The sequence below is a fragment of the Streptopelia decaocto genome (genome assembly GCF_964273445.1).
Source record: "Streptopelia decaocto genome assembly, chromosome: 7".
NCBI classification, from domain to species: Eukaryota; Metazoa; Chordata; class Aves; order Columbiformes; family Columbidae; genus Streptopelia; species Streptopelia decaocto.
The window spans coordinates 43,799,912-44,068,153 of NC_138661.1; the positions used below are offsets into that span (position 1 = coordinate 43,799,912).

A 268,242-nucleotide genomic window follows, 5' to 3' on the forward strand; every position below is an offset into this window, starting at 1 on the left:
CAGGCATTGCCAGGGCTGGTATAGCCATCCACAGCATCCCGGAGGAGGGCTTCTCTCTTTGGAGAGGTGATGGCCAGGCTTGGGGAAGCAGCACATGGGCAGAGCCCCAGGCAGGTCCTCCTTCTCAGCCATGTGCAAGCCAGCCCCAAAGCATGGAGAAATACAAAAGGGATAAGGGTACAATTGTCTGCTGCCCTTAGGGTCTGCCACTGTCCCGGTGAACAGCCCTATGAACCAGCATTCTCAGGGATGGTAAATAGAGCCAGTTGCACCAGAAGGCTTTGAAGGCAGGTGGAGATGGCCGCTTTCTGCTCTGTTAGGTGAGAGCTAACAGGGAATCCCCTGGGAAAAACTGCACCTCTTGTCCCAGGTGCTGCATCCACATTTTTCTCCAGATATTTACATTTCCTCATGTTAATTTCTGGAGCCTATAGCCATGACTGGGAAAGGTGATTAAGAAAGGACAAGGTTTTTGCTTACATATTGCAGAATCATTCTCTGTTTCTAAATGCAGTTAGGAGACAACCTCCTCTACTGCATAACTTAGTTTTTGCATAATGCTGAAGTTTAAACAGAACATTTTTCCCTAAAACATGAAAGAAACTGGGAGCTACCAAGTACACAACAAGTACAAACCTACTGAAAACAAAATAATTGTATAATTTTTCTTCACATGGCTGACATGTGGCATCAGCATTTGGAACTGGTATTGTCCAGCATAAAGGAAGAGCAGGAATATATGACAGGTCACATACAAGGACTCATCAGCTAACGTAGTCGATTTAGACCGAGGGAAAAAAAAAAAAGTATGTGCTAGAGCACCGCCTTCTTAAATTTGTGCAGATTTCAGTTTCCAAAAAAAAAAAATCCAAACAACCCACCCTGTTGGCCATGTTGTTTCCTTCCAGCCTAGCTTGTGGTTTGGCATTTTCTTTCTTTGTGTTTAAAATATTTTCCACATAGGTTGACAATGGAAAAACCAATTTTGGTAACCATCTTTTCTCACCAGCTAACTCCTGAACGAGCCAGCACAGACCTCCCACCTTGTACCAGGCTGGCAGCTGCTGTGGGAAGCAGAAAGACTTGGGGCTGCAGGACCAGAAACTTTGGAAGTGAAGATGAGGGTTTGTGGCCCTCCAGTAGCGTCTTTGATCACCTGCATGAGGTGGCTGGTGACTGTCTCAGGCTGGGAAAGCTTGCTGCTTGGTTTGTGGTGACAAGGAAACATCTCTTAAAAAGACAGAACATCATGGTGACATCTTTCTGTCTGTCCCTCATTTTGTTCATTGCATTCTTCTGACCCTGTGGGAGAGCTGGCTTGTGGGGCAGCAGCATGACTGATAAAGACCTGGAGGATATCTGTAGCTGTCTCAAAGGGGCCCACACTGCATGCTTAGAAGAATGGCAGTGCATAAGCTCTTGCTGCCATGGAAAAATTAAAAGGACAGAGCAGACTCATCACTTGCGTGATGCCTTGGAAGCTGAACAGAGACCATCATCTTGCTTCTGTGGGGCCAGCCAAGTGCAGCTGCATGCCAGCCCCCCAGCTGACACATGTTTAGGAACAAGGAAGGAACTACGTAAATACCATCCTCTAGCCCTTTAGGGAGAGGTAAAATAAATCAGAGCACTGACAGCAATGGAGAGGACAACCAAGGCTGGATCATTCTGCTGAGGAGGGTGCTGGCTGGGAGACCTCGGCCACAGGCAGCTCTGTGCCTGGGGACCTCCTGCCTGAGTCCTGCTGCCCGCACGCCTTCCCAAGGCAGGCCCAAGAGAGCAGGTGCCCACTGTTCAGCAGCTCAAAACCACCAGCAGCCCCCTCCTCTTGGCAGGGACCACGAGGCAAAAATAAGCCAGGTGGAAGAGACACAGGGCAGTCCTGGTGACTGGAGTAAGTGCTCAGATTTGTTCAGAGCACCTGCAGCAATGGGAGGCAGAACTGAAGCAGGACTCACATCAGAGACAGCAGCAAGAAACAGGTACAGGCTGCCACTGTTTGGGGCAGGGGGTTCCTTGTGCTCAGGGAGGGGGACGCTGCAGGGGCTGAGCACAGAGCAAAACTTTGCAGGCAGGCTGCTGCTGCTGCCTGCTCTTTAGAGCCAAGCAATACAGAAAAAGCTACTAGTTTTATTCTCAAAATCATCTGCTGTTAGATATGCTCCGCAGTGTCAACACAACCTGAACACAGAGAGAAAGGGTGAGATAAGCAGGGGACAGGGAAGAGGCCCTGGTGGCCTTGTTAGCTGACAGTCTCAGTGGTGACCACACCCTTCGATTTTCCTCAGCACGCTGCTTTACTCATACAGCTATTGCTTTTCGCTTTCCAAGTGACATCAGGATGTGAAGCTATTTGGAATGAAGTGAGCAGTGAAACCCACCCCCTCCTACCTCTTTGAGACCAAAAGTGGGGAAAACTGTGGTTTGTCTCTTTAATCTCTTTTTAGGAGGCTTAGCTAGCTGCCTGTTGTAGACTCTTTGCAGGATATATGCATCTGGTGTGTGCAAAGAGGCGAGTGTATCTTTGCAGGAAATACACTTTTCCTCTCCCTCCGCCCCTTTTTTTTAATGATTTCATTCCCAGAGCAAGAAATGGCAGGTGGTTTCACACCACATATGGTCAACTCATAATGTGCATATCCACAGAACTAATATCCTGCTATCAGCAATGTGCTTTCTTTGGGTCACATTTGGAAAGCGACATAATCCTGGATGAATTGTCAGAGGGAGGCACACAACAGTTTATCTGCCACTCTCCTGCTCTGGCATCACAGTGGTTACGCGCAGCATCGGGCTCCTGCATGTGTGGGGCTTGTGCTCACAGCATCACTGAGCGCTGAGATTTCTCATACCTTCTGTCAGCTGTCCTAGACCTGGTTTCTGTGCGAGAGCCCAGGGCGGGTGGGGGCAGATATGTGGTGCTTTTCAAGGGGGAGAATTTTTTTTTTAAAACCTGTATTAAAACTGCCCTCCACAATCCAGTGGTAGAAGCAATAGCTAACACTTCTTTGAGTTCCAATAAAACAGGAGTGCTGTGTAAGCATGTGATCGCTAATCCAAGAATTGTTAAAATAAATGTATTTGTGGGAGATGCTTTGAAGAAGGCATATTTGTGGGAGAGAAGGAAAGGGGTAGACAGCTGTGTCACCCTCACAGCTCTCACATCACAGCAGTAGGGGAAGGTCACTCTCAGAAAAGCATGTGCCTGCTGCAGTAGGTACCACTGAGGTAATACACACCAGTGCACCCTGTGCCCATTTGGAAGGCAGTGGGATGTTGGGAAGACTTGTTGCTCCTAACTCACAGGGAGGCAGCTGAGTGCCCCCTCTGCCACCAAAACTGACCCAGGGCACTGAAGGAACTCTGCTTCTTCCCCTCTGCAGTGCCAGGGCTTGCTGCTGCACTCCAAAAGCACAGTGTTCTGGTTTTGATGGTTTGTTGATCCATCAGTCAGTGCAAATCTGGAGTTTGTCCAGTTTGCATGGTAATTTTTGTTTGACTTGAATAGTCTTGCTGGGAGATAAATTTCTTGCTTGCAGGGCTGTCTGGATCGCTGGAACATATGAGCTTTCTCAGCACCTCCCAGGGCAGTTCCGAGGGAAGAAGCGGAGAAACAGAGCTAACTTAATTAGCTAGCAACTAGCAGCAAATAAACATATCTGACAATGAGCGTTGCCTCCTTTGCCTGCAAATTGTAGAGGAAACAGAGAAGCTGAATTTGCCATTATTCAATTTCTTAATCTGGGAAATATCAGATATATTCTTATTTGATGTTGTTGTAACATTTCTATCTATGAGAAGCAATATTTGTGGATGCACTTTTTGGCTTTACTGGAAATGTTTGGAAATTGCAGGGGTTTGTTTCAATGCAAAAAAAAAATTAAAATATTTGTGCAAGTGACAATGAATCAAAAACCTCTTCTATTTGGCCAGCTTCTGGAGAATAAAGAGGTAGAATGTGGGTATGGGCTAAGTGGAGAGCTGCTGTAACTCAGCATGGGAAAGGGAATCTGATACATGACCACAGAGCCAAACAGATGGAAATATGATTTATACAAAACCCATGGAGCAGAAGGCAAGGAGCAACCTGGAAAAGGGAGGGAAGATCCAGGAGGAGCATTAACTGATAAGCTCTGTTTAGTGCCTTGTAGCTTGAGAGTACTTTGTGAGTCCTAATGAAGACTCACAATGGCCTTCTCAGATGACAGCTATAAATGCCATCCTACAGAGGAGATGTCCTGTTCTGCCTGAAATAACCCCATGCTGTAAAAGCACACATATATATACAACAAACAAAACAGGGAAATGCAGCCCCAGCCAGCAGGAAATCCTCAGATGCATCAGGGGAAGCGGACTGTGCTAGGGAGACGATTCGTGCATTATATCACTGAATTCAAGGCAAAATATAACCCAAAGGTTACATACGACAGGGAAAGGCAAGTAACATCCTTTTAATAAGCACTGCTGGTGAGCGTGTAGGGACACAGGAAAGCACAGACAGAACTATGTGCTTGATTTTCACTTTGACTCTTTCACAAACCACAGAGAAATTTTTCTTCATTTTTCTTTTTCCCCATTACAGTTTTGCGGAGGGCACACCTTACCTAGCATGGCTATCAAACGCAGTGGTCACCAGCGGCTTGGAAAAGCCCTTGGGGGAATTCGCCTCTCCTGGGACATGCCCTCATGGCAGGGCCTCTGCCTGTCCCCTGGGAGCATCCTTCCCCGCTCTGTGCCTGCCCCCAGCTGCCGCCGCGCTGCCGTGGAGGGAACAGCTGCAGCACCTGCAGCCCCAACACCCACGGGCTGGGCTTTCCCAAACCACCTGCAGCAACAGGGAAGACAGAGGCTCCTTGCTCCTTCTGGCTGTGCAGGTGCATGCTTTTTCTCTTCCTGAGCCATCCTGCCCTGGTGCTTCTCCTTTAGCTTTCTAATTCACACACAGTTTAGCCTTTCCTCCTGGTTTATCGTCTTCTGGTAGTTTCCATTTCAGTAAACCCTGTCACACTCTTCTGTTTGTTGCCTTTTGCAAGTGGAGGAGCATTTTTCCAGCAGATCCCCTCACCTGTCAGGTATCACTACCATTGTCTGGATGGCTACACCGACAGCATATGGTGAAGGCATTTTCTGGACAGCAATCCAAGCACTGAGGAATGGCTTTTCAGGCAGAGAGGTCCAGGAGCACAAAGATCAGGGAAAAGTACTGCTACTTTCTTCCCACACATTTTGTCTGTAGGTTTGACTCATATCCAGCTGTCTTCCACCTTCTACCACTGTCAAATTTAATGTAGCCTAGTATCATCCCTGAAACAGGGCAGATTTGTTGTTGTGCTGACAACACACTTCCAGAGAGATGTAATATCCAGCTTTCAGGTAAATAGCCAATAAAGTCAGGTCTTTGAACAAATCTCAGATGCTCCAGGCAACAATCCTCAAATAGTGGCACAGATATTCATGGGCCACAGATACTCTCTTAAAATTGCAAATTAGGAAAACAGACCCAGAGGGGCAGATTTTCTTCCTTCTTCTGCCATGTTCCTGCAGCTGAGCCTCCAGATCAGGTGATGTGTGAACAACTCTTCCCAAATCACAGTGGACAGCATGTGGCTGAGCTGGAGTGGGTCCATCGGAGGGCCACCGGCAGGCTGCTGCATGTGATGCACAAGGAAAGGCTGAGGGAGCGGGGCTCCTGCAGCCTCGGGATGTGAAGGCTTAGGCGACTTCTCACTGCTGACTTTAGCTACCTCGTGGGGTGAGGCAGAGACAGGCTCCTCTCAGGGTAGGGAGAGGATAAGAAGCAATGAGGACAAGTTGCAAAAAAGGGAAATTTTAGATACATATAAAGAAAAACATTCTTCCCTGTAAAAGTGGTCATGCACCGGAAAGGGTGCCCAGGGAGGATGCAGCATCTCCACTTATGGAGATACTGAAAGCTCAGCTGGACACAGCCCTGAGTGGCCTGATCTAACTGTCAAGACAGCTGTACCTTCAGGAGGAGGTCAGCTCAGATGACTTTCCCAGGTCCCCACAAATGACCAAAACCCATCCTGTGAGATCCATTGGGGCAAAGACACAGTATCACAGTATCACAGTAGACTCTGGACTGGAGTGAAGCCAATGACTGATGGCAAAAACTCCATCTTCTCGTTCTAGTTTAATTAGTCATCCAGGCCTACAATAGAAATATTATAATATAAGGTCACCAACAAAATAATCTCAAAACCAAACAAGTTAAAAAAACAAAAACAAAAACAACAAAAAAAAAACCTCGGGAGACACTAACACAAAGTATCAAGACATCCTTTCTTGTTCTTCCTGTGGTCACAGTTCCAGTGACAGTGAAGAAACCTGAAGATGTCCAAAAGACACAACTTTAGTTACCTTCCCAGGCATTATTCAGCTGTTTGTGGAAAATCTTAAAATAAAATTTATTTGAAGGTGTGAAGCGTGGAGGAGAGGAGAATTTGTCAAATCTGGTGATGACCCATGGCACCAGACATCTGTGCTGTAAAAAATGATTGTTTCTCAAATTCTTGTTGCAAATCAATCCCCAGCGAAGAGAATAGTCAAGGGGTTCTCTTTTCAATTATTTGTTTGCCATGTCTCACCCTCTGATCACCTCTAAAGGGACAGACGGAAGAAGAGGAAAGGATCTTGTCCTGCTTTGTGTGGGAAGCCAAAAGCTCAGTATTGCTTATGGAACATATTTTTGCCTTTCTGAGGAAACATTTCCCAGCCAAATGCTTTTCATATCTTCAACACAATTAAAGGAAAAGGAAGAGGCAGGCTTGATTTGATCAAAATAGTCAGCAGATGCTGGAGGAGAAGAATGGGAAAGGTTGTCATCTGGAGCAAAGGGGAGAGAATAGGCTCTCGTGCATCGGCACAGCTGGAAAGGGCCACAGATCCACAGCATTTCTGTCCAAGCCTGGAGCCACATCAGCTTTTCATGTGGAGAGGAACAGGTTACAAGTAGCTCTCACAGGAAGCAAAAAATAATTTCTAAGCCCCAGGGATGAAAGGGATCAACACTCAAGTGAAGCCGGCTACTCCCTATAAGAGAATTGACTATATCCAGTGCCCCTTCTTACAATTACACCACCCAACTTCTGTGTGACTGGGAAGGTACTCTCTCTCTACTTTAGTACATGTTCTTCTTGATTATCATTTTCTCTGCAGGCATTCAAGATATTCTGTGCAAGGATAGGAAAGGGCAGGTCTTGACCTAAATGACTTGTAGTCTAACTGTATAAAATAGAAGACAGGAGATGAAATAATTTGGTGAACATCACATAGCCAGGCAGTACTGCAGCTGGGCACAGAAGCCAGGTCTCTGGAGTCATAGTGCAAATCCATGCACCCCAAAACAGGTCAACCTACTTCAGGCTTCCTGAAGTACAGCTCATTATACCCACATTATACAAGGTTGTGAAAAAAACCCACACCAGCCACAACAAACAACAGCAAAAATCCCCACTTCTTTGGACAAACAGCTATGATCAGAAAGCATCTGCCCTGGGGTGGTAGGAGAAACCCAGTAGAGATTTATAAACTTTATTAAAATTTTTCTTTGTCATTCTTTCTTAAGAGTGACAGAAGTAGCATCACTCAGCAGAGGTCTGCTTGTCTTGTTTAACTAAGCTAACCACAAAAACCCCTTCAAACTTGTAAACACAGATAACAAGCTTGTATTACTGAGTTCTCATGCATTTGTTTTCCTGTGTAGTAGCCCCCAATGGAGGTTTGGCTGGCAATATCCAAGCTTGCAGAGACAGGCATGTAGCAACTGGGGTTGAGAGTGACAAGGGACACATAGAAGAAAGTATCCTCACCTTGTTAGCATTACCTCATTAATGAGTAACCCAGCAGGGCCATGTTTTGTACTCTTGTTCTCTTAGACTTCCACTAATTTACATGTGAGTGTTCACATGCACATACACCTACTGCAATTTTTTTGTTGAATTCCCCATCAGCTAAAAAGCACTAGAGCTGCTACTGCCTGTGATTGTCCCCCAGGCACTCTCTCACCCCACCAAAATGATCTAAGCTAAACTTTTGCTCTCCCCAAAAAATAAAACAACAAAACCCCCCCACATTTCCCAAGAAAGTACACAGAAGCATCCCAGCATAAAGAAGCCATTTTTGCAAAGGGCAGATGTGAGAATTTATCTTTATTCAGTGCCATTATACAAAACTTTCTAAATGAAAGTCTTTCACTCTAAGTGAGAAAACAAACACAAATTTTAGCAGAGGTGGTCTTGTTGAGTCTCCTAGTACCTTGGGGTTTGTCATTTCTGTGGCTGAAAGCAGGGAGAGGGAGAGAGGAGAATTCACCATTATTCCTCCTGCTGTTCAGAGAAAAAATCTGAATCAATGAATAGTTCCCCTGCAAACAGTATGTATCATAAGCAAGAAAGACCAGCTATTAAGGAATGTCCTGTGTTAAAACTTGAGCAGAAATCCCACATCACAGAAAATACTTAAATAAGCTCAAACTGGAGTGAGGAGAAATGTTCTGTTCTAACAAAGGAAAAAAGAGGCAAGGACTTAGACACCTTATTTTCTGACTTACCAGACTGACTTCATTTTTATGGAGATTAGTATAAACCACAGATATTCCCATCATCCCCTCACTCCCACTCTGACATCTTGTAAACTCCACATTTTCACACCAGCATCTGCTAAAGGCAGCTTTATTTCCAGTTCTGCACCTCCAACAAAGCTAGTGAAAAGTGGTTTTTGTAATGGTTTGGTTAGCAGGGAGGTAAAAAGCCTCAAGGAGTCTACCAAGACAGACTGGCACCTTGGTGGCTGTGCCAGTTGTACCCTGCCCTGCTCTCTATGATGGTGATGGGAGCTGGATGCAACCCCCCTAAGCCAACCTGCTGCCAAGGGCTTTGCTAGCGCCTGATACCTGCTCTGTGCTGGCGTGAACGACTTCACAGCACAAACCAGCATCACATCACAGCCCCCTGCTGAGCCAGGGGGCGCAGAGATGTTCACCAGCATGCAGATCACATCCACAAGCACAGCTGATCTGTGCATTTTTTTTTTAAATCAAGTTCCTGCAGTGCAGTGAGCACCAAATCCTTCTCCCAAGCTGCTTCATTGAGTTGCGCACTTGCCACTCAGCACAGCCCCATCCAAAATCCTTGGTGCTGGGAAAGCTGAGGGTGGGAGCAGATCCCCTCTTCTTCCAGATTATGGCCTGATGTGCCCGGAGCAGAAGAGGGAGGGATGCTGCATGCAGCCCTGGGGCAGTCGGTGGCTGTGGGGTGCCCTGGGCAGGGGGCTGCTGTGTGTCACTGGGGTCTGGAAGAGGAACCAGCCTGCACCACCTCAATGCCTGGTGTCCTCTGTGAAGCACTAGAGGACTGAGAAGTCAGCACTGGGAAAATGCAATCGATCCTTCCTCCTGAGCATGGCCCTGTGTCTCGGTGGTGCCCTTTTCCTCCCACGCAGCAGCATCCAGGTCCTTGTCAGCCTCAGAAACATGCAGTGCATCCTGCCAGGGGAAGATTGCTTAGAGTACCTGTTCAATTCCTGACATTTCTGGACGACAAGAGATACGACTCTTTAACTAGGAAAGCAGAAACAATTTCTTCAGAGAGGGGCTAGATCTTATGACCCCTGTCTCTAATGACCATACATTTGGACTTCCAGCACTGTCCTATGTCTCTGTGATTTATGACAAATTCCCAGGCTGCGTAAATAAATGTGTGTATTTCTGGGCCTTTAAAAATTCAGTTACAAAACAGAAAAGTGCTTTCAACTTTAACTAGGATAAAGCTGTTTTCTGCCATGATGTAGAGTAATATAATGGGTATAGAGTGGGATGAAAAAATTGGCTAAAGGCATGGCAAACTTTCACAGGAAGACAGATTGAAAAGACAGAAACTGTCTAGTTTACAAAGAAAATGAGCAAGAAGGACATGCTGCAACTACATGAAATATGGACAGGCTAGAAACAGTAAATCCTTAATGCTTTCTCCTAGTAGAAAAATAAGAAGACATTCAGTGAAGGTGATGCTCAGTAAACGCAAAACCTAGGGAAAAAAAAAGTCATTTTCACACACACAGCATTGAACAGTTGTGCCACCAGCCCTGCTTCCAGCATGGGGGGCTGGCCTTTTGACAGAGGGAAAGACAGTCCTGACTCCTGCCCCATCGCTCCGGGGTCTCTGCTATGGGCACCAAGCGCTGCTCCAACCCTGCGCTGAAAGTGAAGAAACCAGTTGGACATCGGCAGCTCCCAACAGAGACCCATCCTGTCAGCCAGATGAGAGACCAGTGGAACCTGCAAAACCAAGAGAGACTGCAAGATCACAGGCGTGATCTCTGATCTAGCAGTATTAAAATTAAGCTCATTTTAGGATCTCTAAATTTACACCATTGCCTAATTTGACTTCTTAAACCATAAGAGGTCATAGACTTTCATTCATTTATGACATTAATGAGTGTAGTGACTTCTGCTTAATTTTAGAAAAGCAGCCAGATTTCTTCTGAACAGCTGAATAAAAAAACATTTCTCCCTTGACTGTCTGCTCAGGCTTAATTGCCCATGTTGTTTCTGTTTCATGTATATATTTCTGTGAGCAAGAATACTCTTTGCTGTAGGAGAACAAAACTCTCATTAATATACCTTGGTGCCAGCAATAAATCTTGTCCAGCATCTACATTGCACCTCAGTGAAAACATGCATATGTAACAGTACAGAATAAGTCACAAATTATGCTGTTTCTTGGTACTAATATAGGATTTTCTGTATTAGAAGTACCATGGCTAATATTAACTAATGATAAGGTAATTAATCCAAATATAGATGCCAATATAATTTCATTTTTGTGTCTGAAAGCTGTTAAGCTTGATACAAGCTATGCACAATATGTGCCGTTCAATTAGCTGAACTCTAGTTAAATATTGCAGTCTGCTACTCATCATCTCAGACAGAATAAAACCCCATTATTAGCCACTGATGGTATTTGACACAAGTAATAGCTTTAGTGGTTGTCTCTCTTTGCCAGTGATGACAACCAGCAATTCCTTCTCCATGTTAATTTTAATAGTGACTTCTAATACGAAGTCCTGCCGTGGTGATGAATGTTTTCACTCGCATAGAACCAAGGGAACCAGGCTGGACTTCCAGGCATTTTTTCTTGTCTGTTGGGGACTAGAGAGGAACAATTTTTAATGCAATCAGATCATCATACCTTGTCTTTCAACAGTTTTATAACAAGTCTCAGTGGGACACTGGAAATTGGGCATTTTGGGGGTTGAACTTTCTCAAGCAGATCCCTACAAGAGCTGTCATTACTTAATACTGATAATCTAACATAAGACTTGCACAGGTCAGATGGCTTCCCTCTACCCAACCTCTACCTGGCACCATGCTCTGTGCCTGATACCTCATGCTCTCATCCAGTTTTTGTAATTTATCTGAAACATGTAGGAGGAAAATAATGCATTCCTTAATGTGGCAAGTGCAAGTGATCCTGCAGTCACAAACACAAGGTGGAGCTGATACAGCTGTGGCCTCCTGAGTTACCGTGAGTGTCGCTGGAAGTTCAGTGCCTCTTTTCTCCTCCAGCTTCACCCAAAGCCTTCCAGAACTACTGGTGGTTTTTCAGGGCCCACTGTCCGCTCCACCAGCGGTGAGTGTGCACAGCCTCGGTGAGACCAGTGGTGCTGGGGATCCACTGACCTTAACTCTTTGGCGAGTAGGGCACTCATCCTGCACCTGCTGAATGAGCCACTGTCCTCAGGGGTGCTTATGCCAGCTCTGGGAAAGATGAAACACAAATTTTTAGGGCAGCTTTTCCAGATCCTTTCTCATACTGAAGTTCTCAGTCTCTGGGAGAGCTGTCAGATTTCTCCACACTTCAGCTTTGGAGAAAACAGCTCTGGGCCCTGAGCCATCTCAGTACAGTTTTGCAGCTACAGCTTTCAGAGCATCCACACCTGTCTCTGTGTTACAAACCCATCACTTCTGGACTGTGATCCAAAGTGCCGGTGACGTGGAAGTGGGGGAAGGAAGGGCATGTGCTGCACAAGTCAGAGGGAGGGGGCTAGAGACGGCCATCAGCTGTGACAGGTTGCCTTGCCTGTTCTTACCCGTAGTGATGATCTCAGCTTTCCATCTATAGCTCAGCCACTCCACCTTTGGAGGCAGGGAAATTAGTGTTTCTGCTGATTTTGTCTGCCCTGCCAAAGTACATTTCAGGCATGAAAATGTGAGATAGGTTTCTCTCCAGCACTTAGGGACAATTGTCCAAGACCTGTACTTAAATTAAAGAGTCCTTATGAAAAACAAAGCCACACAGGGATAACTATCTTTTGAAGGTAGTGCACCTAGTTAAACAGGTGCACTTTGATGATGCCATTCTAGTACAGCACATTTCATTTCTTCTGGTGCTCAGATCAGTTACAGGATAACCCAAATGGGTTCTTTCTTTACTCCCCCAGTGTCACTGTACATGAGGAAATAATCCAAAAGCTGAAATGTAAAATCGTGCAACGTTGCCCAGCACTGATGAATAGCATGGAGCAGCTCCAATACCCTCGTAATGTAACATCCATCAAGCTGACAGAAACCAGGTTTCATGCCCTAGACTAATTATTTTTGCACAGCCAGACATGTCATCCCTAGGACAATCTATTCCTGGTATCTAGTTACTCTTCTTATGTATACATAAGCTCAGTAAAGTCTTTAAAAAAAATTTGGAATGCATTATTAATAACAAAAATGGTTATGATCAATGGGACATGATGCATACTTGCATGCATGCCCAAAATCCAGAAAAAGTATTATTAGCATTATCTAAATAGGTCTCCTTTCTCTCTGTACTCTTTCTGAAATGCAAACTGCCTCACAAAAAAGACAGCAGTTATCCCCATTCTCTGATTCTTTCCCAGTTCTCTGGTGCTCATACGCATCCCTATAATACATTTGATGTTGATGGAGGTCTTGTGGTTACACCACATGCAATTCAGTGCTCAGAAACCTGGCAGTGCCTCTGCTCATTCATTATGCTATAGATGTACACACTACTTTACCCAGTGTAACCTAATGATAATGAGTTTACTGCTTAGGCATGCTTTAATACTGTGATAAACACCTTGATTATGGTATGACAGACGTCTAGATCTCTTTTCCAAACACTTTAGTTAATAAATCACCTATTTATTTTCTTGTCAAGATGTGAAAAAAAAATCTGTTTATTTCCCTGTCAGGTTACTGAAGAATTATTGCTTGGATCCCTCTGTGTTCTTGCAAAATCTATGAGACTTCAGAATTCACTTGCCTGTGTTATCATCTTCATTGCTGCTAGGTGGTCATGCACAAGGTTGGTTTAGCTCTTAAGCTCTCAAATACATCTTCCTTTCTTGAAATAAACTTTAAATCAATTCATCCATGAATCTGAACTGTTGTGTGTTTGTTATTAGGTGAAGGAGGGCAGCAGTTTCTGTTCTTGATGAACTGTTCTGTTACTCTGTCCAGTTCAGTCACTGATGTATTTCCAGAAGATCCCTCATCGCAAGTCTGTGTAGTAACACCCACCACTAATTCACTAGATTGCCTCTGAAGTTGTGAATATGATGGTGTCACTTCCAGTGCAGTCTGTGGCAATTTTTTGACAGGTACAGCTGAACCAGTGACCCCAACACCCTTCCTGCAGCTTTTGCAGCAAGAGGAGCTCTTCCCAGCACAGCCAGCATCACACCGCTCACTGGGCACGGTCTGCAAATGCCATTGTTCTGCCTGAAACACCCTGTGCCATTGCTGGATCTGGCACCATTTCTGCAGCTCAGTTGTCATTTCTGCCAAAGGGACTTGGATTTGAGCTCTGCAGCACGGAGGGCAGAGCTGGGACTGTGTAGGCAGATAATAACAAGTTTATTGTCATCACATTCCTCTAATGCATGTGCTTGTTCAGAGAGGTATGCAAAATCTCTTTGTGTTTGCAGATCTATTGCTTCCAATTGTTTTCACACAAAATAAAATTATACCTGTGTGAGACAAGCCACAGCCAGTTCCTTGTGGCAGTTACTACTGAGAAACACTTTTTGGAGGGACACGGCCCCAAAAAGCAAACTGTTCCACTGTGTACAAATACAACATATGCAGATCGGACCTGGGATGCTTTACTTTTTTTAAAAAAAAAAAAGAAACAGCTCTACAGTCTAGATGCACCTAGATGTCTGGCTAACAGCAATAGTCATCAGGAGCCTAAATCAGACCTGAGATACCTTATGCTAGACATTGATCAGATCACAGAATCATTTCAGTTGGAAAAGACCCTCAGGATCATTAAATCCAACCATGACCTAATCTATCTCTAGCACTAAACTATGTGCCTAAGAACCTCATCTAAATGCCTTTTAAACACTTCCAGGGATGGTGACTCCACCACTTCCCTGGGCAGACTGTTCCAATGCCCTGACAATCCTTTCCATGAATAATTTTTTCCTAATATCCAATCTAAACCTCCCCTGGTGCAACTGGAGGCCATTCGCTCTTGTCCTATCACTTGCTATTTGGGAGAAGAGACCAACACCCCCATGTTACAACCTCCTTTCAGGTAGTTGTAGACAGAGATAAGGTCTCCCCTCGGCCTCCTTTTCTCCAGGCTCCTCCTTTTCTCCAGATCCATGGTGGAAAACTGTTCCGTCTCCAAAACACTCACGGACTTTGTCTGCCAGAGCTTGACAGGTTGCTAGAGAGCTGCCAGGTCCAAAAGATGACAAAGGTGTAAAAGTAGCACTTCAGGGGAGAAACAAAGGACACAAAGGGAACAATTTGCATCAGAGTTTATTGCAGAGGAACTCAGGGAGTTTTCTGCAGCAGAGTTATTTTATATAGGGGATGGGTCAAACCCTCTCAGATTCAAGTAGAGGAACTTTTGGAACAAATTAATGCAATGAATGGTAACAAATCACCAGGCCCAGACTTCACCCACATCTTAAGATTAGTGTAAATATGATACTGTTAAAATACCAATTTTGGGATATTACCTGCTTCTTAAATTAATCTTGATGCCAGAAGAACTGAGCGTGGGCACCATGGCACCACATTCAAAACCAGAACTCAAAGGGTGATCTGAGAAACCACAAGCCAGCATTTCTGCTGCCTATGCCATCAGATGTAAATGGCAGAGAAGGGAGGAACTTGCAGAGAGAAGCTACAGCTCACCTACCCGTGGGAGCTCCTGGAAGCAATCAATCCCCATCCTGGGAGCTATTCAAAGCTTGTTGGGGCCCAACAAGCCCTGAGCACCCTGGTCCAAGCTGACCCTGCTCTCACTGGGGAACTGGACTAGAAAATGTCCGTAGGTCCTTTCAGACCTACATAGTACAATGATTCTATATTTGCAATGATGAGAAAAATGCACAAATGCTGTACAATAATTAAACGTCATAATTCATCGCCACAGGACAACATTCTGATCAAAAGCAGAAATGGTTTTAAAGATATGAAACATATTAACTGTGGGAACACCAACGGCAACTAAATGTGACAATTTGCGTTCAACCCAGCATTAAGTGCACTTTTATTCTGACTTGTGTGACTGCTCTTACATACAAAACTGATGAAAAAAAGTGGATGGTGCATGCAGGGATGCAGGGATTGGAAGTAAGGCAGCAGCAAAACCAGTGTGAAGCACTGCTTTTTGAAGCTAATTGTCTTCAATTAGCCTTTCACCTCTGATTAAACATGGTCTGCTACGAGCAAAAAATACCTCCTGAATACTCATTTAAATTACCTTGTCTTGGCCTGGTTTTGTCTCGCTGGCATTAGTTTCCCCTGAACGCTCACACAGGATAGTTACTCTGGCACAGACAGCTGTGAATGGGACTGTCAGAGCCGTGTGCCCAGCTGCTTTGAAACAAGAAATTCTGGATTTATTCACACAAATGTTTATATCAGAATCACCCAACCGATGCAGTGAGGGCTTTTTTGAACAGTCTCTGTAAAAGAATTTGACATGCAACCCGAAAGGTATTTTTAAAAGAAAGCTGTGAATATTGTTTGATGACCAAAGCCAAACAAAATGAAAGAAGACATGAAAATATACAGTCAAGGGAGAGGAGACCAAACAACTCATGTCCTCATTCATTACAAATCATTTGTGCATTTTTCCCCAGCAGGCTGAACTGTGCCTTTCTCATAATCCATCAGACATTTTGGAAAGCAAAAAGGCTGTGCAGTGGCCAAAATGTAGTGTCTCACACTTCTCGAGTTCATACATCCACTCTTTCACCATATTCTTGAATTTCCCTGCAGAAAGTCTTATGGTTGGAGTCGATGACCTTAAAGGTGCTTTTCAACCTAAATGATTTTATGATTCTGTGAAAGTCCAAGAATTGGCTCATGTGGTTCAGAAAATGCTGACTGATGTGGAGGCATGTGTCCCCAGAGCTGAGACACACAAATTAACTGAATGGCATTGGAAACCATGTGCTTTAAATGCTCAGATTTGACATTTCTCCTTCCCTACACCATTCTGCCTATTATTTCAGGTTGCTTCCTTCCAAGTAACTGGAGTGATAAGGCCCCATATATCTTTTCTGAAAAGGCAACGCTGAAGGAGCCCTGGCAGTATATAAACCCCTCCTAACCCATACCCAAGAGGTAATAGTTAAACCTGACTGCCCTACACAACTGCACGTGCAACGTTTATAACTTGTCTTGCCAGCTCCCAAGTAATTGGAAACCCGCATATCTATTCAAGGCATATTCTGTTCCTCCACAAATCATCCACACATTTCCTTTCCTCCATAAATGCTGTGATAACAGCTGAAAAGTGAGAGAAAAATAAAGCTGTGTGATATATGTGAAATGCAAAATGGTTGCTCTGTTCTGGCACCATTTGTACACTTGTTTTCCCCCATCACCCACAAAAAGGAGGGTCATCAATAGAACAAGGCAAGGACTGTAAGGGAGGGTGATGCCTTGAACTGATGAACTGGTACAGATGAAGTGGTACAGTTAGTCTAACCGTGACAGCAGATTCTTTTAGCTATGTTTGTATTGAAATCCCAACCGTGGAAAATATAGCTCAGAAACTGAGAGATAATTAAAATTGGATGTGTACAGACCTACTGAGCTTTCACTAGGAAACCTCCTTTGAAGAGAGCTTGTAGTTCAGAGCTTGGTCCTGAAGTGTACAATGCACAGTTTGGAAAAGGCCAGTAGCCTTGTGAGTTGTCAGGAGAAAAGAAGATGAACAACAAAATCACTGTTACTAATCATGACCAGTGCTCTGTGTCTTTGGAGAATCAGGACTGTGGTGTCTGCTCAGAAGAGCCATCAAAAAGTGCCGTGCAAGTTGGAAAATGGTACAACTGGTCTCTCAGTGTGAAACAGCTCCTAGAGAAAAGGGGCAGCCCAAAGACCACCTTTTTCATGCTAGGAAACCCTGTGACCTTGTTGGCTTCCCATTAACAGCATGCAAGCTGGTGGGAGAGGGCCCCTTTTTGTTGTACCTTAGCGCATGCGACTGTATTGTGTTGACACCTGGTCTTTGTAGAGCAGCAAAGGAACGGTAATTGCCAGCTGATACATTGGGAGATTAATACTTCAGCAGTACAGAAATGAACCCTGAGTACTTGTGTGGCTCTTCATGATTTATAACAGGCCTGTCAAGGCGCTCTTGAAACACAGGGAGAGGATATGGTTTAGGCATCAAGGGGCTGATCTGGAGGTGAACAGAGCTGAAACTCTTGCCTGGCTCTGTGTACACACGTGTGTCTGTACACTCGTGTGCGTACAAAATCACATATACATGTATTTTCACATGAACTCAATTTTATAGCATACATTTATGGAGAAGATCAGGCTGAATCTATATTTAAAGCAACAGCATGGGATTAAGAGCTGTAAGCTCACCTTCCTTACCTGCCATAAGCAAATATGAAAGCCTTCTTGTCCCATTCCTTATCTGTAGGAGCACATAATTTTTCTCTATCCCTTTGAAGATTCTTCTACTTAATTGTAATGGCATCTGCCCCATTTTTTAATGTCAGGGGATCCAATTACAAAATCCTCCAGGGATTAAAATTCATTTGTGCTGGGATAGGAAAAAATCTGTGCTTTCTGCAAGTGATTCAGTCTAGATAACATCAGATCTGGCTGTCAGATCTCTAACGCTTGACTGAGAATAATAACAATAATAATGAGAAAGCATACTGCACGTTGTCTTTGGCCCAACCAAAATAGTCTCCAGCTTCTTTCACTCTGTTGTGTGGCCTCAGCCAAAGCTGAGATGGGTAGATCAGGGCCATGATAGATCAGGATGATCATGGCCCCTGTGGTGGAGCATGATGAGGCTGGGCTCATTAGCATGCCAAGAGAGCCCCTGTCCTAAGATGGAAAGCACCACAAAAGACTCGTTTTAATGCTCTATAGCTGAATAAGACTGCAAACAAAAATATATCATTATCTGGGCACATCTTGTAATTCTTGTTCAAGCATTTTTTGTAATTTGCTGCTACTTTCAACTTGTCTGTTCCCCATGTGGCACTGTTTGACAAAGAGGAAACAGTAAGCTATCTATTCTTGGAACATTTTCCATTGCTTATTGTCATATGACTTCAGGCCAGGCTCTAATTCAAAGGAGAAAAAACACGTACAATCAGGAGTATGAATAGGACTGTCTAGTGAAAATCAATGCACCTTGTAGTGGCAGGTCAGTAAGTGGTTCGTTACATCTTGCACCTAGAGCTTTGAGGATGGGGAAAGGACCTTTGAGTGAAGCAAGTTGGGTCAAAGACTAGTCTCATTAAATACAGCTTGAGCACACATTTGCTACTTACCACTTAGAAATTATGAAGAAAGAGTAAGGAAATGCATGAAAAATATTTTTTCCTTACCCACCAGCTTGTGTGGTAATAGGATGTATCTGATGCAGCAATGTCCCAAAACTGCCACTTATGACCACTTGGGACTTATTATATTACACAAACCTTTGCTCTGAAGTTTAAAAATGTTTTGCTATTACCAAGAGAAGCTCTGAGTTGCCATTAATGGACATGCTGAAAAAGCAGGGGTCACTTTCTTGCTTGCAGGCCTGTCTTCACTCTCCTGCAGCAGCCATGGGGCTGAGCTGCTCCCCCGTCAGTCGAGTGGAAAGGTGTCTGCATTTTCAAGGGGCAAAGGTACCCTGTTAAGTGTATACAGATGAGGGCAACATTTGACATACAGAATCCGGTATGCATTTTTAAAAAGTCAAAGATGAAGAGAGAGGAGATCCATTTTCATAAACAATTAGTCATTTTGGTGCCTATTCAAAAACAGAGAGTGACTTTTTTCTCCCCTCCAAAAAAAATCAAACCCAAAGCATTAATATTCATGCTTAAACACTAAAACATTTGTTGCCTACAAGTAAGTAGATTACTGATTCCACTCATAAACATATCGCAGCAACATCATCCTTTTTTCTCAGATGGATTCAATTGCATCTTTTGTATATATGCAATACATGTTAATAAATCCATGCTGGGGAGGATTGAGAGTGCCCCACCTCATGTATTGACACCTAGCTATTTGCAAAAGATGCTAAGACATTAGTGAAGCACTTTACCACTATTTTATGCTGGCAGACACAGGGTAGTATCAGCCATGGTGTGACCTAAGATAACCTCATGCTTCATAGCTCAGCCAGGAGCTCTCCACTGGAGGACTGACCATGGGTCAGGGGGCTTCACCTCTCGCCTTCCCTCTGCTCATCATGGCAAGTATCAACAGCTGCTCTGCGGGCTGTTTTTATGGCCTCTGAGCTCCATCCACGCTCAGATCAGATCACACAGTGCCAGCCAGCACAGCATGTTAGCAGGTATGAACAAATGGTTTGTTACAGATGCTGTCATGCTTTTATAAGAAACACCTCTGGCTGCAAGAAAGAGCTTTAACAGAATTGCCAAACTGATTTACAAATGAAGCCGCTGTTCAGTGCAGAAGATGGTGCTCCTACAATCTTTGGATTTTGGAGTTTATTTACAACATGAGTGTTGTGGCATATTCATTTGACAAAGAGAAAAAGAAAATAATAATTGTTTGGGCTACTGCTGGGTTTGTTTATGGCTGATATGCCTAGTCTGGACAAGGCAAATTCCCCATGTAATGTTGATAATGATAAAGATAAATGACGGAAGGATTGATCTTCTCTCAGCAGGATGCCGAGGCATGTCCTGGGGAGCACCACTGCATTGTTTTAAACGGCGTAGTAGTAGATAAAAAGTGGATAAACCTACCTGTTGAGTATATATGGGAAGTCTGCTAACTCTGTATTCCCTGAATTGGAGGCAGATAATCTCCTTAATCTCTGTTTACCCTCAGCTGCACACAGGTTTATTGGGAGGCAAGCAGCTTTCCATGCGATGCAGAATGCAATTACAGTGAGATTGTCCCTGCGCATTCAGTGGCTCCTGGTCAGTAATGGAGCCACACACACTGCCAGCGCCACTATAGCAAGGAGACCTGCCAGGACCACCACTGGGCTGCGAAGGTGTCCCCGCTTCATGTGTCTGACAGGCTGGCGAGAAGGATTCCATCCTGCTGTGCTGCTCCTGGGGCATCCACGACTGGTGGTAGAGAGCTGCAAAACCAATTTGTCCTTGGCATCAGTTATTTCTTTTTGTTTTACTGTCTTCTGTGGGTGAGACTGGTTCCCTCTTTCACTGCTGCTGATGTGATGTGTTTATAATCTCCCATCAAGGCTCTCTCCTCACCCTGTGCAATCACACTACAATGCACAATTCAGATTTTGTGAGTCTAGCTTCCCCTCCTCCTTCTCATATTTCTCTTCATTCCTTGCCACCTAGGTGGTTTTCTTTTTGCACTTCTCAGCAGTTCTTATCTAATGTTTGTGCATTTTTGTGAGAAGAGACAAAAAGAAGAGCAGGATCATGGAGCATCCTTGTCTGCAATAGTCTCACCCTTTTGTTCATCATTTTCATCCTTGAACAGCTCTGACAGTCTCTCTATCCCTGTTGTAACATAATGGCATGGGCTCTATACGGTATACGGAGGACCTCCTAGTCTCTCTAACTAGAACTTCTTGCACTGAACTCAAGAAGAACATCGGTTTTTAAATCTTTGCATTGTAGCACTTAGCTAGACAAGTAAATCTGACTTTTGTCAGGGATATCTGTGTCAGCTATTCTAATTGCTTAGCTTTCAAATTCTAACTACCAGAGGAATTGTGTTAGCTCTGAGTTTTGGTGATTTGTTTTTTCCTCTAATTCTGTGTAATAAGACCAGCACAATAAAAGTGTTTTCAAAGAAATATTTCAACTTCCATTACACATTTCAAGTCTGGTTTAAGATAGATTGTGATTGTCATGGAGAAGGACTGAAGACAGGCAGACTTGACCCAAAACAGAGGTGCATACTCTATTAGTAAGCCATGAGACAGGTGAAGAAATAGTGGAGTAATAGAAATAATCAAAAGAAGCGAAGATGGTAATCATAACTGTCACTGTTGATAGCAGTTTCATACCAAAAAAGTGCTGTTCATTGGGAGATAGCAACAGCCACAAACTCATAAAAGAACAGTATGAAAAGACTGTACACTGAGCCAGGGGAAGCAGCTGATGGGCTCAATGTCTCCTTAGACTCTTCTGCAATAAAGTTCAACAATGTCTCAAGGGTGGTAGTGATGGGTAAGAGGTCTCAGTGTGCTCCTTGCAACGGGCTTTGTGAGATTCAGGCCACAAAGCACAAAGGCAATGAAATGACAGATAATAGTCAGTTTTGCTTTCTCTGCTCCTGGCACTGAATGAGATTTGCTGTCCTGAACCCCAGAAGCCAGAGGCAGCTCTTGACTTAGGAATGGGCTGGAGTCCGGTTCAAATGCCTTTTTACCTTTTATCACCTTCCTCAAGTCAAAGAGGGGACAAAATGTTCTTATATTGCTGGGGTCATGCTTCACAGCTACACTGGGATTTGGATGCCCTAGTTACTCCTGTTCAGCCCTTCAAATATGCTGTTTTCCTGCACAATCAATAGGCTTATGCTTTTGACCCATTCAGTTTGGTGGTCTATGTCTGATAACAGACTTTGGCTTTATATCATTAAGAAGAAACACATTAATTGAAAATGATCACATTTATTGAAGAGATGCCTGAAATAATGCTTCTGAACAAATTACAGCTAGATGATCAGGACAGACACCAGTGGCTGAACAAGAGAAAAAAAAGCCTGAAATCATCTTTATCTAATCTAATTTGAATCCATGTATGGTCATTAAGGAAAAACCTATGCACCTTTAACTGTATTCATTCAAAAGGGCAAAGGCATGGCAAACATTTTTTTATACAGGCATACAGAAATAGCATCAATTAACCTGTCTTGGTCAGCTGTCTAGATAAAAAAATGTTGCTCAGTAGTTCTTGCAATAGTTACAGCTGCTAAGAAAGGATTTTTCCCTGAAAAACAAAAAAAAAAAAACAACAAAGATTGTTAAAATAAAATGGACAAGGAAGTGTCAGAGAGAAGAACCAGCCAACTAGTAACAACGTTCAAAAGTTTAGATTGCAATTTTCAGCAGGAAGTCAAGAAAATGAGATTAATTTGCCAACATTGCTCTCACCACCGTGAACTCAGGGCCCCTGGTCTGCCAGTTTCCAGACACTGGGACTTCCTTCCCGCGGGCAGGACTAAGGGGGGTGGCTGGTCATTAGCTGGACTGAAGACAAAAGCGGGATCCGGCTTTAGTTCTCATGGAGTTATTATCTCCTCTTAATTAAAATGTCACTTCACTTCTCCTTCAGAAGAAGGAGCCCCTAAAATCTGCTAAAGCCCTCAAGGCTAAGTAGGAATACTTACACCCCAAACAACCCAAGGAAAGAGAAGAGTTGCTTGTCCAAATTAGAGAGACAAATTCAGGAGAATATTTGCCAACTGGTTCCAGAAAGGAAATCTTTATCCTCGAGATGAAGCCAATTAGTAAGGCTCATGACTGCATGTTCCACAAAGGGCATTTTGTGGGAGGAGAAAAAAAGCACCAGTGTTAGATTTTGAAAAAGTGGCATTTTTCTTGTCCTTTCTGTACACTAGGCACAAAATGCTGTAGGGCAAAGCCTTCTTCTCGTGACCATACTGGTCGGTGACTTCTGCCGTTTTGACCACCATGCAAGACCCTGGCAAGGTCTTCTCTACTAGATGTGTCCCGAGCACAGGGCCCACCAAAACTTGCTGATCCTCACAATCACAATCCTGAGAGTATGTGGCTTGTTTCCAGTGACTTGAATGCTGTATCTGACTCATATTCCCTATTTTGTTTATATACTCATCATGTTTGCTTCCCACTTAGGCACCAGTGTAGCTCATGTCACAAAATTAGAAAATGAAACAGACTTGTTAGAGACCAAATATAATCTTTGGTTTGACTCAGCGGTGTTTATGTGGAGCTACCCAGACATATTGTGGTTTGGCAGGTTGAGTGACACCACAAAGGGTGGGTTATAATAACTTCCCAGTTCTTACCTCCCCCCAGACAAAAGACCAACCCGCTGAAATTAACTGGCATCTTCTTATTATATTGAAATAGATACACATGAACATGACTTTTAGGTCTGGATTGAAAATTTAAAACTCCCTGAAAAGGCTTGTTTCTTTTCCTCAGCTGTAGGAGTGATGCTCATGACAAGTACTACCTTTCCCTCCATAGACGCTCTTACTCATCGCTTCATGTATAAGACAAGATCATCCCGATTTCACACTGTAGATGTCTGCAAAAGGGTGAATCATCTTTGTCTCTGACTCCAACTGGTTTGTTGTAAGCTCTTGGGCAGGTGTTGATGGATAAAGGGACCGGGAAAGGGATTTCCCAAGGCACATGGCAGGTGCAGTGCCCGGGTAGGGCCCGGGTGGCTGCATTCATTGCCACGCGTGTCCATCTGTCCGAGGTGTGGCAGGTGAATCCATGCAGATAGCAGCAGCACAGAGGTGTTTTCTAGAGTTCATGTGGGGACCAAAGCGGGATCCAGCAGCCAACAGAGTGGATTTGTGTAGTCAACAGAAACAGGCACTGAAGGCAGTGGCGTCAGGAAAACAGACACAAATATAAAGGCACAGCAGCAATGTGATATCATGGTGAGGAATGGATCTGAGCTACCAAAGTGACTCAAGCAACCATTGCACAGGGTGTCCCTCAGCACAGGAGGGAAGATGGGCAAAGGACCCCTTTCCTTGGCCCTGAGAACACACCACACCACACAAATCTGGCACAAAAAGAGATGGTCAACTCAGAGGATGCTGCTGGTGAAGATGGGAAAGACACTCTTTGAACCTCCTACCTACAAATTATACAAAGTCGACCTGTTAACATTGCAAATTTCTGGCTAAGGTGATACGGGAACCTGAAGCTACTGAGTCTGTATCCTCTTCCTTATCCAAATAGCTCACCATGTGTCCTGTACTCCTTCTCAATAGAGAAACATTGGTTTCAGGATGGCACTGCCTCATTAACAGAGCAGTAGCAGCCACCAGAAGGGTCCCAGTGTTCCCTCTCCTCAGATACAGCCAGGCTGCATTCCCAGCAGGGTTTGCAGCAGCAGTGTTGGGACTGGATCAAAAAGCTGTGTGCTTGGCCTGAGATGGTCTCTGCATGCTTAATACCGAGTGCAAGAGAGCCATGCTGCAGCTGAGCCAGGTGGCCTGGATCTTATCTCTGTGGAAATAATAATACATCTCCTTCCCTCTAAACACTCTCCTCTCTAAGGGACGAGGTAGAAACTGTCCAGGACAACTCACTAGTAGTCTTGGAGATGGAGCTGAATTCAAGACAACATTGACCTCAGCTTTTGAATCCTAACCAGCCTGTACAGAGTCATCCTTACTTGCATCTTGTTTTCCTTCCAACCCATATTCTCCAGAGGCCTGGGGACAAGCCACTTTCTTACACTGCATGACAGCTGAGCTAGGCTGATCTAGCATCCAGGGAGAGGGAAACCACACATCTTAATGGGCTAGCATTGAGTCTTCCCTAAGCTTTTGACTTGCTGTCTCCAGCAGGGTTTCCTGGGTGACCCCGAAAGCATAAGTCAGAACAGCACAGCAATTTGTGGAAAACATACTAAGCCAGGACAGCTGATAACATGGTGCTTTTATGTACAGCAGTATTGATCCCAAAACCAGATGCACATTTTTACAGCATTCAGCTCCTCTCACTGCTTACTCTTCACCTTGGTGTTACACTTCTCTCTTTTGTGACAAAACGACCACCCCATGGCTGCTAGTTGTGATGCTACATACACAGGATCGGGACGACTAGTACTTTGCTGTGTAAATTCCCTTGGTATTAAAAAAGAGCAATGACTCAACCTGTACCTAGAATGATGCCTTTGTGCCATATAAAGTTTTTCAGAGAGGGAACCGCACCATGAGATTTGCTGAATTTCACCTTTTTAACAGATAGTTTAGAAGCACAAACTTGTCTTGAAGGGTTGTACCTATCAGGGAGGCTTATCATTATGAGCGGGACTAGGCAGCTCAGGGCATTGCTCAGTAATCACCTTGGTGGATGCAGCAAGGACAGCTGACACCTGGCCTGGCACCAAGGCCTAGACTCAGGTGAAAATATTCGACAGCATGTGACTAAATGAGTCATAAATGGGGATTTTTCTGTCAGTCTAAGAAAACTCCCGTGTTATTCCTGTCACATAATCCATCTCATATTTTTGTGGATCCCTCTGTGACAAATCTCATTACATGGAGCCTATAAAGGGTCTGACCTTCCCCAGTGCTCCTCCAAGACCGTTCTGTCATGATCAGAATAATCCAGAGCTCTCAAAACAGCATGTGTTCCACTTCAATGTTGAAGGAGGGGGTGGAACTAACAGGAGCCTTGTCTGAACATCTAATTACCCTACTCCAGTTTTGTGAGGAAAGCATTGATATACGTGGTTGGATGGGTAGAAACAAGAGGAACTGGTGCTCTAGATGTACTTCTTGTGCTTTTTCTAGAGCATACAATGTACCTGCTTGTGATGTTAGTATTATTTTGGGGGCATGGACCAGGTTTGACTGCATGCTGAGCAGTGAAGTGCTCCACTGTGAAGTGCTCCATACCAGAGGGTTGTGATGGAGCTGGTGCAGATGTGATCCCTCAGTCCTCGATGGGTTGTTGGATCCCTAATCATGAATGCCAGGAACTAAACCTGGTCTTCATATGAGCTGTTGCTTCCATGTCCTTGGAAGGTTTCAGCCACAGACATAAAGTTTTTCCTTAATTCACTGTTTATCAAACTGCTTGAAGTGGTGATAATAAGAAGGAGGAAGAAATCTCCTCCGGTGTGTTATAATGGCCTACTGGTGCTAAGGGACTGCTTTTTGGGGTCTTGTATATGCTTCTTACCAATAAAATATCCTGTCATGTCACACACACAAATCTGGGGGCACCAAGGAGGCTGGTCATGTCAGGGTATTTTGGGGCTTGTGATGCACTGAGAAGTTTCCCCTGGTCCCAGCAGGAGAACTGGCCTGGAGTGACTGTCTCAGGTCCCTCCTTGGGTTGTCATATCCCTGCCTGGCACTGTTCTAGCCCCTCAACGGAAGGCCATGAGGCTGAAGAGGCTTATGACAAAATCTGCCCATGGGATCAATAACGAGGAGAGAGGTGGATGTGCCACAGTCTCTTCTTGACAAGTGTTATTCATACTCCCCTTCAGATATGATTGGTGCATATAAATCACAGCAGAGACTACCTCAACATGTCCCACTTAAATCTTGGAAGAGAAAGTGCAGCTGGATTTTCTTTCTCTTTCAATTCTAAAGAAGGAGAATAATATTCAATATAGTGGAAAAGCTCTTTAATCCCTCACACACAGTACAGAATAGGGTAAAAGGCTCAGGATCCCTGAAGTGAGTGACTGACTGACAAGGAATGCTGTTCTCCCTGTCATAAATCAAAAATCATGGCATTTTTCTTGAATTCAGTCCCATTATTGTGGTTTTCCCTATTTCCAATATGAGCATCAACCCTTCTCATTGTAGACAGCTACATAATTGCATTTTAACTCTCACAGAGGACAAGTTTGCTGTTTCAAACCAGTAATTCTTATGATTTGCTGTTCCAGTTGCAGCTCAGAGGCTGCACAGACAAATAGGGAGAGCTCTGAACAACTCACAGTCCAGAAGAGCCTCCTGGGCAACAACCAGATTAGACACAGGCTGGGGGGAGGGCGGGGGGGACACGGCATCTCAGCTGCTGGAGGACTGTTGGTGCTGACTTCAGCCTTGTGAGCCACTACCCTTACACTGACTTGCGTAACTACTCTCCAAGGAGAATAAAATGGAAAACAAAAGCATTAGGGTCTGACCTCAAAGTTGGATGTTTACTACCTCAAGCAACAATTAAGTTCGACTCCAAATACGCTTGATTGTTCATCTCATTTGGTCGTTTTGCTTTCCTCTTCCTTGCGTGTCTCCCAGTCATTGACTGTCCCATTCTGCAGCTAAAGCTGCTTAATTGCAGGGGGAAAGGAAGGTTTGCTGTTCATTAAAATGCTCTTTTTTCATTGCTGCTTGAGTCTTAATCCCTTCCTGCTCTCATAGTTAGTAAAGGTTAAACATTGCACGCTCTCAATATTTACCTATTTTAACCCTGACTCACTCTGTTTATTTCCATAATGCATGCCTCTCCGCATTTTACTTCTCAATACCCGTGTTCATTTTTTTAAACCACAGAATATCCTCATTTGTTTTAATTTGTAAGCACTCAAGTAGTTTCTATTTTTAGTTTGTTTTTTAACTCTTTTTCTTTTCTTCTTGTCCAGTTCTTTTTTTCTGGGATGTGGGAGGTTGGGAGGTTCTTCTCCAGCCCAGAATCCCACATCTCTCCGTATACTCGGCTTGGAGGTGCTACCTACCCATTAGAAACATTCACCTCACATTTTCCCCTGCAGAAATACTACGGTCCCCTGAATCATCTAAATCATCTAATGAACCCATAAGCACCTCATACTCCACTGTATGGCAAAGACAGAGCTGAAAGCATCAGGAGACAAATTATCTCCATTGCTCAGCTTACCGCTTAGCAAAGGAAAATCAAAAGGAAGATGTTATAGGCAGACCCTATGGGAAGCCAGCATGGTTAGCAATGGACAGAAACCCTTTCCCTCCCCACTGCTGGTGATGAATCTTCTTTCCCTTTCAGCTGGTCCCAGTCCTCCCCTCAGAAAGCTAATTACCAATGTAGGGCACGTGGGGGCTGCCATACAGCGTTAACTCTCAGTCCCCTAATGAGGCGGTGCAGCAGATGCTGGGGTTATTTGGAGGCTATATGTGCCCCCTCGACCCCTCTGAGGAGCTGCACCAGGGTGAGGTCACCACGAGCTCATCCAGGGAGCCTCTCTGGGGATGGCTTCAAGCCAGCAAACAAAGCAGCAGACAGAAGGGTTAATACTGCTCAATAAACGAAGCAGCATCAAACAAGAGAGGCTTGAATCTTTCCTCCCCTGCAATATAATTTGTTAGTTGCTGAGAGCCTCCCCTCATTTAACCGGGGCCTTTCTCTCAGACAAATCAAGGCGGGTGCTGCTTGCACAGCTGCAACCTTCATTTCCAGTTTGGGGGTAGAAAAGGAGTTCTTTTCTCCTCCTTCGTATCATCCTAGAATAAAAAAAGAGAAGAATAAATAAAAATCCCCTCTGTGAAGAATATGACACTGAAAGACCATTGTGCACGGCACAGCCCCCTCCTCCACCCACCCATCACCCTCTGGATACAACTCTCTCTCTCATTAACTGGACTTTTCATACAGAGGCTGCTGCCTAAATTAATTTGGAATAATTTATTGAATCTGATTCATATCAACTTAATAGGGCTTTATTTAAGCGCAGAAAATCTATTTATCACCAGCAGTAATGGCAAGTGTGATTAGAGGGTGAGCCCTTCCAGCACACACGCCAATGGGGCTCAGCAATGCTGGCCCCAGAGGGTTAGGCTCTCACAGGCAGCGCTGGAAGCTGGATGGGACAACTCAAAGGTATCCCAAAGGTTTAATTCCAAATAGCACAACACCCGTCCCCTCACCCTTCTCCCCTCCCCACATCCTACTGGCCTCTATCATGCACAGCTTCTCCTCCAGCTCCAGCTTCTCAGCACCAGATTGACCCCCCAGCCTTGCCCAATCTTGCACTTTGCCAGACATTTCCCTACACCCATCCTCTCCACCTCTCCCTCACTGCCTGCATAGCCCTTTCCCTTCCCGTATCCAGCCCTCCCAAACAGGACCAGTTTCACATGTCCCAGCGGTGATGGGGAGGTATCCTTGCCACTCAGTGAAGATCAGATACCAAGCTCCACAACGCAAAATAGATATCCCACATTCACTACACCCCTGTGCCCACTGCTGTCCTTACTATGTCCTAGGAGTGTGTAGGAAAGGGGAAGAACTGTGCTACAAAGTGCTTTTGAACAAGAGGATTCCTTCTCTTATCTTCTTGCAAATCATTTATGACAAGCCAAAGAGGCCCATCTTGAGATGAGGTAGCAGTGCCTGTCCCTATGTTTTCTGTCACCTGGTCCCACCTGCGTGCTCCACAGCTTTGGCAGTGCTTCCTTTTCCATGGCTGTTGGGTGGAAAAGACCTGAGCTGTGCTTCCCAGGCGGTGGCACAGAAGCACAGGTGGGCACAGTGGCAGGGATGCTCAGCAGTATGCCCATGCTGGCACCTTCATCTTGCTGTACCATCAGCTGCGCCACCAGCACCAGGGAACAAGGAGAGTTTGCTCTTTGTTCCTGGGGGATTATCCCTCCCCGCCGCTGCCCACAGTCACCGCCTGCTCTGGCAATTCAGCAGTGACTGACTCCCTTTCACGCCGCAATCTGTCAGGCTGGGGAGTGGTTAAAAGAAGAGGCTGTCCTCCCCATATGCCCTGGGCTTTTCAGTTTCTAACCCCAGAGCTGCTCAGCTGTGTGTGTCTGAACGGTGCTGACTAATAAAGGCTTTCATTTCAGCCATGGCATCTGGACTATTGTTCACATATGCCACTGACTGTGCCTGAAGCCACTTGCATAGACCAGTTTTCCTCAAGGCACACCTAGCATGAAAGGGTTTCAGATGGACGCATGCACACAGCAGGCTGACCTCTCCATGGTGCACAACTGCCTTCCTTCCCTGCTGCTCCTCTCTTTCCACATTACATTAATTTTAGGGGCCTATATATGTTATGCCTTATGGGTAGATCTGTTGTGATACAGCTACTCTCTGCCCACTACCATTCCAGCTTGCCTGTGTCAGGCTGTGTTTGGTGGCTATCAGTTGTCAGTAGCCACCACTGAAGGTTAAACCTTTATTCTAGGCTTACTAGGGCCATGCTGAAGTTCGCTCCAGAAGCTCATGGTCACCGCAGGCATCTGTCGAAGGGAAGACCAGGGCCAGGCTCAGTGCTCTGACCTTGTGAGGCTGCTTCTGGGTACCCAAACAGATCACAAGCATCACTATGATATGGTGTATCACAGTATCACAGTATGTTTGGGATTGGAAGGGACCTCAAAAGATCATCTAGTCCAATCCCCCTGCTGGGGCAGGTGAGGTCGCACAGGAACATGTCCAGGTGGGTTTTGAATGTCTCCTGTGAAGGAGACTCCATAACCCCCCTGGGCAGCCTGTTCCAGTGCTCTGTCACCCTCACTGAGAATGTGTTTTTCCCCAAATTTAAGTGGAACCTCTTGTGTTCCAGCTTGATTCCATTACCCCTTGTCTTATCATTGTTTGCCACCGAGAAGAGCCTGGCTCCATCCTCGTGGCACTCACCCTTTATATATTTATAAACATTAATAAGGTCACCCCTCAGTCTCCTCCAAGCTAAAGAGACCCAGCGCCCTCAGCCTTTCCTCATAAGGGAGATGCTCCGCTCCCTTAATCATCTTTGTTGCCCTACGCTGGACTCTCTCCAGCAGTTCCCTGTACTTCTTGAACTGAGGGGCCCAGAACTGGACACAATATTCTAGATGGGGTCTCACCAGGGTGTGAATAGGTGTGAATATGGCTTTATGGCCACATTGTAAATCTCATGCCCAGAACACGCAGGGAAGGCAGAGAGAGACTGCAAAGGGACCTTAGCTTCCTAGTGCTCCCAGCACTGACATGTGCTCCGCTTCCACTGCCAATTAAAATTAAATGGGGAGTGGGAGGGTGAGGGAGAACAGAAAGACACCCTTTCACAGCTGCCTGAAACCCTCTGACCCTTTAGATGAAAAATTAGCATCATAATACTTAACGGTATCACAGTGCTGTTAATTTGTCTCTCATTGTCCTCCTGAAAGATGCAAATTACATCACCCATCACTAATTCTCAGCATCAGAGTCCTCTCCAGAAGAAGCTAACCGATAAGCAAGTTATTCTAAAATCAGCCTAATGGGCTTCTGCTGAACCTGAGCACAGCTGGTAAGCCTGCCGGTGCACAGCGCACATTCGTAACACAGCGGTGGGTGAATGAGTGGGCTTGGCACATTTGCAGCAGAGCATCTCTATTCCTGCTACAGCAGTAGGCATCACCTGGCTGGGAGCAGAGAGGAAAAGCCCTCGTGATTTGCATGCCACAAAAATGGGTAGTATCAAAGAAAGACAGTGCAGGGACAGCATCTTCCCTGGTTTTCATGGTCTTTTGTGCAGATGGAGAAGAGATTTTTCAAAAGCCCGAAGGAAACATTGACCTAAGGCTACTCTCTGAAGATATTGGCCACCATGGAGAGCTTTTGCAAATCCTGTCCCCAGGCAGAGAAAAAGCCTTTCATTTGAGTAAAGGGAGGGAGTGGTGGGAGTCAGGAAATAACGGAGCCATGATCTGAACTTCTATTTCTGGAAAAAATCCCAAAACAAATAATCGAACACATTTTTTGCAAGCATCTAGATGATAAGGCTGAAGAAAATTGAAGTTAATAGGAACATGTCAAGAATAAATCACGTCAACACAATCCGATTTCCTTCTTGACAGGGTAATAGGTTTTGTGGATGAGGCAGGAACAGTATATGTCATGTGTCTTCAGTAAGGTTTATGACACTGGTCTCACATGACATACTCATAAACAAGTTATGGAAGCATGGCCCAAAGGCAGATTCTACAGACTGAGTAAAAGGGTAGCTTAAAACTCCTCACATTTAATTGTCAAGTTGAAGTGATTCATCAGCTGAGATTTTGCAGTGATTGTTCCTGTAGCAGATGTTATTCAATGTTTTCATTAATGACTTAGATGATGGAATGAGAACATAATTATTAAATTTGAAGGTGGCATTAATCTGTGAGGGACTGCAGGCACATTTGAAAAGATTAGAATTCAAAATGGTCTTGATAACTTAAAGAAATAGTCTGAAAATAACAGGAGACACTTCAGTAAAGGCAAGTATAAAGTAGAATACTTAGGAAGGAATAATCAAATTCTTAAATAGAAAATGGAGATGGCAGGATGGGTAGTGTGTTGGCTGGAAGAAAAGGCCTTATAAAACATCACATGTACACACTTTAGACAACAGTTACATTTTGATGGAAAAAATCTAAATCAGATTGAGATGTACAAACATAACCTGTAAGACAGATGAAGTGAGTGTACATTGCTAGGTCAAGATACTGCTGCTCAGAGGTGGTTCATGAGCCACACGGGTATGCCTGTCCACAGCGTGCTGATCTGCAGGAGAGCATAGCAGGAGATGACTGGTGGCAGTTATTCTCCCAGTCAGAGCACTTTTATGCACAGCTAAATGCCTGAAAACATCCCAAAGGTAAATCTTCCCAGCAGTGTAAACTGGGAAAAATTAGAACTGCTTTTGCCCCTCCCTCTCACGTCCACCCAGCTGTGCAGCCCTTTTGTTCCACATGATCAGTAGATGGTGCAGCCTGAGCAGCCAAAGTACCAACAATGCAAAAATGCTTCCTTTGCAATCTCTTGACAGTAGCTGAACTGGCTGAAAATGAACCCATCCTTTTTTTACCTTACAAGGGTTGAATTTTGACCAGGTCAGCTCCCTGAATCCTCCCTAACCAGCCACCCAGCTGATGTGAGCAGTCCCACTGACCACTGGGTGACCAATTCTCAAAATGACTAATGCTTGCAAACCACTTACATGTTGCAATCACTAGGCAAAATGGTGCGTTTTTTCAATGAAGATGAATTTCACAATTCTCCTACTCTCAAGCAAGGATCTTCGCCAGCTGCTCATTGCTGCCTAAGTCCAATTAGAAACTTGCCTGCTTTCCCTTGGGGAGCCTGTGACCGGTGATACAGTCTCCCTAAAACAAGCTTGTTTGTTTTCCTTCACTGCTTGCTTCCATTTGCTAATAAACAGCCTACACACATATTTAGTCCCATCTAATCTTATGCTTCACTACAAGTGGAATTAAATGTGTTTCTTTCTTGTATTACGGGGGAAAAAAAGAAGATGCAACACACATTATTTCTAAAAGTCAAGGACCCACTGGAATTCAAGCTGGTTTTTATTGTTCTTTCTTTCTCTTACTCTCGTTTTTCGGGGAGGGTGGGGGGTGGGTGGGAAATCAGTCATCGTATTTTCCTCCAGAGCAAATCTCCTGGAACATGCCCAAGCCCAGCTGCACCACTCTTTGCTGGGTTTTGCCACAAGCTGTGGTTTCTTTAGGAGACAGTTTCAGGCGCAATGGAGCAAATCTGTCTGTTTGCCACCCTGAGAAGAAAGTCCCCGCTCACTCCCCTGCCATGTGCCTGTTCCACTCTGTTCTGCCCTGGCCCCAGAGTCGTGGCCCTGAACACCTCCTTGCTTGGTTTGACCCCAGGTGGTGAGCCCATCCTTGGGTTAGTTTGAGCAAAAGGCCATTTTTGGTGGTCTGATCTAGGGGACACCACCACAGCCTGTCCTACCAGCCTGGCAGCACTTGGGGCCTGTCATGCCGGGCTGAGAAAGCCTGGGATACCGCAATGCCAAAAGTTACACACTGTGGAAAAACAACATGTGTGAGCTTAGATCTTGTTAAACTCCCCCAAAACTCCTTCTATGGGACTAAAGCAGGTAGGCTTTAACTAATTCATTGTCATGCTCCTAGCTGTCCCCTTGGGGAACCTGGAAGTTACTTGCAGCAGGAGATTTAGGCCAGCCCTGACAAGCTCACGTCTGTAAAATATGAATCCACTGTTTATGCTGGGCACATTGGGTGTAAGTATATGAGACTTAGCAAATGCTCACAAAGCCAGCTTAAAACACTCATCTTTTACCTTGAGGTACACATTGCCTCAAAAAGCTTAAAATACCATGATGACTGCTGTTATAACCCAGGCAAGGGCTCTCTTGAGTGCCTGAAGGATTTTTTTGACAATTAAACAAAGATCTTTTACAATCAGAGGAGTCATTTTGCTGGTGCAAGTCCATCTAATGGCAGATTTGCAGGTAACATTATAGCCCACTAAAAGAGGAAGGGAAAAAATTGCAAAATTGAATGTAGGGTCCTGAGAGTGGCACATGTCCTTTTGCACCTTCTGTATACACTTGGACTCTCCTCAAATCATTCTTTGGTGAGAGCAGGAATGTCTTTCAGGAGCTGCTCTGAGCAGCAGCCTCAATGTCAGTGCTGTTGCTGGGCTCGTACCTCCAAAGTTCTACTCTCTCGTGTTAATTCACCGAGTGGATGAACAGTTTCACAGTATCACAGTATCACAGTATGTTTGGGATTGGAAGGGACCTCAAAAGATCATCTAGTCCAATCCCCCTGCTGGAGCAGGAACACCTAGGTGAGGTCGCACAGGAACATGTCCAGGCGGGTTTTGAATCTCTCCAGAGAAGGAGACTCCACCACTTCCCTGGGCGGCCTGTTCCAGTGTTCTGTCACCCTTATTGAGAAGAAGTTTCTTCTCAAATTTAAGTGGAACCTCTTGTGGTCCAGCTTGATCCCATTACCCCTTGTCCTATCATTGTTTGCCACCGAGAAGAGCCTGGCTCCATCCCCATGGCACTCACCCTTTATATATTTATAAACATTAATAAGGTCCCCCCTTAGTCTCCTCTTCTCCAAACTAAAGAGACCCAGCTCCCTCAGCCTTTCTTCATAAGGGAGGTGCTCCACTCCCTTAATCATCTTGGTTGCCCTACGCTGGACCCTCTCCAGCAGTTCCCTGTCCTTCTTGAACTGAGGGGCCCAGAACTGGACACAATATTCCAGATGTGGTCTCACCAGGGCAGAGTAGAGGGGAAGGAGGACCTCTCTCGATCTACTAACCACCCCCCTTCTAATACACCCCAGGATGCCATTGGCCTTCCTGGCCACAAGGGCACAGTGCTGGCTCATGGTCATCCTGTTGTCCACCAGGACCCCCAGGTCCCTTTCCCCTACACTGCTCTCTAATATGTAATCTCCCAACCTATACTGGAACCTGGGGTTGTTCCTGCCCAGGTGCAGGACTCTACACTTGCCCTTGTTAAATTTCATCAGGTTATTCCCCGCCCAACTCTCCAGCCTGTCCAGGTCCCGCTGGATGGCAGCACAGCCCTCCGGCGTGTCAGCCACTCCTCCCAGCTTGGTGTCATCAGCAAACTTGCTGATAGTACACTCAATTCCCTCGTCCAAATCGTTAACGAATATATTGAATAATATTGGCCCCAGTACTGACCCCTGAGGCACTCCACTAGATACTGGCCTCCAACTAGACTCCGCACCATTGACTACCACTCTCTGGCTTCTCTCCCTAAGCCAGTTTGCAACCCACCTCACTACTCTATTGTCTAGTTTGTACAATTATTCCCCACTCTTTCTTGCTCAGGATTGCCTAGAAATGGCTGAGACCTTGAGACGGAGGATTTTGTTGTGGTTTTTTTAAGGCTACTTTGCTGGTGCTGCATACACCTGTGGCAGCATTTCCGTGCAGAGGGGGATGCTCTGCAGCCCTCATCCCTACACCCTGTGAGGTAGGCCCCTGGCTGTGGGTCTGACCCTACAGCATCAATAATGCTGGAAGAGGGCACGAGCCCACTTCTCGGTGCACAACTCCCTGCAAAGTCAGTCCCACCACAGTGCAGGCCCAGCTTGAACACATGTTGTCATGCTGTTACCCAAAAAGGGCACTGGAAATCTCTGTTCACTAGTAAGAACGATGCAGTTATGGTGTTTTGCTAAGCAAAGATGTTTGGATTCCTTGCTAGAGCCGTTCCTGCTGAATAGTGAAATGCAAGGCTGAACTGCGACAATAGCTTCACCATAACAAAGCAGTTTGAGGAAATGGATTTGTATAACCAAAAAGAGCTCTGCATGAATGCACAAATCAATGTGGGTAAAGAGATTCCCAGGAAATCACTTTAGACAATATAAGGGTTAAAAAGACATGAGTGAGCCTTGCAAGAGGCTTAGGTCCCTGGCCACCAAGCTAATGTGCTTCCGCTAGTCTGTGTTGAAGTTACCAGAGCAAATAACTTCAGGCTTTAGAAGTAAAGAGTGTGAATATTGTGGGGTTTTTTTATTTCCCCATAAAGATTTTTCTTAATAAAATGGGTGAGATTTGTCAGATGCAACCTTAGGAAAGCTGCTAAGTGTTAATTGGCTTCTAGTTACTTTCAATGTAATTTGGGAGTGCATAGCCTTTGTAGATCCACGCCCAAACACAAGCTGGAAGTCACACTTGTGATAAGCAAGTTTGGGTTGAAATTATGAACATCTCATTCTTTCCCATATGTCCTTCCCACAAAGGCAGAGCTCTAGACTGCTAATTGTGCTCCCTCACAATAGTTCCAAGTGTTTCCCATGAAGCAGGCTCTTATCTCTCTGAGAGTGTTTTTAAAAAATTTTATGCCATTTGTCTCCTTGGCTACCTGGCCCTACTCACCTCTCAGTGCCCCAGGGGAATTGTTTTTTACCTTTCTTTGGTAGAATATCATTGTAATTTTGCTGGAAAGTGCAGGCAGAGGTCGGTTTGCCTCTGGGCAAGATGGACATTGGAGAAGAGTTAAAGGTGCCTCTGGCCACAAGGATACACTGGAAAAGTGTGCAAGCCAGGGCCTCACTCTGCCTGAACCCCTGCAGATCTGACAAACCCATGGCTTTGCCCAAGCTGTGCCTGGCTTAGCATCTGACTCACTGATTTGAAACAAAAAGCTGTTTCCCACAGTCCCCCTGCCAGGTGATATGGGATTAATTTCTCCTGGCTCTTTATATGAGGATTAGAGATATGTTTAAGACTCAGGCCAGGTCTGCACTAGGTCAAGGCTAGGAGTGAAGGCTGGAGCTCATTCTGAATGACAGACATCTACAGAGACTTGGCCTCTTGTGGTGAGATTCCTCCAATAATAAAACTGGCCCTTTCTGGGTACAGATAGAAATTTCAGGAAGAGTGTGATGGGAAACATGGCCAGATTTAAACCCTTATTCGAGCCTGACTTTTGTTGTTATTATTAATTTGTATTTAAAGCTTAATTTTGATTATTAGAAAGGAAGGCAACCTGTCACTATTTGTGCTGCTTATTTACTTCTTGTATCACTTAGGCTTAAAACATGCCTAGGCAGAAGCACTACACACAGCATCCTGCTGCATCCCTAGTTAGAATGGAAGTGTTTCATAGGTGTTGTACTGGCTCTTACCACAGAGAGGAATCACAGTTTTTGTCCAGAGCTACAATGGACTGTTTCACTTTCTGTTTACATGTGCCACTTCAGAGGTGTCTGCTCATCCCTGAAGTGAGGACACAGGGATGGGCAGGGACAAAACAAAGTCTGTGCTGCGTCACTTAAAAATGAAGGACATGACAGATGCTTCCCGCCAGCATTGTCTTGTTCCTCCTTCACAAGCTGCTTCTCCCCAAACCTATCCCTGACTTTGAATCCCACTTTTAAGGGGTCCATTTCCCTTCAGCTGTGCTTCTGAGAAGTGCTACTGTTACTCCTTGCTCCCTGAGAGGAGGCTGGACCCCTGGCCACACCAGGAACGGGCCCCACTTTTGGCACCAGGGCAGCTGTCTGGGGGCCCAGGCGCAGGAAGAAGCCAGATGCAGGAAGCTTTCTGTTTACCCTAATGGGACTGAAAATGTGTTTAGTAGATTGGCAAAATATCCTGAGAACAGAACTCAGCATGCTGGAAAATAGGGCACTTGGCAAAGGCATTCATGGCATTAAAAGTATATATGTAAAGATGCCAGGCATTATGTTTATATTTATATAGCTAGCAGGCAGTGAACATTTCCATACCTCTAGATGGTCATCAAGGCCCCGCTCTCCAGGGGAAAGATGTCCTTAGGATCCAACCATCAGCTGCCAAATGCTCTTGGCTAAATGCAACAATGTCCAACAGGTCAGACAGGACGTCCCACAGCCAGGGTGGGTGGGAGGCCAGCAGCTGCCTCCTGGTGACAGAAAAAACAAGGGGCCCTTCAGGCTGGCAGTGCAAGAGACAGAAGTGACTGAAGAAGGAGCAAGTGACTGAGCACCCCTTTGGTGTGGAGATCAGATCTGACCTCACAACCAATGCCAACCCCAAAGGTTGAGGAATTTGGCTTTATCCCTGCTGTCACCACAGAAAACCTGCATAAACATTTTGTCTCTCTTTTCCCCTTTCCCTTGCTTACACTGACTGAGCTCATACCATTTACCCACCCTTATTTTGGTGAATACCATGTGCTAAGCAAATGCTACAGCTACAATATTTGCTGCTGCACTGTCAGACACTCCCAGGCAGCAGGGAAGGAGGGAGCTGGCAAGCATCAGCCAGCACTGCCTGACCTCAGCCTGGTGCAAAGCAGAGGCATGGGACCCTGCAAATCATGACATCTGGCTGTGGGCAGCAGGTTACAGCTCTCCTTCAGAAGGCGCTGCTGGAGCACCATCACTCGGTGTCCCCATTGTGTACCCAGCACACAGCAGGCTGTCAGGTTGGTGCTGCATGAGACCAGCCCTGGGCTCTGCTGAGCAGCCACCTCCCAGAAAACTTTCAGTTTCTTTGTAAAGTGCTTTTTCCCCCTTTTGGTTCCTACAGTGTCAGAGACTCCTCCTGGGGAGGGTCCCACAGGCATCTGCGGCTCCTCGCTGCTCCAGGGCATGTCATGGTGCAGGGGCATAGCCAGGAGAGCATGGCCAGGGTATTTTCTGGTGACTTGTCATGTTTTCCCTGAAAGCTTCTTTCCTACCAATACCACGCGCAGCTGCAGGACAGCCTGTCGTAGTCTGTTCCTCATGAGCACCAGTTTACTTGAGGGAAGGTGCCCCAGTGCCCCCCAGCCACCAAGGGATGTTGAATGGTAATTTATTTTTTAATGTGAATCTTGGCTCCCAGTGAGCAAAACTGGTTCCTTTCCCACTGAGAGTTGCCGAAGAAGCCTGAGTTTTGTCTACTGTTTATGATTTTTTTCTGTGTTTCTGTCTAATAAACAGTTACCATCGGGAGAAAAACTGCTGCTGGTGTATGTGTGCATCCCAGTTTCACCTGGGAGTGTGACCAATTGCTTGTGGGGGTGGTGGCGGTGGGGCCCTGGGACAGGGGAGCTAGGCAGCCCAGAACAAACAGCCGTGGGCCAGGAGCAGCTCTGCTCGTGGGCTGTGTTTCCTAGGGGGTGCACATTGGTGGTACTGGATGAAGAAGGCATCCCCACCTCTGTCGGGGACTGCTCCTCTGAGATGCTGCTGTGGTAGCACTGACAGGGTAGTGACCATGCCAGAGGCTGCAAGGAGGACTGGAAGGTGAACCCACCAAAACCTTCAGTGTCAACAACCAAAAGCCCTCAATTTGAGCTTTTGAGCCACAGAGATAGGGTGGGCACGCTCTGGGCCAGGATCTGCAAGCCTTGCTTCGACTGCACTGACGTGCAACTCAGGAGCAACAAGAGGCAGATTGCGATGTGTGAACAACCAAAAAAACACCACAGCACAAGAGCCACTTTTCTCAGCAGCAGCCCTGCTGTGTTGGAGATCGCAACCAGCAAAACAAGCACCTCTGAGAAGGGCCCGGCTGTTGAGCAAAGAAGCTACAGCTGCAGCAAACCAGCTGCCCCAGCTCTAATGAGGGTCATGGTTTGAATATTCACCTCCATGGTCATGCTTTGAATATGACAGGACTTGGCCTGCATGGTCATGGCTCTGAACGCACTATACAAGTAAAGACGTTTGTGGTGGATGGTCTTCCTGCCCTGGTGGAGCCTTCCAGTTGTTGGCAGCTGCCCAGCTTAGTCCAGAAGTTGAAGCAGTTAACTACAGCAATAGCTGAAATGTGAAACTAGGTGGCCTATATATGCCAAGAATTGTTCACAATTGCTCTTTGATGTTAAATTTAATATGTAGTATGCTGTGTAAGAACGGTTGGCTGTGCATTTCATATAAATTAATTACAAAGACCTTGTCAGGCATGCAGAGAACAGCGGGCAGCACTTTAAATGCTGCACGCAGGCATTTAAGGTTGCAGGGAGAAATCCTGCTGCAAGGCTCAGCCACGGTGGTTTGCCGCCTTCCTCTTTTGGAGACCACCTTGGAGATCACAGCTTCTCTGACCAGTGAGCCATGGTTCAAGCAGATCCCCCTCCCGTGCACACAGGTTTCTCCCTCTGTCCTTGTCAACCCTAGAAAGAGGCACAAAGCCCCTTCCTCAGTTACCAGCATCCCAGGGTGATTTGGAGATGAGACACACACTTGGTCTGGATACTGGGGATGCCATTGCTTTTTAACAAAAGCATCAATACGAAAACAGTGTATCTGGGAGCTGAACCAGAAAGGAGCCATCCAGAATTACCGGGAGTATGTAATGGGGTTACCTGATGATGAATGGGTCATCAGGGCACGAGCTGGTGTACAGTGCATGCATTTTAGGCAATGTACCCTGGGGAAAGAGTGTCACCTTGTTAGGATGCCTGTGATCTGCAGCAGCAATTGGTTTGGTTTTCTTGCAACCTTTCATTCTCAGCCTTGTAGCAAAAAGTTCTGAAGTCTTTACCTTGCAGTTCAGGCTGTGGGGAACACAGGTTCCGGCTGTACTCTGTGTATGTACCAGGTACACGTCAGCCACCAACCTGGCTCATGAGGAGCCCTGACAGCATCTCACCTCCCTACTTTGCAAAAGGAGACAGCCAGCAACATTTTCAGAAGGGAGAAGTCATCTCTTTTCTTTCTCTCATTTTGTGCCATCCTTTTTACCTGAACCTTCGTCAGAGGAAATCAATTAACACAAAAGAGAAGAACCTTACATTCGGACATTAAGCTAAGGAAATCTCAGCCTACAAGGTGAGGAAAGAAGAGCAACAACCAACCAAAAACAGGGAGACAGAAGGGAAAAACTCACACAGTCTCATATTTGTCAGTGTAAAACCGCTCTGGTGCCTACCCCAACATCTGGCATTGCTCACTTACCTATCCTTCTCAAAGCACTTTGTGATTGCTAGCTACATTTGCTTTCTTTAACATAGAAAAAGGAGGGGCAATATATGAGCATTGAGGGCACAGGCTGCTAGGGTGTGCAGCACGCAGGTGTGGGGAGCAGCAGGGCTGGTGTGGGCTGCAGGTTGGACAGGTGGCTGCCAGCAGCCCAGCAGCACCTTCCTATCACTGCAGTTTGGAAATGTCTTTGATGAACTGGCACCTGAGCTTCCCTCCCCTCCAGAAAACCCCAGCAGCAGAAGGCTGGGAGGCAGCTGGGGGGGTCAGGGCAGGGAGGGAAGCCCCTCGCTCCTGGTTTTGCTGGGGTGGCAGCACAGCTGCTCTGCAGCGGGCGTGTGGGGGACTACAGTGGGTCCATGGATTCCCTGACGGAGGGCATGGGAACAGAAATTAGCCTTGAAGATATTAAGACCTACCCATGAGAAAGGTAGGAGTAAAGGAGTATCTGGAGATATTAAGGTGTACCCATGAGAGAGAAGGGAGTAGAAGAGTAACATTGATGATAGCAAAATTAGCCAATGAGATGTTACTGCTGTAACTTGTAACCAATAGTGAAGAGACACATGAATTGGAAAAACTGTATAAAAATGCACTTGTGGCAATAAATGACATCTACTACTTTCATCCTGGAAGAACTTGGTCTATGTCGTTTGTCTGTCTCAACCACGACACGGGAGGATGCGGCAGTCATGACTGGAGCACCCAGCACAACTGTCCTTGGAAGTGACAGCTCTAAGCGTGTCTTATACATAATTTTCCAACTTGAATCAAAGAGGACAGGGCTAGGAGTGAGCTCTGTGCCTGATTCTATATGTTATTCATTTGCTTCTATAGCTCTTATTGTTGCAGCCTCTCAGCATCATTCACAGCCTTCCAGATGGGTGAGAGCATTACCAACCCCAGCCTGGCGCCTGGAAATCCCAGCTTGCCCATTAGTTCTGTCACCTCTGCAACACCCCCCTCCATAGCCCTTTTCCCTTTCCCAGTGCTGTGTCCCTCCTGGTTTTGGCTGGGAGACCTCCTCACTGGAGCATGAGATGTGCTCCTCTTGAGTACGAGAGGACGGGCAGCCTGTCTGGGCTGCCTGCAAATCAAAGCACAGGCAGTCTTTTTCCTGCAGTCAGCTCTCCATTGGCTTTGCTTTCCCCAGCAAATGCCATACCAGGTGAGGAAGCTGTTAGAGGGGCTGTGGTGGCCTCCCCTGGGTGCTGCTCCCATCTCTCCCTGCTGCCGGGGAAAGAGGATGGCCACTGCCTTCTCTCCTGTTTCAAAGGGGCAGCAATCTCAGGGTTAAAGCCATCCTGGTTTCCAGCAGTCGGTGAGGACCAGGCCTGCAACAGTGGGAGGGAGAACCATGGCTGCAGGGCCCTGGGGCTGTGGGAACCACAGGGGTAGGAGCTGTGGCCCCTGCAGCACATCCCACTGCCCATGCTGCCCACCCTGCCCACAACTGCAAGGAAGCAGAAACACAGTGCAAGGTATGATCACAGACTATTTATAGGTGACAGTCACGTAGAAAACTAATGCCAGCTATAAGCACCATGCTGCTGTCACTGGCACAGCACCTGGGAATGCCATCAGGCAACAGACGCCGCTGAGGTAATATCTGCTGGTAACATCTGGTAACATTGCCACACTTTGACAGTCGACCCTCAGAAAATAACTTTCTATTCAGATTTACAGTTGCCTGATATTCTATACACGGCTTGTTCATGTTCCTTGTGGGGAGGAGGGTTTCTCAGTGTTTGCTGAGCACAAGAAGGGCTTGGGAGACAACTTACCGCAGGTGGGAGGATCAAGAGAAAGGCAAAATGTGATTCAGGAGATGGCTCTGTGGTGTCTCATTTATTGGCAGGAGATGTAATATACTTATGCTCTCAGAGCAGGCCCCTGTGAAGACCGAATGTGGGACCTTTAGATACAGAAACCACAAAGGTGCTACTCCTGGAACTAAGGAAGAGACTTGCCTGTTGCAAAAACAAATGTCCAGAAGGAAGAAAACACACATGGAGAAACTTTGAGGTAGTACAGCTTCAAATTATACTTCATCCAACACAACTGCTCCGTTGATTCACTCCATCACTGCAAATGCGACACTGTTGTGAAGAGCATGTCGTCCCTTGCTTCAAGACATGCCATGCCCTTTAAGCCAGTAGAACAGGTCACAGCATCCACTAGTGTCCCTAGAAGGATCCCAAGCAAACTCCAGTGGGAAATTAGACACATTTTTCTATGAGGTTGATTAACCATCACAACTTGTTTCTGGAATGGGAAAGGCACTTGATGGCCCATCCCACCAGGTTTTCATATTTAGAGGGAGGTTGTGCCCACTCTGCAGATTTGCTGGTGGTTTCAAGCTGCTGTCTATAGGATGTGCACAATGGGATGGCTTTTGCCTCTACCACCCACCTCCCTTGTGGAAGGCTGTGTGGGGGAAGGTGAGGCTGAAACACAGGGCCAAAGTGGTTTTGGTTTGTCTATGCGTTGACTGGAGGCCTTCAGCATTCAGAAAGCTAACTTCTGCAAAGCAGCTTTATGGTAAAGGCTAGTCCTGGACTACTGTCCCAGAAAGCATGCTGCAACCAAGGAGAAGCACAGGTTGTCACACTCAATACAGCTCTAATTAGATGAAATTCAAGAAGCTGTGAGGGATAGAGGAGTTTGGACTAGGTAGTCCAATCATCTCATCTGATTTTACACCTTCCAGATGTACCACTCAGCGCATTTGCTGTAGAATCTTTCAAAGGAGACACTAGGAAACATTTCCTAGTGTGAGAAAATTACAATATAAAGGGTGAAAATTGAAGTCAGCAAGTATCTCAACATGCTACAGGGACAACAAGACAATCTCAGATACAGAACATAAAAGGGCTGAAAAGAGGACACTCATGGATGCTCAGAGGGGGTCAGAGCTGAAGGGGTGTGTAGGCAGAGGGAAAAGCAACAGCAAAAAAGCATTGCGAAATTTTGAAAACAAGGGTGGCAATCCAGAAGTGCGTGGGATGCTGTTAAGGGGGCAGGAAAAGAGGGGAAACAAGTTATTGCTCTGCCTTGATGTGACCTTCTTTTACAGTGGATGCAGTTTATGCCCATCCTGCTAAGACATCAAAGCTCCTGCAAGAACCTCGTGCAGGGGCTGGAGCCCCTTTCAGTGATATTTGAGTGCACACAGACACCTCCTCACTCCAGATGACATTGTGGGAATAGCTGGTTGACTTTCATTTTTTGTGTTTTTTTGGGTTTTGGGGTTTTTGTTTTGTTTTGTTTTCCTCCTAAAAATGCCATCTTGGCAAAAACATTGAGAATGTCTTCTGCCATTTCAGGTAAAATTTGAAGAAATTGTTTTAAAGTTTTTATTCCAATGGCACTTTGTTTCTCTGCATGATAGGTTATACACAAAATTACTTAAAAGGCAGAGATCTGCATAAACAATCAAAATGCCTTGACCCAAAACAACAGTTTTTGAGATTTCCTTGAGAGAAGAAACAGTTCATGCCAATCTGGAACCTACTTTTTCCTGTTTCTAGGCCTCATGGCTTTTCACAGATCAGAAAACACAATTTTCTCAACAGCTTTTTTTCCTGCAATGTCTGTCCAGTATTCTGGAAAGAGAGCAGCCTGGGGACACAGACACCACCCCAAATCTCTGTGCTTCTCTTCCCAGACAAAAAGGCTACGTTGCTGTTAAAGCAGTTTGAGTCTTTTTCCTGGTGAAGACAGTGTCCCCATCACCATCTTCACCTTCCAGTCCCATCCTGGTGGCAAAATGAGGTCAAATGATAAGGAGAGATCTCAGCCCAAACAGCATGCGTTTTCTCACAGGATCTGCAGGGACTGGGGTCACACCCTGGGGACGCGAGGGGACAGATGGCCAGAGCTCTGAGAGATGTTGATAAAAAAAACCCCAGCCTTATCTACAGAGTATTGATTATTTCCTCTGCTTTGCTGTTGCAAATAGCTGCCTGCTGCATGGAAGCTATCCGCCTCGCTTCCCCAGGCGGAGGAGGACATGCTGCCCTCCCCAAGCCCCTTGCACAAAACAATTTTATTCTTCCACCTGTCTCTCACTAACATTAACTAAATAAAGTATCTGCACCCACTGGGTGCTGAATACATGGAGGACTCGCCTGAGGATGGCTGCAGACTCCAGCCCCTTGGGTACGGAGCCCCTTCCCCCACCTGAGCCCAGGAAGGGACATCTGAGGAAGCAGCACATCTCGCTGCCAGCTCTGGCCCCTCGCAGCACCCTACTCTCTCTATATTGCAGAGCTCTCCATACGTTGCCCCTGGTTTCCCACAAGCAGGGTGCACCCACTCACACCTCCCAAGTATTACCAGACGTGGTTCTTGGCGAGTAGGTGACACATGGGGCCAGCCACCCAGGGCAGAGCAGAAAGGCAGTGCTGCTCATGGGCTTCACCTGCCCTCTCAGTGTTTCCAGCTGCCCATGGGGAGAAATGAAGACTCAGCATTCCCCAGGGAAACAGCCAGATCCTCCCTGTCAGCACCATGGGCTTGCTCCACACACAGTCTAACAGGCTGTAGGTTCCCACGCTGCTTCCTCCCAGCATGTATTTTAATGTGTTCAACACTGCATATAACACATCCTACTGATGTATCTGCCTTAGCACATTTCAGAGGCATCATGTTTAACAGGCTGTCCTATTTGGAGATGCAGAAGGCAGGCTGGTGTTTCTCCAGCCCGAGAATGCACAAACAGCACTCTGTCTTTGATCTAGGGCTCCACACATTACACAAAAGGCTTTCTTCCCTGCGAGGCGGGGAGGCTGCAAGCCCTTTCTCCCTTGCAGATGCTCCTCTGACAGATATTCATGAGTGCAGCTCGAGAGGCACCTTGGGCCACTCTCACCCTTCTTCACTGCTGCCAGGGCCCCTCAGAGCCCCCATCCCGCTGTGTCCCGCTCTCTGCGAGCCACTGACTCTCACCACAGACTGTCCCCCAAGTGCAGGACATACCTTAGGGATAGTTCACAATTTTTTCCTTTCCATTTTGCATCTCGTCCCAGCACCAGCCTCCAGCCAGCTCTTGTGGGTGCCAGTGGCAAGTGCAGCCCTCTCCCTGCTCCCTGCCCTTGTTCGCACCTCCTCCCTCCTGGTGTTCCTCCACAGCCTGGAGTTTGCTCTTCATCCTTCCTTCTCCACCACCTGACTAAGTGCCTCAGCCAAAGCTCAGTGAGCTGGTGACTGAACTGTTTGATTTCCTCAGGCCTGTGTGGTACAACACTGTACAACAACGTTTAGCCCTGAGTCACCAGCACCTGCTAGAGATACTGCAGCGAAGGTTTGATCGCACACGTACTCAAGCTGCTGTGAAGGAAACTGATGATTGTTTGGATCCGTGTAAGGTTCCAGCGCTGCACAGGCAAAAGCTTCCCGCAGACCAGCTGCTGCCTTTTGTAAGTCTCTTCACAAGTGCCTCCTGCTGCAGAGCTCTGTGAGCTGTCACACCCCACGCCTGCCTGCAAGGGGTCACCAGAGCGATGCTGCCTGCATCCACTCGCCTGTTGCTTGGGGAGTCAAAGAGAAATGCATATGAAATCCCTATGAAATTCTGAGGTTACTTAAACAAACCGCGGTCACACAGACCAATGCTAACGCTGTGACGGTCTGTCCTGCATCAAAGACAGAGGGGAGAGGGGCAGAGCTGAGTGCGCATTTGATGGGGGTTATCCTGCCATTGAAATACTCGGCAGGGAGGACAATAGCTATTCCCAGGCCTGTGAATAAGGAAAAGGTGGGTGGGTGGGAGATCTGGGCAGTCTCAAACAAAGCATTTGCTGCAGAAGGCCTCTAACTCTAGTTTATGAATTCAAATCTTGTCTCAGGATATTTTCAAAAGCACGTTTATATGTGCCAGAAATAACCCCAGAGTCCCTCATGACATTGGATGACACAAATGTTTGAATCACTTCTGAAAAATGACGTTTATTAGTTCTGAAACTCTTAGCTGAATGCAGAAGCCTGAGCTATCCTTGGAAAACTGTCTATTCGTTACTTTTTTGAAGCAATTTTGAGAGATCTCCTTGAATGCAAATTTCCCTTTAAAAAAGCCAGCATGACATATTTTGACTTTCCTTGTTTGACAATATCATAGTTATTTCATCTCAATAATGTAAAACATGATTGTTTCAGCTTTGCCTTCTCATTTTGCTCTGTGTGCTTTTGTATTACATTATCATATTTCAAAGCCACAAAGCCCAGATGGAGTATGTATAACATTTCATCTCTTCTACGTGTTCTGGCACAATCACACTGAAAATTTTGAACTTCATCATAGTAAAATGTTTCACTATATCTAAGTCAGGACTGGATTTGTTCTGGAATTTTGATTTTTTTTTTTTTTTAAATATAAAATCTTCAGCCTTTTTTTTTTTTTTTCCCTGTTATGCAGCAAAACCAGCTATTGAAATGTCAGATATTCCCTCGGAAGAAATGTTCTGTTTCTCAAAGATTCATTACTTGGCCTCTGTGAAATGAGAGATTTCGGCCCAGTTCCCAGTGGATGTGCCATTAGTTTCTAAAAGGACACTCTTGTGTTTGCAGTGAGCTCATCACACTAGACATTTCAGGATGCAGCTCCCCATAAGGGTTTGTCCCTAGGGTTAAAGAGAATTCAAAGTTTGCCGCCACATCTTGTCACCCTTTGCTTCCCTCTCCCTGTCCCTTACCCGAGTGCATTACCCTTCTCCTGTCTGCGTGGTCCTCCTCTAAACCTCTAAAACGGATCAGTGACATGAGCTGGGTCAAACAAACATGCCAGAAACCTCACTTGGAAAAAAAAAAAGGAGTAGCATCAGGACAGAGAGAGAGCTGGAACCTGCTCAGCTGCTACCCCTCTGTGAGCTAATTGCCACCGATGTTTGCTGTTTACCATGTCATTCTGTTTCGTTACAATCTCATCTGGTCTAAGCTAAGTGCAACATTAAAATGCCAGCACACTCCTTTTGCTCTCCGGAGGGCCTCAGTGATGCGAGCCTCTCCCCAGGACAGGCTCGCCCTGGCCCTGCATCTCTCTGTGCAGACGCAGAGACAGGCTCTTCCCCTGAACGAACTCACTTGGAAAAAATATGTGTTCCCCTGCGCCCACATTTATTCTCTTTTGCCTTTTACAGGGAATTGTGTCACAGTTCTCGATACCGCGCGCCCATGACCAGAACGACTGAGCCCCCATTTGCAGCGCAGAGGTGGTCCGGGACAAACCTGCCGCCAGCGCTCACTTCGCCCTCGCCTTTTAAACACGCAGAGCTAAAACATCCTTCTGGCGGCTTCCCAAAGGGATGGGTGGGGCGAGGAGCGTTTTGTTGCTCCCAGTTACTGATTTATTTTCATGGGTCCCCCTCGCCCCTCTTTCCCTCCCAGGAAACAGGACGCTGCTCTTTGTTCCCAGGCGCCGAGCCGCGGTCACGCGTGGCCCGGGCGCAGCCCACGCCTAACTCGCGTATAAGCCACACAGAAACCACGCGTAACCCGCATGTAACCGACGCACCGTCCTGGCCGGGCGAGCAGCCGCTGCCTTCCGACGTGGCCGGTCGCGGGGGTCCGCGGTGCCGGTACCGGTGCCGAGGCGGGCGGCGGGGCCGTCCCGTCGGGCGGGCGGTGGCGGTGGCGGGTCCCGCCCGCGGTGGGCCGGCCCGGGCGGGGCGGGCGGGCGCGTAAAGGCGGCGCCGTGCAGAGCTGGGCTCAGTCTGGCCGCCTGCGGGCTGCGCGGCGCCGGTCGGCTGCCCACGGATTGCTTTGCCCATGGGGCAGTCGCGCAGAGCACTCGGGACCGCAGCCCCCCGCCGTCGGGACGTGCGCTAGGGCGGTGAGTACCGTGCGCGTCTCTCCGCGCCGCGGGCTTTCTCCGCCGTTCCCCGGGGACTCGAGGACCCGCGCCGGAGAGATCGGGAGCGCGGAGTCCGCAGTGGAGCCCGCTGCTGGCAGCCGCTGTCCGGCCCCCGCTGCCGGGCGTCCCCTCCGAGAGGGCTCCCCGGAGTCAGAGCGGGCGGGGGAGGCAGGGTTGGGTAGGTGGATGTACGGACAGACAGACAGGGGCAGCAGGAGAGGGAGCAGCCCTTGTGCTGTCTGCACATGGCTGCGGTGGGACAGTCTCCGTCCTGTCCTTGCGTGGTCTGGGTGGGATGGGTGGAGGAGGAGGTGGTGGAGTGCTGCATCCTCCTGAGAGAGTGGTGGGTGACCCGAAGGCACGGGTGGGACAGCAGCCAAACCATTCTGCGAGGTGATGTACAAGTGGGTCTCTTGGCTGAGAGCTTTGTGGAGAGGGCTTTCTCCTGGCTGTCACTCCACTCAAAGGCTGGGATCCTGTGTATGTTCTTTCCTGGAAGTGCCTTACCTTTTCCTCAGGAAGAGTCACGGGAGGATCTCAGACCCCAAATGGGTGCTTCAGGTGCCTGAAAGGGGAGGCTGTGTGCTACCCACTATATGGGCTGGGAGGTCAGCCTTGATGGCTGTGCTGTGGCTGGGACGTTGGAGGCTGGCATGGTAGCGCTGCCATGGGGTGCAGCTCTGTAGGTGTTCTGGGGAGCCCTGGCTGCAGGGGGGGCTTGGCTGTGAGGGACAATGTGGTACTTGGCCTGGGGATGGAGTGAGAGTGATGGGGTGAGAGAGCTGTACTGCAGGAGGGAGCCAGGGAGAGGAGATGGGACAAAGCTCCTGCTGTCACAGGAGGGGGAAGGTGAGGTGAGGCAGCTCTCAGCAGGCTCTGCATCCCTGCCTGGGCACTTACACATCCCCACATGCTGGGATGTCTGCCATGCCACCTGTGGGGCCTGGCTGTCCCAGCTGAGCAGGTGCACTACTCAGTCTAGAGCAGCAACAGCTTTTAAGCTTTCCAGGTGAGGACTGCTCTGACTGGGCAAACTGGGCTGAGGAAGAAGCAGCACCTTATTCAGTGCCTGCTCCTTGCCCTGACCCAGCGCTGCCTGGATTTGGAGCCCACCAAATCTTTCTGTTACCTGAGCAATGTCCTTGTCCCTCCTGCAGCTGCCTAAGAGACAGGACCAATAAAGCCTGAGCTGCAGCTGGTTAAATAGTACCATTTAATCCATCTCCCCTGTCCGCAGAGGCTGGGAGGCATAAACACCAGCAGCAACCAAAGCCTTGTTGACATTAGGGCTACCACCAGTACAGCTAAGCCATGAGAAACTACAGACTATGCAAGAACACTGGCTATTCTGGACTTGGCATAAATAACTTGCTCAGTAACTCTGTCTGCACTAAAGCAGAGTCTGCTGAATAATGACGTTCGAGACCTGTGGATGAGGAAAGTGTTTTTTAAACAAATAAACAGTAGTTATGCTTTAGGCAGGGGAGCACCCTTGGGAGAAAGTTTTCTTGGAAAGGTTCTGGCAAAAAACAAACAAGATCCTGAGACTCAGCAGAAGGTGGTTCGGCTAGCCATAACCATATCTCAGATAGGCTGGATAAATACACCCAATGAGTGCACAGTGGTGTGTGGGGGATACCATGAACCTTCAGTGTCCTGTTGCTCTCAGCAGAGAGGGGCTAAGTAATGGTGGCAGCTGGGATATGTGGGACTTGGTTGCTTTCAAATGTGTCCGTGTGGTTTTTTTCTTTGTCTGCTGTGCAGAGCAAGATCAAGGGAGCTTTTGTCTGGGTAGGTGGTTTGTCCCAGTCAGAAGACTGAAGAGATGATGTCTGCTGTATAGTCTCAAGGGAAATTTATCCCTTCTGCTGGCAGGTCTTTAGCAAGGATTTGTTGTAGAGAGATACAGGCAGAAGAGCATCTCCATTGATCTGTGGAAGCATAAATCACAGAGATGCTCTGCCCTGAAGTTTGCTGTCCATTTGGAGCTGTGTGGAGGCTGAGGCCTGATCCAAAGGGAAATGTTTTTCTCTTGTACTCAATGAGCATCAAGTGCTGAAGTGTGCAAAAAGACCAGAGTACACCTGCAGCTGCCATTTGCTTGTCCTGCAGTTCTCTGAAGGTCAAAGTGTTTAACAGTGGGGGCTGAGGCTGGGAGGGGTCATTCCACATGCTGGTTACCAGCATCACTTTGAGCTATTTGGATCATGATCTATACCTTCCTATGTGTGTGTTTGGTCCTCATCCAGTAAGTACCCAAAGTTTTAATGAGAACTGATACAACGCAAGAAGTATCTCCCTCTGCTGCAGGTGGTATGGGCATGCATGTTGACCTGGGTGGAGCTGGGGACTCTTCTGGGCTGGCAAAAGTGAGAAAGGACCATGAAGTGGGGGTGTCTGTCTTCCTAGTGCTACATTTTTTGGTTTCAAGCTCTCCCCTGGCACCGGAAAAAAAGAAAAAAAAGAAGCACACATGCACCAGAAAGATGTTGAGATTGTTTATGTTCTGTTTCTGGCCTGGTGCCAGCAGGAAAGGCTTGGTGACCTTGGCACTATTGGGACATTATTTATAGAAAGTAGATCTTCTGGGTTTTGTATTTTTGACGTAGGAATGTGAAAACAAGTCTTGGGAGGAAAGATCGAATGCTGGCCCCAGATACATTGGGTCTTTCTCCAGACCAGGAAAAACAACACTTAAGTGGTGACCAGGTGTTCCTGGTTCATGTTGCTTCCTTCCTTCTCTTGGAAAAAGAGTTTGATTATATTCTGGAGGTTGCAGGCTAGCACGAGGTCCCTCAGTGTCGTAAGTGAAGAGTTTTTGCTCAAGATGCTAAAATATGTTCTCAAAGACAAATCCAGCTATAACCAAAGACGTTCTGGTGATTCAGATATGAAGGGAAATGATAAATTACTCTCTGGCTTTATTCAGTTTCTTCTGTTTCTGAAGCTCTGTGTCACTTGCAAGGATTAATGGATTGCAGTGTGTTTTAGTACCCATCTGTGGTGCTGGTTAGTGTGACTGCCCTCAGATGGCAGATGGAGAAAATGACTTGGAGATGCACAGGGTCTGTGCTGGGCGATCTACCATGTAGGAGCCCATGCCAGTCCCACAGCTCTGCCACTCAGGGCTCTGATAAAACCCCAGCAGCAAACTTTCCCTCTGGATTAACGATGTTTGTACATTTCTCACCCTTATCCTGTAAGGGAGGCTGTGTGTCAGTTAGTTAAATCTGTAAATGTCTCTATCCGTCTGTGAGCAAAATAGGAATTTATTGAGCACATTTGTGCATTGGTTTTGATGGGGAAATCCTTGCTTATGCTGTACCTGACTCATCTATACTAGACCTTGGTTGGACCCATGAACTGTGCTTTACACAGCTCATCTTACAAGACAAAGCCAAGGACCCAAGGGGATGTCTAAAGCCACTAACAGACTCTGTAAGAAAGCTCTAATCCAGATTTATATTGACCATTGGTGTGGTTGCAGGGGAGGAGAGATCTGTCACCAAATTGTCAGCACAATTATAGCTGGGTTTAGCACTAAACATGAGAGGCTTCTGTTGATGCAAGTGTTTGCAAATTGTGTTCTCACTTTCTGAACCCGTGGGCCAACATCAGGAGTCTGAGCAAAGGGACTGGTAGCTGGCTCTGTTGCTGCAGAGCTTCCTAGAAGTTTTTGTTAGGGCTTTGGATTAAGGCAAATTAAATCAAAGGTGCTGAGGAGAGCATGGGGAGAAAAAACATTTGGAAATAAACAATGATTTGACAGCCCGATTTCCTGGGGAGTGATATTAGCACTATGAGTTGAAATAGCAGGAGACGCGCACATAGGAGTGTTGGATAACACTGGCCATTGGCAACCTAATTATTTGTTTGAAGAGATTCTGTGTTTTATAGGGAGATTATAACGTAGTCCCCTTTGCAGCGGCCTGCTGCTGCCTACAGGAGAGAAATCCCTCCTTTTCTTATTAAAATCAGGCAGCACTTCAGCTGCCCAGGGCCGGGGGACAGGAGGAAGGCAAGTGCAGGCAGAACAGCAGACAAAGGCCTGCAGCCCCCTTGTTTTTAGCCGTATCCTGCTGGGGTTAAGAAAATAAACAGTTTGGGACCATGTCAGCAACCAAACGAGATCTACAGAGAAAACCCACAAGTCTTCAGGAGACTCTGTGGGTGACTCAGCCCGTGTTTGTGCCTGAGTATGCATTCATTCAGAAGCCCATGACGGCAGCAGGAGTGCTCTTTTGTAGTGGTGCCATCTTATGAGTGAAATACAAACCTCTGGTCTCTGGTTGTTTGTGGTTGTGGAAAAGGCTTGAGAAGCTTTTCTAGCTGACAGAGGTTATTTTGGGAACCCCACTGCCGAGCCCTCAAATCACTCCAGCCCTTGTTGGGCACCGGGGTTTCTTTCTGGGCTCGCAGCTGGGCCTGCAGTGTGTGCAGATGGCTGTGACAAAGAGCAAACAGCTTTCCTGAGGTCAACCTGTGCATGTTGTGCTTCCTATCCCCTCTTCCATATGGCCATGAAGGTGCCTTAAATTCAGGCTTCCTGGCTGTCCCACCCTGCCCTGCTATGGATAACATAAGCCCCTTGCTATGCACAACATAAACCCATCTAGGCAGCCGCCTTGCTGGTCCCACGTACTGCAAAAGCTGTGGGAGGTACCTGGGCGATGGCTTGGGCACAGCCTGGGTGCGGGTGCTCTGCCATGCTGTATGGAGCCCGAGGAAGGAACGCGTTATGGAAAGGGGGGAATCATATTGCCAGCGGAAAAGGAGTTCCAGGAAGCAGGCTGTTCTCTTAGGAAACAAAGTATCTTAAAGATTCATGATTTTGAGTCCCTCTGAATCCTTCTGTTGGAGATCTAAGTTTAGCTGCCTGGAATGTCATTGAGGGTAAATGCTCAGTGCATTCCAAGGAGGCAGAAATGCGAGCTGCCTCCTTGCGGAGAGGAGAGAAAAACCCAAGAATTGCAATACAGAGTCCAGAGGAGCTATGTGGTATTGGCTTTTCACCAATGTTTTCTTTCTGGCCTAGGAAAAGAAGTTACTGTAGAAGCTGCCTAATAGCAATAGAGAGCACCCAAACATTGCTTCATGGAAAGTGGAAATCTGCCATGAGTGAAAGGCTCCACTGAACAGGACTGAAGAATCTAGACCATCTGTCTGCAAATTCCCGGTTTGTTTTCATGCTAAGTGAGAGTAAAATTTAGCTGCCTTTAATATCAGCATTGCTGGTGGAGTCTCTGGAAGTGCTGGCCGCAAATCTGGTACTTGTGAACAGCAGGCAACTATAGTGCATCCTTCCACCCTTCTCCCTCATTGCCCTGCCCAGTGCAACTGTTTGCTCACTGCGGTGTATGAATGTGTTCTTGCCTTGTCTGCTGGCAAAAGCCCAGCTGCTGTACATCGTGAGTTCAGCAAGTCCCTCCTGTGAGCCGTGTCAACATCCACTGTTTAAATCTATGGACAAGTAGGATGGGCTGAGAGTTGATGGATGGAGAAATAATAAAGCAGTTGAGCTTATCTCCTCCAGATAATGTTTTCTCTGCTCTGTATCACTGTGCAAACTCGGTGTCTTTTGTTGGTGCTTGCAAAGAACATGGGATAGAAGAGACCAGCCTGCAATCCCCAGTGCCACTGTTACGGGTAAGGTAATGGGGAAAGTGTTGACTAAACCTGACACTTCTGTGTCATGAGCTCTTCTAAGTAGGAGGCTGTGCTAACTCCTTGCTGGTGAAGATGTATATATACACATGTACACACAGCAAAGCACTATGTGTGTATACACACACATACTGCTGTTGTATAACGCTGCTATTACTGTAGCTTGTTGTATGCAAGTGTCTGAGACTTTAAAGTGTAGAAACACTGGAAGATCCTTAAACAATCCTTGAGAGTAGAGGTGGGACATCTGGCAGTGTTCATGCTGCTGTTGCTTGGCTTCCTGGATGTCCCTGTTGCCTCCTTGTCCCTAGGTAGAGAAATTAAACAAAGATAAGAAGTCAATATGTAACTTGGCAAGGAGAAGGACTAGTCAGTAGTACCTTTATCCTTTCTTAAGGCTTCTCTCGTATGTGCCAAATGAGATGGGGAGAGAGCTCCTTGACTGTGGGACCTCTCAGTTCTTCTCAGATATCCTCCATCACCAAAGTTATTGATGCAAGACTCTGCCATTCACCCCCTTGTCTCCTCTGTGCCATAAAAAGAGAAATCTTGCTTTAGTTCCTTAGGCTGATGCGTGTCCTCTGTGGCTGTAACTAATAAGAACAGGTCTACTTATGACATAGCTTCTCTGTGCCCAGCAGAAGAGAAAGGATCCTCTTTCCTTGCAGGTTGTTGTCTAGCTTGTTTGTAATCCCAAAGTGTGACACCATGCTGTGAGATGGGCAAAATAGATAGAGTATATGCCTGGGATTAGGCAGTGAGAAGTTGGCTGCAAGGATCAAGAATTGTCTTGCCCATCCATATAAATGCTATAAAAACCTAGTCTTGCTCATTTTCTAGGCTCCTGTGGTCTGTGGAAAGTGATGAGCTATTACAGATGGTGTGTCCTGTCTGAAAAATAAGGCATCTCTTGGAGATAGCTCACCCTGCCTATTTCCCGGAGCCAAAAAGAGGGAGGTAAGGAGAGCTATAGGTTCATGTTATATTTGACTTACAAGCCCCACTTTCTCCACCTGTGAAATGCTTTCAATTTTGCACTGGGGGCAGACTTCTGTGTGTGATCCACACAGTACACATACACTGGCCTTTTGTGGAATCTGTAGAACCCCTCACACATCAGAGGCATTGTCTTTTTCAGTCTTCTTTATATTATTTCCTTTTTCTGATGAGAGCTCTCTGAAGGGTACTTGTGTGCTGAATACCCATTGCTGATAATGTCCATTATGAAATCCAAAAGGAAGGTTGAGATTAAATGTCATGCACTTCACAGTTGGGGAATTCAAAGAGCCTTGTTGATCTGTGCATAATTCAGGGGTTGACAGCTCATGCATACGCAGAAATGCATATACACATACCCATGTGCATGCAGAGAGTCTTTTCCCCTGACTTCACAGCAAATAAAAGCAAAGACAGGTTTGTATCAGCTCCTGGGGGTGTGAGGCGGGTGCGTCACGGTAAAGCCTGTGGGTTCTTTAGAGCTGTTTAACTGGAAAACCACACTAGCAAAAGTGATTGCTTCTTGGTAGTTCAGTGGGCTTCCCTCCTCCGCCTTCCCCTGTACGGCACCGTGCTGAGCTGTGGCTGCTTTGGTTTTACGCATATGGGTTTAATCTGACCAGGAGGATCTTCCAAGAGCTTCTGGCATGTGTGAAGGCGGTGTTGATGTTTCACCCCAAGGTCTCCACAGTGCTTTCTCCCACCAGCAGGGAAAGAAGACAGACAGAAAAAATTGATGCCACATTAAGCTGGTTGTTACTGGGAGGGCACCTCTGCCTCTGACATGTCACGTGTAATGAACTGGGTGCTGCATGGGAGTGTGTAACCTTAGCAGCACAGGGGCATCACAAACAGGCAGCAGACACTGGTGGGATATGGCCTGGGCAGTCGCCTTTGAAGTGCTGTATCTGCTGAACATAAGCCTTATGAACTTGGATGGTAGGTTTACTTTTCACATACAACTGGGAAAACTGAGGTTTGAAAGGTTAAATGACCCAGTCTTCGTTGCGTGGAGGGGCAGCAGCACTGCCAGACCTATAATATACTAGTATTTTAGCTTTCAGGCTTCCCATTCTATATGCTGGACTGTAATACGCTGCTGGAGAGCAGCTGGTTTCACTTCCAAGTGCTTTGTTGAGAAGAGTGTGCAACTCGTGGCTTCTCACCATTCTGTGGGATGCTGCAGCCTGGTGCTTCACAGACACGTCCCCGTGCACCACGCACTGCCCCACTAGCCAGTTGCTAGGAATTTCTTTTGAGAATTGCCACCAACTCGTGAATCAGCAGAGCCTGTGCTAGCTCTGTCAGCAGCTATTTAGAAGTTTCCCTCTTCTAAATCTGTCCTCCTAGCTCCTGTTTGCCCAACACAGGGAATTTTGTATCTAACATTTTTAGCATTGACCAGTTGCCATAGAAACCACTAAGGTGCCAGAAGGAGATTTTTGCCAGTTGGGGGTAGGCTACCAAGTCATCGAAGTATGTGTTTTGTTGGAAGGCCTTCTGCTAAGCAACTCCCCAAGCCCATCTGCATATCTGTGCTTATTTTCAGTCTAAGGAGCCATGAGGGAGTGATAAACTTGGAGTTGTAATTGTGTGCAAATAAGCAGGGCTTCATATTAGCAAGTTGTTCAGGTAGGAAGTGAGAATGTGTTCCCAAACTGCAGGTGATGGGTCCAAGTTGTGTGTAGGGTGGTAGTCCAGGGACAAGAGATGAAAGATGGCATTGATCTTCACCACGGTAAATGGTTAACCTAATAGAAGCAGGACTCAAGACCCTGGCTGACATCTCCCAGCAGGGAGTCTGGGACAAACTGCTCCCTGGGGCTCTTCTCTCCCCTGAGACTAAAGCATAGGTGAATGCCAAAGTATTCTGGAGTTGTCTTTAGTAACCAGTCTCAAGAAATTGTTACCCTGCAGCAGGACCCAAAGTCCACACAAATCAAACTGTAGCTGATATAAATAGATATTTTTATATATTTTTATATATGTAAATATATAATTATATTGTATACATTTGTATATTTACAGAAAAATAATATGCACTTGATTTATTTACATAACATTTATTATTAGTTATAAATTATTATATATTTGTATAAATAACATGCTCTTATAGGATGTGGATGTGATTATGTAATATGGGAAATGCTCTGTAACATAGGGTTGGTGACGACTCATCTGTTGACTGATGGTCGCTTGGGCCATTTTATATCAGGCCTGGCTCACAGGACTTCTCTGCTGTAAAGTGAATTTTATTGCCAGCACAATGAGAGGTGGAAGTCTTGTGAGGGCCCATTTGCCTGGGACTTGGGAAGTGTCCTGGCTAGACCAAAAGGCGATTTCCCTGTTTAATGCAAATTTATTCATCTGCCCTTTCTTCCCCCTGCTTTGTGTGTGCCTAGACTGCACATCTGGTCATATCATGACAGACTATGGCAGAAGAAGAACCCTTTGTTTTCTGCAAAAATGGAAGAAAAAAATCTGATGGTGCTGGGACATCCTGCAGCAGGTGTTCTCAGGCTGAGGCTGCAAATCCACCCATGAAACAGGTCAGGAACCTGCTTTTGGGGTGCTGGAGTGGCACAGCCTTATTTGTTTTATTTTCCATTTCATGGTTGTACACATGTTGGTAGTTTATAAATTGCAGTAGTTACATTGTGCTGGGTAAGTTAGTGGACCATAGATAAAGAACTAATGTTGCTGGAGATATAGTTCATCTTCTTTTGGGGGAGAATCTGTCAAGAATAGCTTTAAAATCAGTCTCTGAGACAGTATACACAGGGAGATTGGGCTTGTGTGTGGCTGAAGGGACCAAATCTCCCAAATTGTAGTTTCTTACCATTTCCTTTTGAATTCTGAAAACGTGCAGTGCTGGACATTTGTTGGGAGAAAAGGGCATTGGCTTCCTGGAGGGTTTGTGAGTGGAACTTGTCAAGTACTTGGGGGCAAAGTGGAAAGAAAATCTGGAGAGGTTTGAGGTTGTTGGGACAAGAAGTGCCAAAAAGCCTCATTTTACCGTGATAATCCAGTATTCAGTGGTGTCATGGGTAAGCAGCGTGTGTCTGGGCTTCTCCCTGGTTCCAGGGCTACTTGCCATAGAGTTTTTTTGAGCCTGTATTATTCCTCAGGTGTGAGCCAGAAGAGAAGAAATACTGAGTTACATCAGATTTTCTAAAATTGAGCTTTGTTACCCTCTTTGGTTGCAGGGCTCTTCTGGCTTTTTAAAGCTGCTCTTTTCCAGTAGCAAGAGTCGATTTTAGTCAGGTTTTTGGTGTGTGTTTGTTTTTTAATTTATATGTGTGCATATGGGTTTTATTTTTTTCTTCTAATGTTTCCCTGTAGGAATCATCTGCAGGACAGATGGCCCACTAAGCTTCTGGGACCGTCTCCCACAAACACCTGTCTAAGGCAGCTGGGAAATCAAAGAGGAATTCTCCTTTAATGCCCTTAAAGAAAAACAGTCTCCAATCCAAATATGTTGTATTTCTTTCTCTCTGTAAGCTCTCAGCTCCCTGGGAAATGGAATGCTGGGTGGTGGCTGTGTGGGGTGAAGGTGAGGGGCTGGGTGCTGGCTGGGGTGCAGCTGCCTGAGCCATCAGGGAGAGCGAGGGCAGCTTTGGGGTGACAGATTGCTGTGGTCAGCCAGGCTGAGAGCCTCCATGGTGAGGAGGAGGATGATTGAGGAGATAGACTCATATGCAAGTAACATAGATACAATCTGCTGCTTCAGCGGCTTCTACCTTGTGTCCTTTGCAGCCAAAACACTCCTCAGCAGCAAGGGATTGGCTACTTGAGAAAGCTGGATAGCATGGCCAGGCTTGTATTCAGGGGGGGTGTGTGCATGTGTGTGGTGGACAGAACACAAGGTCTGTTTGTCCCCCATTTTGGAGCCCACCAAGCCACATGCAAGGTGCCTGGGGGTGCTGTGTGTGCCTGTTGCTGTGCAGGTGCCTGACCGAGCACATTCAGGGTGCTGCAGACTGCTCTGACAGCTGCTGCTGGGGCTCACAACCATGTCCTCCCCCGAGATGAAGCCCAGTCCTGCTTTGCTGGGTGCAGAGGGGCTGGCTGTTGCTGCAGGTGCTGGTTAGCAGGCTGACAGGAGTGTGGTTGCTGTGTTTAATTATAGCTCCAGTTTGAGAAACTAGTAGAGCAACAGGGCTTTTTTATCTTGTTCTGGGGAAGCTGAGCACTTTGCAGCTTTTGATTGCAATATAGCACCTCCTGTGATACAGAAAGAAACTCTCCTGTGCTTCCTGCAAAGGGAAATTTGAAACCTATGGGCAAAATAAAATCCTTGATCTGGGCTATACCTCCCAGATGGTATGACTTGCCCTCCAGTTGTGGTGCTTCCTGAGGCAGGATGTTTTTATGGCTGCAGAGAGTTTGTGAGCAGGAGCTGCAGTGCCTGGGGGGCACTGGGAGAGCCGGGGCTGTGGGAGAGGAGCTGCATCGATGGGGGTGCAGGGGCTGAGCCTGCCTGGGGGATGCAGCCCTAAAGCAGGTGGAAGTGAGAGTTCAGGAGAGGCTTTGGATGTCCTTCTCAACCTGCAGTGGTAACAGGGTAAGTAACACAACTCTTACCTCTCCAGTAGGTTGTCACCTGCTGAGTGGTGATGCTGGCCGTTTGTGGTTGCTGGAGCTGCATTAGGCACAGGGTGTCACCACCTTGCATGGACGGCATCAGGCTGTGTCTGGCTATGGGGCATGTCTAACTGGCAGTGTGAGCTTTGGACGTGCCTCAAGAGACTCTTCATGCATCACAGGTGGTTTGGGTTTTGAGATTTCCAGAGGCTTGTCTGTAGGAGATGATCTGGGGGCACCCATTGTAGATGCCTTTCCACTTTCACTGTGTGTAGGGACAGGAGATCTCCTGTTTGGGTGTTTAGGTTTTCCCTAGGGAGGACACAGTGTCCCTGTACCTGTTGGAGTTGCTTAAAGAAGCAGCAGGGCTGTGGTGGACTTGGGAATGAACCTCTGGCAAGAGATGTTTCCTACTAGTGCTACAAAGAGCCTCCTATACTGAAAGAGCTGGTATTTATGTGGGAAGGGAGTCCTGTGTACCTGGCATGTTACAGGTGAGAAATCTGAAGTATCTCAGTTGCTCAGGTGTACAGACTGTGCCAGACTGAGCGGGAGTAGCAGCCACATCATGCTGCTGTGGTGGCTGAGTGCTAATTGTTGCCTGAGCATGAGGTTATTTTTGGCTTGATCAAGTTTCACTCCCTGCAGATCTCCGAGGCTTCCTGATGTGCAGAAACTGCTTTGGGAGAGGTTTTTTTCTTCTCTAGGGTGGAGAGCTTACACCCCTCATCCAGGGCATGGGTCACAGTATATTATTCCCAGCAAAAAAAGTGCAAATTATTCTGTTATTTTAAGATGAGTTGTTAGTCTAGAACATGCAAAGCTGTGTGCTGCAGCTGGCGTGGATGACATCCACTGGGAGATGGGGATAGTGATGGGCTGCTGCAGCCGGCTGGCGGCAGAAAAGTCCTAATGGTCTAGATCTATGTGCTGGATAGAAATCTAGGCAGGGAGCTGATTCAGTGACCGTAGGTTTGGGATGTGCAGTTGCGGAAACACAGCATGAATATAGCTGTACCTTTGTAGTCACCTGGCACGTGGACAGTTCTGGCTCAGGGCCTGTTCCACCAGGGCTTCCTGGGGAAACTTATTAGGCTGTTTGAATAGGATCCACAAACATGTTTTGTGGCTTTCAGGTGTATTGTTGGAATAAACACGGGGGATTTGCCTCATCCCTCAGTTTCAGAGTCCTGAGGCATCTGAGGTTGTTTACCAAGAGACTATGCATGTAAAAGTGACCAGATTGAGCCTTCATATGTGAAGAAGTGGAGGGTGAATGGAGTTGTAGATCCCACTTGATTAGGCAGCAGCTTAGTGCTTGCAAGAGCCAAGATACTTAGTACATCTGGGTATCCTGTCCTTAATCTTCTGGTGTTTCCAAAGCAGGGATATAGTCTGTCCTGAAGGTGCAGGGCTGTAGTAAAGTGGGATTGTCAGACACTGAGATACTTTGTTAATGGGCCTTGTGGGCAAGAAAAGGGAAGAGATGGCTGTCTGGCTGAAAAACCTTTGTGGAAAGTTACCTTTCCCTCTCTGGCTGGTCTTGCTTATGTATGACTGCTCTGAACTGTGCATCCACTGCCTCTCCTTTGCCCTGCCCATGTGTTTGCACCCAGGCTTTCTGGCTGTCTCTGTGGCTGAGTAGGTGTGGGGTTCAGAGCAGCTGTGATGGTCCTGGCACTGACTTCACTGGGAAAGAAACAGAACAACCAGAGCCTGGAGAAACAGCAGAAGAGAGGGACAGATGTGTTATGGCTGCCAGGGCCTTGCAAGAGGAATGCTGTGGGCACCAGCTCGTCTGCAAGAGCCGGGCACAGGGCAGATGCTGTGCTGGGTGCCCCTTCCATGTGCAGAGCCCCTTGTGCTGCTGCAGTGCTGGAGACCTCCCCTTCTGGAGCAGTTCCAGTATTGTAAAGGGACAGTGTTGCTGCTTTGTATTTACTAGCGGTTCTCAACCTGTGTTGAAAGATGCTTGCGAAATTGCATATTGGCTTGGGAAATTTAAAAGCAGAGCCTGACAGGATAGCAAGAGTCACCTCTCTGTCCTGATCATGATAGAGCTGAACAAACTTGTGGCCAGCTTAGATGTATAAACTCTCAGACATTATCTTGGCTTGACTGATTTATTTTCTCTTCCTCTGCCTGCACATTGAAAGTGCTCTCAAACCCTTAGACTGAGAAGTACTGCAGTGTCACCTCTTTAATTTCAGCAAAACTGCTTTGTCAGGTAAAAGGCCGCACCCTGGATGATAGCACCACCAAAACAACGTCCAGCTGAGCAACAAGCAGCAGCCCCATGGCCCCAGGGAGCCATGTCCTCACAGATGGGCAGGAGAGCACCATCAGCTGCTCGGCAGCAGTTTGCTGAAGCTGTGGACATCTGCTTCTGGTGCCTGTGGGAATGGGGTCTGGTTCCCCCACTCACAGCCCCATGCACCTCCCTTGATGGCTGTGTGGCTCTGGCTGCTGCAGCATCATCGTGTGTGTGGTTGTCTCCCCTCTCCTGTGCTGCAGAGCTCCTCTGCTCTCCAGACGCTGGGAGAGAAGCGGAGATGCTGGGGGAAGAGCTGTGGAGGTGGGGAGAGATGGAGCTATCATTAGCATGGCACCAGTGAGGTTTCTTTGCACCACAAAGCAGTAGCTATGAAAATTGAGTGCAGTGTGCTGAACAGCTGAGCAAGGGAACAGATGCTGAAAGGAGCCTGTGAAGAAAAGGGATTTTGGAGGAAAAAACCCTTTTTTCAACTGCGCATAGGCACTGTCCATCACTGAGCTGTTATGGGGAGTAGGAATTGCCTGTTTATGGTAATTGATCTGCACAGCCACTGGAATGCTCAGAAAAAGGATTAAGGAGGGAAGAATTGCAGGAGGAGGAGGTGGAGGTTTCCCTTTCAAAACGCATGGGATAATAGAAAACATCCTTTAAATTGTCAGGGTGTCAGAATACATTCCTGTAAGTATAACATTTTCAAATCCTCGGCATATTCTATCTAAATGTCTTTGAATTAGTGCTAATGCATTTGTTAGCTCATTATTCATTAATATTCCATATTCATTAGACTGGCTCTTTCTCTGGAAGATGGGGATAATGAGATGTGGGACTGGCTGCAGGGCCATGCCATAGCTTTGCTTAGTGCTGTAGGAGTGTGGTTTTATGTACCAGAATGGCCTTCAGTGACTGTTTTATTGGCATTTGTATCTGGCCTCTGTTGTCCTGGCTCTTGGACAGTGGTTCACCACAAATTAGTGGAAATTTTTAATGGGAGAGCAGTGCTAATGATGATGTGGATATATTTCCACTAAGTCCTGCCCTGATGAAGGCAAATTTTGCTCTTTTGGCCTGTGGTCAGAGTTGCAAAACTGCCTCTGTAATCACAGAGCTGTTCATTGCTGTCTTTATTGGTGAGTCATGGAGTCGGCCCTTCGGCCCCCGTCACCTTCCTTTGCTTCTTGCCCTCAGGAGCGATTTTTCTAGAGATGAAGTCCTTTTCCCTTCTTTTCTCTCCCCTCCCCCCTTTTTTTTCCTGTTTTTCCCCTGACAAATCATCTCCTCTTCTGACCATGAAGCGGACAAAACATGAGATGTGGGCATCAGGCTTTCCCTGGCAAGAAACCAAGAGGGATCCAGAGGTGCCAGGCTGGTGCAGCCAGCAGGCTAAGCACTCCAAGTCCAGAAAGCCTCAGGTCTCTCATCCCTGGGAAAGGCTTTGGTGACCCAGGGCCAGTAGAATGCTGCTGCTTAGGCCTTCTGTCAGACTTTTGCCTCAGCTACCGAGTCTTCATGGAAGGGCTTTGCTTTGCTCACCACCAAAGCACCCTGGGGAAAGAGAGTGGCTGAATAGGTACGCGGTGCCTTTCCAGGGGTGTGAGCACTGTGCATCAGCCCTTTGCTTGGGACTGTCCTCCCTGTGTCCCAGGAGCTGCATCAAGCCAGATGAGGGTTGTGGGGTGGCCTCAGAGTGGTGCTTAGGCTCGGCGTGAAAGAGGGGAGCATTCAGCAGAGGAGTGTTGCTTCAGGATTGGGCTGGATAGCTTCCGTCAGAAGATGCTGGGCTAGAAATTCCACAGCAACAGTTCATCTCTGGTTTCAGCAGCACTGCAGTTCTGGTGGGGAAAACACTTGGTATCCAACCTTGTGGGTCTGTGCCTGCCAGGAGCAGAAAGGACTGCAGGATCTGTAGTAAAAGAAATTAAAAAGAGGTCAAGCTTTTCTGTTTGACACATCACTCTGGCTTTGGGGTAGATTTTTGTGCAGATTATCTAGATTTGAGTACATACAAAATATTGTGACAACTTGGGTTAGCAAAGTCCAGATATGATAAATCTTCCAAACTTTTCTAGTAGCAGCTACTTCTTCAGTTTCTTGCCTTGTGCTCAAATGCAGGCATGAGTGTACAGCTTCCATCTTCTTACTGAGCAGTTGTTTTCCATTGTCCTTCTTGTGAGATATTTTCAGGCCCTGGCTGCTACATCTGGCTCTGTGCTGCTTTTCCAGTAACCTGGGCTTAGTTATTCAGTGGAAGAAGGGGAAAAAATTGCAGCCCCTACAGTCCAAAAGAAGCACCTGCAAAGCCCTGAGTAGCTGAGCAGGCTCACTGAAAATAATTTTGCTTGTCTGCTGAAGGGGTCTTGTTAAATGCTTGATCACAGGATTCAGTCTTTGCACTGTCCCAGTGAGATCTCTTCGCTTTGCCTTACAGAGAGTTAGGTTGGGTGCTTGCAGACGTGACTGTCTGCTCTTGGCTGGACAACCACAGGAAAGGGTTTTCCTGCGAGAGGGAAATCCCTTGCAAAGCAGCGGGACAACACTCGCATGCATGATCCCAAAATAACCGGTACCTCATTTTGTTACTCCCTGAAGGCATAAATCCTCTCCTCCTGGGACAGCTGTGGGAAGGCTTGGCTTGGGCACAGGGCTATCGGTGCTTGAGCCTTATGCTTGCTTGGGCTGGATTAGCTGTGCCTGGTGCCTATGAGGATTTGTCTGTGGGTCATCTGGGAGGGCGAAGTGGCAAACAGGAAAATGTCTTTGTGTTCAGCTGAGCCAGGATGAAATGAAGATAAATTGGAAGAAAAAACTTTCTGAACTGAGGGTTTCCAGGATTTTGTGATTGCAGGATGATACAGAGTGATTTCATGGGACTCTTGACACCTCTACCTGTATACCACCATGCCAAGGCAGAAGTTCTCTTCCACTGTAGCTTCTGTCAGTTACCTTTGTCCTGTTTTTATACCAGATAGTATTGGTAGTTTCTAGTTGCCATTATCTTCCCTTTCCCAGAAAGTAATGTATACTCAAAGTCTTGCCTCTGGCTTGTTGTTTGGAGGCTGGTGTATTCTAGCACAATGTGGGGGCTGCAGCATCTCGGGGGGGCCACAAATACCTGAGTCTTGTGTGGTATTTGGCCTGAAATGGCAAGTGAAGGGTGTGATATACAGCATGGAGAAAGACAGAAGACTAAGCATCACTTAATTACTTCAGTTCCTCTAGTCTGGGAAGCATTTAATTCCCCTGATCTAAGAAGCAGCCAGGAGGTAGCATTGGGCGTTTACTTGGCCTGGGATAGGCCAAACTACAGTTTGTTGCTCAAAAGGATTTATAGCTATGCTAAAGCCACACTGCTCTGAGAGAGATATATATATTTATTTATATGCACAATGTAAATTATGTATATGTATCTATGTATATTTTTTTCCCCCTTCTGGCAGATCCTGGTGACCTCAGGATCACCCTGAGATGAGCCTCCTGTAGCTGGGGCTCCCTGCCCTGAGAGGATGAGGAGCCACCTGCTGGCCTAACAGGAAGATTTTGTGGTGTTGGCTGTTTCATTTTGTTTTTCCTGAACTTTGTGAAATTTCATGTGACGGCAGAGCCGCTTCCCAGGCCCCCTTGCACCGCCTCGCAGCTGAGGGCTGGGAGGTGGAGGGTCACCACCATGGCGGCAAAGCAACCCCCACCACTGATGAAGAAGCACAGCCAGACCGACCTGGTGAGCCGGCTGAAGACGCGCAAGATCCTGGGGGTCGGCGGGGAGGACGATGACGGCGAGGTCCATCGCTCAAAGGTGAGGGTAGCGGAATGGGAAGCCTGGGTGCAGTAACGATGGAAAAGAGACCTTCTGCTTGGGCAAATCAATGCCGTGTGGGGTGGTTTTTTTGCTTCTAACTTCTGCAGCCTCTTCGGCAAAAGCAGGGCTCACAGCTCCATGGGGCTCCTGTAAAGGGAGGCACAAAGGCCATGGTGGTACAAACAATGCTGCCTTTGAGCAGTAATGGGCCATGCAGCCTGCTGCGTTCATGGGAGCTGCAAAAAATGGCTTTTTTGTGGTAATAGGGTGAGCTCTGCCCTCAAGCTGCTTTAATCCATTCCCGAAATTGCATTGCCGAGACACCCATGAGCTAACTTGGAGCTGGTGCTGTAGGACCATGGTAGAACCAATGCCTACCAGCCAGTGGCCTGGACACTAGAGCAGCAATTTAAGTGGTGACTCTCAGAAGATGCATGAATTGCAAACAAACAATGTGTTTCAGTGGAGTACCAGAGCTGGAGAACAAGGCTGAGAACCACAGGAGCCCTGTCTGGATGCTCCCTAGAGAACTTGCTGGCAGGGCATTGCCTGGCTCCCTGCCTGCATGTGGGGAGCAGCAGAGCCCTCTGAGAGCTCTCTGCAACCAAAAGCTCCCTCAGTACCTGAGCCCTGTTGCTGGGCTCAGTCATTGCTTGTGCTCCATCAGGATGGGACGTGTAGGTGGTGTGTGGGAGGAAGAGCCAGTTCCCTACGTACATAGGTGAGAGGAGGCAGGAGTTCATGCTGACCCTGCCCCAGCCCCACACTGCAGGTTGCTGATCCCAGTAAGGAGCAGTAAAGGCTACAGCTCCTGATGGAAATCCGGGCAGTCTTCAGTACGTGTTGGGACCAAGGGGTCATAGATGAATCCCATATCCTTGTCTTCCTTCCAGCCCTCTTAGAGATAAGCTCCCACATGAGGTTAGGTATGCTGTTTTGGACTGGCAAATACTGCCTAAAGGCTGGGGAAGGATCTGCCCAGTCACATTACGCCTTTTATTTGAATTTCAGATTAGCCAGGTACTGGGAAATGAAATAAAGTTTGCTGTCCGGGAACCGCTGGGGCTCAGGTAAGATATTGGACCACCTTGGAGCTGGGTTGTCTGAGGGCCCTTGGCCATAGCATCCCTGACAGCTCTGGCTGCTGACACCAGCTCTGCTGCTGTACCAGTGTCACTGCTCCCTGCAGGGGCTTCTTGGGGGCCATGGGACCAGATGAGCTCTGCTTTCTTCCACTATAAATCAGCCTGAGGCCCTTAAGCTCTTGTCTCCCAGCAGGTGCTGGGAACCATAGGGGCTGCATGGAGCTGGAGGAGCTCCTGGTCTCATGTGTGACAGGGTGGTGCGTCTTGTGGGGACCTCCAGCTCTGTGCCATCCTCCTGGCAGGGTCACTTCCCTCCTCTGCTTGGGTGGGGGGGATTTTGGCTCTGCCTCACCAGCAAGGCCAGTCTGCATGCTGAGGCTGGAGCTACAGGGGAGTCTGTGGGAGGCGAGTCCTCCCGTGGGAGGCTTGTGTCTGCTGGGGTTGTGCCGGGGAGAGGATGAAGGCTGATTCTTAAGCAGGCAGCCAGGAACATGCTTTGTGAAGCATGAGTGATAGGATCACTCCTTTGCTCACACTGGGCTCTGTCTTCCCTCTCACTCAGGGTCTGGCAGCTGGTTTCCGCCATCATGTTTTCTGGGGTTGCCATCATGGTAAGTGAGGGATGTGGTCCTGGGCACTACCAGCTCATGACTGCCAAAGGGGTCCCCCCAGTGTCGCTTCTCAGTCCTGGCATTTTATCCCCCTCCTCTGCTTCAGCAGATGCTGCTGCTTTTTGTTGTGAGGCCTTTGCCTTCACCATGTCTCAGTAATAGGCTTTCCTAGCGGTGTCCTTGGTGATTTGTTCCCATCACTGGAGTCTGTTTTCATCAGCAGGGTCATAAACCACACATGGTGTGGCAGCTTCGGCCGTATAAACCAGCCATGAAGCCTGTAGCTGACATGCTGATATTTCTTGTGCCTCCTTAATTTCCAGTTTCCTGGCCAGTATCTCTGATCCCATAAAGGCTTGATGTTGGAGTGCTGCTGCCCAGGCAGGCATGTTTTGATGACCCTGGCCAGTGCAGGCTGCTCAGTCTCTCCCTTGCCTCTGCCAGGCCCTTGCTTTCCCTGACCAGCTCTATGACGCTGTCTTCGAGGAGGAATCGGTGAGCAGCAAGACTCCCATCCGGCTCTATGGAGGAGCCCTCCTCAGTGAGTGCTGTGCTGGTTTACCTGGGGGGCACCACAGCCCCATAGAGTAAGGGGACAAGACGCCAAAATGGCGGGAGCGGTCAAAGCCTGTGCCCCGCGGGACAACTGCAGCTGGAGAGCAGACGATCTGCTCTTAGCAAAGAAATGGTTTGTTTAAGGGTATTTTGAAAAGCTGAGCTACTGCTGCTTTGTCCTAGTAGGAGCTGCGCACACTCCACATAGCTGTGGGAGTACCCCTGAGTGCCCCAGCAAAGGGGAATGGTAGATGGGGGGCTGGGCTGCAGCTGGGGCCAGACCCCCCTCATGGGAGAAGGGCTGGGGGTAGTATCCCAGGAGGGCCGATGCAAGGGGCCCAGGAGCTGTGGGGCACAGGACAAGAAGGTGAGGGGGGCCTGGAGGACAGATCCTGAGAAGGAAATGAGTGGAGGAATTAAACACACAGGGTTCGTGTAGCTCTGCAAGTGCTCCCCAGCTGCAGGACTGCACCTCCTGGATGCCCTGCCAGGTCCCTCTTCGGGGCCGGCAGGCTGCAGAGGGTGCTGCCCCGCACCAAAGGGCGGGCGGGCGGGTGCTGCAGGGCGTGTTTTTGGGGTCCTCGGCGGGGTTCCCGGGCCTGCAGCAGCACCGTGCGGGCAAGGCGGGAAGTGCAGCGGCCGGGGGGGGCGCAGCTGCCCCAGAGCCGTCTCCGCCGGGGGAACCCGAAGTGGGTGATCCGGGGCAGGCAGCTGGGCTGCCCTTTCTCGGTGATCCCCCCGGCCCTCGGGCAGCTGCTCTCTGCTGTCCCCCGCAGGTATCGCGCTCATCATGTGGAATGCTCTCTACACGGCAGAAAAAGTCATTATCCGCTGGACGCTGCTGACGGAGGCTTGCTACTTTGCCGTGCAGTTCCTGGGTGAGTGGCTGCAGCCACCCGGGGCGGGAGGATGCAAAGGATGGGAGTGCACCCTGCAGGGAGGGAGAGGGGAGATGGGGAGAACAACCTGCATGAACAGTGAAACTGAAGGCGAGATTGGAGCAGCGCCCTTGGGGCTGATGGAGTGAACTCCAGGCTGAAGGGGTTGTGGGGTGAGGCCCTGGGAGTCATAGTGGACTCAGCTGATGGGAAGATGCTGTCACTGCCTCCTGTCTGGCACAACCACAGCAGCCATCAATCCCAGCTGTCTCTGTGCTGCTTCTGGAGACAGCTCCTTTGCTCAGTGGGACTGGCAAAGTTAACCTGGCCCTTAGGGCATCTTCCCTGCCAGCTCTTCTCCCTTTTCTTTCTCTATGGAACAGCTTCTTCCTTGGGCTGCTCACGGAAGGGTGCCCAGGTGCAGGGGAAACATCTTCCTCTGATCATTTGTTTTTTTCTTCCTAAAAGTATCCTGGCCTTCATAACCAGCACAGGTCATCTCCTGGAGTGGGCTGCCTAGGTGGGGCCAACAAGAAAAGACTGTGGCAACCTACACAAAATAGAGGATGTTGAGTCTTGCCAAAACAGAGAATAACAGTTCAGCTTGTTTCTAGGGAGCTTGTCTATATTTAACAATGAAGGGGATTTTGTATGCATCTTGGTAGCTCACTAACTATTATAAGGTAGCTGGTTTAGATATGGGCTATGTGTTGGCAGCCAAAAAAGAGGTAGTGTGTGTGGGGACTCTATGTATTTTGTAGATGCTTCTACAGTCGTAAAATGTTTATCAGCACTGAAGTGGTCAAATTGCAAAGCAGACTCAGGAACATGCAGCTTCCACAATTTGACATTAACTCAACATCTGCTCAAGTGACCATTTCAAGCTGTAGCTGCTTGAACATGGGGCTGCCTTTAAAGCAGGGTTTCTGCGAGTGAGGGCTCTGTGCACCTGTGGCTAACTTCATGGCTGTGCAGTCAAGCTAGTGAAGAGCAGTTTTGCTGTGCATGTAAGCCTGGTGGGCCTGCAGTGTTTGCAAGGCTCAGCAGGTCTTCCTAGGAATCTGCGCTAGAGGGCAGTAGAAAACAGCTTTGTCTCCATTGTCTCCATTTGTTTTTTCATCACCAACCTCTGCCTTGTCTCCCTGCTTCCTCTCCAGTTACCACTGTCTCCCTGGTTGAAAGCAGCCGGATAGCCACAGGTGCCGTGCTCCTCCTGGTCAGCCGAGTCCTCTTCATCCTCATCAGCATTTATTATTATTACCAAGTTGGACGCCGTCCCAAGAAAGTCTAATTCCTGGGCTTTTTGTCATGGGAAGGGTGGGAGGGTGGGGTTTGTGTCGGTAATTTTGCATTATAATTATAACTTTTTTTTTTGTTAGTCCCTTTCTGTTCTAAAGTGACTTCCTTCTTTTCCACTTACCGGCATGAATCAGTGTGTAGCCCGGTGCTGGTGGTATTGCCAGGTGAAATGTGGGGGAGCAGCGTCCAGCAGGTCCCCCAGCCCCTCTGGAGGAGGCAAGGAGCGGAGGGAGGAAGGCTCAGGGAGGTGTGTGGGCCTGGCAGGCTCAGGGAAAAGAGCCAGTTTCCTGGGGGAAACTGGCCAGCGGGATTACAGGCTCTGAACCCACTGGAACAAAGCACAAAATACAACTAGCACATTGAAACCAAATCCCTGAGGAGACAGGGTGGTAAGGAAACAGCTGAAGGACTCAGCTACTGCTCATGGTAACTCTTGCACCTGCCTGGTGGAGTGTGCCCTTGTGTACAGCCTGTTCCCCTTTTAGCAAGCACTTACTGCCCAGGTAGTTGGGAGCTGGACTGCGTCAGGTCTAGTTCAGCGCTTTGCAAACAGCTCGTCTTTCCTCGCTGCCAGAGGTGCAACCCTGCTTGTAGTTTTGCAGGAGATAGAGCGAAAGAAGAGGGACACCCCTTGCTTGATCCCTTCACAGGGACAGCACTGGGAAGGGTGGAGCCACTTAAACTAGAATGTGTAAGAAGCAAAGGCAGCTGTTGGAAAAAGCCCATTGAGCACAAAGCCATCCCTGTGCTTGGGATGTTTCATGACGTTTCTGGACTGGGGTCCTGTCCCTTCACACCAGAACACTTCCTATAGTTGCAGCTTCTCTGGTGGTAGCAGCAGTAGTGAATGTGAAGTAGTGTCTGGTGCTTCAGTTAAGCAGGGGCTGGAGTGCTGCTGTGGTCAGCACTAGTGAGAGCATTGGTACAGCTGCTTGGGTCAGGGAACAGCCTCTGGAGATGAGCCATAGCTGTGGGAGATGTGTTCCAGCTCTGCTGATGTCAGGCATCACAGCTCTTCTGACTCTGAGAAGAGAGCACCAAAGTTCATTGCATTTAATGTACTTAACTGGGATGAAGCAAGGAGGGAGGTGTATGAAGGCATTATTTTGTACTCTAATTCAGTAAAAGAAGGATTCTATGTGCTTTAATACTCACTGGCCAGTCTCTCCAACACCTATTGGGCTTAACAGCATTGGCTGCCCTAGTGCTTTCCTTGTGGACTATCCCTGTCCACAGCTGGAGGTGGCATTTTTTTGTTCTCTGTGGGACTAAGGTCTGTGTACAGGATATGGACTTCTTAGTCATGTGCTGCTCTTGACTGGATCAGTGTGTTCCCTGGAATAGAGCTGATGTCCCAAAATCCCCATAGAGAGTTGCCTATGCAAACAAATGTTGGTGGGAACAAACAGCCCTCAAGCCGCTGGTGAGACTGGGATCTACAGCTGTTGCTGTTTAATATCTTAGTGGAGTTAGAAGAAGGTAGTGGGTACTTACTGTGTGTTGTGTTAGTGCTTTTGGCATTTAGAAGCAGCTGCATAAGCTTGGCACATTGTGTGCATTGTACCTCTTGGCCATGCAAAATGTCTGTCAGGTAAGAACATTGAAAATAGTTGAACCAGGAAATATTACCACTAACTTTTTTTCCTAAGAAGTAGATCAAAGGGAGAGGCAACATCCAACAGGAGGCTAAATTCTGGAGCCTCCCAATAACCCATACCTGCCAAGCTGCTTTCAACATGTCCAAAATATGATACTGAGCAACTAAAACTTAGGTTTAAGAGGAGCCTTCCTGGTCAGGTGGAAGAGTTGGGCTCCAGGAGGGAAACCTTTTCCCTGTGAGGCAGGAAATGATCAAGTGCAGCCTGGAGAGTATCACAAATTAGACAGAGTGATGCTGTGTGTGGGAGCCGGAGTGTGGCACGCTGTGGCTCTTGCTTTTACCCTGCATGCCCACCTGCATGCATGGGCAGCTGCAGTGGTAGTAGTTGTTGGTATAGGTACGTGAAGCTTGATTCTTTGTGTTTTGGGGTCACATGAATGTATACACAGATTGATTGTTGGTTTTGGGGGGGTGGGAAATTGCATTTGTAGGAAAGACAAGTAAAACTGACCACGGTAAAAGCAATCTTGCAGAAGGAGAAAATGGAGGGTCGTCTTAATGCTGTCCTCCCATCTGTGTTAGCTGCAGGTCCTAGACCTTGGGTCTGTAGATGGCTGCCTCATTGGGGTACCTTAAAATGCCATCCAACAGGTGAGAGAAATGAGGTGCTGCACTATGGGAGAGCCTGTTGATGGTTAAATCAGGGGAAGCAGTTACAGCTTTCCAAAGGAGCTTTAAATGATGTGAGGTCTGATTCCTCTGGTCCCCGGCTTAGCAGCTGCCTCTGCAAAACTTAACAACAGTGAGACAATTCTAGTTTTGCCATTTGCTGTCTTCTGCTCCAACACAGGGCAATACCTAGAGTGTGTGGTCTTGTAAAGGTTTTCATGCTACTTGGTACCTGGTCCTAAAAGAGGAGAGATGAGAAGTTGTCTTATTTTTGTGCTTCTTGCTCCATCTTGCAATAAATGGACCATGTAGAAAGTGTAAGTGGACTGGGGCTCTATACCTCTTCTACAATAGAGATGGGAGAGATAGATGCCCCTGCCTGGCAACAGCTACATCAGCAAGGTGCCACAGGAAAAACCTGGCCCGGTCCCCTTGAGGAGGTGAATTTGTAGCAGGTGAGGTCTAGGAGGGTGTTTCTCAGAGTGATTTGAGGATGGAGACCAGAGAGCATCTGCAGCACTGCCAGAACCCAACTGTGGCTTGTGTCTTTAGTCTGGTGTGAATGGGGGGAAAGGGAGGAGGATGGTGAAACATATATACAGAACTACATCCCTAAGGACAGAATTGCTGGCATCACAGCTGCAGGTGCCAGTTGAGCTTGTAGTCTGGGATCAAAAGCCTGAGGTATCACTTCAGGCTCTGCTATTGATCTGCTGAGAAAAAAATACCATCTCCACAGGCCTCAGTTTCCTTTACCTGTTAAATTGTGAGAAAGGCCTTGGACTGACATCGTCTCCCAAGGGAGACTGCAATGAATTACCTGCATTTGTATAATGTTGTGCAGGGTTGGGAGCTGTGCTCCCCAGGGGGTTGTGCTCTGAGCAGGCATGGGCTGGGACTAAGGCTGACCCCCTTTCTCTGCCAGAGATGGACCCAAACCCTTGCATTCATAGAGCCCTCGCTTTTGAGGGTAAAGAAGGCTCATCATTCTCATAACTCCCTACATCACCTTATTTATGCCTAACTGATATCTGGCAAACTGGAGCTGGTGACAAAGGAGAGGCTCTGTCTGTCCTAAGCTGGCCTCTCCTTCCTGGTCAAGGGTTTTTACTTAGGGGGAGGGGGGAGGATGGGACACTTCAGTTTATACCTCATTTTAGCTGCTGTACCTGAGTTATTATTTCTCCTCTGGTAAGAAAGTGACTGTACTTAACACCAAGCAAATAGTGAAAAATTAAAGCTGTTTCACTTCACTGTCACAATATCTTTCTTTTATTTTATTTTATTTTTTTTTTTAAGAAATGCACACAAAAACCGTGCAGAGTACTTCAGGCTTGTGTTCTTGTTTATATTACAAAAAAAAAAATCCTTTCAATATAAAAAAGCATTACAGTAGGGAATACAGGATAAATTAGCTCCACTATCTAATAAAAAGAACATTTACAGTTTTTAAAATAGATTTCCAACATTATTTCACACACAGCCCTTTTCCCAGGCATTTGTGGCAGTCATTTGAGCATTAAATAACAGCGGGGAGGCAGGGGCGCTGAGAGGGGCTGTGGGCTTCCAGGCACAGGCTGCTCTTCACTCCTTCCATCCAAGGTGCTTGGGCTGTGGTCGCAGTGCTGCAGCAGAGACAGCAGCACAGCAGCTTGCGCTGGTCCCCAGCCTGCCCCGAGCTCTCCAGCGAGCAGTGAATTGAGCTTGAGCCCTGGACCCCAAAATACTCACCAGAGCTCTTAAAAACAAATATTAAAATGCAGTTGCTTCTCTTGCCTACTGTTCTGAAAGCTACCATACAACAGAGGGGGCTGCCACATGATCAAGGGACAAACCCAACAAATTTACATGCTTTGCCACACAGCAGGAGTCTGCTTTCTGGGCTTGCCTGTTCCTTAAATTTCTCCAGGGGGGAATTCCTTCTGGATGTTACCAACTTCGTAGGTCCCCTCAGATTTGCACATAACAGCTCTTTCCTGTTCTTGTTTAAAACGTGCTGCCTGGCCTTTGCTGGGGGTTCAACCTGTGTTTCCAGGGGCATGCCAGCCAGCTGCAGAGAGGCTTTGAAGTCTTCATCCAGAAAAAAGCAATGGGGGATCAGACAAGGTAAGAGACAAGAAACAACTGCAAAGGCCAAAATAACAGACGAATAAAAAAAATCTTTTTGAAGATACAGGGACAACCATTAGGGGAGCAGGAAAGTGAAAAAGCTAAAAACAGACAAAGCAATGAGTACAGGATTAGGAAAACCAAAGAGAAGTAAGCCTGCAGAGATCCTACATGAGGCATGTATATTTAACACCTGGTGCTCTGGCACCAGACAGTGTCAGAAAAGGCCTTCAAGGGTTTGGTGGTGTTGTTTTCTTCAGCCATACACTATGTTACAAATCTGGGTATTTGCCTTCCAGGCTCTAACCTGAGATAGCCAGGCCTTTGAATAATAAACTGAGAGGAAAGGAAAAAAAAAATTAGAGCCTTGGAGAGGCAGTTTGGCTTCTCTTGCTCACCTCCAGCCAAATTACCATCTCTGCTGATGGTTTTGTTTCTCCCCTGGGAATTGGTCCCCCAGAACAATTACTGACACCAGCTCCTGAGGCAGAAGCAGAACAGATCAGCTCGCCTTCTGCTTGGCCCATTTCCTGCAAGACTAGTAAGATGCAACAGATTTTTCCTATCTTAAGTGTAGCACCTGCTGTCGGGTACAAATACTGCTGGGTTTTGGCTAGCAAAACTATTTTCCTTCATTAAACAGCAGACCAGAATTTAACGCTAAAATGCCTCATTAAAAGCAGGTCCAGAAGGAAATAGTTCAGGAAACCTTTCCACGAGGTTTAACTCAATATCTGAGGCTGCTCAGCAGCCCTGGTCTCCTGTTGCTGGAATATGGTGGCTGCAGCTCTACCTGCCCCTGCCCTCTCCTGCTAATGAGCAAATTGTTGTTCTCAAAGGTTGGAAAAACTCTAATGCTTCATTCCTCTTCCTTAGTATCCTGATTCTGTGGCCTGGATAATTAGCCAGGGTCTTTATCATGGACCAGGCTTTCTGCTGCTTTCCTCCCTTCCCCGTAGCCTGTGCAGTGCCCCTGGGAGAGCTGAAGGGACACAGCCACAGTGGTGCAAGGTAGCAGGCAAAGCACACCTGCTGCTGCAAAGCCAGGCCATCAGGCTGCTGCTCAGCTCCTCACTGCTGCCTTCTGCCTCCTCTCCTTCCTTGCCAGTGGTTACAGGTTTCAGAAGGGCTGATTTAAGCCAAAATAGAAGCACTCTGTATTCCGAGCATATAAAAATTGTAAAAAAAGACCTAAACTAAACACGAAACCACAGTCCCTTCTGTCTGCCCCCAGGCAAAATGATTTTGTGATCGGGGAGTGACCAGATGAAGAATTAAGGCAACAGGTGTTGAAGCTTCCAGAGGAGAGGATCCAGTGACCTGTCCAGGTTGATAACCACTAGCACCAGAGCAGGAGCTGGTGTGGTTGGGCTGCACGCTGGGTGCTCTTAGAGCCTGCCTGGGGCCTCTGCAGTTCCATCTTAATCTCTGACCAAGGTCCAGTCCCAGGCATGTTGCTCAAGTTTGCTTCCAAATGATTAAGTAGCTGACATATTAGTTAAATGTCAAACGATCTCAAGGGAGGAAACACTCTCAACTAACAGACAGACTAAAACAATTCTGAGGATGCTTTCGTCATGAGCCGATGGGAGGATCTGGGGGGAAATCCTCTGAGCAGAAATGACGCCACAAGTCTGTTTCAGGCAAATAGCATGGGAGCGGCTGGCAAACCTCAGCCCCCCACATCCAGCACCATACCTGGACCTGCCCTTTGGGCTAGAAAGCATGTAGGAACCACTGCAAATACTTATTCTAACAGAGCACCACAAACTGCTTTTTGCAAGTATGAAGGGAAAGGCAAAGTCTAACAAGATTTAAACACAATTTCCTTCCCCTCTCAGAAAGGCAGCAGCATCAATGATTCTTGACCAGAACTATTATTTTCCCAGGAGATGGGAACACAGCAGGGAACCATTTGCTCTCTTTCACAACAATGAACAGTAAATCTTAGTAAAAACACAAAGGTAGGCACCAAACTCTTGACCATCAGCCAGCCTTAGCTGAGTCCCATGGCTAAGTGAGACCACACTGCCCCTGCCTGGGGCTCCAGAGGAAAGCCAGCCTCACTGAAGTGCATGACTTCATTGACAAGCTTCAGGTGACAAGGGCAAAGCTTCCACTGAAGAATGGGTATTCCCATTCTGTGGCTGGGAATTAAACCCAGCGTGGACGACTACCTACTTCCTAGATGAGCCACCACCACTTGTTTGAAACCCGCTGGACAGTCACAGACTTCAGCCAACCTGCTGCCTTATCCAGCCCCTGCGTGGTTGTTCTTCAGTCCTTTGCTGTCTAAAACATGATAAAGCCATGAATGGTAGGCATGGCCTTGCGAGAGAGGCAGCTGTGCTCATCCTCTTGCTCCCCCGCCGGCTCGGTCAGTCTCTAGTGCAATCGGCTGCGCTGGGCTCCTGCTCCATGGCTGCTCCGGGTGGCTCTGGGCAAGGGTCCGGTGTACAGTGTAGTGCACATCACCTCAAAGTTCCAGCCCCTGAAGTACAATCCTTTTGGTCATTCATATATTACAACCTTCTTTTTTTTTTTCTTCTTTTTCCCCCCCCACCTTTTACCCCATTTTGTTAAAAAAAATAAAGTTTTTTGGGTGTTCTCAGGTTTTGTTTCTTCTGATATTCCTTCTTTCTTCTGAGCACATAGGGAATATGGTGGTTCACAGGCTGCCCCTTACTGGATCCCACGAAAGAGACACATGGCAAAGATCATGGCGAACAGCTGGAAAGGGCGGGGGCAAGAAGAGAGCAAAACCAAAAGAGAACCACGAGAGTCAGCTGCATCTTCCAGAAGATCAGCAAAGCCTTTCCCAGCCCCGGGACCACTCCCATCCCTCTCTCCTGCCCAGCAGTCAGTGGCGCAGTGAGAGGGACCCTTCCCACCACCCAGTTTACCCTGCAGCTAAACCCTTTTTTCCTGAAACTGATCCTGCCCCTCCTTCTCCTGTTCTCCAAACTGTTTGTGGCTACAGCAGCAGCTTGGCTTCATTCCCAAACAACCCTTGGTGTCACAGGGGAATGGGCTTTGTGTTCCCTGCCCCACACACCATTCCCACTGCCCAGAGAAGGCACAGCGGGGACATTGTGGGCGCTGCTAGGGCTCTGTCCAGCTCCTTCGCCTTGGCACAAGACAAGGGACTGGGGAAAGCACATGGCCTTGCCCCAGAGAGCTGCAGGGACATCACTTCTGGGCTCATGTCCTGTATGGTGGAAGCCTGTTCCTCAGAATCATCACTGAAGAGCCAGACACTGAGGCTGGATAATGGAAATGCTCTGGAGCCAATACAGTTTCAGGCTCTAAATAGTTTTTAAAGCAAAGGCAGAGTTTGAACACATTAAACAAGCGACAGGTTAAGTCAGCCTGCTGGGGTGCTGCCACTACGAGGGCAGTAACTTTGTGGGTCCCCAGGGGCAGGTGGTGGTTCCCTTAAGCCTCTGCAGGCATGCCGCATAGCTTACTTCCCTGCTTTTTGGGGTGAAGGACCAAGCACCCAGCTCTTTCTAGGCAATTAAAACCACAAATTGATAACCTGCTCATGCTTTGCAGGAGCAACTTCCCCTGCCAAGGGGAGTGCCTGCCTGTTTGCCTTGCTGCAGGACATCTACCGACATGGCTTTTCTTCTGGTCACACAGCAGTACGTACCTCAATGGCCAACACTCCGATGGCAAGGGCTCCTGCAAGGTACACATAGGTCTCAAAGGAGTTCAGGATCACAGTGTAGCAGCCCTAGGAGGGACAAAACATGGTGAGACACACCTGAACAGCACTTTGTGTTTTCCTGACAGCACAGTCCTTGTACAAGAGGTTTGCTCAGATCGAGGTACTACAAACACGGCTCCCTCTGACAACCCCACTGCTCCAGCCCCAGAGGCTGGTGTCGGGGAGGGGAAGGTTTTGCTGTGATGGGGTGGGAGTGGGTCACACTCGCAACCCCTCACTGACCATGAGGAACCATGACTTCTTGCAGGGCAGAGAGGAGCAGCCCAGAAGATGCACTCTCTCTGCCAAGGGCAGAGACTAAACACAGAGGAAAGGATCCTCAGGGTAGATGACAGGCAGCCCTGGCTGGCTAGGGAAAATGATGATTTACTTAAAGCCAAGGCAGAAGATTCTTGAATCCTCTCTCAAAACCAGCATCTCTTGCACACCTCAGGACCTTTTGTCTGTGCCTTCTCCCAAAGGAGCATGGAATTCTCTAAGACTTTTGATATGGTTCCCCATGCCTCCTACAAGAGAAACTGATGTGTTACAGTCTAGACAAGTGGTCTCTGAGGTGGGTGGGAGAACAGGCCAGACCCAGAGGGTGGTGGTCAATGGCTCCCTTTTAAACTGGCAACCTGTCATGAGTGGGTACCCCAGGGATCAATATTGGGTTCAACACTGTTTAACATCTTCATAAGTGATCTGGATGATGGGATCAAGTGTAGCCTGGTGAAATTTGCTGATGACACCAAATTGAGTGTTAAAGTTGACACTTTGGATGGGAGAGCCACCCTGCAGGATGACCTGGATAGGCTGGAAAAATGGGCTAACAAGAACCTTACAAAGTCCAACAAGGTCAAACGTAAGGTCTTGCACTTGGGAAAACATCATCAAGGAGTGCAGCATGAGTCACTGCAGATGAGACACAATCAGAAGAGAGGAGAGCACAGACAGGTTCCACTCATGATGCAGACCCAGGGAGTTCAGAGTCTTGAGGCAGTAACCGAGCAGTTAAAATCATGCCCTTGAGAACATGAGACCACGCAGCAGCAGCAAGTCTGTTCCGGCCACGTTCCAGCCCAATTTTCAGGGGAAAGCATTCAGTGCAGCAACAAAATGTTTGGGTTCTTGCCAGAACTCCAACCTTAACCCAACTACCAGCATGCCCTGCTCAGATGGCTACAAACTGGGGTGAGCACAAGTGTAGCCAGCTCTGTCCTACCAGCACAGTGTCTAAAGAGCCTGCCTTTGCTCCAGGAATGCCTGAATGCAGCCATCAGTTGTTTGGGAGTGTCCCTCCTGTTTTACAGAAGTGCCTTACTGTATGCTTGGTGACACTTGCTGTGCACATGGCTTCTCCCACCAACACTCTGCGGTGTCAAGGGCTCACCTTTCCATAAAAGCAGCAGGCCTCAGCATCATCACTTAGGGAAAGCTAAATCTGTTAGCTGCTTCAAGCCTTTCTCAAAATGCACTTCTCTTTCCCTTCCCACTGCTTGTCATTCTCTCTTCCCCATCTACTCATGGCAATCAGACCTGACAGAAGCAGTGTGGTACTGTCTGCTATGATCTCCTACCCAGAGCATCTTTGCCAACCATTTCCAGCTGTCAGGCAATGAACAGCTCACACTCTGCTTCCAAACTCCTGTACTCCCTTTCAAACTCTGCTATCAAGTGCTGAAAAGAGGACCACTGCTTAGTCTGGAGAGAAAAGGAGGCCTGTACATATGGCCAGTATAGAGCTCAGTTGGCTTATTAGTGCTCAAGCGTACACAGCCAAAAGCTTTGCTATTAAGCTTCTTAAACTTCACCTCTCAGTTACAATGTAACAAAACAGAATTGGTAAGTTACCAGTGTTAGTGGCATTATAAGGAACCATCTTGTTCCAGTCTAGTACTGGGAAATGTCAAGAGAGATGTCTGGGAAAAGAAATGTGCTTTTTCTACTGTAAAGAATAAAAGAGCAGAGAAATGCAGCTTTCAAACACTTCTCTACCTTGGAAAACAGACATGGTTTTGCATCTGCTTAATCCTCAATCTTTTGCTTGTATATGTTGTTGATGAGGAGTCTTTGTGAACTAAACTGGAGCCACTACCTCAGCCAGTAGAGCCAGCTCCATCCCATTCTTACTGACCTGTGCTGACTTGCTGATTAACTTTTCAGATACGGTATTAACCTTCAGAAACACAACAAAACTTGACACAAACTTCCACTCCACCTCTGAGTTCCTTGAGAAAATCTTAATTTTTCTGCTGATATAGCACAACGTGGACTTGGCAGCCCACACCATCAATGAAAGGGGATTTTCAAAATCAGACATATGCCACAACTTCAAAAGATGTCAGCAGGAGTGTAATTAGGATGTCAGCTACAGTCAGAATGGCATGACCTTCCAGCTTCACTAGTCACCATGACCACGACAGCCATCTCTCTGCCCGCTGTGAAACTCCTTTTCCTGGTGTTTGGCTTCCCTTACCTGTCGGTTCTGAAACCTCTCGATGCCCGTGAGGCAGGCTTCCTTGTTCACAAACATCCCTTCCCGGCTCTGGATCTCTCGCTGGCAACAAGCCTCTGGTGTTGCTGTCTCCCAAGAAGAGTGTGGAAAATGAGGGACCGCTTCAAAATCTTCAGGTCCATTCACTCCACAGCAGGCAAACTAGGGAGAGGCACAGAGAAGAAAAGACAGAGTTGACACTTTGCCCTGAAAGCAGATAAGAGAAATCTACCAAAGACCTATTCTTGTGGGGATCAAAGCTTTAGTCAAAGCAGAGACAAAACAACTGTTGTTTCCAAAGAAGTGGGGTTTTTTTATACCTTGGAGCTTGTTTCGTCAAAGCCTTTTTATACAGTCCCACTGTTCCCATGTCATACCCTATACACTAAGGTACCACTGGGAATATTGCCACAAACTACACAGGGCTTTGGAGCACATCCAGAGGGACTTGCTTGAGATCACCCAGCAAGTCTGTAAGGGAGCCAGCAGTACAACCCAGGCTCCCAGCTGCCCATTCTCCCCGTCGCTAATGGCCAGGATTATTGCTGCTCAAAGGCACTGCTAGGTGATTCAAGTCAGGTCCCTTTTTAGATTCAAGTCAGGCCCTTTTTAAGGATTCAAGTCATACTCTGACTCTGTCTCCTTTCAGTCAGCAAAAGGAAATGTCTTTATTAAAGTCCTGAATCAGCATGAAGGGCAGCAATCATCTTTTTCTTTTAAGATTAAAATTGACTTTTCATCTGCAGAGCCTGACATCTTCCTCCCCCCTCCTGAAGAGATACACCATGGGCTGTCCTGAGGACTACATTCACATATGTACACATACACATACACACAGAGGACTTCTTCTAGTAGATAAGAACAATTTGCTTTGAGAAAGACCGGCTGCCAGACGAATTCTCATCTCCCTCCCACCGCCACCATGACCCCGGTGCTGCTCTTGACACAACAGGATGGCTGAGCAGGGACAGCTTGGGGCTGGCATGGCCGGACTTACTGTGATCATGACAGAGTTCCAGGTGGAAGAGAAAACGTCTGTGTTGTTGTTCCTCAGGTAATGCTTCTTCAGCTCCTTGGTGAAAAACTCTCTGGTCAGCTGAAACACACAGACGGGTGGAAACGCACAAGTTACTGTCAATGCCTCTTTCCCAAGCACCCTCCAAAGCTCTCTTTGGTGAATGCTGGTGGTTAGTTTTCTTTTTTTTTTTTTTCCAAACCTCAGAGGAGAAATATGGGAAAAGCCACTGCCTGAACCATAACTATATCCAGAGTGAAAGGTACTCGTCCAATGAAACTGTTGCTCATTAAAAATCAGGGATTGAATTACATCTATACTTGTAACCTAATATTTGCATTTAAAGGTCGGTTGGTTTTTTAAATATCCAGTGGTATTTGAATGTGTTTCATAAGTTGAAACAGGACTAAAACAGAATTTAGAAATATCTTCAAATCCACACCCAAATAGTAGCTTAACTTATTATGCTTCCTGAGGTCTGCAGGCAAAGCATGTTTTCCCCCTCACTTTTCATTTTAAACCAGTTAACTTCCTACTAATGGCAACTTCTATGAATTTACTTCCATGTGTGAGAAAGCAGAATCAAGCTCTAATACCAAACTTTCTGGGAATGAAAACGAAGTAAAAAACATGTAATTAATGTGAACTGTTCAAGTCAGCTTACAAATCAGAAAATAGACCATTTCCCTGACAATGCTATAGATTACCTAAACTGACCCACACATATGGAGAAAAAAATCCTCTTTATATTTCCTGTGTTTGGATAATTAAACAATTTTTGCTAAGGTCAACAATAAAAACAAATGGAATTTCATTTACTCCTGTTTACATTTACCGTATAATAGAAAACCTGACATTCAGAGTGTCCTCAAAAAGGCAGATACTTTGAAATTGCATTTACTTAGGACTACTCTCCGGAGGACTAGTAAATATACAAACTTCATAGTCTTAAACTAAACACTCCAATCTTTCTACCTTCCTGTCACTTCAGGATGAAAACATCAAGGAACCCCCTTTTCAGGTTGCCAATAGGTCTTGACTTGTGTGGTCCCTTCTCTAAAATACCTTGTGACTTGCAATGCACACAGGCAAAATCTCTGCCACTGCAAAGTCTCAGCGAAGTGGGTTGGACTCAGCTGGATATAGTTCTGCTCTAGGTGTTGCATATTTGCAGGATAAGAAATTAAGCTGCCTGAAAAAGGCACCCCCTTTCCCCATCTTGTTCATACAGCACTGCAGATGCAGCAACATACACTGCTACGAGCTGGTTTCAGGTTCTTGATACGCAACATGAAATATCGCTCATACATATGTATGAGATGCATGAGTGGGCACAAAAGCAGAAGCTTGTTTGTTTCCTTTGTAATTCTGTCACAAAATCTAATGAAAAAAAGAGAAGGCTGTGGTGACTCTTTAAAAGACCCCAAATAACACTTCATATTGACTTCTCTTTTACAAATACAAACTAAGGCACATTTAATGACTAAATCAATACTGGGTAAAACTTTATCACAAAGACTTGAATGATGTACTATTATACCTTTTAATGAGATATGCTGCCAAGTTCCTAAATCACTTTTATGAGGCACAGATTAGCTCATTTTTTGTTCCTGAAAATTAAAATACCGGAAGATCAGAGAGGACTGGCATACCCCTTTGGGAATTTGGCGCACTGAGGGAAGGTCAGGTTAGAAGATGCTGAAACACGTCCTCAGTGTTCTCCTTTCCTTCCCTTTCTCTGTGCATTCTATCTGCACAGCATTCTAACCTGCAGAGACCCCAGTGCATTTTTTTGATGCTTGTCTGTTTCTGAATCGCAGACTTTGAAATTGATATTACCGTTGGTAATAATCCCAGCTGACTGCCTTTGGCAGGGTCTAAAACTAAAGTCATATAAATATAAAGTGAAACCTTTATTTTGACAGCAGCAACCCCAAAGGAAATTGATCAGAGTTTGTGTGCAATTTTTACGAGACGGCCTAAAACGAAACCTAGTGCTGGAAGGGTGAGTTTGCCAGGAAAATAACTGATTCCATCATGCTGCTCTTGTTTGTCCTGAGTTCAGAAATATGTTTTTAAAAAAAAAAAAAAAGATCATCAGAAGCATCTATCTTATTTTAAAAAATTGCTGACAAAGGAGAATAAAAGTCAGCAAGACAGTCCTACTTAGATGTCCATGGCTCCCCTCTTGCTGAAGCCCTGATAGAGTCTGTGCACATTGGAGTACTACGGAAAGAACTGCTCGGAAGGGAGCGAAGGACCTACTGATAAATCTACATCTTTGCACACGCTTCTGACAAATAGTTACACCAGCCACAGTAACGAACAATAAAGAGCTGTTCAGGTGTTGTGTTTTCTAGCTGTTCTGGGGGGAACGCCTCCAAGAAGCACATGTATGCATACATCTGCATGCTAGTGAATGAAATGGGACTTTTTTGTCACACTGGTTCAAAAAAATAGCTTGGCTGGAATCACTGCAGCCACGTGAAGGGGGTTTATGAAGAAGAGGGCGTTTCTGCTCAACACAGGTGTGGTGGCACTGGCCAGGAAGGCCACAGCCTCCTCGTGCAGCACTGTGCCAAGGAACACTGAATGCTGTGCAAGAAGCTGGTTTCATGGTGCCTGTGGGAAACAGGGCACACTCCTGTCCCTCTTTCCTGCCTGGAGCATCCTTGTGTCCTTCTGACACGGTGCAAGGCTTGTGCAGTCGCCTGTCCTGCACACCTCTCTTCATAGCACCTTCCATCTAAGAGACTCCAGCTTCCTAACCGAAGGATGAACTTTGCATACTCTTCCGCTTTTGCCTTATGTCTGAGGAAACAGAGGTATCAGGAGCCCAGGTGACTTGTCTATCAAGTTTCAGAACTGAGGCTAAAAATTCAAACTGCTCTGCCACTGGACTAATTTCTTCCTACCACCCTGCTTGCTTACTAAGATAATTATCTAAAAAAAAAAAAAAAAAAGAGTAAAATACTCCTCAGGGGTTTTTCCCATCCAGACCTCTGAAGGGCATATCAAGAGCAACTCCTGAACATAAGTCAAGTTGCTCTTCCACAGCCTGTCTCTATTGTTCATGGAAAACTTTAGTTTATGAGGGGTCTTTTAGAAGAAAAGGGTTCCTCCACCTTCCAAAACTTCCTTTACAAAAGAAAAGAAACTTTGGTACTCCTGTAGCTGATTAACAGCAGCCTTCCTCTTCAGAGACTGCTTTAAAAAACTTCTTTGGGTGTCTAGTCAGACTCGCATATCACAGTAGCTCATCACCACTAATACCACTTTCATTCATCCCGCCACCCCACTCCGCTTCATTGACTCTTCCTCTCATGTCAAATCTCAGCAGAAAACATCTCCTTCCTCCCTTATTTTTGTCTCTTAATTTCTTTCACTCCCTCAGCTATTAATAATTTAACTCTGTTGAGTGTTTGGGACCTAGCTGGAATGTAAAACACTATGCAAAAGAAAGTTGCGCTCAACATTATCTGGAAAGTGGAAAGACGGAGCATATCTTTCTCTTCTGTCTCATTTTATATACCCAGTGAGGCCAGAGCCATATGGACCGGTGCAATGACCATCACAGGAACCCACTTAGTAAGTTTCCAAGAAATTTAGGTTGCCTAAATGTTGCCTAAATGCCTTGAAAGTAACTCATTTGATAGGAAAGAGAAAAGCACGTCTGAACCTGACCTTAAACTGCTACTGTGAAGAATTCTTCCTGACATGGGGCCACTGGAAGACCACTCCCATCCCCACGGACACCCTCTCCAGCCATCTGGCCTCCTCCTAACCCAAAGATGACAGCAAAACTAGCCACCAAGCTAGAGGAGCTACCACCAAAATATGTAGCAACAGCAAAACAATTTTTTTTACAGAAGAAATCTGAGGAGAGAAAAAAACCACAAGACTTTACAGACTGAGACTTCTGCATAGAGCCATCTCCAGCTATGCTGGGATCTGACATTCTTCATTCCTTCACATTTAAGCCCTTCTTGTCAATCATTCTGACAGAGTGGGAAGCTGGTGACGCAAAAAAAAGACAAGCTCAGGAAAGATGGGAGTTCGTTCTCCTTCAAGTTTTATGTCACACCATCACTGCCAGATGCCACAGAAGTCTAGAATAACCACTGTGACCTTATCCTGCAAGGTAACATAGCCTCACATGTCCCACGGCTTCCATGGCAATGGAAGGCACTGATGCTTTGCCCAGAAGCAAGATGTAAGCAGGCTCCCTCGTGACGGAGGGACAAGGACACAGCCAGCCCCGTGGTCACCCTGCACACAGGACTCACACTGAGCCTTGTCTAGGTTCTCGTGCCTTTTACCAGTGTCCCACAGGGCATTTGGGAGGTGGGAGCAGTCAGCTGCCCCTGCTTTCCCAGAGCCTGCTCACCAGAGACTGCCTTCTCTCTCCATCATGAAGCCTGTACCAGGGTCTGCAGGGCAGTTTCTACATGTGTGGTCTGCTGCTTGTGCTGAAGCAAAGGAATTTTCTGAAAACTCCTAACAGCAGAGCTGTAATGACCAGAACACATAAGACCCCCCCCATGCTGCAACCTGTTTATGGAGTGGTAGCTGTTTCCATGAGGCATGGTTTCAAAGCCTGGGCTGGAATGAGGCACCCACTCTGTGTACAGAGTGCCATCCCTTCCCCTGTGCCTTCAGAACTGAGGCAAAGACTGGCTTATAAAGGGGAAAAAAATCCTGCCACTATCTCCTCCCAAGACCATCCTACTGCACAAACAACACACTGTTTTGCTGCGAGGTTCCTAAGTCTTGATTCTTTGCTTATAAAATATTTTTTATAGAATCAAATTAAAAGTATATCCTGGCTCAAGAAAGTCATCATTATATATGGCCCTTCCATGCTCATGCTGTATTTCTGTCATGTTCAGTACAGGAAACCTGCTGTATGTTCTCTTACTACTGGCAGAGGCCAAATAAACAAAGTATATACTCACAGTCACTAGTGACCACCTCTGCTAGCCAATGATTTTTCACAGCCACCACTCAGAGTCATATTTCAAAGATGGGCTGGCTTGACAAGGATGGACCTAGTTCAGTCAGGCTTTTCTTTGCACATGTGTGAACATTAAAAAAGAATGCACAAACCTCTGCTGGTTAGAGAAACAAATGAGACTGTGCTTACTACTAGTGTAGTAAAAGCTTACTACTAGCATAGAGGAGGGATGATGGCCATATAATAATATGCATAGCAGCAGAGTAGAGAAAGGTTACATCACAGGAAGCTGTGGAGAGAAGGACTAGAACTTGTAAGCTGTGCAATATGCAAGGGATTAATTGATGGGACTCAAAATGGGACATGGGAAGACTTGCTGAGGGCACATCATGGGGGATATCTTACAAACTGCATTGAGAGGAATCTGGTGAGCACCAGAACATGAAAATTCAGGAAGTAATATGATTAGAAGAGGCACAAGACAGTTTTTGCACTGCAGAGCAAGTGTTGGTTCTGTTGGAGAAACAGGAGGTTTCACTAATAATATTAATATTAAACACATGCTCTATTGAAAAAAAGAAAATAATTGCTTTTAAACTTAGCGTGACTTTATTATAAAACTCCTCTCTGATGGAATGTGCAGCTGGTTTGGCTGCAAAAGAATCAGGAACACTCATAAAACTTCAGGATTTAAGTAGATCCCTAGTGTATCTCTCCTGTGTACCCAAAAACCATCCACCCTGCACAAGCCAGGTAAATTAGCATTCACCAGCTTGTTGGTAGCTCTGCAGACTGGGGGTAGTAATGAAGCAGGTTTGTTGGTATTTGGAACAAACAGCTGTTCTACAAACAAATGAGACACCACCTAACACCACGCTCCAGCTGGGTACAAATCCACCAGGGTTCAGATTTTGCCCACCATAGGATAATAGGATACTTACATTTTCCCTGAAGATAAAAGCCAGGATTGCAGCTGAAAGCTCCGCCAGGAAGATCAACAAAATAAACATGAAGAACTGGAAAAGAGAAGATGCAGAAAAAAACCCAGGCATACCATTAGGTGCATGCAATAGGCAGTAGGAACACAAGGTTTTAAAAGTCACCAAAGAGATGGAAACCTTTTTCCCCTAACAATTAGAAAAAACATCTGTGAGACAGTAACCTGGAGCAGTCACAGCCCCTCTCTGACCACATTACATGACATGGGAGCTTGAGATGCTTTTGCCTGGTTCTGATGGGTGAAAGGGTATAAGGCTACAGGGCCCATAACATGCTGTGGTCAATCTGTATCAGCTTAAAACACTGATGGAAAATGTTATAGGATTGTGTAGATACTCACATGGGGTTAATCTGTCCTGACACAGTGAGGGGAATTAATGCACGTAAGTTATCACATATGTATGCCTACAGATGTACCCGTTTTCCTCCCGCCCCATCACAACATAAATTATTTTATTGTAATATGATCATGGCTCATTTTGTATGGAAGGAGGTAGTTAGACATGTACTCAAATATTTACACCTGTAACAAACTCTTTTCAGAGTATTCTGCATTTCGGGACAAGCTTAGCCTTGGTTAATACCCCCTTCCATACAGTGGGGTTGCACTGAGTTACTTATGTGAGCTATTCAGCTGGTATGAAATAACACAGTTACTCCATCCTGACATGGTATGCATACACTGGGAACCACAGGAAACTTCGGAGGCAACAAGGGGAGCTGAAGACTTGCTTTCACACAGCCAGCCAACCACTGCAGCTAACAACCAGGTCACCCATCCATATTAACCATGTAGAACCTCTATAGAAAGTTGGTAACACCCCATCATATTTGTAGCTTGATTATGCAACTATCATCCATGTCTTGCATAATATCCAAAGTGTACATGTTCAAAACCTTAAATTAAGGGCCCACTGCAGACTTGACAAAAAGCAATAACCAGTACACTGAGTGGTAGCAAATGAGAAACAGGCATCCAGTTTGACATAAAACCATTCCGCTTATGTCATCGTAATTCTAGGGAAGAGAAGTGAAAGCAAAGAGGCACATGGTGGTTCAGTTTCAGCTGGAACTGTATTTTCATCCTGTTGCCCTTGCAACTTTCCACTGCTTTTGTCCAAAAGTCTGTTTTTCAGTCTTACTAAGGGCATCTTGTTTCTGTGATGTGACCAAGCCTGAGCGATTCATCGTGCCCCACAGGAATAAATCAGATGCACTTAGGAGGTTCCATCCCCAGGGAGACTGAGGTTGCGCTGCGAGGGAGCTGCCCTGGCACCTCTTCCCCCTGGGCACCGTGGGTGCTTCCTGCCTGGGATGAGCTCCTGGGGCTGCCACCCCAGACCCTCCTGCCCCAAGGTGGCACGGAGAACTGGTACACAGCTAGAGGTAAAACTCCAGTAGAGGGGAAAAGATTGTTGAAGCAGACAAATCTCCCAGGGCGGGAAAGCACTCACTGACATCAAAGAGCTCAGGACTCAAACTGGCTTTGGGATCGATTCTCAGTTACATTGATGCTGCATGCTATCTTGATGCTGCTTCAATCCAAAGCAAACAGTAAAAGGAATGTGTAGTGATGTGCCCTCTAACATCCTTAAAACAACAAATGCTGGTGCCAAGGAACTCCTGTGGGAACAGCGCAGAAAGTAGCTAGGCTCACACCCTTTCCTGAAATGGCATTTATTTCCCTTCTTGGAGACAAAACAGTGGGATTGAGGAACCATAAGTCTCAACTACATGGACATTTTTATGTTCTTATTGCCAAAAAGAAAAATCACCATTTGAGACTCATCCCCTCTAAAATTCAAAGATCCCAAGAATTAGTCCACAGACTCAGAGAATATTTTACAAAACTGAGTCAATGCCTAGAAATGAATTCAGGTTTTGGCACCATGTAAGAAAAACATAAGTGAAGGGAGAACTCACATCACATGGAGGGTAATAAAGATGTGGTCCATGTTATCAGTGAAGGTGGCTGAAGGAACAAATAAAAATAAACACAAGAGAAGTCTGGATGGGGTCTTTTGTGTGAGAAGGTTATTGAAGGTCTTTCTGAAACAGAAGGAAGGCAGATGGGGCCAGAAGTACTATTGTGATCCCCAAGCAATGATTTATAAAGAGTGTCTGAAATGCTGTGCACCATGCATTTTGGTAATGGAGAGACAATTCAAACTACCTGCTTGGAATGGGCAAAATGTTTTGTTGTCAATTATCAGAGCTGTAAGCAACTTTTCCCCACTGGAGAAGTGCACACACCACCCTGTCCCATTTGTCTTCCTGTTTCTGCAGTGGAAAGAAAAGGATCCTGGGCTCAAACGACAAAACAAGAAGAGTCAGATGAGCAGAGACTTCGGTGCTAACAGAACACTGCTGCTTGATACTGCTGAAGTAGTTAACTCTATAATTTATTCTTACCGCAGGAGTTTTCTGTGTCACTTTTTTTTTTTTTTTCCCCTGCTCAGAGACTGTTTTGTTTTTAATTTCACCACAGGAGGGCAAAGAACAAGTGATGAGAATGAACGGTGCTTTGCAAATTTACATCATCATCCATCAAGGGATCTCACTATAGTCACTAAGAGGTCTAAGGTGGTGATCAAGTGATTAATCCCATCACCCTGCTAATTGCATTTCATTTACTGATTACTGGGAGACACATGTTCACCCAAGCTCCAGCACAGGCCTCTGCAGAAGTAGAAGCAGCCATTCCCAGATTATCTCTGATAAGCTTCATTATCATTCCCAAACTGATTTACACTTACATTGTGCAGTCTGCATTACAGATTTGTAACAGTTACTGTAGAAAAAACATGAGCAGCCATTAGGGCTGATGAGAAAAAGAAGATGGATCATCAGTGTTTCAGAACTTGCTCTCATTCTGCATTTTAAGGAGAGTCAAAATCTGCTTATTATGTGTTGCCTTCCAAAATTAAATTGATTACTGATACATGAAAGCACTAAACAGTGCAGTGTATGGGACATGGCACCCTCAAGTTCAAATTCACGTTTGAGACCTGGCACTTAAACACGGGTAGCCCCACATCCAAGGTGAACACCCTGAGGAGTGGGGTCTCCTGTGTTGGTCAAAATCCTGCCTTAGCTCCTGGCAACGGTTACATGTTTATCAGAATTTTCCACAAATCAGTGGTTTATGTTTCCTTTTCTCAACTCATCTACTGTCCCAGCTTCAGCAATGCTGTTCCAAAAAGAGCTGCCTTTAACACAAAGGACCCACATTTTCATGCTGAAAAGTTTCAGGGGCTACTGCATTCAATTTACTTGAGTGCAGTCTCTCTGGCATACGCTCATGAATGGTTTGCCTTTCAAACGCCTAAAACTTACTCCTATCAGACGTCTCATTTCACAAATGTTTTATGCATTTTAGCATCAGCCGATGTGGCCCCCCAAAAAGCAGAAATTAGCAGTATACCTCTTCTCACTTGATATCAGCACTGATTCTTGTCCAAGTGCTTCACTGCTGTTGGACATAAGATGGCAGGTTGTTTAAAACAGTTGACTTTAATACCAGAAGCCCTGGAAGACCTGATCAAAGTGGAACACTAATTCCTCCTTCAGTAATTATTTCAGAGTTTCTCCTGGTCTAAGGCATTACTTTCAGCCCATATATTTCTCACATTCCAAGTATGAAATAAAATAATAATACAAGTAAATAAATAAAGCATCAGGGCTCAGAACTGTCTCTAAGAGTCAGGAAAATAATAACCACAAAATTGAGTGTACCAGAGTATAACTAAAACACCAGGAGGAACACTCAAACCACAGTGGAACTGTGATGTTAAATCAGGAGAGAGCACAGCCCAGAGCTCTCTTCCTCCAGCCAGGCTCCCAATCTGTATACAGCATATGTGGTCCAAACTGAAAATATTACTCTCCCATTCACTTACAATCAAGACTTCTCATCAAACATAACTTTTAGTTCCCTAAACTGACAGGGACAGGCTTTGGAATAACCTCAGGCTCATTGGCCCTGACCTTTTGCATTTTATTAGGTTCCCCTGGGCAGATCTCTGTGACTTCACGGGTGATACATTTGGTTTTCTGATTTACTTCTGAGGTGAGTCACTAGAAATCAAACATACAATGCCTTCCAAAAAAGGGCTTTTATGTGCAAGTTATGAATTCAAGGGGTGAGAGAGCCAAGTGGAGAGAGAATTTATCTCAGTGGAGCCAGGCTCATCTCTAGGAAAAAATGGATTTATCTTCATGAAAGTGGACTTTCCTGTTCTGTTTAAAGTTAGAGACAAAGCTCTTCTGCACCATGAAGCAACTGTGCAAGATACAATCATAAAAAAAACAATATAGAGCAAGAAAAACAAAACAAACAAACCAAAAAACACCACAAAAGAAACCAAACCAAAACACAACAAACCCCCAAACCCCATCAGACCCAGAGGGAGAAACATTTTGAAAAATATGAAAAATAAAAGTAATGATTTTTGTGTTTCAACACATAACTGGTAATGTTTCCCAGTAAGAGATAATGGCTGGAAAACCTGCAGGATCAGAACTTACGGTGGATGTCAAAAATGACTTATTTTAGAGGTTACCTCTTTGCAAATAGTACTTGACGGGCACATGGGCTGAAATTTAATCCTATCATCCAGAGGGAAAATTGCTCAAAGATAACAAATCTGGTTTATTTTAGGAACAGAGTAGGCTGTGTAGGGCAGTGATCAGCTATTGGGAACTGCAGTGCAAGGCCACCACACAGTTCTGAGCTGGGCATTTCTGCTGACATGGGCAGCTCCATTGCACAGATGCTCTGCATCTGCATGGTCCCTTTGCTTTGTTGGGAACTAGTGAGGAATGAATCCACAAGTGGAGCTGTGCATTTTAGATGGACAAAAGACGACCATTTCTAGTCCAACAAAAAACCCCACAACAACAAAAGAAAGAGGATCATTTTGAAACAAAACTTAACAAAGTCAAAATAGACTCCTAGACTTTGTATCCACTGGGCTCAAGCCTGGTACAAGGAAAAAGCAAATTCTCTGTATTTCTAACTGTATGTTAAAGCACCCTAAACCTATTTATTATCTAAGGGAATAATGGCTACAATAACAGACACCCATTCATGCCCTTATCACAACATCAACTATCCAATCACTCCCATTCTTGGGAAACACCAAAAGGCCAACAAAAAACACGAAGCCACTTACAAAAAGCAGGAGGCATTTGTTCTCACGGATGGCACCGCAGCAGCCAAGGAAGCCCAGCAGAAACAGCATCGCTCCCATAGCCAGCATGATGTACGCTCCCGTGAAGAGCAGAGGGTTGGCGGCCACTATCTCTCGAAAACCTGTGGGATCTACAATGACCCAGATCCCAACGCCCAGCAGGCATGCTCCTCCCAGCTGTCACGGCACAAGGAGAGGAGAGAGAGGGAGACAGGTCAACATAAAGCAACAGCTGCAGGAAAATTGGATTAATTACTATCTTTTGGTCAAAGGTGCTCGCTTGGAGAATTTGTGTTTCTTCGTGGCGTATACTCTCCACCAAGCAGGTGACTGCCAACATGCTACTCAGTCTCTTTCTTGCTAAGTGAAAATAAACAGCAAAACCACCTTTCTTCCTTGACACATCAGCTGTTTACTCCCCCTAATGCTGGAAGACCAAGTCTAGAGCTGCTGCCACATCTGCAGGGGCCAGCACAGTGAAGGGGCACATGGGAACCCTCCCCGCTACACAGCCCAGGATGGCTGGGTGTTCCCAGCCTTCCTGTCACAGACAGGAGCAACAGGGTCATATAAGGTAGGAAAATGACTGTGTTTCCTAGTGAAAATCTCAGCAGGGCACCCAGGACTGGAAAATAATTTATTCTGCCATTCAAAGACAGACCACATACACCACTAGTTACAGCTTTCCCCCTGGTCTCTCTTGCCAAGGACAGGAATAACTCAAACAACAGTGACCGCTGCACTGGCTTGCTGAATGTCGCAGCATCTTTGGACACTGTGAAACCCTCGGTGATTGCTAGGGCAAAGCTGAGGGGATATTCTGTACTGTGGCAACCTTACCAAATTACAGCCTACCCTGCTGGGAAGCAGCACGCTGCTGGAAACAGAGGTTTCAGGAGAGAAAGGGGATTCTAAACACTTACAAATATAAAGAAATTGAACAGAAACATCAGGTACTTCATGCAGCTCAGGCAGTCTCCCTCCATGGTCTTCAGGCTCCTTGATCCAAGTCTTCCTGCAAAACACCAGCACTTCTTTAGCACACTCATTTTTATTCGAGTGACACAATCCTTCCTCCATTTGTATTTCCCCCAGATCCTGTGGCATTCATCAAAAAGAAGGGCTAATTTCTTGCCTGAACAAGACAACACACAAGACAATTCAATTAAACAGTATTCCCTGAAAATAAACAGTTTCAGAACAAATATGAGGCCTTGGTACTTATTTTAAAAATGTTCTTTAAGCTTCAGTGATTGTTTGCTGCTATCCTTATCTACAGTCATGCTGAATAAAGCTATAGCTAAATGGAAGGTTAAATACATTCATGAGGTGTTAATGTCTACATCTTATTATTTGCAGTCTCTCAGAGAAAGCAAAAGTAACTACAAATAGCACTATGCCAGAAACTGGTTTCTTGACAAACAAGGTTGCTTCAGCATGCAATGAACTGGTTCATTCTAAAGTGGTCACAGTTGTTGAGGACAAGAGGCTTTGTATTTGAATATGGCACATCTTTTGGTCCATGTGAAAACAAGTTTGAATGTTAGATATTTTCTGACACTTTGGAGTTACTGTTGCTCTTCCCATTTTCTTTAGGTCAACATATGGTTCATGGCAATACTGTACAGGTACAAGGCACCTGTACAGGTACGAGGTACAAGGCAACACAGCACACACTAGTAAGAGATAATGATTGCTGCTAAGTCCCTTTGCATTTTTCCAGGTGTAAGGGAGAATGCAGATGTGAAGAGGAACGTTTCAGGAGAAGAAAGCTCTAGCTCTAGGTGCAGATCTCTCTGCACATGAAGATTTTTTTTCCCCAGTCTCTAAAGACTGTTGAGTCTAAGAAACACCGAATGTCCCTGTCTACTTCACACCAAGAAAGGTCATATCGATACAGGAGCGAGAAGCAGCTTTGGCATTTGAAAGACTCACAGGCAAGCATTTCAGATAGTTAGCTCCATACAAGCTCCCTCTAAAGAACAAATGCCACACAAACATGGACAACATTTTCAGGGAAACTTGCAGGCACTTGGAGGAGCTGGGCTGGGAATGACTGCAGCGTGTGGATGTGGGAAGGCCAGAGGAGGCTGTCCTCACAGTTACTCAGCCTGGGCATAGCACCTGCTTGTCATGCAGTGTGAAATGTCATGGTGCCACTGAAGTTCTGGTGCCTACAACCCGACCTGCACAGGCCTTCTGCAGGCACAGCCTGTGGATCAACATTGGTAAGCTTTTAAAATCATGAAAGAAATGCTAAGGAATCTTAACCAGTTTTGAAAACCCATGTCTCAATTAGACAACAAACTGCTCAGGACAGTACTTCTATTGGAAGGGCAGCTCTAAATCATGACCAGGTGAGGCTACATTGGAAGAAAGTTTCTGCTTGCTGTTTATGAAGTGACTGTGTCTCACAGTATGCAATTACATCACTAAATACCTGAGAGGGACAGACAAAGGAATACATAACATAGTAAAACTTCCACTGAAACAGAAGATAATGCATTCATGGCACTGTGCACAGCTGTATGCATACATATGCCAACCCAGAGGCACAAGTTTGCTTCCATCCCTAGAGAAGCCTTCCCAAACCACAGGTGCTTCATAACCCATCTCTTCCATAAAGCCAGTCCTACAGACCACCTCACTTCTGGAGAAACACAAACCTGAATCTGAACCTGAGAATGAGGGCAATATTTTTCTTTACAAAGTTTATTTTCTTATATATCAGATGTATATCTGTTCTGCTCAGAGAGACTCAAAGCCAAGACCATGACTGTAGGAGATGGAGTGGGGCACAGAGCTCTGACATGGGCCTGGAGTTGATGCCCACAGCTTCCTGACAGTGTTTCAAGTCATGTCTGCAAATCTGACAGAGAAAGGAGATCTTGAAGTCCAGAAGAGTAAGGAGCTGGGCAGAGAATTCTTCAGTTTCATGGGAAAGGTGAACCTTCAGGTCCTCTAACCCATGAGCTTGGATACTATAGTAGAGAGGAATAAGAAAATACAGACAAATTGATAGGGTACTGGAACTTCAGGAGCCCCAGAATTAATGGCACCCATCGCCGCACAAAGAAGTTATGCTCCAATGAAACAGAAGATGGCTAAACCTCAGCATATTAGCCAAAGTCTGAAAGTTATCTGGGAAACCTCTGAGTCCTGCTGCCTTGAGCACCGCCCTCACCCCCCCACTCCCCACCATAGCCTTAGGAAAAAAATAAAGAGAAAAAAAAAAAAAAGGAATAAAAAGTAATCCAGTTTAGCCATATCATGCCACTCCACATCATTCACACTCATCTCTGCAGAGGCACCCACATGAAAATCATTGCCTGTGGTCAAAGAAGCAGCAGCTCCTGAGTCTGATGCTGTCTCGCTGCTTTGTAGAGTTGATAAATCACATTCCCGCCTTACTTTACTTGCCATGTCTGAGCCTACTTCCTCTGCAAGACAAGAGGCCTCCCTTGGAACCACTCTGATTTACACAAGCTGAGTGCAGGACTCCTTGTCTTTTCAGGGACAAACCTAAGCTATGATTCCTTGCGTTGCTCATGCCCATGCAGCCACTCAGTATATTAAAACATTTTCCAGGCACGAGCAGGGAAGGGAGACTCTAAATCCACTGAGCAATCAGGTCCTGAAAACTTCACTGCCTGGGCTGGGCGGTCATAGTAACCTGGGAGCAGCAGAACACAGGCACATTCACCTTTGACAAGTGAGGACTCCCTTGTTTGCCAGGGCAAGAAATTGTCCACAGTGGTGGTGCTGGGCTTAGATTTGTATTTTCTAAACCCACCACGCTTCACACAGCAAAGTAACAACCAAGTGCAACCCTACTAATTGTGCTGTGCTTCAAGCCAGGAACACACGCAGTGCAGCTCACAAAAGCCAAAATCCTTCAACTCCGGATGTGCAAATGGAAGTCAGTGGCGACAGTGCGAGGTCTGGGCTGGCAAAGCCAAAACCCGAACATGTCAAGGCTTCCACGTTGTGCAAGCTCAATGCAGACTCCCAATAAATGCCAACCCACTGATCTGATCTGAGAAACAGGAGCTCTGAGCAACTGTTTCAGTGCTGGAACTGGAAGCTTAGAGAGACCCGCACATACCAGAATAACACACCCTTCCAGTTTCTGCTGCAGACCCAGATTCCCAGTCAGCACATGCGAGATCACCATTTGGATCTTGTGATTGCACTGGTTAAAACAGGGCAAACCAAACCAAAAGCATGATCTGACCTCTTACACAGCACATAAAACTGTTTCATGTCAGAGCTCAAGCACGCCAGGGTATATGAAATATATCACCATTTAGTTCAGATACATAGTAGTGCTCTAGACTGTGAAGATTATATAACTAACTCTATTTACAAACAATGCAAGCAAAATGCAAATAATGTTACTTACAAAGAATGTAATTATGAAATCATTTGTGCCAACTGCTGCCTTACTAAGTAGCTGAATGTACCTGATGACAGGCCGAATGGAGAAAATAACTGAGATATAAGGTCAGTCCTGACCCACGGAGCTGCTTCTTCCTTCTACTTTTCTTTTTAAGCCACACATACAAAAGATACATTTTTAAAGTTACTCCTACTACACATTGATGCAAGAGCAATAAAAACTGAACCCCTATGCCTTAATCTATCTTTTAAAAATATCTCCTCTCCCCTCCTCCAGGCCTCAAACTTGTGACAGATTAAGTTCTCCTCTGCAGGAGACATTTAACGCTAAGCAAATATTAACAGCCAGAACTGCAGAAGACAGCGGCTGACAGATGCTTTCCCTGGCTTGTCCCAGCTCAGACCTGTGAGACATACGAGATGCATTTGTTTTTGTCTGAAATGTAGCTATAAATGTTCAGCTTTTTCTTAGACAGATTATTCTACATTTCCCCCAGTAATACGAATTTTATCTTGCAAAGGGATGGGGAGCCTAAACATTCCCAGCAGTGTAGCCAGGAAACATACCCCAGCTGCTGTAATCAGTTAGGAATAGAGTCTAGTTTTTCAAGGCAATGCATTTTTTTTTGTTCTCCAGACACCATTTATTTCTTTCCTTCTGAAATTTGATTTTGCATGCCTTGCAGCTACCTTGAACTTCACATATCTAAAGGCAGCTGCTCAGCCACACCCTTAAAAACTGCTTCCAAGTTTCTCTTTGCTAGCACTGACATTTCCTTCTACCTCCACATCCCTTTCACACTAGACTGAAACCTGCAGTTTTACTTTGATTGCTCCTTTATCTTTGCCTTGGAGATGGAATCACTGAAAAATATAGGCAGGACAGGACCTCTGGATGTTGTTGAGTACAAACACCCACCTCCTTCAACCTGGGCCAACTCCAAAATTTGATCCAACTTCAAAGTTAGGGCAGGTTTCTCGAGGTCACATTAGCTGAGTTTTGAGTATCTCCAAGAACTGAGATTCCCCAGCCTCTCTGGGCACCTCTTCCAATGTTCGACCACTCTCCCTGTGAAAGGTTTTTTTCTCAACAGCTCCCCAAGACATATCCGAGTTCCCTTGTGGTGGGAAGAACAAGAGCATCCCTCAGATGTGCCAGTCTATCAGAACTCTTATGAGCACCTTATCTTCACCAGTCTCAATCCTTGCATCTTCCATATCATACCACTCCTACCACCTACTGAAAACCTGTGTGTAAACCATTTTCCTTGCCCACTATTCCAACCATGTAATCCTCAACCCTAACATACCTCTGCAGACTGTTCGTATTTCACCGAATAGAATTCAGATGTTGTGAACTTGCCTAATGGCTCATCTCAGTTGGCCCACCTCTAATACTTGATAGAAATCACAGAATTATCAAGATTGGAGGAGATCTCTAGAGGTCACCTTGTCTCATGTTCAGGCAAACCATTTTTTCAGTCACTTATCTTCTATCACATTGTCGATGTGTATCTTCCTTGCACACAAATATCTCTTTGCCTTCAACATACATGAAGACCTGGTCCACTGAACTGATCTGTTGCTTCTTTTAAACCGAGGTTCTGCAGTACAAAAATATTAGCCAACAGCTTGAGGAGCAAATGGTGCTAGCTCACACCTGCTTTCATATTCACACACAACTCAACCAAGTAGAAGCAGAAGACATGTCTGAAGCTCTCGAGAACCACTGCCAGACAGCCTTAAAAGGAATTAGAAAATGTGGACTAGATTCTCCTCCAGGTAAGTGCTCCAGTTTCTAGAGGCTGTCCCAGCTGAGCTGTGACCGGAAACACCTCTGAAGCTCTTAGCTGCCCCAGTGGTGAGGGACCACCACAACTAGGGATCACTCCATCGCATCCTCTCCCCAGTAACATGGCAGCCCACCCTTTGGCTTGCAGGTATGGGGACCTGGCTCAGCATGCTCACCTTCCTTCACAGAGTACCCCCCTCCCAGGTAGATTTTTGTGTTTGCTATTTGCAAGCAATATCCAACCCCTTTAAACCAAAGTGGTGGGGTCTGCTAAGAGGACGTATCTAACAGGTGGTGTCTTCCAGAAAACCTTCTCAGAGTATCATTTACACACAGTGTGGTCCTCTAGATAGAACAGAGATAGAGACAGTTTGATTAGGGGACCAAAGTGCGACAACTTGCTGCAGTACACCTCCCAGGTGACATGATGGCAGATGAGCTGTGTATTTCCCACCTCCCCTCCTGCACACCATAGCTGCACCTAAACAGTCTTGACAGAGATACAGAGAAAGCAGGCAGAAAGAACAAGCTGTAAACAAGACCCACCGGCACAAATCTTGAGACCTGAAGCTCAGTGTCTTTCTAGTTTTTAATTGTCTGTATGTCCCATGTATCTCCTTCTAGCCAAGCTTGTCCTGTAAGAGAAAAATAAGCAATTACTGCAGAAGTCAATAAAATGCAATCATGTTAAATACACAATTTATTAAAACACACCATCCTGATGAATATGCTCCGTCTAATTGCCACCTTAATTTATTGTACATTAGCACTAATGAAGAGCTTTTAATACCTAGTGAGGGATTCAGTTCTTCAGAATCTCTTTAATAACCTTCGGGGTGTTTTAAATGCCCACAGACCACATCTAAATCTATAGTCCCATTACACATGCACCTCATACCACAACAGGACTAGATTAATACCAGCTGCACCTTCAATATTTTATAGGAGGTTTAGACAAACTTTAATCTGCTGTGACTTTACAGCCCATTTACCAGGAAAATGGAAAAGGCAGAGGAAGGGAGATGGAATGCACCTTTGGGAAGCCCAGCCCAGCCATTAGGAGCAGCGGCCTGAGACACTGGGCCCTATCCCTCGCTCTTCCAGCCAGCGTTCACGCCAAATTGAGCAAACCATTTCCTCACTCTCTGCCTCATTGTCACTGCCAGAGGACAAGCGACACAGTGAAGCCGCTGTGTTGCCCACCCAAACCGGTGCAGGCAGAGAGACCTGGGTGCAGACTGCCGCTGCTCTTGAGTTACAATTTTCTCAGTAAATTTTAATTTCTGCCTGCACAATGCTAATGACAGTCTTCGGCTACACAAAGGTGAGGTGAGACTACAGGCCAATGTGCAAAGCATTCTTGTTCGACTGTTCCTTTCTCAGGGCACCCTCTCCCAGGCAGTTTGTTCCACCCGTACAACACAGACCCAGCCCCACACTGCAGGGCCTGTGGGAAAGGAGAAGCCTTTAACTATTCAAACATCGCCTCATGCCGTAAGGGTCCAATATTCATGCAGGGTTGTTCAGCACTGTAACTCACTCACTCATCCTTTGCAAATTGTTTTGGAATACTCGCAGCTTTGCTGAAGCCACTGAGTTCCTGTGAGGGATCACCTGGGTCCATCTCTTCTCTCTCTGCCAGCATTTCATCATGATTTCTGGAGGGGGGGACATTTAACATCTGTTTTCCACAAACATTTGTGAACATGCCTTTGAAAATTGCCTCCCATTAAGACTTCTGTGAGTAAAGTCTATCGTTTGTTGTTGGCAGGAAGCAAACAAAGAGTTTCAAGGTGGCTGAAATTATTACAATATAAAATGCATAATGAATATTCATAGGCTTCTTGTTTTGCATTAATCTCTCACATTTAATGTCCTTCCTCTGTCACCATGGGCCTGCATCTTTGAATGAAGTGCAGGGATAGCTTCCTTTTTGAAATCTGCAGGCTACAAACATCCATAGCCAAGTGACCCATCTCTCCTGCAAAGTCCTGAAAGCATCTGCCAAGCAGTGTCTGAACTGTCCTGCTTTACAACACTGTGTACGAAGGCTGCCCTGGATCACTATGGCTGTACTAGCAGTGTGGAAGTTCAGAGGCTGTTATGTTGCCAGTTGGGAGATGGTTGCAGCAGGTGCCAGGACCACCAGAGAGGGGCTTGGAGAGTCGACAGCTGGGACAAGAGCCAGAGTCACTGTCCCACAGCAGAGAGCCCCTTTGTGACAGTCGGAACCCAGTGCATACCCTTACTTTTTATCTTTTTCTTTGTATGTGGAAACACTTCACCCTGTGCTTTGCATGTCCAATTGAGAGACAATTTCTTCAGTTGTCCTGTCCTGTGATGCCGCTATCCTGGGAGAGCTGCTGCCAGGAGAAGATGGCTCCAACTTTAAAGCAGAGGTGACAGTGTGCTATATAAACCTATCATTAGGAAAGTAACCAGAATGATAGCATTCTTGCTCCTACTGCATATAATTACATCCCTACAGGCCCTCAAAGGTCTGCGTGGGAGAGGAATTTTGTTCTTTTATTCCTCTTAAGTCACAACATTTTAAAGAAATTACAGCACCACAGAGAGGAAGAGCTTAAATGCTTTAGTGGGTAGCAGCAGGTACTGTGTCAGAAGGGATGAAAGAGCATGTTTGGTGCCAAACAATATCAATACTCCATCTTATTCTATGGCCCAAAAGGGGAGAAAGTCCTTGCCAAACAGATTACCTTTGGTTAATAGCTATGATTTTGTCATTAGGGAGAACTGCAGAAAGTGAAAACCACCATGCCTAATTGTGACTTGAGCAGGCTGGTGCCTTCAATTACAATCACTGGGGAAAGACAGTGGAAGCGGAAGCTATGGCCAAGGCCAAGCCTCCCACCTCAGGGCTGCCACCTGGGCTGGCCAAGCGACTGCATTTGGCACCTTCTCCTGCCTCCTCACTCATCTCACAGCCACCACAACAAGCCTTGCTGAGCACTGGCTCCTCTTCACATTCACTGCTCTCAGGGCGGCTCTTTGTGAGGAGTGGGCTTTGATGGAGGAAAAGCAGCAAAACTTGTGACTCCTGCTGGTCTCACGTAGCAAGACAGAGAGTTGGAGAGCCAGAACAAAGAGGGAGGGGGCAAAATAATCCAATACACTCAACAGGCATTTGCAGAATCTAGAGAAAGGAAAACACATGCCAGCCTGTATGTTCAGACAAAGCTGAAGACAGAAGTCATGTCCTGCTGGACCTCTGCAACAGGTCAGTGCTTTTGTGGTGAAGGGTGAGGAGAAACATCTTTGTGGAAGCAGGATTGGATATATCTGGATGGATATACCATTCCCTTGCAGTGGCTTCAGAAAAAAAGTTAAAATATTTGCTGCTCCTGGACTGGAGCTTGGAACAAGCTGTCAGGCTATGCATTATCCTGTAACTATTGCTCCTACATAAATAACTAATTGCACTGGAATTTTGTCGTGCTTGCATAGCAGTCATTGCTGTGACACGACTATATTACTGCACGTAAATCCAATTAGATTCCAAAGTGCACTATGTAACTATAATCGGCCCCTGTGGAGCAGTGATGAGGGGACCTGCACAAGGCCATGCAACTAGATACTAAATTACAGTCAATCTACCTCCTATTTAGTTGTATTAAAATGCTAATGTCACTGTAATATGGGTCCATTTACCAGCCACGACTGCCTTGCGTTGCAACACTGGAGCGAATGAGATTGTTGCGCTGCCTGAGAGCATTTAATTCCTCAGTGCAGTTGAGTGAGCAAAGCCCTTAGGGGCATCTTATACCTTAAAACAACAACCTGGTTGGCTTTTATAACACTAAAATCATATGAGGCTTGGGATGGTATTTAAATGAATCTGAGCTGCTGCTAAAACTACCCTGCTTCCTACTCAGAGCACTGAGGACAACTGGACCATGTCCCATCCTGACTCTCGCCTGTCTGCTTTTAACCAAGACACATTTCTGCCACAAAAAGGCAGTGCATAAGAGCACATCAGTCACACACAGGAGGAGAAAGAAGGCTGGACTGAACCTCTTAAAGCTTCACAGAAAAAACAACAACTTTGTAACAGAACCAGTAACACAACACTTACCATTTATGTTTTATATTTGCAACTTTGCACAATGTGTGCATAAAATACATGAAATCATATGGAGGTAAAATCTCCCATGCCTGCACAGACATTGAAAATGGGTATTCAGAAGTCCCAAAGCAGAACTCATTCTTCCAAATGTTGTGGAAAATTGCTAGGGTATGTGTTTGAAGTGCTAATATAGCATCAGACCACAAGCCACTCAGTTTCAACTGCTGCAAATGTGCATACAGCATTGTTGGAAACACGAACCGCTCAGTTTGGCCCCTTCCCAAGCAATGTTCAACAGGTCATCATGTCTGTCTCTTTCATACATCTTTTCACACACAAACATCAGCCACCTCAGGAAAGAAGCTATTGCATACAGAACCAACACATCTGATAGCCTGCAACCCTTTTAAGTTTTCTTCCTTAAAAAAAAAGTCCTCAGATAGCTCACAGGTGTATTTGCCCTTGTATTAACCATAGTACAATGGAACCATATGGTACTAACTGTCTGTCTTTCTAAACAGATGACCCAAAGACTGTATGCACTGATAATATAACAATATTAATTCTGTCTAGCAGATAAGAAAACCAAATCTAAAAGGATAATGGATGTGCTAGATCTCCTGACCCACAGTACAGCCCTCAGTTCACCAGTCCATACTGAGACCAGTCCCAAACCCATGAAAAAGTTGATTACTTCTGGCTGACAAGTTACACTCTGTGACTGGCATCTTCTGTCCCAGAAAAAACCTGTTTAGCACACCAAAAGGGAGGTGGCTAACTTTGGCCTCCTATGTCTGAAAACACTTCCCTTCAGGACAGAATAGATGTCACTGTCTCGAGTGGATCACGGAGCTGCATCACAAGCCAAGTGATATTACCCACTGTCGTGTCAGGTACTGTGGTATTCAAACACTCCAGATGATTGCAGGGCACTCCAGAGGCTTAGGGCATTTAACATGAAGTGTAAATACCTGCCACTTTTCCCCTTAGCCTGACACATCTCGCCTTAACAACAACTGACTCCTTGGTGCTCTTTTCCATTTTCTTTTTTCTACAGCCTTGCTTTGTTTGCAGCGAATGCCTCAGCAGTTTATGGCATTCATGGTTGTTTTGAAAGAGGTAGGAATAAGTCGCAGAAACACTGGGCAGTTGCTGTGGCAACCTTATCCTCCTCAGCCCATGATTTCCAATATTTTAAGAAGTTTCTTGATACTTTGCAGGCTTTGGGGAAACAATGCAGAGGAAGAAAATGATTGATTTTAAAGTAAGAAAGCAATCAAAATGGATTACTATAAGCCACAGGGCCTTGTCCTATCGAAAAGATGATGATGATCTCTCCTTAGCAAGGAAAAGCAGCCCCAGACCAGCTGGGCAAAGGCACAGCCAAGGGCCCGTGGGCACAGGAATTTGAAACCTCTGCTTTTATCATCTGTTTTAATGCAGAATGGAGCTCCAGATCAGTAGGTTAACTTTCTGCTGTTGTTGTTCTCAGTGCTTTTCCATAAGATGAAGGTGGGGAAAGAGAAACCCACCCTTTAATACCATTTAATTGAGGGACTGATAGTCTTAATTGCTTTTAAGAAAGAAATCCCAAACAGAACTTCGACCGGATTAAAAAGCAAAACCCAAACCAACAACAACACAAACACATACACAAAAAACACCTACCCACCAAAAAACCCCAAACCACCACCACCACCAAATTAATAATTAAAAAAAAAAAAAAAAACAACAACACCTCCCTTTGTTCAAGTTAACTGCCCACACAGATGCAAAACCAATCCAGTCAGTTTAGTCAGGTTTAGTTAGTCTAGAAAGCAAAGGTTAGGAAAAAGATCTTGAAAGAAAAACAGATCTTAAATGAAGGATCTCAGTAATACCAAATAAACCAGAAAATAATATTGCTGGAAATCTGAGAAGTGGCATTACTTGTCTACTTCTGGTCATCTTTTAAATGTTTTTTAACAAGAAAAGTAATATTGCATCCCAAAGTGCTATGGATTCTAAACACAATAGAAAAGTCTTTATCCCACTGAGCTTACAATTCAGAGTGATTTATTTATTTAGGAAATAAATAAATTTCACAAGCTATAGGTGTGGTATGTCCAGAAAAACCTGAATGCAGCAAAGGTCATGTGAAATGACCTAGGGAAGAGAGGTAGACATGAAGTGTAAGTTACTCTACATATAGGTCAACTGCTATATGTCTCATATATATTCCATGTGCAAATCTAAACTGAGTTTCACTGCAATCAGCACCTTTAACTTACTCTAAGACACAAAACTGCAGCTAATGTGTTTTGAAAGGTAAATGTGACTGATCTTCACCACAACTGTCCCAATTAAGGTATGAATATCAAACATATTTTGCTACTGATATTTCTGATTTCTGATTAAGAAAGAGGAAGAAGGAGCAGAGAGAGAACCATGGTCACAGCCCACAACAGAGCTTCAGATGTTCTACGGGAAAAATAAACGAGAGCTAATAAATCCCATAATCTTGGCATATGTGTTTCTAAATGTTCTCTCTTCCTTCAAAAGATGTATAATCTAAGCACTCCAGCCACAATCAGGTTCCAGGCAGACAAAAGACACTCAGCACAATTAATACATAGATGACAGGAGTAGGGGGACTAAGTGAGATATGAGCCAAGACTCACAGGCTGGCTCCCAGCTGCTTTTGCTTCCCCAATGGATAACAGATACTGCATCACGACACACAATGTCATGCTAGTGAATTTGCTGCTCTCTTAACACCTCATTTTTCTCTACATCTGAACTTATTTTGAAAGCGTGCAATTCACTGTCCCCCTTCTCCTTTCTCTTTTGTCCTTACTCATGGCAAGGGAAACATGAAAGACAGCATAGCTGGTTATTGTTAATGCATCTGAGAGTGCGGACATTAAAAAGGGGGTTATTCTGGAACCTGCTATGGTTTTCCTTGCTAGTCGCACAGGCAGCTAATGATCACCCTAATAGCTTCTCTCTCTGAACTCATAATAAGCTTACAAATGAACCCATTCAGCACATATTAAAAAGCAAGGGATGCTCCTTTGATTACAGCCTTTATGGAAATCCGTGTATTTGTTTTGTCGCTGCACAGCCGCAATTAGGACATGCTGCTGGGAGCCGACTCAGCTGCCGGCGCGGTGGGGTGCGGAGACACCTCCCAGTGCCATGGCAACACGGCCACCTCTCCCAGTATCCATCACCGGCAGCCTGGCTGCTGCCGAGCCCAGGCAAGCACGCTTCAGCACTGTCAGGAATTCGGAAATAAAAGATGCCTAATTAAACTTCCTTTGCTGATGCCCCGACCATGTTTACGAAGTGGCACGGACAGCCTGGCTCTGCAGCTCTGGTGAAGGAGAGGGGAGCAGGTCTCTGCACACTGCGGCCGCCCCTCTGCACCCACCGGCATCCTGCTGAGCGCGGCGTGGGGTCACGCAGCTGCTGAGCTTCCCTCCATGCCCCACTCGGGGGGCTCTTGAGGTTGAAGGCATCTGCTTCACGCTGCAGGAAAACCAGGCAGTAAGGGTACACACACTGGAGAGTCTTGAGGAGGCAACAGCTTTACTTTGCTGAGGCAAGAGTACAGGGGAGGTCGCTGCAATTGCCACCTATAACACTTCTCCCACAATAACTTCATCCTTCCACATACAGGGAGGGGATCAAAGTAACCTTACAGAAATCTGCTTACTACTTAACTGCTCAGAGGTTGATCCAAATCCCACTTATGTTGCTGACAGACTTGAAACTTCTTCAGGGGAGAAAGAAAACAAAAATAAATTGTTAAGGGTGTAAAAACCTAGCAAAATCAGGGATCTAGTCTTCATTAAGGTTTGAATCTGGGTCAAACACTTCACGTTAGCTGAAAGTTAAAAGAACATACCTTTTTTTCCCCTTAATGAAGAGAACATCCTGAACAATATACCCACTTTGCGAAAATACCCTTATTCCCTAAGCACAGTGCATCTGCAGTGGTCTGAAGCGAAGAGACTTGGGGACCAATTCATTTTTGCACACAAAGAGAGCAGCTCATGAGCTGATGACATGGATGCACAGGCTTTCAGATAGCCTCAGCAGGATGACTTTCACCCACAAAAAGTATGACATCTCTTAGAAAGCTAGCACTCTAAAAAACCCACTTCTACTCTGCCTGAAAAGCAAGACCTTTGTGTGGCACAGATATTTTCTACATCTCCAGGAGACTGACTGAGGTTAAAACAGGTCAAACCATGTAATACAGACAGCTTTGTGTTGATATTACCCACAGTGTCTATTAGGAAGGCCATAATTGTAAGAAACTATTTCTCAGCAAGGATATTTAATACAGTGCCAAAGAGTGTCCCCAGGCAGGCTTTGTTTTAAGGTTTGCGAGCTTTGGGGGGAAAGGATTGTTTCTCTCCTTGGGAAGTGGTTCAGGTTTTTAGCTCTATTGTAATCTAAATAACACATAATGGCAGCAGTGGAAACTTCACCATCAGCATCGCTTGCAAGCAGACTGGGTATAGCCTGGGGCAAAACCTGAAGCACCATCAATCATACATGTAGTAAGAATTGGCATGCACTGACGGGGTATCATAAGGACACTTTCAAAACTGAAACAGCAAATTTAACCACGGAAATACTCTGGATGCTGGTGAATTTTCTTCAGTCTTCACGGGTATTTTACCTACTAGAAGTCAGGAATTAGAAACTGAAGACATAAAAACTCCTCTAATTCAAATCAGGGGGGCTGCAATAATTCAAAATCTATCAACGAATGATAAAGACATGAGCAGCTCATGTGGCCTTAAAACAGTAAAAAAACCCCAACAATTTGTAGCTGGGCTGCTGAGCGCCTTGCTCTTCACACCCAAAAGTAGCCAGAACACAGTCTGACCCAGTCTGGTAATTCCTGTTTCTACAAAGTCTAGGCAAACTGTTTAGGGAGGACAACAGAATAATGATAAAACCAGAACTGCAAAGGGCAGGACTCAACAGGCTAACCTCCATGACAGTCAGAACTGCACTTAATTCTGACTGCAAAATCACACTGGTTTTCAGTGGCTGAAGTTCTCTATACCTCCACCTCTGCTATGTCTCTTTTCTTGATCAGCATGAAATCTGAAAGCAGTGCTGCCTTTCAGCTAAAAAGCATATATTTTGAAAGTATAAAAGCCAGGTTTACAAGGCAAACAGCCAAAGCAGCCCAGGTTTAGGCTGAGAAAACATAAGACAACAGGATATTGAAGCTGTTCCCAGCAGGGAGATAGCCTTCTAAAGCATTCTCCTAGTTAGGCTGCAGAGCTGCTCTAAACTCTGCATCATGGACAAGAAAAGTTACCTCAAGTGACACAGCACTTAACAGCATCTCCTCCAAACACTGCTGTCAGAATAGGGAGAAGAATCTTTCTGAAAACATTGTGGAGTCTTGCTGTGCAAATACATTTGATGATAAATTTTATGACAAATTTCAAAATAAGATTTGTGGTCACCATTCTGCATATCTGATGACACACAAACCACCTTGCATCAGAACATTAATACCACTTAAGCGTTAGATTGCTTTCCACATTACAGTCTAAAAGCCCTCTCTGAAGCTCCGTGTCCTTTATAAAGCTTTGCTCCAGGATACCCCACAAGTGCCATGGGCAGCTTCTGTGGTCCCCCGTCTAGTGCTCAGACCACTTTATAGCTCCAGCTCTGTTAATGTCTCTCACAGAAACTTACAGACTCCGGCAAGTCATTTCAAGTTGGTGTATTGTGATCATTCCCCACCCCATTGTATTTAATATGATTAACACCACCACTTATCTGCCACCCATGGAATCTGAGAGATTTAATGCAATAAGCTATGAGAGTGTCATGCTTCCTATACTGAAAGCAGTCACGAAAGGTAATACCCAGAAAGACAGTATTTTAAAATTGTCATTTTTAGATGAAAATTAGCATTTTGAGTGACTGCCAGTATTATTTAAAAATGTAAAGGTACAAAACCCCAGGTGGGGCCCTTCATATGAACCACACAGTTCTGAGCTTATGACAACTGGACAGAAAAAGATCAGATGGCTTGTACTGAACATTTGCCACGTTCTCCACAAAGATAATCTCAAAACTATGGAAGTATCCATCTAGAGCTGATGTCTACAAAAATGCTCTCCTGCAGCCCTCACAGACACTCCCTACAAGTTTTCTCTGCGGGTTGACAGTGTCACATCTTCTCTAGGAGAATCCTAAGTCAACCCTCTACTGATAGGAAGAGACACAGCAAACAATGTCATCTTGAGATCGGACACTGTCCACAGCTGAGGCTCCTCATTGACCACTGCTGCCCGTGCCCCAGGGCTCCTGGACAGCACGCAGGTGGCACTAAAGGTGTTCCTGTGTTGGAGGCAAAAGGCATTATCATTAGGAGCTGAGAGGTATTGCCAACCCAACATGTTTTGAAACTTCACCTTCTGTTTGGAGGCACTGACATCTTACTCTTGCAGCAGTTCTGTTACCAGCACCTAGCCTGTGGCTAAGGAAAGGGCCAGCACAGGACTTCCAGAGGTGAAGGGCAAAAGCAACTTGGTGATTGTCAAAAGCTGTGAAAACACACCTTGCTGTCACTCATGGCTTGAATCTTCCTCTTCCCTTTAGCCTCAGTGCACACTGGAGGGACATATGAGCTTCTCAGTGACATCAAGGGGAGATGGCAGTTAGTTTCCTCACGTAACCCTTGTGGGAGGGCCATGTGTACTCCACACGTCCACGGACCTGTTACACTTCAACTCATGCCAGCAGCCCGAGCACCACAGCATCCCACACACCACCCTGCCCTCTGGCCGCATGGACAGCAGTGTCTTGACACTGTTATCTGCACCATATATCGTATACCATATTCATCTTTTTTGTCACCTGATTTTTGCATACGTGTTGTCATTTAGCAAGACTAATTTTGTTCAGAAGCATCCAAACAAATATGTGAGTCAAAAAGAACGAATGAAAGAAAAAAAGTGAATGCCAAGCAAGGCCCCATTTAAGCACTTTACATATAATGATGAAATACCAGCTCCTGAATTTCATTTTTTGGTGAGACGACGTCTTCTCATACAATACATTAACTTTCCATTATCCCAGGGTGAAACTGCTCGGGTTTCTCAGCTAATACTTATCTGCTGCTTTCCCTCCTATACTGGGAAGATTACAAATTAATTAGGTGGCTCCAAAGCATTTTGGGGTAATAGCCAGGATATCCTTCTGGTAAAGAAGGCAAGTCAGAGGTGACCAGATAACTACAGAACGTAACAGTACCAACTGGGATGATTCCTTTCTGTAAATCAACGGGATACTGCTAAGCCTATACCAAACACCCAGAATAATGACAGTCGCACTATTTCAATCTTTACTATTGGCTCAGTGATTCTGAAATTAGTGCCTTCAACCGGACTATTGTTTGGTCTAGAGATTCAAAAAATAATCAATTTTAGGACAGGATATTTTTTAATGTCAGAGCTCATTCAGCCATTGAACAGAAAAAAAATTACTACACTTGTGGGTATGGTATCAGCAATTAACCTACAAAACAAACTGATTTTAATTAAGACATTGATGTGCAAGGGTTTGGCTGGAGAAACTGTATATCTGCTTCAAGAAGTATGAGTCATAAGCAAGAGAGGGAGGAATTTACTTCACACATTCTCTGTTTATTTTAAGGACAAAAAATGTAGGATTTAGTTCATGAAGGCAGCTTTAAGTTACTACCAGTGGTTACTACCCTAGCTTTGCTTAGAGATCTCCGTTTTACAGCACAGCTGTAGTGGCTTACAAAAACAAGGGAATTCACCTGGAGCAAAGGGTGGGTTTCACAATAGCTTTGCTCAAACAGTGTTTCATTTTCCCAACCACACAAGCAGACCACGTCCTCATCAAAGAGGCAGCTTCTGCTCCAAGTGAGACCACACTTTTCTAGCTGAAATAAAACGATATGTCATGACTATGTTCCTTTTAGAGCATCAGTTTCCTTCCAATTGTACCTGAAGGCTTAGCAAACAATTTAATAGAAACTTTATAATGCAGGGGCTTTTTCCTTTTTAAAGGTGATGTGTCTATCCTTTTTGTTAGTGACTCTAAATGTAGATACACCAGAAAAAAATTGTTCTTTAACATAAAGTGGAGGAAGTGATATTGCAGTAGGGGATTGTGCAACTTTAATTACACAGGTAAGAGCTAAATTAGCAGCCCTGCATAGCATAGAACAAAGTTTCTTAGTATCTGCCCACTTTAAACAATGGCCAGCAAGAGCTCTCAAACTGATAAAGCTTACTCCAAATCCTAGAGCAAAATGCTGTTTTGTCCCACCAGTTTAAACTACAGGCACTTTAGATGGCCATTAAAAATACACACCTATGAGCAACAAAAAAACCACAAGCAAACAAAAAAAAAATCAAGGAAAAAAAAAAGAAAAAAGAAAAAAGTCCACATAGATCTGACCTGTGAAAGCATTACTTATTAAGTCAGGAAAGTCACATATAATTACAAAGCTGAAGAGATTCTGTGGGCATCACAAAATAAAACAGGCACTTGCATTGAAACACTTGGTAAAAAAAGGTAGAAACATCAAGCAAATAAACTGACAAATGGCTAAATCAAAATCTACCAACCTCCCCCCTTCTGGGTAACGGTGAGCAGAGCCCTGCAGGAGGATGGAGTGGCTTTGCCCCTCACCCGCCTGCTGCTCCCCACGTGTGAGCGCTGCCCACCTCAGCAGCAACAGGCTGGGGGGCAGATTCTGCAACCTGAGCCAAGCGCGGATGTCCTGACACTTGGAATTGCTTCAGGACAAAGCCTCCGCAGCTGGAAAGCTGGGCTGATGCTGCTCCTGTGGCTCCAGCCAACAAGCACCCAGGAGCTATGGGTTGTAAGGGTGCAACTAAGCACAGGGGCCCTGCACAGTACGTGCGTAGTAATAAGAGATGATCAGATGAACAAGCAGCCCCATACCTATGTAACAGATCATGAGGGGAAAAAAAAAAAAAGAAGCACTTTTTACCCAATACACCATCCGAGATCACAACATATGTCCATGGCAAAGGAAATGGACCATGAGAAAGCAGACTGTGCCCTGAAGGGCGTGTGACACCACCTAAGGCAGGCTCAGGTGCTGCAGGGCAGGTTACAAGTTTCCAAGTCAGTCCTGAAAAGACAACATCCCACAAGGACAACTGACCTGCTGGGACATGCCAATACACAACAGCAGGATAACAAGACAACCTGTAAATCTTGCAGCCTCAATTCTTCAGCAATGCTGGTTTTCAAAATACCAAAGATAGCTAACGAGTGCAAGGAAGTTTTGCTTATTTGTTTTTTGGCTTTACAGCTTCAAACAATAGCACAGTGATAGGAACTTTACAGACCTCGGATATTACATGACCTACTCAAGAGCTTAGACCCTGAGCTCTTAATCACAAGGTCTGTGTTCAGAACAAAGCCAAGTCCTTCCAGCTCCTCTTAAGTGACTCTACTAGCATTCATTAAAAGACAGTAAAAGGGACAGCAAATGGTTTGCTAATAAAGTCTGATTCTGAGGTGCACTGTGAATAGAGGAGCACTAGTATAATTACATTAGTGTAGGTAACGGAGGCCACTGACACGTTGTTTGTTCTTTAACTTAAGCAAAAATAGTGTAAGGTGGCCATAATTGGGGAAGAAATAAAAAGGCAGGAGAAACTGTTCTGCTTTTGCATAAATCTGACTGCATGATTATAGGATGTTGGAGGTGTCTAAGAGGGAGCTACTGAATATTTAACCTTAGAAATGGAAGCTTGGTTGTCCCTTTCCCTGTTAACATCAACATATATCTTCCATTAACTCTAATTAGGGCTAACAGGGTGCTCACATAAGTATCTCCATAATTAATGTTAACAGTAGTTACGGGCAAACGTTGATAGATGATGAAATGCCAAGTTTCTTCTCCAGTGTTAAATACTCAGCAGCCTGTCTCTCATTTCCATTTCCTCCCACAACAGTCTCTAATCAACCCCACATATCCCAGACAGACTAACGCACCAAGTCTTGCCACAAGAGACACACGCAGCCATAAGTAACAGCACATGCTGTTATTTACACAAAATATAAACGCAGACATACAATAGCTGACACACATTAGACTGGTTCGCTTCTATGTGCTCACAGCTGTACAGATACCGTAACAGAATACAAACAGGGCAGAGCGACACATCTCTTTTTTCTTCAAGATGCCCAGGCTTCACAGAGAAACAATTTTTTTCTATCATAAATTAAGATAAGTCATTTTCAATTAACAAATCGAAGAGCAAACAAGATTATAGCAACAACCTCAATTACCCTTATCAATGCCATTATGTCACCCATAGTTGATAGGCTGCACTATATTCCCAAATCAGACGTTATTAACAAACCATTACATTTGTAAATGAGAACAGCAAAATTATCTGCCATAATCAGAACAGTAATAATAATGCACCTTCTATTGTGCTTCTGGCTTGAGCCCTGAGCTCTGCAGCAGTAGTTCATTTAAAAGCATCAACAGACTGCTTCCAGCCAGGGGTCATTTGCTAGCACAAAATCTCACTCTCCGCTCTCTTATCACATCATAAGCAGAGAATTTCCATCAAACTTGTGCAATTCTGGAGTTGAGTAAATTCATAAACCGTCTTTAGTTGGGAAATATTTATAAAGCCTCAAGGAACCAGAGGACTACTCCGCTGTTTCCCTCATGAGCTGCAGATATTATCTGTCGAAATCTTATGATGCTGAAGCCTTTGCCAGGGGCTTCAGGAAGGAGCAAAAAGCACCAGAAGAGGAGTCATAGGTGGAGTGTGGCATCAGGAGTGATGAGGAGAGCCCGTGCAGGCAGCCAGATGGGAGGAAGGATCAGGACAATGTCCCGCTGGTGCTGGCCATTGGAGCCAGACGAGGAGCCGTGCTCATGGAAAATCTGACTCACACATCTAAACCCTCCCTGCACCCTAGTGCTCACAGTCGTTGCTCCTCATATGCTTTGAGGCAGCTCCAGTCACAGAATGCACGTAGGCCTGTGTCCTGATGAATTTGTAGGTGCTTTCTCTAAAGCAAGAGACAAAAAATCAATTGTGTATTTGTCAACTCACCTCTACAGTCCCCACATTACTTTACAGAGATGTCTCCCAGAATTCCCAGGACTCATCTTAAATCAGAACTGGACATGTTTTTGCTTTGCTATGTGAAAACAAACTTTTTTTACTTGCTTTGTTTTCTGCCTTGGGGAATTAGTGACTCAGGCAGGATGCTGAAGACTCAGTGGGATTTATTTTTCATCATGCTGAGGGTGGTTTTCTTTACCAGGTACATGGGCTTATTAATATCGCTCCACTCAGAATAAGATTTTCAATAAACCATTTTGCTCCCCCATTTTTCCTCTTAAGTTTATGGGTGTAGCACGAGGAGGTTACTGCTCAGGAAAGCAAGGGACAGGAAGCACAGAAGTCCCAGGTCTGAGAAGTGCTGGCTGTCTGCAAAGGGCACAGAGCCAGCTGTTCTTCTAATGCACAAACCCCATTGCCATTCCCTTCACAGCCCCTCTTATCAAAGGAGGGGAATAGCAGGCAGCTCCCAGGATGGGCCCTGCTCTGGGCACCCTTGTGTTGCTTTTTTTGCAGCACTCAGTCCCCACACCACATCTTCTGATTCCACACTCCACCCAGACTTTCCTTCAGATAAATCTATGTCTTGCATTGAAGCACCCACCTTGTTGCTGGATCCTGGGACCCTACAAATTCATGAAAGATGAAAGTGTTCACACGTGAAAAATTCTCCTCTCCTTTTCTTGGTTGGGTTTGATTTACCAGGGGTACTTTCCTGTGTCCACATAGCTTTTCTCAGAAAAGGAAAAGAGAGTATTCTTTCCCAGAGCTATCGGACCAGCCAAGATTTTAGCTATAGTCAGTCTTACCAAGCACAGAACACTTCTTCCCAATAATGGGTTATTTTTAAAATATATTTTGAATATTCATGATATACTATTTTTTACAATCATCTGAAACAGTGGAAATATATTTAACAGCAGCAGAACCAAAAACGACCAGAACTCTGTGTTGCCTGTTACAACACCAGTCCCTTCTCCACTCTCCTCATACTCTTGCAATTAAAACTGCACAATGAAAAAAGAAAATCTAGTTAGTAAAAGTAACACTTGTAAAATTACATTTTAAAATCACTGTTGGAAAGTAGCAGCTACAAAATTAGGTGCAACACTAAGCAACGAGTTGCCTAGACATTTTTATAGGAATTGGAATGAATGTCCGGTAAGTGTTCAAGGAAATCTGAGTTGATTGAAACTTCTGGCTACTCTATGTTTTAACTGGATGGTTGGTGCTGCTTCAGTGTCTTGCCAACAGGCTGACAAGGATATTAAAATACAGGAGCAGGAGGGGTTCAGCCAAGAACAGTGAACAGTTAGTTTATAGGAGAACAGTTCATCTTTTTTTCATTATTAGTCACCCTAGCAAGGGTGTTCTCTGGTTATGCTGGACATTCAGTTAATTTTACTCAGGGCTGTGCAAAACACAAACCTATACTAGCAGTATAGGTGGCATAAAGAGGTGGATCTTATATGAAAGAATTTACTTCCGTTAGCTTTTTTTTTCCTTTGGCACAAACAGAATTTTCTTTTAAAAGTTTGAACCTTTTTGTAAGATAGCTTAGCCAGAAGCTGAAAACATGAGCTCTGAGATGTACTTTGTAACTTCTTGAAGTCTCTTCATCTTTTTGTATTCTGCTTCCCAAATCACCCGTATAGCTTTTCTATTTCACTAAAACAAGATTGCCTTCCAGTACAAACTGTGTGCAAGTGGGATTTTGCACAGTGAAATCTTAGCTAGGGCTGTTGATATATGAACTACTAATTTATGAACAGCTGCTTGGTTTCTGATACCACACAAAATAGAACTCTAACCTTCTGCAAACACAACTATCTGGACAGCATTTCTAGTGGCTGTGAGTTTGTGGGGACCACTCCTCTATTCCTATCGTTCTGCATGACAGAATATCATAGACTTCCTGAGAGTTTGTCACATCTTTCAGACGAAGCCTGAATCTTCCAGCTGAGAATTTATTTCAGTTTGGGGAGAGAGAATTGTTGCTTCATTTTGGCTTAAGACTTGAAAACAGGCACTTTGTTATATTTCTGTGAATCCAGGATGGAACTTTCAATCAAAACAAGAGGGAAAGTTTTAACTAGCCAGGTGTGGCTTATGGGGCATTAACCCGAGACACAGAAGATTTGGGCTGACATTCCTGGTCTTCCCAGTTCTTACCAGGGAACACAAGCAACCAAATTGCTAGGCTATTGACGTAAAAATTTTGCCAGGCCAAACCAAGGTGGTTCTTGGAAAAGGCATCTTGTAGTGACAGAGATCTATATATTTTTTATTTGTTTCTTTATTTAAAACTATAGCAGGGTTTATATTTTTGGACCACAACAGAAGAGAATCTTCATAAAATTTCAAAACATGACATCTGTTTCATGAGATGGATGAAACAGAACACACCTTTCCTGTGTGACCCTAACATAATGTAACATTTTGCATTTTCAAGTCTGGAAATCAACATTTTTCAGTGAAAGGCATCAGTGTTTTGCTTATGTCCCTACTTAAAAGGCCACTTTCAATTCCACTGCGTACAGACTAGGAAGTGTTTTGGGAATCTAGGATGAAAGATAGCACTGATGTGAATAGCATATAAAACAGGTAATTAGCTAGATTCTTAGCGTCTTCCACAGACCACTCCACCTGGATGTTGGGGGATGCTTTCAAATTGCAATGCACTGACACATCTGTGTTTTTAAGAGGCAGAACCAAAACCAGCTGTAAACTTACTGATATACCAGAATCGGCAGAAACCTTCTATTGAGAGCATGGGTCCTAATTCCCGCTTGGGAATTCACGCTAGAGTAACAAGATATTTTTTTAACCCTGCCAGACCTACCCCTGCCTGCCTCTGGCACAGCTCCATTGTGGTGATGTCCACTGGCAATGGGGTAAGCTCTGGGGCACCATGCTGGGGTTCTCTGTCCCCCGGCAATGGGGTGAGCACTGGAGCTCTCCTTCCATGGAGCAGCCTCAGCTCCCCGTGCAGGCAAAGCGCCAGCGACACTGAGCAGCCCAGGCTGGCATCGCTTAAGAACCAAAAGCAAGCACAGAAGTCATCCACACCCAGAAGCCACAAAAAAAAAAAAAAGAAAAAAAAGAAAAAGGATAAGTATTTATTTTCTTTCTCCCTCTAAAAGCAAATAAAACCCAGCTATAATGATCCTAAACATAACAGATACTTCAGCTTGCAAACACTCTCAAAGCTGCAGTGGGCAATAAATCAGATGTCACTTCCAGCAACTCGCCTTTGGAGCTGGTTGCTACATGGCCATTATATATATAAATAGGCTTTTTCCTGGTGATCCTCAGAGCCAAGATTCCTTGTGGTGGCTCTTCTTTAAACAAATATTCCTCTGAAGTACAGTCGAATCTAAATTTAGCATTCAATCCTAATTATTTTCCTCTAATTGGTGATTTAAGGGTAGGTTTGGTTCTAACAGGCTGATACACTGTGTCTTACTCATTTAAAAAATTTGATTCAGTGAATCCAGCTCCAAATGTACGTATATGATGTCTCCACTGCATTAAGTCATCATCATCACACAAATCATTCTGAAGGCAACGAAGACCTTCTTCTTTTCCAGGCAAATTGTCTCAAAAGAGTAATCAAAAAAAGAAAAATCAATAATGGGCAAAAGAAGCTTTTGCAATGTCATGAAAGACCAGCAAAATGCTCTGAGGCCATGCCCAAACACAGCTGTAACATCCCTTCCACATCACTCAGAAGGATAAGAGAGCATTTTCAATAAAGCTACAGAAAATGAAGGCTTAAACATCTTTGATGTCCCACAGCTGGAGGGAAAGATAGTACTTTAAAGTCCACTAATCTTGTACCATTTCTCTTTCATTAGTTTCAGTTTAGAATTTTGGATGGTGCTAAACCTAGAAAGAGGGGTTAATTGCTTAAAGGATTTGAAGCTCAATACACTGCTAATCTCACTAGTGAGTACTGTACCTGTGGATTCACTAAATAAAACCTTGAGACTAGACTTCAAGCTTTTTACAGACTTTGGATCTACCTGTTTTATGTGCTCTGGAAAAACAAAACAAAACCACAAACAAAACTCCCACCATTTCTTTGGAATAAAACTTGAAATAAGGTTCATTTTTGTTTTGTTTGTTTTTGTGTGTGTGTGTTTTGGTTGGTTGGTTGTTGTTGGGTTTTGTTGTTGTTTTAATCCAGTGTTTCAGTATCGCACATGTTCAATTCAATTCCTATCACAGCTTATAACTATAGGTTGGCTACAAGAAGAGGTGCTGTGGCATAGCTAACTCTGGTTTAGAACTCTTTCAAACAGTTTTTTTTAATCAGGATTTGTTGCAGTTCCATAGCTATTTGTCCACCTGTATGTAGTGAGCTATGTTTTTTTTCCCCAGTAAACAGGCAGTTGAGTAGTGATGATTCATTACTCTCTCTGTAAAGCTGATGTTCAGCCCAGTCTTGTTATTCATACGGATCTGTCTATGGAGGCAAGAATCTCATCTCCATTCTGGTCATTGCTTTTAAAGCTCCTTCATGCTAATTTGGTTCCCAAAGATGTTATTCTACTCTTCATTTCAGCAGGAACCAGAGTGCACACTCTCTCCTCCCACCCACTCTTTCACTCCAGAAATTATGCAGCCCTTTTGCCTACTGTCTATAGAGGGAAAAATAAACAAACAAAAATCAGGGAAGATAAAGGGGTGTGTCTTTAAATAGGAATTTAAAGGAATCTAACAGGTCAGAGGGATATAAATACTAAAATCTGATTAAGATATAGCATTTTATTGATACCTTTAGTTAGCATGTCCTTGTTTTACCTACCTAAAAATGAACTGTTAAAATACTTAACAAATTTATTAATAAAGACAGGAAGAAGAGATAAATAAACAACTTAAACAACAAAACCCCTTTACCAGTCTATAACAATTTTATGTCTAACCTCACCTCCAGTAGGAGAGGGAAGGACTTGTCCTTTCTGCTTACAGCAGATACTAAGCCTCTGTGAACAGTGTTATTTGCAGACAACCAGTGGCTTTGTGTACATATTTTCATAGATATATGTGTATGTATGTATGTATATTTATACACACAGAGCCAAGACAAAGACAAGCCAAGACATCCTGGCCTTTCAATGGTCTCCTCACAAGGAGTCTCAGTGAGCCACATCTTTCATCCTCTGCCATTCTTCATAGATGTGTAAATAGAAACACAAAGTGTGAACTACAACATCAGAACAATACGCTTGCATCATCAATCAGTTTGCACTGATTTTGAAAAGATGCAAATACCTTCAGAAGTAACGTTTTCTAAAGACCTGGGGAAAACTGCTCCAAGTTTCCTGACCTTCTGCTATCTATCTTGAAACCCTTCAGGTTTTCGGTCTTCCAACAGTTTTGTATCTAAGATTAACTCAAAGTTAGGTGTTTTCCTCTTTCAGCAAGATGATCCAATCTTCATGCAGTACGAACTTTGTCCATTGTTGAGCTCCATGTCACAGAGATTATGATAATGTGTTTTTAGAAGCTCAGTGTGGAACATATATAAGACCAAGCCCAGTCTCTAGTAAGGCCATTGACTTCAGCATGGCTTTGCTCGTGTTCATTTCCCCACTGCTGCCTCATACGCATTCGTTTTCCTATCGTAAAGTTGAATGTACATGTTCTTAGATCAGACAGTATTTCTGTCATGCAAATTTACAGTGCTTCAAACAAGAGGACCCTGGTTCGTTATTAGAGATCTTGCGTGCTATCTCAATTTAAAGTTTAATTACAGTTACTTTACTAAAGCTCACTGACAGGGTTTCTAAGTGGTGTTTGAAACAGCACAGTACTCTACAGACGTATATAGCAAAAAACATTGCATTACAACATGAACCAGCCCAAATTTAAAGTAACTGAGCTTAAAAATTATTTTTGACTGAACCTATTTGGTAAAGTTCATAGATATTTACACATGTGCTATGCAAAAGGGCATCCTGCTACTGATGAGCTTTCATGTGCTCAGCCAAAAAGAGAGGAGAAAGTTCTTGCAGTGCAGTTTGCATCGTCCTATCTGCACACAGGAATTATGCACGACTTGGCCAACTACTGTCACCAAGCAGTGATGTGTATGAAATGCAAAGAGCATTTTCATGTTTAAGAGGAAATACTTTATTTTAAATATTCAACAGTCACTGTCTTCTTCACATTGTGCTCCCAGGCTCTCAGCCAGAGCAGAGGCAGCTCAGGGGCTCTGATGCTGTGTTGCCAGGAGGGCTACTTGTCAGCAGTTGTAGTGTGAGCAACAGCAGGAGGCTCAGAACAAGCATGTGAAATAAAATGCTTATTCAAGAGACAGCACAATGGCTGTTTTTTTAAGTGTTATGAAGCCCTTCACCCTGTGGGAACACTCAGATGTCTGCACTGAGCAGCTGGGTTGCACTTTTCTCCTATCAATAATAATGATAAATAATAATAATGACAGCAAAGTAAAAGGAAACCCTGAGCTTACAAGCTGCATCAGGTGGACTTAATGCTCTTGCCTCTGAGTGCACAGGAGCACAGGACTCAATTCCCCCACCCCTCCCGCTGCAGGCCCTCCCCCAGGCAGGGCTGTCTGGGGGACTCAGAAGCTGGGCTGCCCTGTATCCAGGCAACGGGCATCTCTGAGGCTCTGCAAACCTCTGCCATGCACAGGAGGAGCAGCTGGGGCAGGTCCCCCACCCCCAGGCTCCACAGACAGAAGGAGAGAAGTAGCTTTTCCAATTTTAAAGAATATAGGCAGAGAACAAAGTAAGATGTGTAACTATCTTCTGACAACAAAAGCCCATTCCCAGATCTGCCTGGGGCTACCTGCTTTTCCACCACCTGGGAAGGTGCCAGGAACAGTCCACGAAACTTACTATGACTTTTATTTCTCAGTGCTGTGTATACTCTCACCTATGTCCGCCTCCTCCTGCTGCAGGAAATTTCCAAATTTACTAGCCACCTATAGGTAGGAGTCTCAGTTCCTGGAGCTGTCTTTTGGCCAGGAAAACCTACCAATGTCGTGAGTAATGGACATGCACACACATCACCAGGCTTCAAAGACGATCTGTGGGAGAACAGGTCAGCTGAGAACAAATGATCCATCTATCCTTACATTCACAAGAAGAAAAAGTTCTTCATGGGTGAGGGGATAAACACCTAGTGCCCGGGATGGGAGTGGGTATGTAACCTCACTGTGTGTTTGTTAGTGTCGCTAATTTCAGTGACATCCAGATGTCATTCACGGTGCTTTGGGGCAGGTTTATTTGTTCCACTCTCATCCTCTGTACAGCTGATGTTGACAGAGATTGGGATGGTCTTACTTTCATGGAGGCTCAGTGAGAAAAGACCAAAGAACACCATAAACTAAGAAAGCTAAAAACCACAGAAACCTGGTCCCTGAGCATCTTCAATTGACAGATGATCTACGGGCCACTGGCATCCAAAACACAAATTGCAGAGGATGAAGTGATTTGAAAGAGAACTGTGAGTGTACAATTGTACTCAGAGCTTCTGTAGCATTCAGCTGCCTCCCAAACAATTGTTGGAGCTACCATATGGACGTTACATAATTGAAGATATACAGGGAAGAATGATGATGAATAGAAGAAAGAAACATATGATGAATTACTGCATTAAGATGCTCTGATTCAAACCAGGCTTAATTCAAAGAAAACTTGTGTCTAGTAAGAAAAAGAGGTCACAATGGTCCCTTCCTGCCCTCCTTGATGCCGTCTCAGCATTTTAAGATCTCAGCCATAAATGTAATTCAGGATACAACACTGTACAGCAAACACAACAGATAGTCTAACCTGCCTCATCTCATCCTAGTGCTGACATACTATCCAGTCAGGATCTTTGCTTTCATCCACCATGACTAGAAATGTTATACAAACACTGTCAGGAGTGCACGAAATGCTAAAATCAGAAGCACTCTTTGGAACTTGTGAATTCTCATGGTTCTTATTGTAATCTCAGCTTCCTGCCTGTGCCTTCCCTCCTCTCTGAACAATTTATACAGCCTCACTGCCTTGGCAAATGCCTTCTTTTCCTTCTAGTAGTGACAGCTGTTATTGTAGGAGACAGTACAGTATAAAGTTACTCATTAGGAGACGTAAAGGACTACGTCCCTGGAATACAGTGTCACCTCCGCTTGAACTCTGGAGAAAAATAAGTACAGTTCCTCTTTGCTCCTTTCTGAGCAGTAACATGGAACATCAGAAGCTCCTGGCCAAAGTGCACGTAACACATGTTCTCAAGGTGATTAATTCATAGTATGCAATTCCCACCACTTCTGTGAAGGACAGCGCTAGTGCCAGAACGCCAGATGCTTTGCAATACAAGGTGTGTCCACCCCAGACAACTACACCAATTTCACAACAATTTGCTTAAATCAGAAGTGTTACCTGAGATGAAGGCACCAGGTGCTTCTGGATTTTAATCCCAGTTCACCCACTTATTGACTCAGAGGGGAGGCAAGGCAAGGTTCTTTATCTTTCACATCAAAGGAGCTTCCCCCCCGCCAATTCTTACGTATATAATGACACAAATCTTCTTCACAGCCTTTCCCTCCCCAACATGCCCTTTTTACAAAAAGCCATTTCCAACATCACCTCAGCAAAAGTTGATGGTGGCAGAGATTAGTTACATCAAAGAATCTGAAGGCAGAGAAAAGAGGAAAGACAGAAGAAAGGTGGGGAAAGGGGCAGATCAGAGACATGGCAGCTCTGCCAAACGGAGCCACCGAGGTCCTTCCTGAGATAAGGAGGGCTCCAGATTAGAGGCGACAGCAAAGGTACAAGCGGACAACTAGGAGACCACTGAGACATTCAGACCACACTTGAGCAAAGCCTTACCACCAATGGCTTCTTCAGGACCTGCAACTTTAAACACCCAGTTAAGTGCTTCGGAGAAAACATGCCAGGTAGCTTAGCCCATTGCAAAACCCAACTTTTCTGCCTGGTGCTAGTTTGTGCAAATCAGTCCCTGGTTCAGAAACTAAAAAGAAAATGAGCAGCAGTGAAAGACAAGACAGAGGAGCTTCGATGGAGAAGAAACCCAGAGCAATGCTGATTGATTATTCCCAGAATGCCTCTCCCAGAAGCACTAACGAAGTACGTGCCTGGGACAGCAGCCCTGAGCAACACATGGAAACATCTGAAAAGCTCACAGAGCCCTTCCCTGCACCCACAGACCTCCCTGCCTGATGAGCATATTTAAAACAGTTTTGCAAAGCACTACAGCCTGGATCCCTACTAAAAACAACATTCCCTTCCCACATCTCCTTCCCTTTGAATCAAGCTCAAACCCCAAATCCAGGGCACCTCCAGTATGTGTATAATGGTATCTGTCCAACATTCCTCAGTAATAGCATCACTTGGGATGGGGAGGAGAGAGCTGCTCATTGGGGAAGGCATATGAGGGATACAGGCAAGAGAAGCAAAATATAAACAATATCCTTTGGAGGCCTGAAACAGAGACTACCAGCTGGTGCTGAGGGCAGTCATTTTAATCCTCAGCTGCAGAGTCACTGGGACACAATAAAAGAGAATTAGCAAAGAAAACATTTAATGATAACTATGAGTCCGCATGCTTTATTCCTTGACTTGCAGCTGAGAGTATTCAGTAACTCAAACATGGATAGGAAAATACGAACAAGAAAAGCTACAGCAAACAGACTACCTGCAACTATGAGCAAAAAAAGCGACTCATCAGCAGAAGCAAGAATAACACCCTAATGGTCATTCTCCTGCCAGACAAACCCCAAACTCTTTCAGCAGCAGAGCACAAGCACATTATTAGCAAAACCCAACAAAAATTACATCAGTATCATCAGAAAGAATGAAGCAAGATAATAAACAGATTTTTTTTGCTTGGGTGAAAAAAAAAAAAGCAAAGGGGAAGAATTGCTTCAGTTTGAACTGGAAGATTGGTATTCTGAAACAAAATCATGCAAAGGTATTTCTTCACATCGACTCCACATAGTTTTGTTCAATCTAAGATGAAACTTTTTTTTTTTTACATTTCTTAACTTAAAAACCAATACAGAACAGAACACCCCCCAAAAACACTACACCAAAAAAACTGAAACCTTTTTTAATAAAACATTTGGATGAAATTTTAATAGCAAAATGTGAATTTTATTTTAAAATGTTGAAAGGATCAGCTTTGGCATCTCTAAACCAAAAATATGTTGCTTTAAAAAATATGGAAATTAATATTTTGATGTTTACAAATACATATGTAACCCTTCTGTTGACTGAAACTATTTGCTTAATTTCAACTTGATTTTATGAAGCTTTATGGTCTCTGTGAAGATTTTGGAAAAAAGGTTTGCGTAATTTCTGTCTTTCACGAAAATGATCTAGCACAGAGATGTGATCCACAGCTGATTTTCTGTTCAGAAGAACCATCAGATCACTACACTTTCGATCAGTTACCATTATTCTTGACCAATAGAAAAAACACATAACAAAAGAAGAATATCCCAAGCAGTTAAGGCAGCACTTTTAGCTTGTACATCTAATACTCAGGACTATTGAGTACCCCTAGGGATTTTTATTGCTAACCCTAAACATCTGGATTTGGGTTTACACTTACATCTACCTAGTTTAAAGCTTTCCAAGTAAGTAGTTTCCAAATAAGTTGGGGGTTTTTTGTTTGTTGTTTTTTTTTTTTTGTTTGTTTTGTTTTTTTTTAAAAAAAAGGCATTTCATTACTCCTTCATAAAAGCCACCATCGCTTATCCCCTTTTCCTGGGATGAAGACTTGTTGAACATACTCAGCTTTAACCAACATATGGTCATTCTAAGTCACTAGGAAAATCAGAGTTTTGCTATACTGATCTTCAAGCAATTTAAATTACCATAAAACGTATTCATGTACATAGTCCGAACATACAGTCATTATTTTGTACACTGGCTTTTGGCAGACGGAGGTGGAGTAGCAGAACACCAGCTCCTGTTTCCAATCAGTTCAGTGATAGTTTGGCCTTCAGTGCTGCTACCAGATAACATACAGAATTGGGACATGGAAAGGGAAATGGAAAAGCAAAGGCAGTTCTGGCAAGTGACTCCACTTTCCAGTAACGTGATCCATACACTAAGCCAACTCAACTAACAGGCCAATAACTTGTGATAAACCTGCAGCTCCATTCTGAAAGCTGAACACTTTGGCATGGGAAAAAAAAAAAAAAAAAAAGGACATGCAGTCCTTTTCTTTTTGTTGACTGAATACTTGTGGGAGAAATAGCTTAAAATTGGAGATATTATTTTTAGCCTCCTTGAAATGTACTCTTGGATGTACTTTGCAGCCACAAAGGTTATAAATAGTGCAGGGCAGTCTGAGAGGTCAGTGACAAACTCTGACAATGCATGTCATCTGTATAGCACTGGGTGTGTCCACCTGTTTCTCTAGCATCAGCAAGGGTACCCAGACAGAGGGCAGGAGTGCCCAAGCCTGATAACCAGCCCTGCTGCAGAACATGGGGAAACCAGGGGTTCAGGCAGCCATGAACTCTAATATCCTGTCATCAACAGTCACCAGGGAAAGGTGCCAGAAACAGCTAGAGATGGCAATTACAGAACAGCCAGTTCCCAGGAAAAGCTTGGTCCTGCCCGCCTGGGCTGAGGGGCCGGCTCGCGCTGTGCAGCGGGAGGGACCGAGCCTGTTAATGCTCCCACGTGCTTTAGTATTTCAAGCCAGTACTACAGCCCGTTTGAAAATTAGCACCTGGTGAGCATTGGGGGATCTGAAAAGAAGCCTTCCACAAGTGATTAAAAAAGGAAGCTTGCACTGCTTAAGCGTGCTTCTTTGGAACTTCTTTTGCTGGGGGTGTTGGTCCACTCACGCACATGCTGTGCTTTACTTTTTCAGAAAAGTAACAGCTGTAGACAGTCCCTTGTCCAGCTCAAGATCCCCATATGCTGGGCATTAAAGCTAAAATACAGGCAGAGCATGGCCGTTATATCCCCGTTGCCATTCAGCCACAAAATGCCTGGATGTCATATCTACCTTACAGCTCCCTGCACACGCTACCAAGGACAATGGCCCTGAATGTCCAGTACAAACATGTCCAAGGCTGCTCACCCCCTAGTTTGTTATCTGCCAGTACTGTCAACAAATGTAATGTCTGCCAAGGATGCAGCTCACATCCATTAGAAGCTAACTGGAGAATGAGTCATTTTACAAAGGACAAATCACCCATTAGATTATCGTTATCTTTACTGCGCACAAGCCTGTCCAGCGGCTGACCTACGTGTAGGCTCCTCTCACAAAAGAGCTCTTCAGATTTTGCACTAAATAGACACAGCAATGTAAGCAAGAAATTTCAGTTTGAAATGGGTCAGGGCATTCAAGAGTCACAATAACCTTTTTCATATTCTGCAAGTTTAAAAATCAACTGTGTTTTTGGTTTTATTTTTTTAATGTAAGATGCATAGACATTATTTGATGGCAAGTTTTTCATGTGAGGAAAGGGAATTTCTCGATTATCTCCTTTCTCATTTCTGCTTTGTCACAGAAAGGAGGAACAACAAGAAAAAAAAAATGAAGATACACCCTCCAGAATGAAAACTTTTTTCATCTTCAAGTTTCTCTGAAAAGAAATGCAAAGTTTCACAAAGCCAGTTTCTACACAAAATAAAATACTTCTATCATCTTTTTCTACAAGAGAAAACTTCACAGCTGCATCACCATCCTCATACAGTTGGGGAAGAAAGGCATACAGGAATCACGCTGCTTCCCCTGTCAGAATGCGGGCTGGGCGTCAAGCTAGTAATTGAATGCAAAACTCCCCAAGCCCACTTCACTACTTATAGGGTAATACTATCCTTATTACTGATTTTAACAGTTATCACTTTTCACTGATCCCAGATCTTACTCATAAGCCCAACGAAAAAAGCTTCAAATACAAGTACATATACCCCTCTTACATATCTGCTTCTGGAGAAATCTCTACAGTGAGAAAATAATTCTAGCAGCTCTTAAACTAAGTCCCCAGCTTCACTCAGTATTTTTCAAAATTTGCAAATCAAAAGCAAATGTACTTCTGTAGGTCTCAAATAAGTGATGCAAAGCCTTTGCTGCTGTTCTGAATGACACTGTATCTCAGCCGTTCCACCCAGGAATGAGCACGGCAATGAAAGGCGGCTTTGCATTCCTGCCCTGTCACATTGGGTAGACCCCATTTTCCCTTGACAAAGCACTTTGCCCATGATATAGTTAAGCAAAAAAAGCTTTGAATTACCAATATAGTATTAGAATTAAGTGTCAGGAACTGATAGAGATGCATTTCTAATGACAATTTATTTCCTCCTTCATTATCATTTGCATGTCATACAAGTTCCTGACTCCATAGGAAAACACATGCAGCCAAAGTCAGTCCCCACATGCACCATGGGTTACATCAGAAGCACCTACTCCAAGTTTCTGAGGCAACACCTCTCAGAAGATCCATCCACCTCTGTCAGGGTCAGCTGTAGCCATGTCTGAACCCTCTGGCTATTTGTGTCACCTCTAGACCCACCAGAGACAGAAGCAGCAAACATGGACCACATCACCAGCAGCCACTTACAGTCTTGCAGCACCTCCAGCAGCAGAGATTAAGAGCTGAAACCTCCTGCTGCTGTCCCAGAAGAGATCTCACGTGGGGCTCCTGGGCTCTAGGATCTGGCAGGCAGCCCCTGGCCATGGCTGGAGTGAGACTGAAACGCCACTGGCAGCATGTGGTCTGCCTGCCCTTGGGATGCATCACCGACCTGGCGCTCACCCTTTTCACTCATCTTTCACTTATAAATGCGCACACAACAAACATGTCATCGTTGGCTGTGACAGTTATTAGGACAGTTATAAATGTGACCAGACTGTAACCAAAACATGAGGCCTAGGAGTTTGCAGAGGGCTTGAAACAATAGCTGTCAGATGAGGAGCCTCCTGTTTGTCTGCACAAGGTTAACTCAGATGTCCAACGACAGCCACCTATGTGTCAAAAGTCATTAGTCGCCTCATTGGTAATTTGAGAACCAGCACAAGTGGCATCACATCGTTCCACACCACTCGCTGTGAGTGATATCTCCTCTTGGTACTACAGTTGACAGCATGTAGAAGGCACATTATCTTTGTTGAAGAAAAAGCTGTGTGAGGACATCCACCTGCCATACTGGTGCAAACTTAAGCATCTTAGTAAAGCCCAGGAGGACAGCATAACTGTATCTCTAGTATAAGCACAATTTATCTCATGGGAAGATTCTCTTGGAGACTCATTTTGCAGAGATATGCGAGTAGTACAGCTTCTCCAAACAATTTTCTCACAGTTTAAAGAAAAATTTGAGAGAATTAGAACTTTCTCAATATAATATTTGTTTCCTTTGGTCAATGTGGCCTCCATTTCCAGGCTTTTATAATAAACACTGAAGCTGTTAAAAGTCCTTAGTCCATTTTCACAAAATTGTAGTTTCTTTAAAAGCTGTCCAATTGTTCAACATTTTAAAAAGAAAAAAGTGTATACTGCCAATACATACACAGATAATAATAACAATAATATCAAACCATTAATTTTCTGAAAAAAAAAAGTTTATGGAAAGTATTTTCCTTTTTTCCACTTCAGTAATCACACCTCAAGATAACACAGATTGAGTTTTATGACATGTTTGTGGTAAACGAACCCCAAAATATGTTGCTGCTATTTCTAAGAGGGAGTGGGTTTTTTTGTCTTTTTTTTTTTTTTTTTTTTAAGAAGTCTGCAACATTATCTGTTGCTAAACAGATTTTTATAGGGAGAATTAACAGGGCATCACAGGGAGTCAGGAGATGGCAACCACAGGGAGCACTGCTGAAGAATATATCCCAGTTACTGATGCAAGAGGAAGAGCACCCACCTGTCCTGCACACAGGCATGAGCTCATGTTCCCCCCTAAGAGCTGGCTGTGTTCCTGGCTCCCAGACCTGTGCTTTTCCCTGCTCTAGACTGCACCTCTGCTTGCTGGAGTCAGGGGATTCAGCCTTATTTATGCTCATGCTGCTCAGCTGTTCCTTTGCACAAGTCACTAAGTGGATTTGTTTGGAGTTCAGACTTACTTCCAAAGAGCAGGCAGTTTCTGTTAATCAGTAAGTGACGGCTGCGCCAGGAAACAAACCCCAAACCTCAGGGGTGTTTTTCAGTCCTTTTCCTCAGCCAGCACATGTTCTGGCCCACACCTGTTGCCTGCGGAAGCACCTCAGTATCTCAAATATCACTGCATGCAGCCTTGCTTCCTGAGGGTTCAAATGTTTCACTATGGTCGTCCCCAGCAGAGGACTTGGTCACTGAGCAGAGGAAGCCAGTGGCCCAAACTGGTGCTCATCACTCATGCAGCACATCAGCAGGAACAAACAAAGCACAAACTGGGAGCGGGAGGCTGAGGTCTCTGCAACCTCATGTCCTCACACAACACAGTGCAATGAGGACTAGTGCCATTCCATAAACCGTGTTTTCAGGCAATGGGGAAGAACGGAAGCCCCAATTTAGCAGCACTGGTTTTGTCCCAGTTCTCAATCACGAATCATAAAGTTCTGGTGGAAAGAGATTTTCAGTCCTTAAAATATCAAGCACTGAAAAAGGGACAACCTGGTAGGGAACACCCTGGGAGCAAAAGTCAGGGTCCCCTTGTAAGAGTCCAGGTGTGCTTGCATTAGGACTGGAAATACAGACTGAATAAACATAGATTGTGAATGAAGAGGGACACGGAAGGGCATTCCATGCCTCTGTATCACTGCCTGAGCATCTCTTCTGCAAGAAAATTCAAAAGGTGAGGAGGATTATTACTGAGTTTAGGATGCAGGAAAATGCACAGCCACATCGCTGCTTCTGTCATAGTAACTGAACCTCATTTGCTATTGCTGCTTTGCCTAATCCCCTAAACCGTGATAACAGAACCAAAGCAAAATCTTTTGCACAGGCTAAGACTGTACACATGCGTATCTGTAGCCTACTGCTTTCTTTTTGCCCAGATCTTCCACAAAAGCAGAACAACTTACAGAAAAAAAAAAAAAAAAAAAAGAAAGACAACTGTAAAAAATCAATTTTTAGAAAGAATGTAGCATGATGCCGTTTTCCTTATATGGCAACTGGTATCCCATGTGGAGTCTCAAACAATAGCCAGCCTGACAGGACGTGGAGTAAGAGGATGACTTGGGGGGAAAAAAAATTATATATATATATTCCCCGCTGGCCCTCACCCTCCATTTCCTCTTGGAGTTCTTTGTGACTGCATTGAAAGGGGTCAATAGCTCCCAGCTTGAGAAATGCAGCTTTTGAAAGGACTATCACCAGCATCTGCATTTAAAGCTTGCCTTTTACTTCACAGCCCCCCACGCCCCCAGCTAATGCAGTGCTTTTAAAAAGCCAGCAGCAAGATAAACTTTCAGAGGAAAAAAATAAAAGGGAGAGGGAGAGTAGAGGAGAAATGTTACCTATTGGCCTTGGGTTTACTGACACTTTCACTGGAAAAAAGCTTGACTGGCAAAGGAGGGACAGGGAATATCAGCTGCAGATGACCTAAAGAACTACAGATCAGTACACCTCACTTCAGTCACCACCTCCTCATCCTTTAAAGTATGCTACAAAACCACATGTAGCAGCCAAGCACCAAGCTGGAAAGGATTTTCGACTGGTTAAGAACAATGGGCAAATTAGCACTGGACTCATTGAACACATGAAAGCTTTGCAACTCAGTCTTCAGTGTTTAAAAATTCTGATCTTACAAACACAAGGCATCTAGTCAAATTTTCATAAGCTTAACTGACTTATCTTGATAATGAAAGTCTGGACTACTGGCTAAGTTTATATTTAGGCTTTCTATTTGACGAAATACTACAGAAAAGCTATGGCACATTAGAACCAGGGATTTATTGGAAGGACAGAGGAACAGGATCGTAACTCTCCTTTAGTGCCAATGGATGCAGTCCACACGGAACGCTGGCACATGCTCAGGTTTTCAGGACCCCTGGCCCTGCTTCACACTCATTCAAACATCCATCAGCAATTACATTGCAGTCACTTTCTGTATAAGGTTGTGTTTTTTAATTCACTTTGGAAGTGGATGAATTCAAGTGTCTACACCGAGGGTTTGTACAGATCTGCTATTGCTGTGGTCTCCATATGTAAACAGGTCAAAACTCCATTCATGTACTTTAGAAACTGAGTAACACTACTAAAACATTTCCAAATTTAAAGAGCAAAATGAGTGAAATGCCACAGAAGGAAGCTCTACTTTGTGTTAAGTGGAGAGAGGCTAAGTAACATCAGCTATGATTTTCCAGCTGTGATTTATTTGATTTTATATTCATCTGGCAATTTGATTGTACCCTTTTAGTAAACATCAGCAGAACCCCACAATATTCATCTTAGACAGGCCTGAAATTCACAGATGGAAAGGTGCAATAGAAACTCCAGCAGTACCACACAGAGCAGAAAGCTATTTCACATAGTTCCTATCAACTTGTCTGACAGAGAAGTCAAAAATTAGGCCAGAGAATGCTCCAGAAATAAATAATTGCCTCAGAGAGTCTCTAGCAGGAGCAGCATATGACTTCGCATTTCACTTTAGCTTCCCATCATACTATCTTTCTCACAGGCATTCAAACACATTAGTCTGTGCCTTATCAGATCCTGAATTACTGTTGTAGAAAAGCTCCTGCAAGTCTGAGAACTCCCATAGTAGTTCAGAGACGTTTATGGGGCTGTAATGAGTACTGACAGATAAGCCACACTCATGCATACATGCTTGCAACTGATGTCTGGTTTAACACAATACAGCCCTAAGCCTTCATAATACAGCATAGGAAACAGAATCCTCCCATTGCCTACTACTAATTGCATCTGCAGTGGTCAGGGGTTGAAAGAAAAGTAAGCAGATTAATTCTATTAGACTGTGCAATAGTATCCCAAGGGGACAAGGGAAAATCCCATCATTTAAAACAGAACTGGTAGATGCTGCTGGGAACAATGTCACATACTAGTAGGAGATTAAGGGTTTGGACTAAAGGGCCTTTCCTAGATCTGGTTTCCATAACTCATTGTGATTAGAACTTCAGAGGTTTTCCCCTTCACCGCCCCCCCCCCCTTTGGGATGACCTGAAACATCTTGCCCAGTTGAAAACAAAATGATTTAATTAGTTTCTTGTTTAACCCCTTCCCCTCCACATACACTTCTTTTTTCCTTTTCTTAAAAAGCTTTCTGTTTAAATTAATGTAACTTTCAATATTAAACTATTTTGGAACAGGAGGTTTAAGTATTGTTTTGTTAATACCCCACCTGTAATATTTTTCTTTTTCAGCATACACCTCCCATACTTTCAGCCTATATTTATCTCAACTATACGAGCAGTCTTGATCCTCCGAAAGTACATTTTTGCTGAAAATCATTCCCCATGCTGTAAAATTAATGTAAGGTTTCACCTCTACAGATAGGGCAGGCAGAGGTGACAAAGCCCCTCTAGAGTCAAACGAATAGAAAAAAGTTCTCTGCTCAGGCCACTGCAGCATCCCCAGTGCCCAGCAGCAGCAGAGCCTGAGGAGCATTAGGAGCTCTGTCTTACCTGCGTTGCTGCTTTGATGGGACAGGCCTTCAGAGAAATACTTCTCCTCGAGAAGTCAGGTCGTACTAAACATGCATCGGTCAGGATCCTGCTTCAGGCCCCTAGCGCCGTGATCCAGGCTGGTCAACCTGTCAGAAACAGCAATGGCAAATACATAAGATACATACTTTGCATACTGGGCCTGAGGAGAAGACCATGACCTTGCTTTACTCACTTCTTCCTACTTCAGTAAAGAACTCTGTTGCACACCTGAAGGAGGTAAGGGGAAGCATCTGGCAGAGACCCTGAAAACCCTGGCAAGGACACTCATCCTGCGTGCACAAGAGGAGCAACGGGGGCTAGTGAGCAGCAGAAGGGCCCACCAAACAGCTACTCAGGCAGATCTTCTTGCCCATCTCTAATAGACTTGCATGCTTTCTACTGAGTTTCATCCTCCTGTGAGTGTTTACAAGCCTCCTCCCTGCTCTGTACAACTTTGCGTTTCAAACACACATATACTGAGCGCATCCCGTTTTTTTTTTTAAAGGGGAAGGACAAGTATTTGAGAGGTGCAAGTGCTTGCATTTAAAAAATGCATGCCCCCATATACTCCTGCACAGGACGAAGTATCTGCTGCCTAATAGAAACCTACACCACTCAACAAAGACCTGGTCCTTTCAGACATGTAGTGCCAGAGAGTAACTCCCAGCCTTTGGAGACAGTGAGGGAGGAAGAAAAAAAACGTTATATTCATTTATTCAGGTTTTTAAAGCGCTCTGAAACCACAACACGGAAAGTGTCACCAGTAGGTGTACTGAGAGTCAAAAATTTGAGTCAGTGTCATTTTTAGTAGCAATTTTCCCTTTCTATTATAAAAGAATAGTGATGTCCATGTAGGCAAAACTCATTCATTCCCTATTACTAATCAAGCTGATGTACCACTGTGGTCAGAAGCAGAGAGTGCTAATATACTGTGTTTCAAAAAGATGGACCCAATTTCAAAAATACAGTGATTTCAAATTGGGTCCATCTTTTTGAAACACCCTGTGTATATCCAGGGTCACTAATATCGTATTTTGTCTTCTGTGCATACTTGTTCAGATGAGAGATTTCAATCATCTCTATTCAAAGAACATTAAGAAACAGAAGATATCTCAGGTCATCTAAATCCTCCTCTCCAGTGGAGTATCATGTCTCTGCCCTCCCTCCCAGCTTTGTTTATATCTAATCCAACCAAGAGTGTCTCAAAGCAGCGGGAATATTCTCCTTTCTCTGAATAGACCTCAGAAAAGCCTGAGAGACAGCTGTCTTCAAGACCTGTTGCCTGCATGAACAGTCTGATTTTTTGTTTTAGTTAATGCGATTCTTTTGTATCTGACTAGAACAAAAGCAGCAGCATGTGCAAACCTGAATAAGGACAATAAAACCCAGGGACCTTCCCTGTGGTTGATGCAGAGGGACAGCAGCACCAAGGCATCCAACACTCCTTTAGCCCTGTAGGTGCATTTTCTGAGGAGCAGAGCCAGTAGCCTACGGGTCATCTGGGCTTAATAAATTTTTAATATGAAAACAAAAACAAACAAAAGCTTAGCATGGAATTTCTCCTGGTTAGTTGCCCTGGTCTTACATTCTCTCTAATCACTGCTGGCTGCTACCAGAGACGAAACCCTGGATTAGACAAGATCTGACCCAGCCTTGAAGCTCTCAGGTGTCCCTTCCACAACACTGCACTGAGATACACCCTTGGGGCTTCAGACTCTGTGGCTCCTAAGCTTGGCTTGATTTAAGGGGTACAACAGACTCTGCTGGAATTAAGCTTTTTTTTTTTTTTTTTAAATCCAACCTTGATCACAGTTTTCCTCCCAACTTCAATGTTCATTCACCTCAGGGCCCCGATGGTGATATGTTTTGCAAACAACTTTTTTTTCATCCCTGTATGCCTGTACAATCACACACATGCTTGTATAAAGTCACTTAATCAAGCATAAGAAACAAGAGTTTGCACTACATGTTGACACAGAGATCTGGAGGAACATAAACCGTTCCCATTTAACATTTTGTACATCACAAGTAACACCAAAACAGATGTAAAACAAGCCAATTCTTCATTATATTTTATGCTTAACACAACACAAATCTTCTTGCATTAAATACAACTGAAAGGGAGCTATGGAGTTGGCATTAGCTTGACAGATGTTGAGAGGAGCTGCACCAGAAAGAAATATCTCAGCCTGAAACAATGCATGTTAAAAAGGCATCTGCTTATTGTTTGATATGTGTATTTATTTACATAGACAGCTTGCTAACACGCTGAAAGGTTGGGGAAGGTGGCATAGGATGGCATTTTTAACTCTCAAGATGCAGTTTGTTATCCTTTGGTAATGTCACAAGCTTCCACTTTATTGCTGAGTGCTGGCAAAAGCAGGGAGCAGGAGGGGAAGCGGGGTCCCCTCCACTGCATAGAGGTGGCTCCCCTCAGGAGCCTGCCCTCAGCACACAGGCAGACCTTCCAAGTTCAGCCTCCACAGGCACACTGCCCCAGGGGCTCACCCTCCAACTTCTGGGGCCTCCCTGCCTTTGATATAGACATGAGAAGAGTCCCTCAGATGCAAGTCAAGCACAGCTTCTTGTGCATAAAACAAGATCTTCTTTAACAAGAAAGAAAACTAATTAAGTGGGTAAAATCCCACAGGTTGGAACAGCAGCTGAGGAATTATCCTTCTATCAGGTTGGTAATGAGGACTAAAAAACCTCACACAGACATTAACAGCTTTATATGGGCTCATTGGCATTCCAGATCAGATGCGAAGCTTGGCATTCCCAGGAGCAGCAGATGCAGCTCCAGTTACAGACCAGACCTTGAGCAAACCACAGTTTCCTCTGCTGAAAACAGCATCACCGCAATGCTTGAAAATGAAAGCCACATACCTATCTAGCAGAATAACTTTTTCCCACAGAAATCGTGCCCAGAGAGACTGTAGGTCACAATGTCCAATGCCTCAGTTTGATCTGACTTACCTCTGAAACCTGTGTTTAGATATGTGTATGTGTGTGTGAGAGAGAGAGAGGAAGGGAGAGATTTATTGAGCGTGCTGTGGGGAGCACGAACAGCTAGGACGTCTAAGCGCACATCAAATGACATGATCAGACACTGACCAAATCCCCTTTCCTTACCATATTGATTTACCCCTGTCTGCTTAACCATCATCGCTCACAAGTATTATTCAGTTCTAACAAAATAATTCACATTATTTCCTATCCCCTGCAACGGAAAGACTACTTGAGTTGTGTTCAATGACAAGAAAGCAAGCAGTGAAGTGTTTGTGTAACCACTGCAATAAGGGATCACAACCATGAAGAATCCACGGAGCCTGACACCGAACTGTGCCAAGCTACTAAAAGCTACATGTCAGAAATGCACTAATTCCCTAAGTACTAAGGTAAAGGAGTCTGTCCTCCACATTTAAAAAAAAAAAAAAAAACAAACAAAGTAAAATACTGGCCACCTTTCCAAAACCACACCTTTGGACATCTTCCTGCTTCTTTGTTATTATCTGTATCCCTGGAGTCGCATGAGACCCCACAGAACCACATCGACTGTGCACAGCATTAGAAAGCCCCTCCCAAAAGAGTGTGCTGCCTAAACAGGCAAAAAGCAGGAAAAAAGGAAGTATTAATATTTCCTTTGTTACAGATGTGAAGTAGAAATCCAAAGAGACACTGGTGGTAAAATCAGACAGGAAGCCAGTGACAGAACTGGGAAGGGAACATCTTCAGTCTCAAGCCTGCTCCTTCAGTATGGAGAAGACTGTTTCTTCCTTTCTTGTTCTCTTGTCTTTCCCTGGAAGCTGTTTCTTTTACAGCTTGTAAAGTTTATTGTTAAAAGCAAAGTCCACAGCCTACTGATGTGCTTCTCATTTTCAGGGGTAAGAGGCTTAGGGATTCTGCAAATGAGCACAAGGAATCCTCAGCTGGCACCCAAAAACTGCCCCAAAGAGGCCAATTTCCTTCCTTTAAATGAACAGCAAATGCTGGTTCATGCCATTGCATATAGGTTTTTAATGTGCCTAATCATGGGGCCTTCAGCTGACCAACTCAGTATCACACCAGTTCACATACTTCTGAAGCAGATGTTTCATATATTACCTGTGTTATCAATCAACATAGATTATATCCCTACCAGATGAAACAATTATTTTGCAATTACATTGAAACGAAAGGTACTTCTTGCAAAGGCTTCACTAATTACCCAGGCTTACCAAAGGCTAAGGATAATGGAGTATTTTCCCACCATCTCTGCCTCTCGTTAATACAAATGCACTCTGTGCCCTAAACCTATTGGAAAAAGAAACCAATGGCACTTCCTGAGCAATAGGATTAAATTATCTATTCCAAAACAGTTTGCCTAACAGAAGCATTTGCATTATCAATAGCTATTTTAAATCTTCTTACCTCATCTTTTAACAAGCACCACTATTTCCTTAGTTTCTCTTGGGCTTGAAATACCTGACGTGCATAAAACAACAACGGTTACTCTAACTGTTTTTCAAGTTATTCTTTCTTGTTTGACTCAAATAATGCCTTCTGTCAGCTTGAACTGTTGATTTAGGTTTGCTTTGCAGCTCTCTCCCCTTCCTTTTAACAAAGGGCTGGCTGATCCCTGGGATGCTGTGGCACAGCACTTGGGTTTTCACACTCAAGCTGTCGCTCTATCAACTCTGACAATGTGGGTGGTTTGTACTACACTTTTATGAGCCTCCTGTCTACTTCTCCTATTTCGTTCCTCAGATTCACCTGAGCAGACATATTGACACCTTTGGGCAGGATGTTACCAGAATTATAGGAACATACAAGGGTGGAAAGAAAATAGACACTCAAGGCAGCACTCATTGTACGTGCAGCAAGGGTTTACATCTATTACTAGCAATTCAAACATCTGGTGGTAATGAGGTAGGTTGGAAAGGGTTTGATACTCATCGAGGGAGTTTAGTATCATTTGCTTGCTTTGTGAGAGTGCCATGGGCTTCCTCATGCAGTGCTAGATCCAAATATGCTTTTATGCATTAGAGTTTTGTGTATAATACATGTGTGTGAGATTCTGGTCCTTCAAAAGATTTCCCAGGGAAAAAGCTAATACAGAATGGAGCACTTCATGGAGTTGTATAGCTCTTCAATTCTCTTTTGGAATGCATCATTAGTTCTGCATAGCTGATATCTCTGTTTTATCTTCCTCAGATCCTCTTTCTTTAAACAAACTCCAGATTCCCTCCACCTCCAAAAAATGAACAATAATTTTAAAGGACTTAGAAGAAGTATTTCAAGAGGAAGACGCACACAAAAACCAATAATCGAATGGTAAAGGCCAAGGAGAAAGCCAAGGCCAGGTATGGAAAAGGATATGCGATGTTGTTCCATTATCCTCTTGAAATGAAGAGTAAAAGCCTGCTAAATTCCATTCCAATGCCTGCAACTCTACCTAAATCCTCCTGACCCCAGTAATGAAGTTATTACATAGCACGTGTCTTGGCATTTTCATCATGTTCCAAACATCTAGCACATGGCTCAAAGGTTTCAGCCCTTCAGACTGATGAATCTTGTGATCAGCACATGAAATCAGATTGCTAAGTGCAAAGAGAAAAGGAAGATGCTTTTCCAGGACAGGGAGGAAACCACCCTTTACCCTCATATCCTTCTTTATTTTCCCAACAGAGCAGTCTAAGTCTCTTTGCACACATTCTGCATCACCCTAACCTGTCACTCAGTGTCCAACCTTCTGTTGTTCTTAACTGCCTCCTTCATAGAATTTGAGGTGGCTGTAGCTGTGCATAACTGCAAAGAAACCACAATAAAGATTTGATTTTTGCAAATTACTGAACTTAACCTCTGAACAAAGGCTACCATAGAAGGTACAGTGCCAATACAACTTCTGTCCAAATAAGTAAAATTATTATGGAACAGCTGTAAAGGTATCAGTGAGAAAACTTCATTGTATGAGGAACTTGCAAGCCAGCAAAGACACGTACCACACATGGAAGTACAGTTTAACTGACTTGGTTGGAAATAATACTGTCATTGTGCAGTAAGGCTGTTCATGGAAGGAAACTGTAGTAAATAAAGAGCTCAGCCCTAGAAAAATAGCTACTAGATTTTCAAGTACCAAGAATCAGAAGCCAGAATGTAAATACTGTTAGCAACATAAATCTTTAAGGCTTCAAAAGGGTTTACACTATCTGCACAACAGAAAGCACCTATTAATCACAGAAAGCCAGTAACTGGAAGAGATGAAGAACATACAAGAGTCAGCCAAACAACAGAAGATAAGGAAGAACTGCAAATTAGCACCAAAGGGATACGCCCATTCTTTTCTCCTTCTCCCAGAAAATAAAAATAGAAAATCATGATATTTTAAGAGTGATGTTATTCTTTTTATCTTCTACTCTCTATACATTCAAAATAAAGAAAAAGAAAAAGCAACAACAACAAAACTTCTGATCACCAGTCCTGCAGGGAAGAGCAAATCTAACAGGCATTTTTCTGGAATGTAATATAAAAATGTTTGAAATTTTTAAATGGTCCAAAAGAAACATGACTACCAGTAAATGTATTAGCAATTCCAGCATGTGGTAGAAACATAGAGATGAGGTAATTCTTCCCTCAGATGAGGCTCAGTTGTACAAGCACCTTAAAGCCAACTTGTTCTGCCTGGCATCCAGCAAAATTATAGTACATCACAATGGCCTGACTAGGGAGAAGGTGGCTACTTATTTCTTTCTGTTATTTTTTCATGATGGTGTTTTTGAGGACTCACACCAGCTTTCATTACTATGGCACGCTCCCTATTTGCAAATGTTTTCCATCAGCTTCTTTTCCCCCAATCCATCCCACTGGTTTTCTTTTCTGTCCTTTCTTTCAATAGCTTTAAACAACCAGTGATTGAAAGCAGGGTAGCATAATGGAACTCACAAGCATGGAGCTGGTCAGGTAGTTTAGTTCAAGTGCTACTGTTGTTATTGCAGGGCACACTCAGAACAAAATACTCTGCAGGTTCTGCAACAATGCTGAATGAACCCAGTCCCAAAGGATCTCCCAGAACTGGAGAAATGGGGTGCTGCTCCTCTGAAAACCATACAAATCAAGCTCTTTGTGTCACTGTCACGGTGTGTCAGCAAAGGAACATGGCTTCCTCGCTTTCCCATGAAGTTATTAACATGTGAGACAGTGTTTTCTGTTGTAGAAACACTGTACTGTCAGAGAACACCCTTTTGGAGGACTCCAAGAGGCAATTAGTGAGGGAGCACTTCTGAGCCTGTGGAACACAAAAGGAGGAGGGACAGCCAAGGGGAAACAACAATTCCATTGAAACTGAGGGCAAAACTCCATGTCTGCAACAGCAGCACAACCAGATCCCAAACAAATGGACAGGGAAAAGCTTTGCTGTGAAGGACAAAGTTTTCAGATGTGGTCAGTGGTTTGGGGATGCATCTATAAAAATATCTTGGGCTGGGTACCCAAGACTCCTCAGACAAGAAACGCTTAGCTGTTTCTGAGAAACTTGGCCCATTTAAAGTGTTTCAAATGGAGAAAAATATATCTGACCCATTCCCAAAACTTTTAGACATAATTGAAATGAATGGTGGGACTTCTGCCTTGCTCATTTACTGCACAATTTTAAAAGAGTTTCCGAAATACTGCATGGTGATGTTACTGTCTATGTTACTTTTGGAGCCTGGCTGTGGAAGCCAAAATGCAACTTTTTAATCAGTCTGACCAATAGAGAAGGCTTCAGACTCTCAGGTTTCCTCCTGACAAGGGGTCCACAAACACTCTTTTCTATTACAGAGGCTATTCTTTCCAACCAAGACTGCTTTTCTATTACAGATCTGCCTGCAAAGATATGCCTTGAAAACTAACATGGCCTTACCTTTTGCCTGACCTCCTGCACACTTTTATTTTTTTATTTCAGCTTCATTTTTTCCACGTTTCAATAAATGGCATATCTGCACTTCAGCATTTTGCACCAGACTAGAAACAGTGAGACTGAAAGAAAAGGAAGAAAAAGACCAATACTATCTGTGAAAGAATTTGACTAAGACAAGGTGTGAACTAAAATCAAGCTATTGCCCTTCCATTCAACCACAGGAGCTTCTACTAGCACTTAGCTTCTGACTACACCATTCCACAAGAGTCTGGAGGAGGCAGCATCCCAGCTAATTGGCCAAGGATTGCAGTCTGCCAACCATGTAAAGGAAACCATCAGCTGCACAAAAGCTCTCTGCTGCACTATTTGTTTTGGACTCTCGGGCACACAAACACACAAAAAGGCTCCCAGCACAGTTATGGCACAGCTGCTAAGAGAGCATTACCCACACTGGACAGCTGTATTTAATTTTGGATGGAGTTAAACCCTCAGAAAGCAGCTCCTAGCTGTGATAAGCTGAAGAGAGCCTCTCCAAGGGGAAACCTTTGTCCCCTTTGACTCACCTGCTGCAAGTTGCTGCTTATAATCCATGATTATCTAAATCAGCTCCAAGGTCTGGCTACCAGTTGGCAAGTTACAACTGTCTGCAGACAGCCCAAGCTAGGACCATGAATATGTAATTTCCACCAGCTGAGAAATGTTTCCTGGCACATGGGAAGTGAGCTCAGCAACTGGGAGAAAGGATGAAGCCGTAGGAGGCTGTAAAACCTTGCTCTGTAGCACTGACGGTGCAATCGAGTGGTACCGATTAGTTGCAGCCTTTGAGAGGTTTCTTCACACTCACACAGCTCCAGCCCATACAGGCAAAGCATTAGACACCTCTTCCAAGGCACAGGCAAGGCAGTCTCAAGACAGCAATGAAAGAGAGATGTAGCATGCATATCCCTTACCTAAGTACACCTCTGATCAATTTTGCCAGAGCTTCAAAGATGCATGTTACTAAAGCATTCAACCCATCCTGCCTCCTAGCTACAACATAAGCCAGATACATTTAAATGAAAAGCAGGTGTGAAGGACAACCAAGGTTCAGGCACCAGCTGCCACTGCAGATGAAAGTGGTCAAAGCAAAATTACAGGAGAAGTGTCTACAACCAAACCTTCCTTCCCCCTTGGACCTAACTTCAGATGCAAGACAGGTGGAAGAAGCTTTTGGCTCACCATGAGCTTTTCTTCCTCAGTACCTCCTTTGAACAGTTGCCACATTGTCCTGCTCTGGGCCAGCTGAGCTAGGGATCTCCTTCAACTGTCCTGTCCCCGCAGCTCACTCTCAGCCAGCAGACTCCTGCACCAGGAGCAAGCCAGCAATGGAGAAGGTCAAACAAAACCATCGGTCTCATCTCCTCACCAAGCTCGCCTCTGCCAAATGGACTGCCGACCAGTAAAATGAGAAAGCCGTCACTAAAAGCAGCCACGAGGTACAAAAGCATCTCTCTGTGCCCAGATAACGCTCAACAGGGCCCTTTTCCGCATGCAGCTGTTTCCAGATGACTGCAAACAGAAAATCCAAGCCAGACAAGTAGCTCTTCAAGGCAGACATTAAACATTCATTTGTAATAAACACCTTCCTGAGCCCCAGGGACCAGTAAGAGGTGTAGGGAAACACAGCAAACAGAATCCAGAGAGGCCAGGCTTGCTGGCTTGCACTGTGGTTATTTGAATGTGAGAAGAAAAAAAAAAAAATAGAAGTGTTTCAAAATGGTCCATGTGCTAAGAAATAGAAATGAAATTTTATATTTTCAACGCTTCAGTTCTTTAAGGGCAGTTTTCCCTTATCTCCAAACAACAAGAGAACAAGCTTCTCGCTGTTATTTTAGAAATTCATAAAAGAATTTCAAACATGCTCTCTCCGTTGCTTTGCAATGCAATCCTTGGACTGAAGTGTCTCCACACTTGAAATATTTTTATCTTCTGTGTCTGGAGCAGGGAGGGACCATTGGGGAGGGTAAGGGTAGAAGGGATCCATGAGACCACAGAGCAAAGACTGGGACTTGGGAGAGCAACCAGCTATGGCTCATTTAATGGCGTGGGCTTGTCCAGTTAGAGTGTTGATTTTATTTATCTATTGATTTTATATTCATGGTACTGTGGTTTTAAACAGAACTGTGGGGTTCTAGGAACATGTAGCAGGAAAAATCTTGATATCAGATGGAAGGACACACATAAGGCAGGGAGCAACCAGCACTGAGATCAGAGGTCACTATATGCAGTTTCCATTGGAAAAGCTTATAAATGTTAACAATACGTACATGGATCTTTTTCAAATAATTACTTAATTTCACATAGGGGAAAAAATAAGTATTATAAAGGTTATTATTTCAATATCATAGAAGATGAGAAAACACTGTTAAGGTAATAAAAATGCAGCTGAGTGCATAGCTGGAGTTTTACGGCAAATTTATTTAGATATGGTAATGTCCACTGTGTATTAGTATTTCCATAAATAAGTCTGTAAATAACATGATCAGCAGAAACTGAAACAATTATTTTTAAACAAAAGTTAAAGAATGGCTGCAGAATAAGGATTTTGTAATTCAATGAAAATATTCGTGCAAGGAGCTAGATCCTATGAATTATCTACATTTAGTCAAGGAGCAGAAATATTATTGTGTGACCTCTATGTCAAAATACAAACTGAATTGTGCAGCTGGAAGCTGCACACTTGAATACCAGCCACTGAATACTAAAAAGGAATTGCTTGTAAACAACCAGCAAACCAAGAAACAATCTATGAATAATTTCAAATAACTCATGCAATTGAGAAGTCAATAAGCTATTTGTAGACAATTTGTCAATAGAAGAACTTACATAGAAAATAATATTTCAAAATTGCTACAAATTATTCATGTAGCTATCAGAAGAACACTTGTGATTCATCATTAAGAGACGTAAGTAATTATACCAGGAGTTGAAAAGGCATTTTCTTTCTTGTACTATATTCTGTAAGTGATCAGGTGTATTTGGATAATATTTTTAGTTATATTTCAGCTGATCCTGAAGGCGTAAGCCATAAGGGAGTGATAGAGGCAAGATGATGAAACCCGCTGTCTAAGTAGTCTGATTCGCTCCCACCAAGTTTGAATAATGACATTAGTACATTCAAGTACAGACTCACTGACATCATATTTTGCTCAATCTCATTCTAGCAGATGGTCATACCAGATAATAATTTATTTCTCTTGATTTGCAGAATGGGAAGAGGCACCTTCAATTCAATGCCTCAGAACCCTCTTTAATCCTTTGTCCTTTAAAAAGTTAAGGCAGCTGATTTGGTAGTATTGTCCAATTGAAAAAAAAAAAAACAACAACAACAACAACAAAAACAAACTAAACAAAACCTTCCTAAAGTTACATTCTCCAAGAATTCCTAGGAGCTCTCTAAAAGCTGCAGGGCAGGGATCCCAAGCTGAACATGACAGTTGGAAAAAGAAGACTGGTGAGCTTTCTCCACCAACAGGTAATGTCAATTGTTTGTTGGATTTACCACAGTGCTGCATGGAGAGACAGCAAGCAGCCACCAAGAAGCCACAGTCCCCCAGGTTCATGACAGCAGTTCCTGATGGAAACTTCACGAGCCTTCCAGTTCATGAGGAAAACAGAAGGTTATGGGACACAAGGAAAACTGGCCCTGTTCAACTATGATAAGATGTCCTCCAGGAGGAACAGGAAACACATTTTTAGAAGGATCTTATTCTGAAAGAGAGAATTCCCAGAGCCACAGGTCTTGTAAAACCATTAGGATTCCTCCACCTCAGTAATAAAATGGCAGGAGCCAACCTTGCTGCAGAAATTTTGCAACGTTTAAGAACAACGTAATGGTTCTGCCTCTCTCATCAATTTTGAGTTTTATTTGTTTCATCAGTTCTTCTATTGGCATAACAATGGAGAATGGTAAGTGACATTCTTTGTTTCACATAGAAATCTTTATTCTCTTCCTCTTGGCCTGAAATTAGAGCACCGCAGTGAACGGTCTGGGAGGCGCTATTTGTGTTGACTAAACAACCAAATTTGCTAAATCACAAAAACCCGAGTGGCAGAAGGGCGGAACAACCTCCCTCCCAAACAATTTGAGGGTTTTGTTACTGTTAACTGGGTCACGGATCTTCATTCATTTGGTGTTCTACCACCTCCACCTCCTAAAAACTTTACAGCTCCCTGCTTGTTGCTCCTCAGCAGTGCAACATCTCACCTCCACAGCCTTCCATAAATTACACATTTGGGGAAATGTTAACAACCAAGACCTAACATACTTCCTGTATATTTTACAAGTGGTCTCAAACACTTGTACTGTTTCCTTAAGATCAGCTACAAGTCCAGATGAAGAACTTGCTCTCAGGTGTATCTTGGTATCTCCAGAAAAGCAGCAGGGCAACCTAAGCAGATGGTAACTTTTTGCTAAATACTGCTATTCCTTGTAATTGTGCCTTCCCTGCCATAACAAGGCTAGATTACAACTTGCATTAGCACATTGGGGTGGTATAATGAAGCATTAAAACACAACTTATGTCTTCAGAACTGAGAGAGAAAGAAAAGGTAATTGAAAAGGATCGGAGAGTGTTCACAAATATACTGCATGTTTAATGTGGAGACCAGCAATTTGGAAGTGGCTCTGGCATGGTTGCCTAGTCAAGATTAATCATGTTTGTGCTAGCACTCGGCCACGCTTCTGTGATGTTCCTTCCCTGGACACTCTATTCCCCTGTTTGGGTCACCAGTCAAAGGCAACAAGCACCTCCTTTGGGGCTTTATTACTGAAACAGACAGCTCCTCCTGAAGAAATGCCAGTCTCATAATGACATCCAAACGACTTTTCAAGGTTTCACAATGTGTTTAGGGAGGAGAGATGTTGTCAGGCTGAAAAGCTCAGCCAACTGGCCATTAGGAACCAGACACACTTCTTGGGGTGACAACTTTAACTCTTTTCTTTGTATTTCTTGCCCTGCCAACCCTCAGGATAAAGCTGAAGTACAACCATCTCACATCCCCCAGCTGTGGAGCCTGGTCAGAGTTCACCCTGGACACCTCAGAGCTCTCCCAGCTCAGGCAGGGGGCCAGGTGAGGAAGCTCCCAGCTTCATTCTCCTGATACACTGAGGAACTTTGCTGCCATGAGGACACCGAGCCAACATGTCACTTTTTTGGGCCTCACAGAAAACATACTTAAAAAAACAATCAACTGAACAAAAACCTTTACTTACTTTTAAAAAGTAATTGTAACACCACCAGGAAAAACAAGCAGTTAAAACTCTGATCTTGAAGACTTTTACAATGGTCACTTGAGTCTGTCCTAAAGAGACAAACAACTTTATTACCTCTTCTCTCACACACCCCAAACCTATCCCAGCTTCGCAACTATGTTTTCTCCAACAGATGGTCTAAGTGATTAACATAACTTTGTTAAACTCAGGGAAAGTGTTCTCAACATGTATTTATTTAGTTTTGAAGGCTGATGCTTCTATTTCAGACATGAGAAACCACATTTGCATCTTTAAAAGGTTACCTCCCCCAACAATATCAATAGGCCTAATAAAAGATGCAACCTACTTTCCCTGCCAACCTTGCCCAAGAAACTGCCACCACTAGATGTATTTCAGCACAGCTCTTCCCACTGAATCTGCTTATACGTCTCTTTGCCTGCCTGTGTGCATATTTCAGTTGATAAAGGATGAAACACTAAAAGCAACAGCTTTCCCTTGAAGCAAACTAAGGCATTTGCTTGCTGTAGCACTTGTGTTTGCAACCAGTACAAGCAGGATCATGTCTTCCTTTTCTTAGACCAAGCGCTCAGGGAGGGATTGATCAGCAGGAGTGGAGCTTGCGCTCACAAGCAAGAGACCTTGCTTTCAAGTCCTTTGTATGGTATTTATAAAGGATCGATGGAAGCAGTAGGTGGCAGCTGGTTAACATCCTATAACACCACTACAGAACAATTTTGACCAGCAGTTAAAGAGAGCCTCATAATTAATTGAGGCTGCAGGAGGAATGCAGGCAGACTGACTAATTACCTCAGATACTCTGGCTACGGCACTTGCTGTTGCAACGCGTGTTAGGGGGTCTCTAGTGTTCATAAGCAGTCAGGATCTCTGCTTTTGTGTCTCCACTGAAGATGCATTTCTAACTACCTAACACAGCTCTCTCAGCCAGAGCCCCCACTACGTATTGTATTGCAACAGCCATCGCTCTCCCTTGCACAAGACAGCCTTGCTCAGATCTTCCCTCTGTCCCTGAAAGCCATAAGATTTCCTTCCCTGTTACGTACTGACCAGCAGAAGAAAAAAAATGTGAATATTTAAGTCAGTATAATATCAGAATTGTCACTTCCCAAGTCCCCAGCCTCTCAAGTTGGACATTTACTTGGAAACAATCAGAAAATCATTCTTGCACTAAGAACCTTGTGAGGTTCAGCAAAGCGAGCATGAGGCAAGTGGAGTGGGCATATAAAAAAATACAAAATAAAAATCACATCTCTTCAGAGGCTCAGTGGAAGGAAAAAAAGATAATAACTTCAAAATAACTTTCATACAGCAGTGGCCAAAACGCCTTCTAAGGATACTTATACAATAAATCAGCTTCTGATTTCTGCTTAACCTTGTGACCTTTTAAATCCATAAGTGGAAAGCTTTTTGGTTAGAAAAAAAGGAAAAGAAGGGATCAAGTTAAAAGTTCACCTGGCAAATATGTAAGAGGCTTAAAAACTACCAGCCTCATTTCCCCAGACTAATCTGCAGTGCAAATGTGAAGATGCTAATGATTTATTTCTCTCCACCAATTCCCTCTTGGTCTATTTAAGACAGAAAAATGAATAATAGTAATAAATGTATGTGCCCCTTTCATTAACAACTCTGAGCTCTTGTTTCTGACTTGGTATTAAAACATCAAAAACAAGCTCCCCAGCCCCCATCACACTGGGTGATCAATGCTTCTTTGCCACTTAGAGAAGATCTAAAGAGGCACCTAATACATTTATTATGTTACAGTCACCAGTACAAATTCTTTTCAAAATGTAATAATCCCCTCCATGTGACACTTAACTCCCCAGTAGGTCCTTTTTCAGTCAGATTAATAACCTTCATATTATGTAGGTAAAAGAAGATTAATAGTGAATATTTTAAATCCAAGTTTATAGTATGGTACCTCCCCCTTTTGTTTGGTTCCAGGCCCTGCTGGCCTCTACCTAGGACCCGACAAATAAATCCCATTTGGCATTGCTGGTAAATGCTTCTTGATTGAGCATTTGGGACCAAAGAGGGTCTTCTGATTTCCTCACACTGCAACTCTAGTGATCTAGTCCCACTTTAATTTGTCTTCCTAGTCCAGCAGAAACGGTAGCAAGCAAGCAAGAATAATTCATTTCCTTTAAGAAATTCAGGTCTCAAATATTTATTTCTAAGTACTGCATTTTATTCGCATTGCCTTTAGGAAAACAAATAAACAAACACCCACAAGCCAAACACAAAACAAACAAACAACAAAAACCACACAACATATTTTATGAACAAAACACCATCTTTTCAAACTTCAATGGCCACTCAAACTCCTCTTAACTCACAAAATCCTCAACACAAAATGGAAGAGCAAGCTCTAAATGACTTTGTATTCCTAATAAAAGTAGGTGTTTTCTCTCTCCTGAAAACAGCACCCATCAGACCTGTGAACACAGCCTGTCCTGCCCAAGTCAGGAAACCCTCAGAGCAGCAGCCTCCCCCATGAACCAAAGCAGCGAAAGTTCTCTTAGGTATCAGCACAGCAGGGAGTAGTAATCACCACCTCACTCACCCAAGCAAGGCTAAAGCATCCCCATCACCCCCCTGGTGCAGCTTGTTCTGCTCAGGGCTCTTCTGTAAAGAGGCTTTTGTGCTGAAAATGTGCAACAAACAAGTACAGGCAAGAGCGACTGGGGTCATTCTGCACAGCGCAGAGACAACAGGAGGTGGTTGGGGAGGAAAAGAAATACGGGGAAAATAAAAAAAAGGCAGCAGGTCCTGAAATTCTGAAGTGCTCTAGCCTAATGAGAAGAGGATTTTACAAATAGCAGCTATGAACCTGGACAAAATCATAAACATGGGAAAGGAAAACATGTTGCCAGAAACCACCTGCCACCACATGTACAGCTACAAATCTCTCCTCCCCAAAGGAAACAGGAGCCTTATATTTCAGGGATTCAGTCTTGTTTCCAAAATGAAATACAGCTGATAATAAAGAAAAAACTCAAATACCCATGAAACACAGAGCTGTTCAGTAACAAATTCAGACTTCCAGCCCTCCACTTGATAGTTGTTGCCAAGCACAAATCCTTGGTTTGAATAGGGAAAAGACTGCAAAAGCAGCCAGGGAACCATTTCCGTTGGGTGCTGTCAAGAGTTTTGAGCTGGATTAGGCAGAATCCCTAATCCTTGTCTTCCATCATCTCCAGTCAGGACCCAAACTGCTGCAGGCACACTTTCAAGGAAGTCTAAAATGAGATCTGAGGGGTGGAATTAGAACTTCCTTACCCTGGTCACCTCCTCAGGTGACAGGCTGCAAATTTACTGCCATCCCTGAGATGGACCAGACAAGCACTGTTGTCTGACACAGGCAAAACGGCAGGGCAGATGGGCTGGGAAAAATCCACGTGTACTTAGGTAGGGAACAAGGCTTTGCAAGAACCCTTCCTATTCTTATTTTCAGATGTTCAACAAAGTCAAAATCCTGTCACACTTCATCCCCTTCAAAACAAAGCAAGCAGGAAGGAGAGATTATCTCCTTGTTTTAGTGATTTCCCCCCCCTCCCCACAAGACTAACTGATATTTGCTAGCCAAAAGCTCTTCTCAGATTTCTTAGATTAAAAAACAAACAAAAAAAAACCCCAAAAGCAAACAAACAAAAGACACACACACACACAAAAAAAAACAAACCAAAAACCAAAAACCAAAAACCAAACAAAAAAAAACACAAAAACAAAACAAAACCCACCAAAAACACAAGCCACCCTCAAATTTTTCAGGTTTTATATTTTAAAATATCCATTTCATAGAAATTCCACAGAAAAGACTGTATCTTCCTAGACCTCAAAATAATTGGGAACAAAAGACCAAGGCATTTAGGCAAAATGTGTGTCACTGGCTCAAAATGAGCTGAATAATCGGGAGCGCTCCTAACCCCAGGCTGGCTGGCGAGGCCTGGCTTCCCCCAGCTCAAACACTAACTACAGTCGCTCATTATTATTCAGCACTGGCTCAGCACAGAAAACACGCACACTTTGCACTGTAAAAAAGCAAAGGAAGGCACTCTTCCTGCCTCAGTGGATTTATATTCTAAGGCCATCAATCTCATCCTGACACTTGGTACACACGGCAATCAGCAGATGAATCACTGTCAAAGCACTGCATCCTTTTCACCTCTCTTATGCTAAAGAGAACATATCTATATTTGGTGACTCTTCTGAAAACAAAGCCGGTCAAAACATTTTGAATTCAAACTTTCTCAACCAAAATGAGAGAGGAAAAAAAAACATTCTGTGGTAATCTCTCCTGCTTTTCAAATCACTCTCCTTGAAAAGGAGCTTTGAAGGAGATAGTGTTCAAAAAATATTTGTAGCTAACGGAGCACATCTTATGAGGAAACAGGAGAGTTTGAAGCATTCTGATTCTCCCTTGGTAACAAGGTGCCAGTTTTAATGGGATTACTCCAAAAGTAGAGATAAAAACCCTTCTGCAGAGCTGCCATCAGGTACTCCAAACTTCGGAGATCTAGTTGCAAACATATCTTAATTTGCTCGGATAGGATCAGGTAGACGGAAAGAAGCTTTGCACTGACCTAGACAGGGTAGTGACGTTTATGTGTTCAGCCTGTGTCATACAATATAGCAGCCTCACATCCAGCTGATACCCACCTGCTTGATCAGTCCTGTATGGCAGGTAGTGATTGCAGCAACTTGCTCCACTATGTTGGCTACGATAGTGCCAAACCATCCTGCAAAAGCCAACTTCATGCTTCTTGGCCACAGAAAAGGACGAGCTAAAGCCTTAATCTGATAACAGTAGATAGGAATGAACAGATCTTGCTTTTTTTTCCAAGCTGTTAGATCTGTAATCATGTGCTGCTCCCATTGCACAGCAGCGTGAAAGCACAGGAGGAATCTACCTCCAGGGAAGTGCTCTAAGCATTACTGGAAGGAAACCTGCCTCAATTCCCAGTTACGGGAGCTGGAGGAACCAGACATCCACCTGTATATGCAGCCACAGCAGCTAACTACATTGCTAGAGTTTTCACCAAAGCCTCCCTGGGTCTAACAGTCACATCTGCACTTTGTGAGTGTTACTTGTGGATGCCCAGGCCACAGCTACAAACAGCCATCGATACCGTAGAATGCAAACAACCTCTTGTTGCCCCTGAACACAGTCTCTTTCTCCAGCTCCCTTTCCCATCCTCTAGGAATCATTCAGGTGTAGCTAACAACTATGCTAAATCAACACAGCTGTAAACCCCATGTACATTAATTCCTCAGTTTCTAAGGCATGACATCTAATGCTTTCAATCCATTAAGAAGAGAGCAGAAAGGAATATCAGGGTAACAAAAAGGAGAGCACCCTGCAAAGCAAGGAGATTTCTATCTCCTTTCAGTCTTTGTTCAGATACCTAGTACAAAGGAGAGTCCAGATCACAGAAAAGGGAGAGAGAGAGGTCTGAATGAAGTCCACTGGAAAGTCCAGAGCTTTTAGGCTCTTGCAAAATACTGGATATACTCAATAGGCAGTTCCTCCATTTCTTCATCTCTTTTGTCCCATATATTGCCACTGGGTATGAAAAACTACCCAACCCCTCCTGTAGTTTTATGCCACTTCACCCTAGCTGGCTTCCGCAGAACTGAGTTGAGTTTTGTTCCCTTTGGTCCTAGCACAAGCATCGTGGGTGCTGTCAGGCACTTTAGGGAGGCTGGGGAGGGTGCCTGTTAACCCCATCATCATAATCTGGAAGAGGAGTCTGCCCTTTGGAGCCTCTGGGCAGTCGACCGTAGTAGGCAGCCATAGCAACGTGACACAGGGCCAGCCTGGCCTCCAGCCAGCACAACTTGTCAATTTAAAAACGTTAAAAAGAGATGTAGCCCAGCCCTGGCATGCTCCATAGGAACAGTCAGTTTCCAAAGTGGAGCTCGGTGGTAGCTGGGCAGGTACACACTGGATTCCTCATTTCTGCCCTCCTCGAGGTGGCAAAAGCAGAGACTTTGGGTCTCTGCCCCTCATATACCTCCACAGAGGAAACACGTCTGTCTCTGCCCGAGCCAGATGCAGCCACCAGCAGTCAACAACCTAGCACAGAGCTGAATTTAAAGCCTAGAGGCCTTAAAGATAAGGCCTAAAATGTGACATTTACATTCAAATTGTGATTTAAGGTTTACATTTGGGCACACACATTCTGGACCGTATAGACACATGGTCAAAGGACTGCCAAGTACCTCACAGAGAGCTAGGGGCGAGGGGGGAACAGGCCTGGGCTCCCTCCTGCGGCCTTGGGCCCCAGCTCTGACCCACAGTCCCATTGTGAATGAGGGATCTCGGGGGAAGTGTTCACATCCCAGCAAATATCCCTTTTAAAAATCAAATAAATAAATAAGCCCTTGCCTTTCTGAACAAACCGAAGCACACAGAGTTAAAGCCCCAACTGCCAGTGTAGCAGATTAATCCCTTATTGGCCATTGTGCCCAATGCAAGGGAAGGTCCTCCCTAAAGGTCCCTGCACCACATGTGCGCAGAGGATGGGCCTCCTTTCCATCTGAGAGTAACAAAAATTCCTTCAATTCACCGAGCTGTGCCAAGCACACTGGAAGTCAGAGTGGCAAATGACAGCAGTATGCATCAGGACATGAATTATGTAAAATTATGCATGCAGAGACACGGGGCGGGGCAGGACAGGGGAAGGATCCAACTTCTCCCCATTGTGGCAGACACTGGCTTTTCAGTATGTGCCTGCAAACTCCCTGAAATCCCCAAAGGCAGGGGTATGCAAGGCCAGAGAGTTTATCTTCTCCCCACCTCCCTTTTCATCAAAACTTCACATAGCAAAGATGGCCTTAAATGAACACATGATACAAAATGCAGGCTTGATTTTTTCCTTGCTGTCTTTAGTTTCACAGCCCTGTGACTGCATTTGCTTTGGTGGTGTCACTCCCGGTTTATGAGGGAGGGAAAAAATAAAGTCCCCAGGGTGCAACCCAGGCATCACACTGTAAGTGTTTTCCTGTAAAGTGGTTCGGTCATACTCTCAGAAAATAACTAGAGCCAAGAGTGATTTTATAAGCTTAGAGGAAAGTGTCTCAAGCAAGACACCATGGCATGGGATGCAAAAGGCACAAAACACCATACGTACCCTTTGCCCTAGGCTTGTTGTAGCAATCTCTGACCGCTGACATCTGTTAACTTTAGCAGACTTTCTAATTCTGTTTCTAAAACAGCAAAATTGAAGTCCTTCCAACAGATAAAATTGAGTAAATGAGCAAATGATCCTGACAAGAAACCCTATTTTCCATGCCCATCAAACCTGAAACCCTTTCAAATCTTCCCCAGCAGCTGCAAGCATACTCCTGAAAGTTTCTGGGGTGCCTGTTGGCCAGCTGCACAGCAAGAAACAGCAAGTAACAGAAGCTTCTAAGGATGCCTGTCCCTCCTTGCAGAAAGAAAGAGAGAGATTAGATGTGTCAAACGGGGATAAGAAGTTAACAGGGCCGATAAGGTTAGACATGCCAAACAATTCAGCAAACAATTCTGGAAAGAACTATTAGATTCAGGGTAAGTAAGTATGATAAATGATGACTTTAACCCAATGACTCACAATGATTTTAGAGGTCTGGGAAGAGCTAAGTTCTACAGAATTGTAATCGATGAACGTGCATGAAACTGGGCAGGCTTCCTTCCTCACCCCACCTTCCAAAGAAACAGAAACTCAAGTTGAACAGGTCTTGGGAAAAGGTCTCTGAGTTTTTCTAAATTTAAAAACTTTGTCCTGGTTCTAGCCAGGTCTTAGCAGCAGGAAATCAAGATCAGTTCCCCAAACTATTGGCTTTTTTCTATTTTAAAAAATTATCTTTCCTTGAAGACTTTCATGGTCTCATGAAAGTTAGAAGACAATGGAGACACATGCTTGTTCTCTGCTCTTTTTGAAGAAAGCCTTTTCCCCCTACAAATAACATCAACTGGAACAGTCAAAAGAAAATATTTGTCTTGGAGAAATACTCCATTTCTTTTTCTCTGACCTATAAGCCAAAGACCCATAGGTCATTTTCTGCTCAAGCTGGTGCCTCTCCAGTTTCTGTGGCTCTGCACTGTGGCTCTGGAAGAGTCAAAGTCACACCAGACAGAGGCCAGCCCGAGGCCTGCAGCTCACTTCAGTCATACCAGCTTAACACAAAGACCAAGGGGTTTGTGAAGACAAGACCATTTTCATCAGATTTATAAAACTCTAGATGGGAAAAATATCCCAGTCTCTTAGCTGCACACCACCACATGACATTTAATAATAGCAAAGACAACAACTGTAGGTTAGGCCAGAGAATTTCTCAGTCAACTTGGCTTTGATGTACGTGGCTTCAATAATAAACTCATTTGCTGTTCGTGTTTTCACACTGAGGCCTTATCCAGAGGGAATACTGGCTCCTCTTTCTGTTTTTTTCCAAAGCATGTTTAATTTATGTCACGAAACAGATCAACCTATTTTTTTTTTCATCAAATTTAATTTGTGGTCCTGGCTTGTAATAGCACTAGACTATTTCTTTAATATTTTGTTAAAGAGCACACATACACTCACACGTGCTTTAACAAATAATTTTGGACTGTAAAGTCTGGGGGAAAATTGCTTGGAGAGGTCTAAAAGGAATTAATGCTATTATTAGGACTTGTAGAATATAAATTCAGCTCACAGCCATTTTTTTCCTTTTTCAAAAAATTCTGTACACTAGAAAAAGCCTTGAAGTTATTGCAAATTGGATAATTTGCCATCCAGGGATTATTTTGTGGAAAAGATTATGAAAATATTTTTTATTGCAAGCATTCACAGTTACAATGTTCTTGAATTACACTGAATGTCTAAAACAGAGCTGAATGTAAACAGGATACACTAGCGTGGTTTGTGCTAAACCAGCAAATTAAATTTTGCTTCCAGTTCGTGCACACCCTTACAACTACAGGATCACGGTGTCTTAGGTGTATTTTCTCTTTGCAACTCCTTTATGAGCCAGGGAATGTCTAGATGCTGCAGAGATATCTGGTGCTCTCAGGGGCATCTGGCTGCCCAGAAATCCACATACTTCCACTTGTGCTGGACTCTGCAGCGTGCAACCAAGCTCTGGACGCTCAGTCCCTGTGTAACCAGGGCAGTGCCTGCCAGAGTGCAGCTAATGAGCCTCTCGGAGGCAGCTCTTTATTAGTAGCAGCACAGCTCTGTGGTTGTAAGTCTAAATTACTTCCAGGTGAAGCTAACATGCAACTGTAGTAGGAAGCAAAATTCTTCCAAATCAACTGTGATAGACCCCCAAGTAAAGGACTATGCTCCTTAGCCTGTGTGGGTACACAGACTCAGCTCAGGATCATCAGCACAGGGGAAGGAGAGCTTAATAACCTAATGACCGGAGCTTTTTCCTAAAGCATTAGTTTCGAGTTTGGCCAGCAAGCAGGTGAAGGAAAGAGAATTTTGGATGAATGACATTAGTTGATTTAGAAGTCTTTGTATTTCAGTGGATTCATGGTGAGAAATTCACCTACCGTGTGGGTGCTGGGCACAACAGATAAACCGGGAAAACAAGTAAGTGTGAAACAGCAATGGCTAAAATAATTATGCAAGAATAAACTACTCTGATGCACAAGTAATTCAATACCTCCAGGAAGAGGGGTTGGGGTTAAAAATTGTGTGGGAAAGAAACCATGTGAAATGATGAGTCAACAAGTAATCAGTTAAAACATCTAGCTTTAGCTGTGGAGTACTGGTCCTCTGGAAATCAGAATTGGAGCAGAGCCTAATACTCTCCAGCTGCTCCTTTCCACCCTAGGCTCAGGGGCACAAACTTTAACCAAAATGCCAGAGCAGACACAGGAGAGTCTTCTTGCTCGCTGAAAGATTAAACACTCCTTATGAAAAACAGGGCAAATGAGGCATGCAGCAACTTCTGGGCTCTTCTTCATTCCCTAATTCACCCTGTGTTGTGAACACCGCTTGTACTTGCTGGGAATTAGTGCAGCATCACAATTATTTCTGTTCTTTAAACAAAGCTCTGCTGGTCTTGGGTGACTAGATGCTTAGAGCCAAGATGCAGGTGGACTAATTTTGCTTGGCAAGGATTCAGAGCTGGCAGTACCTCAAGGGACAGCAAACACAAGCAATGTGCAAGGGTGAAATGACCTGTCTGAGGCAAATTATGAAAACCCCAGAATGGTGTGAATTGAGAAATACATGTTAGGATACAGACATGAGAAGGACTGTCCTGCAGAGGCCAGCAGCAGCAGGCCCTGCTTGGGGGGCAAGGGGCAGCAAAAGCTGTGCTAGCCTGCTCTGCCCAAGCCATCATGACCACAAACCCAGCCTGACACATTTCCAGCTAGTGCCAGCTGGAAAGTAAAGTACAAATGATCTAAACTGTCAAAAGCAGTTTCTCTATTAATACAGGCAAAATCATCTTTGGGTATGGAGGCAGCTTAACTCAAAATGTTAAATAAAGCTGACCTCCACCAAAGTGTTGAATTTACCCTTATAGCCAGGAGAAGGAATAAAGGGAACAGTCTCCAAAGAAATTAAGCTGCCTCTAACCCTGCTTATTGTCAATTACAGCATTTGATGGCTTACTCAACAAGCAGCTAAATACCACTCTGCCCTAGCCCTGAATTCCCACATAAGGTATAACATTTGTTTGGCCCCTGACTTCAAACTTTGCTAACAGCTATTCCTGCTACGTGGATTACACCCATGGGAGAAAAAGATTTTCAGGAGAAAACCTCAAAACCAAAACAGTGGTTCTGAGCCTGTTTTGCCCTCTTCAATCTGCAACTTGTTTTGCTGAGCTATTCAAGAGATTGAGCCCATTTGAAAGAATTTCTGACTACAGCAACCTCAAACAGAAAGGGAGAGATCTGTGAAGTGCTCTGCAGGAATCAATTTGCAGTACCATGCAATACCTCAATACCAGAGGGTTTCCCTTTCCTGCAATATAAGTTCTCACTGACCTGCATTAGTAGATAATGTTTATATTAGTGCACAGGAAGAGTCCAGTGGTTTGTGGGAAAGAGCGGATCCTGTGAGACACCCTGTTTCAAACCCTGCTTTAACACAGATTTCCTGAGTTACTTGGATAAGTCACCCCTCTGGACTCCTTCCCATCTGGGGATAAAGTCCCTGTCCTGCTGCAAGCAGGCCTGCAAATCCCACCGAGGGTCACATGGCTAAACTGCAAACCATGGGCAAAGGAGGGTAGAAAAAGATAACAGCTGCCCAAGCTGAATCCGATGGAAGAGCTACCACACATGGGAACTTGTGTTACAGCAGTGTCTTCCATCATTTACTCCTTGGTTGGTCAGATTTTTCCAGATTACCAGGAAAGACATGGTATCTCCTGGGCTCATGAATTGTGAAATCTCCAGAAAAGCTAACGGTAAAGCAGAACATAAGCAAACGAAGAGACAAGACCAAACAAATGTAGTGTTTGAGGGGTGAGAGGCTAGAAAGTGAAATGCACACAGTTCTCCCCCTTTAAAAAACCCTCATACCTAGTACAGGCACATAAAGTTAATTGTCCATTACAAGCACCAAGGAAAAACATCAGACTAGTCCAGGAGCACATTCCCACTATTGCATTTCAACTTTGCACCCTAATTGGTGGGGGGAAAAAAACAAAAACAAACAAACAACAACAAACCAAACAAACAAAAACCCAAAAGAAACAAATCATAGTGGAAGGTCATTGAAGAAGACATGGGCAGGAAAATAAGAGAACTAGATTTATGAGAATTCCTTGTAAGCACCAGGCCCTGATAAATAGGCTAAAATACTTCTGCTTATAGGAAAATAGTCAAGAATGCCTTTGATATATTCCTTTCTCAAAAGATTAGAATAATTGTCTTTTCATTCCACATGAAGATTTACAGTGGGCTTTACTTCCCTGTGAAGGAGCAGGCAGTACTCTGTACAGGATGGACATGGAAACTATGCAGACAAGACTGCTGTTGGGATAACATTTACTTTAATTTTCTGGTGACACATAGAAGTGTTTGAAAAATAATAAGGGTTGTCAAAATATTTTCCATAATAAACTCCTACACACAGCACATTTACAAGACCAGCACAGTTTCCCACTCAGCTGGCACACTAGCTGCTACCAAGGGATTCTCTGGTTATTAAGATGCTGTGTTGGCTTGGGTAGGAGCTTGCCTTCTCACTGCAGGCTGAAGTGTTCCCCTTCCTTGTCATTGTGTTGTTGACTCTCTCAGTGTGCACAGCGTCCTGTGTTCTCACAAGTGATGGCGTTTGGGTAGTGGAGGATTTTTCATGTAAAGGTAACTACTGATCCCAAAGGTACCAACTACCCCAAAACAATGGCAGAGGAAGATAGTACAGCTCTGAAACATGTAATGCCTCTGGGCAGGCTGGGGAAGACAAAAGCAAGGCACAACTTCCCTGCTTTGCCTCACATTGCCATGGGTACACATGTGGGATGCAAGAGTATGGAGGATTTCTATTTTTGCTAAACATCAGTGGCAAGACAGATAAAATAAACATAAGATGTACTCTCGATTTGAGAATGGCAGATTGATTCACACCAGGCAAGCTACACTTCCCATTCCCAGCTTGGGATACAAGCTCTGGAACAGAGATCCTGAGGTTCTCTTTCAGACCTTCCTTTAATGTCCTAGTAGAGCTTCTCTCCCTGCCTTTATTTTTTTTTTTTTTAATTGGAGATATAAAAAGAGAAACAAACAAAAAAGCCCTCAAAAACCCACAGCAGGGTGAGGTGCCCATGCTCCCTGCCATAATAACATTCACTAATTAAAACACAAAGCAGTCAGGGCTGCAGGATTAATGGACCTGGTTTCCTCTTTTCAAGTCTCGCCTGCTGACAGATCGCCTCATTCCTTCCTTGCTCTTGAACCTCTCAGGAAAAAAAAAAAAAAAAAAAGAAAAAAAAATCCAGTTTGCTTATCTTACAGTGTGGAGTTGCCATGGAAACCGCATCCCCCTGTGAGATGCTCTGTCATAACATTTCAGCACTGTATGGAAGGCTTAAAGACACAGCATCCTCTGCTCTGAGGGCTTCTGAGCCTGCCAGAGCCTTCGCAGATGAGCAGCTGTCAAACCTAGCAAAAGTCTGAAGTTGGGAGAGAGACTGAGAAGTAATAGTAGAAATATTCAGTTGCCCAGTTCTTTGTACAAATCCACTTCTTGCATTGGCAATTAATATTGACCAACACATGCTTCAATTTGGTATAAGACACATTTTGCTGTTTGAAGAACCTGCCTCCTGACAGCCTGTTTTAAGAAAGAGTGCTGGCACCAAAACATAACCCCATCGTTCTACCACAGGGTAGGACAAAAGCACCTCTTTAGTCTGGGTTTTATGTCAGATTAGTCTTTGAGCCCTATTTTCTCAGTCCTTTCATAAGAAAGGACGGGAAAAGTAGCAAGCACAATAATTGCACATAATGGAAACAGACCTCCTAGAGCCTGCTCCTTAATTACAGGGATGGCTTCCAGGCTGTAATCACTAGGGGTCCAGATGGAAGTTCTCCAAGCTCTTTGAGGGACAGAATGTGTCAGTTATTAATTAAACATATGAGGCAATTAGCCTTAAAACTTCGTAGTAAATCACTACAGCTGTGTTACTTTCACTTTTTCCTTTGGTGAGTGCAAGTCAAATGCACAGTGCATTTCCCAGGGGGGTCACAAGGACTGCAGCCAAAAAGCATTCCCAAACAAGACCTTTGTTGTTGGGTGGGAAAAAGTATATGCAGAAAGCTTGTTTCCAGAAGTCAGCTACTTCACAGTCACATCCCTCACAAGAGGCGATGGATTCTGTGTACGATAGTTGTTCATCACTCAAGCCATCTGGTGTGCAAAACAGCTGAATTCTCTCTGCCACCCCAAACAGTAGCCTGAAGTTGTTCTGGTACAGCAGCAGGAGCAAACCACTCCTATGGTTAACATGGCCCATGTTCTAGCATTAGATATCAACTCTAATTCATTGTTATGGAGCTTGTCAAGGCTTCTGTCTCAGTAGACTCCAGCACATGTAGGACCCTGTTGCTGCCTAGTCACACATTTGAAAATAAGGTACTGTGTTGCATTCTTTCTCTATCTCCAAGTTCAGAAACCAGGCCAAAACCAGCATGGTTGTTAAAACCCAGTGAATGATTTATTTCTGTATTTGTATTCACGGACAAAAACTCCCTTGGTCATATCAAAATAGCCTGACGTCAGTGCATTGTTAGTCTGTGTTTTACCCTGTTGTTCAGTGCCACAGTTGGAGGTTCTGTCATCTACAAAAACCTCAGTTCGTTTTCCTTTGCTTTTCTTACATGTAGCTAGCAAATGACACAATAACTCATCATCCACAACAGTAAGAACTGGGTGGTGACTTCAGCCCTGTCTTACTCTAACACATAAAGTACTTCGACCCCTTCCTCAGACATTTTAGCATGCTTGGAGAATACACTTCGAGAAAACACATAGGAAAACCTGCAGCCTGCAAGCTGCCACTTGGCAAAACACTGCAAGTGGAGTCTAGGAGGCTCCTTTGGAGTCAGCAGCCACTAAATTCTCAAGAAGAATCAGATATGTTGCTTCTACCAGCAATAAGTGATGACTGCTTGCATGATTCAGAGAACACAGCAGCCTGAAGGAGACCCAAGCTCACTGAAGGTTATGTAAGTTAGAGAAGAACACAAATACCCTCTTGACATAGAGGAGGATGGACTAGAGCCAATAGCACACCAGGTAGCCATTTACCTTTAGGAGAACTGAATTTAACAAGGTGACAAGTGATTGATGTGCAAAATAGTAATACTTTGAGCAAAGGGGAAAAATAAATTTATGAGAGCTGCCCACACACAACAGGCTAGATGTGAACAAAATAAATTGGCCTTCTATGGTAAACCATGTTGCTACGTTGAGCTTTTTATTATAAAAACTGGATGTAACTTCTCATGTTCACCCCATCCCTGTCCTTGTGATTGTAATGCATGTTTGACTGCTATGAAAGCAAGAGATGTTTAATGTGAAATTTTTGCAGATATTCTTACGTTAATTCTATCTAATTCAAACTGAAAAATGAAATATTTCTCAAAGTAAAACCTTTAAGAATGTTTGCAGACAGTGAACAGAAATGAGACGTCTAATAGGAGAATCTCATTACTGTTCATTGGGTTGGAAAAAACTTCTCACTTCTCTGTATACCCTGTGCCATTCTCAATTTAAACAAGATAGCGTCTGCTCAGCAGAGCTTGTGTTCCATAAGAATAGAAATGCACCTTAGTCACATGTATTTAAGGTTTATTAAAGAGACAAGAAAAAAAAAACAAACCACACACACACCTAAACCACACAACAGCAAACCCCACCTCCAGGAACTAAGTCACTTGCTATCAGCCCCTTCTAGAAAGGGGCAAGAATAAACTTTCAAGAAGCACCGGTTTTAAGCTGGGTTACTAAACTGGGTGTAGAAAGTCAATCATTGTACTGCCCTACCCAGAATAGTCAGAATGTTACAGCAGAGCTAGTATTCCTATTTTCCCTACCCAAAAAGAATTTAATACTAAACATAAAAAATGAAAGTAATTTAACCACACTAGTACATTTAAACCTTGAGGGTTTTTGACATTCGTGAAAACAGGGAAGTTTTTTCAGTAAATAGAAGGTTACCCAAGAGTAACCTGATAAAAAACAAGCATCAAAATCAACCCAAACATCAAAAGAATAATCTCTAATTAAATATGCTGGAGATATTGTCAGCCTATTAGCAGGGTCTTGATGATCTTTTCTGATTTCCCAGGGCTCAGGCAGGAATAACGACATTAAATATTCTGTGTGTACTTGGAAGAAAAGAAATGAGGAAGAACTGACACAAATAGCTTCAAATTACTCCTAAGATCCTACACCTTGTACTTACAAAAAGGTGGAACTTCAGTCTGGTCAACTCTGAACACATTGTCACTGCCAAACAAGCCCCAAGAACACTGCGGCCAAGGGGCTTCCGTTTTCTAGAGGTGACTGGCAAGATGTTACTTCACTGCGTGATGCACAAGCAGACTGCTTTTGTCCTTTACAGCTCTTTTTTTTTTTTTGTAACAGTTCTGGACCTCTCCGCCTAATTGCACCCACTTCATCTGTGAAGAGATTTATAATGGAACATAATTTTGAGAGATTAACTTCGACGCTGGTACATGGCCCATGCAGAAGTGACAGCAAAAAAATTTATATTAGCTGTTGCTCCTGCCAAAGAATAACAGAGAAGCTTATTACACAGGCAATCAAGCTCCCAAATTAGTGCTGATTTTCACCCCATGCCACTTTACTGCTGTTAATGATGGAAAGAAGCAGCAGAAAATATGAAGCAAAAAGCCCTCAGGAAACTAGCTTTCGATTTCTATTGTTGAACAGGGCGACCAAAGTTCTCGTTCAGGTACAAGTCTCAAAGGCAGCGAGAGCTGAAGACAGACCACAACAAAACTGGAGCAATGATTTACTGGCCAGCAGCCCTATTGAAATGTTCTCAGGGAACTTCTAGGCCATCATGTCAAATTCACAGGGCTAGGAGAGCATTGATTTTCTCCCCGCTACTGAAGAATTCTCCTAGAAGCTATGTCCAAGGCAAGGCTGAATGCTTTTGGGAGACACAGCCACATTTATCTGGCACTACTGTCTCCGGAAGGTACACAGCTACAGCACGAACAGTGCTCCCGAGCCCATGAGACAGGGCTGTTCCCTATCTCCTGTGACACCCCCAATGATGTGACAGCACTTCCAGCAATTTGGGACCATCTGTGATGACTTTCTCAGCCTAGCCAGGAGCTTAATTGGAGACACTTAGATTTGCGTTTTAACCCATGAAGACCCTGGTAATAACTGTAATGGTAGCCATCATGCTCCCACTTGCAAAAGGACAAAGGTAGGACAACAGGCCACCACCTAGTCTTTCTCTGCCAAAAATCTCCTGGAACAGAGTGCAAGTGGACAGGACTTTCAGTATGAAAAAGCTGTGAGCTATGGTGCTTAAAATATTGTCATTGCTGTGATTCACTCCCAGTGTGATACTACTGACAGACCTGAACCACTGGAAGCAATAGAAGTTAAATAAATCTGGAATATGAGAAAGTGGGCCCTCTTCTAGTATTCAACAGAAGAAAGAAGGATTCTTTCGGATCTGTCACCTAAGAAACACCCAAAGGCACAAGCCAGCCTTAAACATGCAAAATACAATGTGCTTAACAGAAAACAAGCCCTCTACCCCAGAAAGGCCATGACATGTTGTAACCAGAAAGTTCACACCGATCGCATTTGGCTTCACTTCAAAGAGAGCCTGACTTCTCAGATCACCTCAACAGTTTTTTGTTCCCTGTGTTTTCCCATGTGCTGTTGATGCCTCCTTGCAGTTAGTTAAAAGAATATTTCCTTTCTCATGACTTTCACGCCTTGTAGGTATAAGGCATATTCTGTGAGAAGTACCTTGCAGGACTCAAGTGCCCTCTACACAAAAATAATCATTTCTGGTTTAAGTTTTCTTTCAAAAGCAGGCTAATGCCTTGCTCAACTATCTTTGAATCAGTTGGATTTCTTCTACCAAGTTCCAAGCTAGAGTCGTCTTAACTGCAATGGTGTGTATATATGTAAAGTTTGTCCATAGTTCGCACAGAACACCCGTAGATTAATCCAACTAAATAAAGATTGTTTTCACAGATAATTGAAGACTCATAAACATGAGGAAAATCTCCTTAAAGCAAGACTAAGAGGTTACAAGTAAAATATTTCTTCTTAGTGTTTTCTGCTATTTGATGCCATGGTTCCCATACTGCTTGATTGTTGGCCTCAACTATACACCTCTCTATATAGTCTCACGTAAAACTATTGTTTAGTAAGACTGGTTACCTCTGTTCACACTATGCATAGCTGTTCTTACGGCTGAGTAGAACTACTTTACGGGGAATCCTCAATTATCCCAACATCTTCAACTGCTACTGAAAGAAGGCATTGCAGTCAGAGGCAGTAAGGGAGAGACCTGTCCTTAGATCAACTCTGAGACAGGAACGCCTCGGTCATGTCATGTACTCCTGAGCGTGGCGAGACCAGGCTGACAGTCTGGGCCTGACAGCTCTGTGACATCCCTTCTGTTCACTTGCTAATAGTCTAGAAAAGCTTTTTATGGTAGCTGGCAGAAGCAATAACAGTAACTTGAGATACATTCATGCTACACTTACTTTGCTAGTGTTTGGATAATGGCGTACTTTCATAAATTTTCAAGGTAGAACCCCTCACCAGGGAGTAGTCAGATGAGACCAGGACAGTTCTCTTTAAGGGCTCAAAGACCTACCTGGTAATTTTCCTAAGGAGTAACTGTGACCCACCACTCTGCAAATTGGTGGGTCAATCCAAGGTACAGCATGAAGGGACTGCTAGACAGTTACGGCTCCAAAATAGTGATTATGCACTGAATAAGCAGTACAATGAGTGACAGACTGGAGGGTAGCATTAAACAGGGCAGGTGCAGCCATAAGCTGGATGAGGTAAGGAACATACACCTGGTTGTATCGTGTGCTGCAGATATTGCACGGGGCTAACGCTGGGGAAGGGGAGCAGGAAGGGACTACAGTGCATTAGCCCCTTCAGAAAAATCTGATCCCAGCCTCCAAAAGCATGCTTTTCATAAATCAGCCAACAGCTCCTTAATGTACAGCTTCACCATCAACACCGCAACATAGGCAGCAACGCAACTGATCAGGGATGGCTCCGAAGTGCTACACCGGCAGAAGTAGCAAAGTAAATTACAACACTGTTGTCAGTGCCATTACAGAAAAAGAACAGCTGGAGACAAGATTTTGAAATAGTAATTGCTTATAAATAAAGTGAACACCCTACTGTAATCCAGATAACAAAGCACATTTAATGTATGTGTAACTGTGGTGCCTGATAGCATGAGAGCCCATTAAGAGACCAAAGTTTGCCAAAAATACACTTCCAGTGAAAAAAAACAAAACATAACTACAACAGAAACCACACGAAGCCACGCAGGCCGTGGAGAAGGGCTAAAAAAAATTAATTCCTGTGCACGAGGCCACAAACCACACAGAGGGGCCTTCAGGACCACAAGTTCTACTGCTGGACACTCACATCTGCAGGACATGCAGCAGGGCCAAATCAGACAAACCACAGCTAGATCTGAGTAATGCGATACCATAGCGCTGTGCGGAGATGCAAGCTCAAGTTACAGCAGCACTGGGGACACTGCATCCCACCTATTTAAAGTTCTGCTTACTAGTTGTATTGCTTCCAGTTCCAGAACTACTTTTCTGAACACTATCTCTAGCATCTCTTCTGTGTGGTATAGTCAAGCTAGGAATGGCTTTTACACATCCTTATATTTCTCTTCCCCTCCTTCTGTAGTTCTGTGTCTCTCCTTGTAAAGAAAGCAACATCAATTAAGTCATCCAGCAAATGTGAAATGGTTATGGTTACTTCTGAAAGGGACAATAGAGCTATGAAGCTCCTACTTCCTACCACTACAATTAGTGATCTGAAGTCTAATGGAGCAGGAAACATCAAACTATGCAATAAAAGTTTTAGAGAATATCCACACTAAGCACACATTAAGCTAGAAGCAGCTGTGGCCATACCAATTTCACGGTCCCCAAGATGACTTTTACATGTGCCTGAACAAACCTGTTTCATCCAACACCTTTCAAGCCTGATTGAATCAGACGGTCTCAGCGGTTCACACATGCAAGTTCAGCAGCTATGAGTACTCTCTTCAGCGGTATGCTCTTGCCCCTTAAGCTTCCTTTAGGTATCACACTCGAAAGCTGTAGAGCTTCACTAAGCTCTCTGGGGATAGAGGTCTGACAGCCAGACATTATCTCTACAGCAGCACCACCACTAAGGGCAGGATCATGTTTTGCTTTTCATACTGGGCGGGCTGTTGGAGCTGGTAACCCAGAGCATGAATCAGGAGCAGCCACTAGCGATGATGGCCCTGGCACAGACCTCCTTATGTATGCAACTCTGCTCTGGCAACTCCCATGGCAACCCCTGGTGCCTCTGTGTCTCAGCTTTCTCATCCATGTAACAGGGGGAGCACACAGCATTTCTGTATCTCAGTGGACTACTACATTACCTATAGTTTGCTCACCACTACAAAGTGACCAAACAATATGCTTCCTCGGGTAAACACATCATGAGACAAGGTCTAGTCCCAACTTGAAGGATATACGAAAAATTAATATATTTGAGCCTCCTTTATCCCCATCAGCAAGCCACCCACCCTGTAATTTGCTTTGAAATAAGGGGAAAAGCACTAATGGTTTAGAATAATTCACTGGCTCAAAAACCAACATCTAAGAGTATGCATTCTCTGCAGACATGAACTTGCTCTGTCCCAGTGCTGGGGGAAGTACCAGTTCCACGGGTGCACAGCACTATCTTTTGAAAGCCTCACCGCAGCATGCACTACATGAACTTGCCTGCCTGAACTTAGATTTTAAACCAGAACAAATATATTACTGCGAAATGCACAAGACATGCCTGAGCAAGTTATTTCCAGCCTATTTTCCCGTGAACATCTAACAAAACTGAAGTTTACTTTAAATATACATTGACGATTTTCTCTTTCTTTTGAGGGCAATCAACATCCAAGTTCCTGTGCCCCAGGAGATACTGGCACAATCCACTCTGATTAGACTCAGGAGGGGGAGCAAACAGACAATTACTCTGATAACAATCTTATCTGAGGACAGAAATTAGATTAGTTGCCTAGCTGCAGTGATTCTGTCTCAGATACAGGGTTAGAAGGACTGACTAACGCAGCATGGGACAGAGAAGGAATTTCCTTATGGAGCACGTTGGCGAGTAAAGTGAGGTGCAGTTCTTCCCCTGCTGCTCCTTTTCAAGCAGGGAGAATGATCTGTTAGGACCAAGTGTCCAACAGCACAGGTTCCTAGCTAGACATCTTCCTGACAATCCAGCAACTCAGCAAGTTCTTCCTTCTAGTTTTCTACTGTCACACAGAATCTTATAAGCAAAAAGCAGGGAGTAAGATTGGCTGGGACCATTACCTGCTGATAGGGACCAGCTCCATCCCCCTGTCCTTCCTACTATTTCATTTTTGAAGTCTACTCTCAGAATTCTCAGATGGCAGAGCACACATTAGCTTCCCATGAACCTAGGGAACAATGCTGTTGGAAAGTCCTCCTCAAACAGTTTTGATTTGACTTCTCTAACCTGATCCCATTCTTTCTAGTTATAGCCTTTACAATAGCCAAACTAACCCTTCTCCCCTGGGTGTTTACAGCCTTCACATCTCTGGAATGATCTGCAGTATGATAGGGCAATATCAAGGGATATTAACAGAATTTCCCTGAGATAAGGATCCCAGATAAATCTGTATTTAAATCTTACAAAGACAGGATAATTAATATAGCAATAGGACAGAAGCCAAACTGCTCAGGAGGTTGTTTACACCATACCTACACCAACAAGTTTACACACTGAGAGGCTGTAAGTATTCCCTGCAAGGGTCACAAGACACCAGACTTCTCAAGGGGCCAACTTTGTTGCTGGTAAATCCGGATGCTGTAGTCTCTGTTCTGCAGCTGGGGGAATCTGTGTGTATACAGGGAGGAGTGGGAGGGATATTCAACAACTGAGCTAAAAATTTTGTATCTCCAATGCAGCAGTCGCATGAACTCTTTACACTGCCCAGTTTCAGGAAGGGGACGAAGACCTACAAAGCACAGATTCACCAGTAATGCCACACTCAAAAAGAATAACAATTTCAACAGCCTGGGTAAATCAAGCTGATGGCAATTTAAAAACTGATTAAATAAAAGTTGCTAGCAAGAAGGCAGAGAGTTAAACTTTCTTCCTGCAGTATACAACAGCATCGTGCTTCAATATTTGCAGTTTTCTTTACACATCTATTTGAACTAAGACGAATATCCTTATAAAAATACATAAGTAAGCAGCACAAGAAGAGGGCCAACTGCTGTACTTATACTTTGCTGATCTGAATTCACAGCATTGATTTGGTTATAATCCTTCATATAGGAAGTTTATTTTACAGACAGGGATTTCTGGAATTCTGCAGGATTAGTCAATCTACAGCATTCTCAGTGCACAAATTTTAGCATCAGAATTACACTGCCTGGATATTCAATGCCTAGCGTAAATATTTGGGCTGATGAAGGTTAAACAGATTAGTCAAGATGAAGCCAGGGTTCTCTGCTTATTTACTCAGAAGCTTAAATATTGCTCTTCTTCATTTAAGAAGCCTAGTTTAAAAGAAAAACCCATAAAAGCAACAAACGAAACATACTTACCCAACCTGAAGTGAGCCAGCACCAAGATTTCTATCATCTTCAGCCTGGGAACGCATGTGACAAAGCCACACACTGAATCACAAATCTCACACTCCTTGGTCTCCTTACGGGAAACGTGCAGAGGAAACAACAGCTTCAGCACAAGCTTGCTGCACCAGGGAAATGGGATAAACAACCCCCCTCCCAGTTCTATTCAAAAGCAAGAGGGAAATAATTGGTGTGAAAACCATTTGCAGTTCAGTTACACTTTTGAGATGTGAATAGGCAGTTATGCACAATGCCATCTGAGACCTGATCATGTCCCCAAGTCCTACTGTGGAGAGGATTTCCAAACACTCTCAGCAATGCCACACATCAGCTTTCATCAAAATCAGCAATTAATTCCTACCCATTATAGGCAGACTGGTCTTAAACTAGGCCCAGTTCCTGACCCCACCTGCTATATCCCCCAAGCCTGCAGAGCCATTTTTCTGTGGTGTATCAAGAGCCCAATCCAAAGCCCCTCCACTGCTGATGGGCTTTGGATCAGTGAGTGAAGTAACGGTAGTAAAGCAGTAGAGTCAGAGAGCAAAACTGTTTGATTTCACTGATTCATACATGTAGATTAAGATTGAAAGCAAAAGGACAAGCTGGCTAATAAAAAGAAAAGACTATGTGTCAGCAGGTACAAAGCTAGTGCAAGCTATGAGTTTGAGGAGGAGCAGGCAGCCATTTGGAGTTCACATTTCAGTCCATTTGTTCAGTTTCACTTTCTGAATCAATTTTATTTAAAGACATGGATATTAAAACGTTTTCTGTTAAAGCATCAGGAAAATAAAACTTGTGTTTCAACTAAATGCCTCTGCAGAAAACTATTCCCACTTGCTGGCTTTCCATCCTTTACTACTGTGCACCATCCCTCCCTGCTGAGGTTGTATCTTGCTTACTGCATTCTCAAGAAAATTTGTGTACAAATTTCAGACACTTTGGAAGAGGAAGAAGTGCCTTCTCTCAGAATGTTACTCTGAACAGATGTAACATTCCTAAGAAGCTCTCAGCTGATTGCCTTTGAAGTCTGAAGAAAAAGCAGGGGGGAAAGGCTCGACCTTGAAAGCTAGATTTCTTCCCTTAGAAGAAGTCTCCAGGGACTCTTGAAAGAAATAAAAAGCAAATTCTCCAGACCCTTATCTCTGGCTATTTTTGAGAGGCTTTTGTTTTGTTCCTTTGCTCTTGTCACGTTTTGTATGAAAGGACTTTCACAGACACAGCACACGTGCAAGCGGACTGTTCACCGTGCTGGATTCGTGCCCCCTGTGACAGGCCAGGCAGCTTCTGTCCCAGACCTGTCCAGGGAAAGCGCAGTACAGCTGCAGAACCAAGAGTGACGAGAAAGACTTTCTGACCGGCAGCTTGCAAGGATAGGTTTTGTGAACATAAAGCATCCACCCAGAGTGAATTCCCACCCACAAGCGCTCCCGCAGCAAGTCCCCCCTGTGATGGGCTGGGGTCTGGACAGCACTCACACACCATGCAGACTTGCACACCCACACCGCTGTGGCCTCTCCCACGCTGCCACCTTTGGTTGGCAATACCGTTATTTCAGCAGACACAGCTTACACTTACCACAAAATGGCCAGTGGTAACGAAGTTAACTTCAGGATTCCAAAAAGGGGCTGCTTTATCCTGTTTTACTTCCCTCTGCCTGCTGCCATGTCCTCAGCATTCCTCTCCTCCCAAGCTCAGCTCCTCCTCTGTCAGTCTGCCCTGTTAACCTTCTCCACATCCCACCCACCCAAATTTGCACATTATTAAACATCCAGAGCCTTTTGTTCAAGGTCCTTAAACAAAGGCATAGTTCCTGCCTTTCCTGGCAAGAGGTGCCTTATACCCAGCAGTCACTTAGGGCAGCTCTAATAGACTCGTTTCTCCCAAACACAAAGACAGAGCATGCCAGACAGGCGAATTCAAGGACACATCCTTTCCTGAATTCCACAGAGCAAGATAAGTCTGTGAGCCTTGCACTTACTTTATCTTAACTAGTAGGCTTCTCCCGTTCTCCCACCCAGCAAAAAAACTAATTATTTACCACTGAGGCATGGAATAGGTTAAAGTTTCCTCTGCCTTGCCTCAGCTCCCTTTGCAGATTAAGGGAAAACAATGAAGTCTCCGGACTTCGTGATATTGCTAATGCTTCCTGTGGGGATAGCAGCGCCGGCTGCAAAGAGGATTATGATTACAGTTTAAAAGGAGCGTGCACCGTACTGCCACAAGAGGCACAGGCTTATCAGAAAAGAAACCAAGCTGCCCCCAAACTATGCACGTGGGACTCCTGCCTGCCTTCAGTTCTGGCTGATGCTCTGCCTCAGATCACACACCCGCTTATCAGGAGTGATAAAGCAGCAGCTGAGCTTGCAGGGGGCATGGGCGGGGGATGAGTAACGCTCTACAAGCAGCTTGCATACATTCACCATCAGAACACACAGCAATGTTTACAGATCATCCCACCACATCCATCTGCATCAAAACATGGAGCTGGCCAGGGCACAGCAGCGCATAGGGGCTGTGAGTGCATTCCTGGTCGCAATTGAGAAATCTTGAAAAAGTGTTGGTGGAGCTGTTCTAGCTGTGGTGACATTGGCCGGCCTTCCACAGCCAAGACTGCAAATGCTTTGAAAAGCACAGCATCCTCAGTTAGATCCACTCTGAGCAGAGTTAGCTTTGAGGTACAGCTTCAAGTACTGGCAAAAAGCCTCTGTCAGCCCTCTTGGTCTCACTGCTGAGCACAGAGCTGACTCAGTGGAAGAAGAAATAAGAAATTGTCACTGAGCATTCATAAAGCACATTTTCCATCACTCTGGCCTCCCTAAAGTACTATCAGCAATATAGCAGTTTACTCACACCCATACATCTCTACCAGTTATTACAAAAGAGACAGAGCACAATTTATTTTTTGTAACACCAAGGCTTTGGCCAAAACAGACATCAAAAATTCCTCAGCTTCAGGGAGTGCTCAGCCGAAGTGACAGGCTGTACCTCCTGGCTCATGCCCAGGTCAGCATGTCATTTCTTTCCCCCAGACAGCATGAGACCCTGAGTCTTCCTGAGTCTTACATTTCAGGTAGACACATCCTGCTGATGTAAAAGATGGTTTTGTTGGTGTCACTGTTGGTTTGGTTTTTTGCTTTGTTTCATCGTTGTTTTTTTTTTATTATTCTTTGTGGGGTTTTTTGGGTTGTTTGTTTGTTTTGGTTTTTAAAACACTATCACCATGCTTGTTCTTCTCTGAGTTACTTGTAAAACTGATGCAAGCTCTAGTCACACAGATATTCCCCCTCACCCCTCCTTCTGCTTAGAGGGGTTTAATAGCTCCCTACCTACTTGCTAGAGGCTAGAACAGCAAGCAATACTATTAATGCTCGCTCTCCTGGATTTTTAGAGGCTTAGAAATTGCTGAGCTTCACCCCTCCCAGGCCTCACCCAGCATGGCACCATCTCATTACACAGTGTTGTTCTAAGCGGTCTTCGCCACCTCCCACCACACACCAGAAAAGCCACAAAACAAACCCTCCAACCAGTCATAATACTGAACAAAGCAACAGTTTTAAGATGCTCACAAGGCACTTCCATGAATTGTTGCATGCCTTAAACCAAGCTGTTTGGCTCCTGCAGAGAGCTAAGGCCTCAGAGTCAGTGAAAGCTGGATCCTTTTAACTAACGAAACAAACCTTCTTATGCTGGTGCAGTTCATGTGTCTCTCTGCTAACCTTTCTGCTGGGTGCCAGATGCGTCTGGGTTCCCTCTCTATCCACTTTTCATTAGCATTAATCTCTGTAGAAGAAAAGAAGAAATGGAGCTGAAAGGCCGAAGATTGGCCCGGCTTTTGTTTTTTTTAAAAACAGAACACAAACTAAAACACAAACTTTCTCATTAACCTGCCTTCAACAAACTTGTGCTTTAGGGGACTTGTGAGCCCATGCAGAGATCTGAATTCCAATTGACCTAATGTTTTTGACACTCTCTTATTCTCAGAGAACAATGGAGACAGAGTCAGTTGCAATAATAAATTAAATAAAGCCACTGTCTTTCAAATCTTAATCAAGTCATCGGGTGGGTCCTGAGCCTTAGAAAGGCAAAAGTTCAGTGCGTTTCTGAGTTTCACATCCTGAGAGCCATGTGACATGAAGTATTCAAGGAAACACCATACCTCAGAAAAAATGTCCTGCTTGATGGTAAATGTTTTTAAGATTATCTGAGAGGATTAATAGGATTATTTGATAACAGGTTCTGTACAAGGCGACAGTGAGAAGAAAGGCAACCTTAGCAAGGAGGACCAACACAAAAGCAGCATAAGAACTATCAAAAGAAATCCATCAAGGTGAGGGCTGAATAAGTAGGCTTAAGAAAGAACAAACTGATGGAGTGGTTTCAGATCATGATAAAGGCACTTCATCATCACCTCTGCAGACAAGTCATTTTATTTTTTGCAACATGGATATTGAACTGTATCAGCAGCATCGGGACAAGCTTTTCACTCAAATCTAGTCAATATGTTTCTGCTCCTTCCAGGCTCAGTGGCTCAGACTGAGCGACTTTGACTGACAGCGGCATGTATCATCATACTATAGAGACCTTTGATACCCTCTGCAAAGGAGACCCATCCACAGGATGGGCTGGTGATTTAAAACAAGGGAAAAGCAGACAGAGTAAGCACATCACTTTGCCAGGCTACCAATAGCAGTGATGCAGATAGAAAAGCGTTTTGCAAATGACAGCTCTCAAAGCTTGGGCAGAATAATTCAGAACTGCTATCCAAGAGAAGGCTGGAAGCAAGAAATCAAAAGTATAACAGATGTATAGGTAAAACTTATACCTCTGTCCTGTTTGAGAATGCAGGGCTAAGCCTGCATAAACTCTACCTTAATCAAGATTTAATTGAAGATACAAGTTATTTAGATAACTGAATGTCTGACTTTCAGTTTTCACATAAAATTGCATTGCAGCCACAGTAAGCAGGAGAAGCAAGAACAATTAATCTCAAAATATGCTGTCTTCCAACATGGACCTTAATGTCAAATGCAGTGATTCATTTTATGACCTACACAGGGTCACCAATGCATTTCTCACAGGTCACCTCCACAACAGCAACAATTGAACCAGGCTAGACTGAATGGACCCCATCACACTGAGGAGCTCCACACTTCCGTGCCCTCGAGCCTCCTTATCCAAAGGACATTTAGCACTCTAAACACTGTGAACTGGGAAGTGCTTGCTGCCCTACAGGGGCACGTCTCACTCTGCCTATACAAGGACTTTGATATATCAGCTTTCAAAATGCAATTTATACTTTCCTAAAATCAATCAGAATCCCTAAGCTCTTACAAAAGGAAATGAAAAATATTACTGTCAAACGCCCATCAAATCTAGAAGCCTAGGTGACTGTCATATATTAAAGAAATTAAAAGGCTGCATTTGAGATAGGGATGGGAAGAGCATATACTATCTTGAAAGGCTCTGATTAAAGCTCTCTTAGTATCAAAATTCAATTTCTTTCAGATTTTGCAAACAACAACGGCCTTGAGCTGAATGCTGCCAGCCTGCCTGCAGCCTTTGAAGAGATTAGGTTATTACCAGCCAACAACGAGAATCTTAAATCCAGTATTAATCCTAATTCCCATTTAACCACAACTTCATTGTGCAGTGAAAGCTGGCTGTGCATGAACTTGCACATGCATCCTGCCATGTGCAATGATCTGTGTCACAAACAACAGATGCTAAACCTCATGTACATTTAAGAAATACATTCTGACTGCCGTTTCCAGAAAATCCCAGTAAAGGAGAAAGACTGGAGCTGGGGAAGAGAGTGGGCCAAGCTGGAATAATTCCTGAGAGATTATGGGAGTGGGACAATTTCTGGCCGAAAAGCTTTTAGCAGCCAGTATCAGGGGATTTCAGCCCTGGCTTGGAAGAAAACAGGATGCACAGTGAAATCACAAGGACACAGAAGCATCTGTGACCCTGACCCCATGATGCTGCAGCAGTGCTGCCACTGTCACATCACCAGTACAAAACAGCTCCAACCATAGCCCCTGGGAGTACAGAAAGCACTGCCCATCACCATGGACATGTTCACTCTGCCAAGGTGAGCTTTTGGGGGCAAAAGATTCAACATTTCCTCCGAGCAAGCCCTCATTCTCCTCTTGCAGAGGTTCTGCAGCCAGCCTGGCGCACCTCACTGTCTGCAGCCACTGAGCCCCCGGGGATCAAGTCAGACCAAGGCGAGACCATCCCACTGCCCACCACAGCAAAGGCACCTCCTGCAATTCTTGGTCTCCTCAAGTCACGTTGACACAGGTTTGCAACAAAAACTAACTGCCCGCTCTTCCTGTGGTCAGTGGCACAGGAGCCAGAGTGCCATCCTATGTCCTTTCCAACATCATTTTGTGCCAATTCCCTTTCAAACTCCATTATGTCAGCAAAATTGGGCATGGCTCCAGGCTGCCAAGGTTTGCTGCATCATCCATGGACAAGATCACATCATTCAGTACCTCCTGGCATTCCTAGGCAAGGTACCGATCCTAGAGACAAAGGAACTGAAGATGAGGACAGACTGCTGCTCAATCTATCAAATGGGACAAGACAATTTCAATTCACTTAAAAAAATGTTCTAACAGATACTTGGGAAAAAACCCAAACAGTAACGTTTCCTGTGTTTAAAGAACAAGAATTCGCTGCAGATGAAAGGAACTTTTCAGGAAACATATTTCCAATGTAACAAAAAAATGTGTTTAGCACCAGTACCTGCTACAGGCAAGAGGACCTCCCTACTTCAAGGGAGTCAACATTTGCTGTAAAAGGCAAACTTTTTTTAAAGCAGGTACAATAATTTCTGAAATTCTCTATTTCCATCAACTCCAAACTCAGAAGCCTGACCTCCCCAAACCAAAAGTGTTAAGAGATTCAGGGATAATATTCTCTAATTGGAGGTACAACCAGATCTTCCTTCTCCTTGTGACTAGCTATTACCTATTGCTTGGCCACTAGGACACTCAGGTAGAAGCCTCAACAAAGTTATGGTACACTGGAGTAACAGCAGGGTATACATCTACTGAGCTGTGGTAGCTCTCCATGTGCATGATCATCTCCTGCAGCTGACGTGAGGTAACTTAATTTAGCAATGATAGAGTTCAGCTAAATTGCATTACCTTTCATTTGCCATGGGCTGACAATACATGCATGGACAACAACCACGGCTCAGCCAACAGCTGGTAATTTGACTGAGTGCCTGGTTTCTGGAATACTGTAGACTGGTTCATATACCCTTTTTGCCTAACTTCAAGCCAATATTTGGATTAAGCACTTTCCCAGAAGGTGCCCTACCCATCATACTGGTGCACATCCTGGGGCAAGGTGTCTTAAGCCTTGGGAATCTGGAAATACAAAACTTCTTGGTGGAAATAATTAGCAACACAGTGATGACTGAAATCTCTCAGAGCATAACAACTCCAATAGGCCAAACCCCTGCTTCTCTGATAGGGGAGCCCAGATATGTCCAGTCTGAGCAAATGGGGAACTTTCCCCGTTTACTATCATGGGCTGGATCTCCTACAACACTTCTCACCTCAGAAATATAGACTAGTATATGCAAACAAGGCCAATAGCTGTGGGATGGCAACTTGCAAGTTTTAGTCTATGGCTTCTGGCAACCAGCATTTCAGCACCCTTTTTTTCCTCATTTAGTCAACAGAAAGGAGAACTGGGCTTTTAAATTATGTAGCAAATTTAAAAAAAATCAAAGGAAGAAGCAAGAGATTCCTATTCAATTCTGCCCAAGAATTACTCTCCCAAGGCAACCCTAAATAAAATGAACACCCGCACTGCTTTCTGTCAAAAAGGGTGACCCACTCCCTTCCAATAAACACCCTTCACAAACATTGCCAGCATATCCCACCACCCCTTTGGCCAGCCCAGCAACATGCTTCACAGGCTCACCCAAAAGCCCAACTCTAAATGGCATGTTTCTTCAGAAACAGTAGAGGATTTTGTTTTGCATTTGTGTTTAGTATTTAATCCAAGGAGATTAACTGCATACTTAATCACAGAAGTGAGGCTGATATGTCATGTCATGTTCCTCTGTAAATCCTACTTTTCCCACTGCCAATACCTTCATCTTCTATTAATAGCATGGAATAAGGTGTTCTGGTGGAAGAATGCAGCTCGGGCTCTCTTCTGTTCACACACAGAAAAATGCAAAGTAGTTACACATTTTAAGATTTTTGTCTGCAAAACAACTATGGACACAATAAGAGACATCCATTTATGCATGCAATCTTAAATTTTCAAGATTAAGCAAAATATACTTTGCACAAGAAAACAAGTCACTCTAATTTTGAAAATGGTAACAAGATTTTTTTTTTTTTTTCCCAGCGATCACAAACATTTCAGGGGGAATAACGGCCTATTAAAATGTATTGTTTGCAACACCTAAAGCTACCCTTGAGAAATTTAAGAATTGGAGACAGAAGAGTCCACTGAAAACAGCCTTAAAGTAGATATGAGATTGACAAGAAGATTGTAACTGTCTATGCTGGAAAAAATACAAAGTGGGCTGGAGAGGGGAATAATATCTATTCTTTCTCCCAAATATATAAATACATACATGGTGTCTCAAAATAATAAATTTGCTAAAAGCCACAAAGGAAATCACAGTCAACATGCATACTAGATGTCATAAGTAACCCAATGCTTAGCACACTATGCACCAGCCATATCTTCATACCGTTTAGAACAATCCAAATCAAAATAGTTTTCCCTAAAGCTGATTTCCCCAGTGCCCTATCCAATCCATCTTAGGATGCCCCAAGCAAAGAAATACGTCATCATACTCATGCGGAATGGGAAACGAAAAGCCTATTCCACAGTCTCTTTTGTTACTACCCAGACCCTTTATCTTGCTTCATCTGGTATCCTCCTAGTTAAATGTAGAAGTAGTTACATTTATACAGTCCTAAAATTACATTAGGCCCTTTAAAGGCAACCACGAGGCTGATGGGGCCCTCCGGTGAAAACATGTTTGACAGTCCTGTCCTAGTACCAAACCCAAATAGATCCCTGCAGCAATTCTTTTTATACTGCCTGCACCCAGGTGGTACGTGTTGGCAACCATACTCTTCAGCTGCAACATGGAAAACACTGATGCTTTGTAGATATGAAATAAGCTGGCAGCTAATATTTATCAGTAAATATGCCTTAAAAAATAAAGAGCAAAACATTGAAAGTTCATTGAAACCTGAAAGCCACAACCTTAATGGCAAAGATAACCCTGCAGCTCAGTGATTCAGGCTCTCCTGGGGGCTGAAATTGCTTGGCTGGTCCCAATTAAAAAGAAGCACAGACAGACTCATTGCTTTAAGATATTTCAGAAACAGCTCAAGGAATTACGAAGTCTCAAGGGTTTAATAACACTCACAATTTCAGTTATTTTTATCACCAGTTATCCAAGTATTTACCTGGCTCCAAAACAGAATATTAACTCCATGGAGTTGAATGAGATATCCCTAACATGTCAAAAACCTTAGCCAAAAACCCAAAAGCCAAACTGGAACAGAAGTTTCTCACAGATGCAGATCACATTCCCAGATGAGGATGCCTGCTTGTCTCCCATGCAGACTGAACCAGCCCAGCTGCTTTGGGCACAACAGCAGGGTAGCCCCAGCAGCACAGAGCTACTGCAAACACCGTATCTGCACAGAATCCGAGAGAAGCCTTGCTGCCCAGGTCACAGCTGCTACATAGCAAACACACACAATGCTCTGAGTTGTGTGCCCACCTAGAGCCCACACCTTCCCTTGGTTAGGATGGTGAGGCAAGAGAGCCAGTAGAATCAGTCTCCTTGTTGAAAAACTAGCAAACGGAGGACATGCCTGCACTACAGTAAGAGACTTGTGTTCAACCTGCTGCAGGTAGGATGATCCACCCTGTCTCACAGCCCCTCAGGTAAGTACTTGACCAGTTGAGTTGCTCTGGTGGTGGCAGAACTCTTCGTATCCCAGCAGCCCACAGACCTCTTGCACAGCAGAGGCATCCATGACACTGCGGGCAGGGTGCATGTCCCAAAATCTGTGTGGGGAAGCCCCAAGCCTCCAGCCCGCTCCCTGAGACACTAGTCCTGTGCTAGTCTGTCCTGTGGGATGCTGGTTTCAGGGAGCACCTGACCTACACCACACCTCCAGATTGCCCCAACTGAGCATACAGAATAGGTCTGTCCAAGTGATGGGTGCATCATTCTCCCTTATCACTCAGAGAAGTTGTGGCTAACGGATGAAAAGCTACTTCAAACTTAATTTCTGGCTAGGCTGTCCTTTTGCAGTTGAATGACATCATTCTCACCTCCCCTCCAACATATGTGGAAAGGGTTAAAACACACAGCAGAACCATTAGCATTTTGATAGCTTTCCATACATGTATAGCAAAAAGTCTTTAAAATTCATTGCACTGAGATAATCCTTCAAGTCTAGCGTATCCTCAGCTTGAGGCAACCAACTGGTTTTCCTCTCCTTAATACCTTAATGGAAAGCTCCAAGGAGTTGCCAGGCTAGAAGTATCAAATATGCTCACGAAAAGCAGAGTCCTGAAGTTCAAGAGAAGCCATGTAAAGTGTCTGGTGTTTAATTAAGAAACAACTGTAGGGGCATCATCTTAGATACTGCAACCCCTCTAGAGATCCTGGCTTCTGTATGTTGCAGCTCACAACACATGCACACACTGTTTTCCTTCCCAAACGCTCAGCACACACAGCCCCCACTAGTTTCAGCTGCCACGGGAGGTACTCAGTCTCTCTGAAGAACAAACAAATGAAAAACCTTGACCCTGATTCAAGACAAGCTCAGGGGACTTGAGCTCTCATTAAGATCAAGGCTGAGTTTTTTCCCACTATTACAATCTCAAGAACAAAGCTGTGATTCTGAACTGCACGACTGGCATGAATACTCAGCAGCTCCACACCTGTGCCTGGGAAGTGGTGTAGTAGAAGTATTTCCACACATACCCCCCGCAGCGTGTGCCTTTTTAACAACTGCAAAGCAAATCACTTTCTCAAGGAACCACCCAGGAGTGCCTCAGGGTGGAGAAAGTAGCCTCCTCACTCCACCTCTTTGACTAGGATTGCTGCAGAGAAAACGGGTAAATGCTTCAGGACCACATATACTATGAAATGGTAGGACTTAAGGAGTCATCAGCTTGTTAAGGACTATTAGGCCTGATTAGATCCTCTCTGCAAACACTTTTTTTGGAGAAAACAGTCAGAAAAAAAACAGTCTGTTCAAAGGAGAATGCTTGCTATAAACCAACGCATACTTCTAAGAAAATTCAACGGGTCAAAAGTTTGCATTCAAAAGAAGTCAAGAGTAGCAGTGAGTGGATGTGGAAAAATGAGGTTCAGACCCCAGGGGCCACAACCCGTATAGTCTCCCATGCTCTAATGCATACAGACCACAAAATATTGACTACTTTGGCTGAGGTAAGAATTCCTCCCACCTTGATCCTTCCAAAACTTCAGAATATCTTTGTTTCTCTATGAGAAACAACCACCAACCTTCCCCTCACCACCCCCAAAACCAAAAAACCCACAATAAAACCCAACCAAAAAAGCTTCATCTACAGAGAAAAAGGTGTTCTATCCAAATTTAGTAAATGCACAACTAACACAGTCAAAAGAAAAGAAGGCCTTAACAACGTATCACTGAGCTATATGGGACATTTGGCTCCAATAGAACAGCAAAGAAAACCATTTATTTAGCTGGGAAAAATCTTTCTATAATACAGGTAATATTCCCTCCCTATACTTTAAAGCTGAGATATCTTTTCTAGGAGCAAAATTCGGATAGGTGCCATGAAGGAAGAAAAGAGTGACTCTGTCTCTTCCTCTAAAGCAAGATTTCTTATTTTCTATTCTGTTACAAGTTCCCTGTGACACCCTGTGCAAGTCATTGAGATTTCACTTACATCAGTAAAGCAGGAAATGGTAAATAGGATTCTCTGCCTCAAAAAAGGTGCTACAAAATTTTAACTGTGAGTTGTTCAGATAGTGTGGACCACACAGAAACTCAATAAACAAGTGTTAGGTAACCACTGTGATGCAAAATGGAGAGGCTACATCTGCCAGAAAAATTCTGAGCAGACTCATCCTGGTGGGCTAGGACGTGGATAGTGCAGATGCCTGCCCAATCTATTCACTCAAGCAAGCTGTACTGTTTCATTATCCACCAGTCAATCTCTGACTTCTGTCTAGGAGTAGACACACAATAACAAATGCAACTAGCAATGTGAATCCTCTTTCAAATGCATTCACAGTTATTGGAAGGTGAGAAAATTATCTTATCATCAGTTTCAAGAACTGCATCTGTTTTACCACCTCCTTGCTAAACCATCACAAGGAAAAAAGCTCAGGAGCAACAGAACAGGAAAGGGTAAGGAAGTGATAAATCTTGTCCATGCAGAGTTACCTACAAAGCTGTAAGACAGACTCAGGCACTTTTACATTTAATCATATTCCATTTAAAAATCAATGTTTGGGCCCACTCCATACTGTTGCACTTCATAAAGAACTGGAGATTACAGCTGAAGATTGCAGCTTCATGTTAAAGTACAGTCTACAAGTGTAAGGGAAACAGATCCAGCTTCTTTTGGGCCCCTTCAGCTTTAAATGGCCAGTCCCAGACTGCAACACTGAAGCCCACAGGAATGAAGCTCCAGCCACAAAAAGGATTTTGCAAGTCAGTGTCAGGGACCCGCTGGGGCACACAGCCTTGATCTGGGTTCTGGCAACACTCTCGGAGTGTGGTTGGTCCTTATTTCAACAGGACAAGTTTGCAGCGTAGCTCAACCAAACATGTAACTTCTCAGCTTACTAGAGTTTTTTTCACACTAACTTGATTTTTTCAGTTCTCCATCTCTGATTCAGAAGAAGAAGAAAAGATTTAAGTCTTTGATCAATAGCTTGCTTTTCTCATTAATTCAAATATACTTAACAAATGTACAGAATATAGACATGAAATAGATGCAAAGTCTCATCATTCACTGATTAGAAGATGAAAACTGACTTTTGTGGGCAAAGAGTCTAGTCCTTAAAAAGCTTTCACATAATTCCCAAATGCCAGCTATGATTAACAGCATTGCCTAAGCTTCTAAAGAAAAGCAACAGCTGACCTTCATCCTCCTCAGGATCTTAGGACAGTCTACAGATGTGAGGGAAACAGATCCACTACGCGGCTTCTTTCAGGCCACTTCAGCTTTAAATGACCAGTCCTAGACTGCAACACCAAAGCCCAGACACAGAAAGGATTTTACAAGTCAGTCTCAGGGACCAGCTGGGGCACACGGCAACCTTAGCAAGCAGCCTCTTAGAGGTTCCTTCAATGACTGCAAGCAGAAGAAACAAGGTGCAGAAAGCTGCTGATACCTCAATAAAAGAAAGAAGACTCAGACTTGCTTAATGTAAGACATTTCTTAGATCCATTTTATGTGAAAAAGTATTGAGAGATTATTGTCATCTAATATTTGAAAAGAAGTATTGCCTGTTTATCACCAAAAGAACTCCACCATAAAAATGAAGGCTTTGGGCATTTTCATTTGTTCTTTCAAACACTGCATATCTGGGGTCTGCATCTCTGCCTGGGGGGCACACACACTAGAGCTCATCTCACATCCAGGAGAGTTTTGACATTATCCCAGTTCCAGAGCTGCCTGTGTGTTGTGGATTCCTTTGTGCTGCAGCCCAAGGGAGCTGTATGGAGATCCTGGGAGCTTTCTGCTGCCCCATGCTTCTGTGTGCTATAAACACACCTTGTGCCTCCTACCTGAAGGAAAAGGAAGGGTAAAACCAAAAAGGCAAATTCAGACACCTCAACAAGATGAGCATAAGTATTCTTAAAGCAGGCTAGCAGAGACCATCTGAGGATGCACCTGGCTTCTTGGAAACTGGAAACTTACATTTCAACCTCAAGTACACAGCAAGGTCCGGGAATGTTTTGCCTTTAAGAAGAGTTGTTTTGTCTTTGCCTATGCAATGATGAACGTTTGACCTCACAGCCTTCCCCACCACCTTTTTCAAAAGGAGAAGGAACAAAATATGAAGTTGTGCACCTCAGTTTTGCAATCCCACCTTTTAAAACAGAGGGAGCCCCTGGGAGCTCCCCTACCCAGCCAAGCACCACACAGCACAGCAGGATTCAGTGCCTGAGCTGCTCTGGAATAACCAGATCCAGGGTCTTGGGTGATGCAGAGAGCAACCACAGAGAACAAATGCCCTGGCTAAGTACACACCTAGCTTACCCAATATCCCCTCCTGACTTTCTTCTTGTTATCTCCTCAATCTCCTAGGAGAATTAAGAAAGGATGAAGAGCGGACCGCTGTCTTCTCCCCTCCATAAAACAGGGGGAGAGAAGAAATTGTAAGAAAGAGGCCCATTACAGAAACCATGTGTTACCCTGCCTTTGCAGAGCCCACTGCAATCAAACCAGCAGGAGAGTGTTTCATCCTGTTCCAAGAACTCCTCTTTTGCCTTAAGCATTATTTTTCATAACCTGCCCAACAACAATGGCCCAGGCACAAACATATCAGCAGTGTCAGTTATATTTTCCTTGGCTGCTTAAGGTGCTTTTCTAATAATATCCCTCAGCAAAAGCAGGGGTTTAGGAGCTACCTAGCCTTGTATAGCCTTGACTCTGCCAAAATACACCAGCAGTGCTTCGGGGTCACTCTCCTCCTCTGACTGATTATTTTGCCAAGGTCTTCCAAGATTCTTCGCTCCACTCTGTGAAGAACCATCAAGCTTCAGAACCAGAGAGGAAAGACAGCAAGGCCACTGGGGGAGACACCAGGACACCTGGATGGGAACTTTCTCATCTCACCACATTTTTTGAGGCTTAAAATATTTTTTAATTTCACATAGAGATGAAGGTTTAGAATCCACCTTGCAATCCTTCATGCAAAAACCCACATGCTCTGGAACATCAGTCCTGCGGTTAGGACCTGCATTTCTGGCATGTAGGAAACCTGCTTTCAGGATCCTGTTTTGGATTTGTGACTGCATAGGTGAAAAACCCAAACCACTTGGCTCCTAACTGGCATCTCTGTTTTGACTAAGAAATTCTATCCCAAACACAAGAAAGTCACCCAAGGAGAACTGAGTGGAGACCAACCCCTTTCCCACAAAGCAGTCCTGTTTTCAATAAATCAGCATTTTCTTCAGGCAAATAGTTTCCTTGAAGAACTCTCAGCCAGTCCCAGCCTCAAGCAGTAACTAGTGTGGTTTCTGCTGAAGACATAAGCCTGGAAGCAACCCACCCAACAGAGGTTCTGTTCAGGAACAGCTCACCTTCCCTAATCAGAGGCAAGCTAACACAGCGTAGAAGAAACAAATAAGGTTTCCTGAAGTCTGCCCTGACACCTCAGGATTCTCTCTTCTCCCTGTTGTTAAATAGAGGAAAGGAGGTGTGGTGGGAAAACCTCACACACTCCATTCCTGTTTACTTTATTCGTTCCTTAGTCTGTGTGATCTGAGACAGTAAAAATGCTGCCGATCTCCAAGAGAGCGTGTGTGTGTGTGTGTGTGTGTGTGTTCATATGTGTGTGGCCAGGCTTTGGAGCCTGGCCTGTACATTATGTGGACAACTTTACACACTGGGGCAGACAGCATCTTTTCCTTCTGTTCCTCTAAGGAGGAGTAAAGCTGTCTGCGGAGGCAATTAAAAGTAAGCATACATTAATATCACAGATGCATCTTAGTTTGTCTTGCTGCTTTGAGACACGTCCTATAAACTGGCTTGAAAGCATCTCCAAGAGTAGAGCTTTCTTAAACTATGTTCTCCAGAAGGAACTTTCCCCTTTGAAACACAAGATTTTATGTGCAATGCAGGATTATCCTATATAGGTCACTGACACTCCGTGGAATCCTGTGTAACAAGGGCTATTTAGATAAACAGCTCTATTCCCACACTAAATTTTCTGGCTTCTCTTCCTTTATTGCTAAGAATATTTCAACTAAAACAACATCTTTGTGCCTTTGAGGATCTCTGCTCTCGCTGCCACTTCCCCACCTGGAGCTATAATCCTACACTTGTCACAAACCCAGACACGGCTGCAGAAGTGATTACAGCTACAATCTGCAGATTATAGCAACTTTTAATAGGGGATAAGCAGCAGGAAAAGGTGAGTTTAAGCAGCAAAGAACCTCCTGGTTCAAAGAGCCCTATTATTAATATTTATTATTTTTAAGCATTCATTGAGTGCTGTAGAAGATTAAAGAATGAACTGAAAGCAAGAACCAAGGAACCAAGTTTATATAAAATGAGAAAATGGAAGAACATAAAGAATCAGTATAGTGCCTGAGAAAAAAACCACACCTTTTACCAACAAGATGTTCCTAATACTAAGAAGTATGAAGAGAATTAAAGAATTCTTCAGTGTCTAATCAGAACTGTTCCCCATAGGGGACCTTCTGAGCATTATTACAAGGCATTGGCATATCTTTAAAGAATTGAGCTTTGATCATAAAAAGCAAGTATGTGGAGGGGGGATTGGAAAAACACCAAAAGGAAATACAACTGCACTACCCTGTGGTATGAGGGCAAAATCCAGCCCTGAACAGACGTTTGACAAAGCTCCAAGTAAATCCATCTAGACCCTTTGTAAAAAAATAGACTGAGGCATAATTCTCACTCAGGTCCTCCATCATAGGCAATTTCCTCTTCTTTCTGACAAACCCTTTGCCCCCGTTGCCCCAAAGGGGCCCCCAGTTAGTACTTCTCTTCCCTAACAAAGACGTAAGCTTGTGAGTTACACCATTTTAAACTTTCACACTTTCAGACAACAACCCACGACACTTCACAGTTTCAAGGCACTTTACTGAGATTAGCTAACAAGAACGTTCATCATACCCACATGCTGAGGGTACTGTCTTCATTTTCACAGCTGGTGAAACAGATGCTCAGGAAAGCAACGCAACGTGCCCAGAGCCAAAGAGGTTCTACAGAAGGCTGATGTTAGTGATGCTGGCGTTTGCTCCTCTCAGTTCTGAGCAGTAAAATCAGTGATAGGACTTGGGAGTGAGAGTCCAACCTCGCCTCCCAGTGCCCTCTGCTCCCCAAGGCTAGTGCAGAGCTTCAAAGCTGTTCCCAAAGAGCATCATGTTACAGAAATACTACAAGAAATCCAGTACCATCTGAAACTTGGAACTATCTGCAGCAGCATTAACAGAGAAAATTAATGTTTTTAAACTAAACTCTGATTCTTCTCCTGCCAAGCCCTTCCCACTGCAGTATCAGAATTTGAACATACAAAATGCAAAGCATGAAAACTTCTGCTCTTTCCAGCACAGCGAGGAGGGAAAAAAAAAAAAAAGTGCAAAACAGAACAAAAAACCCTCTTAATCCAGCCAGTCTCTTGGAAGCCCTTTTCTTTCTTAATCTCATCAGAATGTTGAGACTGTTGTTCCTGACTGATGTTTTCCTTAACATTTAAAAGAAGAGAATCAGTTTTTAATTGGCAAAGCATCACTGTAAGATGAAATCCTTTTTAGTTTGGAAGGTCTTTTTTTCAAGACTTCAAACCTGTAGTCCTTCATCAGATCAGCAAGGTATTACATTGTCAGTTCTCAGGCTGTCAAAGTGAAATATAGGTCAAAGAGATCTCTTGGTGCCTCCAGCCTTGTGCCTCAAGCATTTCCAGAACTAGTTCTCAGCTTTTCCTGTATCTTGTTCTGCAAAACAGCTTGGTGCATCTCTGGAAGATCCCTGTTACATGTCTGTGTTTCAGCCATGTTCTGTTCAGAAGCAAAAGCTTTGTTGATCAACCCAAAATAAGCGCCTCATTCTAAGCATCTCCGAGAAACCCCTCTGACATTAACAGGAACAAAGGACAGTCATCAGTTCAAAAATACATCAAAGTCCACACCTCTTAAGAACATTTTGAGACATTCAGTCCTTTACTGTCTTATTCTTAATTATTTCACATACATGTCCATTGTGGACCCACCACATATTAGCACTATTAAGCCCCACCAGTTACTACCAGCAAGACTGACATCAAAAAGCATTCAGTTTTCAAATGATTACAGAAATAAATACATTGACAAACAGTGACAGTGACTCGCATTCCAAAATCCACTGAATTTCTGTACCACCATCTCATTTACCCTGGCAGCAGGTTTTAATAAATTAATCTGAAAGGTACCCACAGGTCGCAGCAACTTCTACGAGAAATGGGTTCTCAGTGGGTCTGAGAAACCAGCCCAGTCAGGCATAAGCTCTCTCTGTACAAGAAAAGCTGGTTCTCTTTGCTGCCCAAGAAAACGAGATGTGCCATAAAGTGACCCAAGAACAAACCCTGTCATTGCTTTCCCAGCATAGCATGTTCCAGCTCAGTGCTCTGTGAGGTCCATGTCTCCAGAACGAGCAAACTGCCAGTCAGGTCATTTAGTCCTTTTTTCCTGAAGAAGTGTAGACGCCATCATTTAGCGCAATCTTTATTACTCTAAAACTCCCTCCTCATAGACTGTCATACACCAAGCTTTTCATAAGGAGTAAATATAGTAACTGTTTCCACAATAACGTTAAAAATACCCCAACAGATGAAATTCAACAGATGAAACAGGGCCATAAATACGTATGTCTAGCAGCATGACCAAAATCACCCTTCTTCAAACTGGGCATTGGGCCATGAAAAAAGCTGCTGCTAGCATTGCAATTTCAGTGCTGAGCCTTCTGAGCAGCTGAGCTGCAGAAACAGTCAGTGCTGTAATCACACACAATATATACAACTCGAGCTGCAGCCAAGGCCTCTAAGCTCCTGAGCCCCTGCCAGGCTGTGCCACTGACCCACCGTCAACAAATCACCATATGGTCCCACACCCCATTTTGCTCATCTGTCATCTTGGCTTTCCAGACATCTGGGATGGCATAAACTGTATTTAAAGCTGTTTATGACTCAAGTGAAAAGTTTGAAAGAATATAAGAGCTATTATTATCTCTGCTATACTACACAACTTTTCACATTAGCAGTTCGGCTCAGTTCCACTTCCCCAGGATCAACAACCACTTTAAGACTTTGCCCTGACACATCAAAGAAATCAGGGGTAAAGAGGATACTTGTTACACTGCTTTCTGAAGACAAACTAGAACAAACTCCTGATCACACTAGGAACCACACAGAAAGTCACTCTCTAACATGACCATGCTCCAGCTAAATGAGAGAGATAGAAGGGCAGGAACAGTGACGAACTAACAAAACACAATCAACAGCTAAGCTGAGCAAACTCAGACCTAAGTCCTAATTCACTAAATCATGCAGCTCCTTTAATAATCACAGAACCAAGTAATATCAAGCACATGGATAAGATTCATTTTCAGCACTGTTTATCTCATCAAAAGCATCCTGTCTTTCTTCCTGAAGTCTTCCTGGTCTAAAAAATCTGAACTCCATTTGGGTTTCATAATCAATTCTTCTACAGTGACCTTTCAATTTATTTCTCAAGTAGCTGGAAACTTTCATTTTAGGATATGTTTATTTAGTAAATATATAGCAAAGGGAACATCCTGGTGGCCAAAAACGTCCCAGAGGACAAGATGCCCCAAAGACTTACCCTTCATTGGAATCCTTGTTGGAGGGACAACACAGACATGAGGGATCCTGGGCAGAAAAAAGACCTGTACTATAAACCTGTGATAATCAAAACCCCACTTCCATCATCTCTGAGCACAATGAGAAGATACTGGGTTTGGTTTTCTTTTAACTGAATTTGATAAGAGCAAAATTACACCACAGGAATACTCTCATTGTCATGTAATACCTACTGCATAGTGTAAGCTTAGTCTCAGTCCACCAAATATGATGCATCCACATTAGACATGTGGTCATCCGAAGCTCCCTGTATCATGACACCTGCAGAGGCAATTCAGATCCAAAAAATCACACATATGCAACTCACCAGGACACAGCCTCTCTGCCTCTACCTCTGAGCAAGACCAGTAAAGGACAGCACCTCAGTACGCTCCACTGTCCTGGAAAAGCACATGCTGCTTCTTATCAGCTTTGGGAAAATGGAAATCCTTCAAGCCCATTCCTAGAGAACAGAAGGTGGCAGAGGTGCAGAAGCAAATTCCATTTGGGGTCAATTTGTAAGAATAAAACATCTTTATTGATTGTTTACTTAAATCTTATCTGTGCAAAAATAAATAAAAATGTGCTAACAAACTGATTTAGCAGCAGGTGTTGCTAACAAAAATATGATCAATGCACTGCCTTCCCATGGCCACTTTCAGTCTCAGATAATTTATACTAAATTAGCCCATGACAGATCTTTACCAATGTAAAAATGCTAAACAGTAAACCAGATGCTAAACGCTCCAAGGCAAGAGGTCAGAGGGGGAGGAAAAAAAAAAAAAGCGGGGTGGGGGGGAAGTCCCACTGACTATTTTGTAGGCACTGAATTCACACGAATTCTCTAGAACTAAGGGACAGGATAAGTCATTCACCATTTCAGAAACTCCAGGCTTCAAAGAGCAGTGAAAAGAAAAGTAAGAGATGTTGCTGTATGGAAAAGAACAGACCTGGAAGGAATGGTGAACTGTGCAGTCACAAGCAATGGTGGGACCAAAGGCAACTCTGCTGTCATATCAGTTACAAATGAGATATCAGCAACCAACAGAAAGCAAAGCTCTGGACATCTGGACAATATCCTCATATCAAATACAATTAAAGTCCAGCAATCTTTCCAGTACTGAGAAGTGGTCGGGAGGGAATGGACAACACAAAATATTTAAGGGAGTTTTAGAAGGAATAAGCATCATGAGAAAGAATGTAATTGTCTTGACTGATTTTTCCTTTTCTTCCTTTATTTGCTACTTTGAATTATCATCAGCAATCATTTCCAAGAAAAAAAAATAAATAACAAAAGAACCCCTAAGAAATAGCTTAAAAGGGAATGACCAATTTCAGATCCCAAACAGCTCATTCCTATGCATCCTGGGGGAGAAACCCACAGACTTTGCCCTCTTATGTAAATACTTTACTTGGTTTTGAGTCACTATTTTTAAATGACAACCAAAGACCACCACTTCCCAAAGTAAGTTAGTTTTCAGCCCTCACTGTACTACTTGCATTTTTTTTCCTCAGAAACCAAAAAGAACAACAGATACAAAATAATAAAATAATTCTCTCCCATCTCATTGATACGTCACTTTAAGTTAAAAGCAGAAAAACAAAAAAATCATACCAACATTAGTCAAAAACCCTTGAAAAAGCAAAAGTAGGTTTTATCTTGCAATGGTTATCCCCCAAAAGGACAGCTTCAGCAGCCTCACAGGATGAGCAAGGAGTATAGATATTCATTTGGTTTAATTATAGCTCCCAAACAGACCCTGGACCTACTACCACCTCATGCAATGACTCATCTTCAAGATGTCAAGAACTACGTACTACATCACAAAACTCTTCAAATACAACCTGGACCACCATCTTCTTATCTATATACCTTAAGCCTCAATTTTGTAGCATCCGAACTTCTCTTTTTAAGTCCTTCCTCATCTAAGACCCAAGGCCCCATAAATCCAGTGGCTTCTGTTCCCGGAGCAGTTGTGTCTGTTTTCCTGCGGCCTGGTGAGAACAGACAGGACTCAAGATAATTAAATAAAAACACAGGAACTGCATTATTTATTTTAAAGGAAAATGTGTCTTTTAGGAAGAAAATCCTTTATTTGGGCAAATCTGTAAGCTGTTTATCAGCTTAAACTCATTATCTGCCCATATGGTCTTAGCACTGTGGTTTAAAAAAAAATGGGCACGCACTAGCTGATGAAATGTCATCTGCCCTTGTGCCAGAAACTAGTATTTTTGCATTGACGTCAAATTAGGATCCTTGCCACAAGTGAAGGGCTACCATAAGGATAGTCATAATATTTTAATTATGAAGGGATCTTACAGAAGGCAGCAAGGAAGGGAGGGGCAAAGCAAGGCACCCATTCACAAAAATACAAAGTCAATTAATTAACTTTTTGCCTCCTTTGCTCCATTTCTTTCTGTTTGGGAAGATGGTGTGGGAAGAGAGTAACCTAACTTAAAAAGAAAAAAAAAAAAAGGCAAGAGAATGAGACCCTAGAGCCAATAAACACACATCAAAGCGTGAGATGGCTCTGCTTCAACTGCCTACAGTATTCAACCTGGAATAGATTAAAGCAAGATAAAAGGTGCTAGGAGGGAAAATATTACCCCTACAGCAGTGCAGACCCTCTCTCTCACTTGCTCAGCCCGAATGCTGAGAGAACACCAAGATCCCAGCCAGTTCTGCCACCCTGAAAGCAGCGAACCCACGTGATAGACCTGTTTTTGCAGAAACCCAAATTTGTCCACCATCAGCTGCTGCCGGAGTCTCGCTCCACACAGTGAGGTGGTTTGAAGCCCTTCCCGCTCCCCTGTTGAGCCGCTGCAGCAGAGCAGGAGCTGGGTTTATTGATTCTGTGAGTCACAATTAGCCACGGGACACAGGACCAAAGGTTTAGCACAGGACATTAAACCTGACTGTCTGAGCTGTCAACTTGGTTATTCCAAGAAGAGAGAAACAAATTGAAGTCACACTAACAGATGTTACTCATGTTTTATGAACTGGAATATTATTCCCGGTTACAGATACAGTTTCTGCCTTTTCAAACAGACCTGCAATGCTATGCATATGAAATTATTTGAATTAAACAACACACAGGCAACTTGGCAAAAGACTTAAGGATAGCTCAGCATTTTCATACGCACACAATGATTCCCGTTTCCCTTTCACTCAGCCCCACCCTGAGAAATAAAATACATGTTAAAGCAGCCAAAAATGAGATCACGTCAGGATAGAGTCGTTCTTTGCCATCAGCCAAGGCGAGGATGCAAACATTCAGACCACACTTATCTTTTGTGAAAAACACACTCTGCCCCTTCTTGGTTTCCACTGTGGGGAAATGAAGTTGCTGGGATCTGTTCTAAGTTTTAAGCGAGCCTGGAAAATGAAGATGGGTGTTCTTCCCAGGATGTCTTATCCGTACAGCCCCGGGGGAATACAGGGATTTCCCCATACAAAGGAAACCTGAAATACTTACCTTGTGAGAGAAAGCCACCCCCAGGTTCATTTTGCTCCTCCGTCCCTACGAGGCGAGCGGAGGGGCGGCCGGCGCTGCGCAGGCTCTGCTCAAGAGCCGCCCTGGCACCGCACAGCACGAAAGCCCTCTCGTGGAAACCGCCAGCATCGCCCACCCGAGTCCTTTGCCGCGGAACCGGCCCCGGCCCCAGCCCCGGCGCGGGGGGTCGCGGCCCGCCCAGGCACCAGCCCCAGCACAGCAGCGCGCCCGCGGCTGCACCGCGGCTGCGGGCGGGGGGTTCGCCCCTCTCCGGCCCTGTCCCAAAGAATAACAACTGCCCGGCCACCTGCACCTCTCAGGGGTTTGAACACACAGCAACCTGGAGGGCTAAGCGACCTGAGGAGAAAGGTCTGCTTTGCTGAAAGGATGGGGCAGCCAGTAGACACTGATTTTGCTGGCAGTCCACAATATCCCAGAAAAGTTTAAGCTCTGCCTTTCCTTTTCTCACCCCTCTACACCTAAATTCATTGCAACTGTATTGCATGGTATTTTAGCCTATGCCAAGAGAAGCTGTACCTCAGCCACAACAAATACAGAAACATTAACTGCCTTCCATGGAGGGTCAGACATTTGAATAATATTAACACACTGTACAAATATTTCAGTGAAAGCAGATGACAAAGAAGTGCATCTGTACATTATGCTACACTGTCAGATTTGAAAGATTCCCCCCAAATTATGAAAAAGAGAAAGAACACACCTATTTCTTCCTCTAGTATCCCTGTCGCTTGCCCTCAGTTTGAATACTTTTGAGACAGAACCATTCTGCTCCTTACAAAAGCACTGAATACTAAAATAATCATTAAACACTTTGATACATCCTGTTGCATTAAGACAACTCTTTAATAACTCCATACACTTTTTAGCCACTAGTAAAAATGCAGGGCAAGCCCGTTCTCACAATTTGTGGACACGCAGCCAGGCACACAGCCACTTCCAGCACACTTCTATCCAAGGAGCTTTGGTAGCCACTGGCTATTCAGTAAAATACATGTCTAGAGTCTATTAATTGTGTTCAAATTTTCTCTTATTATAGACATACAAGCAGTAATCAGGCTGAGCTTACTAATTGCTGAGAGAAGCGCTAGAGGAAAACAAAAAATACAATCAGCAAACAGACTTCATAGGAAACCACCCAAGTACAATGCATCTGAAAACGCTGCCTACTCACTCAACGCCAACATTTAAATACAAAAGTTATGATCAAACTTTAAGTGCCCAGCTGTACAGTTTATAAAACCCCACACATCTCAGTGGGGTGGTACCTCCATAACATGTTGCTGCAACTATGAATCTCTATTTGAAAGTGGGGACTGAGTCAGGATGGTGGGATCGCAATTTGCCCATCAGCAAAGTGTGAAAGAGAAAATTCCTACCGGACCGGAATGAAGTCAGAAACGTAACTCCCCCACCTTCCTCATCTAAACTTCAGGGGTGGCGGCACACCCCACAACGCTGCAAACGCGGGGCTGAGCGCCCCAGGCACAGCCTGCAGGCTGACAGCGGTTCCTCCGCTCGCCCTCACAGTGCGAGAGGTCCCGGAGGGGGCTGAGGGGGTGGGCGGGGGGCAATAAAATACAGAAATATTGAGGGCAAGCTCTGAGACTCCTGACACGCTCCCGGTTACCGACCATGAGAGGCTCCCCGGGGCCCGACCCCGGAGAGGTGTTACCAGGGGGGCGAGTTCAGCTGCCTCGGGCTGCCAAGGAGCCTCCCCCCCAGCTCTCTTGCCGGCGTTACTGTCGACGGGCGGGCATTTCGGCCCCGAGAAACTTGCACACCCAGCACCCGGGGAGCCACGGCGCTCCCGCACCCCCTCCCGCCCCAGGAAACCAGGCGGCAGCGGGGGAAGGGGAGCCCCCTCCCGTGGGTGCCTTCTGTGGGTGCCCCCAGCCGTCATCCCCGCGTGTCCCAGGGCAGCGGGAGGGCGGCGTCCTGCCAAGCCGGAGCCGGCACCCCTGGCAGGGGACGGGACCCTCGTCAGGGCTCGCCGAGGAACGGCTGCAGCGCACAGGGGTCGCCGAGAAGGAGCCCCGGCCCTTTACCTGCTGGCGGCTGCAGCAGGCTCCCGCGGCGGCGGCTCCCCGGGACAGACCGAGCTGGCGGCGGGCGGCTCCCGGCGGCGCTGGGCTCCCACTGCCGTGCGCGCCCTGTGCCCGGCAGCCGCGGAGCCGCCAGCGCAGCCGACTCCACCTCCCGGCCGTGCCCCCTTCTCCGCCCCGGCCCGGCCCGGCGCAGCCCCGCCCGCCCGCCCGCTCGGTCGCCTCGGCCCGGCCCCGGCGGCTGGGCGCGCCGCTGCCCCGCTCGCGTCTGCCCCCGTCCCTCGCCTGAAAACTTCCCGGGTGCTCTCAGCCGGAGGCGCCAAAGGCAGCCAGGGGACAGTCCCTTGCACAGCGTGCCCGGCGACTGCTCGGCCGCTCGGGGGTGCGGCAGGGGCAGCCCTGGAAGGGTGGCCCAGGGGGGCAGCCACCCTGGGACCCTGCCCCGCCGAGCTCGCAGGAGGCACCGGAGGAAGGAGAGCTGCCCACCGCTCGACTCCAGCGTGGCCCTCATAGCACCTGATGGGCTTCTGATGCACCGGGGATGATCCTTGGGGTGTACAAGAAAGAGACCAGGAAGGTGAGAGGTCACTTGTTGACCAGTATCTTAGTGAGAGGTGCCTAAATGTATTCGGAGGTCTGTTAGAGAAACTTGAAACAAAGAATGATACTGCGGGATTGGAAAGCCTTTCAAAATTCATCTCAAACCAAATGAAGAGCCCACATTTGTGGCAGAGGAAAAGCCAACTCTCCAAAGCCTGGTTTCCTAAGGAAATATGGCTTCTACAGTTGTGACTTCTGTCGCTGGCAGTAACTTCTGAGCCAGTTAAAACAATTTCAATTAAGTTGGACAACAACAAATTTCAGAAAAATAGGTAACTGTAGAAGAGGTCGTCTCTTTTACTGCTCTTGCACATAGGATGACTGTATCCCAAGTCCAACAGCATCCAACAGACACCAGGGAATCCACAGGGGCAGTTCAATTCACCTGTCCCCTAGGGAAATCACACTTTGCTGGTCCTGATGCTAACAAAAGCATGTGCTGGGCTGGAGGGAAAGAAACTGAGGGAGGGAAAAGTGTGCAGAAGTAATGCTGTTACTCTCAGTAACAATCAATAGCTCAGGAGCAAGTGTGTTAGTAAACTGGACATTGCACTCACAGAGACAGCACTAAAGAATTTGCAATCCTGTCAGGGCCAGATCCTCCGGTGGTCCTATGCAGATTGGTCCTTGAGCTAATAAGAAGTGCTGTTTATTCATGTTCTACATGTTGGGGGTATGTGGATCCAGACCCTCAAAGCTTATTAGAAGAACCAGAGACAACACAGATGTCTAACAGTGCAGTGCAAAGGAAAAAAGATGTGCCAGTGTCTCTGTATAAATATCTCTGCTAATGCCTCATATATCTGGTAATGAACAGTTACAAGGCTCCCCAGGTGCAGCTATTTGTTGACGTTGGCTTTCTTTTTTTCCTAATGTGATATAAAAATAGGGAGATGCACACAGAATTTAACATTTATGGTCCCAAATCAATTTCTGTGTAATAGCAAAACTGGATTCACAACCAGCTCATATTTGTAACGTATCTTTTGTGACAGTCTATTGCTTATGACAGGCAATCATTTCAAGGTCTGATATTTCCTTGTAATGTTTGGGACCATGTTTTTCCATTTCTGTTTCACTATTCATTTATTTGTGTCACAGCATGATCCTACCTCTCCTTGGTCTTTGTGGCAGAGTAGGGGATTTCCATTTCTTTATTAGACACAGTTTGAGACGAGGTAATAGCCTTGTTCCTCGTTTGATTCCTTTGCAAAGGACTCAGAGTGCTATTTTCCAGAAGACTGGCTTGTCATACCCCTGGAGCAGCAGATCATGGTTCTCTCAGGCAGAGATTACATTTCTGCTCTGCAAACCTGTCAAACTGGGCTCTCTTGGTCCTCCCTCTGCGCTCCCCCCATAACAATCTCATACATTTACCCCTGCACTGTCACAGGACCATTTCAGGACCCCACACATCAGGCAGTTTTGCTGTGTATCTGGTAAATAAACCATGAAAATGTGTGCATATCTGTCTAGCCACCTGACTCCTACCCCTGTTTTGTGGCCTAATGCACAGCTCTCATGCAGAGGGTTTCTAGGAAACCGAGTGGTCTTAGTCTTGCCCAAAACATCACAGTTTTAAACAGCTACAGATTCTATAGACAAGATCCTTTCCTCATCAGGGACATGCTTGGCATTTTTCTAACAACTAACCCCTACCCCCCTCCAGTGACATCACTATTCTGATATTTTTGAAAAAAACACAGGGCAATGTATCCTAAGACTTGTATGTGTTTTCTGTTTTCCATCCTGATTCTGTGAAAGTGTTTTGTAAATGAACAAAAGTCAACTATATGTGACCCCAGCTTTCAAATCTTCCACATGCTCGCATAGACACAATAGTGCTCTTACATGCTCAACTGTGCAATTTAAGGGGCCACTATTGAAAATGAGCTTCCCGAGTTTATGGTGCTTTCACTGTCATGAAGGAACTGCTTTGTGAATCCCAGCCAGCACTGAACTGAGTTTTGCATTTAAAGCTGGGGTTTACATTCTTTGTTATGTGTAAAGGATGTAGTATATCCTCTATAAACTTAAAGCATAACAGTAACCTTGGATAAAACCAATTTTACCATAGAATAAACTTGTGAGAGGGCTGCTTTACTTGTTTTCTGATGAATACATCACTGAAATGAAATCAGAACATGGAAGTAATTCCATGGTTTAGCCCAAAACACTAAAGCCACTTTCTCCTGTTTCAGAAGTGCCTAGAGCTGAAGCTCTCCCACCGTCTGAAGGGTCTGTCCCTTGAATATTACATCATACGCATCATAATCTGAATAGTCTCTCCGTTACATGTTTGATAGGCTTGAATTTTCAGAAGCAGAAACTGCAATGTTGGGAAGCCATGAACAAATCAGGGCAGTTCCCTCACTGGTGTAACTGGATGGATTTTGAGATAATTGAATTTCAAGCCATAGAGCTAACCCATTACTTACGAACCTTTTCCTGTCTGTGCTTCACATCTGAGTTCTCAACTTCACAGTTTCCCTGTTGCTTCCTTCCCTGGCCTCCCCACCTTTCCTCCCACTTCCCTTGCCTTCAGGCTGCTCCCTTTCTTTTCCTATTATTTTATCTCAGTAGTTCTCCTAATGTTTTTCACAATTTGCTGTGAAGGCAGATAAAGCAGGAATCCAACCACAATCCAGCTTGGCTGTGATTCCTGGAGCTGGACTGACACCCAGCCCAGCTCATTGCCTAGGCAGATGGGCAGAAGGAAACTCTCTGGCATCTGCGTGCTGGAACCTGAGTCCCAGCCTATTTCCAGATAACCTTGGCACATTCCAGGAGCAATCTGTGCTCAGTAGAAATCACAGTGTTATTAACTCCGCCATGAGACTGAATGGCACTTCTGAGAGTGCAAAACAAACAAGGTCTTAGACACAAAGAGCTTAAGATGACAAACTGACCGTCTGAATCTGATCACTTGCTCCCAGATAAATACAGCAAAGTAAGTGAGCTTGTTTTTCCGAAATGTCAGGCACTCGTAGCGCTGACTGAAGTTACACTGATCAGTGTGCTCGCTCATCTGCTCTCAGATTGCTTTCCCAGGGCCCCTCCATCAGGCCTGGGAAAACAGCATGAGGGGCCAGTTGATGTACTGGTAGGGAGAGGTTTGTTCAAGCCTCATTATTAAAATCATAATTAAAACCTTGCCAGTGTATTTTTCAACCCAGTTTGCTTTCCCAGGCTCAGCTGGGAAAACTGAAGCTAAATTGTTTATGAGTTTGTTTCTTTGTCAATATCAGCATTTCCCAATCATTTTCATCCAAGCAACAACTAACGTTTTGGAGAAGAAAAAAATCACAGGTCCTCATGCAGCTTTGCCATGGTATTTTTTTAAGAAAAAAATAAGCCGCATTTTGAATATTAATTTACAGATTTATTTTTCCCAACTCTGTTTTCATATTTACTTGATCACATTATAACATACATGCATGTTTTTTGGAAATGAAAAAGCATGTTTTGTCATCATTTCACATGTGACCTTCTTAGGTCTCTCAGACCCACAGACCACAAGATGGGAAGCAGGCTTCCCAGGCAGAAGACATACTCTTCTTAAGAATATCCAATCCAAAACCAACACCATGCTCATTGAGATACTCAAACAAGTAGACATAATTTTCCTAAATGCTTTCCTGCCCACCTCCCTCCTTCCCTGTCTTTGAAGTTGCAAGATTACACAAAAGAACTGGCAGTGGTGCCTAAACCCCAAACTTCAGAAGCAACGTTTGAATGAACTCTTGGACTCTGCCCAGAAAAATCTCAATAAAGAGAATTCTTTGTAGTAATTTTAATATTCAGCATTGAACGGATCCTTTCAAAGCAAAATGAACATATTTAAGATGATAGCCACCTCCACTGCTAACAACAGGTAAAGCTGTATATTACTGAACTGAAATTAAAAAGAAAATATCCTGTCTACTGTTTGCTTTTTTTCCTTAAGTTTCCTAAAAATGAAGCTTATGCCAAAATCCCAAGATTTCCAACTGGACATCTTTTGAAAAAGTTCTCAACATTCATTTTTCCTCTGAAATTTGCAGCTGAGCTTTTTCTGTACTTCTTGAACCCTACATGGAAACAAACTTTTCTTCCCACAATCTTTTAATAATTTCCTCTAAGGACAAGAAAAATGGAGGCTCCCATTGTGCCAGAAACCCTGCAGTCCCTTTCCCCTACATGTTTAAATATGATAATAAAGACAAATACAGAGAAACACTTGTCCCCATTTACAAATAGGAAATTGGGGCACAAAGAGTGAATGGTGAAGTACTGGAGGTCTGTGGCAGCTCCAGGACATGAGCTAGGAGATCTTGGATCTCAGACAAGTGCCTTACTCATCCAAACGTCTCTCCTCAAATGTTTTAACGCTTCTTGGCATTTGCATTTCTCTTATAACACAAAGGGAGGAGGCTCAAATGCACTTTTAAAACTCCAGCTGACACTAAAATCCTGAAGCTATTTTTATTCTCGTAACATATTACAAAGCACCTTTATCCCTTAAAAAAAAAAAAAAAAAAAAAAAAAAACAGCTAACAAACATAGCTTCAGGGTTTATTTTTACTTGAGGTGTTCCAATTAAATAACACTTTATTGGACAGTTAGAGTTCTTCATTATTTTTCTGACAAAGATATGGTACATAGTTCACAGGCATCTATGGAGAAAAGCAGTAACTGCCAGGGGGCAGATGGAAGTGTTGAAAACTTCACTTCTGACAACAGTTAGATGGTCACCCTGCAATTTGTTTCAACACAGCCAGTTGTGTTGCCATAACTTGTTAAACATCTGCTAAAAACATATGGAATCCTCCTGGGGGATGTAACCTGATGCCATTCATCAAACTATTTCACTGCTTCCCTTCTCCCCAAGAGGCTCCCTCCGGAGAGCCAACTGAAGCAAAGGATCCTAAAGTCTGTAGATAGGAAAGGATCCCTAGCCAGAAAAGTGATGATAGCTCCTCTTGAACCTGGAAGAAAGTCCTATCCAAGCAAATTCTTCTGAAGCACATGTAACATGGTTAAAGAGAAAACCACAACAGCACATCATCATAACTCCAAACCAGTCATCCCACTGGGCCCTTAGGTGAAAGGTATCCTACAGCAAAACTATTCCCTGCTCTGCGGGTTTACATGGGCACTGCGAAGTTATCTAGGAGATTCCTGAAATTGTGACTTTTGGCCTGAGGACATAAAGTTTTTTCCTGGTATCACATAAAATAGAATTCTATTAAATCCATAAAGCTGGACTGTCTGCTGTCTGAACAGCGGGACAAACACTCATGGCTGTGTAAAATGACCACAAGAAGGCTGTAAAATGCAAACACATTGTCAATGACATGGACCATTACCACTGGCAATCAATTTGCGTGGTGTAAAGGTTGCTGTACACCACACATGATCCCAGAATTTTTCATGATCATATTCAGTGCCCTAAGAGGGGTGTAGCTTTAAAGCCTGAACCCCAGTGACAGATGGAGATGCCATATGCTAAAAAGTCCATGAAGCAACAATTGGATGATGATTCTACTATAACCTCATTGGGATAGCTGTCGAAAAGTACACCACTTTCTTTTGTTTCCAGAAGATTCTCTGTTTTTTTTCTCAGTTATGCTGCTTTCTTTAATAAAAGATAGTATTTCTCTGCAGACCTCTTTTCGCTTGTCATTCACCCCCCTTCCAAGCGTACACACAGCCGGGGCTGAATCAAAACTACACAAGCTCTGCTTCTTTTTCCTCAGTCTCAAGAGTCCTTCTGTGCACATGTGTGTAGGGCTGCCCTGCTCTGCTGTCAACAGAAGGGAACTTGTAAGTGAACAGAGCATCCATGCTGGGTATAGGAGCTGTGAAATTGCTGAATGCTGTGTGGTGGGATTGAGGCAGACTTGGTGCTAGGTTAAGATCAGTTATTTTTAAAAATGTAGGAATAAAATGAATGGTCCTTGTGAACCCTTGACCAGGCACTAATTAATCAGCCTCCCGCTTTTACAAGTGAGAGCAAATGAATGCCATGAATATGCAGTGATTTCTCCAAGTGGGCATGAAGATTAGAATTTAGGTCTCCTATGTGTGATCAAACCACAACTGCACCTCCATCAGCTATTTCAGGCATGAGGTTGCTTTACCTGAAGATGAAAACTCTTTTGTTTTCTGGACACTCGTTATTGTTGTACAAATACGGTTCTTTTACAGCTTAAAAATATGGATTCTTATAGGCCACTGTGGAACACAGGTTGGAACTACGTGAGTCTCTTATCTGATTGATTCCTGCTGTGAATGTTTTAAACAATATTGTGAGTTACTAGCTGCTGTTTCCTATCAGGAAGAGATAAACTGTGGATTTATTAAAGGTTGGAGCCAACTTCACTGCTGGTTTTACTAGACTGATTTCAATGAAGTAACGCCAAGGGCACATTTTCTTAGCTATGTAGCCCTTAGCCACCTACTGAGATTAACTTATTGTATATACATCACAAAAGCTTGCAAAGCAAGAGAAAATAAGTGTCTCCTTGTTTCCTGTTTTTCTGAGCTACCTTCAGAGAAGGATCCAGAATCTAGATTCTGTTTGAAAGATCCTCAAGACACTCTTCCAGTCTGGTAGAAGGTTCAATCCAGCAAACCCTTGAAACCTGAGAAATATGGAAAGCCTGGCAAGAGCTTTGAATCTTCCTGCTCCTTGCTCTTTTTGTAACCAGCCCCTTTGTGCAGCCTCTCATGCCATGTTTCGGCACTCGTGATCCTGCCTGTGGTAACAAATTGCAGAAGTGGCTGGGAAAGTTGAAGACATTAAGAAGAAAATGTTAACTGGACTTTTCTGAAATCGTGAAAAGTACAACTGAGTCAAGACTAAGGAGCTTAGAGGGGAACAGGTGTTTGCCCAAACCACTTCTGCAGCACTGCTTTTAAGACAGTTTCACTTGCTCTAGTAGAGGTGCAGAGGGGAATAAGCAAATGCTCAGGTGAACTCCTTGTGTGCAGTCTGCAATCCAGTTGGCACATTTCCATCTTCTTCCTTCTCAGTACATGTCTCACAGCCTCTCTCCTGCTTTCATGTCTTCTCTAGACTCATTTTCTCTCACTGTCTCCAGCTCTGTTGTGTTTTCTGTAGGACTTTCAACTTAGTTCTTTACTTTTGCCTATGTAACCCTGTGATAACCCCTCACTCATTCACTATCAGGTCTCTGTGTTGTCTTCCAGGTGATCTAATTTCAGTTTCACAGATGAGCACACAAAGCAGAGAGTGAATAGGGAAAGGAGGATCAGAGACAGACAAAAGGGGCTTTTCTCTTTAACCTGACAGAATGGGGGAAAATACCTCTGTCACAAGCAGAAGCAATGGCATGTTAGAAAGGATGAGAATGGGAACTCTGTCTTTCTTGGAAACTGCCCCTGAAATGAAGCAATAGTTTTAGGAAGCCCAGGATATTGATAGAGCAGCTGGTCTCCTTCCAACTGGGATTTGCTGTGTTCCAGGGCTATAATCAGGCAGAGAATTTGCCAACCAAGGCTGTTTTCAATGTGCCAGGGAGCAGCCGTCCCTTCACCTGAACTAGAAATGGCTTCACTAATGTGCAGCATGTGTGCGAGTCACTGAAGAACCTTCACCCTTCATCCATCAGAGAAGTGCAATTGCGTGTGCAGCAGGACCAGTGGAGGCAAGGGGATGGCAAGCTATTAAGAACGAAGCTTAATGGCCCCTCGAGAGCACTGGGAGTGGGGAAATAACATAAAATTAAAAAAACTCTTCACCTGAATTTTAATCACACCCAAGGGAAGACATGAGATTTAATACAAAACATTACACAGCTGCTTTGCTACACGAGATTAACTTCATGTAACAGGATGAATAAAAATATTCCCACTCCAACTTTCTGAAACATTCTGCCCTGAGGCAGTGAGAGAAATGGCACAGAATGCAGAATGAGGCAGGGAGATGAGCTAGAGATGCTTTTAAGCTCTGTGCAAGTCACCCATCCAAAGCCGGGCTCTGACACAAATCTCCTTCAGCATCTCAAATTAATAATTCATCCTTAGCTGGGCGATCATTACAAGATCTCTTTTTGTAGACAGACAGTCAGAGAGAACAAATGTAAGAGTTAATGCCGGCTGGCAATACTGTGAATTTTTGAAAGCAACAGGCTATGACAGCACTTGTTAGGTTCTCCTGGTGCTACGCTTGGAGCCTGGGCATCTGCAAAAGGCTGTAAATGTGCATGTATGAGGAGTGACCCACTTCTGCAAGTAGAGGTTGGAATGCCTCCCAGAGGCACACATGACATTTTGGCAACACAGAGAGAAAGAAGTTCAAGGAAACTAGGAAAAGAGTTCAGAAGAGGAGTATGAACGAAAATACCAAAGCAGCAAAACATCTAGTTGTGAACTCTTTGTAATTAGTCATCCGAGATGAGCCGCTATCAAGGTCACAAGAGATCTTTGTTGTAGAAATGAGGCAACTCCCCTCAGTCACCAAGAGAATTTGTAAGCTCACATAGCAGCCTGTCAAAGTCAGCAGGGACTTAGTAATAAATTGATTTACAAGTACATCAGCTGGAGATATAACCTTTTTACTTTTCAAGCAGTAGAATAAAGGCATGTCGCTTGACAAGTGCTTTCCCTGGTAACCCCATCAACCATTTGTGAAGCAAGAGTGGTATTTCCTTTGTGCTCAGCATGACAGGCAGTGTGCAGTTCACAAAATACACCTCCACCCATGATCAACAAATTCTAAAATTATTTCCTATTCCTGAAAAAATTGTCAGAAATATCCAACTGATCATTGTGCACATTTTGCACCTATCTTTTTGGGGCAGCAGGTCCATTAGGTCCTGGAAATCAAGCAGCTTCTACCACTGACTTGGCCTTGGAAAATAAATCCAGATCTCAGTAATTGCTATGAGTCAGATGTGGTTTTTTTCTTTTATGCCAGATGAGAATTCATCACTTCAGTGTGGTGCCAGTCACACAAATAAGCACACCAGAGAGTTGCGTAGGACAGCAGTGTGCTCAGGGACAGCAGCTGACCAGAGGTCAGGGTTATTCAGAACAGATGCAGCAGTCACTTACCTGCTCCCTCTCAGATGTCTGGCAGCAGTAGCTGTAGCAATCCCAGTTCCCCAGTGCTCTCCTCTTCAGCCTGAAATTACATTTGCACCCCTTCCCACTATTATTCTCTTGCCTGTGGAAAAAGCAGTCTTGCACCAGTCCTTCATCTTGGGGGCTGAAAAATTCAACTTTGTCTATGCTGTCGAGAAGCCTTGAGTCATCCCCAGGCACTGGTGAAGCTCTGCAGCTGGAGGTGTTCTGAGTGTGATGGAAATTGAGATACATGGTCATAAAGAAGCTAGTGACAAGTCTTGGAGGAAAAAAAAGGTGTTATCTTTAGTATCCAGGCCAAATGCCAGTTCCAGCTAAGATAACAGACATTCTACTGACTTCCTGCAATTTTCCTTCAGTGAAATATTATCCTCTTTACTTCCTGCCAGAGTGTCATTTAACACTGCTTTGCCAGTCTACTGTGATTCACTCAAAGGAAGCTGCATTTCAGTAAAGAATAAAGTAACTCCACTACATTAGAGATGCATCCAAACTGTAAGATTCGGAATGAGATCTATATACATATTCAGGTGGCTGCATGAATTCAGTTGTTCGGTTTAATTTTGGTCAGTGAAATTAGCAATAATCCTTTATCGTAGGAAAAAAACCCAAAGCAGTTAAAAATATGGATGACATGAGCACTCCTGTGTGTATCCAGAGAGTAGACGTTACTAAAATCTTTCTTCAGAACAATAGCAAGACCTTCTTCCTATAGCACTCTGATCTCGGATTCCAGCAGCCACTAATCCTACCACATGGAAACAACTGCTGCTCCTAGAGATTGCACTGAAGTGCTCTCCAAACAGCAGGTACCACACAGTTTCCACTGTCTCATCATGACAGCTACTGGGCCATATCTACACCAACATTTGCTGTGCATACTGCAGTTCTGCCTAAACAATGCCTTGCAGATACCATCAGGTGATACAAATGTTTTTTCATAACATATTGCTTGAACCCAAGATAAAACTACACCAAGGCAATTTATCCCTAACTGTATATTTGCACTGGAATATGCCAGTGTACTTGAGGAAGATGGAACAGCTCCCAAAAGAGGCAGGAGAAACTGTTGTTTTTCTGTTCACAGTGGGTTTCCTCATCAATCAGCCATGTTCATTAAAGCTTGCTTCCTTTAGCAGGACCACTATAAAGGGCAATTATGAAGGAGGAAAAGAAGAGCAGTCTTATGACTTGCCATCTTCCAGGATTTGTCCTGAAGATTAATTGAATCTACAGCTTTAATGAGGCTGAGTCCTCACTGAATGGGTGATCAACATCTTCACAGTCTGGTGTGACTTTACAATAACAAGACATTCTCCCTACACATCTAAGGCCATGTCTTTCACAGGAGCATTAGGTATTGAGCACAAATCACTGGCCAAGGAGAAAAGGCATAGCTATTTCTGATATTCAGGTAGTGTCAGAGTCTCAGGATCTCTAAGGCCAGCCCTGCTGCAGCTAATAGGCAATTTCTCCATCAAGGGTCACACTGTTCACATGTTTGTGCTTCTCCCTTTCCTCCCAGAGTGCTGATGATGGTGTTGATGGAGGTGGGACTGCAGCCAGCTGTCCTCTGATATGAGGTGTGCCAGGCAGTGGGATACTGCTCTCAGCTCCAGAAGCTGTCAAAGCCATCATGGATTTATATTCTGTGGAAGTAATTAGGGGCTCCCTGTTGCTCCTCCACTCGCCTCCCATTTGTAGGGCAATCACATCAGACTGGAGTCATGCTCAGTCAACACTGCCAGCCTCCCCTGAAGCCAGTGGGGGCTATTAAGAGAGGTTACTGGGGCATATGGAATATTCCCCACTAGAATGCACATGCAGAGCTATAGATTTTGCCCTTGAACATAGCCTGTGGCAATTTCCAGCAGATAAATGAAAGCTGCTATTCTCATTGATTTTTTTTTTTAATAATTATTTACGTCACCTCTTGCTTCTAGTCATAGTGATCCCATCTCCAGTCTGTGGTAGAGGCAGTAATTTGTTTTTCTTTTTATCTTCCCTGTTTGCCTGATTTTTTCCATTCACTGGCTCACTCTCTCCACATCCAGCGCTAGGATAGAGAGCCTTTGTGCTAAGGGAGTCTGGAAGAAGAACTGCTGCTGCTCACCAGACTCCTTTTGATAAGGCCTGCAAGGAGAAGGGACTGGCTCTGAAATGGTTAAGCAATTTTCTTCAGCTAACTTTGGTCCTTCCTCACCACCAACAAACTGGACAAGGAGCTCAGAGGCAGCCTGAGCTCATTTATCTTCCTGTATCAGGCAAAAGCCTTTCCAGTACAGTGAGTTTCTTGGGCAGTGGGCTTCCCACTGTCACGTGAGGCTCACTGGGGGATCGGACCTGTGAGTTTTGCCAGGATGAAAAGCCAAGCTCTTGCAGTTTCCTGCCTAATAGCAGAACCCTCTGGCAGAGTCCCTGCCCTCCCCCCCGGGTGAACTGCCACTGACCCAGTGAATTCAATTAGTATGGTTCTTCCTTTATCAAACAAACCCCACATGGCCCAAACCAAACATGGTGTATTTGAAAACAAATGGATTGAAACGGCCCTAATCTACTCAGACACTGTCCTCTGCATATGTTCCCTCCAATTCAGCCTACCCACAAATACAATCAGGGAATCATCAGGATCCCATCTGGTTTGCAAGAGGAGAAGGGAGTCTGACACCCTGCAGAACAGAGAGTATCAGTGTTTGGGGCTTTTGTCAAACGGACCATTACAGTGCCCTGACAATGCTTTTTGGGCCAGTTTTCTGACTACCTCCACTGTTGAGCCCTTGGGGAAAGTGGGAGAGTGCCTGGGAGTCCTAGGGAAGAAAGCTTGTGTGACCTTGACTCTTATCATTGTCCTCATGCACAGTGATGCACAGTATCACCACATGCAGCCTGGACAAACCACACTAGCTAAAGCACTTCTGTAAGCCACCACAGCAGAAACCACCGCACCTTGCCTGGAGGTCTCTGAATCACTTCAGCCACTCCATACATGAAGAATTTGCCCTTATACCACAGGAAAGTCATCAGCTCTCCCATTTATGGGGCCCACTGATCAGCTACATCTGTCCCAGCAAGAAATCCCACGTCAAAGGGGGATTCTCTACCTGACTTGCCCAAAGGAGGAATGTGGCTATGGTGAGGAGAAGGGAGCCATCTTTCTACCACATCAGCACAGCGACAGATGCTGCACCTACAATTGCCATCACGGACACCACAGACTGATTTGGGAACCCTTCTCTAACGCTCTTCACCAAGCAGTGAGTCAATGTTGTCAGAAATTGCTGGACACTCCTGACATTTACTCAGACACATCTCCCACGCCCATCTTCTCTTAACCAGCAGAGACTGGGCACGACTCATGACAGACATGGGGCACAGAGACAGAAGACAGCCAGAAGGGGTGGCCCTACCCAACAGACCCCAGCAGAAATGTGCTGGGGAGCAGTGGAAAAGGCCAAAACTCAGAGATCCCAGGTCCCTTTTGCTTTGGGGCACAGGTGGGGAATGACATAAGTCAGGCAGCACATCTCAGGTAGACTTTCTGGTGGTTCACAAGAAGAGCCTGGTAAAAGAAGACTGGAGAGGGCACAGGTGTGCGAGGGCTTGAACAACACTGCCAGAAGCTCTGGAGGGATGGTGCCTCACCTGAAGACGGTTCTTGTGTAGTACACTGAGGGCATGTTCAAGAGGTACACCAGAAACACATACAAGAATTTCAAGCCAGGGCTACCAACTGGGTAGCCATCAGGACTGCACAGCCCATTCCAAAAGGCTTCCTCCATGTGATCATTCAGACAGCAGGACATTCAAGCCAAGTCTCCTGTGGCAATGCGCACTGAGGCCAGTGTCTCCTAATACAGTGGGCAGTGTCTTCTCATTCAGCCTCTTGGTAGTAATCTATAATAATAGCAGGAAGGAGGCCAGATCCAGGGGCAAGCATTCATTCCAGGAAGATTCAAAGCCAGTGAATCTATTCCCTTTATACAGCCTTCATACATATGTTTTCAGTGTATAATGCTTGTCTTAGTTCAGTTTAAGAAAACTATGAAGAAAGAAATCCTGTGAAACCAGACCAGAGATCTTAGCAGAACATATTTGAAAAAACTGCTGAAAAACAAAAATTAGAAGTTATCACGTTTTCTGTTTCAGGCTGCCTGAAGTAGAAGGCAGGACACACATGTCCCTGAGTGCTGGATGTGAATTACCCCACTGGAACCAGTAGTCAGCACTCCAAAATTCTGAGTTGAGCCATTCTTTTGAGCTGCTTCCTTTGCTTCAAAAGCCCTTGACAGATATTCTATATTCTCTAAAATTCTGGACATTATATATACATTATATATACTTTTTTCTTTTTCTTTTTTTTTTTTTTTTTTTCTATCTAAAGAGCCCCAAGAAGACAAAGGGCAAAAACCAAAGAGGAACTTCTGTTGCACTGACCAGTTACGTTCAAAGTAAAGAACCACCAGAAGTTGCTGTGAAGCCAGACTGTGCCCCAGTGGCAGGGTGCTCCCTGGAAGCACTGATGGGCAGATTTCTAGATGTCTTCTACGTCTTTTACCCTGAGAACACAACACTCCCTGCAGAGCACTCACACAAAAATGCAGCTGCCTCAGTGGGAACCTAAAATATATCTGAGGAGACTTCTGGAAAAGCCTCCTAAGGGAGATGGAGAAAGCAGTACAATCAGCAGTACAAGTGCACCAAGCACAACAGAATTCACTGGGAAAATATATTCATCTGGCTCTACTGATTTTGAGATTTGAGAAATTCACAAGAATGCTTGAAGTTGCTCATTTACATTTTGTTACCCAGAATGCACTTCCAACTCATTTATTTCCCACAGGCACCAACATCAAAGCTGTGGAAACAAGCTATCTTTGCATGAAGGTTTTTCTTTTTAATTAAACATTATAAACTAAGGCCAGAAGTTTCTTCTTCTTTCACAGCTGGAGAAAGCATAAAGGGAGAAGCAAGGGTAGAGAAACAGAATCCATCAGTCACCGTACAGAAAGATCGCTTGGCCGTGGATGCTTACAATTGCCTTCTAACTGCTTGGCTCATTCGTGTAACATATGGTGAAGCATGGAAAACCCACCTATAGCCCAAAGGTCACTATGCCACCTGCAGACCCCAGACAACATGCAGCCTTGCACAAATACACATGGAAGTAATTAGGAAGGCAAGGGAGGTGGGATTTGAAGCGGAACCCCCTCAAGTCTGCCGCATTAATCCTTCCAGCTGAGCTGGAGAAGAAGTCTGAATTCCCAGGGGTCTGATTGCCACAGCTTGTAGTTCAGGGTGGAAAAAATAAGTGATTTACTGTTTCCTTGCCAGCAACGTGCCATTGCATTTGTGGGGTTTAGGTTGAGAGAAGAACATAAAGGAGTTCCAAAGGGGCCAAGTTTGCTTCCCTCATTACCTGCAGAGCTATGGCCTGGCAGGCTGCTTTCTCTTGCCGGGGTTGCTCTTCCACATGCATTCAGTTTAGAAATTACATTTGGGTTGCCCTTCTTATGAATTTGGAGTGAAAGGTAACAAAGTCTTTGGGACTAATGTGGTAGATGCCAATGTGTGGATAAGGGGATGCAGAGTGACAGGGAGTTTGGATTCATCTCTTCCTTATAGTGTTGCATCCCCTAGAAGTCTGAAGTTGCGGACTGTGAGCCGCTTCCCTGCATTACATTGGTCAGAACAACTTCTCCTTACCCCAAAGATCTTACAGCTGAGATGCAAGAGATACAAAAGATGAGCATGATACAGCATGACAAGGAAACATGGAGGTTGGAGAGTGGATTGAAAACTGGCTAAAAGGAAATGGGCTTGAAGAAGAAAGGTGAGATGATAAATGTACCCACCAGGGATCCAAGGTTTAAATGCCACTAAGTCTGGGCTTTTTTTCCCAGTAGATCCAAACACCTGTGATCATTCTACCACATTTACTTTGAGGCAACTTGGAAAAAGTTTGCCAGTCATCATTTTCTTCATGATACTGGCATATTCCTCTTGTTTCCACCCTACTTTGCTCCGTTGGGTTCATCATCTCTTGCACACATTTTCCTGTGCTTTTTCTTTCAAAGGTTCACTGCTCATGCCACTCCTCACACAAAATTATGATTCCACTTAATGAAAATATGACTTAGCAACCAGGGAGAATGGCTCTGGTAATGTTAAAGTATATAGAAAGGAAAAAAAAAACCAAAACCAAACAACCAAAACCAACCAACCAACCACACCACACAGAAACCTTGTGACTAAGACTTCACCTCAGTCCAAAGGCCAGCTTCTCAGCTTCAGAGTCCTTCTTTGCCATGCTCTACCTTGTGACAAGACTTAGAGGCAGGAAGGAATTTTTCCCCAGTAAACAGAGGAGGGACAGGACAAATGTAGGTCACGTTTCCTGGGGCTTGTACAGCCATCCAGGTAGTTCTGGTGGCTGGAGGTCTAATATGTGCAGCATACATGTACTGGGGCAGGAGGAAGCTACAGGGTGGCCCCTGTGGGAAGAGGTCAGGGCTACCCCATGTCCCACACAGCCAGCTGCAGCCAGCTCTGCCACAGACGCACTGCAGGACACAGCTGAGCCCATCAGCCACATCAGTGGCATCTCTGTGAAAACATATTTAAGATAGGGCAGAAAATGCCACAGAGGGAGAGGAGGGAGCAAAAAGAGTGAGAAACAGCAGAGGGAACATCAAGTTTAGAGGAGGAGGAAGAGGAGGTGGAGGAGGACGAGCTTCATGGCACCAGAGCAAATATTTCCTGCAGCCCATGGGAGAGTCCACACACGAGTCACACAGCAGCAGATTTTCCTGACAGGAACCGCAGCCCATGGAGAACCCACACCAGAGCAGAGGAAAAGTATGAAAGGGAAATGCGTAGCAGAGAGAAACAACGACATACTGACCATAACCCCTCATGTCCATAGCCTAGGAAGGGTGGAAGAGTCTGGAATGAAGAAGTTGAGCATGGGCAAGAGGGGATGAAAGGTGTTGTTTTAATGTTTCAGGTTTTTGCTTCCCACTATCCAAATTAGCAATTGCATTTTTATTTTAATTGACAATAAATTAATTTTCCAAGGTCAAGTCTGTTTTTCCAGCAACAGTAGCTGGTAAATGATCTCCCTGTCTTTATCTCAACCCATGAGCTTTCTAATTTCTGTTCTTCCTATTTGCTCCCCTTGTCCTTCTGGGGGAGTGAGTAAGTGGCTGGGTGGGATTTCGGCTGTTATCTTAGGCCAAGACACCACAATACCAAAGTATAACTTTCAGAGACCACATGATCCAGGGTGCAACGTGCCCCTTAGATGAAAAACACTGGTTTCATGGCATACTGGAGTGTGCAGTCTGTAGACTGCTGGCAAGTGGCACATCATGCTCATGTCACTCCATTAAGTCATTCACATACACTTAGCAAGTGATAAAGAAGCCACTGCATTCATCTTTGTACCTCCCTTATTAAGTGCACATACATCATATGCACAGCCATCTATGAAGTTTCTATTTCGTCACTCTCCTAGAGATTTTCTTTCTAATTTTGAACTAACTATTTACATTTTCTGGATTGTGTCAAATAAACAGACACCACTATAGGGAAGCTGAGGATACAGGAAGAGGCAGGGATGGGGAGCACTGCTAAAATCTCTCTTTCCTCATCTCTTCCTGGAATGTAAATATTAAGCATATAATTCCTAGTACTATTGTGTCTGTTCTTGTGGAATTGGCTGGGTAAACTCCCTGGCATCACACAGAACTGTGTCTGATTCTTGAAAAAAACAGGTGAACTCACAGGGGACAGTTCTGAGTGAACAGCAGGAATGCTTTTATGCTACCTTTCTGCTGTTACTTGGCTGAGGATTTCCAGGCACTTTGCATGATGCAGTCACTCATCTATGGGGTCAAGATTATTTCCCTTCCATGGTGGTTATTGGAGAGGAAGGAGGTTGGTGTCTGCTGTTCCTGCTGAGTCTCCCACCTCTGCATTTTCTACCCACCTCCCAGTTGAGGTAAATAAACCAAAATAGCTATCTCCATTTAACAAGATGTTCTGTCTCCTGGTGAGAGAAAAGAAAGCAAAATGTGCTGGGACAACATCGAAGTCAGAATGATGGGAGCTGCTAGGTGTTTCTCCAAGCATATGGAGAAAAATCAAGGTACAAGAATAGAAACTACCCAGCAAATTCCCTCATTGAATATGAACGGAGAAGCTGATCCTAAGTTTTAATCTTGGACTACCATCTTCAGCTGTTTTTTGCTGCCTTTCCCTGCATTTGAAAATTAAGAGCAAACCCTAAAACTGTTCTAGAACAGCTTTTACTCTGCAACTAGTTGGCAGAGTCACACACCATACAAAGTAAAAAAATATAATTGTGTGGGGACAATGGGCCTAAACCTTTCTCTTGCTGATTCAAGCATCAGAGCACAGGCATGCTCAGTTCTATAACCCAGACAAAGCCTTTTGCTGAATGTCCCCAGACTGCCATTTCATGGAATGTTTGCAGAAAGTTAATGCCATGTCAGAATCCCCGAGTGGGAAATGGCAAATATTTAGGCACTGCAAATGCAGAAATGCATGCATTCAGAGGCTGGCTTAAGAGACTTTAACTTTGGACTCAGTGCTTTCCAAACATGCACATAACTCATCACTGGAAGCTAGATAACTACAATTAATTTAAGTGCTGCTTAATTTCCTGCATCAACTAAATTGGTGTGTTTTATTTCTGTCTTAACACTAAAGTCTGAAATTTCAGGCACTAATTTTCCCCAGAAAGGGATTTTCAATCCTACCCATAAAGATGCCGTCTCCCTGGAGAAAAGCAAGGTTCTCTGGCTAAGGATCAGGGTGTACATGCTCTGTGTGAGAGAACAGTGTTTTGCTGCATTATCAGTCCAATACCACAAACAGGAGATAATAGTGGAATGGTAGAATGGATGCACAGCTCCCAAAGAAAGACACCTCATATTTGAGTCTCTGCCCCAGGTAAGAGAGACACATCTGACTGTCCAGTTTAGGCATCTTACCAGGGCAAAATCCTCTCACATTCTTACTTGAACGTTTTTCACAGGCAGCTCAATATTTTACAGAGCCATCATCAGGAAATAAAACAAGGCACTGCCTCTTTTCTCCACATACTTTCTGTGCTTCTACTCAGAGAAGAGCAACACAGTTCTGAATCACTTCCCATTAGTGCGAGGGAAGAGCTCTAAGTGGTTAATAACTCCCAGGCTGGTGACAGTGGACAGCAGAATGGCTGAGATGGGGCCTGAATGAGCCACTCTGTGTGCTCTTCAGTCACTTTGTGGTCCTTGTTATGTTACAAGTATTATCAAAGTAGCTGGACTCATTACTACAATGCCGACTCATACTCCAGGGTCTAGACAGATGACTGACTCTTACCCACTCTGGGGTGCTGTAGAACAGATAAGCCATCTGGTCTTTATCAAGATGCCTCATCCCACCACTTGGTAAACACTGTGCAGACTTGCACTGTTAAAAAGTCATCTTAGGGACAGATTCCTTACAAGAACTACAGTTTCAGCCTGGGCACAAAGTACGTATGTATGATTCCTTCTGGCAGAAGTCTACAAGAGAGTGAGACAGATATAAGGACATTGTCCAGTGATCCATCACCAAGGATAACACATAACACAGCAAGAAAAACTTGGAAAGTATATTTTGACCCCATGACCAACATCTCTTGTGAACTCAATTCCTGTTGGGGCTGAGAAAAAGATGAAATGCCTAACTGGGATCTAAGGTGTACTTTTTAACTGCTCGGGTTTTAGCCAGTATTTTTTTCCTGCCTGTGATAAATCAGTGTCTTAGCCCTTGCTTCTGTGCCAGGGAATGGAAAGTATGGCATTAACACAGTTTGAAAGTCTCTGATTTAGGGCTTGGAGGAACAATTGCAAGTAAATTAGTTACTCCAGCTTAATGAATGTGTATCAGCTGAACCAAAGTAACTGTGTACACTCTCTGCTCGCATTGAATACCTTTTATTTAATATACAGATACAGTATTAATAGTTAACCTCCTGAGTGTTTTTACCATTGCCCTTGCAGATAGAAATAAGGACCTGTCTTTAAGCTGCTTTCTTCTGGTGACCACAGTTCTCTATGCCATATTTTCCTTCTTCTAAATAAATCTCTTTCAAAAGTGAACATTCACAAAGAGGGACTCAGCCAAGCAAAGCAGCAACCTGAGGCTCTGGAAACATCTAGCATTGAACACACCACAACAGTCGCTGCTACCATCTGCTGTACCAGAGAGTCAAGGTGCACAGCTATAGCCTCTTCTGGGCAGAAAGCTGTTCCAAGTTTTAATCAACATTTAGAAGTAAACACCTGCTGGACAAAATAAGTGAGAAGATCTGCATTAGTTCATGCTGTAGATGGCACTTGGCTGGCTTCCACAGCTGCGTGTCTCTGTGCAGCACTATGCCTTGCATCACTGTGTGTGTGACAGGACTGTCACATTCTCCCTAAGCAATCAATACTGGACATTTGCCACCAGCAGGGTACAAGAATGCATGGTTTGATGGGGGTTTGTGGGAGCTGAGCTCCTGGACTATCTAGGCCAAGCATCCATCTGGGTTTTACAACTGCGTGAACACCTACGGTGTTCATCAAGAATGATTTTGAAACTCTCAGTACTGCAAAGCAGCATTAGCAGAAATAAAAGGTACAAAGCTTAGGAGACAGTAGCGGCATGGGTTAGCACTGTGTTCAGACTCAATCCTTCTCATTTCTGCCTAGACTTTACACTCAAGGAGCTTAAATCTTAAGTAAGATAATTATTTGAAAATGTTACAGCAAAAGATGAATCACTCAACTTTATTAAGCTTTAATGACTGTTTTGATTGCTCTGACTGAGATGACAGGGCTGATTCAACTGTATTTACTAGACCACTTTAAAACAATATCAATAATTTCAACATTAGACCTGCTGATTTTCTCCTTGTTCAACACTTGGCCAGCAATCCAGACACTTTGTGTCTGCATACTGGCTTATGGAAAATGGGATGGCATAATGCCACAGCCCAAGGAAGCATCATCACCCAGATGAAAATGATTGATTCAAGAAATGAAAGTCAGCACTGCTAGTTACTATACCAACAGCTGGAGAAGGGAGCCTTTATAGGCCTTTCCCATGTAAAATAATTTAGAAACACTGTGGGTTTAGTTCACAGACACTTCCTTTGCAAAAAGGAGCAAATCCTACTCATTTTAATTTTACCAGATGGCTTTAGGCATTCTGTTACTGGACCAGTAGCGGCAATTTCATCCCACTGGAGGGATTTACAAATGGGAGAAGAGGAGATGTTTATCTCTGAGCGTCTCTATAGATATGCTTACCCAAATTCTCTGTTGTGAAGAATTGAGATTGTGCATGCTTCTTGCTCTGGCAACAGTGGAAGCTCTTGTCATGGAGTATTGTATTACACCAGGCCAGACCTCCTGGGCCACTTCTAGTGGTTACTGACTCTTTTTTGTTCCATTTCAATCCTTGAGTTACTGAGGTCAAATACAGTGACCCTAGCCTTCATTTGGCATCAAAGGGAGGGATACAGCCTTTATACACTGTGGGAACTTCAGCTTCAAAAGACATAGCATCAATACATACAGGAAAGTGCCTCCAGCACTTACTCATTACTAGCTGGGGAAAGGCAGGATTTTCCTATCGGTTCCCAGTAGGCCCAGGCACAGAGAATATCAGCAGAACAGTTGCTCTGGCTGAGGACAGCAGAGGCCAGACAGAACGGAGGCTTTTCTAAATCTTTCAGCCAGCCAGTTGCTTTGGGATGTGGGGGATTCCTAGACGGCACATGGGAGGACACACCTGAGACTTCTGAGATCCCAGATCTTTACAGGTGCACTCTAAAATAATCTTAATATCACTGTGGAAGAATTCCTGAGGTGTCTGTCACCTACCCACTACACTGAGTCGAGGGTAGCATTCAGGAACATTTGTCTTCCTTTGAAAATATTTTGTATCGGCTGCAGCTGGCAAAAAAAAAAAAAAAAAAAAGCTTTATCAGGTGATTTTAACTTGGTTGGTCTGACTTCAGTTCACATTGCATGGACTTCACCTTTCACACTATACCAAACCACAGACAACAAGCCTGGACATCACACCATATGAGCGTACTTTATATAGCACATTTGTCCTTACCAGCTTGCTCCTGCCTTGGTTCTCAGACAGCTGTATCAGCCTTTGGATTTCTGAATTTTTCAAAACTGAAGGGAAGCTGCTGCCAGTAGACCTCGAAGTAACACAGATTTACATGGCTGCTGGGTGTTGGAGGCTATGAGCAAAATGTAGGGCTTGCAGGTTTTTCTTCCAGTAGACTCTGGGGAAAGGGTAATATTTTAAAGCTTTTTCTTGATATGCTTTACTTCCCTTTTCTTGCATACTGTAGTTCTTTGTTTTGTGCCATTTCTGTTCTCTGTTAAATTATACAGTACATTGCTCTGTAAGTTGCTGAGATGGCCTAGCTTTAAACATGGATATGTTAATGCAGAGAGAAACCCCTGTGACTATGGGACTGCTGCTGGAAGCTGCATGCCTGAATTAATGTAGTTGCTCATTTAATTTAATATAGAAAGTATCTCAATAAAATATAAAGCAAAGATTAAAAAAAAAAAAAAGAGAGAGACAACACCACCAACCAACCAACCAACAAACTCCACAGAAAAGCTCTTCTGTCCTAACAGCACCAAGGTAAATGTCTTTTCCATCTGCTCATGCTGTGTTCAAAGTTCTTCAGCAACAGCTCGAACACTGTAGTCCTATTACCAAGCTCAGATGCTCAATTTCAAGAGCTGCTGTGCACTGCCACATTCCCTCAGGTTCTCACTGGGAAGGGTTAAAGCTGCCTTTGTTTTCATGTGGAAGCATTGGTCTGATAGCACCAGATATAAAGGACACTCCCAGGCTCCTCGGGAATTGTGATCTGGAGATACTCTTACTTCTTTAGAACATCCCCTTGTTGCATCACTGAAAGGTTTTTTTGTATACAGAGGAATCATCACCAAAAAATATTTGAAACTATCACTGTTCTGGGAAAGGGGAAGAGCAGAAAAAGGGAAATAAAGGGACAGAAGGACAGTTTATCACAGATGCCTTGTTTTGAGAGGGCTAAAGAGGACCCTAGCTCATTACTTTACAATATATACCAATTAACAGTATGCATCACTGCCTAAAAGCCTATTTTCCAACTCTGCTGTACTGCCAAAGATTATTGTCAAATGTTCTTTTTTTAACTCTCCAAGCCTTTGTCCACTGCTGCTTCAAACAATGGCAGTTCATGAGGATGTGGAACAAACAACCACGATTCGTTTCTGAGTGTTTGCTACGGTGGGAACAAATAGGGAGAGCTTAAAGGAAACACTAGTTGAGAATAGCACAGGTGAGAGAAGAACTGGCACGGAAAGGCTTTTGCAATTACAGGCCAACATTCTTTGCTCTGCAGCGGAAAGGAGGGAATCTTCTCCTCAGCTGGGACTGTGGCTAAAAAGGGAGGCAAGGTGAAGATCTTCATGCCTCTTTAGAGGACACCAAAGGGTGGGGGAGAAAGGGAGTGTAAAGACAGTCTCCTCTGAGAAAGGGTTCTCTAAAAATTCTCTGTTTAGAGTAAAATAAAAAAATCGAGGTGTGTAAATCCCAAGCAAAAACAGAAGAAACTTACAATCAGCCGAAATTCCTCTAACAATGCCTTGGAACCATGTAAACAAGGTTATTAATAGAAGCCTGTCTCTGCAGCAGCCCTCAAAGGCTGCTTCCTCCCATTCTTCCATCTGCACCAATTCAAGGCAGAGAAGCCCTGGCTTGAGAAAACCTCATTTGCTCCCTTCTTGTTTTTATCTTTCCCTCCACTGTATTTCCTGTCAAGAGTGCAGGTCAGAAAAGCCGGAAATCTCTTTATACCTCTGTGACTGCCAAATGCTGACCAATAAATGTACTTCAGATGGAGCCCGACAGCCCCTGCACTCTGGCATGGGATCCTGTGGGGAAGAGAATATACCATAAGCGTGGCTGGGCACACAAGGATATTTTTGACCAGTAGTTCAGAAAAACATGGGTGATGGTGGGAGCCAGGGTACAGATTGCTTTTCCAATTACTTCAAACAAGCCAGTGTCCCTGCTTCACAGCCACAGGACACATGGAGGACTTGGCCTTGCTTTTCCTGAGCCTTCCAGACAACGTCCCAGCAGACAACACCAAAACATTATTTTTCTCTATTCTGGCTTCACAAATCCCAGGCATCTCTTTAGCGATTTTGCTAGGAAAAGGCAGAATTTTATGTGCCCCTGGATTTTTTTGAAGTTACAGCCTCTGAGAAAATGAAGTATTTTATACTTCCCAACTTTTATTTTCCTGTTGTTACTGAGATTGCAGCCATGGTTTCCCTGAAAGTTAATTTGCTCAGCTTCTAGAGTTACAAGAGGGCTGGGGAGTAAAATGAAAAAAATTACACAAACTCTAGGATTATCACACACCACCAGCAAATGTACCTACCACATAGAACACAGAGGCAGCCAAACTCAGATTTGCACACACAGCAAAGACAAAACGATTATTAATATTGCAGAAACACAAAAGGTCAGGACAAGTTTCTCTGCATCTACCTACAGCTGTGTATGAAATATTTGGTAAGCTTTGCTCTTCCAGGGTGATGACCCAGTCACAAGGTGTTAAGCAACAGAGAACAAACTTTAAAAATGCATCCATTACTTTGACCTGATAGCTTCTCCAAGTTCAAACCTAACTAGGTATAAAAATAAATGCTGCCCCAAGGATTACACCTCAGACCCAAATCAGATATACAGAGAGGCAGCCGTACACTCCCTGCCACTCCCTCTTTCCATACACAATCTAGAATGTCTGAGATTTCAAGTTCCAATGTGATACACAGATTGTTTTAAACTGGCCTAAGAACACCTACTGACCATAAATAAAGCCTCTTCCAGTACACGTGTAAAAGCAAGAGCTGCTGTTGTCTTTGCCAGTAGTACCTCAGCAAAATACATTTGAAGACTCTGTGCTCTAAGTTTTTTTTGCTTTATCACTTTACCATTGCACTTGTAAACAGTGTAAATGGATAAAGAAGTTAGAATCCCATAAAACAATCTCTGATTGCCTATAGGAAGACGGAACCTGCCCTGTTCTACTTCTCAGTGATGACTCTACATTTTCTGCGTTCTTCTCTGAAGCTCTGCTATTGGGTACTCTCTAAGACAGACTTATTTTCATATATGTATATCATATTTTCATATATCACTCTGAGTAGTTCTTCCATGGTCCACTGTAACCACGGGACTCTGTCCGCATGGCATGGCAAGAAGGTGGGCAGATTTGATTATAGGGAAGGCAGGGAGCAGACCCCACAGGGGACTGAGCTTTTTGAGGAGAAATATACATGGATTTTTTTTTTTTTGTTCTGTTCTGTACTGATAACAGAAGCTGTGAGAAAACAGAGACCAAGTATATCAGAACAGAGAACAGTCCATATATCTGGTTGTGATGCCAATCTGCAGTTGGGCTTAATCCTGTCAAACTGCAGTCAAGAATATACATAGCTAAACAAACAGGCCAGAACCTTTCTCATGTTAAACATTCAAAAGTCAAAAGACTACCCTCTAGGTACCACTAATGATGAAATCACAAAAGGGCTCAGGCTGTGCAAGAGCAGCTCACAGATTTGCAGTGGCCATTCTCTAAAGACAGTGTTCCTTACAGCAACCAGTACCGAGAACAATCATGCTGATGGCACTCTTCCAGCAAAATGTTATCAACACCCTGCTTCTGTACACAGCTAATTATACCATGCCCAAATGCCACAGGGAGACGGCTGGTCTATCAGGAAATGCGCAGAAACATATGCTGCCATATGGAGGTGACAGTCTTCACTGGGACCACTTCTCTGTGTGCAGAAGGCCTCCCAGCCCTATTTGATTATTGTTTGTAAAGCAAGTTCCCTAGAAGGTAAGCAGGAAAAGGGAAAAGAAGAAAAAAAATGGCAAACGTTTCTGTTCAACTTTTGGTACAAGAACACCAGCAAGTGGGAAGGAAGGTTATCCCTTCGCTGCAGAAGGGATAACAAAGCTTTATGAGCATGTTGCAGAGCCCTGTTCCTTAAACAGGAACTTTGCTTTATTGCTAAAAAGCATTGAACTGGTACATCCTGCTTAGGAAATGTAACTTAATCCAAGGTTTATACACCCCTTAAATCTCACTTAAAAATGCAACAAGGCTCAATTAAAATGCAGTTGTACCAAACTAAATGTCTTGATTTCTAGAAACTTGTTGGTAACCAGCCAATAATTCTTAATTAGAAATTATCATCCTCACACTAACCAAAACCGGTTTTCATTTTTGTCCTTAAAGAGCACCTAATGTACAGTGGGGCTAACATTTTCCTCAGTTCAAGGGTCTCTGTCCTTATTCTCCTCTCCTCCACATATGAGGAAATGAAGGGAATCTTTTGCTACTTGTCTGCACACTCTTACTAACCTCGTACTTGGATGGCTGGTGTAACTATCAGTTGCCAGCAGTCATTTACATCAGCTTCAAAGTGACTATAAAATGATACTAAGTAAGAATGATAGCAGTTTACATCAATGTAAAAATCACAAGGTGTTAAGTAATGAAACCGTTTTACTCCTCATCTCTGCTTGGAATCCCAGCAAAGAATTTGTCTTTTACCTTTGAGCCTGTTAAACTATATCTGTTGCTGGTGCTTTTAAAATTGAAGTCTCTCAGTTCTCTGCACTAATGAGGAATTCATATGCCACTGTTAACTGGTCTGGCACAAAATAAATAACAGTTTCATTACACACATGCAATTTAGACAGCCTTGTCATAAACCCCGCTTCCCAGAGCTTGCATCCACTTCAGCTGTAAAGATCCACTAATCAGCATAAAATGTGAGAACAGGTTAAGAAATCTCTCAGTGTTGTAATCTGGAAGGCACTGGTTACCAGCAAGAAGCACTTAAATCAGCCAGTGACAGAAGAAGTGCTGAGCACAATGTCAGCAGAGGCTACGTGCTCAGTCTTTCCTGTTTCCTATTCAAATTCTCACCCTGGACCCACCACAGGAGAGTCTGTGATCCAGTTCCACTGGAGGCTGTAAAGGCAGCAAACAATGACAGAAGCAGCTGAGAAAATTAAGCAGGAGAGTCAGTACGGAAATGCGATTTGGATGGAAAAACAATTTCGGCCCTCAGCAAAGGGGACGAGGCAAGTCTGTTTCTGAATACCACTGTCAAAAACCGCACCTTAGTTAGTGCCATGAGAAGCCTTCCTGCAGAGCCCTCAGAGAAGAGGAGCTCTTGTTCTAGAGATGCTTCTTATTAATAAAAGCTCCTGTGATTTTCAGAAGTTGCATATCCACTGTTTTGGGCCAGCACTTTCGCCTTGCTGAAGGCTTCCTCACAGACACCAGAAATGAAGCAGCTTGGCTACCTATGGTCACTTGGGGTTGATTTGCTTTCATGTCTGACGTTCAAAATATAGCTGAAGCTTATCTAGTGGTTAGAGTTTTAATTAAGGTTTTTTATTTCTCTGCCTCTCTCGTTTCATATGGATTTTCTGATGCCTAATAGCAGGTCACCTAATGTTGCCATTCCCCTTGAAAGGACACTTACCTCTCCCTAACTCTTCCACTTTCAGAAAAATTTGCAGTAGCTTAACAATCTCTGATACTTCTCTTTCTGAGAAAAATCACTAAAATTGGTTCAAATGGTATCAGAATGAACTCTATATATATATATATATATATATATTTTTTTTTTTTTTCCCAGAGGAAAGCAGGCTGATAGTGGAAAGCAATGGTTAAATCATTAGAGTGTGTTACTGTCTGTTCAGCACAGAACTACCTGTACTTCTACTCTTTGCAGGCTATTTCCTAGTAGTTTTTTCTAGCTCGACTGCAGAATGATGTCACATGGCTCAATCTGATGGTGTCAATATAGTTTTGCAGAGCTGTCTGCTGTCTTGTGGTTTTCTCATGCTGCTATTTTGAGGTTAAAATTAGGCATGAATTTCTTCTGAAAGTGTTATAATAGAACCTGATCTGTAACCCTGTAACATGAACCCTGTACAATACTGATCAGTTTGGCTTGTGCAGAAGTTTCTATAAGCTGTCATGGTTGATGCAGAAAGCTCTGTCAAGACTGGAAACTTCTGCAGAACTTCCACTTACTCACTATAGGACCAAGTTATTTCCTGCCCTATCTCAGCTCTCTATCTATCTGTTAATGGAGATAGTAATCCTTATCTAACAGGGGTCTTGTGAGATTTAATATCTGCAGAAAACATTAAAGTGCTAAAATGGAGCCAGACACGAAAGTGTTATTCTGTGCTCTGCTCTTGATGGAAGGGGTTGAGGCATTTCAATTATTGGTCTTCAGCACAACCTACCTTTTTGTTCATGGATGGATGCACTAACGAGCAGAGCTGGATGTAAGCTTTCTGATAGAACAGTTTTCCATTTGAAAAATGCCTGTTTAACAGAATCAAACTATTTCATGGGAATGTACTTGCTTAATTGAATTTTCTGGCAGAAATCTGCCCATTTCCTCACAGGTTCTCCCGTGTACCTGATCAGTGAGCAGAACTGAGAGCCTGGCAAGCCTAGCTCCAGCTGGGATACTGAAGATTTTCCTGGCAGGAACCTGGAAGGCAAGGAGTCCTGTTTGAGCCAGGGCAACCAGGACTGCTAGGACCTCAGCTGTGTGCAGCAAGCCTGAAAGGAAAGTGATGGCAACTTTGAGCCATTTGGACAATCTGCTTAATTTAAAAAAAAAACAAAAAACTCAAAGGACGGCATTAGGATTATGTTTTTCAAATTGAACTGCTAGCATTCACAGCTTTTTGTCTCAGGGAAGACATTTTTGCTGTTAGACTTTTTCCCAGGGTGAGGTTCTGGGCTGCAGGAAGAGCCACAGTCAAGCTACTGTCTGGGTTTCCCTGTTGGTTCATGTTCACACCTGGAGCTGAGGGAGGAAACAAGAACAGTTGAGCAGACAGAGAGAAAGTGCCTCTGAGGATGCTTGTGCTGATAGGAGCCCATCTGGGCTTTTTTCAAGGACAGGTGGCAAGAGAGAGCCACATTGACCTTATTAGAGATTTTTGATGGCTCAGTCTGCTGATAGATTATGTGAAGAACCAAAACAGAAGGTCAAAAGGCACCACTTAAAAAAAAAAATCCAGAGTGATAAGCAGCAAACTGGCAAGCTAAGCAGCATACAACATTAGACAGCCAATGTAACAGAGCCACATTCCCTAGTGATCTCTCTAGGGAGTCAGGAGGACAGCAGATGGTTTTCTGTGGGTGTAGCTCCATGTCTGGGTAGACCTGATGGGCACTGTACACAACTGCTATGTCGCTACTTTGATTCTTTCTTCTCTTCCATGACTTCTGGTAGAGTCTACATCAGACTCTCAGCTGCTAGACCCATCAAATGCACATGTCCATTTCTTCCTGCAAGACTTTAGAGCTCTTAATGCCACTGCTCCCACAAGTATTCAAGCTGTGTAAGGGACAGATCAAGAAAAGACAGTGGGAGGAGGGGAAGACGTTCATTAAGATCAGCCATCAAGCTCCACAAATGAAAAATGCAACCCAATAAATAACTGAAAAGGCCACACTTCCTGGTGTGTGTCTGATCTCAGTTCTCAAGCTCTGGAGCCTGCACTTTCCTTCTATTTTTAAAGAAAAAAGAATTAAAAAAACCAACAACCACAACTTTTTCTATGGTTTCTTCTTATAGCGGACAAAGTTTCTACTGACAATTTCAATGTGTGACCCCTTAAAAATGCACATCTTCCTGCCAGGAGACCCAAAGCTCTGCGTAGACTTGGAAGATTCAGTGCCAAAAGAACCTCCCATTCTTTCCTCTCAAATGCACAGTTAAAAATAAAGTATTACTAAAAACATTGGCAGTAGCTCTGACTACATAAATGTAGTGGAATGGAGGGAGAAGAGCAAAGAATAAGAAGGTCATATTGATTCTCCACCTCTGACTTCAAATTTTATTGTAATAACAATTGCTAATGAATTGCTAATAGAGCTAATTGCAAAGAGGCCACGAAGGTGAGAATTTTGCCAAGATTTTTCTCTCATTTTAGAAGACTAAATCACCTAATGTTTTCTATAGTCTATTGAGAAGAAGATAGATAACCTGAAGCATCCTCACAAAATCATGCAAAATTTTTCTCAAAAGTGTTCAGCTTTTTTTTTTGCTTTAATTTCCAAACTGAAGCAGCTCTGGTTGCTAATATACCTTTATACACTTCAGTGAGGTAGAGCTGAGACCAAAAGTTCAAGTCACCCTGCTGGTGCTCTGTTGCAGGAGGACAGGACACTAACAGGAATAATAACATAAAATGCAGTGGAACAGGTCCACTTGCAGAGTTCTGGAGAGAGGGGAGGCAGGACTTAGCGATGACAAATCAGCATCTAGTTTTTCCTTGTGTATCTCTTCCTTTCATGCTTTCTGTCAAGACAAGAGTCTTCAGTAAGTGCTGCCCGTGTCTGTGTTTTTGAACTTCCCCCAAAGGTAGAAGCTGGGGCTTTGCTTCAGAGAGGGGAGCTGCCCAGGCAGACATGGCAGCAGGGTCTGGGGAGGGAGAATGACAGCAGGAGGAACAGGGAGATGAAGATTCAGAAGCAGACGGTACCACCTTTCTTTCAGATCTCTTTTCTCCTCTCCTCTCACTTCTACAGTGCGGGAATATAATTTAGTCTGGCTATCCTTTCCTAAGATGAATACCCATTCACTACTCTACCATCACACCAGAAAAACATTCCTTTCTTGACACCTTTCTTCCTGTCAGAACAGCAGTAGCCTATGCCTGAGAACTGGGATATACGTGCAGAAACGGGGAAGTGAGGAGAGGAACTCAAGTTTGCAATAACAGAAGGCTGTGCTCAGAGAAGCTTGACTTACTGCTTTACAACAGGCCTACCTCAAAATAGCTCTTAGTTCTTTTCATTCCTCATCTTTTCATAAAACTGACAATGCAAAGCAGGGAAATCCAAAGAGAAAAAAAAGACTCTTGGAACACCAGGTCAGAACAGAGATGTGAACTTTATCTTTCAAAGAGAGTTCAAAAGCCAGCACAGACTTAGAGGCAGTGTCAGAGGAATAGCTCAGTCAAACTGGTAGTCTCAAATCTCACCTTTGATAGAGCTTAGCTCATCCCAGACCCACACTTTTTGCTGAGCAAAAAGCATAATATCTTGTTAATAATGAATAGCCCTGTGCCTCCTGTACTTAACACTGAGGTTTTGAGCAGATCCACAGCACTTTATAAATTATCTATTGCAGCTGATTCAGGGCCCTCTGGGAGTGTTCTTGCAGCAAGCATCTTGCTCGCCTGTAATGGAATCATACCATTAATGCAATTTCAATTAGACATACATTATAGCGCACAGGTGTCTAAGCAAACAGTGCGCAGGAAGTCTCCCCCGGGGACTCATATCCTGGGGGAAAGGTGTGTAAATGGGAGACTTTCCAAGGGGTCCTACAATTGCACCAAAAATGTGCTGGAGGAGTAAGCAAACAACCATGCTAGAGTGGAACGAGGAATGTGTCTGTAAGGAAATAAAACTGGTCTTCACTTGCTGGTAGCTAATTCCAAACTTCCACTTTTTATGGTTTTCAGGTGAAGAACTGTCCTGTGCTTCATTCAATAATCACCTCAAGAACAAAAAGCCCAAAACATTTTTCTCAGCTTCTGAGGCTGTACTCATGGTCCGGTCCTTGATAGGAAATCCTTTTCTCCTTTGGAAACTGCCTGACTGTCTTCCATGGAACAAATATTCAGTGGTCCCTTGGTCTGGTTGAGCCAACTGGGTTCCTGGAGAAGAAACAGATGCTCACCATCTGCATAGTTACTCTTGGAACAACAGTCCAGACTCCCAGAGAGCTGGCACCAGTAGTAGGTGGCTGTGGTGGAATGTCTTGCCATCTCTCTAGCCAAACAAATCCTTTGGTATATTACAGGCAGTGCTAGTCTCCCTGGAGCACAAAGTATCAAAATCTCATTTAAATCTACATCAAGGTAAGATTTTCAAGTCTACCGTTTGGATCACCATTATACACCCCACCTGACCTGCAAGGACCCTTTCTCTGAAGGTGTTGATAACTCATGGGGAAAATGAGAACATGGTCTCTATCAGTTTTTGCTCTCCCTGCAAGACTGCAAATGAGGCATCTAATTAATGTCAGTTACGGGTGATGTTTTTCTGAAGGGGAACTGAATCAAAGACTTGCTAATTTATTTCATGCAGGGCCTACCAAGAAATATGAGACACTAATAACTATCAGTCAGTACTGAGCTGAGCTGGACTTGAAATGGGAAGTTACAGATAAAAACTTCCCAATCTCCACTGCTGTCCTACCTCCTGCTGATCACTCTCATTAATAAATTCTTGTATTAGTGGTAAAAAAATGAATGGGACTGAACTCAAATAATGATGGCCTGAAAGAAGCATTGCCATCAATTAATACAGGATTTTTCTCAATGATTCAACAAAAAAAAAACCCAACTCTTTTTCTTTGTGGGCCTGGATTCACCAGCCTGGGTCTTTCTTCTCACTTATCTGTGGCAGCCAACACCTTGGGAACTTGCAGTTGCAAATAGACAACTTGGTGCTTGAGCTCAAGGTCAGGTTCCTGGTGACAGGGCCATTAACAATTCATACTCTCAGTAGACTATCTCAGAGCCCTTCCAGGGGCATTCAACAGAAGTGTGTTGCAGTTCCACATGATCACGGTTGATACCACTCTTAAACCCTGCACCCTTATACTGTATGAACACAAACACTTACCTTTATCTCAGATTCTCAAAAAAAATGGGTAGGAGGGATGACATGACAGACAGACTTGTTCTCTGCTTAATGTTTATTGAAGAACATTCCAGAAAAACAGGTAAAACTTTATTTTAGTTTGCAGACTGTTATCTAACTTCCCTATATAGCAAATATAAGGCAGATGGCTTGCTGTCTTAGTTACCTTTCATTGACCACTTAAAAGCAACAATCCAATGATGAATGGACCACAAGAAAACCACTGCCTAGTCATTCACTGCCCTCATGAAGGACAACTGATGCTGCTACCTGTTATGTCTTTTTTTGACAAGTACCCAGAGCAGACCTCCCTCCCACATCTCCAGAGTCACAGAAAAAAGCAGGCTCCTTTCAGCTTGTCTGAAGTTGCTCGAGGCAGATTCTTGCCATTGTCAGTCATCTGGAGGCTGGGTCCCAAAAGCAGAACAGTCTGGACAGATGGGTTGGCTACTGGTCCAGGCATAAGGGATAACAAAATGCTAACACCGTGTGTAACACCTGACAGCAACTGTAGTGATCACAGCCTTATGAGAGGGCAGAGCATTAGATCATACAAAACAACTTCTAGACCTCATGCTGCTCCAGAAACAACAGTGTATACTGAAGAGCAGCAGGATGTCACCTGACAGATGATGCCATCTGAAATATATTTGTGACAGCTGTCAGAAACTACAAAACACACAGTAAATCACCTTCTTCCTCTATTTTTGGTGACATATATATAAAAGGTATCTTCAAAAACTACTTATTTCATCCTAATCATGCTTTTCTTTGAACCTTGGTAATGACTGCCTGTTAGCACACAAGAGTCAAAACAGGAGATCCAATGTTTTAATATGGGCTGTTGACTGCTCTTTGTCTTTTCAAAGTGTAGATCGCATGTACACTGGCCATTTCCATGGCTGTGAACTGTATTTCCTGTGTGGACATAGACAGAGAAAGAAACCTCTTTTAACCTGCATATCATCCACTGCAAGCAGCCCTGCAAATCATTCCTCAGCACCAGTGCTCTCAGAGAAGCCCAAAGGGGTTGTGCTTGCGTAAAATCATCTCTCAGTAACCATCCCCCCAGAATGTGCTGCCCCTCTGACAGTGCATCCTGCTGGCCCTTAAGGGATAATCCATGTACAAGGCTACAGATTTAATTAGAAGGCTTCCCATTTTAACACTACCAAAGGATTAAAATAAGTGAAAAAAAAGTAAGCAAGCTGTGCACCCTTGAGGCTTGACAAACAGCAAAGGGTGAAAGGGATGCAGCCCAGGCGAGATGGAAAATTCCACTGGTTCCCAACCTCTCTGCCCTTAACCTCAAATATTTTGCAGACTGTTAATTTAATCTGCAACCCTCCTCCACCTAACCTCAAGACATAAGAAGGGCTGAGGTTATCACCTCATTTCCGAAACTGCTCGTGGAGGGAAACAGCTGGAGTTGTCCAGCTGTTCCCCCAAATAAAGGAAATTAATGAAAAGGAAGTCCTGTGAGTACACATGAGGAGGGGAGAGTTTGCAAGTCTTGAGGGCAACCGCAGAGGAGAAGTCTCCTCCAAAGGAAGTGCCTTCAGAAGGACATTTACTGTGATGGGAGCTGCAGTGACACAGATTGCAAACAATGAGATTGCCTGTGGTGTCCACAGTAGAATCATCAAAGGATGCTTGGAGGGAGTGGCAAGGAACTGAATCAAGGAAAGATGGCAGTGTCTGCACAGGCTGTGCTCATAGATGAAAGACTGTGAGCCTTGCAGGTGACTGCCCATGAAGCACTTAGATATCCAAGACATCAGATTAGCATCCAAACAGCAAAATTGCTTTGTCTTTTGGGCCAGAGTACTGCAAATTGCATGCAGAGTTGAGCCAGCATTTGCTGTAAGTCCACCCAGGAGCTGGGGTACCCTAGACTGTCATTTAAAATCTTGCATTACTGTAAAAAGCACACAGGCTGACCCTCTCCTCGGACTGGCCCTCCCACTATTCTAGCCCCGTCTCATCTTGTTTGAGATTCAGCCCTGAACTCCCTTGTTTCTGTCCAATCCGAAACCTCAGGGGAGTCAAAGGTACTGACTGCAGCAAAATAGTGTGAATAGGTCTGTGGAGGAGTCTGCACCAGCAGGACATTTTGAGAGGATCAGATAAACAAACTCTCTTGACATGACCTTGTCAAAACCTAATCCCAAAGCTCTGGAGGTGAAATACTATTTCACACTTCCACTGCCTCCCTGGCTGCTGAACGTTTCATGACATCTTGAGTTTGGCAACAGGAGATTTAAAACTTGTGTTTCTGATGGCTGGTGAATGCACAGACTCTGCTTCAGCCCATATGCAGCTGTAACAAGAAGAGTGGAGAGAGCTGACACAAGTGTCTCTGAAGCACAAAGACACAGTCTTCCTCGCTTTGAACAACATATAAGGCAGCTTGTTGCACAAAACTACTGGATTTCTCCATGACTGACAGATTGAAGTGGCATTTGACTGGCTTGAAATGCTTTCTGGAAAGCTTGAGAGATTCAGAGAAAAATGATACTTTTCTCCATCCAAATTCATTTAGTTGCTGGCTATAGATGCTTAATTCATTTTTGCTTTAACCCACAATGTTTCTTTTTGAAGTAAGCCTATAGCACAGGAACCTTGCACAGAAAAATCCCAAATTATAATTTCAGAGAAATTGCATATAGACTGAATTTCAGTGAGAGTGCATTGCTCCAAAAGGGAGGAATAGAATAGTTAGCCTTTCCTGAACAGAATGTGAGTCTGAGTCCTACTGGCTAAAAAAAAGACATGGAGGAGTCTCTTTAAGCAAAAATGTGGGTAGATTATATAATTTTAGAAAACAGAAAGAACAGCTTAAAAATCTACCACTAAAACTTACTGACATACTAACAATTTCACAAATTTTGAGTGAGCTAGAGAAGCTGATCCAACTTTCAACATCCAGCAAGAGTCACTCAAAATCCTGTGTAGCACACAGTGCTCTCCTTCACGGTCACTATGTGAGAAAATTGCCTTGCACCTGCTTGGGCAAAATATGCTATACAGATCTATGTCTTGTAATTATGATCTATGAACTCATCAAAAAGTTCAGTATCCTTGAAAATTTCAGCACCCATGAAAGGTAAAAGTTTCGCTGAGGAACAACTGGAGTGCTTCCCTCAGAAATCAATGGTCTGTCACTCAGTCAAAAGTCTCTCACCTAAATATAAAGCTTTTCTACTCTTCTTAAGTAGGAGTATATTGTAGCATCTCTTCAAGCATGCCTATTGTATAGAAATAGTAGCTATATCTGCATGTAATTGATTCACAGCAGGCCAGTGATCTCCCATCCCTATTACAGCCCCCCAGCAGCCTGCAGTCTGTCTGTCTGGTGCTGTTGGAAGGTGCTGGGAAGAGGCTGTGACATGCTCTCCAGAACAGCCACCCCTGCACCAGGGCCCCTCTGGGCAGAATCACTATTTGGTCAGGGAGCCTTGTCTTGGGATAAGGCTAGACTGTCCCTTAAAACACACTAAGTCTGCTTCCACTTGCAAGAAGAAGGCATACAAGAAACTTTTGTGAATGGCAAAATGATCCCATCTACGTATCAAGTGGTTACTGGAAGGGGACTGGGATACCATTAGGGTTAGCTCACTCAGCTCGCCACAAAATAATGATGTGCAGAGAGTTCCTTCCTATGAAAGTTTGGACCTGCAAGCAAACGCCTCATCTCTGAGATTCTCCTTTACCAAGCAAGTCTTCATCAGGAGATGTGGGAGGAAAACACATCATGTGTGAGACAGATGCAAGGCTGTGCTGCTGGAATTTGGGGTTGCTGCAGAATATCACACTGAAAGCCACAGTTCCAGTCCGTGACAAACCATCATCATGTCCTCCCCACAAACTGTGATTAGTTAGGGTTTCGTTCCTAACCTTCCTGGAAACGTCACAACTGCCAGTCTACCTTTACTGATTTTCTAAGAAATTGCAGGTGTTTTTCTATGTATACAGGAAGATTAAAGTCCAAAAAATTGCCACGTTCGTCCCCTCCCACTTCCACTCCAGCACACTAATACAGACTCAGAAATATTCCCAGAAAATCCTGATATCAGTTATTGTCTTTTTATCTTACTGTTGGTGACCCTGAAAAATAGAAATATGAGACAATACAGTCTATGTAACAGCATAGGCTACAGCCCATTCTTTCAGCTTCATGAAGCCCTATTTCTCTTCGGCAGGAGAGCAACTTCTGATGATATGCCAAGTAGTGACTGGAGCTGGTTGGAATTTTTCATTCAAAGTTGGTTTTAGCCTGGCTTACTAAGGAAGCAGGGCATAAGAAACCCCGTTCTCCTTTTGTCTGTTTACCATCCCAACAAACTTTGATTTTGCTGGCCAGTTTAAACCAACCTGAAGAGGGGCTTTTTGGCCCCAAACTATGCAGCTTGTACAATTTCAGAAAAAAATCAGTGTCTGGGTATAGGAGAGAAACCCTGTTAAGAGTACCTGTCCTGTGCTGTAGTACAGCTGCAGTGTGAACTTGGGACTTAGCAGGTACCAGAGACACCATGGGAGAGAATACTGTTATAAATGCTCCCACAGTGAGAAAATCTTTGAAAGCTACTTACACCTTATCACACATCAGAGAACCCTGTCAATCTTGTGAGAATCATAGAAAGCCAGGCACCAGTAATCCAATGTAGCTATGAGGCGGTTTAATTAGATTGCTTTTCAGAACTGTAATGCTATTAAAACAGATTTTCCCGAAATTATATATTTTTAGCATCTTTTAATTGTTTTTGTATTACTGATGCTCTTAGGTTATTAGGGAAGTGTGTAAGCATCTTTATTTGAAAAAAAACAAGGGACTTCACACAACCAGATTTGAGACTGGGACCTGGGCATTGTGGCTTCTACCCATCCCATATTCTGTCTTGTCCCTTCTGCCTCTTGGAGACCCACCCGCTGTTTACAGCAGGTCGCTTTTTACACACATACTCATTTTCACCGAGCATAACATGGCATGTGGGTGCTATTGCATTGAGGATCATAGTTCTGCTGAAAAAGTCAAGAGTATTAAATCAGTCCAGCTGGAAACCAGCACCATGAAGAGGCTGAAAATGCTGATACTTGGTTTTGATACCTACAGGTACAATCTAGCCCAGTGATGTACCTGCTTGTGACCCCACCGGTACTTGCATCCTGGCACACAACCGTTGCACAACACAAAACACTGATGTGCCCAGACACACTCCAGACCTGCAGCACCAATTTGCTCTGAGCCTGCTGCCATTTTTGTGAACAGCTTTTAGGTTAATCCTTGTACAAAGAGCACTGCATTGCTCTAGCTTTAGAGTGTGAAGACTCACGTAACAGTTCAGCCTCTAAAGGAAATGTCAGGATATTCCTGGCATCACAAGGTGCAGTTCATGACACAAAATAGTCAATATGTAGGCTACTGCTGGAGCTGTGCCTGCCTCATGATTCATTTCCAGTCCATGCAGATACTAGAAGTCCAAGTTTTCTGCCTTTCACTACTTGATTTTCCTTCTCTCTTCCTCTTGCCCTGTGCAGACATAAGCCAGTTTATGAACTGCACCATTGCAAACCATCCCCCGAGGAAGCTGGAGGGAGACACAAAGCCTCCTCCTTAGGAACAACCCCTGTATTACAGCGGTTTGTAATATGCTCAGAGACTGTGTAGGACCACTTCTTCAGATGTCTCTGTCAAAGGGGAGAGCTTTAATTGATCTGCTTTTTCCTTCCTGTTACCATATTTACTCTGGGCAGCATTTTCTTTCATGCAAGCTGTTGAACCCCCAACAGAAGCCTATACACGTAACAGAAAGAAAATTACTCCGTACATGTAATGTTGCCCTTTCATCCATCAAAGGAAAGACTAAGCACGAGGAGGATGGGGAGTTTGTCTAGGGAAACTCAGCCAGGAGCTCTCAGACTGTAACCATCTCCCTTTCAAGCTTTTGTGTTGTTAACTTCTGTCAGTATCAAACTGCTCTGGGTCACTGACCTATATACTGTACCCTTTCTAATCTGGAATCTACTTATTAGAAAAGTATTCAAAATGCTGGGAGAGGTGCACACTTTGGAGCTACATATAAGAAAAGGATCACAGGACCCCATCCTAAGAGAGGACTATCCTCCCAACTCCAGCAATTGCAGTGTCTTCAGTAAAAGGCAGTGACCAGTCAGCAGGCACATAGTGCCAGACTTCAACTTGCTTTGCTATTTACCCATACCAATGGCATTAAAAGCAACAAATACCCACCCACAGAAAGGAGAAAAGGAAAGGGAGGGGGAAGAAAACTGACTTGGGCTACCTGAAAGTAATTTTACACATGAGGGGTTGAAAGACCTTGTTAATTTTATGCAACAGAAAGGGCCAGATAACAACTGAGGTACTCTGAAAGATTAACCAATTGCCAGAGAAGAAGTCTCTCAGGACAAGATTAGCTGAGCAGTTTGGTCCTTAGGCCAGCCACAGAGCACAGAGAGAGACGGGGGAGACCAGACCCTTGCCCTGTCATGGATGTGAGCTCGTGCTGGTTGTGCTAGCAGTCCCAACCTCTCCCACCTGGAAATGGTAGCCATATTCCATGGATTATCACTCTGTTCAAATTGTCATGTTGTTTTCAGCTGGGTAGATGATCTAGTTCTTACACATTTTTGAGTTAACTTTGTGTTCCTTATAGCACAGCTTGCAGTAAGAAAAGTAGATGGTCAGGGTCTTATGAAGGGATGGGAGAGGGAGATTTCTGCCTTTCAATCAATGCAGTTAACAACACTCAAACACTGTCTTTGTGCAATGCTTGCAACTCCCTGCAGCCCCTATACCACAGAGCACTCCAAGCTTTGGCATGATAAGTGAGAGTAAATACTGCAATAACTCACATGCCTCCCTTCCCCCATCCTGACCTTAATGGAAACCACATGAGGAACACAGGACACAGGGGAAGATCACCGGGGAAGGCAACGCTATGCAAACAATTATCCACTGAGCTGATGGCATGAAAGCCTGGCAGCTGCCTCACACCTCTCTCCTGCCAGGGAGCCACCCTGCTTCCCACTCCTCATAAGCACAAGCTGCACCTCCTGTCACTGCTCCGAGGTGGCAAGGCAGGGAGAAAACAGAGCTCCAGGAAGACAGGCGGAAGGGACAACTTGGCCCTCCTGCTCCCAGTTCTTCCCCTGCTAGGGGGGAATCTGCTACCTGCATATGGCTACTGGGATGCTGTTGTTCCTATTGCTAGATATCAAGCAGACATTCATTTTCTTCTGACCCCAAAACATGAACAGAATAATTTCTTCAAACTTTCCAAAACAATTAAACTTCAAACAGAGACCAAGCCTGAAGCGTTTCAGTCAGAAAGCAGATGTTTCCAAAGCTCTGAACATACATCAAAATGGGGCTTAGAAAGTCCTGAAGGAAGTTTGTAACTACCTTTACAAAGCTATAATGCTCAAAAGGGAGTTAACATCCATAAGAAGAGAGAATCCACAGGGTGAAACTGACCTATGATGGTGAATATGTTTCTCTAAGGACTATGTACCAAATGACCACAATGATTGACTCTTGTAGAATTAGCTGGGTTGGCACAGTTCATTGAAGAAAGCCTCTAATATTCTGTCTTCGCATATGATCTTCCATTCATATAGTTTTCAAGAGAAGGTGATGTGAGGAATTTCTATGACTTAGGCACAGTAGGGTATGGGAAGGCATATCAATGGACATACGTGTGTGTATGCATATAAGCATGTATGCCATATGGCTGCTCTTCTCACTACCTTTTCATTGCATTCAGTGCATTAGTGGCATCAAATGACATTCCTGGTGGGTTCTCCCACTCAATAACATTAAGTAGCTCACACACCTTCCCTGGAATCTCTAATGAATTTTGGAGGAAAGAAGGTTTACTATTACAGCTCTGGGTCCTGGGGCTTCAGAGCTCAGTTCACAGCTTAAGAACTGCCTTCCTGTGTGCCACACAGTGTGAGAAGCACCTAACTGCACTTTCCTTTAATTTCATTCTCTAAAATAGGAACAATAGCATACGCTTAAAAAGAGTACTGTCTGCAGCTCCTGAGAGCCTTGAAATGCTCAAGAAGAAACAAGGTGGAGAAAGAACTTTTTAGGTTATTTTGAAGGACCAATTGCTAAAGATAATGACGAAAGAGAAAATAAAAAATAAGCGTAAGTTTGTAAAAAATTTTACAAGGTGAAGAAAATGTGAATTTTATTAACTGAAGCTCATCTATTCAAGTAACCTTGGAACTGAAGCAACACTGGAAACAAGAAAGATGATTCTGTATCGATCATGGGATTCATTATAATTTTTCAGTGTATACATTTGAAAGATGTGATGTCTACAGAAGTGCTCCCTAATGTATAAAATCCACTAGCTGCCACTCTCAATTAAATGTAGTTAATGAGATCTCTGTTCGCCCTGTAGATAGAAGGTTGTGTCTCTGTAGTTCATTGAAAATGGAGTTAAAACACGGCTGGGATTTTAATTGGTTATTGTGGATATCACCAGGACATGTCTCCTATGGTCTGTCTGGTGTGGATGAGGTTCATAAAATCCAATAAAGCATTTAAACAAAATCCAATAGATGCCTGAGGCTCTGGGCTTTAATACCAGAACATGAAGCAGACACACATAGAAATGACAATTGACAAAGTATCCCTTGCTGATCTAAACATGACAAAGGAGAAGTAGCTTTCACAGCTGTATCCCCCTCCCCTAGACATAGCAGGGCATGTTTTATCCCATGTCAAACAGGTGCAAGAGAATGAAATTAAAGCTGTTGTGCTCTATCATGTGCCACAAGCAGCAGGAAGTGTCTTCTGGAGCTCCTAAGGGGCAACTGTTTGCTTTTTCTTTTGAGGACTCATGGGACACAAATGACCTGGAGGAAGGACTGGGCTGTGAGGTGATTCTAGCAACTGGAGTTTGAAAACGATGGCTGCTGATGGTGGCAATTAGGGCTATGTTGTTTCCTAAAGTTTTCTGGTCAGAGATTCTTTTGGTCTGGTTTTAAATGGAAAAGTGAAGTTCACCCCTCACCTCTCAGTGAGAGATTTTTTCCATAAAATGACAAAATGGAAGGTGGTTTCAGCTGAAATTCCTCCTCACTTTATGCCTGAGTTCCCAGTTAATCCCTAGAAACATACTGAGCTCTTTTACTGACTTCTTTCAGCAGCTTGCTGAGAATTCCCTTCTCTTCTGGAAAGGGTGCAGGAAGAAAGCTGAACGGGGGGATCCCTGCCTTTGCTTGAAAATTCATTTTTCTCCTGGTCACCAGTTAAGAGTGAACAAAAACAAAAAAGCCAACATTGCAAATTCGGCACATTTTTTCATCTCAGTGGATCTAAAAATACTCTGGAATTATTGAGCTGAAAATCACAGTTATAATAAAGTGGAAATGATCCCATCAGGCAAGACAGGCCAGCTGTATCATTACTGTTGCCGGGCTGAATCCTCAGAGAGACCATTACACCATCAGCTGAGCAATTACAAAGACTCTGACTGCACTCCCGGCAATAACCATCCTTAAGTGGGCACTGGCCTAACAGACTGTGCAGCAGCCAGACAAAAAGCTGAGCTGAGCGCCTGGGAAGGGGGGCAGGGTGAAAATTAGATGCCTTGTAGCAATAAGCTGAGTACTAGTGTACATTGAGTATTAACAATGTTCACTCACTACTCTTTGTACTGATTTCTTATGGATTCTCATATTTGGGGTTTTCCTCACAACACTGCTTTGATCCACATAGGACAGCAGCCCCCAACCTCCCTCTTTAATGTGTGTGATTCTTACAAGCTTCCAAACTTTTCAGCTGTGTCTTGAGTATGGCTCTGGAGGCTGTAAGTTCCCAGAGAGCTCTTCAGGCTCAGGACAAAGAAGCTGCCACATTAGCCAGCAGCAGCTTCTTAGTGTAACCAGCTAAAGCAGGAGCTGCAAGTTAGTGATGGCAGCGGCACATCTCATCCTGCTGTAACTGAAACGAACTTTCACTGTGATTTGCTCAGCTGGCTCTGCTTACAACAAAGCTACGTATGGCCCTCTCCCTTTTCTGTTTCCCTCTCTATCTTTTCTCTTTCGCTGCTAGTACAAATATTCTTTGCAGTTCCTGTTCAGAAATCCACTGTCACGTCAGCTTCTTCACTCATCTGAAAACATCACTTTCCTTTCCCTCTAGTTAGCTGGCTGGTTCTGTCCTGCAGTGTGATTCAGCTGCACTGTGGCAGATTACACTTTTTGGGATTACTTTGTTTTACTTGGCTTGGAGGGGGCTGCTGTGCAGCAAGGGAAGGGCAGGGGAAGAGAGCTGCTGATTCATTGCAGCTGTTTAAACAACCCAATCACCTCATTCTCTCCTTTCCTTCCGAAAGCCGCAATCAGCATTTCAAGGCCAGCCTAGGCTCCTGCTTGCTTTTGATCTTCTTGCACCTTAATGGCAGAATCATGTTCTTGGCTCATGTTTTCTCCAGCCAGGGTCCACCTCCAGGTCCTGCAGAATCCAAATGCACGACTCAGAGTCAACATACAGCACCAGCACTCCAGCTCCCCTTATCCAGGGTTTCATAGGTTCTAATTCAGTGGCAGAACACAGGCTACATTTATTGCCATGTCTAGAGTGATTCTGCAGGGGAAATAAAAAGATATCTGGAGGGGACACTTTAGCAAAAGCTCCTGGGATTAAACGCACTGTGCCAGCAATGTTTTTATATTTTCTTGAGGGGAATTTTGGCCGAATATAGTAAAATACATTTTGGAGGGGCAGAAAAACGCACTTGTGGGACCAGGGAGAGAAGTCATTCTTCTGCAGGTAATGGAGGAAGATCTGGCCTGCCAAAGGCCAGATATTCCACACATTTTCAGAATCAGCTTCTCCTGAGACCAGTGGACAATTACGTTATGTATAGCATGGAGACACATGGCATTGAATCTTAACCCAGAAGTCTAGACAGGCAAACAAAAGGACTCAGAGATAAAGGTTGGTATGCATAGGATCTTGCAAGAACAGGGATTAAGATTTATGTACACAAATCCTGTATTCCTGTGAGGTGAATTATGTGACCTTAGGTTTGGTAGCTCTTAGGAAGAGCTGGGTAACTTTGGAGCACTGGCAAATAACAAGGGATTAAATGAATATAAAAGGCATTTTATTGTCTGTACTAGCAATCCAGGTATGTGGACAACAGCCACAGCACATTTACAGAAACTGTGGTCTACCAGGTGATCGAATAGATTTTAAATCCCTGGATCCTGGTTCTGCTCCTGATTTGAACAATATCGTGCAATTTCCTTCACTATTCTGTTTTCATCTTGCCTTTGTTTTATTTAGCTAAAAATGTCTGGGTAAAGTATATTTGGATACAACCTGCTATAGCAGTATCATGAACTTCATCAGCATCTCCGGACACCTTGCTAATAATGATAATTGAATGTGTTTTCTAAAGATCACACTGATTAGTACGTTAGAGACAAATGAGAGATGTAGCAGGATGTGAGGAGACAGCTAGAGGGATAAACATCTCTAGTACTGTGTGCAAGACAAACTGGGATTGTCAGGTTGACACAGAGCATTTCTGCTTTCCCTACTGAAGGACATTATCATCTTCAGATTATGTGCAGAGAGACTGGATGGAAACAAAACACTATCAAATGAGGCCAAAAGGAGAGTTCCTACGTGTGACTGTGGTTTGGGACACACTTTCTCAAGTACTTGGCATCTTTCCTTTCTTATTAACATGAGAAGCAAAGCATGTGGAAGCTGAGCTCTGCATGGGAAACTAGTGCATAGCTTTGGGGCCTGGAAGAATGAAGTTATGTGCTGGAACTGCTCTCATACATGGAAGACCTCTGGAAAGAAGGCAGAAACCAGGGAACACTGTGAACATGCTTAGCACTGCTTCTCCTTAATGACTGTTGTCTGGATTTCATCATGAAGTCACCATTTTTTAGCAAATCGTATGCTCTACTTGTGGATGAGAAGATAGTAGTAAATATTGTTTTACTTTGAGTACAGAAATGTCTTTGACACAGTCTACCATAGCATCCTGGTAGTCAAACTGGTGAGATTTTATTTTAATAGGTGGACTATGAAGTGGAAAATAGGAGGAATCTCCAGGCTCAAAGGTTTGTGCCTGGTGACTAGTGGTCCCTAGGGAACAATACTGGGGACAATACTTTCTAATGTCAGGTATTGTCTATGTTACTAAACTGGACTTCAGGACAGAGTGCACCTCAGCAAGTTGTGGATGGCACCAAATTTGGATGCTAGAGGCCAAGGCTGTTGTTCAAAGGGACACTGACAGGCTGGAAAAAGCTGTGCAAAAGCTGTATTAGCAAGAGTGGAGCCAGCTAGTCGGGAGTGACTGTTCTCCTCTGTTTGTTGCTGATGAGACTACACTTGGAGTACTGTGTCACTTTTGAGACCCCAGCACTTGCAGGAAGTCCAGCAGAGGCCACATTGATTAAGAGGAGAGCCAGAGCACTTGACAACCAAGGAAAGGCCAAGAGAGCTGGGTTTCTTCTCCATAACATAAGAAGGGTAGGGGGAGATATTATCGCTGTGTTTGACTGTATAATGAGAATCCATAGAGGACACTGAGCTAAGACTCCCCTCAGAGGTACACAGTGACAGTCTGAAATGCAATGGACACCAGTTGCAAGACAAGAAATTCCAGTTGGATAATGGGAAAAAAAAATCATTATGGGGGAGTTAAACACTGGAATAAGTTCCCCAAGAAATGGAGGTGCCACCATTCTCAGAGATATTCAAAACGTGAGTGGATACAAAGCCCTGAGTAACCTAATCAAGGTTGACCCTGCTTCGATTCGGGGGGATGGGCTTGATGACCTCCAGAGGTCCCTTTTGACCTCAGTTCATAGAATCATAGAATCAATCACAGAATCATAGAATAATTTGGGTTGGAAGGGACTTTCAAAGGTCATCTAGTCCAACCCCCCTGCAATGAGCAGGGACACCTTCAACTAGATCAGGTTGCTCAGAACCCCACTCAGACTGGCCTTGGATGTTTCCAGGGATGGGGCATCTACCACCTCTCCCGGCAACTTGTTCCAGTGTTTTACCACCCTAACTGTAAAAAATTTCTTCTTCATGTCTAACCTGAATCTCCCCTCTTTTATTTTGAAGCCGTTACCCCCTGTTCTGTTGTAACTTGCCCTTCTAAAAAGTCTGTCCCCATCTTCCTTTCAGGCTCCTTTTAAGTACTGAAAGGCCGCAATAAGGTCTCCCTAGAGGCTTCTCTTCTCCGGGCTGAACAACCCCAACTCTTTCAGCCTGTCCTCACAGGAGAGCTGTTCCAGCCCTCTGATAATTTTTGTGGCATCCTCTGGCCACTCTCCAACAGGTTTGTGTCTTTCCTGTACTGAGGGCTCTAGAGCTGGACACAGGATTCCAGGTGGGGTCTCACCAGAGCAGAGGGGCAGAATCACCTCCCTCAACCTGTTGCCACTCTCCTTTTGACTCAACCCAAGATATCATTGGCCTTCTGGGTGCAAGTGCACATTGCTGGCTCATGTCCAAGTTGGTCTATGACTTTTTCCAAAAAACTTGGTCTTCGTCATTCTGCATTCAGGCCAGAAGTGCACCTGTGTTTTGAGACTCAGCTTCCTATAGTCCTATTTTCCACCTAATGGTCCACCAGGAAAGCCACCTCCTGACAATATGAGAAACCTGACTTCTTTCCCTGCTTTGTGGCCTGAGAGGCTCATGCATCCATGAGGCTTTCATCAGACTTGGGAAGGCCAGGTATACCTTTGGTTCGCTTATGGAGAATTTTCTGCCACAAACTGTAGAAATCAAAAATCAGTGTTGCAGACGAATGCTGATGCTTGATGGAGGCAGAACATATGCTGAAGACTCCTCAGTACTGCAGGCAATCCTTGCCTGACAGCATGTGGGCCAGCACCCTTGGGTGGAGCCAGGCAGTATGGAAGGAGCTGGGCTTATTCCTGCCATCATATGATCACTGAATTTGCCTTTTTGTTTTGAAGATGTGGAACAGCAAACAGGATAACACCAGTATATCTATTTGATCTCAGTCAGCATGGGCCTAGCTGGAGTCTTGAGAAGCCTTTTCAAAGAATGTCATTTTTCCTGAACACAGCCTGTGGGCTTCTTTCACTAACATTTCTGGGCAAATTGCACACCTCTCAGAGCAGTAATGGAGCCAGAATGGACACTGAACTAGAGCTCTTATCTCAGAACTGGCAACATTTAGATTACATATTAGTATAAAAAACAGTTGATGTAAGCCAAAATAGAACCAGGCGCTTAGATATTTATCTAAATTATCGGAATCACATTACTGTTTTGGTAGAAGACAAATCAAAAGGAGTTCCATGTCTTATCACAAGCCTTCCCCGCTTCTCTCCCACTTTGCAAGAAGCTGGGCTGCAGGAGAAGGTATGTACCCCACCCCTGCTTCCTACACAATTGCTATCTCACTCGTCTTGCACCAGTTGTCAGGAAAAATATGTGGTTTTGTTGAAATCAGTGAAAGCTTGACTGAGAAAGAAATTAAATTATTTCAGTTTGGATTGGTAGGATCCCACCCAGTGTGGAAACAGGCATCTTGAATATAACAAACAATTTAGGATTAAATTGCACACTTGGTTCCATATGATTGACTTCCCTGGGATCATGCTGACAGAAATGAAAACAGAACTTAGCTCCTCAGATTTCAATTAAGTAGATAAGTCATTGTCTATGCCTCCCTACCGGTTACTTTGAGAAAAAAGTCCATTATTAACTTACAAGATTGTCAGACTTGGAATTCTACAGTTGTCAAGTTCTGTAATGTAATATACACTCAGGAAAGATATTGTCAAACCTAAATGTAGACGTGATGTGAATGAGAGGACCAAAAACGCACAATGCACCAAGCATGAACCCCCTTGCTCTTGCCTCAATAACCCACCTCAAGGTATTGTTTACAGTTTTATCAGCTTTTACAGGTTTATTTTGTTCCACACAAGTGCTTACGCAGGAGTGTGGGATATGGGGTAGTCGCTCCCAGCAGCTGACCACAAGCAGCCAGGACGTAGTAATTTGCAAGGTATGTTGCTATGAGCGTCTCCAACTGCATGTTACCAAGGCTCTCTGTAGACTCATTTGGCCTATTTACCTCATGTTGCAGTGCATATTTAAATTTAAATGGCAGCTAAAAGCCCAGGGTACTGACCTAATCATCATTCAAGTATTTTTTCCATTGCTTTTCTCTTTCACTGTCTGCTGCTATAACAAATTAGCTTGCTGTGTAATGGGTTTAGGGTCTTGGTTTTTTTCCCCAACATCCTCAATAAATGTGAGAAGCACTGAAGAGCAGAGCAAGAGCACACTACTCAGCAGAAAGGGGCTTTTGTGCTCTTCACTAACAATGTAGTAAGTAAAGAAGCAGAATAGCACCCAGACTGTGTCAGCAATACACTGTACGAACAAAACTAATACTTTATCCTTCACAGGAGAAGAAAATATTTCAATTCCTGGTTTTTAATCTGCTATGGACCAAACACAAATATTATAATTTTTCCATGAAGTCAAAATCCTTATATTCCTCACTTTCAGAAAGCATTAATTGTAAGATTCTGAAATGTTGTTCTGAACATGATTTTACAGTATTTCAGGATATGAGAGAAACTATGACAACTGCTGACATAGAGCTTAATAGAATAATGGAAATACTCTATTACATTTAATCACTAAGGGCACCTGCTACTTAGTACTGATTGAAGCAACTTATCTTAATTCCTAGATCAAGTGTCTTCTGTTAGTGCCTTAATGAAACAGTGTGACATACAAGAAAAATTACTTTGCTTTGCATATTGCCATTTAAAATTATTCAGGAGAAAAATCAACCCAAACAAACATTTCAGTATTCTCCCTGTTTTGTAAACATCTAATTTTCTGTGAAAAACATTTCACAGCGAAAGTGTCTCTCGGGCAACTTTAGTCTATGCACAATATTAGCTCATCCCTCTAAGAAAAGAAAAAAAAAAGGAGAAAGAACAGTAAAGCCCAAGCAGGAAGGACACTCTTATTTAATCTTTGGAATGTCCTGTTTCAGTGCTGTTCAAGTCACCTCGTGTTGATTTAAGGTGAATAAGGGTAGGCTCCCCCTGCTCTAAAGTAAGAATTTTCTCACTGTTGTGCTGCACCAAGTTAAAAATATCTGGTTTAGTTAAACAGCGTTGCAAAATACATGTAGTCAAGACATTAAAAACAAAGATCTAGCTTGTCAAAAGCAGGGGCATGTTAGTAAGGATATTAGTAAGCATTACCTTGAAAACAGAGGTGAGATGACAGGGGCTTTTGAGGACGGAGGGGAAGGAGGGACCCAGGTGCTGGCAGCGAGGAGGGAAAAGGCAGCGTAGAGGTGCCAGGGGCTGCGGCGGGGCAAAGGGAGAGCCCTCGCTCACAGCTAATTCAGCTGCCCAACCATGCTGGAAGGCTTGTTTGCAGAGTCCTGCTTACAGGTAGGCCCCACTGAGAGTGCAGTAGATAAACAACTTTCAAAAACAGTGTATATATTACACGGTTTTTCTGTTTCCTCCTGTGCTGCTTCTCTCCCTTCTTAGACAATCCTTTCAAGGGGCAGGAGTTGCATTTTGCCCTCTGCCGCTTTGATTCTAGTCCCACTTCCTACTCTGGTGTCTCCCCTGAGGGCCACTATTACCCTGCTCTTCCCAGCCCCACCCTGTTTGCTCCCTTTCCTCTCAAGGCTTCATTTCCCCGACTTTGATCCTTTAATTGGCTATTTCCCGCTTTCAGCCATTAGGCTGCTTCCCTGTGTGCTGGCCACCATCCCATGCTTAATCTACATTTTGAAAAAAAGGGTAAAGCATAGACCAGAAATGGCACCCAGGAGCATGGACCTGTGCTGTAAGGGGACTGAATAAACCAGAAAAGCAGGAGCACGGATCTATTAACGAGGAGCGTTTGCAGTCGCAATTACCTGAGGCTTTCTTACGAGCAGCAAACTTCGTTGTCTTAGTCCAGTAGTTTTGCAGCTTTGCAGGGTCGTGTAGCACCCAGGACTGTGCCATCTACTGCTGTATGGGATGGTGAGATCTCCTGCATGATAGATTTTGTGCATAAAGATTTTAGCCACCGGCAGTGTCACAAAACAACAAAAACCACCAACTCAGATAATTCAGCGTACTATATATAAGGAACTAAGATCAAAATTAAACCCTTGTAAACTAATCACAGATGTGAAACACCTAGTAAGGAAAATATTTTCTAATATGGGGACAACATTGACATTTCTAGTATTTTAGAGAGGGAGATGCATATAACCTCGAAGAAACTTCCTGAATTATTGCAAATCCAGCTTTTCTACCTTCCAGACAGTGTTGGAGTCTTTCTCACTTTCTTGATATGAGCTGAAATTTTAATCAAACCCAGCACACCCATAAAATATCTTCCCAGAAAACCCCAATATGTCAAAAATTCCCAGCCACTTTTAGAAAGAATTCTTAGGACTTGGAATAATTTGCTATATGATTCTGACGTCTTCAACTCATTAAGATGGTGGGGGAGAAGAGAGCTTAAAATGACAGAGAGCTATAGTTTATAAGGTAGCAGCAGGGGAGTAAAAAGGGAAGCTGAGATGAGAAGGAAAAGGGCAGGAAGAAGAAAGAAATGTGGGATGCAAAGCAGCATGGATAGATAATTCTCTTCCTAGGACAGGCCAACAGCTAGGGTTTTTTTTTCCAAAAAGGGTTGGCCCACCTCACAGCTGCTCAGAACATGAGCTAGGAGATGGGAGGGGAAGCAAGAAAAATAGCAATTCACTGCCAAGCAGTAATTGCACTGGAAACAGGCGCCTGGGAACGTGCAAGATGGGATTTGCAGACACATATGCAAAATGGAGAAAGAAGCCATATTCTGTAGGGTAGGAAAGACCGCTGAAGAGAGCTCAGGTGTCCGGTGTTATCTTCTTTCTTCAGAGTTAATTTGGGGAAGAAAAAAGAAAATTACAATAAAATGTAGTGTTATTTTTATAGCAGTATCAACTCTGTTGGTGCCTACCCTCACAGTTTTGAGTGTCCTTGACCATCACGTGCATGCTGTCCCTTCACTGCACTTGGGTAGTGACCCAAGTCCAAACCCACAACCTATTTGCAGCCAGAAAGCGCTTCCCCAGGGCACTTTCTCCAGATCTTCGGGACAGTAGATTTCATGGATCTGTTAACCATGTGGATTTCTAACTGGGGCCATGTGAAAACACATACTGTTCATCATTCAAGACTCGCTTGCTGTCATGAGATCACAATCTGGAACTGATATTTCAGGTAATGGAATCAGCCAGAAAAAACAATAACTTCGTTTTCCTAATGTTTTGGATATACAGGAAGAACTTTCATTATACATACTGACTGAAGTTCAAAAAGAGAACTAGTCAAGTTACTTTAAGAGATATTTCTAAGAGAAAACATAGGGTTTCAAAACTTTGAGAAGGCAAGAAGTACTTGCAGGAAAGATAATACTTACAAAAATTTTGAAAATGCAGGTAGAGTTCCCAGCTTCCTTTTTTACTCTTTCTAGTAATAAAAATGGAAGCAAGAATAAAAAAAACAAAAACAAAAACAAAAAATATTCTCAAAAGTGAAAATTCATGTTTAAGTTGGAAATTGAATTCTGATTCAAAATCAAAACTATCATAGTATTTTAGACCAATGTATGAATGTTTTGTTTATGAAACAACAGTGTGAACAAAACATGCAAAAAGTAAGAACTTTGTAGACAAGGTATGAATTTTTCAGATAGTGACACCATTTCTTATTTTCAATGTAAAAGTCCAGCAACGGAGATGAAACAAGCAATTTTCCCTGGAGAAACACACAACACTGAAGTGCAAAACGTAAGAACTGTTTAAAGTCGCAGAGATGGACACCAGCTTGGCGATAGTGTTAGAAGACAACTGGTGGCATTCTGTAAAAAAGGTTTTAAGTTCTGTTTATCTGAACTGACAGCAGTTAGAAGTACTTTTCATCCTTATCTATCAACTGTAAAGCTGATCTAACTGGATAGGAGACCATTTTTATGGAGCGCTGCTGCCCGCGGTTGTACTTACACAAGCAAATGCTAATGGCCTTCCAGACATTAGAGACTTTACGTTGCCTGAACAACACGTAGACTTTTGTGCTAGTGCAAACTGCATGTGGAATGTCTTTCCATCCAGAATGGCAGCAGTTTACATTTCCTTGCACATCTTCAGAAGAAAGGAGTCCACAGGGTCAGGACAACAAAGAATTAAACACAGCATGTGTGAGACAGGAAGAGTGCAATTATTATGAGTTATAACACTGTCAGGATTAACATGTCTCCCTAACAGAAAGTGCAAAGGAATCTCAAGCCATTAAACTGTCTAGCTCCTAGCTATTATATTTGATCCATAAACAGTACCTTCAACAGTACAGTGCCCTCTAGCACTGTAATAAAGTATTAACCACTAGTTAATACTTACCTTCCAAATTGCTACTTAGAAGCCTCTTTAAGTCCTCCCATCCAAATAAGAGGCTTCAACCTGAAAAGGCTGCAACATCATTTAGAAATACTGTTTTGCTGTTTTGAAATTGTTAACTCTTCCTCTTCCCCAGGGGACACAAAACTATCACTCATATTTTCCTGGTTTCTAAATGAAAGTTTTGGTTAAGCTTCCCTTTGAGTTTTTAACAGCTCCTTAGGACAATGCAGGTTACTCCCTCAAACAAAAATGGCAGTCATTGAGAAGTGGGATCAGAGTTTAAGAAGACATCTTTTTGAAATATGGCTAGAAGCAAAGGAACTAGATAAGGAAAGTAGTGGAGCAATTTACATCATGTAACAGGATTAACCATTGCTGGTAGTAATAGCTGGGTATGTAGACCATAGTAGAGTACAGATACACTTGAGTCAGGAGCTGCTGTGCTACTTCCCATGTCCAAAAGCAGTTTCACTGAATGAACTGTACTTTGCTGAGCATTGGATGAGAGGAGATAATTTATAGGAGCAGGATGAATCTGAGCTGCTTTGATCTCAGATCACTAAACGTGAAGGCAACAATGCCCGGTGTGATTGTCCTATAGATGGGGACCAGAGCATGGCATGGTAAATTAATCTTAATGATACAAGTTGAGGAAGAAACGTTTTACAATGAGGGTGGTAAAACACTGAAACAAGTTGCCCGGAGAGGTGGTAGATGCCTCATCCCTGGAGACATTCAAGGTCAGGTTGGACAGGGCTCTGAGCAACCTGGTCTAGTTGAAGATGTCCCTGCTCATTGCAGGGGATTGGACTAGGTGACTTTTGAAGGTCCCTTTCATCCCAAACCATTTTATGATTTTAAATTCTCTCTTAAAACATGTGGAATAGTGGCCCACAGATATGTGCCCCCACTGTTAAGTGGTCCCAATGGCTAAGAGGAAGATTGTCAGAAAATAAGTTAGAATATAGCTGTGTACCTACTGCAGGAATTGGCCAAATTTCAATGGGTGTCACCTTTTCAAGAGGAATAGGGAAAAAGCAAGGAAATCCCAAAGGCCTTTGGTATGCAAGTCTATACAACAAGGCCAGGGCAAAGAGGCACCAAGTAGAGAACATACATGTTTATGTTCTGCTGACTTCTGCTGCTGCCCAGGTGAACAGCAGAGGGTCTGTTGCAGTGCAGATACAGTAAGACAAGTGTGTTTGGTGAACTGGGAGGTATCTCAGGTGCCTGGAGGTCTTGCTATGGCTGTGTTGGCAAATTAACAAGTGCAATACTTACTACATAATATGTTTTCTTCTTCAGTGATGTGCTTATAACTGTATCTTAAGTTGCTAGTCCTACAGCTTCTGTAGGGAATTTAAAACTTCTTCCAAATTCATGTTCTTGGTATTTAGACCATCCTTGTATACACAATCATGGACCTTCTAATTGCACCCACCCAGAACAACTCACAGAGTTTCTGTGGCACTGGGGGGCTACAGAGACAGAGGAGTACCTCTGCCTTTTCCCAAGTAGTTATTTTAGCATGTTTTATTAGGCTGTGCCTTTGAGATCCCATCTGTACTTCTTCCCAGTCCTGTTTTGACTGTAGAGGACAATCCCTTAATGACCAAAGGGGAAGGGGTGAGATAGTGTACAGAAACAAGAGACCTTTTTCCCTCCTTCACTTCTAGTATCTGTAATATGGATGTCATACACAGCAGATTACATCTATGCCTAAAAGCAACAGGCCACTCAAGGAAAATTGCAATAATTAAGTATACAGGCTGACTGCTGTCTCATTTAGTTCCTGTCTGTTCTGCCCTGGAAGAGGACACAAAGAAGGGATTGAGGAGACTTCAAGGAAGCATGGATGAGTTTTTCCCACATGTTTATGATACTTACATGTTGGGAAGTCTGGGGTCAGTTTGGTTGGTATACTCTTCCTTCCTTATTGGCTTCATCTTAGAAGCCAGGACCTGTTACTGTAAGCAAAATGCATTCAGTCAGTGTGGTGGGAAGACTTTGCTGTCAAGAGAATCTCCAGGCAATGAGGAGTTGTCATCCCTGGCCAGCAAGTGGCTCCATTTACTGTTTGGAAAAGGACCCACAGATTGCCCCAGTGATGCTAGTGTCTGAATCTGGGTGTTTAGGTGGAATGTAGAATGTGGCAAGGACTTTGGAAGCAAGAAAGAGAATTTCAGCAAGAGAGTCCCTCCTCGCAAGGCCTCCTCCAGTGGCCTGTAAGGGGCTTTTATTCCGGCCTTTGTTTTCAGTCTATTTGGTCAGATAATGAAGAAGCAGCTGAAAAACACTTTCCTAAAGGCTGTGGTAAAATAAGCTTAGCCCAGCACACATGGAAGATGATCAGAGTAATTCCCATTGCTTGCTGGAAGTGTGGTAAAGGCTTCTCTCAGATGAACTGCAAGACCTTTGAAGTGTTGTCAGTGCCATTGATTAGGCTGGAAATAAAAAACATGTCCTATTTGAAAACACTGTGTGTGGTGCAGAATCTCATGATACATATCCACAGTGATGTGAGACACTGCACCTATTGTATGATTTGGATGTCTATAAATGCACTCTATAGTTTCTTAATCCATTGAGGCTGGGACTGCTGTTAACTAACTTTCCATAAACCTAATATATTTAAACAATCCCACAAAAGGCACAGATGACCTCTCAAAATACATTAGCACATGGAACTATTTTGGAATAAATCATGTGCTACTAGTGCTAGCTAGTGGACTTTGAAGTTATGATATTATTTATGAAAAGCCTATATTGTCTTTTAAAAGTCTCCCCACATCTATTATGTAGGCTTTTCCTTCCCCTTGAACCCTGAACAGCTAAATTGACAGCACCAAAAGATCCTGGCTTTATAGGAAGGTGATTAGTATTCCAAATCAAGCATTTAACCTCTCTGATGTATTCCAAAAATGCATTGCAGTACGTGATGGTGTAAAGGTTTTATTAGTACAAGCCAGGGATGCCCTGCATATCTGAGTCATGGCTTTGCCAGCTGCAGGGTGTCAGAGCAGCAAGAGGGGGAAGCTCTGCAAGGGGCCGAGGGTGACAGCAGGGTGGGCAGGGCAGTGCCCTCACCAGCAGGCGTGCAGCCCCACAGCCCCACAGCGAGAAAGCAGAGCTGGTCCAGTAACTCTAACCAGGGTTGGCATCAATCCAGTGGTTGCCAGACAAGTCCACAAAGTCAAGGCAGGTCAGAAGTCAAGCCATGAATCCAAGTCACTCAGTCAGGGAACAGGCATTTCTGCAACACAGCTCAGGACAAAGGGCCTGAGTTTAAAAGTGGCTCCCAAACACCATTCCAGGTTGCTTCAGGGGGGAAACCCCTGACAAGGCTCCACACAGCTGTCACACAGCTTGTTTGACAGCAGCCAAACCCCAGTTACCGCTGTGCCCATTGGAACTGGCCATGAGCACTGACAGCCCCCTTGCCGGGGAGGAAGGAAAAGCTGCAGAGCCTGTGGGTTCACACTGGCTGTGGCATAGGGGTGGCCCTAGACCTAGTTCATGCCAATGACTCTTCTGTATCATCCCAAAGCTATCATGCATGTATTACAATTTACACCACATTCTTTCTTTTCCAGCTCTTCCTAATCTCAAGAGGGGGTAAATCTCCAATCAGTGGATGCTACACCTCCATCAAGCAGTGTCCAGGGGTCAAAGATGAGCTATTTTATCATGATCTGGAAAACAATAAACAGACCACTATTTACTGGCTCAGCAGAAGAAGTCAAGAGCAAACAAGCGGACATGAAAAAATCTGTAGCACATTATGGGGACACACTCTGAAACAGAAACACCCACATCCACACTCATTCACAGAACACATCACAGGTTACTAGAGAATTATATTTGTTTCTGCAAAACAGAAAGAAAAAATATTTGAAGTTCCCTTTTCATTGCATGTTTAGAACTTATGTTTCAGTTTCCTCCCACTCTCCTTTAGGTTTGACTCTACTGAGTATACCTTTCTCCTACATCAACCCTTTAAGTAGCATAACAGTCTCTGCAACATCAGCCCAATCATCCACGTGACTTAATAGCCAGTAAGAAGGCTATTGTAGCATACCTGTAACACACCTGAAATCTGATAAGGCTGCCTTGGAAACCTAAGAGATAGCCTCCTGATACCAACAGCACAAAATAACAGAGATATTGGATAAGCAGGCCTGTGCAGTAGGCCCTGGAAACTGAACCTGGGAAAAATGGTAACTGAAATGCACGCTGTATGCTGAAGGGTATCTTCTTTGCTGCAGGAAGAAAATAAAACATGGCCCTTACAGTATAAATCCAGTCAGCTAGAAGCAAAACCATCTGTCTGAATCCTTGTGGTTGCACAGCCAAAACTCCAGGACCCTGCAAGAACATTTGCCACTCCTATTATATCGTGCAAGGAATATTACTCAGGTGATGGCACAGACAGACAGATGCTCAGGAGATGATGAAGCTAACTGATGACACCAACTAATGCTGTGTTTTGTCACAGCCGCTTTAGAGACTTGGATTCAGATGCCAAACAAATGCAGAATGAAGCGAGACTTAGAGATTAGCATCTGCTTGTCTGTTATCTAGAAGCTGCCGTTGACGTGTTTCACATTCAAAACAATAAAAACTGAAACACTAAGCAGTCCAGCTAGATAGCAGATTTTTCACCCTAGACTGAAGAAAACTAAGGGAGTCACAGAGAACCCCTGGTCAGAAATGAAAAATGTTAGCAATTTTGTCAGAAGAAAAAGCCCACCTAATGCCTGCTCTAACAGCATTTGGCTCTAGTTTGCTGCTTTGCAAACTCTGATCCAAAGGCTGGTAAAGTGACACATTATGGCAAGAGGAAAAAGAACGAGAATAACAAGAGAAGGAAAACAAATAGTCCTATCTCACTCAATACCATCAGAAACTATAAAAGACGGGAAGAGGGTTCCCCTGAGCTTGGTACATCCCTCTAGTGGGAAGGTCACAGGACAGCTTTTTAAAGTTACTGACCTGAAGGCTCTACCACTCCTTGAGGGGCACTATTTCCACATTGTGTCCAGAAAACAGAGACCATGCCTCATAGTTGACTTCAGACACCAAGTCAAGGTCAAGGTAGTAGGAAAGCAGTTAAAATTTACTAGAAAAAAAATGCTTAATATTTTCAGAAGCTTCCTTGACTTGGGAGGGGAAAGGTTAAATTAGTATGTTCACTGATGAAGAAAAACTACTGTCACACATAGCCTAAAGGATTGCTTTACCATTCATCAGTGGATTTTATGGTAATCTGAATTAAAAACACACTGGTGGATTTCAAAGCACAGAGGCTTTATCGCTGAGTGGGTCTTTCTATAGAAGGGACCACAGGAACTGGAAAACAAGACTTCAAATGTAAGGCTTATTCTATTCAATTAATTCAGCTTACAGAAGGGAAGTTTTAGAGGTGACATAATTGCTGAATATAGGGATTTACACATAGAAAAGCACTTAATAGGAGGAGGAGGCAAGCAGTCAGGCATTTCAGTCTTTCTGACAAAGACATAATGTGAGCCAAGAGTTAGAAGTTCAACAAGACAAACTCTGTCTTATTTAAATAAGATGTAATTTCTGCTAGAACTACAACAGCATATCTGTGGAGGTCACCATCTTTTGGAGTCTTTATGACAAGACCGTATATCTTTTAAAAACACACTATTGGGCTTGAGGGAGAATTCAAAAGAGTATGTTCAAGCTGGCTACTTCCCTCGTGAAGTCAAGATACCTCTGTGGTGTGTTCATCCTTCAGAAGAGGCAGTGAAGTTTGAAAAGGAGCTGCTGGCAGAGCAGCCTACAAGAGCGCCCTTGGTATGAGTGTCAAAGTGCTCCAGGCATTGTATAAGAAGCCAGGGTCGAATGCCCCCCAACTACCCTTGCACATGTGAGACAGCAGACCAACAGCTTCATGCCACAAAGGTCTAGAAGGATATTATGATCCGTTAAGAATAACTTACCCACCACAGGGATCATGTATCTTTCTCTGAAGCATTTGGCAGTAGCTAGAGACAGCAGACTAAAAGAGACAGCCTACTGGGCAGACACAGTCTGGCTGTTGCTGTATCCTTGGCACAGGCTGATCAGCACACAGGGTGTCCTTGGAGGTCTCCTATGCGTGCATCCACCAGAGCTGACCCTACTTAATTTATGAGCTCTTCTGAGATCACAGCCTCATGCATTATGGCTCCAGGCTCCATTGAAATGAACTTTATTAAAATAAATTCCAGCTGCTTGGAAGGAGTTAGAGAAATTACAAAAAGAAGGCAAATTCCTCCATTCTCTAACTTACTGAGAGCAGAGAACAGAAGTAGCTACAGGAGAGGGAGCAAAATTCATCTGGCTCAGTTGAAGGGGCACGAGAAAATTATTTGGTCAAAGAACAAGCAATTTTGATAAAATGAGATGGGTACAAACACTGAGGCAGCACTCAGAGCTTGGCAACATAGAGGGCAAACAGGCTTCAGGCACAGAGGCAAGAGGGACAAAGGGTCAGGAGGGCACTTGATAAGGGTTCTGACTGGAGGTGGGATGCATATTAATAAATCAGATTCATTTGCAAGGGGTCTTGAGTGCTTGTCCCTTTCCTGTTTTGTCTGTTCCCTGGCCTTTGGTCTGCTGTATTTCCTTCCCCAGGATGCCTGTGGCCCGTTAATGGAGAATATTAGGGAGCAGCACCAGGATGTACCTCATTCTGCATGTTGTTGCCAGCAGCCTACATGTTGATTATTGTCCCTATTTGGTAGATGCTCTTTTTATCCTTGCTTGGCTCCTGGGGAATGTTGAAAGGATTAAATTTCTAATGAAGTCTGGCATTCTTGTCCAGCCACAACTAATCACAATTGTGGTCTGCTAAAGATCTCAGAAGAAAAGCTTGACTTTTCTGCCCTTTCATGAGCCAGCAGATAGGAGAACAGACCTAAAACCTTCCAGAACAACAGAACTGCTCTCCTTCGCTGTGGGGTTGCCAGGAAAAGTGCAGTTTCCAGAAAGTGGATGCTCAGAAAGGTACTGCGGTGCATAGTGGGGAAGTATCTGAACAAATGTGAGTAGTTGTTGATTTAAGTGGGAAATAACACATGTTTATGAAGTACTCATGAACTAGTTACATTTATAGGACATACACAAGCTGTAACATTCATCCCTCCTTCACCATCACATGCTGACTCTGCTGACTCTGTGCTCACCTCAGTGATGTGCAGTGGCACGGCAGAGCCACCCACCACTCCCACCTGACAGATTGTCACTGAAACCACCCCTTGGATTTCCATGGGAGTACCTAAGCTTTCAGGAGTCATGGAACTGAGACATGATCAGTGCCTCTGTGACCTTGTCCCCACCCCTATCTTTCTGCTTCCCAGCAATGAATTTTCTCTTTCTAACAGATTTCTCCAGATTCAAACAACATGGCTAAGAGCCTGCTTTCAGCAAGGCATTCTGGAGTCTCCTCACAATCCTTACTTGATAGTGCTTGCAATAGCATTTCCTGCCTGGTGTCAAGCATCACAGACTGACATTTTACCTGAGGTTCCTAGATCCAAGCCAACTGTAGTGCAAAATAAAACAAAACAAAAAAACCCTAGCAGTCTGGGATCTGTTAGTTCCAACGAAGTGGAAGCAGCACATCTCTAGTATAGTAAGCAGAGCAAAAACATGTGCCTGATAATGCCATAAATAGAGAAGATCTGCAGATCTTCAACAGTTTCATGGCATGCATTGCCACTATGGGAAGGATGTGACACCTCAGCCAGAGCAGGTACTACTGACTGAGATGAGAACATTCTAGTTCAGCAGTCATTTCACTTAATGCCAGCTCCATAGCAGGGGTTTAATGTGAATACTGTAGCTGAAATCCATTAGACTTTTCCCTCATGCTAGCATCAACCACTTTTGGCAAGGCCTGTTAAATGGAATAACTTGCAGTGTGAGCCAGAAAGAAGGCCTGGGGAACAGATTCTTCAGATCACAAATGTTAAACCATAGAGATGGATTGGTGACAGTGAGGGTGGAGTGGAAGTTTCCACATACCATTTTTTCTCCCCCATCACCACCACAGATGTGCTCTACACCCCAACATATGTTTGCAATGAGTGTAGCCCAAGAGGCATTCCAGATCTTACTCAAGCGTTGAAACTTGAAAGAATCAGCTGAGTTTGAAATTAATCAAAGGGCAGAGTAATGGTGTGTGCTAAGTGTAATGGAGTTGCCCACGTTCAGATTCTGCAGGCAATGGACAGAGAGATATGAATGGCCCTGACCAGTGCCTCTAGTGTATAACCTGAGGCTCCAGCAGCTTCTGAAGGGCTCAGCTCCCAGTTTAAATTAGGTTTTCAACTGTAACGAGGCTATCAATTTAGGCACCTCAGGTATGTTCCCAGATTTAGAGAGATGAAACTTATTTTGGGGAACTCTTGGCTTTTGAAATAAGGTTCTTAAATGGTTCTTCGAATTTTATGGCTCCTTCCTGTCTTGCTCCTACCTTTGCCTCTCTCCCCACTACCACTGAAGTTAGACCTCAGGGAGCTATATTGGTTTACCAATTTTCACAGAGGCTCCCTGAGCATAAAAGAAAATGCCTCATTTAGCTAAATCCAAAGTATGCCAGGATAAATGGTTGCTGAGGAGTGAATACCACATCAGGTCAGGTCAGATCAGAAGTGAGGAAGCTAAATGTTAGTAGCAAAAAACAAATTAACTACAGCAAGAGGCTTAGTGTGGGCCAGAGTGTTCAGACTGTATCTTATACAGCTTTTCTAAAAATTGAACTTATATAAGTACGTTTCATGGAAAGATTTTGCAGAAGTAGTTTTGTAAGTTTGATGGACTTGGAGACTTATAATTTCTTTAAAATTCCTGAAAAAATATTACAGAAAAGCAGGAATACAAATATATGTACTAACACATTACTCTGATAATGTAAGTTAATTTAGGGAGCACCCATTAGGAGAATGAGATATTATATATAGATACGTTGTTTTATTTATCACAAATGTTTGTGTACTAGATTTAAAGGACAGCCAAATATTTACTGGGACCTGGGATGTAAGGTAGAGATTTTTATAGTGCTGTAAACAAAGTGGGAGCAGAAAGACAGGAGAAACACACTTTAATGTACACACCCAGCACTGAGACTTGAACTAAATACAGAGTGACAGAACAATGGTCCGAAACAGCCACAGCTCTGTCCCATGGGGGCCTGGCAGGTTACACCTCTGATATCACTATGCAAATGTCCATTGGGAAATGGCCCACCAATTTTTGCCTTAAGCAGAAGTTTTTCCCAATGGAGTAAGTGCAGTAACTAAAAAAAATTGTGGAATGGGCTGAAAGCTTCAAGTCCATATCTTATCAGAGTTTGCGCCTATGTTTAAATGATGAATTGGTTTTGGCAACTGAATTTAGAAATTTATAGCCTTAGTACTGCAAATCTATTTATTGCTGGTTTTATTTTTCTTCAATGGAGGAAAAGCTAGTGGCCAGGAAGGAAGCCTATAAATCTTAATGTTAGAGAGGAGAAAAGGTAAGGTGTTTTACATAAACACAGGGGCTAGACAAGAATTATTTTTTTTTGAGATGGAGGGCAATGTTTGACAGATTTCTTTTGAAGATTTTAGGTTACTGAAAACCAGAAAAAAATCTCCAGTGCACATCCCCTTCATTCTTTTCATTCCAGATTTTATTAATTTTCACAACCAACATTGTTTCTTTTAAATGAAAAGTGATTGCAGATTGTTGCCAGAAAGAGAAGAAATTACAGAAGAAAGCAAGCCTGTTTATTTCTTTGGAAGATGATATAACCCTCAAGTTTTTCTGGGATAAGAGTTAGGGAATCACCTCACCTTTAGATGAGGTATCTGACCCAAACGGTTGTTTGCCGCCCTCCACTAGGGATCACATATGGGAAATGCACAGTCCCCATGGGAACACTGGAACAGTATGTGATACATGGCTGCTAAAGGAGTGATGGAAGCAGCGCTTGTAAATGATAGAAGATCCTGGCATCAGCTGAAAGTAGCCTGAACAGCTCCAATCTGAGTGAGAAAGCACAAGAAGTGGCAACAGATACTTAACTGTTCTCATAAAACTTTCCATTGGCTATTTGCAGTGATTCCCTGGATGAGATGAACAAAATTGCCAAATTAAGTACACATCTTCAGATGTCCCAATTAAAACAGCTTCTTATCTTCTTTTGCTAAGAGGCACCCTGCATTCCCTGATTGAAGCTGGTGGCAGCACTTAATGTAATATGAGAGCTTATGGCTAAAGTTTGAAGCTCTGAGAATCTCTCCCATGCCTTTGGGATGGAGCCGGTAAGCAGCAGGATCTAGAAGGAACATGGATTCTTTAGTTTGAAATGAGCCATTGAGGAATTAATAAACTCTCTGGTAATCGCAGGTGACGACAAGAAGCACTCGAGGGTAATGGGGTTGGCAGTAGCTTCAGAAGAGGATTGCCTCTTACCTTGGCAAGCACAAGGGAAACTCCCTCCTCCTCCTCTTCCCCTTAAACAAAAACAACCCCCTTAGAGCATTTTGGAAAGGAGCATTACTGTACTAAGACAACAAGGCGGTCCGCCACATGGGGCTGGGGAACTGATTCCAAGAAAGAAATCCCCATACACACAGATCACAGGAACTTGAGTCCTTTTCATATCAAAGCAACTTCCTCAAAGGCCGTCAAAATTAATTCTCCTTTCAAAGGCCTAATGGAGTCAGAGACCTACAAGGGAACAAATAGATTCCTGCCAAAGTGCAGGATAAAATGAGACATTTTATCCTACATAACAACACTACCTCCATACTGCTTTTTCTTCAGATCCCTAGTCTGAGAAGAGTTGAGGGCAGAGGGAGCTGAGCAAAGGAGAAAAACTGCTAAAAGACAATGCAATGGCATTTTGAAAACCAGAAAACTGATTCATTCTGAAATATTATTGTATCATTGGAATGAGGCAAGATCTCATGCATCTGTGAGTTATTGCGTAGCATGGCTCTTGATTTCTGAGGAATAGAATCAGCACTTTGATACATTACGTGACTCATAAGAGAACAGTTTTGGGTCCCAACTGTAGGACAACAGTGACAGCAAGAGCAGCAGCTGATGACTCTGCAGCACCCCTTCTAAATTGTTCTGGTGCAATTTCCATAAAACTATCAGATCAGCTTGTGGCTGAGGTGACACATTAGATCACGACAAGCTTTGCTCTGCTAATTATTTCATGGAGCTCACATACGAACAGGCAGGAATGTCTCTTTAATGGTTAAACACAAGATGAGAAACATGTGGGATTCTAGGATGAGGTGCTAAGAAAGCAGTACTCAGCTGAGATCTTGATCCTCTGGAATGAATTTTATTCAAAGAGAATTTTTCAGACATTAAGACTCATGTTGACACAAAGAGTACACTGAAGGTCTCATGAGGACTCTACATTGCCTGCTGTGTCTCAATGGTAGTGCTACTGGTCCAAGTCTTCATCCAAACACTGCATATTGTACAGATAAGTCCATCTCTAATAACCATGCTTTCCTGATTTTAGTTTTAAACCTAGTTCAGTAACCACTTCCCATGTTAAGTCTCATGTAATTACCAAGGCTTTCTCTTAATATTACAAACACTGAATGGATCACCAAACCCCTTTTAGTCTCCAGCTCTCCTGAATGGTGCCCAACCCTAGCCTCACCTCAAGCTGTCCTGACTGGGACTTAAACATCCATTGGCCCTCCCTTTGAACCAGCTCTTATTCTTGCCCTGTAGGCAAGGCAGGACAGGACAATAAATCTTAGTCCCAGCCCAAATCCTGGCCTTGGCTCTGGTTGCAAGACACCAAGCAGTTCTGTTTAGGGTGCCATTGCCTGTGCTGAACTTCAGCCTTATTACTGTGCTCTCACTGAAAGATAGAGGTAAGAATAAAGTTTCTCAACACTAAGTTGCGTTCACAGACACATCCCAAAGGGTAGTCATCAGCAACGTCCTAGGAACTACCATTGCTTTGAGAGCATTGGTCCTTAGCAGACAACAGTTTAAACTAGCATTAGGAAGTAGTAATAAACAGCTTTTACTACAACAGCAGAAGTCTTGCAGACATGATGAGGCTGTTGCGGCAAAGCCCTGATGACTCCTGCTGAGCTTTCAGAGAGGCCTATTTCAGTGCTAAGTGAACTCCAGTGTTCAGATTGGATTTATACTTCTTTTTCCAAAATATAAGCATCAAAGTGTTTCAGTCTGTCTCTTGCATGTAGGTTTCCAAAAGTAAGCTGTGATTGCATGCCAGAAAGCTCCTCCAAGCCATGATTACTTTCAGGGACACAGTGCCTCAGCAATCTTTTATTAAAGTTAGGATTATGGATAGGAAGTAACGAGGAGCTCCTTCTTTTGATGAATCCCAGAAATTTGCATAAGTGGACAAGAACTGTTGCAGCTATGGTTCCGGGGTTTGTGCTTAAATAAAAGCACAAAAATAGTGGCTGAGCCTGCAACATCAAACTTTCTTGAACACTGGAGGTACAGCTGGGGTTAGGCTTTGCTTTTGGAAAAGTGGTGAGGTCCATGACCAGTTCTTATGATGCCCTCGAGGCTTGCATAAGTAGAACAAGAAAACAGCAGCATTCAAGGTACCAGCAGTTACGATGCGGCATCAAGGTTTGCAAGAAAAATGAAGAGAACATGAGCTGGTTTTACATATTAAAAGACTTCCATGGATGTCAAGAGGATGGGATCAGACTCCTTTCAGTGGTGCCCAGTGCCAGGATGAGGGGCAATAGGCACAGACTGAAACATAGGAGGTCCCATGTGAATATGAGGAGAAACTACTTTAAGGGTGACAGAGCACTGGAACAGGCTGCCCAGAGAGGTTGTGGAGTCTCCTTCTCTGGAGACATTCAAGATCTGCGTGGACACATTCCTGTGCAATCTGCCCGAGGTGTACCCGCTTTAGCAGGTGGGTTTGACTAGATGATCTCCAGAGGTCCCTTCCAACCCCAACCATTCTTTGACAGTTTGAAGAAGTACATTCAGTAGCATCCTATAGCTTGTTGTTATTTCACTGACATCGTGCTGTGACAAAGCCTGGGCCAAGGCAGGAATCAGATTGAACTTTTGTATCCCCTGACCAGGTAACAAAGTACTGGTAGCAGGCTGGCCACAGCTGCTGGTTATTCTGGGCACAGTCCTGAAGCACTGCAGGACTATGGGTGCTGAGATCACAGTCAAAGGTTATTTTAGGACCTTGTATCCAACTGGCACCAGAATGTTTTATTTTTACTGCCTGGACCTAATCCAAAGAGTACCTTGACCTTCTCAAGCCATTTCACCTCAAACTACAACATCATTTCTTTTTCCAGTGTTACAGTTTTTTTGGAATTCAGCAGTAAAACCTGTTCTTCAATCCATCCCATTCCCAAAGCTAACCCTAAATTTAGCCACATGTTAATAAGAATTTCTAGTACTGGAGTTTTTCCTAAACTAGAACCTTCTCTCATGGCTACTCATCCTTCATTCTGAATTCATTTCATTCCCATGAAAAAGAAGTTACTGAAGCCACAGAATTCTATCAACACTAGCCTCCTTCATTCCCAAGGACTGGGCAAACTCCATCATCAGTGTTACTTGCCCCAACCCTCGCTGCGCTTGTAACTAACTCCACACACACCAAAGAAAAAAATCTGTTAGACTTTGCTTTTTTCATTCATCACTGTACACTGTGCTCTGCAAAAACTTCCTGCCCAAATTCTGGATAACCCTAAACCTGACACAGCATGCCAGGCTGCTCTCCTCAGCACCTCAGCATGTCTCACAGCAACAGTGTTATCTGGTCAGGCTTAGGCTAAATGACACAAATACACTCCCCCCACGCAGTGCCTAACAAGATTATCAAGACATTCTCTGCTTCTGTCACCAGTTAGTTCATTATAAACAGGTGAGCTTTACAGTTCTAACAAGCTTTTATTTGTCCTTGCACGGATCCTAACCATAATCTTTCCAGTGAGGCAGGTTTTGCTTTACTGATGAAATCTGACAACAGCAGCCGTAAGCACAACAAGACTTCCAGGATCCTGAAACGTGCCATACTCTCAAACTGGCTGGTCCTGGGCTCTTATCCTTATGTGAAACATCTCTACATATTATAAACCAATTATGTTCCTCAACTGTAGTTCTCTCCCTGCAAACAACAGCTAGTTTCAATGCTGAATTCTAGCATGACCACACACAGAGAAGGACAGGCAGGCAGAGATTGCCACGTTAAGGAAAGAGTTGGGACTGCATTTACATGGCACCTAACTGCTGGCAGTGCTGCAAAGTTCTTACAAGGTCTTGATGGCACTAACAGGAGCACGTGACAAAAGTTCTTTTAGTTGGTGAGCACAAAGGATTGAGTGGGAAGCAGTTATGCTATAGATGTCACCATTGAGACAGGAGCTAGCTGACTGCCCTTTTCTACCAAGCTGATTTCAGGGTAGAGACAAGAGACTGCTTCCTCCTCTACTTCTGCTTCACCCTTCTCTCTTTGCTATTGGAGCACAGGAGTCCTCAGCATGGCTTCTGATGAATTTGAGAGGAGAGAGATGATCTCATTACCATTTTGCTGCCTATTAAAGAGTGAGACAATCCAGCTGTGGTAAAAAATAAATAGCTGTATGTAATTATGAGAATCGCCAGACATCTCATTTTATGTCAGGCAAGACTATTGCCTAATAGGAAGACAATGTAATCCTGCTGTTGCCTTGCTCAGATGAGATGGCCTTCAGCTAATTAGCTCCCACTATAGCCAGGCACGAAATCGCCAACTTATGATAGCCATCTGATCGGCGATGTGCTCTCTGCATCTTCTCATCACATCAAAGCTGGTGTAACCAGCTTCTTCACTTCTCTGACAAAGCGCAAGCTCCTCACTAATGACCACTGGGATATTGAGGGAAATTTAAGAGAAAACGAGAGGGTTCCCAAATCCCAGACACACCTCTGCTCTAAAGCCTTGACCCCTGTTAGGATGTCTTTCCAGTTTTGCTCACAGCTCACCAGCGTGAGGGGATGCTTTGCAACCAAGAGCCTGCAACCCAGAGTATTTTGAAGCCAAACTTTCCGTCAAGTTTTGGTACTTTACCAGCCAAAGCAGGAGTTGCTGGGGACTTCAGGAAAAGCCAGCAGGCATGAGAAAGAACATTCAACCCAGGGTGTTACAGGAGGCAGAAGATTGTTTTCATAACATCTGCGGTGAGATTGTATAAAGCAACAGACAGACTGCCAATACTTGGAAGTACTCAAAAGGCAATTCTGGCAACCTAGTAGATTGTTTTATAAACAATTGGTTTCAAACTGATCCTGAAACTAATGGGAAAGGCAGCAGAGTCGCTTAAGGATAAAGGTGCTATGGTTTCTGTATTTGCTGCTGACTACTTGCAGCCATGCACTGAAGCACTACCTTGTCTACCCCTCTCACACTGCTGGTGAGAACTGTCATGACAAACCTCAACAGATGAAACACAGCTGCCTGCCATCCTGCCTGGGCACAGATTCCTTAGAGCAGCTCTTCAGAGAAGTCTGCCTCCTATGTCCCTTCTGGGGCTGACTGCAGCTTGTCCCGCTGCTCTTCATGGCCAGACCGCAGCTTGGCATTTCCTCAGCAAACCAACCTGCCTGGCCATGCCAGCTGGCTCCTGGGGCAGTATGTGACTCGTGGGCACTGCTGTGTGGGATCATTCCTCAGGATCCTCCAATTACACCTCCCTCACAAGTGGGACCTGCCCCTGCACCCTGATCCCGCCACATCTATGGCAACTTGCAGAACAGGGAAGTGAGGCCTTGGCACGGCCATGCTTGTCCTTGGCAGCCTCCAAGGCTCCCGGACACACTGGCTTCACCACCAGACAACTCCTGCTGAGCTGAGAGCAGGCCCTGAGATGGGGATCTTGCCATTGCCATACACACTGCCCTGGGGCAAAAACTAGGTTTCCAGAAAGAACATGAATTACAGCTAAGTCCCTTTCTAAATAGTCATTCAAATTTGCTAGGGCAAATGGCTACAGCTAAATACCTGGAAACGGATCCCTACCACCTTCCCACCCAGCCTGCCCTCTGCTCTGGCTACCTCTTGTCAGGGCAAAGCCAACGTGGCCTCCACCTGGTCCGACACTGCCCTGGCTTCCAGGACATGTGCCAGGGGCTTCCCCTCCTTCCCAGCCCCTGTCCCTCACCTTCCAGAGACTTCCACACTGCCCCAGCCCAGCTTCCTCACCACCTCACTCCCACAGGCTCAGACAGACCTGCCACTGGTGCATTCCCACTTAAAACCAGAAAAAAAAACCAAACACCACCACAAACAAAAACACACAAAAAACCCAAACCCTAGAAATACTTTTGTCAGCATGTCAGACATACAAGTTGCTGGGATGTTGCCTTCCAAAGTCGTCAAAGTACAGTTGTGCTGTTGGCTCACAATTACAGTTGTACCCTTTACTGATTTTACACACTGCTTGAAGAAGTTACTTCTAAGGGCATAAATAAATGAATAAATAAATATTAATAAAACAGTAGCAAAAGGATGCCATGATTTTTCTCCATTTAAATTTGCACCATAATATTGGTGTATCACCTATTCTAGGTTTGATTTTATCTGGAGTTCCCTTTCCTCTCCCCTTCTGCAGCTGAGCAAACATCCAGTTAAACATTTGTGGTGGGAACAACGTGTGGCACACAGATAAACAGTGCTACAGGCAGTTGGCATTACCTCAGGTGAGATTTCATGTCCAGTCCAGATCTCACTTCAAGCTGGGATTTCCCAGCTATCTCCATGGCTTTAAAACTTGAACACTGCTTTCTTCCAAACTTCATGCACGGGCTAAATAGTGTACCATTTCAAAAATAACTTCCCCAACCAGCAGTTGCATCTGCCTGTTTATTTTATAGCCCTCAATGTTTTTTACCCATGATTTTGTCCAATTCCTCTTTGAACATACATGACATAAGTAGGGGCAGCAGTGTTTCATGGTGTCTCCACCAACCTCTCCACAGCCTCACAGGACACAAGAAGGCATGTTAGCTTTCCACCAGGCAGCAACATGAAATTGGTGACACACATGCTGCCATGCAGGCACCAAAGTTGAAGGTCCTGCAAAACCATACTCTTGTTCCCAGGTGACTACGTAGAGTTTTGAGGAAAGGACACCCACTGATTTCTCCAGGCAGCTTCTCTCATACGCCATGTGGAGCTCACCTCTCTGCTGCTCTGCCCTGCATAAGCCCAGCTGAGTTCTGCAGCTCTGAAGAATTGCCCACAGGGGTCTAGAGGAGCTGCTCCAAAATACAAAGTTCTTAGGTGTCAGTTCTCTTTTCCTAAGTAACAAGCAATAGGACAAGAGGAAATGGCCTCAAGTTGCATCAGGAGAGGCTGAGATTGGATATTAGGAAAAAAATATTCACCAAAAGGGTTGTCAAGCACTGGAATAGGCTACTTGGAGAAGCAGCTGAGCCACCACCCCTGGAGGTGTTTAAAAGTTGTGTGCGTGTGGCACTTAGGGACATGGTTTAGTGGGGAACTTGGCAGTGTTAGGTTTAGGGTTGAACCTGATGATCTTGAAGGTCTTTTCCAACCTAAATGATTCTAAGGAGTGAGTCAAAAGCAGGCCTGGTTTGCACTTTTGTTACAGACTTCTTTACTTGAAGGGGAAGTAGCAGGCAGACCCCACTCTAATTCTACCCAGCCTAGGGACAACAGTGGTATCTTGGATAGTTTATTCTTTTTGGTTGGTTTAGTTTGCTTCACCCTCCCACTTCTTTTTTCTTCAACCCTCAGATCTTCAGAAATGCAAATTTAAAGGCAAAAAATTTACTTCTTCCTCTCAGACGCAACCAACGCTTTTGACTATTCACAAGGGAAGAAAAAAAGTACCCTTCTCTCCTATCTATCCCACCTCAGAAGACAAATACACCCTCTGTTGTGTGGTCACATTTAGATTATGGTTTTACAGTCCTATTTTGTCCAATTCCAGATCTTTTACACAATATTTACTATGAGGCAACCACTAATAAAGGAGAAGAGAGAAGAAATCCCTCCATCAGAAGCTATCCAACTATTTTCAGTCCTGTTTAGGCAGAAAGAAAAAAACCCTATAAACAAAACACACTCTGTTTTATAGGAACCTACGCCCTCTAGGGAAAAACTGCTTTGCCAAAAGAATTCCCAACCAGTGCTAACCAGAGTTAATTACAACATGGCATTAAAAGGACAACTTCTTTTCAAATACTTAAGAGCATTGTGAAACAACCTCTGCCAAAATCAAAGGTCTGCTCTCTGCTGGGTTATTGTTCCAGGCTGTCTACAGACAGGAGTTATACTATTCTGACATCATTTTGCAAGTTCAGCGCCCAAAGCACATGCCTGTACTATAACATGGTCTTGACAGGACCTCACATTTCCACCCTAGTAAATCCTAAATAGTTTCCAGAAGTGCTGTGTAGAAAATACCCAAGAAGCATGCTGGGTAAGCAATTCAGATGATCACATGCTCTGGGATTCTTGCTGTCTCTGAAGAACTTCCATATGTCCAGTCCCTAACTGTAAGCAGGGCAAAAGGAAGAAAAAGTCTGATGCACAATTCTCTGATCTCCAGCACTGTCACAACTCTTGTTTTGGAGTTAATTACTTGATGCCAGGGCACCCAGATCCAGAAATAACAGTAGAATGAGAACTTCCAGGGAAATTGCTTGGACAAGATGAGACAACACGGAGAAGGCTCGAGGTTCCAAACAGCAGATAATGCTGGCAAGAGTCACACAATGGCCAAGGCCTGCCACTACGTTGATATATTGAGGATCTGGGACCCTGGGGGAGGTCTAGATCTAATACAGGTCTGGAGCAGCAGCATGATGGCCTCACGTAGGTGTAAACCAATAGTTCCTAACCTGGTAAACACTCACAGAAAAAAGAGCACTATCGAGATAACCCTGAGCTGCTGCCATTGCTCAAAGCAACATTGTGAAGGAATGGGAGTTACTAACATCTGGAGCCTGTAGGAGAGAAGGGAAATGCTCTCTGGTTTCCTGGAGATGGGACCTGTTGTGGTTACAGAAATACGTTTCTATATTTTCTGCTTAACTCTGCATTGTTGTGGACAGACATGTCACCTCATGATGCTGTTCCTTAGTGAGAGAGGTATAGGAAAGAAGACATCAGAGAGAAATTTAATTCAAGTGTGTGCAAATACCATCCTTGCAGGCTAAAGCAGGATTCTCCCCATTCAGATTCCATGCCTCTTAGAGCATCCATATACTACTTGGAGCCTTATCCTTCTTTTAAACCTCTGTTTTAAATGGGCGTAATATTTTGCCTGGAGAACTGAGAATACCTTTTCTCCAGATACAGAGATTTCAAAATTTCCTTAATCCCTCTCCACAAAAGCCAAACAGCACACACACACCCACCAGCCAATTGTATTATTAGGAGTTTAGAAGGGAGAAACCAGAAAATTCGTACCTATGAGAAGTAAGACTGTATGGCTAGGGTTACACAATCTACTTAGAAAGAAATTTCTCATGTTTGGCAGAAGAGATTCTTGCCACAAGGCAAGAAATTGCATGCACTCTACCAGCACATGCTTGCTAGAAACTGTTTATAATGGCTAAAGCACACTTCATAGCTTTACTAGCAACATTTTACTAATAGCTTTGGTTCACTAATGGCACAGCTTTTGTTAGGGACCTTTTGCCAGCTTGCTATTACTTGAAGACTTCCATGTTAGTAGATTTTACACTGACACAATTTTAGTGTCAACCTGGCTTAAGATGCCATTCAGAAATCCTGCCTGCTAACTGAGGTTTATTCTTTGTAATAAAAGGCCAAGGCTAGAGCCAAGAGTCTCAGAGGCTAATGGGTTAGAGCCAGACCATGAATAATTGAGGGTATGTTCTCCATTTATGGCACTGAGTGGCAGCAACTGGCTGTGAATACACATTTGTGGGACTCCCAGGGTTCTCAGGCTTTTCAGCAGTGAGCCCCTGTGGCTGCTGTTCCTCACCTTCCTCAACCAAGTCACAGAGTCTGAGACCATCACTTGCAGTCTATCCTTCAGCAGCCATAAATCAGACTTTTTCTGAAGTCTACCCAATTCAGCCTCAATTCCTGAGCAAAGCTGGCAGGGACCAGCCACACCACCACGTGTGGGAGAGTTACAGAGAAAAGAACAGCTGCCACATGTTACATTTGAGTATGTGCCATGCAGAAACCATCACAGGAAACAAGACGTATTGTGACCTATAGGCTTACCCATACCCACTCTAACTAATGCAATTCCTCTTCCCTTTCCAGGAGAAAAAAACACCTTGTGGGAAGAATTACAGCAGCTTCTGAGTTGCTCATGACCACACAGAATGAGGAATGTCACTGGTTCATTACTAGGGGCTTTGCTTGAAGCCACAGGGGGGTCACAATTATACTCTTGCAATATTAATTATTGGCCTGGGACAGCTATATAGCAGCTTATTGGTTATGTAAAAAATGCTTCCATGTGCTGAGCTACTGCAGGGGCTGGTGCTGTGGGTTTTGCTAAAGAAACACTGCAGCTCCCAAGCAGTCCGAGTGCTGTTCTGATTTCTGGTTCCAGCAGCGAACTTTTACCTCTGGAGATGAGCTGGGAGCCTTGCCCAAAGAGCAGCAGCAGGTGTCTTGCTCACGAAACATCTGAGGACTTTCTTCCTGGAATCCTTTTTTAGATTACCTTAATAAGCATCAAATGGCCCCTCATTCCTCCCATACTGACCACACAAAGGAACTGAGGATGGAGACAAACAGGAAAAAGATGGGCACAGCAAAAGAAGCAGCAGGAGAAGCTCCTTGTGCTATCTTCAACTTGCAGAACTACTTAGGGCAGAAACCTGGGAAGCAAGCATAACCCATATACAGTAGTGGAAGACATGCAACAACATATCCAACTGTGTGCTGTTCAAAGAAATGGAAGGGAAAATTATCTCTAAAAATGCCAAGCATGCAGCACAAATCATTTATGAGGAGCATACATTTGTAATTACAAGTTATTTTAGCTATCCTGCTGCCAGGGGTAACTAGGAGCAGAAGGAAGCGATCAGTGTCATCATCTCGTCCCCTAGGGACCAGCTGAGGCTGCTGATCCTGTAGTACCCGGGGCTGAGTTTTCTTGGTGGAACACCTCCCTCCAGTGGCCGAAGGCAAGTGGTTTCCACAGAGCTTGGGGAGCTCTGGGCAGTGGAAACCCAAGCTGGGGACAAGCAGCAGTCCTTACCTTCCCTCTTTTCTATTTCCACTTCCACATCAGGCTGAAGGAGAACCAGCAGTGCTCTTCCCTACCAAGCAGCCATCTGGTCAGGTTTGGCAGCTTTGCCGTGAAGTGTAGCCCTCTAAATCGTGAGGCTCTGTGAAAGCACTGCCACCTGATTAAAGCAGGGTGCTCTGGGAAACCAGCCAGAAAGAGGGGAGATCCCACATGGCCAAGAACCAAGCCCTCCTCAAGCACAGCCTAAAGGAACAAGGTGTAGTCACGGATCAGACAGATCATCACACCCTACTGTGGGTCCAGGATGCACTTAAGCACCTCTCGCTCCACACTTTGCTGGTCAGGGTAACTGAAGTCTTGATTTCGGACCAGCTGCCACCAGTGTTTGCAGGTAGTACTTCAGCTCCTTCTTCTCTACAAACTTCACTCTGTTTCTCAAACGTGTATGAGCACTTAGGTCATGCTTATCACGTCCTAAAGCAACAGCTCCAGACTCCATTAGCACACTAAAGTAGGTCCTCCTAAGGACAGCCATTTTAAATGGTCAGAAGCACTAACATAGAGCAGGACCTGTAGGACTTTCGGGATCCAGCTCATTTCTACTTCTCAACTGTTTAGCTGTGAGAGGCAAGAATATTCATACCATTGCTCTATGTAGCTTAAGAGCTTTTCAAACAGTCAAGGCCCGT

General features: G+C 44.3%; 2 protein-coding genes across 4 annotated transcripts; one reads left to right on the forward strand and one right to left on the reverse strand.

Annotated features, from left to right (window-relative positions):
- Positions 1–49,001: 49,001 nt before the first annotated feature.
- TP53I11 (tumor protein p53 inducible protein 11) lies at positions 49,002–70,888 on the forward strand. Its single transcript, XM_082058120.1, has 7 exons — positions 49,002–49,133; positions 66,108–66,463; positions 67,478–67,536; positions 68,114–68,162; positions 68,607–68,703; positions 69,494–69,595; positions 70,753–70,888. The coding sequence occupies exons 2-7, from the start codon at positions 66,335–66,337 to the stop codon at positions 70,884–70,886; spliced, it is 570 nt and encodes a 189-aa protein (XP_081914246.1). The 5' UTR covers positions 49,002–49,133; positions 66,108–66,334; the 3' UTR covers positions 70,887–70,888.
- A 3,524-nt stretch (positions 70,889–74,412) lies between these two features.
- TSPAN18 (tetraspanin 18) lies at positions 74,413–194,393 on the reverse strand. Of its 3 annotated transcripts, none has more exons than XM_082059089.1 (10): positions 194,286–194,393; positions 133,609–133,736; positions 100,375–100,463; positions 94,562–94,653; positions 93,621–93,815; positions 88,389–88,463; positions 82,476–82,574; positions 81,461–81,640; positions 78,925–79,008; positions 74,413–78,002 (listed from the first exon to the last, which is right to left on the reverse strand). In XM_082059089.1, the coding sequence occupies exons 4-10, from the start codon at positions 94,622–94,624 to the stop codon at positions 77,955–77,957; spliced, it is 744 nt and encodes a 247-aa protein (XP_081915215.1). In that variant the 5' UTR covers positions 94,625–94,653; positions 100,375–100,463; positions 133,609–133,736; positions 194,286–194,393; the 3' UTR covers positions 74,413–77,954. The 3 variants fall into 3 exon arrangements, with proteins under 3 accessions (XP_081915215.1, XP_081915216.1, XP_081915217.1); XM_082059090.1 differs by lacking the exon at positions 194,286–194,393 and adding an exon at positions 192,202–192,271; XM_082059091.1 differs by lacking the exons at positions 133,609–133,736; positions 194,286–194,393 and adding an exon at positions 114,381–114,425.
- Between the last annotated feature and the right edge of the window lie 73,849 nt (positions 194,394–268,242).

What these genes read in the sequence shown, in the direction of transcription:
- TP53I11 (XM_082058120.1), top strand. Translation starts at nt 66,335, where the DNA reads ATGGCGGCAAAGCAACCCCCACCACTGATGAAGAAGCACAGCCAGACC. An exon ending in TTTCTGGGGTTGCCATCATG is followed by an intron (nt 68,163 to 68,606) that starts GTAAGTGAGGGA and finishes TGCCTCTGCCAG; the next exon opens with GCCCTTGCTTTCCCTGACCA. An exon ending in CTATGGAGGAGCCCTCCTCA is followed by an intron (nt 68,704 to 69,493) that starts GTGAGTGCTGTG and finishes TGTCCCCCGCAG; the next exon opens with GTATCGCGCTCATCATGTGG.
- TSPAN18 (XM_082059089.1), bottom strand. Translation starts at nt 94,624, where the DNA reads ATGGAGGGAGACTGCCTGAGCTGCATGAAGTACCTGATGTTTCTGTTC. An exon ending in TGTTCAATTTCTTTATATTT is followed by an intron (nt 93,816 to 94,561) that starts GTAAGTGTTTAG and finishes GTGCCGTGACAG; the next exon opens with CTGGGAGGAGCATGCCTGCT. An exon ending in GGAACTCTGTCATGATCACA is followed by an intron (nt 81,641 to 82,475) that starts GTAAGTCCGGCC and finishes GCCTCTCCCTAG; the next exon opens with TTTGCCTGCTGTGGAGTGAA.